This window comes from Geotrypetes seraphini, chromosome 12 (genome assembly GCF_902459505.1).
Source record: "Geotrypetes seraphini chromosome 12, aGeoSer1.1, whole genome shotgun sequence".
NCBI lineage: Eukaryota > Metazoa > Chordata > Amphibia > Gymnophiona > Dermophiidae > Geotrypetes > Geotrypetes seraphini.
The window spans coordinates 108,650,916-108,939,273 of record NC_047095.1 but is presented as its reverse complement, the minus strand read 5'-3'; the positions used below and the strand labels follow the sequence as shown (position 1 = coordinate 108,939,273).

General features: G+C 41.8%; 4 protein-coding genes across 4 annotated transcripts; all 4 read right to left on the bottom strand.

Moving 5' to 3' along the window:
• Window positions 1–25,380: 25,380 nt before the first annotated feature.
• LOC117346279 (vomeronasal type-2 receptor 26-like) lies at window positions 25,381–61,968 on the bottom strand. Its single transcript, XM_033915679.1, has 7 exons — window positions 61,826–61,968; window positions 58,086–58,365; window positions 44,606–45,391; window positions 38,780–39,004; window positions 35,078–35,204; window positions 26,791–27,660; window positions 25,381–25,487 (listed from the first exon to the last, which is right to left on the bottom strand). Exons 1-7 carry the CDS (start codon window positions 61,966–61,968, stop codon window positions 25,381–25,383), a joined length of 2,538 nt encoding a protein of 845 aa, XP_033771570.1.
• Window positions 61,969–98,846: 36,878 nt separating this feature from the next.
• LOC117346277 (vomeronasal type-2 receptor 26-like) lies at window positions 98,847–133,502 on the bottom strand. The gene is made up of 6 exons (XM_033915678.1): window positions 133,471–133,502; window positions 123,727–124,009; window positions 117,462–118,256; window positions 108,661–108,885; window positions 105,200–105,326; window positions 98,847–99,742 (listed from the first exon to the last, which is right to left on the bottom strand). Exons 1-6 carry the CDS (start codon window positions 133,500–133,502, stop codon window positions 98,847–98,849), a joined length of 2,358 nt encoding a protein of 785 aa, XP_033771569.1.
• A 15,636-nt stretch (window positions 133,503–149,138) lies between these two features.
• Window positions 149,139–190,390, bottom strand: LOC117346276 (vomeronasal type-2 receptor 26-like). Its single transcript, XM_033915677.1, has 5 exons — window positions 190,260–190,390; window positions 184,150–184,432; window positions 157,621–157,845; window positions 153,282–153,408; window positions 149,139–150,034 (listed from the first exon to the last, which is right to left on the bottom strand). Exons 1-5 carry the CDS (start codon window positions 190,388–190,390, stop codon window positions 149,139–149,141), a joined length of 1,662 nt encoding a protein of 553 aa, XP_033771568.1.
• Window positions 190,391–257,772: 67,382 nt separating this feature from the next.
• On the bottom strand, window positions 257,773–282,554 carry LOC117346275 (vomeronasal type-2 receptor 26-like). Its single transcript, XM_033915676.1, has 5 exons — window positions 282,279–282,554; window positions 274,395–275,192; window positions 264,354–264,578; window positions 263,367–263,493; window positions 257,773–258,668 (listed from the first exon to the last, which is right to left on the bottom strand). Exons 1-5 carry the CDS (start codon window positions 282,552–282,554, stop codon window positions 257,773–257,775), a joined length of 2,322 nt encoding a protein of 773 aa, XP_033771567.1.
• Between the last annotated feature and the right edge of the window lie 5,804 nt (window positions 282,555–288,358).

Below are 288,358 nucleotides of genomic sequence, written 5' to 3'. Positions count from 1 at the left end.
CCAGGGATCTCAAAGTCCTTCCTTGAGGGCCGCAATCCAGTTGGGTTTTCAGGATTTCCCCAATGAATATGCATTGAAAGCAGTGCATGCTAAACTAAGTCTAGACTAAGTGACAGACCTACTTTTTGTTGATACTAGTCATTTTAGACTAATCACTTAGGTGTTTGTAGTTTTGTGCTCACTATTTGGAACATTTAGCAACTGAGTTCTTGGGCAGTAATTATGAAGCAAATCTGCTTGCACTTATAGTCTTGTACTATACACACATTTGATTAAACCGGCAGAGGCTCCCTCGCACCTCGGAGCAGGGAACACAGCTCTGCTCCTCTCCTCTTGCAAGAGTGGAAGTAGGCAGAGATCACCCAGAGCCTCCTTTCTTCAACCCTTCCCCACCAAGAGGTGGCATATCGTGTGTGTGTGTGTGTGGGGGGGGGGGGGGGTGTTGAAGGAAGGAGAGGTTCTTTGCGATAACAATTCCATTTTGAGATGGAGAGGGAAGGTTGGAGCAGAAAAAGTCTTGGCTCATAGCAAACACATGTGATAGATGACAGAATACAAACGCCTGGGAGCAGTGGGAGATGGAATGAAAGGTGAAGTGGGATAGAAATGGAATAGACTGGGTTGAAGACAAAGCAGCGTTGGGGTCCCTTGAGGGGGAGAACAAAGAGACTGTGCTTAGATAGTAGTTCAACCAACCTTTTGCACAACTAGGGGTTTTTATTTTATGTTTTATTTTGATGTTATTTCTCCTAAGTTTGCTTAATTTTTATTCCTCATAGCTGGCTCTCTGTTTATTGCAACTCCTCTAATATAGTTAATTTTAGGTTTTTAGTTTTTTTTATCAGAAGAGTTGTCATCAGAGTTTTAAATATGGATATTTTATTTGGGGTTTTATGTCTATTTCTATATGCCACTATCAGTCCTGTCCATCTCCTGGTTTTATCACCCTATGGCCCCTTTGAGTCTAGCTTAAATATATTTCTTGCTTAGGCCAACAAATCCCTGTAGTTTTTGGTAATAGAAAGCCTTTCCGCAAAAAAAATAATTCCTTCGAGGAACTTTAATGCATTGAAACAAATCCCTCCTGCTAATACAGCCCTGGATGTACTTACTGAATCTCTCACTCCTGTTCTGGTTCTGTATTGCAATGCAAGGTCTGTTTGCAATAAACACAACTGATTATTAGAGACCTACTAGATGATTTAGACCCCGGTTTAATGTGTGTCACTGAAACCTGGATTTCTCAGGAAGACACATTTTCTCAGAGTAGCCTTATTTCCTTTAGAAGCAATAAAAGAGGAGGTGGATTAGCATTGATTTATAAATCTTTTTTCAATGTGCAATTAGTGGACAAGGCCAGCCTCCCAGAACTGGAATATCTCTTGGAATCTGTTAAGGATGAATTGTCTTGTTATCCTTTGGGTATCCTCCTTTTATATCGTCCTCCAGTTCTATGACATAAATCTAGCCCTCTTGTTACTGGAATTATTGCAAATTTTTCAGTAAAATTTCAGAAATTACTTGTAATAGGTAACATCAGTTTATATCTTGAGCATAGCAATGACAAGGATACTCTTGATTTCATCTCCATGCTTCACTCTCTGGAGCTATCCTTGCCCCAAATAACACCTTCTCATGAGAAAGTTCATTCTCTTGATATTATCACCTTTATGGATCTTACCACTCAGAGCTCTGTTATCGATAATGTACATTGCCTATTTTTTATGTCTCATATACCAGAAAGGGTTCAGCACAAGAGAGCTGTAACTCTTAGAAAGAAAATTAGTCCAGATTTATTCTGGACTCAAACTTTATTTATCAAATTTTTTTATACATTATCATTTATACAAATAATAAAGAAAAAAAGGAATTTTTCACAAAAGCAAAAAGATACATATATAACCTCCAAAGGTTCACTATACATTTTCCTCTAGTCCACATAATTGGGAGAGAACAAAACAGGCAAATAATACAGAAATATTTAAACATAATCATGATCAATAAAGATCAACATTCTGGTGTACTAATACATATAAAACTCCAAATATTAATTATGTGGTGAGAGAAGTAGAAGGTAAACTTGTTTCATGACGTTGTAAAAATTGTTCTAATTGTGTTGCGTCCCAATAAACATAGTCATTTTCCTGAAATTTAATCAAACATTTACAGGGAAACTTTAAATAGAATGTGGCTCCCAATGCTAATACCCTAGATTTCAAAACCAAAAAAGATTTCCTTCTTAATTGTGTTGCTTGGGCCACATCCGGAAATATTAATACATTGTCTCCACAAAATTTTGTTAATTTATTTTGAAAATAAGCTTTCATTATCAAGGATTTATCTATTTCTCTCGTGCATGTTATTAAGAGTGTAGATCTAGTTTGGATTATATCCTGCGAGTCCTCTAGAAAACCAGTCAAATCAAAATCTATCTGTTCCAACTGATCTATACCCTGTTCTATGGATACTTTCTTCTTCTGAGGAATGTAATATAAATTTGTTAGAGGCAAAGTTTCTATGTCCGCCATTCCCAAAACTTCCTTAAAATATTTCTTAACCAATATTTCAGGAGATATCAAATGGGTTTTGGGAAAATTTACTAGACGTAGATTTTTTGCCCTCTGCAAATTCTCCATTCTTTCAAATTTCAAATGAGTAATATGAAAATCCTTTACCGCTGTTGAAGAGACTGCTTGTAAAGTCAACATTTGGGACTCAGTTGACCTAATTGATTTTTCTATAATCTTTAAATTTGAATCAACATTCACAAACTTGTCAATCACTTCCTGTGAAAATTTTACATTCTGTGTCACCACAGATTTTAATAACCCCTCCATTCGAGTATTAATAGACCATAAATCTTTCAAAGTAACTTCCTGAGGTTCAGTCATAGAGTCTCTCAGAGCCAAAGCCTCATCTTGAAAAGATAAGGCTTTCGGCATCACCCCATAAGACAATAAGGGTGATGTCTGTTGCTCAGAAACTCTTTCTGACTGAAAAATGGAGCCCAAATTGGGTTCCAAAACACCAGGAATACTTGGTGGAGGTGGTGGAGTTCTACCTGGTGGACTAAGAGATGCTCCTGAGATTGAACTCGCTCCTAGGCTGTGGCTGGGAACACTGGATGGGACTAAATGTCTATCTATGGGACCCGTCAAAATAGGCGTAGAAACTTTTGCTTTACCTTTCCTTTTCCCCATATTATAGTTAAACATACATACGTTTCTCCCGTTTCTCCCAGTGTCTCCAAGGGGCTCCCAAGGGGCAAACCGTGCCCCTTAGGGCACGCCCCTTTGACCATGCCCTGCGGCCGCGCGCCGCAGTCGCGGCGTCCCTTTCAAGCACGAAGAAAGGACCCGCGTGACGTCGGGCGTCTGTCTCCACAGATGCCTGCAGGGGATCAGCTACCCGGTGTCCAGCTTAGATGGTAACAAAAGCGGTGCAGTCCAGAGCAGATATTAAGTCCAGCAGATAATTTCACCAATATGCCCGTGTCTCCCCGGTCTCCTGCAGTCGCGGCGTCCCTTTCAAGCACGAAGAAAGGACCCGCGTGACGTCGGGCGTCTGTCTCCACAGATGCCTGCAGGGGATCAGCTACCCGGTGTCCAGCTTAGATGGTAACAAAAGCGGTGCAGTCCAGAGCAGATATTAAGTCCAGCAGATAATTTCACCAATATGCCCGTGTCTCCCCGGTCTCCTGCAGTCGCGGCGTCCCTTTCAAGCACGAAGAAAGGACCCGCGTGACGTTGGGCGTCTGTCTCCACAGATGCCTGCAGGGGATCAGCTACCCGGTGTCCAGCTTAGATGGTAACAAAAGCGGTGCAGTCCAGAGCAGATATTAAGTCCAGCAGATAATTTCACCAATATGCCCGTGTCTCCCCCGTGGACTCAAACTTTAAAGTTGTTACCTTGCTCTCCTAGAGAATGCTCTGTAGATGGCAGTTGGGCTAACTGGAGTACAGTTTCCAAGAGTACATATTTAACTCTTGCTCCACTTGTTACTAAATCCATCTCTCATTCCAGGAATTCTCCTTGGTTCACACCATATCATAGAGAACTTAAGCAAACATGTAGGAAACTTGAACGAAAATGAAAGAAATCTACTTCAGACTTAGATTAATTTGAATTGGAGGCTTACTGTAAGAAAATATACCTTTGAGCTGAGGAAAGCAAGAAAAAACTATTATGGAGGTAAAATTGTTAATTCTAATAATCAAAATAGTACCTTATTTGGACTCTGGTGCAAACTGACCAATTATGATCATACATCTTCTCAGGCTTCACTACCCACAGCAGACTCTATTGCTTTTTTTTTCAAAGATAAAATTGTTACTATTATGAATTATTTTTCTGCAGTGAACCTTAGTCTTTTTTTAAGGGATTCTAAGGATAATTCTATGTTGATGCCAGCTGATCATTTCTGGTATTAATTTGACTCAGTATTTGAATCTCAAAACTTTGTGCAAAATTGATGAGATGTATTCTTGATCCTTTTCCCTCTTATCTTTTTGCCAATATTCCTCCTTAGGCGATCAATTGGCTGACTATATTATTAAATTATGCTTTGGAAACAGGATTTTTGTCACATGATATGGGTATAAGTCTTATTTCCCTTTTGAAAAAATCAGATCTCGATCCAACTGTTACCTCCCACTATAAACCGATTCTAACATACCTCTCTTAACTAGATTTATAGAATCAGTTATTGCCACCCAACTCTCAAGTTATCTGGAGAAATTTTCTATTCTTTTGCATTTTCAGCATGGGTTCCTCCCAAATTTCAGTACAGAAACTTTTCTGGTTTCACTTCTTTCTAAGATTCAACAGCTACAGCACACTATCTTATTTCAGTTTGATCTCACTATAGCTTTTGATGCAATTAATCACAATATTCTGTATTACCTGCTTTCAGAAATCAGCCTTGATCAAATTGTTATAGACTGGTTTGACAAATTCCTCTCTTCTCGCTCTTATTCAGTTAATATGAAAGGTTCCAATTCAAAATCATGGAGAGCCCTCTGTGGTGTCCCCCAGGGCTCTCCATTGTCTCCAATCTTATTTAACATCTACATGAGTTCATTGAAACATTACGATTTGAATACCCGAGAAACTTTACTAACATACGCTGATGATATCTTCATATTACTTGGTTGATACACATCTTGATAATTTGATACCCAATATTAATCATTGTATTTCCAAACTTCAGTCCAGATGAAATTAAATGCTGGCAAGACTAAACTTTTATGGCTTGGCCCAAAGTTATATTCTCTCCCTTCTACTGTGATCTTAGACTCAGGAGAATCTTTGAAAATTGAGTTTTCCTTGTCAATACTGGGTATTGTTATCGATTCTTCACTTACATTTAAGGACCAACTAAACTCGCTTATTAAAAAGTGTATTTTCAGCCTCCGTGCTCTGAGAAGAGCAAGAGCACTTTTCCACCAACAACACTTCTCTGTATTGGGTCAATCAATCATTTTATCAAGGTTGGATTACTGCAATTCAGTGTATTTGGATCTTTTAAAGATCAGTCTGCAGAGACTTCAATTAATACAGAACACTGCAGCTAAACTTATTTTTGGTAAGAGTAAATTCGACCACATAACTCCTCTGCTCAAGGAATTACATTGGCTTCTAGTGTATCTCAGAATTCAATTTAAGTGCATTTGTATTGCATTTAAGATCCTATTTGGCATTTTTGCCACTTTGATTCCTTTAGACTGGAATGTTCATAGATCTCATCTTGACAGAAGTTCTCAAAAATTAAAACTTACATTTCCCTCTCTGTGGTAAAAACAGAACCTTTAAGAGATTTACCCCCTCTTACTAAGGTGTGCTAACCGAATAGCGTGCGCTAAATGCTAACGTGTCCATAGACTACCATGCACACGTTAACGTTTAGCGTGCCCTAAATCGATTAGCGTGCGCTACTTGGTTAGTGCACCTTAGTAAAAGAGGGCCTTAGTCATTCTTTTGCTTTTAAATTAACTGAATTCTGGAATGCTTTACCGCCTACAGTAAGAAGTTTAGGTACTTTTGTTTTATTCCAGAAAGTTCTGAAAACTTTTTTGTTTGCTAAACATTTTGGAAATTAACTATTTCAGTCTACCTTCCTTGTCAAGTTTATGTATTATGTATTACATTATTGTTAACTGAGTTGAGCTCTTCTTGGTTGATGACTCAGTCTATAAAACTAAGTTTTAGTTTAGTTTAGTTTATGTATCTGAAGTATTAGAAGTACCTCTTGACTGGAGGAATTGGAGGTATCCTGAAAGGGGCTTGTGGATCTTTGAATTCTGTATCTTGGCAATTAACTGTAAAAGCCACATTTCCATATCATATGATCCCATATTACATATATAGGGTATTTACTACTATTTCAGTTATGTGTATCTTTTGCAAGTCTGATTGAAATAATATCTATTGGAACTAAGTTCTATTGGCTGGGAACACATGATAAATCTTGGCTGCATCTTGTAGAAGAGCTCCTATATTTACAATTATTTGCTTAAAGACAGTGAAATTTTGGTAACGCACTATCCAGGGAGCAGCAGGATATTAGTGTCAGCACAAGATAGTATATTTTTATTCTAAATGAGAACACAAAAGATAGATGAAACGCCAACATGGAGATTAAAAAATGCAAGTCATACTGTAGCCTATCAAAGTGCAATTAAATTCACAAGAGTTTTTAAGGAGTTTATATGATAATGATACTTACGTTTTTCCATCAGTACATGGATGCGTCTTGAAAGATAATGGAAAGAAGGTATAAAAGTATCTAACAAATATAATGCCCCCAATTGTGACATCATCTATACAGAGTATACTCCTCGAGTGCAACCTTTCCTGTTTACACCGGTGCTCATTGGTCTTTTCTATAATATCACTAATCAGCAGCAATATCAGAATCTTGGAGCTAACCATTTTTCATATCTGATCCAGATACGACACTAAGTTTTATTCCCACCACCAATCCTTGAGAATGGGAGAGGATACTCTATATGTCCTCATTGCCCCAATCAGTCTCAAATATGTTCTGAAAATATTCTCTATTTCCCAAGTATCGTAGAGCTGCGTACAGCGAACCACTGACAAATGAATACAGCAGATATAACAAACTCCCTGTTTCTAGCTAAGGTCCTTCTGTTGTGATCTTTATAGCACTTGAGATCTCACTTGACTTTTCTCATGGGCTATCTGTTTACCTAATATTAATTATAAGTTAGTTTTTTTTTTGCTAATGCCACTTTTCAAATGTTGAGCTGTTTTTCCTCTCCAAAAAGTACAAATAATAGAAAACCTGCAAAGGAGTATAATTAAATTTTAATCTGAGTATTTTGTTGATAGATTAGAGAAAATAAGCTACTGTAATTTTGACAGCAATATTTACTTCTCCTCTTTTACAAAGCCATGTTAGCAGATGCCACTGTGGCAACTGCCCCAAAACTCATAGCAAAGGTATCAAAAGAGCCAAGATTTTTGGTCAGTCTTTGACCTTCAAGTTCTCTCAACTTTGGAACAATCTTTCACTCTTTTTAAGAAGCTCCGTCTCCCTTCCCTTTTTTCATAAGTCTTTGACAACCATCCTGTTCACTAAGCATTTTGGTAACTAATTCTCTTCGATATCTCTTTCTCTATAACCCTTATTGTCCTAAACTAACTATTGTAAACCGAGCCAAGCTTTCCTGGATTGAAGTCTTCGTATACAAAGCCAAGCATTAGATTAGATTTTAAGGGCTTCAGGGTTTTGGCAATATGGCAGCTGCTAGTGCTGCTTTGTAATGGGGAGTTTAATTTTAAAGTGCATTGCCATCTCTTATATAAGAAACATTATTAAAACCATCTATTAATGAGATAAACTAACTACCTATATCTAATTCATGATTTTGATTGACAGTGTAAGAAAAAAAAGATGACAATCCTCTATGTAGAACAGAAGAGAAGAGACGGACCAGCCAAATTCCAGAACAATGGTTCTATTTTAATAATAATAATAACTTTATTTTTGTATACCGCAATACCACAAAACAGTTCAGAGCGGTTTACAGGAGAAGAGACTGTACATTTACAGCGAAGATGCAGAGTCTGATTAACCAGGGTAAGTAACCAGTAACAATAACAATTAAAATTAAAAAGTAAGATAGGTACTTAGAAATTCCCTTACAGAATTGTGTTTCAGCACAGACTTGCCTGCCTCAGAAGTCAACAATTTACTGTAAACAGGTATATACTATAGATGCGTGCAATATTCATGCAGATGAACTGCAGAAACTGGAACAAGCTGCATCCACAACAGTGAGGGCCTGATTCTATGAGGTACCTAAGGGAGGCGCCTATCGTCATTCCCTAAACCATCTTAATAGCTTCAGTTTTGAGCGTTAACAAGCTCATAATTGAAACAAAAAAAGTAATTGATTGATAGGCGCCTGCCCGATTCTATAAAATGAATGAATGAAATTCATTCCCGCTTGTCCCCGCTGTAATCAAATCCATCCCCGCCCCTCCCTATAAACTTCAGAAGTAGTTATTTAATTTAATTATGCTACTGAATTAAAGACAAATAAGCAAAGATACTTTATTAATTTAGAAATTTTAATTGGGAAGAATACATACTTTGTAAACGGGTTTCTACTAGAGCCTCTAATGTAAATAAAAAATATAAATACTCAGCTGATGAGGACCCCCAAGCTGTCAGCTGAGAACTTCATCTGCAGTTGGCCGGGGATCCCTTTTACCAAGCTTGGCAAGCAGCAATAGCATCCCTGAGTCACAGATGCTGCCAGTGACTGCTGCACTTGGTGGAGGTGAATTCTGACCGTCTCTAGAGGAGGTCCTCTGCTGGCAGTGCTTGGGGATCCCAATGAGCCGCAACAAGGGTCAGCAAGTATTTCAACACTGTAGAAATAAAACCAGAAATACATTTCCTTTTCTTTTGAACACAACACAAAGACATCTGCTATATACATTTCCAAAAACTAACATATTTTAGTCAATAAATTCCATTTTTTACCTTTGTTGTCTGGAGACTTATTTTTCCATCAAGTTGGTCCCCGTTTCTTTTTTCCACTTTCCCGTCTCCTGCAAAGAACAAGAAAAACCTAGCCTAAAGATATCTCTAAGATTTCAGAGACAACGAGAGCCAGAAGGCCTTGAGCATGCGCAGATGCTCAAGGCCCAGCCTAGGCAAGAGGCGGGAGCTTTCTTTAACTCGCACAAGCAGCAGATGGAGTAAGCAGCATGTTTGGGAGGGAGGGAGGGCAAGAGGATGCTGCTTCCAGCACAGGGGTACAATGTGGTTTTCTCGGGGGGGAAGGGGTTGCAATGCCAGTTAGAGCAGGGGGGAAACTTGGTTTGATATACGAGTAACTTGGTTTACGAGCATGCTTCTGGAACGAACTATGCTTGTAAACAAAGGTTCCACTGTAGTTGTTTTAAAGTCAGCATATATCTGTTTGCATTGAAACTGAATGGGAGCAGTTGTGACTGCCATCTATTTGTGATGCAGAAGAATTGCATCCAATTCACATAGCTTACATAGCAGAGGGGGTTGGATAACACGTTATGTAAATCATGCACTGACCCCCTCTTTTACAAAGGCGTGCTAAGCGTTTTAGCGTGTGCTGATTTAACTGGCGCTAAACCAGCTACCACACTTTAGTAAAAGGACCCATAAGGAATGAACACTCAGACATTTTTAAGGGACTATTTCATGAATGTGAATAAAGTTTGTGGGCCCAAATGAATGTGGGGATATAAACTGAGATGAGCTGTATCAGAATAGGGAAAGCGGAAATCTACTCCCCATGAAATCAAAAGAGACAGGAAATGGTTAGGGAGATAAAGGTAGAAGGGTCATGGCATAGGCAGCGGAACATATTTTTGTTTCAGGGGGACACAAACGCTCTGTCCCAGACCCTGTCCAAGCTCCACCCCAGAACCAACCCAGCCCTACCCCCATAATAATAGTACTAGTTGTAATGCCATTGTTTCCATTCAATTATATTATCTTATTAACAATGCATAATGGTTAACCCCAAAATTAAACTACACTCTATGCTTCTCAACATTCATTCCTACCAAAACACTGTCACTACAGCTAGGCTTGTTCCAGGTAGAAAGCCTAGAAAAATAGCCCTGAAGCTGAGGAGAGCTGCAGCTCTACTAATAACATGGACCAGGACTTAGATTCTTTTAGGTCAAGTATTTTTATTAATTTTATATGGTAATTATCAAAATATACAAGATATACAGATATTATCAAGGACAAAACAAAAGCAAAACAATCCAACTGTACAAATCATGGGTGATATATACAAAGGGTCAGTACACACATTATCAGTGAAGGGTATATATGTGAACTTGTAATAGAATTTTCAACGAGCATTACGTATTGACTTAATGTAAAAAAGAGGTGATCAATATATATATATTGTGCAATATATTCTGAATTACTATTTGTCAGTGGTCTAAATCATAGTAAGTTTGGACAGGGCCCAAGATTTTAAGGAATGAGCTGCTGGAATGATGTTTTTCTGCAATCAACCTTTCAAATTTAGTAGTGATACATCCAGGCTATATGCTGGAAATGAAGACGGAAAGCTGACAGGATTGATGGTCAGTCTAGAGGAGATGTGTAGGCAGATTGATAGGCTTAAGAGCGATAAATCCCCGGGACCGGATGGCATCCATCCAAGGGTCATCAATGAACTGAAAGGGACCATAGCTGAACTGCTTCAACTAATAGCCAATCTGTCAATCAAATCGGAAAAGATTCCGGAAGACTGGAAGGTGGCGAATGTTACACCGATCTTCAAGAAAGGTTCAAGGGGAGATCCGGGGAACTACAGACAGGTGAGTCTGACCTCGGTACCGGGAAAGATGGTAGAGTCACTGATAAAGGACAGCATCATTGATCACCTTGACAGACACGGGCTGATGAGGACCAGTCAGCACAGTTTTAGCAAAGGCAGATCGTGTTTGACGAACTTGCTGCACTTCTTTGAGGGAGTAAACAGACAGATAGACAAGGATGATCCGGTTGACATTGTACATCTGGATTTTCAGAAGGTTTTCAACAAGGTTCCGCATGAACGACTACTTCAGAAAATTGTGAGCCATGGAATCGAGGGTGAAATACTCACGTGGATTAAAAACTGGCTGGAGCATAGGAAACAGAGAGTGGGGGTAAATGGACAATACTCGGACTGGAAGAGCATCACCAGTGGGGTGCCGCAGGGCTCGGTGCTTGGACCCATGCTCTTTAACATCTTTATAAATGATCTGGACATAGGTACAATGAGCGAGGTGATTAAATTTGCGGACGATACGAAGTTATTCAGAGTAGTAAAGATGCAGGGAGATTGCAAAGATCTGCAACGAGACATAATCAAGCTCGAGGAATGGGCATTGACAAGGCAGATGAGGTTCAATAAGTGTAAAGTGATGCATGTCAGTAATAAAAATATCATGCATGAATACAGGATGTCCGGGGCGGTACATGGAGAGACCTCCCAGGAAAGGGACTTGGGAGTTCTGATCAACAAGTCGATGAAGCCGTCCACACAATGTGTGGCGCGGGAAAAAGGGTAAACAGAATGCTAGGAATGATAAAGAAGGGGATCACAAACAGATCAGAGAAGGTTATCATGCTGCTGTACTGGGCCATGGTACGCCCTCACCTGGAATACTGCATCCAGCACTGGTTGCCGTACATGAAGAAGGACACGGTACTACTCGATAGGGTCCAGAGAAGAGCGACTAAGATGGTTAAGGGGTTGGAGGAGCTGCCGTACAGTGAAAGATTAGAGAAACTGGACCTCTTGTCCCTCGAACAGAGGAGATTAAGAAGGGACATGATCAAAACATTCAAGGTACTGAAGGGGATAGACTTAGTAGATAAGGACAGGTTGTTCACCTTCTCCAAGGTAGGGAGAACAAGAGGGCACTCTCTAAAGTTGAAAGGGGATAGATTCCGTACAAACGTAAGGAAGTTCTTCTTCACCCAGAGAGTGGTAGAAAGCTGAAACGCTCTTCCAGAGGCTGTTATAGGGGAAAACACCCTCCAAGGATTCAAGACATCATCATTTTGATTGCTGCAAGTCAATCCCACCAGGACTTAGATTCTGAAATGGTTTCCCAAGAGCAGGTGCCCTGGGAGGACACTATGAGGGTAAAACCACCTTTAAACCTAAGCCAGACACTGGTAGGACACAGCATAGGAAACAGGCACTGTTCCTTTTAGGCACACACCTGCTTAGGTTAATTGTAGAGAAAGGAGAAAGCCCAGGGAAAGCTGAAGCCTGCCCATCCCCCATGTAGACTGGGGCGTGGCACTCACAAACTAAGGCAGCTTGAGCAGTGCAAGCCAGGGAGAGACAGAGCGGCGCCATCAGAGGTAGCAAAGCCATGGTTAGGTGCTCCAGAGGTCAGGCAAGGAAATGAAATAGAAATGTTGGATTTGGAGGAACCCTTACCTGCTAATCAGCTGCCATGCCTAGGACCAGAGGAGGCAATGGAGATTGCTCTACCACCAGACAGTGAATAAATGGATGTGAGGTGAAGTTTCTGTTTTGCTGGAGTGAAGAAGCTGACACTGTTTGGTGTTTGTTGGATAAAAGGACTATGTTATGCTGTCTGGTTTTTGTTCCCAGCAGCTTGAAGCTAATTTGAAAGCTTTTAAGGGCAATTGAAAGGGAGTTGCCCTGCCTGAAAAGGACTCTTTTGTTTTTGCCATGTTTGTTGAAGAAGACAGTATAAAGGCTATTATCACTGCTGCCTTAGAACACTGCTAAACTCTGAGAGCACTTGTCTGTGCTGTCTGCATGACTTTGCATTGTGGGAGTTTTTTTTTTTTCCTGTTTGAAAGTTACAAGCCACTGATTGCTACAGTAGGGATTGTGGGGCAGAATCCACATGAGATCTAAAGGGTTGGGATTGTGGGGCCTAAAAGGCTTTCTTTAAAGTGGATTCAGCAATTCCCCATCCCCTCAACTTACTAGAGTTAGTAGGGGAAGCCTGATTACATTTAGACAGGCACAGTGAGTTTTCTAAGGAAAAGTTATGTGATGCAATGAACTGTGAAATATGTACCTGTTTTGTATTTTGTTTTTCATTGGCAAAATGTCAGCTATGTGATTTCGTGGACTTACCCTGAAGCAAGGGTGTTGCCAGCCCTGTACTGACCTGAGAGGCTGCAGTGAAAACTGCAGGAAGAGGAGCACTCTTTGGTTTTTTTCTTTTCTTTTGGATACTTTTGTAGTCACCTGTAAGCAGAGACTGTGAGATCCTGATTTACAGGGAATTGAAGTATCCAGGCCACTGAACTAATGATAATTTTTGTTGTTATATGTTTTGAACATTGGCTAAGTACAAAAATAAAGACTACTTCATTTGAACAGTGGCTGGACTGTGGCCTTATTGTATTTTGGGGAGCGTTTTGCCATTCTGACTATTATTTTCCAAGCAGGGCTTTCACCTTTTGAAGGCACGCCAAGATCATAAATTGCACTGAGTGAGGGTACCTGCCTCAGGGCCCGGCACCCGCTGAACAACAACACCTGCCCCCTATTTTACTAAAGCGCACTAGCCGATTTAGTGTGCGCTAAATGCTAATGTGCCCATAGACTATAATGGGCCCGTTAGCATTTAGTGCATGCTAAATCAGTTAGCGCACTTTTGTAAAAGAGGGGGCTGGTCTTGGTCACACATGCAGAACACAGATAACCCCTATGCAAACACAGGACCAGAAACTTACCCCCCCCCCTTTACAAAATCATAGTGCGGTTTTTAGCACCGGCCATGGTGGCATGATGCATGGGAGCTGTTACCGCCATGGCTGACGCTAAAAACTGCACTATGGTTTTGCAAAGGGAAACCAAAGAACTAATATACACAAATGAAACTCTACATGCATTATAACACCAGCGAAATAGAAAGCAATTAATTTCTTTCTGAATAATGCAACATATAGACAGGAGATATAAATTCTCAAAACTGACACATTTCAAACACTAAATTGAAAATAAATCATATTTCCTACCTTTTTTATCTGGTGATTTTATTTTTCTATCATCTTTTCCCAGTCTCTGGCTGCACTTCCTTCTGTCTGTGCTCTGTGTTTCCAGGACCTTCATATCCTTCCTGGCATCTTTTTGGGGTTCTAGGGGGAGGGGGAGATGGTGGCTCAGGGGTGCTAGCGTGGAGGGAGCTTTTTTATTGGGACAGATGGTGCTTGTTTAACACATGTACAACATCTGTGCCATAAAAAATAACCCAGAAGCCCTAACAGCAGTGACAGGCAGCTGCTTTCCTTGTCACTGCTGTTAGGGCTCCACGCATGTGTCAGTCACTTACTGAGCAATTCAATCATTTGGACATCGACTAGCACGCCTACTTCAGAAGGCTTTAAACTAGGTAAGTTGGGGGAGGGTTCATACATACATACCAGAGCAGCAAGGATCCACCCTGGGGAAGCAAGTAAAACCCACACTTCTGAGCCTAAGGTGTACACCCATAGTATACACAAAAAAACAAGAGTCACACTAATGGGGATAGGCATCTCATCACAAATTTGGAGAGCAATGTATGTTAATGCACACAGCTTGGGCAACAAAATCCTGGAACTAGAAACAGAGATAAGGAATGCTGACCTTGACATAGTAGCTATATCCGAGACCTGGTTCACAGACTCGCATGGGTGGGATATGGTTATACCAGGATACAATCTACTTCGTCGGGACAGAGAGGGCAAATTAGGAGGGGGGGGGGGGGTAGCACTATACACTAAGGATAATATCAAAACTACCAGGATCACAGAGGTTAGATACACAGGGGAATCACTTTGGGTAAACCTGGCCAGAGAGAATGAAAAATGCCTTTACCTCGGTGTAGTATACAGGCCTCCAAGACAACAGGAAGACAAAGACAAAGAATTGATTGAGGACATAGAGAACATCACTTTGCGTGGTGACACAGTACTGTTAGGCGACTTCAACATGCCAGATGCAGACTGGAACGCCCTCTCAGCAACTACGAGTAGTAGCAGAAGAATATTAACCTCCAAAAGGGTGCACAACTCAAACAAATGATATTAGAGCCCACCAGGGAAAAAGCAATACTAGACCTGGTACTCACAAATGGAGACAGTGTCTCAGAAGTATCAGTGGGAGACACGCTGGCCTCCAGTGACCACAACATGGTATGGCTTAACCTCAGGAAAGGCTTCTCTAAATCAAACACAGCAACGATGGTCCTCAACTTTAGGGGCGCAGATTTCGACCACATGAGAGACTTTGTCCATCAGGAGCTGCAAAACCATGCAGAAACTGACACTCCAGAAACTATGTGGTCAAATCTAAAATCCATCCTGAACGAAGCATCTAGCCGCTACATAAATACGGTAAGCAAACGCCAGAGAAACAAAAAACCACAATGGTTCAACAAGGAAATTTCGGACTTCATTAAAAAGAAAAAAGAAGCATTTATCACCTACAAACACCTTGGGAAAAAGGAGGCAAAAGAAGACTATCTGGCCATATCTAAGGCTGTCAAAAAGGCAGTCAGGGAAGCCAAACTTCGAACAGAGGAAGATCTAGCACGGAACATTAAAAAAGGGGACAAATCCTTTTTCAGGTACATTAGCGACAGGAAGAGAAACAAAAATGGGATAGAACACCTTAGGCAATCAGATGGAAACTACGCAGATTCTGATACTACCAAGGCAGAACTGCTAAACGAATACTTCTGCTCAGTATTCACCTGTGAAGCACCGGGAGCTGGTCCACAACTACAGATAAGAGACAGCCAAAATGACCTGTTTCATGATTACGAGTTTACACCCAGTAGCGTCTACCACGAACTTTCAAGACTCAAAGTAGACAAAGCCATGGGACCAGACAATCTATACCCCAGGGTACTCAGAGAGCTGAGTGAAGTTCTGGCTGAACCACTATCAGTACTCTTCAATCTTTCCATGCGCACGGGAAAAGTACCCCTAGACTGGAAAACAGCTAACGTAATTCCACTCCACAAAAAGGGCTGCAGAACAGAGACAGAAAATTACAGACCGGTGAGTCTTACATCCATAGTGTGCAAACTCATGGAAACACTGATCAAACAGAAACTTGACAAAATTCTAGACGAAGAAAATTTACGTGATCCACACCAACACGGATTTACCAGGGGAAGGTCCTGCCAATCTAATCTGATTGACTTCTTTGACTGGGTGACCAGTCATCTGGATGCCAGGGAGTCCCTGGACGTGATATATTTTGACTTCAGCAAAGCTTTTGATAGCGTCCCACACCGCAGGCTGTTGAACAAACTAAAATCGATGGGATTAGGGGATACATTCACTAAATGGGTAAGGGATTGGCTAGATGGTAGGCTTCAAAGGGTGATGGTAAACGGTACCCCCTCCAAAACATCAGCAGTGACGAGTGGAGTACCTCAGGGCTCCGTCTTAGGGCCGATTCTATTCAATTTATTCTTAGGAGATTTGACCCAAGGGTTTAGAGGAAAAGTATCACTGTTTGCCGACGACGCCAAACTATGCAACATAGTAGACAAAAGCAGTGTGCCTGACTTTATGACGCAGGACCTATGGCAGCTGGAACAGTGGTCATCAACTTGGCAGTTAGGCTTCAATGCTAAAAAATGTAAAGTAATGCACCTAGGCAAAAAAAATCCACACAGAACTTACACACTAAATGGTGAAACCTTGTCCAGGACCACGGTGGAACGTGATTTAGGAGTGATCATTAGCAATGATATGAAGGCTGCCAATCATGTGGAGAAGGCTTCGTCCAAGGCAAAACAAATGATGGACTGCATCCGTAGGGGTTTTGTCAGCAGAAAACCTGAAGTCATAATGCCACTGTACAGATCCATGGTGAGACCTCATCTTGAGTATTGTGTTCAATTCTGGAGACCACACTACCGGAAAGATGTGTTGAGAGTTGAGTCGATTCAGCGAATGGCTACCAGGATGGTCTTGGGGCTCAGGGATCTCACGTATGAAGAAAGGTTAAAAAAACTGCGGATGTACTCACTGGAGGAGAGAAGAGAGAGGGGGGACATGATTGAGACCTTTAAATATATCGCGGGGCGTATAGAGGTGAAAGATGATATCTTCAGTCTTACAGGGCTCACGGTAACCAGAGGACACTCGCTGAAAATCAGAGGAGGGAAATTTCAAGGTGATGCTAGGAAGTACTTCTTCACCGAAAGGTTGGTCGATCATTGGAACGAGCTGCCTCAGCAGGTGATTGAGGCCAACAGCGTGTCAGATTTTAAGAGAAAATGGGATATTCATGTGGGATCTATAGGGGAGTAAGAATCAGAGAGTGGGTCATTGGTATGGGCAGACTCGATGGGCTATGGCCCTTTTCTGCTGTCAATTTCTATGTTTCTATGTTTCTATTTGTGTGCAAGCTTGATAGTGAATCAATCGCTGTTGGAGAATCAGCCAGAGAATTGGCCAACAGCAATTGAGTCACTATCTTTAGTGAATCTAGCTCTTTGTGTGTTTTTTCTTTTTCCTTTTTGAATGTGCTTACTGAACAGGACTATAACTAAAGCAACCTGCTTATGTGTTTTAGGTATGCTTATATTTTGCACAGTTTGGTTTGCCTATTTTACAGATGAATGTTTTGGACCAGAGTTGGGCGTAGTTCTAACCTGAGCCTAGGAAAACCTTCCTGAGAATATTCATTTTTTTTGGCTTAGAGCATGATTCTTCTTGTTTTCTTTGAATACTCTTTTTGCCATCTGACAAAGTTTGAAATTGGATTTTGGGGAAGCTAAAATAAACCAAGCTTATTTTCTTTGAACTGATAAAGTGTATTGTGTGAATTTTTACACCTGATTACTAATACCAACTGCAGAATCATAGGTCACCAAAACACTTATTCCTGGTGGCAGAGTTGCGGCCGAGTGTTCACCTGCTTAGCCAGGCGTCCCTGCCACAGGACATAGACATTTATTCCACTTCTGAAATAGGAGTAAATGTTTATTCTTAGGCCTGCCCTTGTCTCATCCAAACCACACTCACACAATGACCTATTAACATTTGCATGTTCCTCAATCTTAAACAGGTATATCCTGGCATTTCATAATGATTCAATTTTAGGTTTTGATTTAGTGTATAATTTTAGTTCATCCATTTAAAATTGGTGGGTTTTTTTTTTTAATTTTTAACCTTGCGTTGACAGTTGGTAGCCATGCTTTGCCTTGTTCAACAGCATTGATAGTTATTATTACACTTCCCAATGTACCAAAGGTTTTTTTAAAAAAAAAAACCAAAACCCAGCAGTGGCATAAAAAACCCAAAGCACCATGAGAAGTATAATGTAGCATCAGCAAAAGTTAGGAGATAGCGGCAAAGCAATACCACCATTGATATGAATTCCTTCCAATACCTAATGAGAGACGAAATAGAACCAATAGTACCGTAGTTTGAATATAAAACATCACAATGATATTAAAAGAGTGACAAGGCAGAAGAAGGTGAGATAAAAGTGGTAGCAAGATTGGTAACGAGATATTCAAGGTAGACTTTATTCTATGGCCCAGAAATATCAAAGAAGAGACAAGTTAATTTAATCATGTATTTTTAATGAGAATAACTCTTGGGCAGACTGGATAGACAGTACAGGTTTTTATCTGCCATCATTTACTATGTTACTTTGGGCTAGATTCACAAAGCAAACCGATCGTGTACCGATCGGTTTGCAACCCCTTTGCGACCAGATTTCCCTCAGGCACAATTCACTAACCTCTCTTGCGATACACTTCGATTCTGTGCATGCAAATGAGGAGAAATGCATGCAAAGTACACAGGGATGCGATTCATGAATCAAATTTTCCAATCTGACTGGGCTGGCTGATCATCTCAAAAAGCGACTGCTGGGGACCAGTCGAAAATGTCTTTCTGACTCTCTGAAGCCCTGCTCTCTAATCTCTCCTGCCTGCCACCCCGATGCTCTTCTCCTGCCTGCTCCTGCCTCCCGCTGCCCTGATCTGCCTGCCCCGAATGCCTCCCGCTGCCCCGATCTGCATGCCGCAGTGCAGCCCTGCTTTAAACCCGTGGGCTCGCACTACAGGGAAGGCGGCAGAGAGCAGGAGAATCTGGGCGGGAAGAGCAGGGCTTGGCTGGAGAGCAGGAGAGTCAGTGCACATCAAAAAAAAACAAACAAACATCAATTTAATTTCTCAGATGGCTTTAGGTTGCAGAGGGGGGTTAGACAAGGCTGTCCTTTATCTTTTCTGCTTTTTGATTTTGTATTGTATTGGAACCCCTGTTACTAGCTGTTCAGCAAGCAGATGAGATTCAGGGTATTCCTCGTAGAGATTGGGAATATAAGGTCTCAGCTTACGCAGATGATATATTGCTCTATATTTTCAGGTTACAAGATAAATTAGAGTAAAACAGAAATTCTTCCACTTAATGTCCATTGTACAAAAGGTTTGTTTGATTCATTTCCCTTTCTATGGAGGGAAGATGGAATAAAATATTTAGGCATTTGGATTAAAAATACAATGGAAGAAACAATAAAAATAAATGAAAAATCGTTATTACAGAAGGTCACAGAAATGTGTGAGCAATGGAATCCTTTTCATCTTTCATGGTGGGGGAGAGTCCAAACTATTAAGATGATGATCTTGCCTGTGGTTTGTTATCAGATGGGTATGTTGCCGGTTTATTTTCAAGGGTCTTTTTATAAAAAATTAAATAGTATTCTCATAAAATTTATTTGGCTGAGTAAAACTCCCAGAGTAGCCTTGGTATCTTTACAAAGGCCAATTTAGAGGGAGGGGTAAATTTTCCCAATTTTTATAGGTATCATCAAGCCTATATTTTGCGCCAGGGTATGTATTGGGTCCTCCCAGAGCTCATGGAAAAACTCCCAGATTGGTTGTGGCTTGAATGGCAACTCATGTCTCCTTTACGCCTTTGTCATGTGCTCAGTATCAAAATGCCTAGTTACAGTAAAGATAACAGAATATTAGCTGATACATGGAAAACATTGCATTATGTAAGTAATTTAACAACAATTCCAATTCACAAATCTACAAATCATTTTATATGGCTGAACTACAAGATTCAAATTGGCGGAGAAAGGCTCGCCTGGAAGCATTGGATGATAGCAGGAATACATTTATTAGATGATGTTATCTCTAATGGTAAAATGCTTGAATTTTCACAGTTGCAACAAAAATATGGCCTTAATAAATCAGAAAGTTTTAGATGGTTGCAACTGAAGCATGCCATTCAGGCAGGGTTCCCTGACTGGAAAAACCTTAATCAATATAGTATGGAGTTCTTATGCTTTCAGGCGGACTTCTTGGGTCACCAGGCCGTCCAGTGGTATAAATTGCTGACTGGATTTATTAAAAAGAAACCAAACACTAGTCTGAGACACATTTGGAGCATTGAGATCAAGCATCAAATTACTGCGTCTCAATGACCACGAATTTGGACTTTGAGGATAAGATGTACAGTGTCGACATCTATGAGACAAACTTGGTTTTTTCTGTTACATAGAGCATTATGGACACCTGTTCGGTTACAAAAATTGGATAGCTTTAAGTCTAATAAATGTTGGCACTGTCATCTCGAAGCAGGGACATTAGATCATTTATTATTCTATTGTCCATTTATTATGAATTTCTGGAAATCAATTTGGGACCAAATTAATTGTTTATTAGATAACCCAGTGGCATTATCATATGATACTGTGCTATTTGGTATGGCAATGAGAGCAAAAAGTCAGATTTCTACAAATAATAAATTATTACTTATAATGACTGGGGTTGCCATTCAACAAATTACGTATAATTGGAAAAATTGGAGTAGATTAAATTATAATTTCTGGTGGAATTCCTTATATCATGTTTATAAAATGGAAAGATTTATTGCAATACAGCGCATTTTTTTCAGGAAATTTCAGGATGTGTGGGAGCCATTTACAAAGTATTGTACCGATTAGATGACATTTTATTTTATTTTATTTTTCCCTTAAATTTTCAAGTTTGATTGTGAGGGGGGAGGGGAGGGTAAATTTATTGTTACATATTGTATAAGGTATTGATTATATAAGAAAGGGTGAGAAGGGTGGGAGATAAGAGCATATTATTTGTACAATTGATGATTATTAAGTGTTATATTTATTATTAATTTGTTTGGATATATTGTTACACTTATTGTAAATTTGAAAATGAATAAAGAATTAAAAAAAAAAAACCAACGGACATAAAACGCATGCGCAGACCATCTGCAGAGAAAGCAGATGGTTTGCGCATGTGCGGGAATCGCACAGTAGCGATTTGTATAGGCCAGATGAGGTCGTTCCTCCAAGTGCCCTCATTTGAATGTTTCATGCTGTGAATTTGTTGGGCCTGAGAGGATCTGCTACAGATCACCCATAAAAAATGGGTTAGTGAATCTAACCCTATGTAGGGTAGTCAAATGAATTTTTCCTGTTTTTTTTTTTTCTTTTACTTTTTTATCCTTTTGCTTTGGGGTGCCAAAATAACCAATACAATTTAAGAATAACTTTTATAACTATTAATCATTCTAGTTATTTGTACTAATTGACAGAACCCTAAAGCCATCGGCGCAATGTGTGGCGGCGGCGGCAAAGAAAGCTAACAGGATGTTGGGCATGATTAAGAAAGGGATCACGAGTAGATCGGAAGAAGTCATAATGCTACTTTATAGAGCAATGGTTAGACCACACTTAGAATACTGTGTCCAACACTGGTCTCCTTACCTCAAGAAGGACATAACTATGTTGGAGAGGGTGCAAAGACGAGCCACGAAACTAGTCAAAGGAATGGAGAATTTTAGCTACGAGGAACGCCTCAGGAAACTGGGACTGTTTACACTCGAGAGGAGAAGACTGAGAGGTGATTTGATAGAAACTTTTAAAATATTAAAAGGATTTGATAAGATAGACCACGAAGCAGCACTACTAACATTTTCTGATGTGACACGGACAAGAGGTCACAGCCTGAAACTGTGTGGCAGCAGGTTCAGGATAAATGTCAGGAAGTTTTGTTTCACACAATGAGTAGTGGATGCTTGGAATTCACTTCCGGAAGATGTTGTGGCAGAGACTACTCTTCTGGGTTTCAAGCGCAAGTTGGATATACACCTTCTTGCAAATCATATTGGGGGGTATGGTAATTTCAGGTCTCCACAATGGAGAACCTAGTTGGGCCACCGCGTGAGCGGATCGCCGGACTTGATGGACCTCGGTCTGATCTGGTGAAGGCATTTCTTATGTTCTTATGTTTGTTAGGTATAGCCTGCTGTTCCTTTCAGGTCTAATCAGAATAATATAACACTTAGGGATAAAGATACAGCCCAACAGTCCAGTGCTGGAGGCCTTCTCTACTGGATGACAGCAGTGATTTAGGATCACACACTTTATGGGAAGACTGGGAGAATGTTCAGAAGAGAAAAATAAGAGCAGAATTACATGGAAGTACCCTTATCCAATACCTAAAGAAAGCAATGATTCCCCGGGGTTTGAGGATATTAAAAGAACCATGATTATTCACCAACGATAAAAATTTTTTTGAAAAATGGATTGCCATTTTAAACCGATGTAGTCGTGATCTGATGGTGTTAATCGTAGAAACAACAACTAAATTAGAGGATGAGTTGAAACTCAAATTAGATAATATGGAACAAGAATTGAAATCAAAATTTCCTATAGAAGATTTTGAAAAAAATCTTAATGATTTTCAACAATCATTGATCACGTTTAAGGACTCTTTAAAACAATCAAAAATAAAAAAGTTTAGGAGGGATGAATTTGACTACCTTAATGAAAAAGTTTACACTTGGAATAGAAAGGATATCCGTCAAATAAAACAGAAGAAGGTAGCTTTTGGAAAAATCATCTGAAGAGTCTGAGTATTCAAGTGATGGTGGTAATGAAAGTGGTCAGACAAATACAGGCACAGAAGCCACAAAACCTTTTTTAGGGGTTACCAAAGGAAGATCCAGAGGGAGCAAAAGGGGACGGAACATAGGCTCGAGAGGACCAGCGGGCCAAGTGACATGGAACAGTCAACAGTGATAAATTTAACCAACTGTGTATTAACAAGATTCCAAGAGGAAGTTCTACAACTGGGTTTAAATTTTATACCTACCAGCATGTATGACCCCTTTGGGATAAGGGTAGCTTTATTTAAATTTTTACGGAAGTTACAACTCCGAATATATTTTTGTGACAACCCTCCCAGTATAGATATATCGATAAAGAAACCTCCTAATAAATGGATACCTCCGGGAAATACACATCCTTCCATAGTTACTTTTCAAGAACTGGTTCTAATGGACTTAAAAAAAACAAGAAAATTGTCCCGGGGAATATGAACAAGAATCAGAGACAAGCTTTAAAGGAACTGGTGGAGAACAAACAGTTAGTAATATTGAAGGCAGATAAGGGGGGGGGCCACAGTACTTCAGAGTAGAGAACAATACAATTCAGAGGCCTATAGACAACTGAGTAACACGAGTGCCTATCGTGAATTAGAGGCAGATCCGGTAAGAACTCTACAAGAAAAAATTAGTTCTATAGTGGAACCAGCTCTAAAACGAGGAATGATAACTAAAAAGGAGGCTAGTTTCCTGATGGAACAATGGCCCACTACCCCCAAGATGTACTTGGTTCCGAAAGTACATAAAAATGTTCACAATCCCCCTGGGAGGCCCATCGTTTCTACTAAAGGATCGGTCTTAGAACCGCTATCACAATTTGTGGATTATTTTCTACAACCTTTTGTGGCAGGGGTCACATCTTTTATAAAGGATTCGTCACATTTCATTACCATATTACAAGATTTGGAGATACCAATTGAAACTCCCATTCTAGCCTCGCTTGACATAACATCTTTGTACACCATGATTCCACAGCAAGCTGCGTTGGAAACTATAAAACAAGTTCTGGAAAAAAAGAACAGGCGAACCTAGAGTACATACAGCATTTTTACTGGAATTAGCAGAACTGGTTATATCAGCTAATTACTTTTGGTTCAATGGAAAATATTATTTGCAAACCCAGGGTGTGGCAATGAGAGCCACTTTAGCCCCCTCTGTGGCAACTTTATATTTGGCAAATATGGAGGAGAATATGATTTATCCATTGCAAAATTTTGGCAAGGTGGTGATATGGAGACGTTTTTTAGATGATGTCTTTATGATTTGGAAAGATTCTGAAGAAACATTAAGAGCTTTCATACGTGAATTGAACAGTTTGAACCAATATATACAATTCACGTTAGAGTATAACATTGGTAAAGTTGATTTCCTGGACCTTACAATAATTTTTGAACAGGGCAGATTCATAACCACGCTGTATCGAAAACCAGTATCTAGGAACATGCTATTGAAATTCCATAGCCATCACCCATATAAATTGAAATACAACTTATCGGTGGGACAATTTTTGAAGAACAGGACTTTATATATCAATCAAAACAACTTGAATATAGAATCCGAGCAAGGGGTTACCCGAACAGAGCTACCCGAAAAGCTTTTTTGAGAGCAAAGTTTACCAACCTTGAGTTGTTGTTGAATTCTTCATCTACCACCCGAGAAGAAGGAGAAGAAAAAGATCTAGATGAGAAGAATTTTAGAATGGTATGTGTGCTGCCTTTTCACACGGGATCGAATTATCTGGTTAACAGTATGAGGAAATACTGGCACGTTCTACAAACAGTTTCGAACATCTTTGAAGATTTCCCTATAATAACATACCATCGAGGCAATAATATAGGCGAATGCCTGGCACGTCATCGATATTATACTGAGTTGAATGAAGTACAAGGCGCTCCGGGTCATCAGAAATGCCAAAAGTGCCAATGGTGCAGTAGCACAATAGAAGGAGCAGAATGGCAGCCTCCAAATAGGGAGACAAATATTATAGCTAGAATGGCCACTACTTGGAAGGCATATAATGTAGTATATGTTATTTTATGCCCGTCTGATTTAATATATGTAGGTAGAACAAGCCGTCAGATGAACATCAGACTTAATGAACATAAATCCAGAATAGTGAATAAAATAATGGAGGCCCCTTTAGTCCAACATTGGGAAACCCATGGACATGAGATCACTGATATAAGGTGGCGGATTATAGCACACGTAAGAGAAGGGTATGAGGGTGGTGACTATAAACAAAAGTTAAATTGGTTGGAACAAAAATGGATTTACAGGTTGGATACAGTGGAACCAGGGGGTTTAAAGCAAGAAGTTGAATGGGGCACTTTACTATAGTGTGTGATTCTGATTCGCTATACAAATGGTTGACGTCAGAATGAAGAGGAGGTACTTATAGGAGTAAAAAAGACGCCGTGGCCATCTTATCTGATTAGAAAACACATTGATCGGGATGGTTTGCTTAAATGGAGAAAGGGTAAGCGTATGATATTATATTTATTGTATGGTTCCCTGAAGTATTGTTGAAAAACTATGGGGTTAGGAGTAACATTGCCTTCTCTTATTTGTATAGGGGACTTATTCTTGAAACAGCCTCACGGCGAAACATGTCGATGTGACAGGTCCCTTACCCGATTTGATCAAGAGACAAATGAATGAAACAACATCTTTTAAGATAAGTTTATATTCTTAAGTTTAAAAGTATTTATGAAAGCACTAAGCACTTTATAACAGCTTACTAATAAGCAATAATATAAGAAAAGTAATACAAAGACGTTAAAAACATACATAGAGGGGGCAAATGAAGAAGCCATAGCCATCAAGATATTTGTGTCACCGAACAAAAACGGGAGACCAAATGGCATGTCTGAAGCCCTAAAAAAATATATATAAAAAAGTTTGCTGCATTGATCTTTGAAATAAGGTATAATAAGTATTGGTCAATGTTTCATGATTGACTGGGACATTTACTTATGCAGTCTCGTAAGGAGATGTGCATCTTGTTTGCTTTTGAATCCTAGAACGATGGATTCCGCAACAACCTCCTCTGGGAGAGCATTCCAGGCATCCATCACCCCCCTCAGCTTCAGTCCATGTCCTCTTGTCCAAGTCACATTGGACATTGTAAATAATTTTTTTCCTGCTCTATTTTGTCGATTCCTTTCAGTACTTTGAAAGTCTTGATCATATCCCCTCGCAGTCTCCTTTTATCATGGGAGAACAATCCCAGTCTCTTAAGTCGTTCCTCATATTTCAAGTTCTCTATACATGTTGTTAGTTTTGTTGCTCATCTCTGCACCCTCTCCAGCAGTTTTATATCCTTTTTTAAGTTGGGAGACCAATGTTGGACACAGTATTCCAAGTGTGGTCTGACCATTGCTCTGTAAAGCGGCATTATAACTTTCTCCAATCTACTCGTGATTCCTTACTTTATCATGCCTAACATTTTATTTGCTTTCTTTGCCACTGCTGTGCATTGTGTCAAAGGTTTCAGGGTCCTATCTATCAGTACACCCAGGTCCCTTTCTTGTTCGCTCTTACCCAGAGTTGCACCTGACATTCTATACTTGAGTTCCTTGTGAACCAATAGTAGTTTGAATATCAAAACCTCAGAATGATATAAAAAAGTGACAAGAGAAGAGAAGGTAGGACAAAAGTGGTAACAAAATATCCAAGGTAGTCAAATAAATTTTTCCCATGTTTTATTTTCTTTTACTTATCTTTTTGATCTTTGCTGCCAAAATATACAATACAATCTTAAGCTTATCACAATATTAAATTAACAATAACATACAAATATTAATCATTATAGTTCTTTGTTAGGTACATCTTACTGTTCCTTTCAGGTCTAATCAGAATAATATAGCACTTAGGGAAAAAAATACAGCCCAACAGTCCAGCACTGGAGGCCAAAATGGCAAATATCTCTACTGCCACCATGTACTTGCCTTTGGTGCTCAGGTATGTTGGGATGAAAGACACCCAGACACTGCAGAACAACAGCATGCTGAAGGTGATGTGCTTGGCCTCGTTGAAACTATCAGGTAAATTTCTTGCTAGAAAAGCTACGATGAAACTAGTACCAGACAAAATTCCCAAATAACCCAGAACACAGTAAAAGGCAATTACTGACCCTTCCTTACATTCAATAAGAATTGTTCCAATTTCTGATTGCATGTTAAGGTATGCAGATGGAGGAGAAGTGAGCAACCAGAGAAGACAAAAAACAGCTTGAAAAAGGGAACAAGAAAGGACTATAGAGCTAGATAATCTAGAACCCATCCATTTTCGGAGTTTGCTTCCTGGTTTGGTGGCTTTGAAGGCCATTACCACAGTGACTGTTTTAGCCAGTATAGAAGACAGAGAAATAGAGAAAGTGATCCCAAAGGCAGTCTGTCTGAGAACACAAGTCATCTCATTAGGATGGCCAATAAATATAAAAGAACAGAGGCAGCAGAGCATGAGGGAGACAAGGATGATATAGCTGAGGTCTCTGTTGTTGGCTTTCACTATAGGAGTATCTCGGTGATAAATAAAGATTCCAAGAATGACAGCAATGATTATGAAGATAATAACGATGATAAGACTCAAAGCTATCCCCAAAGGTTCTTCATAGGACAAATAATTTCTAACTTTTGGGATACAGGAATTTCTTTCCTTATTAGGCCATTGATCCTCTGGGCACCTTGTACAGCTGTCCATATCTGTAAAAGAATGATATGTCTTTAGTGTGTTACCAAGATTATTTTAGAAAATTTGATACATTTCTGGAAGATTTTCTTAAGGCTAGAGAAGATGCTAATGTAACTGTGTAGGACTAAATCAAAACTGTATGGGATGGCTCTGGAGGTTTAGATTTGAGATATCTTATGCTGATTTTTTTTATTATCTTTTGATTATTGTGTATATCTTGGATATTATTTGATTTGTGATGATTTAACAAAATTTATTTAACTTTATTGAATATGCCCATTATCTGAAACATTACCTTCTTTCTGTAATATCCAAAATTTTTAGTGATACTTATGTTTGGAAAAAGTTAAAGAAAAGAAAACCTGGCACATTTATTCAGTATCTAAGGATATTATGTTTTAAGGATTAACCTAATGAATTAAATTATAGGCTACTTAAAAAAAATAATCAGCCACTTAATTATGACATTAGGTAATTAGATCCTTGGGGAGTGACAGCATTTCCTGCAGAGTTAATAAGCTTAGCAAAGTTTTACTGGGTAACTCTATTATCAACTCAAAAGTGGACAATTTGGGGCTGATATTGCAAATGGGGCTTGATTCACTAATGCCCTCTTACCTGTCCTATCCAGTTCCGATCCGTTTCCGAGTCTTGCTGGGCGATCCATTCACTAAAGGCTCCCCATGCAAATGACCTAATCGGAAACACGCCCACAAGTGATCCCATGGATTGCTGAAGAGCAGCAGAGTCGGGTTGTCACTTTTCCCCACAGACACAAAGGTTTAGTGGATGGAGAGGCAGGCTTGCTGCTTGAACACATCAGGCAGGGCAGCAGAGAGTAGGATTTTTTTCTGGGCTCCAGGTTGATATTTCAAGGTGGGAGAGAGCAGGAAAGGAGTGAGTGCCTGGTCCTCATCAATCGCTTGGTTTTGGATCGGCCAGACCAGTCGGTGTGCCTGAAAAATGTTAGAGAATCGCTACCTTGCTAGATTTGCATGCCATTTCCCTCATTTGCATGTGTGGATCGGATCGGGTGTGGACAGGATCAGCCAGAAGTTTAGTGAATCGGGTCGGGGTAGCAAAGGGGTCGCAAACCGATTGGTACACGATCGGTTTGCTTAGTGAATCAAGCCCATGGTATTGTAAGTTAGGCAGTGGTAGGTCCCTACCACCACCTCACTTAATTACTTTAATTGGCTCTAATTGTCATGGCTATTGACTGTTGACAACTAACAATTAAACATTTGTTAAAAAAGTAGACACTGGAATTGCATGTACAGCATGGAGTCTAGCGATGCCTATGGTCAAAGTAGGTTTGGTTATGGTGCTGTTAGATGGGACTCTCTGTAAAACGTAGGCACCTGAACTGTAAGTCTCTAAATACCTGGCCTACATTAATGGTGCCTATACTTTTTTCTTAAGCGCTAGTAGCCACTATTATGTTAAAAGTACCCAAGTGTGATTAACATGCAGCTAGCACCATTTTTGTAGACACCAACTGATTTAGACACCCTTTACAGAATTCAGTCCTTTGTGTACAAAATTTTGCAGATTGGGGAAAATTCAGTTATCAGCAACATAGAAACATGAAGACAGAAAAAGGCCAAATGGCCCATCCAGTCTGTCAATCCGCAGCATCTACTGTCTCCTCTCCCTAAGAGATCCCACATGCCTGTTCCATGCTTTCTTGAATTCAGACACAGCCTTTGTCTCCACCAGCCTACCAAGATACTTTGACGCTCATATACCACCCTTTCTATAAAAAAGTATTTCCTTTGATTACTTCTGAGACTATCACCTCTTAACTTCATCCCTTGCCTCCTCTCTCTCTCTGGAGTTTCCTTTCAATTTATAGGAAACTATAAATATACCTCATGTGTATTTATGCCATAGTAAGTATTTAAACATTTCTATCATATCTCCCCTCTCCGGCCTTTCCTCCAAAGTGGAGGATGAAGGACAATGCTGAAACTGTTTTTTAAAACAAGCTACGGTATCAAGAGAGACAAAATGGCTGGTGATGGTGAATTTGTAGGAGTGATAAAAATAGCTTAGAATCGAACAGGAGATGGCATGCAAATATTATTGACTATCTAAGGTGCTAACATTTCTTATTATCAAAATTAATAGCATATAACACTTCAGGTGGCTATTTCTTAAATATCAGTTCAATAGAAATAGGAACTTCTTCCTTATTTCAGCTAGCAACCTGTTCAGTCAATTATTAGGCCCTCAGCGTCACCACTCAGAACTCAAACATATCACCGTTCTGAGCTTTACGTGACAAATCGTCACTGGGTCTAGTTTTTCTAATTTTTCACTTTTACAAGAGCTTTATATGTTTAAATACTTATGACTTTCTTATAATTTTCAATGTAATTCAACTTCATTTTACTTAGCTTTAATGTAGTTGTCTCTAGTAGAGATGTTTTTTAATCAAGCAGGGTGACATAGCCGACATGTTTCGCGGGAAACCGCTTTATCAAGGCACCACCCCTAGAAGAGATTAAAAGAAGTATATAGTAACTCCTGCAGAAAAGACTGGAATATCTATCAATCAGAATATATACCAGATTTGCTTAGAATAACCTTCTCTCTCACCTTTAACACTATCGACCTCCTCGACTGTTTTACAGAGGAGCCGACAGCGTTCTCCCTTTTTAATACAGCGTACCGGCTCTGGAGCCACGCCCCCTAGATGACGTGAGTGCCTGACGACAGAAACCGGCTGTTTACAGTACAAACAAACTATTCAAAACCCTTTTTGGATCCCTCTCACTGGGAGAAGAACTAGATCAAGGAAGTCCACTCCAGCTCGAGATTTAACCCGTGTGGGATAACAGTATTTAACGCATAAATCCAGCGTTGTTCCTTATAGTCAAGCATTCATCTATGTTTAACCTTCCCTCCCTCCCAGCATTTAACTGATCTATAACTCTCCATTTAAGTTGACTCACTTCATGACCCAAGGTAACACAATGTTCCACCATAGGAGCTTGCATGGTTTTTGTTTTTATCCATGATTTATGTTCATTAAGACGAATATGAACAGGTCTTGAGGTACGACCCACATAGACTAAATTACATGGGCATATCACTATGTATATAACCCCTGCCGTCTGGCAATTAGTATTCGCTAAAGCTGTTATAGTGTGCTGCGTTTGGGGGTCTATCCAACTCTCTCCCTCAATGGTGTTAACACACCATTGGCAATGGCCACATTTTTCATGTTTGCCCTTGTTTCTAGGTTTCTTTAAGCCTGTCTTTTGGGCTATTAAAACCCGACTTATAGTTTTTGCTTTTTTAAAAGAGAACATCGGAACCTCTGTAAAAACCTCATGAAGTTGGAGAATATGCCAGAATTTTTTAATTTGAATAATCAGTTCCTTAGCTGCTTCAGAATATGGCAACACACATATTAATTTCTCCATTTTCTCCCTGTCTGTTTTTTCTTGCAATAAAAGATCTCTATTTGCATATTTTGCCCTTAAAAAGGCTCTATGGATTGACTTCTCTGGATAGCCTCTTGTCCTAAACCTATTTTTTAACTCATCAGCAGCTTCTTTAAATGTTTTCATTTCTGATGACACCCTTCTCACTCTCAGAAACTGACTCACTGGGAGATTAAACTTTAAATGGTAAGGATGATAACTTAAAAAGTGTAAAAAAGTATTCCTTGCCACAGGTTTCCTATATAATCTAGTATCAATTTTTAAATCTTTTTTGCTAATTATCATGTCCAAGAATTCAATCGTGGTTCTATTGTAAGTAAGAGTAAATTGAAGATGGGAATCCCTGGTGTTGATCCATCTAGTGAAATCTATAAGCTGTTGTTCTGTCCCCGACCACAAAAAGAAAACATCATCTAGAAACCTTTTCCACAAGATGATATATTGAAAGGAACTTGAAGGATAAATTTCTATTTCTTCAAAAGAGGCTGCATAGAGGGTAGCTACTGAAGGGGCCATAGTGGCTCCCATCGCCACCCCCTGAATCTGTTGATAATATACCCCCTCAAACTCAAAATAATTATTTTCAATGACCCACTTTGTTAACTGTAGTAAAAAGTCATTGCTAATCCTCAGATTTCCCGTTCTCTGTGCTAAAATGTTTTTTACTACTATTTGTGCTTTATCTTGAGGTATCTTCAATTTACTCTTACTTACATTAGAAGCACGATTGAATTCTTGGACATGATAATTAGCAAAAAAGATTTAAAAATTGATACTAGATTATATAGGAAACCTGTGGCAAGGAATACTTTTTTACACTTTTTAAGTTATCATCCTTACCATTTAAAGTTTAATCTCCCAGTGAGTCAGTTTCTGAGAGAGAGAAGGGTGTCATCAGAAATGAAAACATTTAAAGAAGCTGCTGATGAGTTAAAAAATAGGTTTAGGACAAGAGGCTATCCAGAGAAGTCAATCCATAGAGCCTTTTTAAGGGCAAAATATGCAAATAGAGATTTTTTATTGCAAGAAAAAACAGACAGGGAGAAAATGGAGAAATTAATATGTGTGTTGCCATATTCTGAAGCAGCTAAGGAACTGATTATCCAAATTAAAAAATTCTGGCATATTCTCCAACTTCATGAGGTTTTTACAGAGGTTCCGATGTTCTCTTTTAAAAAAGCAAAAACTATAAGTCAGGTTTTAATAGCCCAAAAGACAGGCTTAAGAAACCTAGAAACAAGGGCAAACATGAAAAATGTGGCCATTGCCAATGGTGTGTTAACACCATTGAGGGAGAGAGTTGGATAGACCCCCAAACGCAGCAAACTATAACAGCTTTAGCGAATACTAATTGCCAGACGGCAGGGGTTATATACATAGTGATATGCCCATGTAATTTAGTCTATGTGGGTCGTACCTCAAGACCTGTTCATATTCGTCTTAATGAACATAAATCATGGATAAAAACAAAAACCATGCAAGCTCTTATGGTGGAACATTGTGTTACCTTGGGTCATGAAGTGAGTCAACTTAAATGGAGAGTTATAGATCAGTTAAATGCTGGGAGGGAGGGAAGGTTAAACATAGATGAATGCTTGAACTATAAGGAACAACCCTGGATTTATACGTTAAATACTGTTATCCCACACGGGTTAAATCTCGAGCTGGAGTGGACTTCCTTGATCTAGTTCTTCTCCCAGTGAGAGGGATCCAAAAAGGGTTTTGAATAGTTTGTTTGTACTGTAAACAGCCGGTTTCTGTCGTCAGGCTCTCATGTCATCTAGTGGGCGTGGCTCCAGAGCCGGTATGCTGTATTAAAAAGGGAGAACGCTGTCGGCTCCTCTGTAAAACAGTCGAGGAGGTCGATAGTGTTAAAGGTGAGAGAGAAGGTTATTCTAAGCAAATCTGGTATATATTCTGATTGATAGATATTCCAGTCTTTTCTGCAGGAGTTACTATATACTTCTTTTAATCTCTTCTAGGGGTGGTGCCTTGATAAAGCGGTTTCCCGCGAAACATGTCGGCTATGTCACCCTGCTTGATTAAAAAACATCTCTACTAGAGACAACTACATTAAAGCTAAGTAAAATGAAGTTGAATTACATTGAAAATTATAAGAAAGTCATAAGTATTTAAACATATAAAGCTCTTGTAAAAGTGAAAAATTAGAAAAACTAGACCCAGTGACGATTTGTCACGTAAAGCTCAGAACGGTGATATGTTTGAGTTCTGAGTGGTGACGCTGAGGGCCTAATAATTGACTGAACAGGTTGCTAGCTGAAATAAGGAAGAAGTTCCTATTTCTATTGAACTAACATTTCTTATTATAGCACTCCTGAAAATTGTTTGATGCTTTCTACATTATCCCTGGATTGTGCGTGCAAATTAGGGCAAAAAACAATGTGTGCACACAATTTAATTGAGTAATGAAACAATTAGCACCTATACTTGGATGCTAACCATCAAGTATTGGTGCTAATTGGCCACAATTTCAATTGCTGGGTGCCATTCCCTTTATACTAACTGAGTTTGAGCGCAACCTATGCTATGTATTAGCCAGGGCTGCCGAGAGAAAATCTGGGCCCCAGTACAAAGATTTTTGAGATGACATGTTTAAGGCTGGTACCTTAAATGAAATATAGAACATAGAAATTTGCCGTATTGCTATCGAGAATTTTGTTAGTGGTTCTAAAGTTAGGACAATATTTCTATTGTCTTTCCGCTAACCGTCAAGCCGTTTATAGTCTTGAATCTCTCGATAACGTAGACAAAAAGGCACACGATGTCAGTGAGTCTTTTATGCTACAATGACAGCATTTACAGGGAACTATACCTGTGGAATTATTTCTTCCTTTGCTGTCCTGTAGTCTTCTTTGCAGTCCATGATGAATCAGCATGGCTCGTGAACCATTTTCTTCTTCCTCCCAGGATTCAATGGGAAAGCAAGGAGGAGTAATCTGAGCAATAAGTTTGAAACTAGCAATGAACATGTGAGAACACTCATTGATAGTCAATTTCATAGTTTTTGTTTGTTGAATCTTGAATGCACCATATTATTATGTCACTGAAAAGTATTTTATCATTGCTTCACACTCACTCAACGTATTGTGATCTTGTACATGAAAGCTCCCGTACCATTCTTTGTCTTAGTTTGTAAGGACATCTCTTTCTCGAGACAATGACACATTTTGGTTTTTGTGATGTTTCTTAGGCTTCATTGGCCCCCCTTGAGTTTCATAGGCCCAGGGGCGATATACTGACTGTACTCCTTTTCAGGCGTGGTATTAGCTGATGGTTCTTTAATCATTTTTTCAGTTGTCCAAGTTTCAGTGTCCCCTGAAGAAGGCATACTATATGCCAAAACTAGGATCCTTGTTGGGATATGATTTTACTTATATAATAAAAGTGATAAAGTGATATTATTTGATACCACACTTGTCTTTTTTTATTTTTGCTTTCGGTCCCTTTATTAAAGCAAGTTATCTCTCTTCTTTCTTCTTGGTTCTTAGTAATTGGAATATAATATATCTTGTGCAATGGAGGGAGACTCTATGATATTAAAACATCTTGTAGATGTTTATGAAACGCTTCTATAGGAGATATCATCATGAAGTGCAAATTTAATTATTTAGTATTATTTTCAAAGTTTTTTGCTCTTTCTGGTTTTACTGATATTTGGTGAGGAGAGTTTTTCTCTTTTTCCCTTCCATAGCTATGTCATCTTTCAGATATGAGCTAAAAGATTTATCCACATTTCTTTATTGACCAGTGCTTAGCAAGATACACCTATAAATACTAATTGGAACCAAAACATACGATATAAGTAGTGATGGTCAAAAGGAAGTTAACTGCAAATTGAGTCCTCAAATTTTACAGAACCCACAGTCAATCAAACATATTATAGCTCTAATTTCAAAAAGTCACAGTGAATAATTTGGAGCAACAGACAGTCTGCAACTTCTATGATATCACCTACCAGTTTGGTTGGAAAACTCTCCCTCTGGACAGAGGATACAGTCATAGCAGCAGACAGGTTTTCCTTCCCTGGTTAATTTCCTGAAGCCTGGAAGACAGCTCTTACTGCATTTAGATTGTGGAGGTGTCTAAATATTGTTAGAAAAAAGAACAAAACCTTTACTAATTAGTTACAGGTACACAAGATCTTTTATCCAAAATACTTGAGATCAGGCATATTTTGTTTTCTGGAATTTTTCAGATTTTGGAATAGTAATGTTAAATCAGAAAAAAATACAAACCACAAGACCATAAATTTGCCACGAAACATTTTTATTTCAAAATTAGACAATCATTTCTGCAGCCAGACTTCTGAATATTCACATTCACCATCAATGTTCATTTCTTTTGGTATTTTTGGGTTTGCTTCATTACCATTAAACCAGTCAATGGCATGCGTTCACACCTTCTTTCCCAAACCCACTCAATCAGTACATTATTTAAATTTTTATATTTTTTGCCCTCTAGAATGTTTTTCTGTTTTTCATTAATTTCTGGTCATTGTTCTTGATGTAAAACTTCAACAACTTTTTGTTTAATTAATTTATATATGATTGTTGTTCCCAAGCCATATTTTCCAGTCAGCCATTGTGCAGATACACCATGATCAATGCCTCAACTTTCCCTATCTATCCCAGGGGGGCTCAAAAATCTATCTAATGTACCTGGGGCAGTGGAGGATTATGGGATTTGCCCAGGGTCACAAGGAGCAGTTTGACCCCAGAACCTCAGGGTGCTGAGGCTTTAGCTCTTACAACTACACCACATTCTCCTCACCTGAAATCTAGACATGCAACAGCAATTACAGAAGAGGAATAAATTCCCATGTGTGAAAAGAAGGAGGTCCTTATGTAGACCTGTTTCAGGAATGTCCAGGTTCTGATTGATCAACTGTTCGCTGAGAAGATTAAAGGCAGAAGCCTCCTTAATTCTCCAATATTTGCTGTCCACCTCCATCTCCTCAAAAGCATAACTGGAGGGGGACACCAGGGTCCGTGACAGCTTCTAGTATTATGTGTTATGATGCTTGATTTTGTTGCAATGTATGTGATTTTAATTATGTTTGTATTTTATTGTGACCTGCTTTGGAAAAGGCTTGATATAAATCAATAAACTAGAAAAAAAAGAGAGAAGCTAAACCTAAAGTTGAAAGCAGGATTGAGAAATCACTTAGGGCTCCTTTTACTAAGGTGCACTTGCATTTTTAGCGCGCGCAAAGCAAGCGCTAAATGAAAAATTCTAATGCAAGCTCTATGTAGGCATTAGCGTTTAGCATGTGCGGCATTGTAGCACGTGCTAAGTAAGCGTTAAAATGACTAGTGCGCTTTAGTAAAAGGAGCCCTAAGTGATTTCTCAATCCTGCTTTCAACTTTAGGTTTAGCTTCTTTCTTTTTTTTTTTTAGTTTATTTATTTATTTATATCCCGCCTTTTCCAAAGCAATGGGGCAGCCTAGTGGTTCAAATCCCATTTCAACATTTGTTTTAAAAATTGTGAGCTATCCAGGAAACAGAAAATTCTTCCTGTACCTAAATATATGAGACACCTACAAGACGGAAAGCGTTTGACATGGTGTGCATTCAGGTACAGTGGGGATTTTCTGTTACTGGAGGGCACAATTACAAAAAAAAGGTTGAACTAGGATTTGAACTTGTCTTCCTTAGGGCTCCTTTTACTAAGGTGCGTTGGGGCTTTGACGTGCGGAATACCACGTGCTACATTGCTAGACCTTAACGACAGCATTGAGCTGGTTTTAGTTTTAGAAGCATAGCACACGGTAATTTCCTGCTGTAAAAGGAGCCCCTAGTTTACATTAACCTTGTTCTAATAATGTTGTTCTATAGATTTCCATATTCATCGTCTCTTCCGGTCAAAATTTGGATATTTTGGCCTGTAAAATGGATGTTCATGCTGCATGTTTCCAGCAAATGAACATCCATGTCCATGTCCTGGAGAAACATTAGCCACAACCTCAGCAGAACGAGATTTGGGAGTAATCATCAGTGCAGACATGAAGGCTGCCAAGCAGGTAGAGAAGGCCACATCCAAGGCAAGGCAAATGATGGGATGTATCAAAAGAAGTTTCGTCAGTCGGAAACCAGAAGTCATAATGCCGCTGTACAGGACCATGGTGAGACCTCATCTGGAGTACTGTGTGCAGTTCTGGAGGCCACATTACCGTAAAGACGTGATTAGAATCGAGTCGGTTCAGCGGATGGCCACTAGGATGATCTTGGGGTTCAAGGGTCTCTCGTACAAAGAGAGACTGAGCAGACTGCGGCTCTACACTCTAGAGGAACGCAGGGAGAGAGGGGACATGATTGAGACATTTAAATACATCACAGGACGGGTCGAGGTGGAAGATGTCATCCTCTTGCCCAGGGGACCCTCGACCACAAGAGGGCATCCGCTTAAACTCAGAGGAGTGAAGTTTAGTAGTGACACCAGGAAGTATTTTTTCATGGAAAGGGTGGTAGATCACTGGAATAAGCTTCCGGTGCAGGTGGTCGAGGCCACCGGCGTGCTTGACTTTAAAAGTAAATGGGACATGTACGTGGGATCCCTACATAGCACGAATCACTAGCATCTAGACTTATCGGGGTGGGTTAGTGGAGTGGGCAGACTTGATGGGCTATGGCCCTTTTCTGCCGTCATCTTTCTATGTTTCTTTCTATGTTTCTATGTCCAAAAATACATATGAGATAGATGTCCATATGGAACATTCTGACTTAGACAACATTTTGAAAATGCCCCTCCTCATATATTAGTCTCCTGGATTCAATTCCATTGGTGCACAGAAGCCAATGCACAAACTTCTGCCTGCGAAGGTAAAGGCATATATTTGTGCATGTATTCTCTTAATATACATGCTTATTTTTATAAACTATGTAAGTATATCACAACTCTGCATCTGTTCCACCCAAACTATGGCCCAACTATGGCGCTAGGCATTTTTGCGCGGATTTAATGTGCGCAAAATCAACGCATGCACCAACCGCTAACGCGTCTATAGGATAACATGCACGATTTAGCATTTAGCCCGCGTTTAGCGCATGTTAATATTTAGCATGTGCTAAAAAGCATAGCGCACCTCAGTAAAAGAGGGGGTATGTCTCCAGAAGTAATATAATGCAGATTAAGTGAATATTGCATATTTTTTCTCATATACAGCTTCATCGTTTTTTAGAATGATCCCTTAATTTTTTAATCCTTTGCTAAGCCACTTAGGAGCATTATTGAGCTTGAACCTAGTTGATCTAACATCTAGGACTCTCCTCTACTCCTTTATAAAAATACATTATCCTCTTTTGAATCCATTTTAGAAAACAAGTCCTTTTTAATTTTTTTAATATAAAATTGCAATTGTTCAAGGCTTGTGCCAATGAGGACAGAGCCGATGGGGGCAGGGCATGGATGGGGACATTGCCTCTGGGGATGGGGACAAACTTTGACTCTCTATTTGAAGCATTAACTTCATGAACAGTCCATACTATTTCATGCTAATGATATTGTGTGAAATATCAGAAAGCTAACAAAACACTTTTAGGCTCCATGCCCTTATTACAAGGTACGCTTCTCTATTAATGGTACTGATTAAGCAGATGGTTTGGCAGGTAATCACAAAGCACTCAATACCTTCCACTATACTCTAATGTTATTTCCGACCTGAGTGGATGAAGTAGCCCATAAAATGTCCTCATTTATGATGAAATCCTGCCCTGGGGGAGCATAAGGATTATAGCTTGCCAAAAATTGATCAAGCTCCGTCATATTGGGTCGACAGACTGTATTTATAACATCATATCCATTGGCAAGGCCAAGATTCTCATCAAAATAAACCTCTTCACCCAGCCTGTTCTTGAAATGGACCTTTTTCAGATATTGATGGAGCTAAAAAATGAAGCATGTGTTTTAGTGTCGGTTCAAATGAGGAGCTGCACATATCATTTCAAGCAAATCTAAAATCAATTCATTTTCCTCTTTATAATATAGAAAATGTAGAATAAGGATTATAGAAAGAAAATATCAGTCATTTATGGAGCTCAAATGCATATCCTAGTAGAGTCTAAGGGCTCCTTTTACTAAGCTGCGATCGCGTTTTTAGCGCACGCTAAACCCATGCTACGCGACTGGAGCTAACACCAGCTCAATTATGGCGTTTAGCATCTAGGGCGCGGGGCAATTCTGGGCGTGCTAAAAGCAAGGTAAAATCACTCTCTCAGCTTTGTAAAAGGAACCCTAAGGCAATAAAATAAGAGAGAAGGCCAAAAAGAAGCACAGTGACCCTGATTCTATAAAGGTCACCTAAAATGTCAGTCCTGACTAGTACAGTGGTAAGTGCAATTCTATAAAAGTTAAGAACACTGTATAGAATTATGCTTAACACCACCTAAGCAGTGCTAGGCATCGCTAAGCACCATCACGTTTAGGCTTACTTTATTTATGCCTTGGTTTTTGGGGCCTAAATGGTGTTTATCCAAAACAGACACCTTATTTGAAAACACACCCGCAATTCATCCTAACCATGCCTAATTTAGGAAGGCACTTTGGACACTTTTTGGGGACTATGCCCGGTTCATTGCAGGCTTTCATGTTGTACTTTTGTTTCCGTTGAGCCTCACATTTGTTGGACACTTTTAACTCGATGCACTTTTTACTACCTCTTGTACCTCCCTTCCTGTCATGTTAAGTCTTATACTGTGTCTGTAACTCCCCCTGTTTTCCACAGTTACAGAGTTGATATGTGGATATGATTTTTATTTCTGTTTTAAAATATTTTTTACTGATTGGAAACTATCTTGATAAATCTTGATAGATGGTATATCAAACTCAGCACAAGTTCTACACACAAACCTCTGTTTCATTTCATACAGCAGAGCAGTATTCTAAACACCTCAAACAGTGTCCATTTCAGACATTTTACAAATGTTTTCTTCATTAACACTGATCATAGCCCAGCCCCCACCTTCCTGCCCTTCCATTAGTTCAGCACGCTCAGAACCCTGGGCCCACTGTTCCCACAACATTTCCTCATTTTTTGAGCACACTTGAGGTTCTATTGAAGCTGAGTTTTTGTTTCTCTACAGCTGCCTTGTCCACTCTGCTTCCATGGGGTTTTGCTAATGGTTGTTTCTGCTGATCTTCCCTAGTGAGAAAAGAAACTCCCTTTTCTCTTCTTGGAGCTACCAGATTGCTATCAACCCCAGTGTGTTCCTCCCTCTGACAGATAGCTCTGCACAACTCTACCCGAGACTGGAACAGTTCTCTGCTTAGCTACAGGACTCTTTGCTTGTTATTTGGGAATTAACCCCTTCTGTGCTGTTTCTCTAGGGAGTTTAACCTTGGCAGTGACAGTCTTTTTTTGTGGACCTGGTCGGTGACGTGTCAAAACCATGGAGGACAAGGGTGCACCGACAATCCCGTGCTGACATTTGCCCCCTAAGGGTGTTCTAAGGAAGGGGTGTGGGGGGAATCTCCCATACACTTTACTTAGAAGTCATCGCGCTCCTGTTGGGGTGTATATGGAGGGGAACACCCCCCCATTATACTGAAAATAGGAAGGAGAATGGGAGTTTTCAGTGTACTGAGGGGGTTCCCCCTCAAACCCTAACAATGGTAGCAAGAATAGTTCTAACTGTAGTCAGGGGTCTCCCTCACATCCCCCATTACAGCTTAAAATAGAAGGCCTCAAAACTGCGGAAGCAGTGTCACACATTTCTCCTGTGCTCAACTGTCGGCATGGGATTTATCGGCGCGCAATTGTCCTCCTCACTTTTGACGGTGTACCATTTAGTCCTAGACTGTACACTGATTTCAGGTACTATTTCCCCCTTGAGCACGGCTTTAGGTATAATTTTTTGCTGTGTTTGAACATATGTGTTTGTTAAACCATCTGTTACTGTACTCCCTGTTACCTTCCCAGTGTCTTCTTTTCCACAAGGGGCATCAACACTTCCTTTCTTCTGCTAGTTATTCCTCTTTCTATACAGCCACCACCTTATCACATTGTTTAGAAGCCTTTTGATCCTCAGACACAATCACATCTAGCTCCCTCTCTCCATTTGTGCTTATCAGCCTCTCACCTAGCAGCACATATAGTTCCCTTGGATTTATACCCAACAAATGCATCACTCTGCACTTCTTCACATTGAATTTTAGTTGCCATAAGTTAGACCAGTGGTTTTCAAACCTCTCCTGGGGGCTCCTCAACTAGTCAGGTTTTCAGGATATCCATAATGAATATTCATGAGAGAGATTTGTCTACCCTGCTTCCACTGAATAGTTCTTATGGATATCCTAAAAACCTGACTGGCTAGGGAGCCTTCAGGACAGGTTTGGGAATCACTGTGTTAGACTATTTTTCTAACTTTTGTAAATCCTTCTTCATGTTTCCCACTCCCTCTGGAGCGTACACTGTTACAAATTTTGGCATCATCCACAAAAACACTAACCTTACCTTCTAGCCCTTCAGGAATGTCACTCACAAGCATTGAACAGAATCGGTCCCAGCACCGATCTCTGAGGCATTCCACTAGTCACCTTTCCCTCCTCTGAGCAAATTCTATTAACCATCACCCTCTGTCATCTGTCCATCAACCAGTTTCTGATCCAGTTCAGCACTTTGTGCCACAGCTTCAGCACATGGAGTTTATTCAAGAGCATCCTATGAGGAAACGTGTCAAAGGCTTTGCTGAAATCTAAGTAAATTACATCTGGCACATGTTCTTGATCCAATTCTCTGGTCACTCAGTCAAAGAATTCAATAAGATTCATTTGACATGATTTACCTTTAGTAAAACCATGTTTCCTCGGATCTTATAATCCATTATTTCTAAGAATTTAAAAAGAGCTATTGACCTTTATGAGAGGCAAATAAATAAAAATTTGAGAAAAGGGAAACTGATGTGGTTATCCAAACTAGTGGTGGAAAAAATAAAAGCAAAAGAGTTGGCATTCATAAAATATAAAAAAATGGCACGAAGAAGAGATATGGAGTACAGAAAGGAAATGTGGATGAAACTGAAAGAAGCCAAGAGAGAGATACATCTGTTGAAAGTGCAAGTGGAATTGCAAATGGCTAGAAATATAAAAGGAGACAAAATTTTTTTTCAGGTATATTAGTGAAAGGAGGAAGACAAAAAATGGAATTACAAGACTGAAAGAAGGTATGAAACATTATGTGGAGTGTGATGAGGATAGAGCAAATGTATTAAACAAATATTTCTGTTTGGTGTTCATGGAAGAAAAACCAGGAGAAGGACCACAATTGTTTAGCAAAGTTATACTTGAGAATGGAGTGGATACCTTGCCATTCACGGAAGAAAGTGTTTATGAACAACTTGAAAAATTGAAGGTGGACATAGCTTTGGGACTGGACGAGATCCTTACCAGGATACTGAGGGAGCTCCAAGAGGTTTGGGCGTGTCCTCTTAAAGAGTTGTTCAATAAATCTTTAGAGACAAGAGAGGTTCCGTGGGACTGGAGAAGTGCAGATGTAGTCCCACTTCACAACAGTGGTCGGCAGAGATGAAGTGGGAAACTACAGGCCAGCAAGCCTCACTTTGATTATTGGAGAAATAAGGGAAATGTTGCTGAAGGAATGGATATTGAGCCAAAAGAACATCATTTAAAGAATGGAAAGAGAATGCAAAAGAAGAAAATAATAAGTAATATAAGCATTATCAAATTAGATGCAAAAGATTGATAAAGAAGGCTAAAAAAAGAATATGATGAGAAACTTGCCAAAGAGGCAAAAAATCATAGTTGCAACTTTTTCAGGTGCATCAGAAGCAGAAAACCTGTGAGGGAATCCATGGATCATCAAGGAACAAAAGGTAACACTCAAGGAGGGTAAGGTCATAGTGAAAAGACAAAATTAATTTTTTGATTCTGTCTTTATGGAAGAAGATGTATAGATCTACCTGAACCAGAAATGGTTAAAGAGTGATGAATGCAGAAACAAAAAGAAATCGAGATATGAGCCAAATTGACAAGTTAAAGAGTGATAAGGCATCTGGAATGGATGTTAAACATCCCAGGGTTCTGAAAGAAATCAAACATGAAACAGCTAATTTGCTGATGCTAAAATCATTTATAATGCTTGAAGACTGGAGGGTAGCTAATGTTACATCAATTTTTTTTAAAGAATTTTGGTGTGATCCAGGAAATTACAGACTGGTAAGCCTGACTTAAGTGCTAGGATAAATTAGTTGATACCATTATAAAAACATAAAATTATGGAACACATATACAAACGTGGTTTAATGGGAAAGAGTCAGCTCAGGTTCAGTGAACGGAGGTCTTGCCTCACCAATTTCTTCCATATCTTTGAAGGTGTGAATAAAGGAGAGCCTTTGATGCAATGTATCTAGATGTTCAGAAACATTTCACAAAATTCCTCCTGAGAAAATTAAAGAGTCATGGGCTAGGAGACAATATTCTGTTCTGGATTAGGAATTGGTTATTGGACAGAAAACGGAGGGTAGAGTTAAATTGTCATTTTTATCAATGGAGGAGGGTAATTGGTGGAGCGCTTCAGGGATATGTAATAAGATTTGTGCTCTTTTACATATTTATAAATGATCTGGAATTTGGAATGAGAATTAAGGTGATTAAATTTGCAGATAACACAAATCTATTCAAAGTTGTCAGATTAGGACTATGGAAAATTGCAGGAAGTCCTTAGGAAATTGGAAGATTGGCCAAACAAATGGCAGATGAAATTGAATGTGGACAAATACAAAGCGACGCACATTAGGAAGAATCACCCAAATCAGTGCAGTGCCAGGCAGGAAGGGAGCTGGGTGCAGTGCCTGACAGGGGAGGAAGGGGGCTAGGTGCAGAGCCTGACAGAGCAGGGCACTTGAATATTAAGCCTCCTGACTTATATTCGAGTCAACCATTTTTCCTCCTTTTATGGGGGGGGGAGAAGGGGGTCTTGATTTATATTCAGATTGACTTATATTTGAGTATATACGGTAGTCAAAAATATAACTTCAGGGCTTTCAGGGTCACAAGAAGAAACACTGGGATTTGATCCCACAATGGTGAAGAGGCACCAGCTCTGCCACTAGGTCACTCCTCACCTTCTACCTTTTACCTTATAAATTATATCAAAATAATGCACATTTCCTCAGTGTGGTTATCTGGATAATGCACAGAACATCCCTACTATTTAATAAATTCTATGCTCTGCTTCTATGCTGCCTTAACATTATTTGGACAGAGCTGAGGTTGAATGCAGAGATTTTCAGAGGCATTATCTGGATAATACCATGGAAAATCCATGACTGGCCCAGTCAGTAGCCCTTATCTTGTTAGCAGATGGTCCCCAGACACAGCAATTGTTTTTTGAAAATTAGGCTGATTGGAAATGTAAATATTATCTCTACATTCCATCACTTTGTCCTTGTTTGATTCTTCTCTCCTGTTTACCATCTTTAATGCTTTGCCTTTACTTCTGAGCATAACATTTTCCAAAAAAAATTATACCTTCCATGGTAAATAATCCAAAAATCTTTCATTTGCACCACTCCATGTGATGTCATTTCCAGAGTCAGACATCATCATGTCATGCAAGGCATGAGCCACGGCATAAACACCATTGTATATGCTGGAGCTTTTCTCAAAATATCTGTTGTAGCGTGGTATGAAAAGCATTGTTTTATTAGTACCAATGGATATTTTGATATTCTTGCGATATCTGTTGTTACACACATGTTTCCACATAAATAAAGTGAGGTCAGCATGTAATAATGATAGAGGATACTCCTTACAGGCAATACTTGAAAAGCTTGGAATATTTTGCTTTACTGTTGTGAATGTCAAGAAATTGGCCTTAATAGTGTTTTGTGGATTGGGGTCAGAAATTACCCCTTCACTTGTGATGATCCAGACTTTCCAAGGAACCTGCAGAGCATTCATTTCAAGTAATAGAATTGACAATGTATCATCATTACAGTAGCAGATGATTACATTTACAGATGTCTGTAAAGTCTCATTAAATTTATATTTCTCTTTTATTTTGTATACAGAGTGAATATTTGTTTCTGTGAATGCAATGCAGCCTCCATTCTCCTTAATCCCTTCCTTCAGGATCTGGACTGCCTTCAGGCTTCTGTCATCATCAGAAGCCATGATACCAACCCAGGTCCAGTTGAAATGCTTTAGTAACCTGATGATGCCAGCACAGAGGTGGAGCTCACTGGGAACAATCTGGTAGAAATAAGGAAGCTTAAGAGTATCACTTATTAAAAGATTTTGGGAAGAATAGCTGATCTGTTGAGACAAATAAATCATTCATTATCATTTTGGTTAATATGGACTTTACATTTTCAATCACATTTTTGGAAGGTGGTGAACACTTGATTACTTGATTGAGAGACAAGTGGTGATTTTTTTTTAGAGTATTTTAGAAACATAGAAACATGAAGACAGATAAAGGCCAATCTTTGTGATGCTCTGCCTTCTATCTCACAGGGCTTCTCCCATATCCTCAGTTTGTCTCTCTACTTGTAAGATAGTAGGACCCTGTCTCTTCTGCTCGTGATTTATTCTTTATTATTTTGGGGAAAATTTTAGTCAGTTCAGTGCTACAGAAGCCCTCACTTTTGTTGGGGAATCTCTGGCTGACGGAGAACACAGACTCAGTAATGCATCAGAGTGAAATCCTCAACGGACAAGGCCAAGTAGCCTGTTAAGGGTGCTGCCGGCCCAACGCTGCTTCGTTTGAAGGTAGGGCTTGCTTGTGATCGGTGGGGAGGGAAGGATGGAAGGTCAGCAGGGGTTTGGCTGAATGGGGGGGCAATGGATTGAAGGGTTGCTGGTGAATCCTGGGACTAGGGCTTATTTTCAGGGTAGGGCTTATATTAAGACCTACCCCGAAAATCATACTAGGGCTTATTTATGGGATAGGGCTTATTTTCGGGGAAACACAGTAGCTGCCTTGTTTCCGACGGATGCTAAACACAACAACAAGATTCCAGATTTGCTGAATGTGTAACTAATGACATTAATTTGATGGATCATCTCTTTGTGCTGGTTGGTTCCTCATGCAAACCAGTATTGAAGCAGACCATTTCCAGATGGATACATACTGCGATATCATCCGCTTAAATAAGCAATGGCAAACATCCTCATTTGCCTGTGAAGGTGCATTCTACCAGAATCATGGCTTCCTCATGGGCTGAGGCTTTGGCCACAGCCCCTCAGAAAATCTGTAGGGCTGCTCCATGGTTTTCTCTGCATAGGTTCATGAAGCTTTACAGAGTGGATGTGGAGGCTAAGATAGACACAATGTTTGGTTCATTTGTCTTGGCTGCAGGCACATCTGTCACACCCTAGATTCTTGGGACTGCTTTTATATATCCCGACCATTCAGGAATGTCATGAAGATTGTGGGAAAACCCGGTTGTAGGAAAACCTGTCTCGGACCACAGCTAAGATTTTTATGTGCCCTTTATGTGGTCGGTGAAAGGATTCAGTTCAAACAAAATTTTACCGGGTTATAAACCCCCCCCTAGACAAACTGAGCAGTGAGGAGATCTTGTCAGATTTACCTATCCAGTCGGTAGAAGACTATTGTGTTTAAGACTGGTACCACAAAATTACTTGGGGGTCCTCATGCAGCCTCCAATTCTATTAGTGCATGTTGCCCTTGTTGGATGGTACATTTGTACCAATTTGTTGTTCGATTGTTATTTACTGTTATTTATTGTTGATGTTATATTATGAGCAGAACAGACATGTCTCTTAGGGAGTTTCCCCATACCCCTTCCTACTGTGATCTCTCCATAGGACCGACTATCTGCTTTGTTACAAACTGAGGATCTAGGGTCAGTCCAGTGAAATTGAAGTTGGAGTATCACAAGTTTGCTAGTGGGCTCTCTACACTTGTCTCGTGAACACAGATTCACTACCCAACCATTCATGAATGACATGGAAGTTCCAGAGAGCAAATTACTGAGGTAAGAACTTAATTTTCCCTAAGAGTTCATATGGGTGTTCCTGTACTAACCAGTTAGCATTTGATAATGTAGAAATGCTAACTGGTTAGCACATCCAAGCCCAATGTATGCCCATGAAATGTCCCCTCCAAAAAATTAGAGAAATTTTATAGCTTGTGATTAGTGTCTGTAAATTTCCAGGCAGTATACCATTTTTAGCAGCATTACCGTATATACTCGAATATAAACCTGACAGAGCCTGACAGGGGAGGAGAGGAAGGAAGGGTGCTGGGTGCAGAGCCTGACAGGGGAGGAATTTCACAAAAAGGGTGCCAGATAAATATCTCTCTAAAACTCCTTTATTGGTTATGGTGAGCCCCCCAGTTACCCCAAAACCTACTATACCCATCTGTCTACAACCCCAATAGACCTTATGGCTGCAGGTGACACCTATATAGCAATACAGTAGGGTTTTGGTGGGTGCACATATTCCACCCACATGTAGTAGTTAGAGTGGCTTATGGGCCTGGAACAGGAACGGAGGAAGAAAGGAGAAGCATCGACAAGGAGCACTAAGAGCACTAAGGGAGGCAGAAAGGAGCAGACAGAAAAAGCCAGATAAGAACAGCAGCTTGGGGCGGAGGCGAGAGTTTGCTCCGCCCACTCCCACCGCGTCAGAGCTGCGTCAGAGCCAGAGCCAAACTCCCCCTTAAAAGGGGAAGAGCCAACGGCGCCCAGCCGTTCGGCGCATGGTGAAGGTGCGTGACAAAGGCGCTCACCTTAGCAAGAGTGCCTTTGCGAAGGGCCTCAAGAAGGGCCAACTCACTGCACCCAAGAGCACCAGGGAAAGACTGAAAGGTAAGGAAGCGGTAAGCACAGGAGCACAGAAGATAAGGAACAAGCAGGTGCAGAAGGAACGAACACACACAAGCAATAGTAAGGTAAGGTAGAGCGAAGGCAGCACTTATAAGAAGAAGGCAGCAAGGCAATAAGCAGGCACAGAAGGAAGCAGGCACAGAAGGAACACGTAATCTTAACTGTTATCTTAAAGTAGGAACGACAATGAAAGCAGAGGGAAACCAGAAGATGAGCTTTCCAGTGTTCTGCACAGACTGTCATATGTATGACTACATAAGAACATAAGAAGTTGCCTCCGCTGGGGCAGACCAGAGGTCCATCCTGCCCAGCGGTCCGCTCCCTTCGGGGAGACAGTCATATGTATGCGGTCAGTGTCAGGAGCTGAAAAGCTTGAAGAAGGAAGTCAAGCGACTATAGGACAAGATACAGGAGCTAAAAGGACTTTACACCACAGAGGACCTAATCAGGACAGATGAGGACTTCATGAGTGAGAGACACATCGAGGAGGAAGTCAAGGAACTCGAGAAATTCATTGAAGAAGCATACAGGAGGAGGGTGGAAGAGAACGAACTTCAGATGAAAGATGAAGTTACACCAACACCAACATGGAAGGGAGAACAACAAGCAGATGACCTCAAAGAAGACACCCACAGAGGAATACCACACGAGAGGGAGAAATTGGCTAGTCGATACCCAGAAGAAGAAAAAGCGAGGCACACCGAGGACATTGACTTGAGACTGAAGCGAAATTTGAAGAAGGGAAAGTCAGCAATCCTAGTGGGAGACTCGATCCTGAGGCATGTGGACAGCCACATAGTAGGAGGGAGAGAGGATCGACTGGTGACCTGCCTCCCAGGAGTGAGAACCAAGGACATCGTGGATAAAATTGGAAAGATCCTGGAAGGAGCGGAGATGGAAGAGACCACAGTAATGATCCACATTGGGACGAATGATGTCAGCAGGAGAGACTACAGAAGAAGCACACTGATAGAACAATTCAAGATTCTGGGAAGAAAGCTGAAGATGAGAACCCAGAAGATAGCGTTCTCAGAGATCCTACTGGTACCGAGGGCAGATGTGAAAAGGCAAGAGGAACTACAATCAATAAATGTGTGGTTGAGGAAATGGTGTGAGGAAGAAGGATTCCACTTTGTGAGGAACTGGACAACGTTCTGGGGCAAGAGCAAGTTCTGTGGTACTAGACTTCTATCAATCAACGTCAAGAGAAGAATAGAACAGGCTTTAAACTGAGAGGAAGGGGAAAGCCGACAGTTGACCAAGTGTCGACGATTCGGAAGAAGGTATCCCATGAAGATACTAAGGGGAAACAAGGCTGGGAAGAAACAAGGGACAAATTACAGGAGTCGACTAACCTAGAAGAGGAGGTTAGAAAGATTGTAGCAAAAGAGAAGACACTAAAGACCACAGCACAGGGAAAGGTATTGAAGACAACAAAATACTAGGATCTAAATTGCATATATACTAATGCAAGGAGCCTATGAAATAAAATGGAGGTTAGAAGCCATGGCCAATGCAGAGGACATAGACATCATTGGAATCTCTGAAACATGGTGGAATGAGGAAAGCCGGGGTACAAGCTCTATCGCCAGGAAAGATCAGGACAGAAAGGAGGTGGAATAGCCCTATACATAAAAGAAAGCATACAATTGACAAGAATGGACACAGCAGAGACGACCATCAAGCTGGAATCGCTATGGGTTAAAATACCTGGAAGGAAAGGGCCTGAAATAAAAATGGGCCTATACTATCATCCACCCGGGCAAACCAAAGATATCGATGATGAAATGGAGGCCGAGATGAAGCGAGAATGCAAAAGCGGTAACACAGTTATTATGGGAGATTTCAACTACACCTGGATAGACTGGAGTCTTAGAAGCTCAAAATGCGTTAGGGAGACAGAATTCCTGGAGGCTACACAAGATTGCTTCATGGAACAACTTTTAGAGAACCGATGAGAGGAAACGCCACTCTGGATCTAATCCTAAATGGGCTAAGGGGACCTGCAAAGGAAGTAGAAGTAGTGGGACCATTGGGAAACAGCATTCATAATATGATCAAGTTAAAGGTTTAGGTAGGAATACCGAAAGGAAAGAGAACCATAGCGACAACTTTTAACTTCAGGAAAGGAAACTACGAAGCAATGAGGGAAATGGTAAGGAAGAAACTTGTGAACACTTCCAAAAAATGGCAAACGGTAGGATATGCCTGGCCTTTTTTCAAGGACACGGTGAGTGAGGCACAAAATCTGTGTATGCCCAGATTCAGAAAGGGGTGGAAAAAGAGTCGAACAAAAGACCCGGCATGGATAACTAAAATAGTGAAGGAAGCGATAGGCAATAAGAAAAATTCATTCAGAAAAAGGAAAAAGGACAAAACTGAGGGGAACTGGAAAGAGCACTGGAAGTATCAAAAAGAATGTCACCGAGTGGTTCGAAAAGCCAAAAGAGAGTAGTATGAAGAGAGGCTAGCTAGGGAAGCATGAAATTTCAAACCGTTCTTTAGATATGTTAAAGGGAAGCAGCCGGCTAGGGAGGAGGTGGGTCCGCTGGACGACGGAGACAGGAAGGGAGTGGTGAAGGAGGAGAAAGAAGTCGCGGAAAGACTAAAAATGTTCTTTTCATCTGTATTTACAAATGAAGACACAACCAACATACTGGAACCTGAGCAATTCTTCAATGGAGATCAAGCAGAAAAATTAACATCCATTGAAGTGAGCCTTGAAGATGTGCGCAGGCAGATAGAAAAACTAAAAACTGACAAATCCCCAGGTCTGGATGGAATCCATCCAAGGATTCTCAAGGAATTAAAGGAGGAGATAGCGGAACTACTGTGGCAAATTTGCAACCTATCCCTGAAAACAGGAGTGATCCCAGAGGATTGGAAGATAGCTAACATTACGCCCATCTTTAAAAGGGGATCAAGAGGTGACCCGGGAAACTACAGACTAGTGAATCTGACCTCGGTTCTGTGGAAAATGGCGGAAGCACTGATAAAAGAAAGCATTGATGAACATTTTGAAAGAAACGAACTTCTGATAACCAGTCAACATGGATTCTGCAAGAGGAGATCATGCCTAACTAACTTATTGCACTTTTTTGAAGGAATTAACAAACAGATGGACAGAGGAGACCCCATAGACATCATATACCTAGATTTCCAAAAAGCCTTTGACAAGGTGCCTCATGAACGTCTACTCCAGAAACTGAAGAACCATGGGGTGGAAGGAGACGTACATAGATGGATCAAAATCTGGTTGGTGGGTAGGAAACAGAGGGTAGAGGTAAAGGGCTACTACTCAGACTGGAGGAGGGTCATGAGTGGTGTTCCGCAGAGCTCGGTGTTCGGGCCGCTGCTATTTAATATATTCATAAATGATCTAGAACACAGATGAAGCATGAGATAATAAAATTTGTGGATGACACCAAACTATTTAGTGGAGCTCAGACTAAAGAGGACTGCGAAGATTTGCAAAGGGACTTGAATAAACTAGGGGAATGGGCGACGAGATGGCAGATGAACTTCAACATTGAGAAATGTAAAGTATTACATGTGGGAAGCAGAAACACGAGGTACAACTATACGATGAAAGGGATGTTATTGAATGAGAGTACCCAAGAAAGGGACTTGGGGGTAATGGTGGACATGACAATGAAGCCAACAGCACAGTGCGCAGCGGCAGCTAAGAGAGCGAATAGAATGCTAGATATAATCAAGAAAGCTATCACAACCAGAACGAAAGAAGTTATCCTACCGTTGTATCGGGCAATGGTGCATCCGCATCTGGAGTACTGCGTCCAATATTGGTCGCTGTACCTTAAGAAGGATATGGCGTTACTCGAGAGGGTTCGGAGGAGAGCAACACATCTGATAAAAGGGATGGAAAACCTTTTATACATCTGAGAGATTGGAGAAACTGGGTCTCTTTTCCCTGGAGAAGAGGAGACTTAGAGGGGATATGACACAGACTTACAAGATCATGAAGGGCGTAGAGAGTGACAGATTTTTCAAACTTTCAAAGAATAAAAGAACAAGAGGGCATTCAGAAAAGTTGAAAGGGGACAGATTCAAAACAAATGCTAGGAAGTTCTTCTTTACCCAATGTATGGTGGACACCTGGAATGCACTTCCAGAGGATGTAATAGGGCAGAGAATGGTACTGGGGTTTAAGAAAGGATTGGACAATTTCCTGCTAGAAAAGGGGATAGAGGGGTATAGATAGAGGATTACTGCACAGGTGCTGGACCTGTTGGGCCGCCACGTGAGAGGACTGCTGGGCACGATGGACCTCAGGTCTGACCCAGTGGAGGCATTGCTTATGTTCTTAAGTTCTTATGATCCTCACTATGGTTCACTAGCCCACCCCTAGGCTATTTAAGAGACCTGTGTGCAGCTCTACTAGGCTTTCCTATAATAGGTGCTGATGTTCTGGAGACAAGTTTGTTGTTTTTATTTTGATCTTTGTGGAGGTATGCGGGGGGTCGAATACTGGGGGAGTATGTGTGTGTCTTTACTTTTTCTCTGCAGTGGTTATCTGGTCAGTTTGATTACTTTTTGGGAACTTATACCTGTTTTTACATCATCTAACTCACAACGTTCTGTCCAGGAAGTCTAGTAAAACATTTGATTATGCCTGCAGCATAATTAAGTCTAGGCTGGTCCACAATCAGCCCACATCCCAACCCAACTATTCCTCCAAATATGCCCCTTTTAGTTCTGGGTGCATAGCGGCATTCAGAGATCTTAAAGGTCCCTGGATACATCCAAAAAATAGGTTTGATTATCGGCACTTGTACGATCTATCTTTTAGGTCAACCAAGTGCCAATTTGGGCAGGGTTTTAGATGTGTTTAAGTTTGGAATTATGAGCCCCATGGCGTATATATTACCTGGACTTACTATAGAAAAACTGACAGCAGGAATTTTCAATGTTCCACATATCAGACAACTTATAAATGACCCACATTTAATAGCATCAATGAATGAAATCAGATCATATGCCTGGTCTTCATTTGCTCTAATTGTGAAAAGCTTTCTTGGCAACAAGAAGGCAAAAGGCAAATAACTACACACAATTAATAGAGCATAAGTTCTTTCATTTCAATCGGCTTGGCTGTAACATGAGTGTTAGTTTATTATCTGCACAGTTAGATCGCTTTCCAGATAACCTTGGTGACTTAAGTGAAGAGCAAGGTGAAAGATTTCACCAAGACATAAAACAGTGGAAGCCAGATAGCAAGGAAGATGGGATGCACACATGATGACATACTATTGTTGGAATCTGAGGACTTTCTGATGAGATCAGACTCCACAGATGACCCTTGAGGGGAGGAATGCTGGCCTAGTGCTTAACCTTTAGTAAGCCTGGCTCTAAAAGAGGTTGTAGAAGATCAGCATTAAATATAGTTTTCACAGCAACCTGTGAACTTCTGTCTGCCTATGCCAACCCACCCTCCCCACAGCCCACCCAACCCTAGACTCAAATTGCTCTTATACTACTAAATTACCCTTCACATTTCTCCAGCTGATTTTAACATGGACAATCTGCATAAATCTGAAAACCTAACCCCCAAACCCTCTCTCCAGATCTGGGTGATGTGATCACCCAGGATGTTGATTCAGCATCAGTGTAGCCAGTGTAATAAGAACATAAGCAATGCCTCTGCTGGGTCAGATCTGAGGTCCATCTTGCCCAGCAGTCCGCTCACACGGCGGCCCAACAGGTCCAGGACCTGAGCAGTAATCCTCTATTTATACCCTTCTATTCCCTTTTCCAGCAGGAAAATGTCCAATCCTCTCTTAAATCCCAGTACTGTATTCTGCCCTATAATGTCCTCTGGAAGCGCATTCCAAGTGTCCACCACACGTTGGATAAAGAAGAACTTCCTGGCATTTGTATTGAATCTGTCCCCTTTCAACTTTTCCGAATGGCCTCTTGTTCTTTTATTTTTTGAAAGTTTGAAGAATCTGTCCCTCTCTACTCTCTCTATGCCCCTCATGATCTTATAAGTCTCTATCATATCCCCTCTAAGTCTCCTCTTCTCCAGGGAAAAGAGACCCAGTTTCTCCAATCTCTCAGCGTATGAAAGGTTTTCCATCCCTTTTATCAGACGTGTCGCTCTTCTCTGAACTCTCTCGAGTAATGCCATATCCTTCTTAAGGTATGGCGACCAAAACTGGACACAGTATTCCAGGTGTGGGCGCACCATCGCCCGATACAGCGGCAAGATAACTTCTTTTGTCCTGGTTGTAATGCCCTTCTTGATTATACCTAGCATTCTATTCGCTCTCTTAGCAGCCGCTGTGCACTGTGCCGTCGGCTTCATTGACCTGTCCACCATTACCCCCAAGTCCCTCTCTTGGGTACTCTCATTCAATAACATCCCTCCCATCGTATAGTTGTACCTCGGGTTTCTGCTTCCCACATGCAATACTTTACATTTCTCAACGTTGAATTTCATTTGCCATTTTGTCGCCCATTCCCCTAGTTTGTTCAAGTCCCTTTGCAATTCCTCACAGTCCTCTTTAGTCCGAGCTCCCCTAAATAGTTTGGTGTCATCTGCAAATTTTATTATCTCACACTTCGTCCCTGTTTCTAGATCATTTATGAATATATTAAATAACAGCGGCCTGAGCACCTGTCTGATATGCAGGAACTTGGGGTTGAGGGCAGCCTGTTAATCCAGCTTGGCCCATTGCCTCAGGTGTGAGTGGTCAAGGCTTCCTCCCCAGTTCATTTGGTGTCCTTGCAATTTTGATTGCAATATTATCCTAATAGAGTGGATGCAGATTTATTGTGGTGCGGTTTTGCTGATGGCTTCATTCTTCCATTTATGGGTCCTTTGCTTGTTCACCCTTTTAAAAATGCTTCTTCTGTTTTTACTCATCCTGATGTGGTCCGGGATAATCTGGTGAAAGAGATTTAGCTGTGTAGAATTGCCGATCCTTTCACAACTCCTCCGTTTGACAATTTAGTCCTCTCTCCATTGGGAGTAATGCCTAAGAAGGAGTTGGGTAAGTTCCAGTTGATACATAATTTGTATTATCCCCTGGGAGTGGGTGTGAATGCTTTTATTGACCCTCATTTCTGTTCTGTGCATTATGCGTTTTTGATCGACTGTGGATATGATGCGTGCCTTGGGCAAGGGTGCTCTTATGGCTAAGGCTGATATTGAGTTTGCCTTTCACCTGATGCCTGTGCATTCTCAGTCCTTCTCTTTGTTGGGTTTTACTTTTAAGGGTCAGAATTATTTTGATAAAAGCATGCCTATGGGATGCTCAGTGTCCGGTGTGTATTTTGAGGCTTTTTTTTACCTTTTTGCATTGGGTGATGGAGCAGTGTGCTGGTAGTCCTTCTATTGTACATTATTTATTTATTTATTGAATAATTTATTTAGCCCATCACTCAGTCTTCTCAATGTCAGCACTTGGTGGAGGTATTTGGTGAAGTGGTACGGACTCTGGGTGTTCCATTGGCTGCAGAAAAATCAGAGGGCCCTTGTACAGGCTTGGTATTTTTAGGGATAGATTTGGATTCTGTGCTTATGGAATCTTGCTTACCTCCTGATAAGGTGGAAGCCTTAAAGGCAGCAACTGATGTAGCTTTAAGTAAGAGCAAATTGACTTTGGGGGGCCATTCAATCTTTAATGGGTCATTTTAATTTCACTGCTCATATTATCCCTATGGGTCAAATTTTTTTCCCATTGTTTGGCACTGTTAACCAGTGGTCTCCAGAAAAAGCATTATCATATTTCTATTCCTAAGGGTGTTCAGGCTGATCTTCATTTATGGCAGACATTTTTGCAATATTTTAATGATGTTTGCATGTGGCCTCAGCTGCCTGTGTCGTCTTTTGATTTGCAATTATTTACTGATGCTGTAGGTGGTTTGGGTTGGTCAGATTGGTGGAAGGCCCGCGGGAAGTGTTCTAATATAGCTTTCCTTGAGCTGTTTCCTGTGTGGGTGCCTTGGAGCCATTGGGTGAGTGCTTGTGTAAAAGGAGATTGATTTTACTTTCTGATAATGCTACTGTGGTTCATGCTGTGAACAGACAGTTGGCACACTGACCATTTCCTGGTGTACATGTTGTGGCTGTTGGTATTATCTTGTTTGGGGCTGAACTTGACTTTGGGGGCCAGGTATGCAGCTGGATATGTTAATGAAATTGCTGATTCCCTTTCTTGTTTGTAGTGGGTGTGCTTCCGGGCACTGGCTCTGGGTGCAGAGGAGTTCCCAAGAACCATTATTGCAGCATTGTGGCAGAAATTTCTGGATTGTTTTCAGCTCTTTTGAATAATTCATTAGCTTCTAGCACATGGAGATATTATCATGCTGGTTGGCTTCAATTTGAGTGTTTCTTGCAGCAGTGGAAGGACACATTGCTTTCCTCAGTGGATGAGTGTTCTATTGTGCAATTTCTTATGTTTGCTAAAAGGGCTGGGTGGTCTCCTGGGGTAGTTACTCAGTCCCTGGCTGGGGCGGCTTTTGTGTCTAAGTTGCTTGGGTTTCTGATCCCATGGCTTCATTTTTTTATTTGTAAGTTGTTAGCCGGGTATGCACGTAATGTAGTTCTTGTCAGTCCTCGTAGAGCTCAGTTACCAATTGTACCTGAGACTTTGGAAGCTTTGTTAGCTGTTTTAGGGCGGCTTTGTTCATCCAGTTTTGAACATAAGAACATAAGAATTGCCACTGCTGGGTCAGACTGGTGGTCCATCCTGCCCAGCAGTCCGCTCACACGGCGGCCCATAGGTCAAAGGCTCTTAAATTAGTCCAGCCTCACCTGTGTATGTTCCAGTTTAGCACGAACTTGTCCAACTCTGTCTAGAATCCCTGGAGGGTGTTTTCCCCTATAACAACCTCTGGAAGAGCATTCCAGTTGTCTACCACTCTCTGGGTGAAGAAGAACTTCCTTACGATTGTACGGAATCTATCCCCTTTCAACTTTAGAGAGTGTCCTCTCGTTCTTCCTACCTTGGAGAGGGTGAACAATCTATTTTTATCTACTAAGTCTATTCTCACTGTACGGCAACTCCTACAGCCCCTTAACCAGTTTAGTCGCTCTTCTCTAGACCATTGCTGGACGCTCTTCTCTTGACCAGTGCTGGACATAGTACTCCAGGTGAGGGCGCACTATAGCCTGGTACAGCAGCATGATAACCTTCTCCGATCTGTTCGTGATCCCCTTCTTTATCATTCCTAGCATTCTGTGCGCCCTTTATACCGCCACCGTGCATTGCTTGGATGGCTTCATCGACTTGTCGATCAGAACTCCCAAGTCTCTTTTCTGGGAGGTCTCTCCAAGTACTGCCCCGGACATCCTGTATTCGGGCATGAGATTTTTGTTACCACCATGCATCACTTTACACTTATCTACGTTGAACCTCAATTGCCATGTCGATGCCCACTTCTCTAGCTTTGTTATGTCACATTGCAGATCTTCATAATCCCCTCATGTCCTCACTACTCTGAATAACTTCATGTCGTCTGCAAATTTAATCACCTCACTCGTCGTACCAATGTCCAGGTCATTTATAAAGATGTTGAAGAGCACGGGCCCAATCACCGAGCCCTGTAGCATCCCACTGGTGACGGTCTTCCAGTTCGAATATTGTCCATTTACATCCACTCTCTGTTTCCTCTGCTCCAGCCAGTTTTTAATCCACATGAGTATTTCACCCTCGATTACATAGCTTACAATTTTCCAAAGTAGTCGTTCATGTGGAACCTTGTCAAACGCCTTCTGAAAATCCAGATATACAATGTCGACTGGGTCGTCCTTGTCTATCTGCCTGTTTACTCCCTCAAAGAAGTGCAGCAAATTCGTCAAACATGATCTGCCTTTGCTGAAACTGTGCTGAATTGTCCTCATCAGCCCATGTCCATCAAGGTGATCAATGATGCTGTCCTTTATCAGCACCTCTACCATCTTTCCCGGTACCGAAGTCAGACTCACTGGTCTGTAGTTACCCGGATCCCCCCTGTAAGTTTTCCATACTTTGATTAAAAAAGCAACAGAGGAAGGGCTATACCTTTGTATTTTTCATCTAATTTCTTCCCCATTATTAGTTCTATTTCTCTTGTAGAGGAGTAACATACTTTAACAGTGGATAGTGCAGTTGAGTGTTCATAGAGTGAAAGACCAAAGCTCATACCTGTGGGAAGTGATACAAACTGAACACATGGGACATCTCTAATGATAATTCAGAAGGAAAGCCATCAATAACAGCGGTCAGTAGGCCAGTTGCTCCACATCTGTAATTAGGGAAGTCATTCTCATAAGACACAACAAGTTCATTTAAAGATATTAGAAATGGGTGGTAGCTATGAACATCAAGTTTGAAGCTCAGCGTGATGGGTAAAAGTTCAGTGTTGTTATTGATCTCGTCCACAGCATAAGTAAATGCCAGGTGATCAAAGAATGGCATAAAATTCCTGAAATGGCATTAATAATTAAAATCAAGTTACTATCAAAGTGGAAACACTCTGGAGACAAGGGGGAAAGTTTTGAGTGCAATATAGCCCTTTGGAAACTGACAGTATCTATCAAGGTAAATTAATCTTTTTAGCAGTTTAACATAAGCAACTAGTAAAGACTTAAACGCTAGAACCTAGCGTTTAAGTCTTTACTTTTATTTCTTTGTTGTATTATTGTAATATTACTCCTATAATATCTTTGTTTTCTTTTCCTCCTTCTAATTGAGGTCTAAGGAAGAGTTAAGTTTCATACATATTTATTTTAAAGACTGCAATGTTTAATGATGTTTTTCTTTTGGAACATGATTCTGTATTTCTAAATCAAGTAGTTATACTTGTAAAGTATGTTAAATTCAATAAAAAAAAAAAAATAACATAAGCAACTAAAACAAAGTGCTGACCAAGCTAAGCAGATGTTTTATCCAGTATAAAATAAATTAAAGCATTAGGCAGAGGCAAACAGTAGATCACCCTTTCTTCCATCTCCTTTCTGCTGTAAAATATATTTATTTATTCAATTTTCTATACTGTTCTCCCAAGGGAGCTCAGAATGGTTTACAGGAAGGTAAAGTATATTTCCACGTTTGTCCTGGTGGGATCACAATCTATCTAATGTACCTGTGAAAATGGAGGGATTAAGCAACTTGCACAGTGTCACAAGGAATAGTGTGGATTTGAACACACAACCTCTGGGTGCTGATGTTGTAGATTTAACCGCTGCACCACTCTCCCCTACTAAAGTGAAACTTATGGAAGGATACCACCTCTCCTTTACCTCCATGAATACCCAGTACATATGAAAACCTCTGCAATCAACCTGGAAGGTCAAAAGGTTATAGCTGTCTGACCAACACTATGAGACCAATTCTATATAGTCCCCCTAAAAAAACAAGCACTGACTAAGTGAGATAATATAAAAGTTAGGCACACTGTGTAGAATCATACTTATCACCACCTAAGTGGGCTTAGGTGTCGCTAGGTATCCTAACTATGATACACCCAATTTATGTCAAGTTATCTTCACCTAAATACCTGCACCTAAGTTAGGTGCTCAATGGCACCCAATTCACAGAGAGGTACCTAATTTGAAAACATGCCAATGACCTATCCCTAACCACACACACTATGGTGCTTAAATTTGCAGATGATATGAAGTTATTCAGAGTAGTGAAGATGCAGGAGGATTGCGAGGACCTGCAAAATGACAAAAACACATTCGAGAAATGGGCCGCGACATGGCAATTGAGGTTTAACATGGATAAGTGTAAGATGATGCATGTCGGTAACAAAAACCTTATTCATGAATACAGGATGTCAGGTGCAGTACTTGGAGCAACCCTCCCAGGAAAGAGACTTGGGAGTACTGGTCAACAAGTCAATGAAGCCATCCGTGCAATGCTTGGTGGCAGCAAAAAGGGTGAACAGAATGATTAAGAAGGGGATCACATACAGATCGGAGAAGGTTATCATGCTGCTGTACCTGGCCATGGTACGCCTTCACGTCGTACCAATTTCCAGATCTTTTATAAATATGTTGAAGAGCATGGGTCTAAGCAATGAACCCTGCGGCACTCCTCTCATGATGCTTTTCCAATCCAAGTATTGTCCATTTACCCCTCTCTCTGTTTCCTATTCACCAGCCAGTTTTTAATCCACGTGAGTATTTCACCCTTGATTCCATGGCTCGCAATTTTTCAAAGTGATAGTTCAAGCGGAAACTTGTCGAACACCTTCTGAAAATCTAAATATACGATGTCGACTGGGTCACCCTTTCAATCTGCCTGTTTACTCCCTCGAGGAAGTGCAGCAAGTTCATCAAGCAAGATCTTCCTTTGCTAAAGCCATGCTGGCTGGTCCTCATCAGATTGTGTCCGTCAAGGTGATCAATGATGTGGTCCTTTATCAGCACCTCTACCATCTTTCATGGTATCGAGGTCAGACTCACTGGTCTGTAGTTTCCCGGATCTCCCCGTGAACCTTTCTTGAAGATCAGCATAACATTCGCCACCTTCCAGTCTTCCAGAATCCTTCCCAATTTGATCGACAGATTGGCTATTAGTTGAAGCAGTTGAGCTTTAGGCCCTTTTAGTTCCTTGATTACCCTCAGATGGATGCCATCCGGTTTCGGGAATTTATTATTTTTAAGCCTATCAATCTGTCTTCATACCTCTTCTAGGCTGACTGTCAACCCTGTCAGTTTCCCATCTTCGTTTCCTTCGTATAGCCTGTCGGCTCCCGGTACATTGTGAATATCAGTTTGTTGGCGATGGCTTTGTCCTCCTTTAGCACTCCCTTTATTCCATGGTCATCCAACGGATTGTTTCCCCTTAATATATCGAAAGAACAGCTTGAAGTTTATTGCCTCCTTGGCTATTTTTAACTCGTAGTCTCTTTTGGCCCCTTTTACCACCTTATGGTACCTGCTTTTGTGTTGTTTGTACTTTTTTCAGTTTTCATCCGTTTTTTACCTTTTTTATTCCTTACACAAAGTCCTCTTGTCTCTGATTGCTTCCTTCACCACTACAGTGAGCCACGCCTTGTTCTTTTATCTCTTGGATCCCTTGTTGATACGCAGTATATATATATTTTGCACCTCGATGACTGTGTTCTTAAAATGGGACTATGCTTCCTCTAGCATTTTTACAGTGCTTATCTTCTTCTTAATCTTCTTCCTCAACATGAGTCTTCTCTTTCGTAATTCCCTTTTCAGAAGTTCAGTGCCATGGCCATCATTCTGGATTGATGTTTTGCCCCCGTGTCCAGGTTGAAGCAGATCATATTGTTATCACTGCTTACCAGCATCCCTTCTACTTCTACACCTTGCACCAGTCCTCATAGTCCATTTAGAATTAAGTCCAGAATTGTATTTCCTCTGTATTTTCCTTGACAAGTTGTTCCAGGAAGCAATTGCCAACAGCATCCAGGAACTTGTTCTCCCTACCACATCCGGAGGTACCTAGGCTACAGTCTATCCCCGGATAATTGAAGTCACCCATGATAACTGCTTTGCCTCCCTTGCAGTTGCATTTAATCTCATTCATTATTTCTCCATCGATTTCTTCGGACTGCCCTGGGGGTTGGTAGTAGATGCCGATCTTTATTTCCGTTCTATTTGTTCCCGGAATTTTGACTCATAGAGTCTCTAACTTATTTTTGTTTCCGGCATGTTTGCTCTGGTAGACTCAATTCATTCTTTGATATATAGGTCAATACCCCCACCTTTCTGACCCACTCTGTCTAAGCGGTATAGCTTATATCCCGGTAGCACAGTGTCCCAGACATTTTCCTCATTCCACCATGTTTCTGTGAGGCTGATGATGTCAAGGTTATCTTTTTGTGCCATAGCTTCCAATTCCCCCCTCTTATTCCTTAGGCTCCTTGCATTTGTGTACATACACTTCAGTTTGCAGCCTGTTACTTTCTTGCATTTCCTTCCCTTTTGTGTCCTTTTTGATCCATCAGGATTTCAGTCTTGTCTATGATCTGGTGAGTCTTCCTATGTCTGGTGAGTCTTTCTGTCTTGCCTATGATACGCTGAATGGCTTCCTTACTGGCTCCCATGAATTCTCATGAGAATTTGCAGGAGCCAGTAAGGAAGCCACTCAGCACTGAGAAGCAGCGCCAAATCGCGCTGCTGCTCATGCCACTGATTTGGACTAAGTGGATCCATACAACTAATTAGCAGCAGGGCAGGAGTTCAGAAAGCTTGATCCTTCCTGCTGCACCTCTACCAACAATTGGCCCTTTGCACCTCTACCAGATTGGCAGAGGTAGGAAGATAGGGCAGGGAGGAGGAGGGGGGCAGAGCCTGGCCGCGGTGGCTTTAAAAAATTCTGGGAGGGGGCATTGATCCAAATATAAACTGGGACCCCCATTTTTGGGCCAATTTATTGGCCCAAAAATCCCGGTTTATATTCGAGTATATACGGTAAGGGGCTCATAATAAAAAACATCTAAAAAATGGCCTAAATGGGTTTTTGGACGAACAAAAAGCCTGATCGTCCAGTACCCATAGTCAAAGCTGGTTTTAGATGTATCTAAAACCAGCTTAGGCCTTTCCCCTGCATCTAAATGCATAGAGCAAAAAGAGGCATTTTTAGAGGAGGGAAAAGGGTGGGCAGTGGGCGGGAGGTGGGCCAACCTACACCTAGGCGTACAGCAGGTATAACCAAAACTTTAGGCAGGTTGCCTAGTCGGCACTTATACGTTTTGACTTAGACCAAGACAAAACAGGTATAAGTGCCGAAAAGGGCCGCCGAGCTGATTGCTGCAGCTCAGCGGTCCCAGCAACCTGCCTACCTCCTACTGCAACATTCACTGTAGGAGAGATGGCTCATCTCTCCTACCAGCGATGATGATCACCCACCCCATTCCAAACTGCGGCACTTTGGGGTGAGCATCACGGCAGGGCATCTCCACCACCTCTCTCGGGAGCGTATTCCAGGCATCCACCACCCTCTCTGCAAAGCAGAATTTCTTAACATTGCCCCTGAATCTACCACCCCTCAACCTCAAATTATGTCCTCTGGTTTTACCATATTCCTTTCTCTGGAAAATATTATGTTCTACGTTAATACCCTTCAAGTATTTGAACGTCTGAATCATATCTCCCCTGTCTCTCCTTTCCTCTAGGGTATATATATTCAGGGCTTCCAGTCTATCCTCATATGTCTTCTGGCGCAAGCCTCTTATCATTTTCGTCGCCCTCCTCTGGTCCGCCTCAAGTCTTCTTACATCCTTCGCCAGATACGGTCTCCAAAACTGAATACAATACTCCAAGTGGGGCCTTACCAATGACCTGTACAGGGGCATCAACACCTTCTTCCTTCTACTGACTACGCCTCTCTTTATACAGCCCAGCATCCTTCTGGCAGCAGCCACTGCCTTGTCACACTGTTTTTTTGCCTTTAGATCTTCGGACACTATCACCCTAAGGTCCCTCTCCCTGTCCGTGCATATCAGCTTCTCTCCTCCCAGCATATACGGTTCCTTCCGATTATTAATCCCAAATGCATTACTCTGCATTTATTTGCATTCAATTTTAGTTGCCAGGCATTCCTCTAACTTTTGCAGATCCTTTTTCATATTTTCCACTCCCTCTTTGGTGTCTACTCTGTTACAAATCTTGGTATCATCTGCAAAAAGGCACACTTTTCCTTCTAACCCTTCAGCAATGTCACTAACAAACATATTGAACAGGATTGGCTCCAGCATCAAACCCTGAGGGACTCCACTACTCATCTTTCCTTCCTTCGAGCGACTTCCATTAACCACCACCCTCTGGCGTCTGTCCGACAGCCAGTTTCTGACCCAGTTCACCACTTTGGGTCCTAACTTCAGCCCTTCAAGTTTGTTCCTCCTATGAGGAACTGTATCAAAGGCTTTGCTGAAATCCAAGTAAATTACATCTAGCATATATCCTCGATCCAGCTCTCTGGTCACCCAATCAAAAAATTCAATCAGGTTCGTTTGGCACGATTTACCTTTTGTAAAGCCATGTTGCCTCGGATCCTGTAACCCATTAGATTCAAGGAAGTACACTATCCTTTCTTTCAGCAACACTTCCATTATTTTTCCAACAACTGAAGTGAGGCTCACCGGCCTGTAGTTTCCTGCTTCATCCCTTGATCACTTTTATGAATAGGGACCACATCCGCTCTCCTCCAATCCCCAGGAATCACTCCCGTCTCCAGAGATTTGTTGAACAAGTTTTTAATAGGACTCGCCAGAACCTCTCTGAGCTCCCTTAGTATCCTGGGATGGATCCCGTCTGGTCCCATCGCTTTGTCCACCTTCAGTTTTTCAAGTTGCTCATAAACACCCTCCTCCGTGAACGGCGAAGAATCTACTCCATTTTCTCTTGTAACTTTGCCAGACAATCTCGATCCTTCTCCAGAATTTTCTTCTGTGAACACAGAACAGAAGTATTTATTTAGCACATTTGCTTTCTCCTCATCACTCTCCATATATTGGTTCCCAGCATCTTTTAGCCCAGCAATTCCATTTTTATCTTCCTCCTTTCACTAATATATCTGAAAAAATTTTTGTCTCCCTTTTTTACATTTTTAGCCATTTGTTCTTCTGCCTGTGCTTTCGCCAGACGTATATCTCTCTCTTGGCTTCTTTCAGTTTCACCCTGTAGTCCTTTCTGCTCTCCTCTTCTTGGTTTTTTTTATATTTCACGAACGCCAACTCTTTCGCCTTTATTTTCTCAGCCGAAATATATCGGCTTCCTTTTTCTCTTGTTTTTATTGATTTTCTTCACATAAAGGTCCGTAGCCATTTTTATTGCTCATTTCAGTTTAAACCACTGTCTTTCCACTTCTCTTATGTCCTCTCATCCTAACAGCTCTTTCTTCAGGTACTCTCCCATTGCATTAAAGTCCGTATGTTTGAAATCTAGGACTTTAAGTATCTTGCGGCCACTCTCCACTTTAGCCGTTATATCAAACCAAACCATTTGATGATCGCTACTTCCCAGGTGAGCACCCACTCGAACATTAGAGATACTCTCTCCATTTGTGAGGACCAGATCCAATATCGCTTTTTCCCTTGTGGGTTCTGTCACCATTTGTCTGAGCAGAGCCTCTTGAAAGGTATCCACAATCTCACTACTTCTTTCCGATTTCGCAGACGGAACATTCCAGTCCGCATCTGGCAGGTTGAAATCTCCCAACAGCAGAACCTCCTCTTTCCTTCCAAACTTTTGGATATCCACAATCAGATCTTTATCAATTTGCTGCGATTGAGTCGGAGGTCTGTAGACTACACCCAAGTAGATAGAAGTTCCATCTTCTCTTTTCAGAGCAATCCATATCGCTTCTTCCTCTTCCCAAGTCCCTTGCATTTCGGTCGCTTGGATATTGATCTTTACATAGAGAACTACTCCTCCACCTTTTTGACCATCTCTGTCCTTCCTAAAAAGATTATATCCCGGTATGTTTGCATCCCATCCATGTGATTCACTGAACCATATCTCTGTGATAGCAACAATATCTAGATCTGCCTCTAACATCAGGGCTTGCAGATTATGAACTTTGTTGCTTAGACTGCGAGCATTTGTGGTCATCGCTTTCCAGCTATTTTTCAGCGATAATCTCCTTTTTCGTATGGATTTTTGTTTCGTTTCACTTTCCGTTGCAATACTAAGAAATGAGTTGCTGATATTGTTTATGTTGCAGTCTTTACTACTATCACATCTTTTCATTTGCTGGGGGTGGTCTCTATAATTTTCCTTCGTACATACACCACCCCCACCTTCTAGTTTAAATGCCTAGAAAAATATTGTCTAAATTTCTCTGCAAGGTTTCTTTTTCCTGCTGTAGTAATATGTAGCCCATCAGTGCAATATAGCTTCTTGTCCTTCCATGTATTTCCCCATCCTCCTATGTACCTGAAGCCTTCTTGATGACACCAGGCTTTGAGCCATCTATTAAAGTCCTCTATGTTTTTCACTCTTTTCTCTCCCTTTCCATATGCAGGCAGTATTTCAGAAAAAGCTAAAGTCTTTACAAAAGGTTTCACGCCCTCACCAAGCTCCCGAAAAGCTTTCTGTGTTGCAAGTGTGGAGTTGTTGGCCAGGTCATTTGTTCCCAGATGGATAACAACATCAATGTTAAAATCCTTAGTTTCTTCCTTAATTATAGTTTGTATTTGCCTGGAACTCCTGGTAGCTGAAGATCCTGGAAGACATTTCACTATTTTGGTCTCCTCGCCTTGTGTTCCAAGGTTAATGCCTCTGATGATGGAATCCCCCAACAGTAATAGTTTTCTGTTTTTGGCTTTTTTATTTGTGCTTAGGGTGCGCTTGTTCTCTTGAGTTACCTTCATTGGTTCCAGTCCCACCTCCCTTCTGTTTTCTTGAGTATCGCAGTGCACTAGTGGGGCGAAGGAATTCTGTAGAGGTAATATTTGTGAAGGTGGATGTTTATGTGTTACATGTCGCAGTCTTCCTGAGCCTACTGTGACCCATTTATTCCTGGGCTGTTTTATTCTTTGAGGTAGAGGTGGTAAGTTGATATGATTTTGTGGAGTGATGGAAGCTGCTTTAATTGTATTCAATTCCTGTTTAAGTTTGCAGAGCTCCAGGTGACTCTTCAAGAAAGGAGATTGGACAAATTACAGGAGGAGTTGAAGGATCAGGAAGAAAAGGTTCAAAATTTGGATCAGAAATTTCAAAGTTTACAAGCTTCTCAGTCTGTTATTTTGCAGGACAGATTACTGTTTACTAGGAAAATGGAAAACTTTGAAAATTATATGAAAATGTTGAATTTAAGAATCCTTAATTTTCCTAAGGTGTTAACAACACCTCCTAAGGAAATGTTTTATAAGTTCTTAAAAGAAATATTTAATTATCCTGATGCTGGACTACCTCCCTTACATAGGATATATTATTTGCCAGTACCAAAACAGAAAACTTCAGGTCCAGAAGTTTCTCCTGAACTTCCTAATCCTTTGAACTTAACAGAAGTCCTTGAAACTTCAGTGGATGAAGTAATCTGTCGTTCTACTCTTGTGGTGGCGTTTGTCTTTCAACAAGACAAAGAGGCACTTCTTAGACTGTTTTTCAGGCTGAAAGAAGTGACCTTTCTGGATAGTAAGATCACTATGTTTCCAGACGTCTCAAAAGCAACTCAGACTAGACGGAAGAGGTTCCTTGAACTGAAACAGTTTGTAATACAATTGGGGGCCAAATACCAATTGAGATATCCTTGCAAATGTAAGATCCTTTTGGATCAACATTCATATATATTCTTTGAGCCTTCACAATTACAATTTTTTCTCGAAGGAAAGGGAATAACAACTTCAAATATCTCTGAAGGGAATGTAGGATTACTCCCAAAGTAAAGTAAGAGGAAGATGTACTCTACAAATATGGTTTACTGATATTATTCTATTATAAATATCTCTCACAAATGTAAATTGTTTCTCCTCCAGAATGTGGACTAATTAAGAGTGAAATTTTGTTTAATTATGAAATGGATATTATCCAGATATACTTTTTCCTTTAAGATTTGTGGAAGTTCTCTCTTTATTTTCTTATACAAGTAATGTATATGTATCTATATATAAAATGATAAATAAAAAAAATAAAAAAAAGTTTGCAGAGCTACTCCTTAATACTAGTAAGTTGAAGACAGATGGGGGCAAGCCTTAAGCCTCCAAATAGTATGTCTTGGAATTAAAGCACCACAGTGATTGCATAGAATAAAGGTCATCTCGATTGGTTGTGAAGTGACTTGATTTGAGTAGTCTTGATTATTTAGGTCTCTATATATGAAAAGTGGTCCTTGGGGTTGGTGGGACTATAAGTCTTACCCTTATTCCTATGAAGGGAAAGGGAAAGAGAAAATAAGATTTAAAAAAAGGAAAGACAAGGGTTTATTTTTTTTGTTTTTTTTTTAAATAAGAAACAGTGAGGAGAAGAGAATTTAAGCAGATATAATGCTGAAAAACAGTGAAAAGAGCAGAATATGAAATGCTGAGTAATTTAGCTTTTAGAAGTTCACAGGGCAGCCTTGTTCACAGCACTGTCCAAAGATAATGCAGTTAACCTTAGAAGTAAATCAGAGCCCCTCCCTTCTCCACCTAATCAGCAGACACAATGGCTAAAAACTAGTAAGTCAGAAATGGAGGCTCTTTACCACTCTAAAACACAGTATTTTAAACAAAAATGCAGGCTCTATAACAAATCAGTGGCTACCCTAAAACACAGGATTTATAACAGGATTTTCCCTACTTTAGTCAACCTGTGCCACAAGCACCAGGATTTAATTAGAGTTAATAATGTCTTACCCTTATTCCTTTGAAGAGGAAGAGGAAATAAGATTTAAAAGAGGAAAGCGAAGGGTTTATTTTTTTGTGCTTTTTTTGTTTTTTTTTTAAGTAAGAAACAGGGAAGAGAAGTGAAATTAAGCAGATATAATGCTGAAAAACAGTGAAAAGAGCAGAATATGAAATGCTGAGTAATTTTGCTTTTAGAAGTTCACAGGGCCTGTTTTATTTCTGAAGTTGTCTGAAGATTTTGTTGCATTAATTCCGTGAGCTGCTATATTTTTTTGGCAAGGGAGTCATCAGTGCCATCATGTTGATCAGGTGGGAGAGGCATATGTAAGGCCTTCTCCAGTGTCAGCATATCTTTCTTTGAACCTTTCATCACAGAATGAATGGTAAAAGAGCTTTAATTTTTACTTAACTTTGTAGACATGATGTTGATGTGAGTATTCTCTGCTATTTCCATTCAAAAATCATTGAAATAAAGGCTGTTTTATAAAGACAAATTACCCCCAATGATAAGAGAGATTGAACTATGTGTTCTTGCTGGTTAGCATTAACTTTCCCTTGGAGCAATTATTGGATTGATCATCTCAAGCCAGACCTGCCAAACTTCAGATCTGCACCTCACTGAAATCTCTAGGCAGCACCAATGGATGGTCCAACATTTCGAGACTATTCAATCCCACAACAAAAGACTATACTTTGTATTCTAATACCCATCACTCTTACTCCAGATTGTTCTACTTTTTTGCTTCCAAAGATCTTATTCACATGTTTACTTCGGCTAAAATTCACAGGATATCTATTTCAGATCATGCTGCAATTCAATGCACATTGAACTTGGTCCACAGAGGAAAAAACATCTAACTCATGGAGACTCAATACTTCCTTGCTCCATGATGAACAATTTCTAACCTACATACTTCAACAGAGCAATAATTTTTTAGAATCCAATGAGAATCCCATCCTTTAAAATATATCTATCTGGGAAGCCTACAAAGCATATCTCAGAAGTGCAGTGATAAGTTTCTCTGCATATAAAAGAAAGACCCTTACATCTATATTATCTACAATCTAGAGTCAACACTTTATTCTAATTTTGACCCTAACATCCAATGAAAACTTCAGAAACTGAAATTTGATTATAACACCATCTGATATGTTGCTGGCATTCTCATTCCAGCAGAGTGCTCTTTACTACACTGAGGCTAACAAATCAGGAAAATGACTTTCTTCTTACTTGAAGAGTCACCGAATCAAACATCGTATTACATCTAAAAAAATTGAACTCTGGTCAGCTCTTCACTTCCACATCCTAGATTCTACAGTCTTTTTAGTTAGATTGTGAGCCTTCGGGACAGTAAGGGAATATCTAAGTACCTATTTTACTTATAATTTTAATGTACCCTATTGTCTACTTTTTCTCTAAACCGCTTAGAATCCTAACGGAGTTTAGCGGTTTATAAGAAATAAATTACATTACATTACATTTCAGACCTTCTACCAATCTCTCTATACATTAGAATATGATGTACCTACAGAAGTAATTCATCATTTTCCTTCAGATCTTCATATGCCACAAGTTGAATCTAATCTAATCTAATCTAAACCTTAGGTTTGTATACCGCATCATCTCTACATTCGTAAAGCTCAACACGGTTAACAAGAGTTAGGGTAGAAAGGAACTCCAGTGGAGGGAAGAGGCAAAATGAAGAGAAGATTTAGAGGACTAGAATAACCAGAGAGGGAGGAGGAGTTACATTTTTGAGAATAACCAGGTTTTCAGATGTTTACGGAAGAGTTGGAGGGAGCTCAGATTCCTAAGAGGGGAGGTAAGGTTGTTTCAGAGCTGAGTGATTCTGAAAGGGAGGGAAGAACCTAGTTTCCTACAAGTGAAACGCCTTTTAGAGAGGGAAAGGAAAGTTTCAGTTTTTGGGTGGATCTGGCAGAATTGGGGTTAGAGGAGTTCCAAGAAAGAGGAATGAAGGGAGGGAGAATACCGTGTAGGATCTTGAAAGTGAGGCAGGCACATTTGAAGTGGACTCTGGAGATAATCGGAAGCCAGTGGAGCTTGGATAAAAGCGGTGAGACGTGGTCGAATTTGCTTTTTGCGAAGATAAGCTTAGCAGCGGTATTCTGAATCCACTGGAGTCTTTGAAGGTTTTTCTTTGTTAGTCTAAGGTAGATAGAGTTACAGTAGTCCAGTCTGGAAAGGATGGTGGAATGGACAAGGACGGCAAAGTGTTTTTGATGGAAACAGGATCTCACTTTTCTCAGCATGTGAAGGCTGAAGAAACATTTTTTTACTAGGGAGTTGAGGTGGTCGTTGAAAGAAAGTGTAGAGTCAATGATGACTCCCAGAACTTTATTAGAATATTCAAGATGCAGAGTGGGGCCAGAGGACAGTGGGATGGAGGTGGGCAGTTGGTCCAATTTTAGGCCGAGCCATAGAAGTTTTGTTTTAGATTCATTCAGTTTCATCTGCACAGTGTGGGCTCAGGATTGAAGGTTCGATATACATAAGAATATGTTCGCTGAGAGATTGGTGAGGTTCCGGTCGGTCTAGAGGAGGACAAAGATGTCATCTGCGTAAGTGTAGAGTGTTTCAAGGGGGGGAGAGATGGAGGAGTTTAAGGGAGGACATATAAATGTTGAAGAGGATAGGAGAGAGGTGAGCCTTGCGGGACTCCACAGATCGGGTTCCAGGGAGAGAAAGAAGTGCCCTTCATGTTGACTATGTAGGAGCGGGAGCGTAAGAACTTTGAGAACCAGTCAAGGACTGTGGGGTTTATGCCTATCTCAGTGAGTTGGTAAATTAGAATATCATGATGGATGACATCAAAAGCTGCAGAGAGGTCGAATTGAAGAAGGACGGCGAACTTGTTGTGAGAATGGAGATATTAAACTTTTGAGATTAAGGAGGTCAGAAGGGATTCGGTGCTGAAATTGGGACGGAAGCTGTATTGGTAGGGTTGAAGAATGGTGAATTTCTCAAGGTAGGAAGATAGTTGAGTGGATATGATGGACTCTAGCATCTTGGTAAGAAGGGGGATGTTAGCTATTGGACGGTAGCTGGATGGTGTAGAGGGGTCAAGCTCAGGTTTTTTCAGTAGTGGGATTAAGGAAATATGGCCCATTTCTGGGGAGACGAGACCCGAATGGAGGGCGGAGTTTATGAGAATGATAAGAGATGAGATGGCCTGAGGGGGAGTGTTCTCGTAGAGGTAGGAGGGGAAAGGATTCAAGGTACAGTTGCAGGATTTCAATTTGAGGCAGAGATTATAGACCAGGGATTCGGAAACAAGTTCGAAGGAAGACCAGGATCTGTCTGCTGGGATAGGGTAGGAGTCTGTTGGGATAGGACTGGGGTCAATTGGAATCAGAGATTTGTAGGAGATTGCAGGTGGGAAGGAGCGCCTCAAGGTGGAGACCTTATCATTGAAGAACTTTGCTAGAGAATCGGCTGAGGGGGAGGAGGGAAGTATGGAGTCATTTTTGGAGGTTAAGGAATGCCAGATGTTAAATAATGTGCTACTCTGATTGTTGGATTTGGAGATTTTGTCTACCTTCAACTTAAGACTCCAATCCAGATCTCTGAAATCCTTTCATCCATTAAATCTCTACCTCCAGCAAAATCCCCCAGACCAGACGGAATGCCAGCTGAACTTTACAAATCTCTCTCGTCACTGTTAACCCATAAAGTTCAATGTTATTATCAAGCGATATTGTCCAACCCTGCCTCTTTGGGCAGATTTTCTGAGGTAATGGTTGTCATTAACCCTAAACCTGGAAGAGATAATCAACTGGTTCAAAATTATTGGCCTATATCTTTACTTAACTTAAATTATAAAATTTACACCAAACTTCTCAGTTTTAGACTTGAACAAGTTATACAATCTCTCATCCATAAGGATCAAGTTGGCTTCCTGAGTAGTAGATATGGAGTTGACAACAGTAGATTGTTTTGCAATGCAATCCACTCGGCCCAATCGAAGATATTTCCTGTCTTATCAGTATACTTGGATGCAGAGAAGGCCTTCGATCGGATCAAGTGGAAATATTTGTTTACAGTTTTAGAACACGTGTGGGTTTCCCCAGAATATATTCATATGTTGCATGTTTTATACACAGAACCATCTGTGAGAATTTTGGCTAATGGTGACCTTTTTGGACAATTTATTCTTCAGAGAGGTATCAGGCAGAACTGTCCCATATCTCCCCTGCTCTTAATTTGGCCCTCGAGCTGTTGGTGACTGCAATTAGACAAAATGGTAGCATTCATGGATTTATGTTTGGTGTTGAGGAATACAAACTATCTGCTTATGCAGATGACATACTCTTATATTTAACTGACCCTGAGAACTCCATGATTGCTCTGATTGATCTCATTAACCTCTTTTCTAAATTTTTAGGCTACAAGATCAATTGGGATAACATAAAGCTCATGTCACTGAATAATCATTGTATCCCTTTCTACATCTCCAACTTTTTACTAAAATGGATCTCCATGTCCCTTAAATATTTAGGCACCCACTTTAGCAAGGACCTATTTACTTCTTCCAAAATTAATATGGAAATCATCTTGAATAAGATTAAAGATACTATCCTCCCTTGATCTCCTCTACATTTATCATGAATCTATAAGAATGGTCATAGTTCCTAAAATACTCTATCTTCTAAGTATGTTTACCTTACTTTTAACCACCCTTTTAAAAATCTCCAGAACGGCTTCTTGCCAAATTCCTAAGGAACAGAAAATCTCCCAGAATATCTTTACAAAAACTAAAAAATGCTAAATTCTCAGGAGGGGTAGACTTCTCCTCTATTATAAGACTTTCATCTTGCACCAAGACTTGGAATGGCTCTTACCTTCATACTTATCCACTATTCCCAGATGGCTGTCATTTGAGATAAACTACTTGTCTCCATTTCTGTTATCCAAACTCCTTGGCATGACTCTCAATAAACATGGAAGAGCTAATCCCATCATAAAAAGTACTTATGATTCTCTCAAATTTCTAGATTCTACATTAGAAATTCCCATATACAATCCCTTTTATATATCCATATGGAACAACCCTGCCATAGTAATAGATTAAAAAATGATCTCCTAGACCTCCTGACAATTATACAATATTTGGGATATCTCCTTTTTTATTGATCCAGAAACAAAACAATGGAGACCCTTCTCAGAAGTCAAGCATTCCTATGAGCTGGCTGATTCCAAGTTCTTTCCTTGGTTACAACTTCTCTACGCATGAGTTCTCTCTCATTCTCATTAAAGAGAAGACCTCTATTTTTGATCACTTAATAAAATTACATATTAAAGGTCATATTGCCTCCAATATATATAAATACCTCAAAAGTGTAAGATCTCCTAATCTTTTAATTCTACGCAAAACTTGGGAAACTGATACTCAATCTGAAATTTCTGACCCCGATTGGGATCCCATATGGTATTGTCTCTACAAATCTTCCAAATGGCATCTATCATTCAATCCTTATTTTTTTCTCTTACATAGGGCACTATGTATCTCCCCTATGCTCACATCAAACTGATTTTAAATTTTCAAGATGTTGTGGTCTTGCAATTCCAACACAGGTGACCCTTATATTTGAATGTCCAGAACTATATGAATATTGGAAAGATTATGGTCCACCATAACTAAAATTCTTCTAATTCGTGATCCTATCACCCTTAAACTCATGTTACTAAAAGGATCCCACTTTAAATCCTGTCTACAAGAACCTTCCTACCTTTTATTAAATACATTACTAGCAACAGCTTTAAATGCTATGTGTGCCTCCTAGAAAGTCTTTCCGAAAGCTTCTCATTCAAGATGGTGGAATTTATTATGTCTTACTTACAAATATGAATGCTATTCTGTTAAAAAAAATCACTCATCTAATTCATGCGTGTCTATCTCAGAGAAATTGTCTGCTGTAAAAGAATATTTAATGTTGACATCTCATCTTTGTTAGATTTGCTCTGTTTCCTATGCATGGCATACTGTAAGGTATCGTTTATGGAATCTGTATATCCCTGGTTATGTCTTTTTTTTCTTTCTATTCATGTATTAAAACTCAATAAATAAACTTAGGGCTCCTTTTACAAAGCTGCGGTAGCATTTTTAGCGTGCGCTAACCTTCGCGCTATGTGGAAAAACTAACACCAGCTGAATGGAGGCATTAGAGTCTAGCGCATGCGGCATTGTAGTGCATGTTAAGCGCACACTAAAACCGCTAGCGCAGCTTAGTAAAAGGAACCCTAAGACTAAAAGAATAAATAAAAGTATTTCCTTAGATTTTTCATGAACCTATGACCTCAAATTAATCCTACACCTTTTTCATGCCAGAGCTTTCCTTCATTTGAGAAAGGCTCACCTCCAATGTCTTAATGCCGCAGAGATATTTAAATGTCTCTAACATATCCTCTCTCTTCTGCTTTTCTTCCAGAGTATACATATTGAGGTCTTTAAGCGCATTGAGACATGGAAGAAAGGAAGGCAGCATGAACTGGGTACAAAGGAAGGAAGGAGGGGGGCATGAATTTGGGATACAGAAGGGAGAAAGGGGGCACAGACTTGGGACAAAGGCTGGAAGGAAGGAGGGAGGGGGAAAGAGAATCTGAGGTGGGGGAGGGATTAGAAAGGGAGAATTGTTGAGCATGGGTGTGAGGGAAAGGAAGAAAGAGAAGAATTGTTGGGCATAGGGAGGGAGACAACTGTTGAATATGGTGGTGGGAGAGGAGTGAGGTAGAAAGAGATGAGAGGGAGAAATGTTGGATGTGGTGCTGGAAAGGGAACAGTGGGACAAATGAAGGGATGCAAGAGGGAAGAATGTTGGACATATTGGTGGAGGGAATGGAGGAAGAGGTATAGCATGGAGCTGGAGAGGGGTAAAAGAAGGAGGAATGTTGGGCATGGGGCTATTGGGTAGGGGTGAAAGATGCTGCACACAATCTGGGAAATAAGAGAGGGAGAAATGTTGGATGTGGCAATAGAGGGGGTGGGAGAGTTGTACCCTTGAAAAGAGGAGACTGAGAGGGGACTTGATCGAAACGTTATACAAAAAGACTCCAAGAAAAAACTGCCAGAGGAACTTGCAGAAGATACAAATGTAGAGACAGCAAATAAGTCAATAGGTTCTGAGAGTGGTATTCTGGTGATAAGAACAATGTGTGAACACAGGGCAAACCCTAAACTCTTTTATATATATATATAAATTTTTTGTGTGAAAAAGGATATCCTCAGTGTGAGAGGTCAGTGAAGGGAAGAAAACCTCCAACGATTAGAACAGCAAGGCAAAGGCTAACAAACCCCTACACGCACACCATCATCGGATATCTCACGTGTGCCTGGCTTGGATTGTTTTCCTGTGTGGCCATTGACTACTTCAGCGATTCAACTCTGATGGGTTCCTGATGAAGGGACGCTCTGTCACCGAAACTGGGCTTGGTTGAACTCTGCCATAAGAGGATCTTTGATTGTGGTGATTCCCTGGACTTTCCTGTTCAATCGAGGAAAATTGTTTTCATCTAATCCAAGTTAAGTCTGAGTTTATTTTGGGGAGTTGGATGGGGGGTTCTTAGAGCGGTATTCTGGCTTTAATTCACTTGTGTGATTATTATAATGACTATTACACTGTTTTTCACTACGTTTGTTTAGACACATGTGAGATATCCAATGATGGTGTGCAGGTATGGGTTTGTTAGCCTTTGCCTTGCCGTTCTAAGCACTGGAGGTTTTCCTCCCTTCACTGACCTCTCACACAAAATTTTTTTATATATATATATATATAAAAGAGTTTAGGGTTTGCCCTGTGTTCACGCATTGTTCTTATCAAGTTTCAAGTTTATTAGGTTTTTATATACCGCCTATCAAGGTTATCTAAGCGGTTTTTACAATCAGGTACCCAAGCATTTTCCCTATCTGTCCCGGTGGGCTCACAATCTATCTAACGTACCTGGGGCTATGGAGGATTAAGTGACTTGCCCAGGGTCACAGGGAGCAGCGCGGGGTTTGAACCTACAACCCCAGGGTGCTGAGGATGTAGCTCCAACCACTGCGCCACACACTCCCACTACTTATCACCAGAATACCACTCTCATAACCTATTGTCTTATTTACTGTCTCTATGTTTGTATCTTCTGCCCATACACTTCATGACAAAGACCACTAACCAATTTTGTAGCAGTCCTCTGTACCAACTCCATCCTTCTTAAAGATGTGGTCTCCAGAGCTGCACTTACTATTCCAAATGGGGTCTCACCAGAGACTTATACAATAGCACTACCCACTCCCTTTTCCTACTCTCCCTATGCATCTGAGCATCCTCCTGACTTTGACCACCACCTTTTCTACTTGTTTTGCCACCTTAAGATCATCAGATACGATCATTACCTAAATCCACTCTTCTTTTGTACAAAGAAATACTTTGCATCCTATTTTATAGTATACTATTCTTTTGGTTTTTAATAGCCCCACTGTATGAACCTGCATTTTTTAACATGAAGGGGTCCTTTTACTAAGGTGTGCTAACCAAATTAGCACGCTAACTGATTTAGCACGCGCTAAATGCTAACACGTCCATTATACTCTATGGATGCGTCAGCATTTAGCGTGCGCTAATTGTTAGCGCATGCTAAATCATTTAGCGTGCCTTAGTAAAAGGACCCTAAATCTTAGATGCCATACTGGAATAGTCCGAAGCTACTTCAAACCCAGTATCCTGCTTCCAGGAGTCGCCAACCCAGGTTACAACTACCTGGCAAGATCCCAAACAGTAAAACTGATTTTATGCTGCTTTTGCTAGAAATAAGCAGTAGATTTTCCCAAGTCCATCTTAACAATGGCTTAAGGACTTTTAGGAAATTATCCAAATCTTTTTTAAAACACTTCTAAGCTAACTGCTTTCACCAAATTCTTTGGCAAAAAAATTCCACCATTGAATTACATGTTAAATAATCTATCTAATTGGGCAAATATACTGTATGTCTGCTATTCAGTGGCACCCTGTCTTGTGATTAACTGGTATGTTTTACTGGATATTCAGTTACTTAACTTTGTGTCACTGAGTATCTAGTTAACCATACAGGGTGGCACTGAAAAGAATCCATTTATCTTTATCCATTTGTATGTATGTATATAGGAAAAATGCTGTCTAACTATCCACACACACATAGATGAACATCTAATTAATGTTTGCTCCCTATTTGAAACATTCAGGAAGAGAATTATTGATCAGTATTTATGAAAAAAATCTGCTTGTACCTAAAGTCTCGTACTGTACGCCCATTTGATTAAACTGCCAACACACATCTGAAGTATTAAAACTACTAGAGGTATCCGGAAAGGGGCTTGTGGGTCTTTGAGTTCTGAGTCTTGGCAATCATTTCCATATCATGTGATTCCATATTACATACATGAGGTATTATCTATTTAAGTTATGCAAATCATTTGCAAGTCTGGTTGAGAGAATATCTATTGGAACTAAGGGCTAGCCACCACAGCCTGCTCTTGAGCAAGCGGTAGTTTTTTTGGCTAGCCTGCGCTATAGTGCTCGCTAATCCGTTATGTGCGCTAAAAAAAACTAGCGCATCTTCGTAAAAGGAGGCCTAAATTATATAGGCTAGGAACAAAGGATCAAACTTGAATGAATCTTATAGAAGAGCTCCTAGATTTTACCATTATTTGCTTATAGACAGTGGAATTTTGGTAACGCACTATTCAGGGAATATTAGTGTATATTAGTGTAGGATAGCATATATTTATTCTGCAATGAGAACACAAAAGGTAGAAGAAACCCAAACATAGAGGTTAAAATGTGCAAACCATACTGTAGCTAATAAAATTGCAATTAAATTCACAAGCATTTCTTAGGAGTTATTTGTTAATGACACTTACATCACCGTTCCTTTGGTACATGGATGAGTCTTGAAAGATACGAATGTGGAACTATAAAAGTGTCTCATAAATATAATGCCTCCCATTGTGACATCATCAGGGCAGGGAGATTTATCATGGTTCCCCCTTTCCTGTTTACACTGACGCTCAATGGTCTTTCCTAAAACATCACTGATCAGCAGCAATATCGGAATCTTGGAGCAAACCATTTTTATATCTGATGATCACGTATCCAGACAAGGCACTAATTTTTATTCCTACCACCAGTCTTTCAGCATGGTAGAGGATACTCTGTCTTTCCTTGTTGCCCCAATTGGTCTCAAATATTCTCTATTGTCCAAGTATTGTAGAACTTGACACATGAATACAGCAGATTTAATAAACTCCCTGTTCCTAGCTAAGATCCTTCCGTTGTGATCTTTATAGCACTTGACATCTCACTTGAGTTTCTCATGGGCTATCTGTTTACCTAATATTAATTATTAGTTTTTTGTTAATGGCACTTTTCAAAAGTTTAGCTTTTTTTTTCCTCTCCAAAAAGAACAAATAATAATCAGAGCAGAAAACCTACTAAGGAATATAATTATGTTAAATTTTTAATCTGTATATTTTGTTGTGTCTGAGCTTTTACTGCACCAGCAGGTGATTAAAAACTCTAATGTGGCTTGATAAGAACATAAGAATAGCTTTATTGGGTCAGACCAATGGTCCATCAAGCCCAGTAACCCATTATCACGGTAGCCAATCCAGGTCACTAGTACCTGGCCAGAACCCAAGGTGTAGAAATAGTCCATGCTACCGATACAGGGCAAGCAGTGGCTTTCCCCATATCTCTCTCAATAACAAACTATGGACTTTTCCTCCAGGAACTTGTCCAAACCTTTCTTAAAACCAGCTACGCTATTTGCTCTTTCCACATCCTCTCGCAATGCGTTGCAGAACTTAACTATACTCTGAGTGAAAAAATATTTCCTCCTATTGGTTTTAAAAGCATTTCCCTGTAACTTCATCGAGTGTCCCTAGTCTTTGTAATTTTTGACGGATTGAAAAATCTATCCACTTGTACCCTTTTTACTCCACTCAGCATTTTGCAGACTCCTATCATATCTCCCCTCAGCCATCTCTTTTCCAAGCTGAAGAGCCCTAACCTTTTCTCATATGAGAGGAATTCCATCCCCTTTATCAACTTGGTTGCTCTTCTTTGAATCTTTTCTAGCGCCGCTATATATTTCTTGAGATAAGGAGACTAGAATTAAACACAGTACTCCAGATAGGTCGCACCATGGAGTGATACAGGGCATTATGAAATTCTTAGTCTTGTTAGCCATCCCTTTTTTAAATAATTCCCAGCATCCTGTTTGCTTTTTTGGCCGTCACCACTCATTGGGTGGTAGGTTTCGTCATATTGTCTACAGTGATACCCAGATCCTTTTCTTGGGCGCTAACCCCCAAGGTGAACCCTAGCATCCAGTAACTGTGATTTAGGTCATTCTTCCCAATGTGCATCACTTTGCATTTGTCCACATTAAATTTCATCTGCCATTTGGACGTCCAGTCTTTCAATTTCCTAAGGTTCACCTGCAATTTCTCACAATCGCATTCATTTTAACAACTTTGAACAGTTTAGTGTCATCTGCAAATTTAATCACCTCACTCATCGTTCCAATTTCTAGATCATTTATAAATAAGTTAACTAGCACTGGTCCCAGTACAGACACCTGTGGCACTCCACTGTTTACTCTCCTTCATTGAGAAAAATGACCATTTAACCCTATCCTCTGTTTTCTATCTGATAAAAAAATTCCTAATCCACAACTGAACTTTGCCACCTATCCCATGACTCTTTAATTTTATCAGGAGCCTCTCATGAGTAACTTTATCAAAAGCTTTCTGAAAATCTAGATATACTAAGAAAAAAAGAAGATGATAATCCTCTATGTAAAACAGAAAAACAGAAGAGTAAATGCGGACCAGCCAAATTCCAGCACAAAGGTTTTATTTTAAAAACAGTCAACAGAAGTAGTATAATGGGTACACCTCATGTCAAACTGATTGACAGGTGAGATAAGAGAAGGATCGACCAATCAGCATTCACTTTTGGGTTAAGCCCCACCCACTCTCTACCCAAACCAAGCACACTCTCTGACCACTCTCTGCCAACTTTCACCCAAACCCCACCCATGCCCAGCCCATACCACACCCACTTTTGACTAAGCCCCACTCAGGCCTCGCCCATACCATGGCCCCACTTGCCCAGACCCTGTGCACTCTCCACCCATGCCCCACCTCCTCCCATAGGAATGAATGGTTTTGGCCCCACCCATGCCTCACCCCATGCTACATCACCGGAAATGTACTTTCTGATGACATCACTGGAAATGGGATGTGTTTTACCCTGGAAATATGTTTTCTGATGATGTCAGAAGAAATGAGATTACCTGCCATACTGGAAGTGCACATTCTGATGATGTAGGTAGAAACAGGATAAATGAAGCACTGGAAATGTGTTTTTCTGACCACGTCAGCAGAAACAGGGTAAATGAAGCGCTGGAAATGCGCTTTTCTGATGAGATGGAAATGTAGTTTCTGATGATGCTAGTGGAAACAGATTTATTCGAACCCCATGAAATGATGTGGCCAGAAAAAATTTAAAAAAGTGTCTTTATTTTACCAGCCTTTTAGTTAAAAGACAGGTTTTTAGAGCTAAAGGACAAGCGCCCCACCGTATAGGTGCCTTTGAAGCAATATTTGATTTAGGGTGTACACCTGGAAAACTTCAAACAGACAAGGGTGAAGAATTTTTAAATAAGTTTCTGAAGAATTTATTTAAACAAAAAGGTGTTTGCCATTTTGTAACCCATAATGATGTTAAAGCAGCTTTAGTGGAAAATGTTAACAGGACTTTAGAATCAAAAATATGGTGCTATTTGACAGCTCGCAACACCTTTACTTATCAAGACATGCTGCAGGCTATGGTGCACAGCTATAATTATAGTTTTCACAGAACGATACAGGCAAGGCCTGTAGATGTGACACCTTCAAACTATTTGCAGATTTGGAAAACAGTTTACGGCAGTAACATCAAACGTGATCCCATCAAGGATCTCGTAAAGAAAAGAGACCATGTGAGGCTGTCATAAGTTAAAGGAAAATTTGAGAACGATTACGAACAAACACGGATGGATGAGATATTTATAAAAAAGATGTTTTAAACAGGGGTCAGAGAATAACATACAAGATACAGGATTACGATAGCGATGCTATACAAGGTTATTTTTATCCTGAAGAATTAGTAAAAGTCAAGCCGCTACAGGACAGAATATACCGTATTGAAAAGGTTCTTTAAAGGTAAAAGGAGGGAATAAGAACAAAATTTGTTTTGTGAAATGGAAGGGGGGGGGGGCCTGATAAAGCCAGGGATGTTTAAACATGAAAAAAACCCTGTCTGAACATGTCCCAGCCCCCTGGTGTTGTCATAGTGACGTATGCCTTAGCTCTTTAACAAACAGCTGTTAAGCAGAAATAAAAGTTCTCAAGCCGTCAAACAAAATGACTTCCACAAAGACTCATAGATTGAGATACTTTCTTAAAGACCGTGTTGTAGAAAAAGAGGGTAACCCTCTTTCTCTGCATCACAGTCTTTAAGAAAGTTACGAGGCCTCTTGTTAGGCCTTTTTTCAGTTACCTGTGTGTTAAAGGGTCCGTGTTTTCCTTGATTCGTACAGTTTTTCTGCCATTGGGTAACGGGGCAGGAGACTAGGAAGATCAACTCCTGCCCCGCTTCACTGCTAAACCACCAGGTAAGGTTCCAGGGTGGCTTGGACGGCTTAAAAATAGCCCAAAAATGAACATAGTTTTTTTGTAAAAAAAAAATAGCGAATAACCGAATCCGCAGATACTGAAACCACAGATTCGGAGGGAGAAGTATACAGTGGTGCCTCACACAACAAACTTAATTGGTTCCAGGAGCAAGTTTGTTATGCGAAAAGTTCGTTATGTGAAATGCGTTTTCCCATAACAATACATGTTAAAAAAAAAAAATTTGTTCTGTAGCATAAAATATGCTAAGATGACATAAAAAAAGATAAATTTTTTGTTATTATTTTTATTTAGATACATCTAAAAACATAATTGTTTTTTAAAACAACACACATTTTTTAAATTTAAAGACAGACTAAGTAGAGTCTAATTTTACAGTGAGAGAGGGCAGAGTCTCAGCGGCAAAAACTGGGACTTAACTGTTCATTTTTTTTTTTTTCCTAGCATCGGGGAAGCGGCGAGAGTAGCTCCGCCCCCCCAACGCATCAGCAGTAGGCGCCGGGCCCCTGCGAGCCGACGGTCCGCCACTGCACAGGGAGCCAGGCGGAGAGAGGGCAGTTAAGCGCAGTGCCTGCGCGGAAGGATGCAGCTCGGGCGACTTCGTTGTGTGAAACGAAGTTCGTTGTAGGAAGCAAGACCTGAAGTTCGTTGTGCGCAGCGTTCGCTGTGCGAGGCGTTCGTTATGCGAGGCACCACTGTATTTCCTTTCATTTTATTTTGTGATTCTAGTACACTGTATTTGATTGTTCACATTTTTACATAACTTTCTGTCACAATATCACTTGGGGCTCCTTTTACTAAGCTGCGTTAGGGCAGTAACGCATGGAATAGCACACACTACAATGCCACATGCTCTAGACGCTAATGCCAGCATTGAGCTGGCGTTAGTTCTAGCCACGTAGCGTGGGGTTAGCGTGCACTAATCTGATGCAGGCACTAAAAACGCAAGCACACCTTAATAAAAGGAGCCCTTGATGTTTATAAGATTTCTGTCTTTTGAAGTTTACGTTATGACATGTAATACCATTGCTTGAGCCTAATGTATACTGTTTCTTTTAAATAGATTTCATGATTATACTCTGTAAAATATTCCTATATATCATTTAAAAGGTTAGCCAGGCTTTTCCATCATATTTTCCACCATTGGTACGTAGATTTTCATTCTAATAGTATTTTTTTTTAATGAACTTGAATAATTACAATATCCAATAATACAAAGGAAAAAAGGATCATATAAAAAATACATAATCAATACATAATTCCTTTTTAAGCCCACATAAATGGGGAGACAATACAATTTCACAAACAAATTATAAGAAAATATAAAGGAAATAATTCTTAATTCACCCTCATGAATCTTAAACCATTCCTTCCTTCCTTTTATAGGGACAGTGGTGTACCTAGCATATGTGACACCCGGGGCCCATCATATTTTGACACCCCCCCATCTATATGAAAAACATGATTTTTAGTAACAAGCCACATGTCACACATGAGTACCTAGGAAAAGGCAGCATCTTACATACTGCAGTGAGCGGTACAACATCAATACACCCATTGTAAAACTAAACAAACCAGACTAGTACAGAACAATCCTACACCGTCAATCCTAACAGAAAACCATGTCTTTCGAACACACAGAACAGAGAAAACACCTTCGCCTAGTATGGAATATGTCGTCATAAACTAACCCCTCCCCATTTTACAAAACTGTAGTGCGGATTTTAGCCACGGTGGTAACAGCTCTGATGCTCATAGAATTCTGAGCATCAGAGCTGCTACCATCACGGCTGGTGCTAAAAAATGTTCCACAGTTTTGTAAAAGGGGGATAAAATAGAAATACATAGACAAAGGTTAAATTGAACTAGCAAGAAGCTGGACTGTGCATACAATGCAACACCACAGAAACAGTGACATATGTCTCCTAAAGCAATAAATAAATAGAAAATTTTTGTTCTACCTTTGTCTTCTCTGGTTTCTGCTTTCCTCATCTTCTTGTTACTCTTCCTTCCATCCACTGTGTCTCTTCTCTATGCATCTTCCATTTGCTCTGTTACTGTGCCTATCCCTTTCTCCCTCCTTCCAAATTGGTCTGGCACCCATCTTCTTCCCTCCGCTCCTCCCATAGTCTGGCATCTCTGTCTTCTTCCCTGCCAGCGTCTTCTCCCAACTCTCTCTTCCCCATTTCCCTTCAGCATCTTCTCCCTACTCTCTCTTCCCCATTTTCCTGCAGCATCTTCTCCCCACTCTCTGTTCCTCATTTCTCTTCAGCATCTTCTCCCCACTCTCTGTTCCCCATTTCTATTCAGCATCTTCTTCCCACTCTGTCTTCCCCAGGTGCTTTCAGCATCCTTCTCCCCCCTCTGTCTTCCCCATGTGCTTTCAGCATCCTTCTCCACCCTCTGTTTTACACTGTTTTCCTCTCCACCTCACCTTTTCTCCCTTCCTCCATGCCCCTTACCTTCATGGTGCTTTCTCCCTACCCCACCCCCCAGCCCGGACAACAGGCCCGGTCTGACAAACCTCCCTGCCCTGTGGCCGGTGATATCTAAACTTCCTTCTTACAGCAGTCGGAGCGTTGTAGTTGCATATGGCTGCCGTAAAGGTCATCTCTGATGCAACTTCCGGTTGCATCAGAGATGACCTTTACGGCAGAAACACGTAGCTTCAATGCTCTAGCTCAGGGGTGCCCACACTTTTTGGGCTTGTGAGCTACTTTTAAAATGACCAAGTCAAAATGATCTATCAACAATAAAATAAAAATAAAAACCACAAAACACACTGTACGCTGAGAAAATGTTAATTATCATTTATATTCAAGGGTTTTTCAAAGAGATCAAGGCAGATGACTCTATGCACTGTCACCTCAGTAACAACCATACAAAAATAGACAAATATCCCCCTCCCTTTTTACTAAAGCACAATAGCAGTTTTTAGCGCAGGGAGCTGCGCTGAATGCCCAGGGCTGCTCTCAACACTCATAGGCTCCCTGCGCTAAAAACCGCTATTGTGGTTTAGTAAAAGGTGGGCCATAGTGCAAAATATAGACAGCAGATATAAATTCAGACACATTTTGATCACTAAATTTAAAATAAAATCATTTTTTCTACCCTGTTGTCTGGTGATTTCATGAGTCTCTGGTTGTACTTTCTTCTGACTGTGCATCCAATCTTTCTTCAGCATGTATGCTTCCTCTCCTCCAGACCTCTTTCCCTCCCCAAACTTTTTCTTCCTCTCTCCCTGCCCTTTCTTTCTCCCTGTCTCCCTTTCTTTTTTTCTCTCTTCATGTCCCCTTTCTTTTTCTCTGTTTCCCTTCTTTCCTTCTGTCTCCCTGCCTGCCCCCTTTCTTTCTTTCTTTCTCCCTGCCCTCCCCCAAGCCATTGCCGCCGCCATCGGGGAACAGCCCCCCAAGTCACCGCCATTGGGTAACATGCCCCTAAGCCGCTGCCACCCCAAGCTCTCCTTCCCTGTGTCTTCCCTTCCTTGGGCTGACCAGCATTCCTCTCCCCGACGTCAATTGTGCCATCGGAGAGGAAGTTCTGTCCAGCTAGGCAGTGATTGGCTGGCCCGAACTTCCTCTGCGACAGCAGAATTGACATCAGGGAGAGGCAGGTTGATCGGCCCAGTAGAATTTTCAGGACATGGCTATCTGTGCACCCCCCTAAGGCTGCACCCGGGGCGGACCACCCCCCCCCACCCCCTTGGTACGCCACTGTATAGGGATTCTTATTTTTCCTTCCTCTTATTTCTCAGGAGTGAAACTTAAAGGAAAATTTAACTCATTTCTGTTCTCGAGCAATTAAAAATTGTTGTAATTGAATGGGATCCCAAAAACATATTCAATGTCTTGTAACTTAACTAAGCATTTGCATGGGAATTTTAGGTAAAAAGATGCCTTTAGAGCAAATACTCTAACTTTTAACCTCAAAAACTCTTTCCTCCTTAATTGAGTAGCTCTAGAGACATCTGAAAAAATTCTGACCAAATCCCCACAAAATTTTGTTAATCTATTTTTAAAATAAAGTTTCATTATTAACATCTTATCTATCTCATGTTATCACCAGGGTGGACCGACTCTGAATCACATCCTATCTTCCAAAAATTCAGTGAGATTAATTTCGGTTGTGACCAAATGGTCCACCTCCTGGGCAGATTCCTTTTTTTTTTTTGAGGAACATAATAGTAATTATTAATTGGAAAATTCTTCGCATTGGGCAGTCCCAGTATTTCTTTAAAGAATTTCCTTAACAGGATTTCAGGTGATAATAAATGAGTTACTGGGAAATTGACCAAGCAGAGATTTCTCGCTCTATATATGTTTTCCATTTATTCCATTATAGAATGTATCACTGTAGAATCTTTAACAGCAGATACTGAGACAGCTTGAAGTGTATTACATTGAGCTTCCATCACATTTAATCGTTTATCCAAACAACTCAAATTGGAATCTACATTTTCTAATTTATGAGAAACAGACTGTGAAAAGTCCACCATTTGTTTCATCGTTGACTTGAGAAACCCTTCAACTCTAGAAATACCTAACCACAAATCTTTAAGGGTAATATCTTGTGTTTCCTCTGTTAGTGGATGTTCCTCCACTACACCTGAAAAATCAAATGATTTAGGTATTTCAGTATAAACTAACTTATTTATCTGAGTGGAGGATACCACTTGTTCGGTAGAAATAGTAGAATTTATATTACTACTATCACTTGATACTGGATGAAGGGGAGGAGTCCATTTGAGGGGACTCATTGAAGCACCTGACATAGAGGAATTCATATTAAGTGGTACTATTGAAGGATTTTCAGTTAATAGTGTTAGATGCCTATCCAAGGGGCCAGATACGGCTGGTGTTGAGCTCTTAGGTTTAATTTTTCTTTTCCCCATTTTCAATCTATCAAATATTATAAAGTAAGTAATACAAACTTGAGTTCCAGCTCCCCGGCTCCTTGTGGCTCCCAAGGGGCCCGACGTGCCCCTTTGGTCATGCCCCTTCGGCTATGCCACGCAGTTGCGTGGCTACAGCCGCAATTGCAGCAGCGGCTTCAATTTAAGAAGTTGGAGACGGACCCAGTGACATCAGGGGTCCGTCTCATTCAGTGCCTGCCCATTGAGCAGAAAAAACAGGCACCGCTGCTGCAGGAAGCTCGGGAGCAGAAATGAAAGTCACTTCCGGTATCCCTCTAGGCAAGTATCAGGCTCCCCTCATTCTAATAGTATTGCATTTGTCATATTCCACATGATTTTTGCACATCACAATGAGGGTGCCTTTTGTTTATTATGTGTCTTTTGTCTCTATTGCTTGTACATGGTATGGCTATTCTTCATCCATTTGTGAATCCCATGTACTTTTCCTTTCCCATGTGTGCTGTTCTTTACTTCTCTTTTGTCTCATTATCTTTGACAACATTTATTTGCTGTTTATCTATTTGTTTATCTTTTATTGTGTACTACTGGTTTATGTATTTAGGACCCCTGAGAAAAGTGTTTCACCAAAACACGGCCCGTTTTGGGTCCGTGGAACACAAATTGTAGATAGTGTTTTTAAGTCTTTTCTGAAGAAATAAAAAGAGTTTTTTTTAACATTGTTAGTTTCTACATTTTTTGTTTGGTTTGGGTCGTCATTTTGTAAGTGTCATTCTCATAGTTACGGAGGTGCCTTAGGATGCTGAAGGCTAGCATGAGTGTGATTTGCACTGGAAGTGGCCTTCAGGGTCCTTAGACATCCTAAAGTACCTCTGTAGCCATAAGAATGGTGCCTTAAATGTAGGGCTTTAAAATGCTGGCTTACAGTTAAGACACTGATTTATAGAATCAGGTCCATATGTTCTAGTATTCTATATTTCCTTATACAATTGGAAACTAACTTGAGATGATTTGCAAGTGCCATTCTTTTGACTACAGAGTTGCCTTAGGATGCCGAAGGCCAGCGTGGACATGGTTTGCATTGAAAGTAGCCTTTGGAATCTTTAGGCATCCTAAGGCACCTTCGTAGCCATGAGGCCTTAAATGTAGGCCTTTAAAATGTGGCTTACATAAGATGTCAACTTCTTAATAAATCTTGGAGCCCAACTAATAAACTTTCCTATGATAATGCTTAACCTTTTCCTATCGTAATAAATTTTACGTAACGCAGGTTCCAATTGTAATTATTTTAGCAAAGTTTTGTATTATTCACCGTTATTTACGGCTATTTTAAACATAATGTAAATAAGTCATAAGTCTGTAAATTCAAATATTTTGTGTTCCTGTTGTGTACTGTATGTCCCATGCCATGGGACATACGATGGCAACGACATTATTGGAATGTCCCGTCAGCCGGGACACAATAGGAAAAGGTTAAGTGCTCAACCAACACAGGATATACTCATTCAGCACTTGATCTCATAGCCACCTTCCTCACATAAACAATTAAAAACAGTAAACAATATGAAAAATAGTAGGAGCGGTTGGGGACTGATAAGCAGCTATGATGGTCCCTTGCACAACCTCTGCTTAATATCACTATTAGAGCAATTAGGTTGTGGGTCTGAGCACTTATCACTATAATTTATGTATTTTTAATTGCTTATGTGAGGAAGGTGGATATGAGATCAAGTGCTGAATGAGTGTATCTTACATTTAAGATGACAATTTTATAAATGCAATACCAAATTTAAGGGACTAACTTCACTCAATAGGAAAAGTGCAAAGACTCTGCAAACTAATCCAGGAAAAGGCCTCAGAGATGGAGCCTACGCACAGTCATAGACTGAATGAATCAGCGTAGCTTCTCAGCTCCTTGCTCCAATCATTGGCCAAAACTTATTTATTGAAACTCAACAGCATCAAACTCGGCATTTTTTCAGGCTACTACCACCTTCAGATAAGTGGTGTTTTTTTTAAACTAAAGGCTGTTTTTCTAAAAATAATCTCAGAGTCACTTTTCGCAGTGTCATGGATTAGTGCGCTGAAATTGAAAAAAAGATAAAAAGATAGAACACATATAGGAGATATTTTTAATAGTGAGCCTTAAGAGGGGTTGCTGGTTTAAATGAAGCCATGAAAAACAAAATAATAAAAATGTAAAAAAATCTTTAAAAAATGTTTTTTAAAAAAGTTTGTTGCTGTTGAGTTTCAATAAATAAGTTTAACAGGTTTTTGGCCAATGATTGGAGCAAGGAGCTGAGAAGCTACGCTGATTCATTCAGTCTATGACTGTGCGTAGGCTCCATCTCTGAGGCCTTTTCCTGGATTAGTTTGCAGAGTCTTTGCACTTTTCCTATTGAGTGGAGTTAGTCACTTAAATTTGGTATTGCATTTAAAAACCACTCGGGATAATATATATAGGTTACATACAATTTTATAAATGGCCATGATTCTATAACGGATGCCATTACATGATTGACACACAATCGGTGACCGCTTCTCATGCAGCTGCTGATAATGTCACCATTTATAGAATCAAACCCATAAGTTCTAGTGTTCTATATGCCATATACAATTGGAGGGGGTAAGTTTATGAAAAAAGTTTATGAAAAAATAGAGCCTCCAAGTTACTATGTGATTTCAAAGTTCACATGGTCAGCTTCAGAGGTTGACAATGGAGTGTGTGGGTGTAATTCATGCATTGTTCCACCATGAAATCAGAGTGTCATCTTGGGCTACATTTAGTAAATGGCATTCAAAAATTGGCAAAAACCTCTACAAGAAATAGCCTTTATTGCCCTTTTGAAAAGCTCCTGGGAATAGAACAGTGTCGCCTGACGTGGACATATTATGCTGGTCATCTGTATCAGGGGCAAGCAATACCAGCTGGTGATAAATCCAGCTTCCACCAATATTTGTCCAAGAACATCTCAGCCTGGGGGTCAAGCTCGTTGGCCAGTTTTGGCAGAAACTGGATTTATCACCCAACTGGCGTTTTTTTTGCCCCTGATGCAGCTGACTGGTGAAATGCAGCCACTTCGGGTGACACTGTTCTATACCCAGGAGCTTTTCAAAAGGATGCTAAAGGCTATTTCTTGTAGAGATCTGCATTTTTTGTTTTTTTTCCCACCATGGATATCACATACCACGTGGTCTTGCTGTTTTCTTAACTCAGAAATTGGCACAAAAAAAATTGATAATGCCATTCTATAGCTATATATTTACACTATATCTAAATGTGTATTTTGTTTTCCCAGTCATTTTGTGTTTTAACCCTTATCGGTCCCTCCTTTCCTATCATAAATTGTATTTCTTCCCCCTCATTCCCAATGTTTTCCTGTCCAAATTTGTCCAGTTTTTTTTTTTTTAAATGATTTTTAGATTTTTATTATATTAATGTTAACATTTTATTATGTATTTTCTGTAAATGTAAATCGCTTAGTAATAATGATAGGCGATTAATCAAATGTTGAATAAAACTTGAAACTTGAAAACTTGAAACTTGGGTACACAAAGATAACCGCGTCTAAAGATAGGCATGGTTTGGGCATCCTGCTAAACACAATTCTACAAAAATTAAATGTCCTTTTTAGAATCACTTTTTAGGTGGGAGTTAGACATTCTCCCAATGTCCTTAACATTATAATGTTTTATTATTATGACATTATTAGAATTTTATGCTGTTTTTCATTAAAATTGTAAGCAGTGACATACTGGCACCACTATAGTTTATTTTTTAAAATCTTTTATTTCACTTATGTCACGGAGAGTGAGTTGGATTTGAACCAGCAAAGTCCGGGTAGAAGGCTTGTAGGTCTAACCAGTGGTCTACAGAGTAAGCTAGCAAGCTACATAGCAATTGTAAAACTAGGTCTTATAGTCATTGTAAAGTAGGTCTGCTTTTGAGCATGGTTTGGGCAGTCGCTAGCAGGCTTTGGACATCTCCAATGCATTCTGCTACATAGGTTTATGGGGCTTTTAGTTTTTGCTTTATTAAGCTCAAAATACATTTAATAATGCACCACATAAGCAGGGAAAATGAATACAGATATATTGCATGCAAAATTGTCTATTTTTTTGGCAAACAGTAATGCTATTTACTAATTAGAGGAAAAGATCCATTAATTGAAGCAGAGTATATGAAAAAGATAGCTTTGTATTTTTTGCTAAAAAGCTACCCTTTTTTTTCTGAGTAAAGAGTGCTGCAATGAGCTAATTCTTGAAAGAGCTGCATTAAGCAAGCAAAGCACATGAAAAAATATATATTGCATAGATAACTTCAGTTCCAAACGCTAAAAAACAGAAAAAAAGAGATACAGACCTCAGCATGAAAAAGAATAACTTTAAAAGGAAACAAACAAATCCCCTGCAGTGCAACTCCCATAGCCACCAAATTCTTGTGCAAAATGGGCAACCGTACCAAAGCTGTACGGGTGTGAGCAGACCCTTTTAACATACCCCACCCATAGCTTTTTAACCAAAAAGGAAGAAGTAGGATCCAACCACCCTTGTAACTTGCAAAGAAAAGCCACCCCAGCTAATGCTTGATTCAGGACACCCACTGACCAACCCAACAAATGTGCAAATAAAATGAAATCAATAATGCAGCACTCATCTATCACTGGAACCCCAGTACCCAAAAATTGCTGCAAAAATTGCTCATAGCGCTGCAAGCCTGCACTATAGACTCTCCATGTATTGGAAGCTAAGGAATCCATCAACAAAGTCGTGAAGATATCAGGAAATGCTGTCACAACTCTGCAGGCATCACAGTTGTCCCAGCATCTGCTCCTGGGACCAATGCATGAAAACGGACCCACTGAAATCGAGATAGAGAATCAGCAAGAACATTACAGTAGCCCAGCACATGCCACACCCGCAGAGTCACATTCAGCTGCAAACAATCCAGTACCACCAATCGCAATAGGCCCACCAAAAGGGGACAATGCACACTTTGCCTATTTACAGCCTCCACCACTGCCAAATTATCAGAATTCAAAAGGACTCTTCTATTCAGCAAACTGTATCCAAACAATTTCAATGCCACCCAGACCGTAAAGAGCTCCAAGAAAGCCACATTTTCACACCAACCCCTTGCTCTCCACCACTCCGGCTATGCCTCTACACACCATGCCCCATGAAAATAAATCCCCAAACCTGACCCCCAGCTGCATTTGTAAATAACTGCAAATCTGCAGCCGACACCACAGGCTGTGGCCATATCCAAACACCATTAAATGTCACCAAAAAGGTTTTCCAAAGCAATAAATCTTCATGTACTGCACAAGACAATCGAATACGATAATACTTCTTATGGACCCCTTTTGTCAAAAAGGCTAGTCGATGAGCAAAAACCGTCCCATCGGAATTACACGAGACTCAAAATTTAAATGCCCCCACCAAAGACTGCACCTCTGTGAGGGTCAACTTATGCTTCTGAAGAGCCCTATCAATTTCCATGTGCAATGCTTGCACTTTATCTGCTGGCAAGCGTGATTCCATATGCACAGAATCTAACTCTATGCCTAAAAAATCCAAAACAGAACAAAGCCCCTCAGATTTTTCTTCTGCTAAAGGAACCCCCAATAACTGCATCATGCAGTGAAAAGTATCCAACAAAACCCCACACTAATCAGATCCACTCTCCCTCCAAACAAAAAGTCATCCAGATAATATACTACAGAGGCCGACCCAGAACACTGCTCTGTTACCCAATGCAGAAATGTAGAGAAAGCCTCAAAATAGGCACATGACACCGAACAGCCCAAGGGCATACATTTGAAAACCTAATAAATAAAAAGAGGAAGGATGACCAGGCAGTAAATGAAAAGCCGATTCAATATCAGCTTTCGCCATTAAAGCACCTGGACCCAAACGCCGCAACATGTCCAATGCACAATCAAAGGAGACTCACCTCATGTGTATTTATGCCAAGTAGGTATTTAATTATTTCTATCATATTTCTCCTCTCCCGTCTCTCCTCCATAGTGGAGGATGAAGGATGATGCTGAGAATATTTTTTTTTTTTTTCTACTGTATCAAGAGTGACAAAATGGCTGGAGATGGTGAATTTGTAGGAGAGATAAGAATAGCCTGGAATCGATAAAGGTAGGAAGGCCCCTTTTGATACTCGCTGCAGGCCTGAAGCACTAACGCACTCCACCGCACAAATGCTAATACCTCACTCCACCAGCCAAAATTACTGCAACGTCCTCACCCGAAGGTACTTAAAGGACCGTACCCAGTCAAAATCACCTCCTGCCCCATCCCAATACCAACAGACCAACAAACAACTAGCAAAATACCTCCCCTACCCACTCCACTTCTAATTATTTTTGGTCTTCCTCAAACGCCTACCATCCTCACTCAGAAAAACACACACAATTCTCTCGCCCGATTTTTCCAATCACAACCCATATTCCTAGATCAGGGGGTAAGAAATTTTATTTGGGAACAGGGACGAATTGCCAAGCTCGTGCAGTGGTATATCGTATAGTGTGTCCTTGTGGTTTGTATTACATTGGACACACTCGGCGAATGGTGAAAGTCCGTATAGCTGAACATCTGAGCAACATTTGTTGCAAACGAGATTTGGCTCCCCTTGTCAGTCATTGGCTAGAAAGGAATCATATGGCTGAAGACGCTAAGTATACAGTGTTACTGCATGCCAACAAGGATACAGGAAATGTATCACAGTATTTATTGTATCAAAAACATAAGTTTATATTTCAGTGGCACACCCTGGCTCTGGCAAGGCTGAATAATGAAATTGATTGGTTCCAGATTTAGGGGGATGGAGCTCTCCGTGGGTGACGTCATTTGTGATGTCATGAATGTGGCAGTATTTTAAGAGGTGGTGGCCTTCTGTATGCCGGATGGCAGGCAAGAATTGAGAAATGTGTATTAGATATATGATAATAGTTGTCATAAAGGCATGAGTTTATGTGCTTGTAAACTTGGTATTGATTAGGATCACTTTTTTGTTTGTAGTACCCATCCTGAAGAAGCCAACCAGTGAAACCTAGGTTGGGGGGGTCGGTGAATATGCATTTATTCAGTTAAAGCAATTAAGGAGGTGCCCGGAGCAGCTGTAATGATTGCTTTCCACCATATACCAAGATAAGTCATTTCTTTCTCATTGAGAAGTGATTGGTATTGTTAGAACTATGTTCTATGGTATTGGTGGGTGAGACTGTGAACAGCTATGATGGTCTCTATACACAGCTACTCCGTGATTTTTCACTGGGTTAACGTTGTGGGTCTGAGCGTTCACTATTAAGCACTATTTGATTGTGAAGCTAATCTATAATAATAATATGCTAAGCGCGCATGCGCACCCTAATCCCGTGTTCCCTGAGTCCTGATCTGTCGGGATGTGGCCGGCAGAGTGCTCATGCACGCTAAAGCATGAGGGAGGAGGCCACGGCGGCTTGAGGCGCCTGCAGGCCGTGGCGGGCCTTCCCGGTCTCCTGAGCCGCGTACTCATGCCCCGATTGCCGGCGGTGTCACCTGTGGGGACTGACTGCTGGAACAGGGGCCTCCTGCCATTGCTAAAGGCTGGGCAGTATACTCCTTTTTAAAATTAACAACCTTAAAATGGCAGATTAAGGTTTCTCTCTTTTCACTCCCCCTCCCCTGGGTAATAATAGAGGTACACTACAGGAGATCCTGACAATGAACCCAACCAGTTGTATGCACCCTGCCTTCCCCTTATCATACAGAAACTGTTCTGGCATGCATGGAGGATGGATTTAGACATCCAGATTTTACTTCCATTGATAGCAATGGAAGTAAACCCAGATGTCTCAATTTGTCATTTTTCTGGAGCCATATGGTAACCCCAAGTCTTATTGGATGAACATCTATAATAATAATATGCTAAGCATGCATGCGCACTCTAATACCGTGTTCCCTGAGTCCTGATCTGTCGGGATGTGGCCGGCAGAGTGCGCATGCGTGCTGAGGCGCATGAGGGAGGAGGCCACCACGGCTTGAGTCAAAAGACAGTGCGGAGCGGCGGCTGCCAGGAGGAGGCCATGGCGGCTCGAGGCGGCTTGCAGGCCGCGGCGGGCCTTCCCGGTCTCCTGAGCTGCGTACCCATGCCCCGATTGCCGGCGGTGTCACCTGTGGGGACTGACTGCTGGAACAGGGGCCTCCTGCTGCTGCTAAATGCTCTACCGGGTTGCAGAGACCCCGCCCCCGCGCAACGCCAAGGAAAAACGAAAAAAAGAAAGACAGAAATACAGAAAGCGGCTAAGGAGAGAGAAAAAGAAATAAAGACAGACACACACACATATATTCTAGCACCCGTTAATGTAACGGGCTAAAAGACTAGTATCTATATATTTACATGGTTTGATACTATAAGGTGAGGACACAGAAGATAGCATTCTCAGAGATTCTGCCAGTACCGAGGGCAGACGTGAAGAGGCAGACTGAGCTACAAGCAATAAACGCATGGTTGAGGAGATGGTGCGAAGAAGGAGGATTTCTTTTTGTGAGGAACTGGACAACTTTTTGGGGGAAGAACAAGCTCTACAGGAGGGACGGACTACACCTGAGACGGCAGGAACGAGGCTGCTAGCAAACAATGTCAAGAGAGGAATCGAGCAGGCTTTAAACTGAGAAGAAGGGGAAAGCCGACAGTCGACCTGAAGTCGACGGTTCAGACAAGAGTATCCAAAGAAGATACTGAGTGGGAAAAATGCTGGGAACAAGCAAGTGACGAACAACAGAAACTGTTGACCAACAAGAAGGGCAAACGGACAAAACTAGAGGAACAGAAGAAATCCGAAAATCAGGTTGCGGATGATAAGGATGCACCAAAAAATGAGGAAGAAAGGAGCAGAAATCAAGGACTGGCGGCCCAAATAGGAGATGGCAAGAGGATCAAAACACATGCAAAACCAGCAGAGAAAAGAAAACACCGGGACTTAAATTGTTTGTATGCAAATGCAAGGAGCCTAAAGTACAAAATGTGTGAGTTACAAGTCAAAGCCAAAAAAGAGGACCTAGACATCATTGGAATCACGGAAACATGGTGGAACGAGGATAACCAATGGGACGTAGTACTGCCAGGGTACAAACTCTATAGAAGAGACAGGACTCACAAGAAGGGTGGAGGAATAGCACTATACATAAAAGACACCATTTCCTCGTCCGCAGTGGATATAGAACCAAAGGCGGAAGGATTGGAGTCATTATGGGTTAAATTACCGGGAAAAAATGGCCCTGACATAAGATTGGGTCTATACTATCATCCACCTGGACAAACGGAAGCAAACGACAAAGATCTGGCAGCAGAATTGAGGCGGGAAGGCAACAACAGGAACGTGACAGTAATGGGAGATTTTAACTACCCCAGGATAAACTGGAGTATTGGAAACTCCAACTGTGCAAGGGAAACAGAATTCTTAGAGGCTGTGAGGGACTGCTTTATGGATCAGCTTGTCAAGGAACCAACAAGAGGGAATGCCACTCTTGACCTAATCCTCAACGGACTAGGGGGACCAGCAAAGGAAGTGGAAATGGTAGGACCACTAGGAAACAGCGATCACAACATGATCCAGTACAACTTAGAAGTAGGTACAGCAAAAGGGAAAAGAACCACAGCAACAACGTTCAACTTCAAGAAAGGGAACTATGATGCTATGAGAGCAATGGTAAGGAAAAAGCTCAAGAAAAACAGAAACCGTAGAGCAAGCCTGGTCTCTATTCAAGTGCACAGTGCAAGAAGCGCAACATATGTACATCCCCAGATTTAGAAAAGGGTGCAAAAAAAAACGAGCAAAAGATCCCGCATGGATAAATGATGAGGTGAAGAAAGCGGTAGGAGACAAGAAAAAATCATTCCGGAAATGGAAAAAGGACCAAACTGGGGAGAACTGGAAAGAACACAGGAAAAGTCAAAAAGAGTGTCATCAAGTGGTTAGGAGAGCGAAAAGAGAATACGAAGAGAGGCTGGCCAGGGAGGCAAAAAACTTCAAATCATTCTTCAGATATGTTAAAGGGAAGCAACCGGCGATGGAGGAAGTAGGACCTTTGGATGATGGAGACAGAAAGGGAGTGATAAAGGAGGAAAAAGAGGTAGCCGACAGGTTAAACAAATTTTTCTCGTCAGTCTTCACAAGCGAGGACACATGACGTGATCTTCCATGGAGACCAAGAAGAAAAACTGTCAACAATAGAGGTGAGCTATGAGGATGTCCTCCAACAGATAGATAGATTGAAAAGCGACAAATCACCAGGCCCGGACAGTATCCACCATAGGGTACTAAAAGAACTAAGAAATGAGATAGCGGGAATACTCCAACAAGTTTGCAACCTATCTTTAAAAACTGGAGAGATCCCGGAGGACTGGAAGATAGCAAATGTTACACCTATCTTTAAAAAGGGGTCAAGAGGAGACCCGGGAAACTATAGGCCGGTCAGTTTGACATCGGTTGCGGGCAAGATGGTAGAAGCACTGATAAAGGACAGCATCTGTGAGCACATCGAAAAAAATGGGCTTCTGCAAGGGAAGATCGTGCCAAACAAACTTACTGCACTTCTTTGAGGGGGTAAACAGTCAGTTGGATAATGGGGAACCCGTAGACATCATTTACCTCGACTTCAAAAAGGCCTTTGACAAGGTACCCCATGAGCGGCTACTTAGGAAGCTGTGGAACCACGGGGTGGAAGGGGACGTGCACAGATGGATCAAACACTGGTTGGCAGGCAGAAGGCAGAGGGTTGGAGTGAAGGGTCATTACTCGAGCTGGAGGAAGGTCACAAGCAGGGTTCCGCAGGGGTCTGTACTCGGGCTGCTGCGTTCAATGTATTTATCAATGACCTGGAAACGGGGACGAAGTGTGAAGTTATCAAATTTGCGGATGACACTAAACTCTGTAGAAGGGTTAGAAATGCGGAAGAGTGTGAGGACCTACAAAGGGACCTAAGAAAACTGGAGGAATGGGCGAATAAATGGCAGATGGACTTCAATGTAGGGAAATGCAAGGTCATGCATTTAGGGAGAAAAAACCCGATGTTCAGCTACCAAATGGGGGGATTAGTGTTAGAGAGAAGTAGCCTTGAAAGAGATTTGGGTGTACTGGTGGACACAACAATGAAGTCAACAGCACAATGCGCAGCAGCCGCGAAGAAGGCAAACAGAATGTTGGGTATTATTAAGAAGGGTATTACGACCAGAACGAGAGAAGTCATCCTGCCGTTGTATCGGGCAATGGTGCGCCCGCATCTGGAGTACTGTGTTCAGTATTGGTCACCGTACCTTAAGAAGGCAATACTTGAGAGGGTCCAGAGGAGAGCGACATGAATGATTAAAGGCATGGAAAACCTTTCATACGCTGAAAGATTGGAGAGACTGGGGCTCTTCTCCCTGGAAAAGAGGAGACTCAGAGGAGACATGATAGAGACCTACAAGATCATGAAGGGCATAGAGAGAGTAGAGAGGGACAGATTCATCAAACTTTTAAAACATAAAAGAACAAGAGGGCATTCGGAAAAGTTGGAAGGAGACAGATTCAGAACGAAAGCTAGGAAGTTTTTCTTTACCCAGCGTGTGGTGGACACCTGGAATGCGCTTCCAGAAGACGTAATAGGACAGAGTACGGTACTGGAGTTCAAGAAAGGATTGGACAATTTCCTGCTGGAAAAAAGGATAGAGGGGTATAGATAGAGGGCTACTGCACAGGTCCTGGACCTGTTGGGCCGCTGCGTGAGCGGACTGCTGGGCACGATGGACCTCGGGTCTGACCCAGTAGAGGCACTGCTTATGTTCTTATGTTCTTATCATTGAAAATAAAAACACCACGATGATATGAAAAGAGTGACAAGGCAGAAGGTCAGACAAAAGTGGCAGCAAGAGTGATAACAAGATATCCAAGGTAGTGAAATGAATTTTTCCCATGTTTTTTTTGTTTCTTTTACTTTTTTATCCTTTTAATTTGGGGAGCCAAAATACCGAATTCAATAATAAGATTATCACAATATTAAATTAACAATAACTTATACAAATAATAATCATTCTAGTTCTTTGTTAGGTACATCCTGTTGTTCCTTTCAGGTCTAATCAGAATAATATAACACTTAGGGATAAAGATACAGCTCAACAGTCCAGTGGAGGAGGCCAGGATAGCAAATATCTCTACTGCCACCATGTACTTGCCTTTGGTGCTCAGGTATGTTGGGATGAAAGACACCCAGACACTGCAGAACACCAGCATGCTGAAGGTGATGTGCTTGGCCTCGTTGAAACTATCAGGTAAATTTCTTGCTAGAAAAGCTACGATGAAACTAGTACCAGACAAAATTCCCAAATAACCCAAAACACTGTAAAAAGCAATTACTGACCCTTCCTTACATTCAATAAGTATTGCTCCAATTTCTGATTGCATGTTAAGGTATGGAGATGGAGGAGAAGTGAGCAACCAAACAAGACAAAAAATAGCTTGAAAAAGGGAACAAGAAAGGACTATAGAGCTAGATATTCTAGAACCCATCCATTTTCGGAACTTGCTTCCTGGTTTGGTGGCTTTGAAGGCCATTACCACAGTGACTGTTTTAGCCAGTATAGAAGACAGAGAAATAGAGAAAGTGATCCCAAAGGCAGTCTGTCTGAGAACACAAGTCATCTTATTAGGATGGCCAATAAATATAAAGGGACAGAGGCAGCTGAGCATGAGGGAGACAAGGATGATATAGCTGAGGTCTCTGTTGTTGGCTTTCACTATCGGAGTATCTCGGTGATAAATAAAGATTCCAAGAATGACAACAATGTTTGTGAAGATAATAACACTGATGAGACTCAAAGTTATTCCCAAAGATTCTTCATAGGACAAGTAATTTATAACTTTTGGGATACAGGAAATTCTTTCCTTATTAGGCCATTGATCCTCTGGGCACCTTGTACAGCTGTCCATATCTGTAAAAGAATGACATGTCTTTAGTATGTTACCAAGATTATTTTAGAAAACTTGGCACATTTCTGGAATATTTTCCTAAGGCTAGAGAAGATGTTAATGCAACTGTGTAGGACTAAATCAACACCATGTGGGATGGCTCTGGAGGTTTAGATTTGAAACAACTTTTACCGATTTTTTGATTACCTTTTGTTTATTGTGTATATCTTGGGTACTATTTGATTTGATGATGATTTAGCAAATTTTATTTATGATTATTGAATATGCTTATTATCTGAAATATTACATTTTTTTCTGTAATATCCAAACATTTTGGTGATATGTATGTTTGGAGAATGTAAAAAGTTTTTTTAAAAAAAGAAAATATGGCATATTTCTACAGTATCTAATGATATAATTTTTTAAGAATTAACCTTAGGAATCGAATTATACGCTACTTAAAAAAATAATCAGCCACTTAATTATGGCATTAGGTAACTAGTTCCTTGGGGAGTGACAGTGTTTCCTGCAGAGTTAATAAGCCTAGGAAAGTTTTACTGGGTAACTCTATTATCAAATCAACAGTGGGCAATTTGGGGCTGATTCGGCAAATGGTGCTGTAAGTTAGGCAGTGGTAGGTCCCTACCACTACCTCACTTAATTACTTTAATTGGCTTTAATTGATATGGTAATTGAGTGTTGATGATTGACAATTAAAAATTGTTTAAAAAGTAGTCACTAGAATCATATCTACAGCAATGATTTCTAGCGATGCCTATAGACAAAGTAGATGTGGTTTTAGCGCTGTTAGATGGGATTTTCTATAAAAATTAGGTACATGAAATGTAGGTCTCTAAAAAGCAGGCCTACATTAATGGTGCCTATGTTTTTTTTCTTAAGCGCTAGTAGCCACGATTCTGTTAACAGCACCTAAGTGTGATTAACATGCAGCTAGCACTATTCTGTAGACTCCGGCAGATTTAGGCACCCTTTACAGAATCCAGCCCTTTGTGTACAAAATTTTGCAGATTGGGGAAACATGAAACGGATAAAGGCCAAATGACCCATCCAGTCTGCCCATGCGCAGCATCCACTATCTCCTCTCCCTAAGAGATCTCACGTGCCTGTTCCATGCTTTCTTGAATTCAGAAAGTCTTTGTCTCTACCAGTCCACTATGCCACTCATCTACCACCTTGTCTATAATAAAGCATTTCCTTAGATTACTTCTGAGCCCATCACCTCTTGACTTCATCCCATGCCCTCTTTCTCTGAGTTTCCTTTCAATTGAAAGAGACTCGCCTCATGTTTATTTATGCCATGGTTATATTTAAACACCTCTAACATATCTCCCCTCTCCCGCAATACCTCCAGTGGAGGATGAAGGATGATGCCGAGAAATTCTTTTTTACAGGCTATTGTATCAAAAGAGACAAAATGGCTGATGATGGTGAATTTGCAGGAGAGGCAAGAATAGCCTGGAATTAAGCAGGAAAGGGCATGCAAATACCATTGAATTCCCAAGGTGCTAAAATTTCTCATTATTGCACTGCTGGAAAATCATTTGATGCTTTGTATCTCTGGGTTCTATAAATGACACTGAAAATTGTGCATGTAAATGAGGGCAAAAGCCCAATGTGTGCACACAATTTAAGTAATGAGACACTTAGGACCAATAATTGGGTGCTAACCATCAAGCATTGGTGCCAATTGGAAACCATTTCAATTTACATGTACATCCTTCTGGGTGCCTGTCCTTTTTTACTAATTGAGTTTGAGTGGTGCCTATGCTATGTATTAGCTGATGGTTCTTCCATCACTTTTTCACTTGTCCAAGTTTCAGTGTCCCCTGAGGAAGGTATACTATATGCCAAAACTGGGATCCTTGGGATATGATTTTACTCATATAATAAAAGTGATAAAGTGATATTATTGGATATTATTGGATACCACACTTGCCTTTTTTTTTGTTTTTTTTGCTTTTGGTCTCTTTATTAAAGCAAGTTATCTCTCTTCTTTCTTCTTGGTTCTTAGTAATTGGAACATAATATATCTTGTGCAATGGAGGAAGATTCTGTATGTTACTAAAACATCTTTTAGATATTTATGAAACACTTCTCTAGGTGATATCATTATCATCAAGTGCAAATTTAATTGCTTAATGTCATTTTCAAAGTTTTTTGCACTTTCTGGAACATTGTTAATCTTAAAATTCAAGGAAAGATTATAAACTGGAAAGATTGACAATTAAAAGGTGTCTGGACAATACAACAACTTAAGTCCTCTTTTACTAAGGTGCACTAACCGATTAGCGAGCGCTAAATGCTAATGTGTGTATATTAGTTTATATATAAAAAGACAGAACCATTCAAACAACAACTTAAATTGTGGCAAATCTTTCTCTTCACTTTCTTAAAACAAGTGATACTGACTGGAACAAGCCTCAGAAAGTGTAGCAATTTAACTCATACTGGAATTTCTTCCAAGAGAAGAAACATTTTTTCCTCCTGATAACATCATAGGCTTGAACCCGTCCTTCCTACCATTATTTAAAGTATCAATTCTATTTCTTCATTACTTTATTAATAAATTAATTATTTTCTTATTACTATCTTCTTAATTAATGTAACCTAACTCATCAAATTTTAGTAAATTAATATTTTAATGTTTTAATATTTCATTAAATTTCTTTCACTTTCATTCAATTTTAATATATTTTTAATAAATTGAATGAAAGTGAAAGAAATTTAATGAAATATTAAAACATTAAAATATTAATATACTAAAATTTGATAATTTGTTTAAGAGTTAGGTTACATTAAATAAGAAGATAGTAATAAGAAAGTAATTAATTTATTAATAAAATAATGAAGAAATAGAATTGATACTTTAAATGATGATCAGGAGATGCGGTTCGGCATCCCGTTTAAAGTTTGATCGGATTTTTTTACCCCCTGAGGCAGCAGACTCATGAAACGCTGGCCACCGTTGGTGTATCGATCAACAGAAGATAAATTGAAAGTTTCTTTCTTCTATCACTCTGCACAGACAGCCCTGCTTAAGGTTTTACATTTTGGGAGTGCAATGGAGGTTTTTTGCCAGTGAGGTTATCACCCAACCACCTTGGACCACCATTGTGGTGGTGGGAGAGCTTCAGTCTGAGGCTTTTCCTCCATTTTTTGGGGACACATCCCATTTAAACCAAAGCGGTACTGTTTATGTTTTATATGACATCTTTTGTATCTTTCTTGTGAAAGTGTATTTTGGAACTGTAAGATAATTCAGCCATTTTAGTGTTCTATATGGTAAACTATAGGTTCAATACTTGGTATACAGGAACAGCTTTACTTTCAATTTATATTATTTGGACATAATGGCATTTAGATTGACAACATTCATAATAAATGACTGAATATTGCATTCCATAGTGCTATAAAACTAATATTACATCATTGGAAAGATACATCTGTACTTGATTATAATATGTGATAGAATTCCCTCTGTGTAGTAGGTTTCATGGTTTCCTTTCGTCCCGAACCTATCAGGTTCGCTTCAACAATGACCTCTCCAACACCTGGAGCAACCCATCCGGCGTTCCGCAAGGGTCCCCACTATCCCCTCTGCTTTTCAATATCTACATGACCTCACTGAGCGTTCAATTAACCCAGCTGGGGATAAAATTATTCAGTTACGCTGATGACTTCACAATTATTATCCCATTTGCCAACTCTATCTCGGAAAAAATTCCAAAAACATCAGAAGCCATAAACTTGATGGAACATTGGACAACAAACTTCAAACTCAAGCTCAATACTGAGAAAACAAAATTCTTTGTCGCTTCACCGCACCCTCTTGACACCAAAACCCCACTAGACATCAACAAACATAACTACCCCATACAGCCCACCATTAAAATACTGGGTGTAACTCTGGACCAATGCCTCACCATGAAAGATCAGGTGGACTCCATAATCAAAAAGAGTTTTTTAACCCTCTGGAAACTTAAATCCATTAAAGCATACTTTGATAACTCTGTCTTCAGAATCTTGGTCCAATCCCTCGTATTAAGTCAACTCAACTACTATAACATCGTCTACTTATCAATCCCTCAAAAGAATATGCGACGATTGCAACTAGTGCAAAACACTGCGGTCAGACTAATCTTCGGTCTAAAGAAGTTCGATCACGTGATGCCATACTTCAAACAGCTACACTGGTTGCCGATGGAAGCTCGTGTAAAGTTTAAGTTCACCTGCCTCTGTTTTAAAGTTTTCTACGGTCTAACCCCTAAATACATCACTGACCTATTCTCCTTCTCAGCCAACAAACACAAGAGAAGATCCCACTTTCACTTCGTTTCTCCCCTGGTTAGAGGATGCAAACTAAAAAAAACACCATGAGCATCTTCTCTCACATCAGGCTGCTCTATGGGGTAAAGACCTAGAACAACTCCTATTGCCCACCACTTATGAGATATTCAGGAAACGCCTCAAAACCCACCTATTCCCGAAAGACCTAGACAGCTGACCCACTTCCCTCTTTCCCCTCTCTTGCCCTTTCTCCCAATTGTTCCCCACATCCCTTAAGTTAATTCAACTTGTACGTCAACTCAACTTGTACCCCAATAATCTTTTGTAAACCGCATAGAACTTAACGGTATTGCGGTATATAAACTGTTATTATTATTATTATTATTAATAAATATGATTGAGTAGCAGCTTTAAAGAAGAAAACTTAACATATATTTGAAAATTGGAAACCATTGATTGATATTACTGTATTACCCTATTAATATGTTAATATAATTGTCTTTAATTGCTTTTTTTTTTTAGTAACACGTCCATACTTTATATTTTAGGTTATTTATTGAACATTGTATGTTCTTTGATATGTTCATTGTTTAGTCTTATTGTTGTAATTTAATTATAAATAACAATAAAATTATTGAAATGAAACACATCATGTAAATATTTATGAAACACTTCTCTAGGTGATATTGTCATCAACAAGTGCAAATACCCCCCCCCCCCATTTTACAAAACTGCAAATGGGGGGTTTTAGTGTAAGTCAGCACAATGAATGTTCTGCACTGCTCCTATGCTCATAGAGTTTTGTAAAAGGTTTTTTAAAAGGGAGGTTCATTTCTTAATATAATTTTCAAAGTTTTCTGCTCTTTCTGGTTTTCGTGATATTTGGTGAGGAAGATTTTGCTCTTTTTCACTCCCATAGTCTTCTTTCAGATGTGTGCTAAAATACTTATGCACATATTTTTATAAACTAGTACTTAGCAAGATCCACAAGTAAATCCTAATTGGAACCAATATATATATAAGTAATAATGGTCAAATGGAAGTTAACTTCAAATTAAGATCTTAAATTTTGCAGTACACACAGTCAATCAAACATATAGCTCTAATTTCAAAAAGCCACAGTGAATAATCTGGAGCCACAGACACTCTGAAACTTCTATATCATCACATACCAGTTTGGTTAGAAACCTCTCCCTCCGGACAGAGGATACAGTCATAGCAGCAGAGAGGTTCTCCTTCCCTGGTTAATTTCCTGAAGCCTGGAGGGCAGCTCTTACTGCATTTAGATTGTGGGGGTGTCTAAATATTTTAAGAGGAGAAAAACCCATAAAATTGCTACCAAACTTTTTTATTTCAAAATTCAACAACCATTTCTGCAGCCAGCCTTCTGAATATTCACATTCACCATCAATGTTCAGTTCTTGATGGTATTTTTGAGCTTGCTTCATTACCATCAAAGCAGCAGTGAATGGCATATGTTCACAACTTCTTTGCCAAACCCACTCAATCAGCACATGATCTAAATCTTCATTTTTTGGCCCTATACAATGTTTTCCTGTTTTTCATTAATTTCTGGTCATTTCTCTCACTGTAAAACGTCAACTTAACTTGTTTCTTTAATTCATGATTGTTGTTCCCAAATCATATTTTCCAGTCAGCCATTGTACAGATACACCATGATCAATACCTCAGCTTTCTGTGCTAGTGACAGAGATAAATGTTTCCTTTCTGCTTCTCACTGCATAGAGAACAGGGAAAACCTATGTTTCTGTGTTGGCTTCAGTGTGTGTCTCTTTGGGGAAATTGACTACTTCTGGTTTGTGTCAAATGACGGCTTTCAGAGCTATTACATTTTTCAGAATTTTGGATAAGGAATCTTGTACATGTACAACGGTGTGCTCTAATTTTGAAATGCAGTATTTCCTTTTCTCTCTGACTATGGAACAACTTAATACATGTAGGGTTTGATTTTATAAGTCCCATATAAGAAACATCAAAAAAGGTTTCTGCAAAATGGGAATCTATGTGACTTTCGAACTCATTTTCAAAGCATATGGACATCTTAAAATGAACATCCATATGTTTGGAAAGTCCAAATCCTGAATTTGCAAAGGAAGAATAGGAAAATTCAACACTGTGGTAAGTCAAAATAGTAACAAAGCATGTTCTGGATGTGTTTTGGGTGGGACCATGTTACTTCTTTGCTGGTGCTTAGTTACTGGTTGCCAGTTTATCACCGTATTAGATATAAACTTATGGTAAATATATTCAAAGCTTTAGAGCCAGGTTTACCGATTACTTTGTCTAAACTTATAAAACCATATTAGCTCTCCCAAAATTTATGTTCTAGACAGGCCATTCCCCATGAAGTTCCAGATATTAGGAATGGAAGATTGGAATGCACACGAAAAGGTGTTTTTTTATTATGCTGTACCTGTTATATGGAATTCTCTTCCACAAGATTTAGAAAGTGTCTGCAGGCCTGCCAAATTCAGAAGGCTTATTGGATTGAATTAGATGAAAGCTGAAAAATATTGAAGAATTGCATATTCAGGGAGCTTGGACAGTGATTATGGCACTCTTTGACTAAGATGCGCCAATCGATTTAGCACGCGCTAAACACTAAAGCGTGGGGTGGGGGTGTTAGTGGAGGGGGTGCCAACAAGAGGGATTGGGCATCCTTCCTACCAGGGATGTTCAGAGGGGCACCGGCAGGAGGGAGTGAGCATCTATCCTGCCGGCTGAATTTAGGTCACATAAGGGGGGTTCCATGCCGCAACTACTCTCAGCTGATTATAGCAGGGGAATTTCCCCCTCCAAATTCAGCTGAGCTGCAGGGACTCCATAAAGCCATAATTTTTTTACTGGCGCCCAAGAATCGTAGCTTTGTGGAATCCATGCTGCTCTGCTGATGGGGGAATTCTCCTGTCGCAATCGGCTCTTGAGGTCTAGGCAAAGATAGGTGGCTAAAATGTAGGCTAGGGTTACCCTGGCCTACATTTCAGCTGCCTATCTTGGTGTGATTCACAATTGGGTAGCCACTTTAAATCACCTAATGCTACTTTGGGCATTGGCCATGCCTACTTTGGCGTTAAGTGATCTAAAGTGTCTACCTAGCCGTGATTTCAGAGGCCATTTTAGCCGCCTTTTATTTAGGCATTGGTAGGTGCTTCAACCCTGCCATTTCTGACCATTGGCATGGTGCCTACCAATGGCTAAATTTAGGCGCTGGTTATAGAATCAGGGCCTTAGTAGTAAATGCAGTGGGGCAGCCTAGAGGTTAGTGTAAACCAAGAAAGCCAGATTTAAATCCTATTTCAACATTTGTTTTAAAAATTGCGAGTTCTTCAGGGACAGAAAAATACTTGATGTATTTATATATATAAGACACCAACAAGACTGAAGGCTTCTGAAGTGGTGTACATTCAGGTACAATAGGGATTTTCTGTTACTGGAGGGCACACAATTACAAAAAAAAAAGTTGAACTAGGATTTGAACTTGTCTCTCTTAGTTTACACCAACCACTAGGCTACCCATATACTCTGCACAGACATCTGTGAGACTATTTTCTAATAATGTTGTTCTATAGATGTCCTTGTTCATTTTCTCTTCCGGTCAAAATTTAGATATTTTGGGCTGTAAAATGGATGTTCATGTTGCATGTTTCCAGCAAATGAGTATCTATGTCGCTTATTTTCAAACATGCTGTATCCTGTTCAAAAATATATATGAGATGGATGTCCATATGGAACATTCTGACTTAGACAACATTTTGAAGATGACCCTCAACATAGATTAGTCTCCCAAATTCAATCCCATTGGTGCATACAAGCCAATGCACAAACTTCTGCCTGCAAAGATAAAGGCATACATTTGTGCATGTATTCTCTTAATATACAGTACATGCTTATTTTTATAAACAATGTAAGTATATCGCAACTCTGCATCTGTTCCACCCAAACTATGTCTCCAGAATTAATATAATGTAAATCAAGTGAACAAACATGTACACTTTTCATATGTCTATTTTTCACATATGCAGCTTCATAATTTTTTAGAAGGGCATTCTTGCTTGTAAAATAGGCGTTCAAGACAGGAAAAACATTCTAAAATTACCCCTTAATTTTTAAATCCTTTGCCAAGCTACTTAGGAGAATTATTGAGCTTGAACCTCCAACCTCAGGGTCCTGAGGCAACTGCTCTAACCACTAGGCCATGCCTCCACTCCTTTATAAAAATACTTTATCCTTATTTGATTCCATTTTAGAAATCAAGTCCTTTTTCATTTTTTAAATATAAAATTGTAATTGTTCAAGGCTTGCGCATATGAGGACAGAGCCCATGGGGGCAGGGCATGGATGGGGACATTGCCTCTGGGGGTGGGGACAAATTTTGACACCCCCCCCCCCCCCATGCCATTCTCTATTTGAAACATTCACTTCATGAACAGTCCATAGTATTTCATGCTAATGATACTGCATGGAATATCAGAAAGCAAATAAAACACTTTTAGGCTCCATACCCTTATTACAAGATGTGTTTCTCTGTTAATGGTACTGATTACGCAGATTGTTTGGCAGATAATCACAAAGCACTGAATACCTTCCACTATGCTCTAATGTCAATTCTGACCTGAATAAATGAAGTAGCCCACACAATCTCCTCATTGATGGTAAAATCCTGCCCTGGGGGAGCATAAGGGTTATAGCTTGCTACAAATTCAATTCTCTGCATACTATTGGGTAGACAGACTGTATTTATAACATCATATCCACTGGTAAGGTCACCATTCTCATCAAAAGAAACCTCTTCACCCAGCCTGTTCTTAAAGTGGACCTTCTTCAGATAATGATGGAGCTAAAAAATGAAGCACATGTTTTAATGTCAGTTCAAATGAGGAGCTGCACAAATAGGTTCCTTTTATGAAGGTGCACTAGCGTTTTTAGCACACGCACCGAATTAGCACGCGCTATGGTGCGTGCTAGCCCCAAAACTACCACCTGCTCAAGAGGAGGCAGTAGCGGCTAGCCCGTGTGGCATTTTAGTGCGTGCTATTCTACGCATTAAGGCCCTAATGCACCTTCGTAAAAGGAGCCCATAATTTCAAGCAAATATAAAATCAATTCAATTGTCCCCTTTATAAAATAGAAAGCTTAGAATAAGGATTATAGAAAGAAAATATCAATCATTTATGGAGCTCAAATGCATAGCCTAGTAGGGTCTAAGAAAACAAAGGCAATAAAATAAGAGAGAAGGCCAAAAAGAAGCACAGTGACCCTTATTCTATAAAGGTCACCTAAAAGGTTAGTCCTGCCTAGTAAAGTGCTAAGTGCAATTCTATAAAATTTAAGAGCATTGTACAGAATCATGCTTATCATCACCTAAGTGGTGTTAGGAAACATAGAAACATGATTGCCAAATGGCCCATTTAGTCTGCCCATCTGCAGAAATATTATCTCTTTCTGAGAGATCCCACATGCCTATCCCAGGCCCTCTTAAATTCAGACAATCTCTGTCTCCACCACTTCTTCCAGGAAACTGTTCCATGCATTTATCACCCTTTCTTTAATAAAGTATTTCCTTAGATTACTCCTGATCCTATCACCTCTTAACTTCATTCTATGCCTTCTCATTCCAGAGCTTCCTTTCAAATGAAAGAGACTTGACTCATGCACATTTACATTATGTAGGTATTTAAATGTCTCTATCATATCTCCCATTTCCCATCTTTCCTCCAAAGTATACAGGTTGAGATCTTTAAGTCTGTCCCCATACTCATGACAAAAACCACACACCATTTTGTTACCTTCCTTTGGACAGACTCCATCCTTTTATATCTTTTTGAAGGTGTGGCTTCCAAAATTGTACACAATATTCTAAATGAGATCTCACCAAAGTCTTATACAGGGGCATCAATACCTCCTTTTCCTACTGGCCATACCTCTCCAACCTAGCATCCTTTTAGCTTCCGCCATCACCTTTTCAACCTGTTTGGCCACCTTATATATACATATACATTCAAACCCAAGTCTCGCTCTTCTGTGATGCACATAAGTTTTTCACCCCTAAATGGTACCCTTCCCTCGAGTTTTTGCAGCCCAAATACATGACCTTGCATTTCTTAGCATTAAATTTTAGCTGCCAAATTTCAGACCATTCTTCTTTCTTTGCTAGGTATTTCTTCATGTTATTTATACCATCCGGGGTATCTACTGTATTGAGGATTTTGGTATCATCCACAAAGAGTCGAATCTTACCCGACAACCCGTCAGCAATATCGTTTATAAAAATGTTAAAAAGAGCAGGCCTAAGAACAGAACCTTGAGGCACACCACTGGAAATATCCCTTTTCTCAGAGTGATCTCCATTGATCACTACCCTCTGTTGCCTTCCACTCAACCAGTTTTTGACCCAGCCCATCACTTTGGGACCCATCTCTAGGGCACTCAGTTTATTTATTAGACATCTAGGTGGAACACTGTCAAAGGCTTTGCTAAAATCTAAATACACCACATCTAATAATAATAATAATAATAATAATTTTATTTTGTATACCGTCATACCCAGGGAGTTCTAGGCGGTTCACAGCAGTTAATCAAAAAATACAAAACAGCAGTAAATATAAAACAGCAATTAAATCAAAAATACAAACACTGAAATCATTGAGGTTAACAGGTTTGAAGTGTACAATATAAGAAGAGGAGTAGGAAGTGGTTACAGGCCATAAGTGGATGGGTATAACAGTCATTAAGGATAGTAGTAAAGAGGAATGGTAGTAAAAGATAGTAGTAGTAAGAAGCCTTAAGAGTTCAATCTGTGGAATAATTGTGTTTTGAGCTGCTTTCTGAAGTCAACATAGGAGGGGGCATTAAGCACAATTTGGGCAAGCCATGGATTCAGTTGAGAACACCTTTATCCAATTCTCTGGTCACCCAATTAAAGAAATTGATCAGATTTGTCTGAAAAGACCTACCTCAAGTGAATCGCTAAGCATATAATATGTAGGCTCACTTTATTAAGTCATGGTTTTTTGGCCTAAATGGTGTTTGTCCAAAACAGACATCTTATTCAAAATCATACTCGCAATTCATCCCTAACCATGCCTAATTTAGGAAGGCACTTTGGACTAGGTACCTACTTTTTATAGAATTACACTATTCTTTAAGCCACTGTCTGTCTTTCTTTCTGTCTGTCTCTCTCTCCTTGGCTGCTGTATTTCTTTTGTTCTGCACTCAGGCCCAACAATTGTCCCTTTCTATTCCCTCCCTCTTTCCTATGTCCTAATTGCTTCCAGTGCCTCTTCCTTTGTCCTTAGTGCCCCTTTCCATGTCCTTAGTGCCCCCAGTGACTCCTTCCCATATCCTTAGTGCCCCAGTGCCTCCTTCCCATGTCCTTAGTGCCCCAGTGCCTCCTTCCTATGTCCTTAGTGCCCCAATACCTCCTTCCCATGTCCTTAGTGCCCCAGTGCCTCCTTTCTATGTCCTTAGTGCCCACAGTGCTCCTTCCTATGTCGCCACTCACTGCCTTCCAGCCTTTGTCCCACCAGCGCCAAAAGCTGATGCCTTCCCCCCCATACCAGCCCCTGCAATTGCTACCTACCTACTGTCTGTGCCAGTGGCCAGCTGCCGCTACCGGCCACCACAACTAAGACCACCACACGCTAGCGATAGGGGAAGCGTCGGAAACCACTCAGCTGAAGGAAACCACCGCGCTTCTCCTACGCTGCTGTGGAAACATGCTGCATGCATCGGAAACAGCCACTCCTACTGCGCTTGCAGTGCCACGGACGCACAAATTTCCCACTGCGCATATCCACTAAAGCTTTTATTATATCTGATTTTTCAAGTTTGGCACCTAAATTTCAATTAAGTCCAATTAACAGCAATTATGAGATATTAAGTGCCAATTATTGGATTAAGGGGTCCATAGACTTTTCTTGAAGCAGCCGGAGGGCGAAACATGTCGAAATGACAAGTCCCTTCCCGATGATATTAAGAGAAAAGACTAAACTAAGATGAGTTGAATAAATTAAGATAAGTTTTAAACTTGCATAAGGATTAAGTTATTAAGTTCAGCACTGAGCACTTTAAAAAAATTGGGTAATAAAACAAAAACATGAAAAAAATAAGAGTATAATGGGGCTAGTGAGGAAGCCATGGCCACAATTACATTTGGTAACCATAGAAAATGTCTGGGTAACCAATGGTATATCTGAAGCCCTAAAAGAGTTAAACAAGAAATAAAAGTGGAAAAAGGACATTGAAGGTTGAAGTGGGCATCTAACTTTAGGCATTCTTTACAGAATTTGGGGAGTGTGCCTACATAAATTGTGATTTACCAGAGAGAGATGAAGTAACTAAAAATCTTCCCGTTATTTCATTATAAATAATATATGGGTTCCGATAGTGTATGTGTTTCTGGCTGTATTTTAAGGAGGCATTCCAGGTGAAATCTATTTTGAGCCTTTTTGTTTTTAACCCTTCCTATCGTTTACTCCCTATTTGTCTTTCTTACTATCAAAAAAATTGTATTTCCTTTCCCCTCTTTTCCTTTTGGAAGTGTATGTCCTGTGCGGCATGTCTAAGTTAAACATGCTGTTCCCAGAAAGCTGCAATTTTAGTTTTGTATATCGCTTTGAATTTTAAGTAAGCGATAAATCAAATTTTAAATAAACTTGAAGCTTGAAATATATAGCTAACAAAAGCACCATGGCATGTGAATACAGAATTTTATAATGCCCATGCAATACATCTTCTCGTCACTGGGCCAGCACTGGGTAGTTTTAAAGCACAAGCCAGTATGAAAAAGCTGATAGAGCTTCAAATAGGGATCAATTTCATTTATATTTTTAATTGAAATAACTTTATTGAGGTCAATTTTGTAACCAGTTGCTGAAGAAATGATGGCAGTATAAAGCGGAATGAGGAATAGCACAACAGTTTAATTACAAACATAAAATATTACATCCCCTATAATGAAACCCTAAGCGCGCATGTATACTTAGGGTTTGTGATCCCTGCCACCTTGGTGTCTGCCTCCGTGCCAAATTTGATTTACAAACACGAAGGCAAGGAGAGCACAGAGGCAAGGAGAACATGCCGGCGACTCCCCCTGCCCACCCTCACTCACCAGCCACTGCTGCTTCTCCTCTTCAGAGCAGCCTGCTGAGGATCACTGGCTGGCTGTAGTGAACCTCGCAGGCCACTCTCCACCTCGGTAGCACGTTCCCTCTGACGCGATCCCGTGCATCAGAGGGAACGTGCTACCGAGGTGGAGAGCGGCCCGCGAGGTTCGCTACAGCTGGCCGGCGATTATCAGCAGGCTGCTTTGAAGAGAAGCAGCAGCAGTGGCAGAGGTTCATGCCGGTGGGCCAGAAGACACCAGGAAGCTGGGATGGAGAGAGGGTAAGAACGGGAGCGATACAGGAAGGCAGAGGGCCAGGGTGAGAGGGAAAGGGGGCTGATTTGGGGGGAGGGGTGTGCTTGAGGCAGACAGTAATCATGCTTTGCTCTGGGAGGGGGGAACAGAAGGGACCACAGAGCAGGCAGGCATGGCACAACAGGGGACCAGGGCGAGAGGGAAAGGGGGCTGCTTTGGGGGGAGGGATGTGCTGGGGGGCTGACAGCAATCATGCTTTGCTCTGGGGGGAACAGAAGGAGGCCACGGAGCAGGCGGGCATGGCACAACAGGGGGGGTCAAAAACAACATGAAATGGTATGGAAGATGCTGGCATTTCCCATATCATGGACAAGTCCCTGGTAACCTTGAGGAGAGGAGGACATTTCTCTATGTAAGTGAATATTATTTTGCTCTGTGTTTTGATAATTTGGGGATAAAAAATAAATTGTAGGTTTCCTTATAAAGACAATTTAAATCGTAAAAGGACAAACTTTACTTCTTAGTTTCCATAACATAAAAGCGTTTCCTCATAGTATTTAAACTTGAATTTTCTGATATATATAGAAACTTAACTTTCACAGCCTAGTGCAGTGTTCTTTAGTGCAAGATTTGGGAGCCAATGGTGGCCCCTGAAATCCTCTGGGGAAGCTCTTCTCATCATTCAGGGTGTTTTTATGCTGCAATGAAGCTCAGGACAGAAAGAGAAAAGTGGATAGGAGGAAAAGCCTCCATGCTTGAAGTAGAAAGCATTTCTCAGTACCCTGTTTCCCTGAAAATAAAACCTACCCCAAAAAATAAGCCCTAGCATGATTTTTGGGGTAAGTATTAATATAAGCTCTAGTCCCCAAAAATAAGCCCTAGTTGCCAGCAGCAGCACTTCTCTTGCCCTTACCCCCCCCCCCCACCGTGAATCCGAATCCCTGTTGACCCTCCATCATTCCGTCACATCTGAACAGCCAACCGTGAGGCATACATAAGTCCCTGCAGAGCAGCATCTGGCCTGCATCAATCTAAACAGGCTTCACGGCCTTCTCTCATCGGAGCCATCTATATGCTGCGTTACTGATGAGGGAATTACCCGACGGAGGAGGCCGCAAAGCATGTTTAGAGTGATGCCGGCAGGATGCTGCTCTGGAGAGAGGTATGGATCGCGGTTGGTGGGGTTCGGAAGGGAGGGAAGGATAGTGGATCAGTGGGGTTCAGCTGCTCAAGGGTTCTGCTGTACAAGGGAATGGGAGGGAGGGAGGGAGGGAGGGAACAATAAAATTTGGGCAAGGGTTTTGCTGCATGAGGGAAGGAGGGATAGAAAGATGCTGCAGAGGGAAGGCACAAGGGCATGGGTGAGGAAAGAAGCTGTACATGTGGGGAAGAGAAAGGAAAGAGGAAGGGAGAGATGATCTTGTACATGAAAAAAATAAGCCCTACCCCGAAAATAAGACCTAGTGCATTTTTTGGGCCCTTGATTAATATAAGACACTATCTTATTTTCGGGGAAACATGGTAGATGAAGAAAATTAATTTGGAAATGCCTATCTTCTTCAGAATAAGCATAACAAAAAGTTTGAAGAAAGACTGGTGGGGTAGATGTCATTGACACACACTGGTTGGTGTGTCTCTTTCAGTTCATGTGGATCCAAAGTGGCTTCAACTTAAAAATTAATGGAGACCACTGGCATAGAGCATTAACAGAAAGCCTCTAGCAGACATAGCAAGGCCTAGCTAATTCTTCTTTTCTGCCCACCCTCTCTAATTTCTGCCCACCTCTAGCACATTTCTTCACTTTTAGTCATAATTTCTAATCTTTATTCTAATTAGGATAAAAGGAGGAGTGTTTATTACATTTCATTACTTGCTAAGAATCAAACACTAAATAAAGCACACATTATAATCCTAAGGCTCTTTATAGTGATATACTTAGTTCCTTAACAAGATTTAAATAACTGCTGAATAATACTAAGATGTAAGCAATAGTCCAGAAGTAAGAGGGGTGCTATCCAGTCTCCAGGATGGTGAGAAGTTATATATATGTGCTAGATGCAAAGAGCTTCTTCTCTCAGAGAATAAGTCTGTTCTCTTGAGGCTAGAATAGCAGATTTAGAGAAGTTGAGGGAGACAAAGAGGAACATAAAGGAGACCTAGAGGGACATTGAAGAGAAGTCCCACTTCCAGTCTGGAAGCCCCTATGCTGCATTGGAGGAAGGAGGTCTCCTAAAAGGAGGGCATCACCCTGGTATGGTAGTAAATATTCCTGAAGCCATAAACTTTCCTCCAGAGGATGAACTATGCCCTCGTACCTATTGGATGGGGCTATTTTTATACCCTGGGGCTTTTTTTTTAAATTCATTGATGCCATCTCACCAACACATGGATGTCTAATTTCAAGCAATAATATATACAGTATCCAGTCATTATATCATTACTAGTCCAAATATTTATTTTTATAAACTTTTCATGATCCTCAGAGGGCTAAAGTTATACAGAACCCAATCGTCATAGGATCAACAGTTTATATGTTTTTTAAATTTATTATATTTTAAAATTTTTATAACTTTTTTTACTAGTTCATTAGTGTATAAACTTTGGTATAATATTATACTTAGCTTAATATTAGTAGCCAGTATTTAGGGAGCACATGCTTGCAATCTACAGTGATCAAAATTATTTAACAGATACATATAGATCAGTGGTCTCAAACTCGCGGCCCGGGGCCCATATGCGGCCCGCCAGGTACTATTTTGAGGCCCTCGGTATGTTTATCATAATCACAAAAGTAAAATAAAACAGTTTCTTGATCATATGTCTCTTTAGCTATAAATGACAATATTATTATTAAGACTTGGCCAAAAGGAAAGATTTATAAACTCATGCAAAATTGTCATTTCTTTAATAAGACATTAACTATTTTTTCTGCGGCCCTCCAAGTACCTACAAATCCAAAATGTGGCCCTGCCAAGGCTTTGAGTTTGAGATCACTGATATAGATCCTCAGTGAATGCTGCACAGTCATTACACATACAATTTTTACATGGGTTCGGATTACTGGATTGTCACATTAGATGTGCCTTTGCATTGACTTTGGATTTGCTTTTATCATTCTAAATTGACTGAGCCTGGATCTGGATCACCTCATCAGGTTTAAAGACTCACTATATATAAAGACAAACTGCAGACATCACAGAATACCTTGAAGAAAGTCACATCATCTCAAATGTAACTTTGCTGTAATAATAACTTCACTGTAAATGTAGCATCGCTGAAAATGTAACTTCGCTGTAAATGTACAGTCTCTTCATCTGTTAACCGCATAGAACTTCCATGGTATTGCGGTATACAAGAATAAAGTTATTATTATTATTATTATCATGATGGTCGAAACATTGGTTCTGTCTACTCAGATACAGTGAGACCCAGACAACTGCAACAATCATTTAGAACTTTAGATCATTCATGAATGTTATTAAAAAAATAATATCATGGAAGCCCAGATCATATGTATTCCATGTATTAACAAAGGTAGAAAGAAGAGATAATAAGAGCCAGTATGGTAAAAAGGTAAAAGTGAAAGAGACTATTAGAGTCATCAGACCATGCATGGACCACTAGACCATGCTTCACGTTCCACCCTCTACCTTTTACCTTATATATTATATCAAAAGAATGTGCATTTCTTCTGAGAGGTTATCTGGATAATGCACAGAACATCCCTACTATTTAATAAATTCCATGCTCTGTGCTACCCTAATATTATTTTAATAGAGCTGAGGTTAAATGCAGAGATTTTCAGTGACATTAACTGGATAATAGCATGGAAAATCCATGACTGGCCCAGTCAGTAGCCCTAATCCTGTTAGCAGATAGTCCCAGACATAGCAATTGTTTTTTGATATTAGCCTGATTGGAAATGTAAAATATTATCTCTAGACTCCATCACTTTGTCCTTGTTGGATTTGTGTAAGCTTCTTCTCTCCTGTTTACCATCTTTAATGTTTTGCCTTTTCTTCTGAGCATAACACTTTCCTAGAAAATTATAATACCTTCCATGGTAAATAATCCAAAAATCTCTGATTTGTTCCACTCCATGTGATGTTATTTCCAGAACCAGACATCACCATGTCATGTAGTGCATGAGCCAGGGCATAAACACCATTGTATACGCTGGAGCTTTTCTCCAAATATCCATTCAAACGTGGATTGGAAGGCATTGTCTCATTAGTACCACTAGATATTTTGATACCCTTGAGATACCAGTTGTCACACAGAGATTTCCACGATAGTGCAGTTAATCGATCATGTGATAATGATAGAGGATACACCTCACAGACAATATTTGAAAAGCTTGGAATATTTTGCTTTACTGTTGTGAAGGTTAAGAAATTGGACTCGGTATTAGTGTTTTGAAAATTGTTTTGGGAACTGAACAGTTCATTTGTGATGATCCAGACTTTCCCTGTAAGCTCCAGAATATTTATTAAACTGAATAGATATGCCATTGTTTGATCATTACAGTAGCAGATGATTACATTTACAGATAATGTGTGAAAACTCTCATTAAATTTATGTCTCTTCTCTTCTGTAATAACTACAGAGGGAATATCAGTTTCTGTGAATGCAATGCAGCCTCCATTCTGCTCAATACCTTCCTTCAAGATCTGGACTGCCTTCAGGCTTCCGTCATCTTTAGATGCCATGATACCAACCCAGGTCCAGTTGAAATGCTTTAGTAACCTGACAATGCCAGCACAGAGGTGGAGCTCGCTAGGAATAATCCGGTAGAAATAAGGAAGCTTAAGAGTATCACTCATTAAAAGATTTTGGGAGGAACAGCTGACCTGTTGAGACAAATCAATCAATCATTCATTCATTACCATCTTTGTTAATACAGCCTTTACATTTTGTCAATCACATTTTTGGAAGATTATATGATTATATGAACAGTGTTTTAGTGATTGAGAGATGAGTGGTGATTCTTTTTAGATTATATTACGGTGAGAAGGGTTGTAAAGGGTTTTAGTATGGGGAACTTTTAATTGTGCATCTTAATGTAATCCACACTAACCCCCCTCTTTTACTAAGGTGCGCAAATTGATTTAGCACACGTTAACAATTAGCGCGTGCTAACTGCTAACACGTCCATAGAATATAATCTTTTGCATGCATGAAATATGTTAGCGTGCCTTAGTAAAAGGACCCCTAAAGAAGGTAAAATACCAAACATCTTGAAAAATATTATAAATAATAAATAAGGTGCCCTAAGCTATGGTAAAAAGTGGTCTTAGGAAGAAATTAAAAAATAAACATAAAAGTGTCGCTACTATCCTATAAGAAATGTTATCATTTTTACCATTCCAAAATAAAATCAGCTAGGAAAGACTCCGCCCCTCCCCCCTCCCGACGGGACTGCACAGGGCCGACATCGCTGGACCCAGGAGCAGGCAGGGAGGCTTGCCGGCGTGGGAGCGCACTCCACCCCTCCCCCCACCTGACAGGACTACACTGAGCCAGTTGGAAGGCTCAGGGAGTCTCCCAAGCAGTGTTCCCTCTAAGCTGAGCAGGTGTCCTCCAGCTGCATTGCTACCACTAGGGGGTGGAATATTTTCAGTCGCTAAGGACAGGTATGTTCCCTGGAGTCCTGCAGAACTTGCCTGTCCCTCACAATTGAAAAATGTGACAGTAAAACAGCACCCTCTATTGGTGAGACTGTGGGTGGAGGACGCCTGCTCAGCTTAGAGGGAACAGTGCCCAGCACCCGTTTTTAGTTTCTCTTTTTCTTTTTGCTTTATTTGAATCTCACTTTGGCAGACATCACTGGACCCAGGAGCAGGCAGGGAGGCTTGCCGGCGTGGGAGCGCACTCCGCCCCTCCTCCCCACCTGATGGGACTATGCTGAATCAATAAAAGATTCAGCGCCTAACAGCACGCTGTCTAAGACGCTCATAGCACCTTTGTAAAGCGACCAAGAAGCGATCCACCCCCACAACACTACCAAACGTAAAACCAACTGAAAAACAGCAGCCAAACCACCAAAGACCCTTCTACCACCTTTCACCAACCACCTACCACCAAACAAAAAAAAAAAAAATGAAAATAACCTCACGAGTCCAGCACTTCATACTGTTAATCCTTCTTTTAACCAGCGGGAAGACAGCAGCAAATAACCTCCTCCCTACACCCGCTACAGATATAAATAAATCTCTCTTCCAAAATAGGAGAACATCAAGTGACAGAAACTCAAACCTACAATCTAACACTCTACACTCCATTACCACAGCATGGGGAAGAAGACCAACACACACTAAGACTAAACCACACCGGCACACCAAATCACTTATATATCCAAACACAACCCACAACTATCACACAGAGATATCCACACTTAAATGCGCCTACTTAAATATCAGAGCACTAGGTGCAAAAACAGAGCTTATAAAAACCTGGATAACACAAGAAAACATGGACTGTCTTTTCCTCACAGAAACCTGGCTAACCTCCAACTCAGACCTCAGAATAACTGAAGTCTGCCCACAAGAATACAAAATTACAGTGGTCTGCAGAGAAAAAAAAAGAGGTGGAGGCCTAGCAATCTTAATCAAACAAGATCTAACCCTTAATATAATTGAGAAAACATCTAATCCGTACATGGACCTTTTAGCTTGCCAACTCTCAAGCACCACACTAAAAGACACACTAAACTGCATGCTCTGCTACATAGCGCCAGGAAACTGGTCTTTAGCAAGAACGAAGTGGAAGACTTCATATACCAAAACTCACTAATAGCAACCTACAACCTACTCCTAGGAGACCTAAATCTACACCTAGATGATCAATCATCCAAACAAGTAGACAACTTTCTCTCATTTCTCAAAGCCTTATCCTTCCAAATGCTAAATCCACAAACAACTCATGAAAAAGGCCACTAACTTGATATTGCAGCCTTCATGACCCACCAACCATCCTTAACAGAAATTCATACATCTAACGGAACATGGTCCAGATCCATCTGGTCAGACCACTACACCTACACTTTCAACATCAACAGGACCAAAAACAACAAAAAACTATACCAAAACTCAATAAAGTAACATACACCTCAGGCAAACATATCGAACCCTCCATATTCTGGTCTAAAATAGATGAAACTATTCTAGAAAACAACCCCGAGGACTTCAACTTACAATGGGAAAGACTTTGCTCCAACACCCTTGATGATTTAGCCCCACTGCAAACCAAATCCAGACCCAGCAGGAGATCAGATAAATGGTTCGACTCTGAACTGCTACAACTCAAAAGACAATGTAGACGACTAGAGAGAAAATGGAGAAAATCAAACTCGGATCATACAAAATCCGCCTGGAAAAAATCAACAAACAATACAAATCACAATTAAAGGACAAGAGAAAAGCACACTACACCAACCTAATAGGCACTGAAACCCAAGACACCAAAAAACTATTCCAAATTCTAAAAACCCTAACTGACACCAAACTAGAGTGGCGCGGGGACAGAAATCCCACCCATCCCCACCCTTCCCCGCCAAAGTCCCACCCGTCCCCACCCGTCCCCGTGAGGAATCCCACCCGTCCCCGCCCGTGAGGAATCTCCTCCGTCCCCGCCCATCCCTATAAACTTCAGAAGTAGTTATTTCATTTAATTATGCTACTGAATTAAAGGCTCTGGTAGAAACCCATTTACAAATAAGCAAAAAGACTTTTTTTAATTTGGACATATTAATTGGGAAGAATACATACTTTGTAAATGGGTTTCTACCAGAGCCTCTAATGTTTATAAATTTTTATCAACACAACTAATATACTACTTTATCCTGAAGCAAAAAAAAAAAAAAATAGAATTATTTTCCTACCTTTGTTGCCTTGTTTCTGCTTTCCTCATGTTCTCATTCAATTCCTTCCATCCACTGTCTCTCTTCCTTCTGCGTCTTCCATTTGCACTGTTACTGTGCCTCTCCCTTTCTCCCCCCTTCCAAATTGGTCTGGCATCCATCTTCTTCTCTCCGTTCCCCCCATAGTCTGGCATCTCTGTCTTCTTCCCTGCCAGTGTCTTCACCCCACTCTCTCTTCCCCATTTCTTTTCAGCGTCCTTCTCCCCCCCATCTTCCCCATGTCCTGTCAGTGTCCTTCTCCCCCCTCTGTCTTCCACATGTGCTTTCAGCGTCCTTCTCCCCCCTCTGTCTTCCCATGTCCTTTCAGCGTCCTTCTCCCTCTCTGTCTTCCCCATGTCCTTTCAGCATCCTTCTCCACCCCTTTGTCTTCCCCATGTGCTTTCAGCGTCCTTCTCCCCCCCGTCTTCCCCATATCCTGTCAGCGTCCTTCTCCCCCTCTGTCCTCCACAAGTGCTTTCAGTGTCCTTCCCCCCGTCTTCCCCATGGCCTTTCAGCATCCTTCTCCACCCCTTTGTCTTCCCCAGTGCTTTCAGCGTCCTTCTCCTCCCTCCTTCTTTCCCGCCCCGGGTGCAGCACAGCTGGCCAGGTCCCCTTACTTTTGTGGCGCTTCCCCGACTGACCGGCAACAGCACCGGTCCGACAAACAGCAGCTGTAAGAAGGTAATTTAGATTCGCGGTTAAGGGCAGGGAGGTTTGTCGGACCGGGGCTGTTGTCGGTTGGTCAGTCGGTCGGGGAAGCACCATAAAAGTAAGGGGACCTGACTGGCTGTGCTGCACCCGGGGCGGACCGCTCCCCTCCCTTGGTAGCCACTCGAGCGCTGACGTTGGGAAGACTTCCGTTCGGCTCTGTGCTGCAAGCAGAGCAGGTAGGGAGAAGAAGAGCCGCGTGACTGAGTAAATCCAGCCCTGCAGGATCCCCGTGACCCTAGGGGGCGTCCCCACGGGATTCCCGTGACCTGAAGGGGGAACCCGCGGGATGTCCGCGGGTCCCATGGGATTCCCGTCATCCCCGTTCCCGTGCAGCTCTCTACACCAAGCTCTACCTGACCACTAACAATAATACCCCCCCTCAGCCACTCTATTAGCAGAACACTTCTTTATTTTCTTTGCCTCTGATTCCATTCCTTATGACTAAAATAGCAGATGTTTCTGTGGTCCTACCTTTGAAATCATTTAAATATATATAGCAAGATTAACCAGTGTGCTACTGGTGCTAATGATGCATAAAATAGAATTTGCAGTACAATACCATGCATTCAGTAGACCACATTAGTAACTGTATCTGCCAATATTTCAGAATGTCTTGATAGCCTTAAATGTGAACATAATATGAGCTGATATTTAAGGAAAAAGACCTTGGTGGTAGTTGAGTTTCTCAGAAAACTGAGATAGAATCTAGCCCTAGCAAGATAAGTTCACTGTTTATTTGCAGATGCTTTTATTACTTAAATATTTAAAATTTTGTTTATAAATTTTTGTTCTTCAAGCTCAAAATTTTAACCTTCTATATATATTTTGCTCCTTCCCTATGTGTTTACCTTTTTTGTTTCTTCCATCTTATATTGAGAAAATTGTAACTATGCCCCATCTCTCCTTAATGTACCCGGTTAGTGATGTAACTCCTTAAGTTCTAACATTGTATGTTATAAATTTTTGCTCTTCAAAAATTTGTTAAGAAGTCTGTCTTTAATACTGTTTGTTATCTTATATCATGTTTTAAATTGTACATCGCTTAGAAAGTATTATAGGCGATTCATCAAATAAAATTGAACTTGAACTTGAACTATAACAAGTGCAATATTGGGATTTATTAGAAATACATGTTTAAATTATGTGCATAGAAAATATGGAGATTTGTTTGATCAATGATAAAATGTAATGCACCTTACAAGAGTCAATCTGTTTCTGAGAGACTGAACTATCACTGATGCCTTTTACCTCCTTGTTACTTCAAAGTTTTATAGACTGTGTTTTATATATCAGCATTTATTTTTTATATCATATAATTTTATTGTTTCTTTTTTTCTTGGTATCTTATGAGAGCAAAGCATCAACAAGCATTGAAACAGTTACAGAACAAGTACTGAAATAACCATTTCTAATGAGTATTGTAACCATCTAGTGTTGGTATGATAGTCTCTGATAATAAAGTCATGAAATCTGTGAACGTTTTGACCCTGGTTTCAAGCCCTTTAAGATTTTCATACTTTGATTTAGAAAAAGCAACAAAGAAAGGGCTACCCCTTTGTAAATTTGGAACAGCTTATACTTGTTCTTCATCCAATTTCTTCCCTATTTTAATTTTGGAATGTGTTATTAGTTCTATTTCTCTTGTAGAGGAGTATCAAACTTTAAAAGTAGATAATGCAGTTGAGTGTAGAGTGAAAGACTGAAGCTCGTACCTGGGGAAAGTGATATAAACTGAACACATGGGACATCTGTAATGATAACTCAGAATGAAGACCATCAATAATAGCGGTCAGTAGGCCAGTTGCCCCACATCTGTAATTAGTGAAGTCGTTCCCATAAGACACATCAATTTCATCTAAAGATATTAGATATGGGCGGAGGCCAGATACATCAAGGTTGAAGTTCAGTGTGATGTTGGGTAAAAGTTCAGTGCTGTTATTGATCTCCTCCACAGCATAAACAAATGCTAGGCATTCATAGTATGATACTAACTTCCTGAAATGGCATTCAAAATTAAAATCAAGTTACTATCAAAGCGGAAACACTCTGGAGATAAGGGGGGAAAGTTTGCAGTGCAATATGGCCAGCCAAGTAATGTGAAAACCAACTAAATCAAACCCTTTGAAAACTGACAGTATCTTACTAGCTAAATTAGTCTTTTTTAGCAGTTTAACATAAGCAACTAAACAGAGTGCTGGCCAAACTGACCAAAATTAGCAAAGCAGATATTTTATCCAATCAAGAAGAAATTAAAGCATTAGGCAGAAGAACATAGTAGATTATCCTTTCTGCTATATAATTTATTCATTCATTCATTCAATAATCTAAACTAAGCCTTAGGTTTATATACCGCATCTTCTCCACTGAAGTGGAGCTCGACACGGTTTACAGAGTTTAAAAAATATGGGAAGAGAGAAGAGAAAGAGTTTACAAAGCATAAAAAGAGGGGATGTAATCAGGAGAAGAGATTATTATATGCTAGAGAAAAGCCAGGTTTTCAGTTGTTTTTGGAATAGTTGGAGGGAGTCCAGGTTCCGCAGCGGGACAGTGAGGTCGTTCCAGAGGCCGGTGATTTTGGACAGGAGGGATCTACCCAGTTTACCTGCGTGGAGAATGCCGTGTAGAGAGGGGAAGGATAGTTTATGTCTATACCATTCTCCCAAGAGAGCTCAGAATGGTTTAAATGAATTTATTCAGGTACTCGAACATTTGTCTCTGTATTTCCTAGTGGGCCCACAATCTATCTAATGGGGGATTAGGCTCCTTGTCCTAGGTCACAATGAACAGTGTGGGTTTGAACTCACAACCTCTGGGTGCTGAAGCTATAGCTTTAACCACCGCACCACTCTCCCATATTAAAGTGAAACGTATGGAAGGATGCCACCTCTCCTTTACCTCCATAAATACCCAGTACATGTGAAAACCTCTGCAATCAACCTGGAAGGTCAAAAGTTGCCTGACCAGAACTAAGATCCCAATTCTAGGTAGTCTCCCTAAAAAAATTGGCACTATGCGTGATTCTTTAAAAATTAGTCATACTGTATGGAATCATGCTGATCGTCACCTATACGGGCTTAGGTGTCGCCAGGCATCCTAAGTATAGGTGCACTCAATTCACAAAGAGGCACTTAACTCAAAAACATGCCCATAATCTACCTCTAACCACACCTACTATTGGGTAGACGCTTTGGACTAGGTGTTTCAACCTAGGTGCCTAACTTTCAATGAAGTCCAATTAAATCCAATTATAATATGCTAAGTGCCAATTATCAGCATCAATTAAGCCTTTTAAGTTAGTTACCTAAGTTAGATGCCTAACTTTATTTGCTTATTTGTTTATTTATTTATATCCCGCCTTTCCCAAGGCGGGTCACAACAAAGTACAAACCACTTGCAATACAATAATATCAGCATATACAAAACAAAAAACACACTGTTGATTTGTTTAGCAGGAGTTCACATTCATCCAGTAAAGAAACTAAATAGACAGAAAATCATAAATACAAAAGAGGAGAAAAACAGACTTCATACATGGACAGCAAGGACTGCACGGTGCCCTAAGCCGTCCGTATCATCACTGGTCTGGAAAAAAAACTCCACACACAAATGCCGCTGTACAGATCCATGGTAAGACCCCATCTGGAGTATTGTGTTCAATTCTGGAGACCACACTACTGGAAGGATGTGCTGCGAATTGAGTCGGTTCAGTGCAGTGGCGTACCTAGGGTATGTGGCACCCGGGGCCCATCATTTTTTGACACCCCCCCCCCCCCCATGTAAAAAAAATTTTTTTTTTTTTTTTGCAATAACCATGAAATGGAATAAATGGTCAGAATAGAAACAGGCAGTGAAAATTTTCTTTTATTGAACCTCATATATGTAACCATTATTCCAAACATAACATAACATAAATTATGTCTGAATTGTCATGACATCAGAAGTACATATGGAGTAGTTGCAGGTGATGCTTGGGACAGTTCTGATTGTGTTAGTTCGGTTTTATGTGTTTTTTGAATAGAAGGGTTTTTATTTCTTTTTGAAGGTTTTGCAGTCTGTGGTTGATATCAATTGGTTGTAGAGTTGGGGGTCGAGTGTTGCAGCTCGAATGGCTAGGAGGTTGTCGAACAGTTTTTTTTCTTTTGACGTTTTTGGTTGGAGGGTGTGTGAATGGTGCACAAGTTCTCCTATGTCTGTTTGAAGTGGATTGAATTATTTAGCTGAAGAAATTAGTTACCCCCCATTCCACACACATTAATTCTCTTCCATTTTTGTTCCCATTATAAAAAACACTGATAAGTTCCCAGAAAAAAAATACATTAAAATAAGAAGTGAAAACAAAGGCCCCTACAGATGAGAACATAACATAAGAATAGCCTAACTGGGTCAGACCAATGGTCCATCATGCCCAGTAGCCCATTCTCATGGTAGCCAATCCAGGACACTAATACCTGGTCAAAACCCAAAGAGTAGCAACATTCCATGCTACCGATCCAGGGCAAGCAGACACTTCCCCCATGTCTTAATAACAGATTATGGACTTTTCCTCCAGGAATTTGTCCAAATCTTTCTTAAAACCAGCTACACTATCTGCTTTTACCATAACTTCTGGCCACTTCATTTTTAAGTTTAGATCTTTCCTTTCAAACAGAGACCTTGCTAGATGTCAAATACAGCACAAGGTAACTTCACATGGACTTAGCTGTGCAGGAAATGTGAATCTCCTCATACACCCACCATATAGTGCAAAAATATGCAAAGGTCTGTTTTTTTCTTTCGATCACTACATAGCCTAATGCCACACAAGCAGCGCTGTTACAAACATATTCTGTAGGTCAATGCTAAGGATAACAAGTTTCCTTCCTTGGACCAGAAGGAGATAAACCACTGGAAGAGATCCCAAAAACAACACCCAAAGACCCACTCAGTGTGTGAATCAGTTGAGTGGAGTGGACTAACTGGGGGGTGGAAATGGGCCCGGAGTTTGCTCAGCAGAATTTCCCAGACCACCTCTTCCTCTCAACACATTGACACGCTGCCACCACCACCACTAGGAACACCTCACTGGGTAGGCCAGCTATGCTATAAACTTTATAAAACACATTATTATATTTTCTTATAAAGCACATATTTTAACTGACCTCTCTGACATCCTCAGCCTTTCCATTCACAAAAATAGAAGGAAGAAAAGTTCCCATTTCCTGCTGTCTCATGTCCCCGGCCTATACAATATTTTTTTTCTGCAGACCCTTCAAAAGTCTGACCAAATCCTCGTTTCACTTGCATTATAAAGTACTGAGGATGCCATCTCTCCCCAATCCCAGGTCCTAAAGTCTAAGACAGTAGCGCAAACTAATGCTGCCAGATACAGGAAAAAAAATTTTGATTCGATTCAGCCCTATTGAATTGGTTTTTCAATTCGATTTTCCTGCCCAGTTGGGTGATTTTTTTCAAAACTCCTGGTGGGTTTTATAGCTTTTTCACCCCCTTTGGCTTCTCCTAACCACACTGGCGCTGTGGTGTAAATAAAATAAAGAAACAAAAAGGACTTTTCCTCTTTCTGTTAAATCCTAGCTCACGTTTGCAGTCCAACACCAGCTCTGGCAGGATACACATTTCAAATCTGACATGTTATAATCACAAAACAGAAAATAAAATTAATTTTTCTACCTTTTGTTGTCTGGTTATATTTCAAATCTTGTTGGTCCAAGGCTCTGGTTTTCTTCTGATAACTTGCTTGCCAGGGTCTCCTTCTTTCTGCATGCTAACCATCCATCTGCCAACTCTGTCCTCCCTTTCCATTTCCCTTCCCTTCCCAGGAAGTCTGGTATCTTTCCTTTTTTTCATCTCCCTCCACAGATCCACCTTTTCTTAAATACCCTTTCATCCGGCATCTCTCCCTCCTTCCCCACCATCCCAGAGTCCACCATCTCTCCGTTTCTTTTCCTAATTACCCTCCTATCCAGTATCTCTATCCCTCCTCCACACCATCCCTTGTGTCCAATTTCTCTCCCTTTCTGTTCCTTCCCTCCCTAAATCCCATGGTCCATCATCTCTCTCCCTCTCCTCTATTTTCAGACCCATTATTTCTTCCCCCCCCCAAAGTTTGGCATATGCATGTCTCTTTGAACACCCCCTTCCCTCCGTGTACTTCTAAATCATGGTCCCCCCCCAAAGGCCTGTCCCCCCTTAAAGGTCTGCCTGTCCCACCTTGAAGGCCTGCACCCCCCTTGAAGGCCTGTCCCTTCCCCTTGTAGGCCTGTCCCCCCCTTGAAGGCCTGCCTGCCTGTCCCCCCCTTGAAGGTCTGCACCCCCCGAAGGCCTGCACCCCCCCGAAGGCCTGTCCCCCCACTTGAAGGCCTGTCCCACCCCCCTTGTAGCTTCTCCCCCCCCTTGTAGGCCTGTCCCCCCTTGAAGGCCTGCCCTGCCTGCCTTTCCCCCCCTTGAAGGCCTGTCCCCCCTTGAAGGCCTGCACCCCCCTTGAAGGCCTGCACTCCCTTGAAGGTCTGCACCCCCCCCGAGGCCTGTCCCCCACTTGAAGGCTTGTACCCCCCCCCTTGTAGCTTCTCCCCCCCTTGTAGGCCTGTCCCCCCCCCTTGAAGGCCTGCCTGCCTGCCTTTCCCCCCCTTGAAGGCCTGTTCCCCCCTTGAAGGCCTGCACCCCCTTGTCAGGCCTGCACCACCCCCCTCGAAGGCCTGCACTCCCTTGAAGGTCTGCACCCCCCCCCGAAGGGCCTGTCCCCACTTGAAGGCTTGTACCACCCCCCTTGTAGCTTCTCCCCCCTTGAAGGCCTTGCACCCCCCTTGTAGGCCTGTCCCCCCCCTTGTAGGCCTGTCCCCCCCCTTGTAGGCCTGTCCCCCCCCCCTTGTTAGGCCTGTCCCCCCCTTGAAGGCCTGCCTGCCTTTCCCCCCCTTGAAGGCCTGTTCCCCCCCTTGAGGGCCTGCACCCCCTTGAAGGTCTGCACCCCCCAAAGGCCTACACCCCCCCGAAGGCCTGCACCCCCCTGAGGCCTGCCTGCCCCCCTTGAAGGCCTGCACCCCTTGAAGGTCTGCACCCCCCCCCCGAAGGCCTGTCCCCTCTTGAAGGCCTGCCTGCCTGCCTGTCACCCCCTCCCCCTTGAAAGCCTGCTTGCCTGCCTGCCCGCCCCACCCTGAAGGCCTGATGCCCCGACCCACCCCGAAGGGACCGCTCGCCCCCCTGGCCTCCCCGCCACCACCTATGAACAGCCGCAGCAGGATCGCGAAGTCAGCGTCAGCGATCCCTGCGCTGCTTCCTGCGCCACGGTCCCGCCCCTCCTCTGACGTCAGAGGAGGGGCGGGATCGCGGCGCAGGAAGCAGCGCAGGGATGCTGACGCTGACTTCGCGATCCTGCTGCGGGCTGCTTCACAGGTGATGCAGGAAGGTCAGTGGGGCGAGCGGTCCTTCGGGGGTGGCGGGGGACTGAACGGCAAGGCCGGGAACACCCCCTTAGGGCTGGTACCCGGGGCGGCCCGCCCCCCCCCCCCCCCCCCTAGGTACGCCACTGGTTCAGTGAATAGCCACCAGGATGGTCTTGGGGCTCAAGGATCTCACGTATGAAGAAAGGCTAAATAAATTGCAGCTGTACTCACTGTAGGAACGAAGAGAGAGGGGAGACATGATTGAGACGTTTAAATATATCACGGGCCGTATAGAGGTGGAAGATTATATCTTTTGTCTTATAGGGCCCTCAACCACCAGAGGTCACTCGCTGAAAGTCAGGGGAGGAAACTTTCATGGTGATTCCAGGAAGTACTTCTTCACCGAAAGGGTGGTCGATCATTGGAACGAACTACCTCAGCAGGTGATTGAGGCTAACAGCGTGTCAGATTTTAAGAGAAAATGGGATATTCTTGTGGGATCTCTAAGAGAGTAAAGTCAGGGGGTGGGTCATTGGTATGGGCAGACTTGATGGGCTATGGCCTTTTTCTGCCGTCATTTTCTATGTTTCTAAATATTTAATCAGTCCCATCTGACAGTTGGACTTATTATTTCAGAACTTTTTCTCTTTAAAGACTGCGGCCATCTTGGGGTTTTTGCTAACACCTCTTGCTGTAGTTGCATGATAGTGTTAACAATTTGATGTCTATAGGATAAGTTTTTGGTACATTTTTCCCCTGATGTAGCTTTGCTGAAGAGGAGGAACAGAAGTACCGATTGTCTGGATAAGGTCGTCGGGATAATCTATGAAGAAGCAAGAAACGGATTGCCTCAGACAGACCTTTTGAAGATAAGTCTTTTTTCATGCTCTATTTTTATGAATTCTATAATTTAGAATATACTAGAAAACAAATCACTCCATTAGGTCAGTAGACACCAATGCCAGAAAAAGTATTTTAAGGCAAAAGAAAAGCCTCAGACAAGGAGAGGTGTTCCCACTCTCTTCCACTCAAACATCACTAGCAAAAACTTTTGCATAGAACTTATTACTGGCAGGTGGGAGCCTGAAAATAGAACTAACTAGAAAAATCAGGCTAGTTAGAAAAGAGCCAAGCTGACGATCGTTTCGTGGATTTTAAGCCATTGCATCAGGGTCGTGACACCAAGGCTCCAGACTATCAATTTGCAGAGCAAAACTCCTGCTGGTTGAAAGAATATCTATTGGAACTAAGTTCTATAGGCTAGGAACAAAGGATAAATCTTGGCTGCATCTTTTAGAAGAGCTTCTATTTTTACCATTATTTGCTTATAGAAAGTGAATTTTTTTAGTTTAATATTCTTTATTATATTTTTACAACTTACAAAATCCATTGACCTGATCCAGCAATACGTGACAAGTATGACTATGTAAGGTCAATAGACAATAAGATAACAAAAACAGTAGTAACCTGTAACATACATCCTATACAATTGTGAGTTATTACAAAACATTGTTACAACGAAAGCCTAGAATGTATAAATCCCATTTATGATGCGGCATTTCTCACTTTTTATATATCTCTTAGTACATCATAAATAGGACTTATACATTCTAGAAAGTGGAATTTTAACAATTCACTATCCAGGGAACAGCAGAATATTACCCCCTCTTTTACAAAGGCATGCTAATCGATTTAGCACACGGTAAACGCTAACACGTGTTAAATCGATTAGCATACGCTAAATAAGTTAGCGCATGCTAAATCGGCTACCACACCTTAGTAAAATGATCCGTTAGTGTCAGTATAAGCTAGTATATTTTTATTCTGAATGAGAACACAAAAGGTAGATGAAACCCCAACATGGAAGTTAAAATGTACAAGCCATAGAGTAGCCACGGGTAACCCGCCAAAACGGTGACCAAAATAAAAGGTCACCGCGAGATCGGGGACAAGGCCATTCACTGCTCCGTGGAGCGGTGAATGGTTAGCACGCGCAGTGAACGAGTGTTCGATCTGGCAGCTCCCTCTCTCCCGCCGGCCATGCATCTCCCTCCCTCCCTCCTTTTCCCTTACCTTTTCTTGTTGAAACTGGCGATTTCTATAAGGCTATGAGCTGTATTACAGCCAGAGCCTTGAAATTGCGTCGTGTTGCCTGCTGGAAAAATCTCCTCTGATGCAACTTCCTGTTTCCGGTTGCATCGGAGGAGAATTTTCTAGCAGGCAACCCGACGCGACTTCAAGGCTTCGGCTGTAATACAGCGCATAGCCTTATACAAATTGCCAGTTTTGCCACAAGGGAAGGTAAGAGGGAGGGAGAGAAATGCATGGCTGGCCGGCGGGAGGGAGCTGCTGGACCTTGTGAAGGGTGTTGGGGGTGGAGGGATGGAGAGGAGAAGATGCTGAAGATGGGGACGGGGCAGTGAAAGGGACAGCGGGGACGGTGACGGGGTGGTGAAGGGGACAGCAGAGACGGGGGCGGGGTGGTGATGGGGACGGCAGGGATGGGGCGGTGAAGAGGATGGTGGTCCGGGGACTGGGCAGTGACAGGGACAGAATTTTTCCCCATGTCATTCTCTACCATACAGTAGCCTATTAAAGTGCAATTAAATTCACAAGTGTTTTTTAGGAGTTATATGATATTGATACTTACATTGCTATTCCTGCGTTACATGGAAGAGTCTTGAAAGATAAAAGTTCCAAGAAATTAAAGTTTCTAATAAATATAATGCCCCCTATTGTGAAGTCATCTGAACAGTATCTCCACCTATGCACTTGACACCGGTGCTTAATTGTCTTTCCTATAGCATTACTGATCAGCAGCAATATCAAAATCAAGCTAACCATATTTTTAAAATATATATATATCTGATGGCTCTGCATCCAGACAAGGCACTAAGTTTTATTCCCACCACCTATCCTTGTGCATGGTAGGGGATACTCTGTCTGTCTTCATTGCCCCAATCAGTCTCAAATTTGTTCTGAAAATATTCTCTAGTTTCCAAGTATCGTACAGCTGCGTACAGCAAAACACTGACAAATGAATACAGCAGATATAACAAACTCCCTGTTTCTAGCTAAGGTCCTTCTGTTGTGATCTTTATAGCACTTGACATCTCACTTGGCTTTTCTCATGGGCTATCTGTTTACCTAATATTAATTATAAGTTAGTTTTTTGCTAATGCAACTTTTCAAAAGTTGAGCTTTTTTTCCTCTCCAAAAAGTACAAATAATAATTAGAGCAGAAAACCTGCTAAGGAGTATAATTAATTTTTAATCTCTATATTTTGTTGATAGATTGGAGAGAATAAGCTAATTTTGACTGCGACATTTACCCTTCCCCCTTTTACAATGCTATGCTAGCAGCTGCCGCTGTGGTAACTGTCCCAAAGTTCATAGAGATTGAAAAGGCTTCAGGGCTTTTCTCACATGGTAGCTGAGAGCATGGATTTGTAATGGGGAGGGGGGGGCCTAATTTTATAATGCTCTGCCATCTCTTATATAAGGAGTATTATTAAAATCCTCTATTAATCTTCTATTAACTATCAACATCTAATTCGTGATTTGACATTACAGAGTAAGAAAATAAAAGATGACAAGCCTTTATTTAAAACAGAAAAAACAAAGTAGAGGTGGACCAACCAAATTCCAGCACAATAGTTTTATTTTAAAAGCAACCAACACAGATTTGTGTTTCGTCACAGAAGCGCCTGCCTCAGAAGTCATCAATTTACTTTAAACAGGTATAGATGTGTATAATATTCATATAGATGAACTGCAGAAACTAGAACAAGCTGCTTCCAAAACAGTGAGGGCTAAATTGTATATGGTACCTAAGGGAGGTACCTATCTTAAATATAAGCCGAAGAGCCCATCTCGATGGATGTATGTAACTCAGGGAGGGGAGGCCCGCATGCGCATTTGGTGGTAGGCTTGTGCGGATGACAGAGGCTGCATTGGGGCACAATTGGCCGGTGGGAATTTTCTTGCTGAAGCAGAGCGTGCTGATTGGGTGGCCACATCTGTCAGAGGTGATTAGAGGAAGGTTTCAAAAGCTGGGACCTCGGAGGATTCAGGGCTTACCTGATCCTCTGAAGTGACTCTTTCTTCAGCATGGCTCTTCCATGTCCGGTGGCATGGTGAGGACAGCAGACCAAGCCAAGCTGTCCCTGCTCACTGGCGACTCCTTTGACAAGGAGGAGGAGCAGATGAGCTTGGAGATGTTGGGGGAGTGATTACTGCTGATGAGGCATGGTCAGCGATCACTCTGGAAGTTGTGGGCCTGGTGGAGTCAGGTGGTGGGAAGGGAAAGGGGGCTCAGAGAGGCCAGGGTAAATTGGCTGGCTCCAAAACTCATGGAGACTCTGGTAAAGCCTCTGGGGGAGAGGTAACTTTGGTTGGGGAAGTGGTAGGATCCCTTGATGGGCCTGAGGATGAGGAGGAGCAGGTGGGTAGCCAGTGAGAGTTGTGGCTATGCCCCTGGTTGGGGGATGTGGGGTAGAGGAGCCAGCCCTGGTCAGAGTGGGGTTACAGTGTTCCCTCTAAGCTGAGCAGGTGTCCTCCAGCTGCATTGCTACCACTAGGGGGTGGAATATTTTCAGTCGCTAAGGACAGGTATGTTCCCTGGAGTCCTGCAGAACTTGCATGTCCCTCACAATTGAAAAATGTGACAGTAAAACAGCACCCTCTATTGGTGAGACTGTGGGTGGAGGACTCCTGCTCAGCTTAGAGGGAACAGTGTTTGGGGACAATAGCAGCATGGGAGGTCCAGGGGTGTGGTTGGTCAGCATGATGCATGGACAGGTCATGGGGCCACAAGGGTGTTGTCTGGCTTAGCTGGCTTGGCCAGAAGGGCAGTGGGGGGTCTGCCTTGGGGTTGGCTCTGTAGCCAGTAGCCATGCCACCCTTCCCTTGTGCCAGACTGCTTACAGCCTGGTGAGTGGCTGGAAGTGAGAGTCAGTCCATAGTAGGGGCATCAAGTAGAGAGGGTTGGGGTGGCAAGGGGTGGCCCCAAGGTGTAACTTCTGTTGGTACTGCCCATGTTGTTGCTCGTTGTCTGGATCTTTCTCTGTAGGTACCAGGAGTAGCTGGTGTGGGATCTGGTGGACAGGAAGTGGCTACATCAGCTGGAGTGGCATGCAGCATCCCGGAGTCCATGGCGTCAAGGCGAGCAGGAGCAGGAAGGTCGAGCATGGTTGATGCTGGAGATGGAACCACTGGAGGAGCTGATGGAGAAGCTGGAGCAACCAGAGGTACACCGCAGATGGGTAACATGGAGCAATGTGCTGCTGGAGCCATCAAGTGGCTGGGAGGGAAAAGTGCAAACATAGAGATTGGGACCTTTCATCTTCCTCTTCTTCTGAATCTTTTTCATCCATCACCTCCTCTTCTTCATCATCACAGTCAGGTGGGAGGATGATGGAAGAGTTAGTGGGACAGGTGGTGCAGGATAGAGCAGCGTCTGCACTAAAAACACTCACCGAGCTATGGTAAAATGTTCCCAGAGCCCTGAGGCACAATATTCAGAAGCGGGCTTGCATTGACATCTTCCAGCTGTTAGACGGCAAAACCTATCAAAAGAGTAAGAAAATAGAGATTAGAAGGTAGGTGTGTAGTGTTTCTTAATAATCAACTGGATGCGAACCTTCATGTGCTTGGTGAGTGTCTAGGGCCACGAGTGTCCGCAAGATTATGGTTTGCTTCTGGTGTATGCTGATTCAGTCCTTGATGCTTATTATTGCTTTGGAGGTTGGGCTTAGCTCAACTATGATGAGGCATTCTGGAACATTATGGAGGAGAACAGGCACATGTCATGGAATACACAGGACATCAACCTGGGGCTTACACACATGACTTTGAAGTCTGGAGGCAGGGGCAGGAGGAAGTTGGTATGGGTGGGGTCCTCATACACAGGTCCCCCTTTCAGTCTGTGGTCAGTGAGAGTGACAGGTTTCCAGGGGGAGTTTGTACTTATGTTGGAAGTTCAACAATGTGATCTGTCCCTTCCTGGACTGCAAATTCAAACACACCTGTTCACAGTGTAGACAATCACTCCATGTTCATGTGTCTCAAGAAGGGGTAGGCAGGCCCTCTGGTGGGTCAAAATGAGCTGCTGGAGGTTGGGGTGCCCACTTCTATAAGTGGGATGGCCCTGCAGTTGTGGCTTCATGCGAATGCAATGTCAGGGCAGTGGGGATTTTGGAGCAAAGCTTTGAGGGGGGGTTTCCATATCCGTTCCAGGAAGCGATTACTTATATGTAGGCTCCTAATGCCTTGTTGGTGATTTGCTTGCATGACATGATTTGGGTTAAGTTGTGGGAGGAGATTGCCAAGAGGCGGATAGTGGGCCCCTTCCAAACCCATCCACTCCCAGAGATGAGGATATCACCTTTAGCAATAATTCCTAAAAAGGAGCCAGGAAAAATCTGGTTTATCCACAGTTTATCCTGGTTGGAAGGTAGATCAGTGAATGATGGGATTTTATGCTTCCTTTGATTCAACTATCCAACTCATTCTTAGTGCAGGACGAGGGGCTCTCCTGACCAAAGTTGATATTGAGTTGGCTTTTTGGCTTCTTCAAATTCATCCTACATCATACCCACTGCTGGGATTCCACTTCAAGGGGGGATATTATTATGACCGGTGCCTGCCAATGGGTTGCTTAATTTTGCGTGCATATTTCAAACTCTTCAGCACCTTCTTGCATTGGGCGGTAGGCATAGATACCGTGATCTTCTACCTGGATATTTCCTGTTCATAGGGGCGGCGGGGTTGGTAGTGTATAAGTTGCTGCAGATGGCGTTCAAATGATTGGCTGTGTAATTTGGGGTTCCTTTGGTGGCTGAAAAATCAGAGGGTCCCACTATGACTCTCACTTTCCTGGGAATTGATCTGGATACTGCAGCAATGGTGACCAGATGTTAGGGTCCAGAAGAATCCACCCTCAAAGATATCCAATCTCTGATGAGGGTCACTGAATTTTGCCTTTCAGATACTTCCCATGGGTCAAGCATTGTCGAAGCAGTTGGCAGCAGCCACATCGGGTGGTGCAAAATAGGAGGCATTTCATGAGAATATTGGCAGGGGTGTGGGAGAATTGGTAGATGTGGGTGCGATTTCTGGTAGACTTCAATGGGACACTTCCTATGCAGCAGCTAGAGGTGTTGAACTTCGACCTCGAATTACAATTTGATGTGGCTTGTGGTCAAGAACATAAGAATTGCCACTGCTGGGTCAGACCAATGGTCCATCATGCCCAGCAGTCCACTCATGTGGCGGTTCTTAGGTCAAAGGCCTGTGTATGTTCTGTTTCAGCAGGAACTTGTCTAACTTTGTCTTGAATTCCTGAAGGATGTTTTTCCCTGTAATAGCCTCTGGAAGAGCATTCCAGTTTTCTACCACTCTCTGGGGGAAGAAGAAGTTCCTTACGTTTATACGGAATCTATCCCCTTTTAGCTTCAGAGAGTACCCTCTCGTTCTCTCTACCTTGGAGATGGTGAACAACCTATCTTTATTACCTTGAAAGTTTTGATCATGTCCCCTCTCAGTCTCCTCTTTTTAAGGGAGAAGAGGCCCAGTTTCTCTAATCTTTCCCTGTATGGCAACTCCTCCAGCCCCTTAACCATTTTAGTCGCTCTTCTCTGGACCTTTTTGAGGAGTACTATGTCCTTCTTCATGTACGGCGACCAGTGCTGGACACAGTATTCCAGGTGAGGGCGTACCATGACCCGGTACAGCGGCATGATAACCTTCTCCAACAGTGGCGTACCTAGCATATGTAGAACAACACTTTCAATTGGAGACTAATGTGGTCATAAGACGTTATGGTAATAAAGATTTGCAGAAGCTATGTGAAGCAGGTGACAGCTCTAAATTCACTCAAAAAGAAGGAAAAAGCCTCAGAAAAGGCCCTCCCACCGCCACAAAAGTGGATATAAAGGTGGTTAGACGGCAAAACCTTCGTTTAGAAATGAGCATTTGAGCAGAAAAACTATGCTTCACATATGCAAAAACTAGATAGAGGAAAAACCACTTATCGCTGATCGGCACACCGACGGAGGCCAGCGTTTCACCGACAGGCTACATCAGGGTGTGACCCGACCGATCAGTCTACAAAACAAAGAAGAAAACAAAAGGAACTTTAGCAGTTTCACATTGAGTTTCAACTTCTTATTATTACAATACTGACATGTACCTTAAGAGAGCAAAAACAAACGCTTCAAAAGAGTCCAGAAGATGGCTTCCATGGGGCGGCTCCAGAGTTCTGAAATTTAAATACTCCCGGTGGAAAACGTCACAACCGGAAGTGTGTCAAAAAATGACGTAAAGGCCGAGATGGAGAATCTGACAGAATCAGCCGGCAAAAACTAAACGTAAATGTGGATTACTAATAAGATGAGTGCAAAAGGAAATGTAAAAAGTGTAAAAACCAGAGTGAAAAACCAAAGTGAAAAAACCAAAAATTTGAAAGAAAAAGTACATGCATTTTTTATTTAATTTTAACAAAATCTTTGATTTTGAAATTTTTATTGTTACTTTTTCTTATTCTCTTTGTTTCCTTTTGCTCTTTAACAGTTGAGGTGTAATTTTTTATTTTTTATATCATTATCCACTATTGCAAAGGTGTGATGAAAAGAAACTACCTAGTAAAAGGCACTCCATTCGAGTCTCTGATTTAACCCGACAGGCTCTTCGCTGTTGAATAAGTGGATTCAGAATTGTTCAGCACGTAGTAGTTGAGTAGTAGGTGAGGGCTACCCTACATGGGGCTACTCTTCTCGAGTACTGTAAAAAGGAGTTTATCCCCAGAGGCCTTAGAATCATTAAACCACCTACACTCTTTACGGATGACCCTGTTTTCCTCTCTCAATGGGCCGGCATTCTTAACAAATGCTCTCTTGATCTAATGGTCCTTATAATAGAAAAAACTAGGGTCACCACGGAGTCCATACAATTCGATCTAGATACCAAACTAGGAGAATTAAAGAGTAGTTTGGTCCCTGAAACTTTTGAAAAGGACCTAGCTGAGACACAACATATGATCGAATCTTTCAAAACCAACTTGCAAAAAAACAAATTAAAAAAGTTCAAACGAGATGAGGATGATTATACCAAAAAGAAAGTATACCCTTGGCTCACTAATCTACCTAAACAGAAATCAAAAGAATTTGAGTCTTCAGATCCGTCAGAGGGAGGATCTCTCTCCAACTCTGAGGAGGATTTTTTAGAGCAGGGTCAACCTGGGGGGTCCGGCCAACAAGGGACACGGGGAAAAGCAAGAGGGCGAAGCACAAAACGCCCCGGGACCAGGGCACAGAACAGGGGAGGGACCAGCAGGAACAAGTAGTGTTTAATCTTTCTACGTATCCCCTGAATCAGAGAGAATTAACAGTCCTGTCACGCGGTTTAACTTTTGTGCCAGTTCAGCCCCTTCAAACTTTTCAACTGAGAATCGACTTAGAGAGATTTTTCAGAAAGCTTCACCTAAAAGAATATTTCACCCAGTTTCCTCTCCAGGATTCCGACGACTCCATTGCCCGTAACAAATCGACATGGGTTCCTCCTACTCCGCCCAGTGCTCATTTAACCCTGTATAAGGAGTTAGTCACGAGAGATGTTAGGAGGCACTTTGACAAAAAAACTTCCAGATACCAACCTTATAATCTTTCTAAGGATGAGTTTATAGCCTTAAAAAATTTGCAATCTAACAAAAACATCAGGATCTGCAAAGCTGACAAAGGTGGAGCGGTAGTAGTGCTTGACATGGATCATTACAAAACATTGGCACTAAGAGTTTTACAAGAACAAACAGATTACTTAGAATTACAGGAAGATCCCACTTTCCATCTGGCTACTGAAATCAGGGATTTCACTTTGGAAGCTCTTGACATGGGGATTCTAAACAAAAAAGAATTTGATTATTTGAATACCTCTGAACCCAGAGTTCCAGTTTTCTATGTCTTGCCGAAGATTCATAAAGATCTTAGAAATCCTCCTGGACGCCCCATTGTGTCCAGCCGCGGTTCTTTACTAGAACCTCTGTCCACCTTTGTTGACATTTTTCTACATTCCCTCGTGTCAAAAGGATTCTCCTATTTACGAGACTCCTCTCATTTTCTCTCAAAGTTGTCTGAAGTTAAGAATATCAAAGAAACAACGTTTTTTGTGACTTTTGATGTGAAGTCCTTATACACAATTATTCCCCAGGCAGAAGCTGTTGATCTTATCAGAGATTTTTTGAACAGCACTACAATACCCCGGATCCCTGTTGAATTTGTGATCAAATTGATGTCCTTTGCAATGGAAAAGAATTATTTCAAATTCCAAGACAAGTTTTTCCAACAAGTCTCCGGAGTAGCCATGGGAGTGACCATGGCTCCCTCTGTAGCCAATTTGTTTATGCAGAACTTTGAAAATCTGTGGATAGTTCACAATCCATTTTCCGATAAGATGACGATGTGGCTACGATTCATAGACGACATTTTCGTCATATGGACGGGGACCAGAGAAGAGCTCGATCTTTTCCATCTATGGCTTAACTCTAGACATCCTAAAATCGAATTCAGCATGACATGCCATTCATGCCAGATTTCTTTTTTGGATGTCATGGTCATTAAAAACAAGGATACAATTTACACCACTGTATTTAGAAAAGCCACCGATAGGAACACTTTTCTAGATTTTTTGAGCAACCATCCTCTGCCACTCAAACGAAGCCTTCCCACATCCCTGTTTTTCAGGTACCGCCGCCTATGCTCAGAGTTGTCTGATTACAAATTGCAGAGCAAACATCTATATACCAAGTTAAAAACTAGGGGATATCCGGGGTATGTTCTTAAGAAAGCTTACAGACGAGCCAAGTACTTGAATAGGGATTTATTGTTCCTTCCTAGAGATAAAACAACAGACGATGACATAGCTACATGCATTTTACAATATTCCCCCAGTATGAATGGCATCACCAAGATCCTGAGGAAACACTGGGAACTCATGGCAGCACATCCGATGCACACTGAGACTCATCTCAGGATTGCATTCACCAGACAAAAAAATTTGAAGGAATTATTAAGCCCTGCTGACATCAGCCTAACCTCATCTCAAACAAGGGGTCCGAGCATCGAATCAACAGGACATTCTAAGTGTGGCAAGTGTCTGACCTGTGCCATTACTGTAGAGTTCGCTGATAATTTTGTACACCCAGGCACAAGGAAACTTTATAAGCTCAAACATTTGACCTCATGTTCCACTACGTTCGTGGTATATGTCATTTTTTGCCCGTGTTTGAAAATCTATGTAGGGCAGACCACACGGACTTTCAGAAGGCGTATCACTGAACACAAGAGTTGTCTACACAACAACAAGTTGCAAGCTCCCCTTTGTTGTACATTGTCTTGAGTATAACCACACATTTGAGGATTTGCGTTGCTTTGTCATTGATCATATCAGAGAAGGAACAAATAATCGCCAGATTCAACTACTACGTGCTGAACAATTCTGGATCCACTTACTCAACAGCGAAGAGCCTGTCGGGTTAAATCAGAGACTCGAATGGAGTGCCTTTTACTAGGTAGTTTCTTTTCATCACACCTTTGCAATAGTGGATAATGATATAAAAAATAAAAAATTACACCTCAACTGTTAAAGAGCAAAAGGAAACAAAGAGAATAAGAAAAAGTAACAATAAAAATTTCAAAATCAAAGTTTTTGTTAAAATTAAATAAAAAATGCATGTACTTTTTCTTTCAAATTTTTGGTTTTTTCACTTTGGTTTTTCACTCTGGTTTTTACACTTTTTACATTTCCTTTTGCACTCATCTTATTAGTAATCCACATTTACGTTTAGTTTTTGCCGGCTGATTCTGTCAGATTCTCCATCTCAGCCTTTACGTCATTTTTTTACGTAAGGTTTTGACATTGGTTGTGATGTTTTCCACCGGGAGTATTTAAATTTCAGAACTCTGGAGCCGCCCCATGGAAGCCATCTTCTGGACTCTTTTGAAGCGTTTGTTTTCGCTCTCTTAAGGTACATGTCAGTATTGTAATAATAAGAAGTTGAAACTCAATGTGAAACTGTTAAAGTTCCTTTTGTTTTCTTCTTTGTTTTGTAGACTGATCGGTCGGGTCACACCCTGATGTAGCCTGTCGGTGAAACGCTGGCCTCCGTCGGTGTGCCGATCAGCTTAAGATAAGTGGTTTTTCCTCTATCTAGTTGTTGCATATGTGAAGCATAGTTTTTCTGCTCAAATGCTCATTTCTAAACGAAGGTTTTGCCTGTGAGGTTACCGTCTAACCACCTTTATATCCACTTTTGTGGCGGTGGGAGGGCCTTTTCTGAGGCTTTTTCCTTCTTTTTGAGTGAATTTAGAGCTGTCACCTGCTTCACATAGCTTCTGCAAATCTTTATTACCATAACGTCTTATGACCACATTAGTCTCCAATTGAAAGTGTTGTTCTACATACATTGGTTTTCAATATATCTGAGTTTTTGTACCTAGCATATGTGACACCAGGGGCCCATCATTTTTTGACCTCCCCAATCTATATGAAAAATATGATTTTTAGTAACAATCTACATATCGCACAAGAGTGTACCTAGGAAATGGCAGCATCTGCAGTGAGCACTACATTGTAAAACTAAACAAACCAGATCCTGCACAGTCAATTGATCCTGTACAGTCGATGCTATCAGAAAGCCATGTCCCTTTCATACACACATACAGATACACCCTCGCCCAATATGGAATAATCACAAACTAAAAATAGAAATATGTAGACAAAAGTTAAATTGAACTTCCAAGAAACCAGACTCTGCATACAATGCAACACCACAACACCACAAAAACAGTAATACATGTCCTCTAATACTGTGTAAAATATAAAGACAGTAGATGTAAATTTGAAAAACTGATACATAACAATCACCACTTTACAAATTAACAAATAAAAATAAAACAAATAATGAGAAATAAGAAAATACCAATTTAATGGACTAATCCCCGTAAGCTCGGTCCTCATCCACACAAACCACCTGATTCCATCCACACAAGCCTTGAATTGTTTTATATTGAACTTATTATATTAAAGTATAAAAAGAAACAATATTCTGTACAATTGTCAATTTATAAATCAGCTTCTTCTCCCCACTCTCTCTTCCCATTTCTCTTCAGCGTCCTCAGCCCACTCTCTCTCCATTTTCCTTCAGCGTACGTACGTACAAACAAGTGGTTAGGAGAGCAAAAAGAGAATATGAAGAGAGGCTGGCCAGGGAGGCAAAAAACTTCAAATCGATCTTCAGATATGTTAAAGGGAAGCAACCGGCGAGGGAGTAAGTAGGACCTTTGGATGATGGAGACAGAAAGGGAGTGATAAAGGAGGAAAAAGAGGTAGCCGACAGGCTAAACAAATTTTTCTTGTCAGTCTTCACAAGCGAGGACACATCCGTTGTACCAGAACCCAACGTAATCTTCCATGGAGACCAAGAAGAAAAACTGTCGACAATAGAGGTGAGCCATGAGGATGTCCTCCAACAGATAGATAGATTGAAAAGCGACAAATCATCAGGCCAGGATGGTATCCACCCTAGGTAACTAAAAGAACTAAGAAATGAGATAGCGGGAATACTCCAACAAGTCTGCAACCTATTCTTGAAAACTGGAGAGATCCCGGAGGACTGGAAGATAGCAAATGTTACACCTATCTTTAAAAAGGGGTCAAGAGGAGACCCCGGAAACTATAGGCCGGTAAGTTTGACATCGGTTCCGGGCAAGATGGTAGAAGCACTGATAAAGGACAGCATCTGTGAGCACATCGAAAAAAATGGGCCGATGAAAGCGAGCCAACATGGCTTCTGCAAGGGAAGATCGTGCCAAACAAACTTACTGCACTTCTTTGAGGGGGTAAACAGTCAGTTGGACAAAGGGGAACCCGTAAACATCATTTATCTCGACTTCAAAAAGGCCTTTGACAAGGTACCCCATGAGCGGCTACTTAGGAAGCTGTGGAACCACGGGGTGGAAGGGGACGTGCACAGATGGGTCAAACACTGGTTGGCAGGCAGAAGACAGAGGGTTGGAGTTAAGGGTCACTACTCGGGCTGGAGGAAGGTCACGAGTGGAATTCCGCAGGGGTCTGTACTCGGACCGCTGCTGTTCAATGTATTTATAAATGACCTGGAAACGGGGACGAAGTGTGAAGTTATCAAATTTGCGGATGACACTAAACTCTGTAGAAGGGTTATAAATGTGGAAGAGTGTGAGGACCTACAAAGGGACCTAAACAAACTGGAGGAGTGGGCGAATAAATGGCAGATGGACTTCAATGTAGGGAAATGCAAGGTCATGCATATAGGGAGAAAGAACCCGATGTTCAGCTACCAAATGGTGGGATTAGTATTAGAGGGAAGTAACCTTGAAAGAGATTTGGGTGTACTGGTGGACACAACAATGAAGTCAACAGCACAATGTGCAGCAGCCGCAAAGAAGGCAAACAGAATGTTGGGTATTATTAAGAAGGGTATTACGACCAGAACGAGAGAAGTCATCCTGCCGTTGTATTGGGTAATGGTGCGCCCGCACCTGGAGTACTGTGTTCAGTATTGGTCACCGTACCTTAGGAAGGATATGGCAATATTTGAGAGAGTCCAGAGGAGAGCGACACGAATAATTAAAGGCATGGAAAACCTTTCATACACTGAAAGATTGGGGAGATTGGGGCTCTTCTCCCGGGAAAAGCGGAGACTCAGAGGAGACTTGATAGAGACCTACAAGATCATGAAGAGCATAGAGAGGGTAGAGAGGGACAGATTTTTCAAACTATCAAAACATAAAAGAACAAGAGGACATTCGGAAAAGTTGGAAGGAGACAGATTCAAAACGAATTCCAGGAAGTTTTTCTTTACCCAGCGTGTGGTGGACACCTGGAATGCGCTTCAAAAGGACGTAATAGGACAGAGTACGGACTGGAGTTCAAGAAAGGATTGGACAATTTCCTGCTGGAAAAAGGGATAGAGGGGTATAGATAGATGGTTACTGCACAGGTCCTGGACCTGTTGGGCCGCCGCGTGAGCGGACTGCTGGGCAAGATGGACCTCGGGTCTGACCCAGTGGAGGCATTGCTTATGTTCTTATGTTCTAAGTAATTTTATATCATTTTCATTCTATTCATTCATAGAAATTAAAGTCTAAATAATGCAAGTCACATAACAAAACATGATTTTACAATAATAATTGCCTGCACAGTCAAGCCTGCAAGGATTACTAGATGTCTTTCAGCAGCTCCCTCCCTCCCCCTTACCTTCGTGGCCAAGTCAAAATGATCTACCAATAATAAAATTTTAAAAACAGAAAGCACACTGTACACAGAGAAAATGTTAATTATCATTTATATTCCGCGGGTTTTCAAAGAGATCAAGGCAGATGATTTTATGCAATGTCACCTTAGTAACAACTATACAAAAATAGACAAATATACCCCTCCCTTTTTACTAAACCGCAATAGCGTTTTTTAGTGCAGGGAGCTGCGCTGAATGCTCCACGCTGCTCTCGAGACTCATAGGCTCCCTGCGCTAAAAACTGCTATTGCGGTTTAGTAAAAGGGTCCATAGTGCAAAATATAGACAGCATATATGAATTCTCAAAACGGACACATTTTGATCACTAAATTGAAAATAAAATCATTTTTCCTACCTTTGTTTGGTAATTTCATCAGTCTCTGGTTGCACTTTATTCTTCTGACTGTGCATCCAATATTTCTTCCCTTCTTTAAGCCTCCTATATGCTTCCTCTCCTCCACACCTCTTCCCTCCCCCAGCTTTTTCTTTGTTTCATCCTGTCCCCTTCTTTCTTTCTCTCTCCATGCCCCCTTTCTTTCTGTATGTCTGTCTTTCTCTCTATTTCTCGGTGCCCCATTTCTTTCTTTCTTTCATCCTGCCCCTTCTTTCTTTCTCTCTCCCCATGCCCCCTTTCTTTCGCTGTTTGTCTTTCTCTCTATCTCCATGCCCCATTTCTTTCTTTCATTCACCCTGCCCCTTCTTTCTTTCTCTCTCCATGCCCCCTTTCATTCTCTATGTCTGTCTCTGTCTCTCCGTGCCTCATTACTTTCTTTCTTTCACCCTGCCCCTTTCTTTCTCTCTCCATGCCCCCTTTCTTTCTCTGTCTGTCTTTCTCTCTCTCTCTGCCCCATTTCTTTCTTTCTTTCACCATACCCCCTTCTTTCTTTCTCTCTCCCCATGCCCCCTTTCTTTCTCTATGTCTGTCTTTCTCTCTCTCTCCCCATGCCCCATTCTTTTCTTTCTGAATCCCTATCCCCCCTTTTTTATTTCTGGCTCCCTGTCTCCCCCCCCCTTTATTTCTTTTTCCCTGCCCTCCCCAATGCCACTGCCATAGGAAACATGCTGCTGCCACCGCCACCGGGGAAAGGCTGCCACTGGCCATCGGAAACAGGCCGGCGCCAAGTTCGCCCTGCTTCTCTTCCCCGCAGGCTGACCAACTTTTGCTGCCCGACATCAATTCTAACTTCGGAGAGGATGTTCCGGCCAGCCAGGCAGTGATTTGCAGGCCCAGAACGTCCTCTACGACATCAAAATTGACGTCGGACGGCTAGAGTTGGTCGGCTCGCGGGGAAGAGAAGCAGGGAGAGAGAACTTGGCGCCGGCTTGTTCCTGATGACAGCAATGGCAACCTATTCCCTGGTGAGTGGCCATCTGTGCATCCCCTTGAGCCATGCACCCGGGGCAGACCTCCCCCCCTTGGTACACCACTGTTCTCCAATCTATTTGTGATCCCTTTCTTAATCATTCCTAGCATTCTGTTTGCCCTTTTCGCCACCGACACGCATTGCATGGATGGCTTCATCGACTTGTCGACCAGTACTCTCAAGTCTCTTTCCTGGGGGATCTCTCCAAGTACCGCACAGGACATCCTGTACTCATGTATAAGATTTTTGTTACCAACATGCATCACCTTACACTTATCTACATTAAACCTCATTTGCCATGTCGCGGCCCATTTCTTGAGCATGTTTATATCACACTTCACAATCCTCCTGCATCTTCACTACTCTGAATAACTTTGTTGTCAGCAAATTTAATCACCTCACTTGTTGTACCAATTTCCAGATCGTTTATAAATATGTTGAAGAGCACAGGTCCAAGCGCCGAACCCTGCGGCACTCCACTCATGATGCTTTTCCAGTCCGAGTATCGTCCATTTACCCCATTCTATGTTTCCTATCCGCCAGCCAGTTTTTAATCCACTTGAGTATTTCACCCTCGATTCCATGGCTTGCAATTTTTTGAAGTAGTTGTTCATGCGGAACCTTGTCGAATGCCTTTTGAAAATCCAGATATACAATGTCAACCGAGTCACCCTTGTCTATCTGCCTGTTTACTCCCTCGAAGAAGTGCAGAAAGTTTGTCAAGCAAGATATTCCTATGCTGAAACCATGCTGGCTGGTCCTCATCAGATTGTGTCCGTCAAAGTGATCAAGGATGCAGTCCTTTATCAGCACCTCTACCATATTTCCCGGTACTGAGGTCAGACTCACCAGTGTGTTGTTTCCCGGATCTCCCCTCGAACCTTTCTTGCAGATCAGCATAACATTCGCCACCTTCTAGTCTTCCAGAATCCTTCCCAATTTGATCGACAGATTGGATATTAGTTGAAGCAGTTCAGCTATAGCCCCTTTCAGTTCCTTGATTACCCTCGGATGTATGCCATCCGGTCCTGGGGATTTATCATTTTTAATCCTATCAATCTGCTTGCATACCTCTTTTAGACTGACCGTCAACCCTGTCAGATTTTGGGCTTTATTGCCAGAGGGATTGGTGTGCTGCTACTTGGCTGGAATTCTGGAGGCGGCTAGGGGTCACACAGAATTTGACATTGTTGGAACTATTCCTCTTGCTTGTGGCATGTGAATTGTGGCCAGGTAGGATGTGCAATAAACTCATATTCTTCTTGTGTGACAAGATGTGGGTCATAGAAGTGTTTAATAGGCAGGTAGCACATTGCTTGCAGGTCAATACATTGTTGAGAGAGTTAGTATTGCGCTGTCTGCAGCTTAACCTCTACATTCAGGCATGGCACGTGCCGGGAGTGCAGAACTGTATTGCTAATGCAGTGTCTTAATTTCATTTTTCCCTGTTTTGGTGATTGGCTCCACAAGCGCAGGCATAGGGAATGCGAATGCTAGAGCATTTATGGGACCTGGGCACGCACACCTCTGGGAAATGTTGAAGCTATCGGTGGCATCATCCACCTGGACTCATTATAGCACAGGCTATCAATGGGTGTTTGTCTCTCTTAGGCAGGCGGGATGGACCCCCGAATCAGTGAAAGAGGATCGGCTGGCTACCTTTGTTTTGGAATCCCATAGGACGGGCTTATCCCAGGGCATAGTATCGGGGCACTTGGTGGAATTCTCCATTTTCTGCAAGGCACTGAGGTTGTCCTGCCTGACCTCAGGGTTCCTAGTGCGCAGGATGCTGATGGCCATGGGTTGGGTGGCCCCAGAACATCTGGATTTGTGGTTCCAGATTACACACAACTTGTTGGTATGGCTACTCAAGGTGTTGCCAAGAATGGTCGTGTCACATTTTTTCCCTGGCATTCTTCGGGGCCCTTCGATTTTGGGAACTTTTGGTGCACCCAGCCAATATTCAGGGTACTAGATGCTTGTTATGGCAAGTGTGGATTGGGGAGCACAGTGTTCAGCTGTATATAGTGAGGTCAAAGGTGGACCAGCTATGGAAAGGGCAGACTGTGGTACTGTACTGATTTGAGGGTGGCATCTCCTGTCCAGTGTTGAGTGAATTCATGGCGGTCTACCCAGTGCCAGGTTTGGCCCTCTTGGTTCATGCCGACGGAACTCCCCTGATACAATATCAGTTATTGGTGGTTCTGAGATGGCCCTACGGCAGTGCAGGTAGGACCACACAGATACAAGACTCACTCCTTTCACATAGCGTGTTTGTGGCTGGAGTGTCAATAGAAGGCATACAGCGAAAAGGGAGATAGTTGTCTGTAGCATTCCAAGATTAAATCAGGCAGCAGGAAGCCCCGGGAGGCCGCAGAATAGAGGAGCAGCCTGGTGCCTTGTAAGCTGAGATGCCAAAATGGCGGAAGGTTTGTTCATTACAGTATGGTGTATGTGAGCCTGTCTGAGGTGAAAGGGAGTGCGGGGTTGCATGAGTATGCAGTCACCTTGAGCAGGACAAGGTTGGATAAGTTCCTACTGGAACAGAACATATTCAGGTAAGGCTGGACTCAAATAGAGCACTGGTATTTGACCTAAGGACCGCCGTGTGAGCGGACTGCTGGGTGCGATGAACCACTGGTCTGACCCAGCAGCGGCAAATCTTATGTTCTTATCTACTAGCCTCCCTTTTATATATCGGTCTTGGTCTGAATTCTCAGCTTTATCTTTTATTTATTTATTCATTCAATTTTCTATACCATTCTCCCAAGGCAAATCAGAATGTTTTACATGAATTTATTCAGATACTTAAGCATTTTTCCCTGTCTGTCCTGGTGGGCTCACAATGATATGAAAAGAGTGACATGGCAGAAGAAGATCAGACAAAAGTGGCAGCGTGAGTGGTAAAAAGATATCCAAGATAGTCAAACAAATTTTTCGCATGTTTTATTTTCTTTTACATTTATTATCCTTTTGATTTTTGGTGCCAAAATACCCAATATAATCTTAAGATTATTACAATGTTAAATTAACAATAACTTATACAAATATTAATCATTCTAGTTCTTTGTTAGGTACATCCTGCTGTTCCTTTCAGGTCTAATCAAAATAATGTAGCACTTAGGGAAAAAGATACAGCCCAGCAGTCCAGTGCTTGAGGCCAGGATAGCAAATATCTCTACTGCCACCATGTACTTGCCTTTGGTGCTCAGGTATGTTGGGATGAAAGACACCCAGACACTACAGAACACCAGCATGCTGAAGGTGATGTGCTTGGCCTCGTTGAAACTATCAGGTAAATTTCTTGCTAGAAAAGCTACGATGAAACTAGTACCAGACAAAATTCCCAAATAACCCAGAACACAGTAAAAGGCAATTACTGACCCTTCCTTACATTCAATAAGAATTGTTCCAATTTCTGATTGTATGTTAAGGTGTGGAAATGGAGGAGAAGTGAGCAACCAGATAAGACAAAAAACAGCTTGAACAATGGAACAAGAAAAGACTATAGAGCTAGATATTCTAGAACCCATCCATTTTCGGAGCTTGCTTCCTGGTTTGGTGGCTTTGAAGGCTATAACCACAGTGAATGTTTTAGCCAGTATAGAAGACAAAGAAATAGAGAAAGTGATCCCAAAGGCAGTCTGTCGGAGAACACAAATCATCTCATTAGGATGGCCAATAAATATAAAGGGACAGAGGCAGGAGAGCATGAGGGAGACAAGGATGATATAGCTGAGGTCTCTGTTGTTGGCTTTCACTATGGGAGTATCTCGGTGATAAATAAAGATTCCAAGAATGACAACAATAATTATGAAGATAATAACACTGATGAGGCTCAAAGCTATCCCCAAAGGTTCTTCATAGGACAAGTAATTTCTAACTTTTGGGATACAGGAATATCTTTCCTTATTAGGCCATTGATCCTCTGGGCACCTTGTACAGCTGTCCATATCTGTAAAAGAATGATATGTCCTTAGAATGTTACCAAGATTATTTTTGAAAACTTGGCACATTTCTGAAAGATTTTCCTAAGGCTAGAGAAGAAGCTTATGTAACTGTGTAGGACTCTAAGGGGTCCTTTTACTAAGGCACGCTAGTGCATCTTGGCTTGCTCTAAAAATTAGTGTGCGCTAAATGCTAACGTGTGTTAACATGTCCATAGGATATAATGGACGTGTTAACACATGTTAGCATTTAGCGTGCCTTAGTAAAAGGAATGGCTCTAGAGGTTTAGATTTGAAACATCTTTTACTGATTTTTTTTATTACTATTTGATTTGTGGATGATTTAGCAAATTTATTTATGATTATTGAATAGGCTTATTATCTGAAATATTATCTTTTTTTTTCTTTTATAGCCAAACATTTTGGTGATATGTATGTTTGGAAAAAGTAAAAAACTATGTTAAAAAAAAACCTGACATATCTAAGGACATAATGTTTTGAGAATTAACCTAATGAATCTAATTTTAGGCTACTTAAAAAAAATAGCCACTTAATTATGGCATTAGGCAACTAGATCCTTGGGGAGTGACAGTGTTTCCCCCAAAGTTTTACTGGGTAACTCTATTATCAACTCCACAGTGGGCAATTTGGAGCTGATTCGGCAAATAGTGCTGTAAGTTAGGCAGTGGTAGGTCCCTACCACCACCTCACTTAATTACTTTAATTGGCTTTAATTGACATGACTATTGACTGTTGATGATTTACAATTAAAAATTTGTTGAAAAAGGAAACACTGGAATCACATCTACAGCAATGATGTCTAGCGATGCCTATAGTCAAAGTAGGTGTGGTTATGGTGGTATTAGAAGGGATTCTCTGTAAAACCAGGCCTACATTACTGGTGCCTATGTTTTTTTCTCAAGCGCTGGTAACCACAATTCTGTTAACAGCACCTAAGTGTTCTTAACATGCAACTAGCACTATTTTTGTAGGCACTGGCTGATTTAGGCACCCTTTACAGAATCCAGCCTTTTGTGTCCAAAATTTTGCAGATTGGGAAAACATGAAGGCAGATAAAGGCCAAATGGCCCATCCAGTCTGCCCATCCGCAGCATCTACTGTCTCCTCCTCTCCCTAAGAGATCCCACATGCCTGTTCCATGTTTTCTTGAATTCAGACACAGCCTTTGTCTCCACCAGTCTACCAAGAGACTATGTAATGTAATGTAATGTAATGTAATGTAATTTATTTCTTATATACCGCTACATCCGTTAGGTTCTAAGCGGTTTACAGAAAATATACATTAAGATTAGAAATAGGAAAGGTACTTGAAAAATTCCCTTACTGTCCCGAAGGCTCACAATCTAACTAAAGTACCTGGAGGGTAATAGAGAAGTGAAAAGTAGAGTTAGAGGAAAAATAAAAATAAAATAAACATTTTAACAAGATTTTAGTTTCCAGAAAAAGGGCTTCTTCAGGGAAGAGACTTGGCCGACAGTCCCAGGATGTCTATGTCTCCTCCCCTGCGATGTTCTCCCGCTATGCCGCTCATGTACCACCCTTTCTATTAAAAAGTATTTCCTTCAATTACTTCTGAGCCTCTTCACTTCATCCTTTGCCTTCTCTCTCTCTCTCTTGAGTTTCCTTTCAATTGTATTCCTCATGTGTATTTATGCCAAGTAGGTATTTAATTATTTCTATCATATCTCTCTCTCCCGTCTTTCCTCCATAGTGGAGGTTGAAGGATGATGTTGAGAATAATTTTTTAAAGCTACTGTATCAAGAGAAACAAAATGGCTGGTGATGGTGAATTTGTAGGAGAGCTAAAAATAGCTTGGCATCGAGCAGGACAAGGCATGCAAATATCATTGCCTACCTTAGGTGCTAAAACTCCTCATTATAGCTCTGCTAGAAAATCATTTGATGCTTTGTACATTATCTCTGGATTCTATAAATGACACTCAAAATAGTGCATGTAAATTAAGGCAACAGTCCAATGTGTGCACACAATTTAAGGAATGATACACTTGGAACCAATAATTGGGTGGTAACCATCAAGTATTGGTGCTAATTGGAAACTATTTCAATTTACACTTACATCTTGCTGGGTGCTTTTCCCTTTTTACTGAGATTGAGTGATACCTATACTGTCCCCCTTTTTTACTAAGGTGCGCTAATTGATTAGCGAGCGCTAATCAAATTTACACGCTAAACACTAACAATTAGATGTTAGTCTATGGACGCGTTTGTGTTTAGGTGTGTAAATTTGATTAGCGCTCTCTAATCGATTAGCGCACCTTAGTAAAAGAGGGCCTATGTATTAGCTGTTGATTCTTCCATCTTGATTTTTCACTTGTCCAAGTTTCAGTGTCCCCTGAGTAGAGAATGTCATGGAGACAAAATTCATCACCGTTCCTGTCCCCGTGGATAACCGCGGGAAATAATCCCATGTAATTTTCTAGTGTCCATTTCAACCTCAATCCTTCTACACCAGCATTCTTCAAAGCAAAGCTTGCGGGTCAGTGGTTGTTGTGACCATTCATATTCTGATTCTTCCCTCTCTCCTTAAAGAATGACATGAAGATGGTTTCCCATGGTTAAATGCGGGGATGGGGACGGTGATGAATTTTGTCACCGTGTCATTCTCTACCCCTGAGGAAGGCGTGCTATATGCCAAAACTGGGATCTTTGTTGGGACATGATTTTACTTATAATAAAAGTGTGGTTTGGATACCACACTTGCTTTTTTTTTTTTTTTTTTGCTTTTGGTACATTTATTAGTTCTTAGTTCTTGAACCATAATTTACTGTATTTTGTGCAATGGTGGGAGACTGTACGTTATTAAAACATATCTTTTAGATATTTATAAAACACTTCTCTAGGTGATATTGTCAGCAGCAAATTTAATTGTTTAGTATCATTTTCAAAGTTTTCTGCTATTTCTGGTTTTAGTGATATTTGGTGAGGAGGATTTTTCTCTTTTTTTCTTCCACAGCCATGTCTTCTTTCAGATGCGAGCTAAAAGATTTATCCACATTTCCTTATAGACAGTGCTTAGCAAGATATTTCTGTAAATCCTAATTGGAACCAAAACATACGATATAAGAAGTGATGGTCAAATGGAAGTTAACTGCAAATTGAGTCCTCAAATTTTACAGTACCCACAGTCAATCAAACATATAGCTCTAATTTCAAAAAGCCACAGTTAATAATCTGGAGCAACAGACAGTCTGCAACTTCTATGATATCACCTACCAGTTTGGTTGGAAAACTCTCCCTCTGGACAGAGGATACAATCATAGCAGCAGACAGGTTTTCCTTCCCTGGTTAATTTCCTGAAGCCTGGAAGACAGCTCTTACTGCATTTAGATTGTGGAGGTGTCTAAATATTGTTAGAGAAAAGAATGAAACCTTCACTAATTAGTTACAGGTACACAAGATCCTTTATCTAAAATACTTGAGACAAGGCATATTTTGTTTTCTGGAATTTTTTCGATTTTGGAATAGTAATGTTAAATCAGAAAAAAAGACAAGCCACAAGACAAGCCAAAAATTGTCACTAAATGTTTTTATTTCAAAATTAGACAATCATTTCTGCAGCCAGCCTTCTGAATATTCACATTCACCACCAATGTTCAGTTCTTGATGGTATTTTTGGGCTTGCTTCATTATCATCAAACCAGTCAATGGCACGCGTTCACACCTTCTTTTCCAAACCTACTCAATCAGCACATGATCTAAATCTTCATTTTTTTTGCCCTATACAATGTTTTCATGTTTTTCATTAATTTCTGGTCATTGCTCTTGATGTAAAACTTCAACAGGGTAGCTGGCATGTCTCCTGCCTCACAGCCTGTAACCAGCATAATATTTGAGAAAATGAGATTATATGAGAGCTGGAGAGGATAAAAAAGGTACAACAATGACTTCTTTCAGTCAGGGGAGAAGTTTCCTACCCTGACAGCTTAAGATATGCTTAACTGCAGCTGTTTCAGCATGCTTTGGGCACTCTGCTACTGAGACGCAAGCACACCATAACTACAGCCATAACGATGCCTATACGTAACAGTATAATCAAACCTGAATTGCTATTCTTGTGTGGCTCATTGTGTAGCACAGCAATTAGAATGAAGGTTGGCGTGTGGGTTTGACTCCCTCATGTACTTCAGCTGACACAATACTCATTTTAATAAAAATTACAAGCTACGGACCAATCAAATCTAATTTTCATCTCAAACAGCACATTAACAATACTAGAAGCAATCAATTCCAAAATGGAGTTTACAATTGATAAAAACAGCAGTATTTGGCTCCATATTATATTTATTCAACCATATTTAAGATTCTGGCTTTTGGGACAATGAAAGTAGTGCTTTAAACGATTGAGCTACCAGTCTTTTGTCTCAGCTAACTGTGATATGATAGCTAAGCAGATGATACCTTAGCAGATCACTAAGCTATGATTATGACAGGGGAGTCAGAGAAATTGGAATGGAAGTTGGTGTAGCTCAATGAGTAAAAGCTCTGTGCTGATCTTGCAGAGGTTGTAAGTTCAACTTCCAGCCTATCTTTTACTTGTGGCATTGTACCTTGCAGGTGCACCTTGATGATCTCACAATGAGATCAGCATTGTGCAGCTGCACACATCCCTTTGCAATGAACTAGAATCCACATTTAGGTCTGTTATGGGTTTTATTCTATTTTTAAGCTTTGTCAAATGAAGTTAGGGGCTTTCTTTGCTTTGAAGAATGAGCTGATTGGAGCAAAGTTTAGTGCGAAAGGAGGTGTTATTTGGAGCTTGAAACCCATAGCTGTGATTTTCATGTGCTGTAATTAGCTAATAACATGGCTTCTTTTATATTCAATATGCTTGTTTGGATGTGTCCTGTTTATGTGGTAGCTGAATCACAGAATAAAATCCCTGAACTGTATTTATAAGATCATTTTGGAAATGTCCAAAATCTAACAAAACCCCATTCAAAGAAACATCTATCTGACACTCAAACAAAGCTCAATGGGAGACCAGAAGAGCTGCCTAAATAGCATCTATCCTTCTAACGTATTTCTGAAGCCTAAACCACGTCTAGCTAAAGCCCAAACAATGCTCAAAAAGCTATTTTTTACACTGCTTCAAGTATCTCAGTTTACAACTACTATACAGCTTTCTATGTAGCACAGTGGTTAATGTTACACCCTTCTGCAATGCTGTTTCCAGTTCAACTCCAAGTCAGTTAGTACCTTTCATTTTAAATGAAATATTATACATGTCCTTTAAAAGATGGCATACTATGTTACTTATTTTTTTGTTTTTTTAATTATGTTAAAGCTTACAATTCTGACATAATGAAGAAAAAGAATATGACAGGGCAGTAAGATCAAGCCTGGCATCTACCCTAGCAGAATTAACTGCCTATATGGAACAGTATAATAAAACCAGAATTGCTATACTTGTATGGCTTGTTGTCTAGCACAGTGAATTAGAATGAAGGTTAGCATGGTAACATGTCACATTTTTTCAAGATTCACTCTGATGTTCCCAGTTCAAGTCCCAATGAAAACAATATATTATAAATATCCTTTTAAAGATGGTATACTGTTTATATTATGTTAAAGCTTATAATCCTGAAATAATGGAACAGAATCGGTAACTAAATACATTGTAGGGACGTCCACCTGGCGTCTACAAGTGAAAAAAAATATATTATTGGAGACGCGTATCTGACGCCTATCTCATGTTTAAGTAATGCGGAGCGCGAGTTGCGATCCACAGATGTCTAAACCACACCTAAATTTAGGCGCAGTTTGCAGAATTGGGGCTAACATCTATCTAATGTACCTGGGGTAGTGGAGGATCATGGGACTTGCCCAGGGTCACAAGGAGCAGTTTGAACCTAAAACCCCAGGGTGCATAGGCTATAGCTCTTATGACTACATCACATTCTCCTCACCTGAAATCTAGAAATTCAATATCAATTACAGAAGAGGAATAAATTTCCATGTCTGAAAAGAAGGAGGTCCTTATTTAGACCTGTTTCAGGAAAGTCCAGGTTATAGAAAGGTGATCTGATTGAGCAGCTGTCCACTGAGGAGATTAAAGGCAGAAACCTCTTAATTCTCTAATATTTGCTGTCCACCTCCATCTCATCAAAAGCATAAATGGAGGGGAAAATCAGGTTCTATGACAGCTTCTAGTATTATGGGCATTCTTAACAAAGCAGAAAGAAGGTTTGAGGAGTTACTTAGTGGTAGGTGCAGTGGGGCAGCCTAGTGGTTAGTGTAAATTAAGGAAACCAAGTTAAAATCATATTTCAACATTTGTTTTAAAAATTGAGACCTCTCCAGGAAACAGTAAAATACTTACTTTACCTAAATATACAGTTTAAGACACCTACAAGACAGAAGGCATTTGAAGTGGTGTGCATTCAGGTACAGTAGAGATTTTCTATTACTGAAGGGCACAACAATTACAAAAAAAAGGTTGAACTAGGATTTGAACTTGTCTACCTTAGTTTACATCAACCACTAGGCTGCCCATATATTCTGCATAGACATCTGTGAGACCATTTTTTAATAATGTTGTTCTATGCATGTCTATGTTCATTGTCTCTCCTAGTCAAAATTTAGATAGTTTGGGCTGTAAAATGGATGTTAACGCTGCATGTTTCCAGCAAATGAACATCCATGTCACTACATGCTATATCCTGTTCAAAAATACATACGAGATGGATGTCCAAAAGGAACATTCTGACTTAGACAAAATTTTGAAAATGCCCCTCCACATATATTAGTCTCCCAAATTCAATCCCATTGGTGCATACAAGCCAATGCACAAACTTCTGCCTGCGAAGGTAAAGGCATACATTTGTGCATGTATTCTCTTAATATACAGTACATGCTTATTTATATAAAAAAATGTAAGTATATCACAACCCTGCATCTGTTCCACCTAAACTATCGTCTCCAGAAGTAAAGTGAGCAAACATCTACACTTTTCATGTGCATATTTTCACATATGCAGATTGATAATTTTTTAGAAGAGCATTCTTGCTTATAAAATAGGCGTTCAACACAGGCAAAACATTCTAAAATTACCCTTTAATTTTTTAATCCTTTGCCAAGCTACTTAGGAGAATTATTGAGCTTGAACCTGCAACCTCAGGGTCCTGAGGCAGCTGATCTAACCACTAGGCCTCTCCTCTACTTCTTTATAAAAATACTTTTTCCTCTTTTGATTCCATTTTAGAAAACAAGTCCTTTTTTAATATTTTAAATATAAAATTGTAATTGATCAAGGCTTGTGCACATGAGGACAGAGCCCATGGGGGCAGGGCATGGATGGGGACATTGCCTCTGAGGATGGGAACAAACCTTGACACACCCCCCCCATGCCATTCTCTATTTGAAACATTCATTTCATGAACAGTCCATAGTATTTCATGCTAATGATATTGCATGGAATATCGGAAAACAAACAAAACACTTTTAGGCGTCATGCCCTTATTACAAGATGTGTTTCTCTGTTAATGGTACTGGTTACACAGATCGTTTGGCAGATAATCACAAAGCATTCAATACCTCTAATGTCAATTCTGACCTGGATAAATGATGTAGCCCACACAATCTCCTCATTGATGGTAAAATCCTGCCCTGGGGGAGCATAAGGGTTATAGCTTGCCACAAATTCAATTCTCTGCATCCTATTGGGTAGACAGACTGTATTTATAACATCATATCCATTAGCAAGGCCACCACTCTCATCAAAAGAAACCTCTTCACCCAGCCTGTTCTTAAAGTGGACCTTCTTCAGATAATGATGGAGCTAAAAAATAAAGCACTTGTTTTAATGTCAGTTCAAATGAGGAGCTGCACATATCATTTCAAGCAAATATAAAATCAATTCAATTATCCTCTTTATAAAATAGAAAGTTTAGAATACGGATTATAGAAAGAAAATATCAGTCATTTATGGAGCTCAAATGCATATCCTAGTAGAGTCTAAGAAAACAAAGGCAATAAAATAAGAGAGAAGGCCAAAAAGAAGCACAGTGACCCTGATTCTATAAAAGTCACCTAAAATGTCAGTTCTGACTAGTACAGTGCTAAGTGCAATTCTATAAAAGTTAAGAGCACTGTATAGAATCATGCGTAGCATAACCTAAGTGGTGTTAGGAATTATAAAAAACATGATGGCAGATAAAGACCAAATGGCTCATCCAATCTGCACATCCGCAGTAACCATTATCTCTACCTCTCCCTAAGAGATCCCACTTGTCTATCCCATACTTTCTTGAATTAAGATGCAGTCTCTGTCTCCACCACCTCTTCCAGGAGACTGCTTCATGCATTTACTATCCTTTCTGTAAAAAATAATTTCCTTAGATTTCTCTGGAGGCAATCACCTCTTAATTTCATTCTATGTCCTCTCATTCCAGTGCTTCCTTTCAAATGAAAGAGACTGGACTCATGCATATTTACATTATATAAGAATTTAAACATCTCTATCATATCTCCCCTCTCCCACCTTTCCTGAAAAGTATATAGATTGAGATCTTTAAGCAGTGGCGTACCTAGGGTATGTGGCACCCGGGGCCCATCATTTTTTGACCCCCCCCCCCCCATGTAAAAAAAATTTTTTTTTTTTTTTTGCAATAACCATGAAATGGAATAAATGGTCAGAATAGAAACAGGCAGTGAAAATTTTCTTTTATTGAACCTCATATATGTAACCATTATTCCAAACATAACATAACATAAATTATGTCTAAATTGTCATGACATTAGAAGTACATATGGAGTAGTTGCAGGTGATGCTTGGGACAGTTCTGATTGTGTTAGTTCGGTTTTATGTGTTTTTTGAATAGAAGGGTTTTTATTTCTTTTTGAAGGTTTTGCAGTCTGTGGTTGATATCAATTGGTTGTAGAGTTGGGGGTCGAGTGTTGCAGCTCGAATGGCTAGGAGGTTGTCGAACAGTTTTTTTCTTTTGACGTTTTTGGTTGGAGGGTGTGTGAATGGTGCACAAGTTCTCCTATGTCTGTTTGAAGTGGATTGAATTATTTAGCTGAAGAAATTAGTTACCCCCCCATTCCACACACATTAATTCTCTTCCATTTTTGTTCCCATTATAAAAAAACACTGATAAGTTCCCAGGAAAAAAATACATTAAAATAAGAAGTGAAAACAAAGGCCCCTACAGATGAGAACATAACATAAGAATAGCCTAACTGGGTCACACCAATGGTCCATCATGCCCAGTAGCCCATTCTCATGGTAGCCAATAGTGCTGTCCGATTCAGAGAAAAATATTTCATTCGATTCGATTCACCCTGTTGAATCGATTTTTCGATTCGATTCACTGTTAATGACACCGCTTTTTAAGTTTAAACAAAGTACAACAATAAATTTCACAACAACAATAAATTTCACAAAGTACTTAAAAAAAAAAAATCACATTTTTCCATTAAAGCAGTTCTGGAGACATTTGCTTGAACAGTCTTTTTTCCCAGTCCATAAGCAAGCAATATGAAAAAGATTTCCTTAATTATCTACTCAAACATTTTTGCTATTTACTTTCATTGTACCTAGACTATTATTCAGTAGAAAAAATTTAGTTTGTTCAATCAAGCAGAACATTCACTCATAGAAGTCCAATGTCCACACAGGATTTGATTGAACAAACCAAATTTTTTCTACTGAATAATAGTTTAGGTATACTGAATAGCAAAAATGTTAAAGCCACACAGAAAAGCAGTAAAAGTCAATAGGTTCTCCAAGTGGGAACAACCTGATGTCTCAGCACTTGAGGAAAAGACCATGTAATAATGTTTATAAGATAAATCATATAAATGATTATACTGAAGCAGGGTGTCCTCAGCGTGAGAGGTAAGCGAGAGGAGAGAATTCTCCAGCGCTTTACACAATAAGGCACAGGTTAATCACCCTCTGCCTGCAGTGCACACCATCATAGGACACCTCAGGTGTGCTCAAATTAATCAATGTGATAAATTAAACAGTAATAAACAATTGGTCAATCACAAGAGTGCAAGATCAAACAGGTTGTTCCCACTCAGAGAACCTATTGACTTTACTGCTTTTCTATGTGAGTAGATAATTAAGCAAATTTCTGATAGCCTACAGAACTGATTCTCACCTTCCATCCCCAGCCCCCAAGACTTACCAGACCCCCCCCCTGCCGATGTATTTACTTACTGCCTGAACTGGATATTAAATCGTGGGGAAGAGAGGAGAAATGCGGGGAAAGAGCCAGCCAAAACTAGTATTTGTTGCTGCTGAGTGCACCAATCCAGGGCAAGCAGACGCTTCCCCCATGTCTTAATAACAGACAATGGACTTTTCCTCCAGGAATTTGTCCAAACCTTTCTTAAAACCAGCTACGCTATCTACTTTTAACATAACTTCTGGCCACTTCATTTTTAAGCTTATATCTTTCCTTCCAAACAGAGACCTTGCTAGATGTCAAATACAGCACAAGGTAACTTCACACGGACTTAACTGTGCAGGAAATGAATATCCTCATACACCCACCATATAGTGCAAAAATGTGCAAAGGTCTGTTTTTTTCTTTCGATCACTACATAGCCTAATGCCACATAAGCAGCGCTTTTACAAACATATTCTGAAGGTCAATGCTAAGGTTGACAAAGTTTCCTTCCTTGGACCAGAAGGAGATACTGACAAACCACTGGAAGAGATTCTAAAACAACTACCCAGAAATAACACCCAAAGACCCACTCAGTGTGTGAACCAGTTGAGTGGAGTGGACTAACTGGGGGTGGAAATGGGCCCAGAGTTTGCTCAGCAGAATTTCCCAGACTACCTCTTCCTCTCAACACACTGACATGCTACCACCACCACCAACACTAGGAACACCTCACCGAGTATGCCAGCAATGCTTATAAACTTTATAAAACACATTATTATATTTTCTTATAAAGCATATATTTTAACTGAACTCAGCCTTGCCATTCACAAAAATAGAAAAGTTCCCATTTCAAGCTGTCTCATGTACACTTTTCAAATCTAACATATTGTAATCACAAAACAGAAAATAAAATTATTTTTTCTACCTTTTGTTCTCTGGTCAATATTCAAATCTTGTTGGTCCCAGGCTCTTGTTGTCTTGCTTGCCAGGGTCTCCTTTCTCCGTGCTAACCATCCGTCTGCCATCTCTGTCCTCCCCTTCCGTTTCCCTTCCCTCTCCCGGAGATCTGGCATCTTTCCTTTTTTTGTCTCGATCCACAGATTCACCTTTTCTCAACTCCCCACCACCCCAGGATCCACCATCTCTCCCTTTCTGTTCCCAACTATCCTCCTATCCAGTATCTCTATCCCCCCTCCACACCATCCCCTGTTTCCAAGTTCTCTCCCTTTCTGTTCCTTCCCTCCCTAAATCCCATTATGCACCATCTCTCTCCCACTCCTCTGTTTTTAGACCCATTATTTCTAACCCCCAAAGTCTGGCATATGCACGTATCTTTGAACCCCCCTTCCCTCTCTCCCTCTGTGTACTTTTACACCAGGACCCCCCTCCCCCGAAGGTCTGTCCCCCCTCCGAAGGGCTACACCCCACCCCTGAAGGCCTGCACCCCCCCCGAAGGACTTTACCTCCCACCCAAAGGTCTGTCCCCCTCTGAAGGCCTAAACCCCACACCTGAAGGCCTGCACCCTCCCCGAAGGATTGTACCCCCCACCCGAAGGTCTTTCCCCCCCCTGAAGGCCTGCACCCATCCCGAAGGCCTGCACCCACCCCAAAGGCCTGCACCCACCCCAAAGGCCTGCACCCCCCCCGAAGGTCTGTACCTCCTGAAGGCCTGCACCCCCCTGAAGGCCTGCACCCCCCCCCCCTCGAAGGCCTGCACTCCCTTGAAGGTCTGCACCCCCCCCGAAGGCCTGTCCCCCCCCTTGAAGGCCTGCCTGCCTGCCTTTCCCCCCCTTGAAGGCCTGCACCCCCTTGAAGGACTGCACCCCCCCCGAAGGCCTGCACTCCCTTGAAGGCCTGCACCCCCCTGAAGGCCTGCCTGCCCCCCTTGAAGGCCTGCACCCCTTGAAGGTCTGCACCCCCCCCCCCGAAGGCCTGTCCCCCCTTGAAGGCCTGCCTGCCTGCCTGTCACCCCCTCCCCCTTGAAAGCCTGCTTGCCTGCCTGCCCGCCCCACCCTGAAGGCCTGATGCCCAGACCCACCCAGAAGGACCGCTCGCCCCCCTGGCCTCCCCGCACCACCTATGAAGCAGCCGCAGCAGGATCGCGAAGTCAGCGTCAGCGATCACTGCGCTGCTTCCTGCGCCACAGTCCCGCCCCTCCTCTGATGTCAGAGGAGGGGCGGGATCGCGGCGCAGGAAGCAGCGCAGGGATGCTGACGCTGACTTCGCGATCCTGCTGTGGGCTGCTTCATAGGTGGTGCAGGAAGGTCAGTGGGGCGAGCGGTCCTTCGGGGGTGGCGGGGGACTGAACGGCAAGGCCGGGAACACCCCCTTAGGGCTGGCACCCGGGGCGGCCCGCCCCCCCCCCGCTCCCCCCTAGGTACGCCACTGTCTTTAAGTCTGTCCCCATACTCCTTATGACGAAGACCCCAAACCATTTTAGTAACCTTCCTCTGGACAGACTCCATCCTTTTTATATCTTTATGAAGGTGTGGCCTTCAGAATTGCACACAATATTCTAAATGAGATCTCACCAGTGGTGTACCTAGGGTATGTGGCACCCGGGGCCCATCATTTTTTGACACCCCCCCAATCTATATGAAAAATATGATTTTTAGTAACAATCCACATATCGCACAACAAGAGTGTACCTAGGAAAAGGCAGCATCTTAAACACTGCAGTGAGCACTAGAACACCAACACATACATTGTAAAACTAAACAAGCCAGATCCTGCACAGTCAATTGATCCTGTAGTCAAAGCCAACTGAAAACTATGTTCTTTTCATACACACAGAACACAGAGATACACCCTCGCCCAATATGGAATAATCACAAACTAAAAATAGAAATATGTAGACAAAAGTTAAACTGAACCGCCAAGAAACCAGACCCTGGATACAATGCAACACCACAAAAACAGTAACACATGTCCTCTAATACAGTGCAAAATATAAAGACAGTAGATGTAAATTTGAAAAAACTGATACATAACAATCACCACTTTACAAATTAACAAATAAAAATAAAACAAATAATGAGAAATAAAAAAATACAATTTTATTGGACTAATCCCTGTAAGCTCGGTCCCCATCCCTGCAAACCACCTGATTCCATCCACACAAGCCTTGAATTGTTTATATTAAAGTATAAAAAGAACCAATATTCTGTACAATTGTCAATTTATAAATCAGCGTCTTCTCCCCACTCTCTCTTCCCCATTTCCCTTCAGCGTCCTCAGCCCACCCTCTCTCCACTTTCCTTCAGCGCACGCACATAAAAACAAGCAAGTAATTTATATCATTTTCATTCTATTCATTCATAGAAATTAAAGTCTAAATAATGCCAGTCACATAACAAAACATGATTTTACAAAAATAATTCCCTGCATAGTCAAGCCTGCAAGGATTAATAGATGTCTTTCAGCAGCTCCCGTCCCTCCCTCCCCCTTACCTTTGTGGCCAAGTCAAAATGATCTACCAACAATAAAATTTTATAAGCACAAAGCACTCTGTATGCAGAGAAAATGTTAATTATCATTTATATTCTGCGGGTTTTCAAAGAGGTCAAGGCAGATGACTTTATGCAATGTCACCTCAGTAACAACTATACAAAAATAGACAAATATTCTCCCTCCCTTTATACTAAAATGCGATAGCGTTTTTTAGCACAGGGAGCAGCGCTGAATCCCCCACGCTGCTCTCAACGCTCATAGGCTCCCTGCGCTAAAAAACGCTATTGCGGTTTAGTAAAAGGGGGCCATAGTGCAAAATATAGACAGCATATATAAATTCTCAAAGCAGACACATTTTGATCACTAAATTGAAAATAAAATCATTTTTCCTACCTTTGCTAATTTCATGAGCCTCTGGTTGCAGTTTATTCTTCTGACTGTGCATCCAATATTTCTTCCCTTCTTTCAGCCTCCTGTATGCTTCCTCTCCTCCAGACCTCATTCCCTCCCCAAACTTTTTCTTTGTTTCACCCTGTCCCTTCTTTCTTTTTCTCTCTCTCCATACCCCCTTTCTTTCTGTATGTCTGCTTTTCTCTCTCTCTCCGTGTCCCATTTCTTTCTTTGTTTCACCCTGCCCCTTCTTTCTTTCTCTCTCCATACCCTCTTTCGTTCTGTATGTCTGTCTTTCTCTCTCTCTCCGTGCCCCATTTTTTTTCACTCTGCCCCCTTTCTTTCTTTCTGGCTCCCTGTCCCCCTCTTTCTTTCTTTCTCCCTGCCCTCCCCTATGCCACCATCATTGGGAAAATGCTGCCACCGCCACTTGGGAAAAGGCTGCCACTGCCACCATCGGGAACAGGCCGGCGCCGAGTTTGCCCTGCTTCTTTTCCCCGCGGGGCCGACCAACACTCGCCACCCGACGTCAATGCTAACGTCGGAGAGGATGTTCTAGGCCAACCAGGCAGCGATTGGCTGGCCCAGAACGTCCTCTCCAATGTCAGAATTGACACGGGTGGCGAGAGTTGGTCAGCCCCACAGGGAAAAGCAGGGAGAACTCAGCGCCGGCCTGTTCCCGATGGTGGCGGTGGCACTCAAGTGGCTAAAGAGCCGCAGTTTGCCTGCCTAGGGAGAACACTGGAGGGTGGCCTGCTGTGCATCCCCTTGGGACGTAAACTTGGGACGTAAACCTGGGGCGGACCGCCCCCCACACCTTGGTATGCCACTATCTGTAGCTCACTCCCTCTCTATGACCAAAAATTCTCCTTTCTTCTATTCCCCATGTACACAACCATCTCTTTCCCTCCCTTCCTCTCTCCCAAGTCCATGCCTTCTGTGTCAAAAACACATTCCCTCCCCCACCTCAGCATCTCTTTCCCTCCCTTCCTCTCCCAAGTCCATGCCTTCTATGTCCAAAAACCCACTCCCTCCCCCACCTCAGCATCTCTTTCCCTCTCTTCCTCTCTCCCAAGTCCATGCCTTCTGTGTCCAAAAACCCATTCCCTCCCCACCTCAGCATCTCTTTCCCTCCCTTCCTCTCCCAAGTCCATGCCTTCTATGTCCAAAAACCCACTCCCTCCCCCACCTCAGCATCTCTTTCCCTCTTTTCCTCTCTCCCAAGTCCATGCCTTCTGTGTCCAAAACCCATTCCCTCCCCCACCTCAGCATCTCTTTCCCTCCCTTCTTCTCTCTCAAGTCCATGCCTTGTGTCCAAAACGCACTTCCTCCCCCCTTTTGTGTTCCGCGTTTGCCTCCAAGCCCATCTTTGCAACTTTGTCAGCAAAAAGGAGCTCGAGCCGTGAGGCTTGTCTTCAGTTTCCTGCCTGCTCTGCCGCGCACAAATAGCTGACCGGAAGTATTCTCCGACGTCAGCGCTGACGTCAGAGGGCAGGCTTTGCTTAAGCCCTCCCTCCAACGTCAGCGCTGACATCGGGGAAGACTTCCCATCGGCTATATGTGAGCGGCAAGGCAGGAAGGAACAGAAGATGAGCCTCGCGGCTCTAGATGTATTTAACTCCGCGGGTCCCCCGTCCAGCTCTCCCCTGTGCACCCCCTTGGGGCGTGCACCTGGGGTGGACCTCCCCCCGCCCCCCCCCAGGTACGCCATTGGATCTCACCAAAGTCTTATACAGAAGCATCAATACCTCCTTTTTCCTACTGGCCATACCTTTCCCTATTCAACCTAACATCCTTCTAGCTTTCACCGTCACCTTTTCAACCTGCTTGACCACCTTAAGATCATCACATACAATCACACCCAAGTCCTGCTCTTCTGTTGTGCACATAGGTTCTTCACCCTTAAACTCTACCCTTCCCTCACGTTTTGCAGCCCAAATACATGACCTTGCAATTCTTAGCATTAAATTTTAGCTGCCAAATTTCACACCATTCTTCAAGTTTAGCCAAGTCTTTCTTCATGTTATTCACACCATCTGGCATGTTTACTCTATTGCAGATTTTGGTATCATCCACAAAGAGGCAAATCTTATTCAACAACCCTTCAGCAATATCATTTATAAAAATGTTAAAAAGAACAGACCAAAGAACAGAACCTTGAGGCACAGCACTGGAAGCATCCCTTTCCTCAGAGCAATCTCCAATGATCACTAACCTCTATCGCCTTTCACTCAACCAGTTCTTCACCCAGCCTGTTACTTTGGGTCCCATCCAGAGTGCACTCAGTTTATTTATTAGATATCTGTTTGGAACACTTGTCAAAGGCTTTGCTAAAATCTAAATACACCACATCTAGCGAACACCCTCTATTCAACTCTCTAGTTACCCAGTCAATTAAATTGATCAGATTTGTCTAACTAGATCTACCTCTAGTGAATCGCTAAGGACTATAACTTGTAGTCTCACTTTATTTAAGCCATGGGTTTTTGGTACTTTGGACTAGGTATCTACTTTTTATAGACTTCCATTTTTCAAGTTTGGCACCTAACTTTCAATTAAGTCCAATTAACAGTAATTATGAGGTATTAAGTGCCAATTATTGGTGTTGATTAAGTCTATTAATCAATTAAGTTAGGTGCCTACATTGACTAGGCGTACTGATGTATGCATCTAACTTTAGGCATTCTTTACAGAATTTGGGATTTACCAAAGTGAGATGAATTAACTACAAATCTTCCCATGATTTCATTATAAATAATATATGGGCTCCAATAGTGCATGTGTTGCTGGCTGAATTCTAAGGAGGTATTCCAAATGAAATATTTAGCTAAGGAAAGCACCATAGTAGGTGAAATTGGTATTTGACAATGTCCATGCAATACATCTTCTCATCACTGTGCCAGCACAAAATTGCAGATGAAAACCATATGGGCAGTTTAAAGCACAAGCCACTATTAAGAAGCTGGTAGTGCTCCAAATAGGGATCAATTTCACTTATTTTTTTAAATTGAAATAACTTTATTGAGGTTAATTTTATAACCAGTTGGAAGAATTGGGATCACCTTAATTTTCCTTTTTGGTGGGCGAGCTTATGTTTAACATATAAATATGAGAAAATGAATGCTGACATGCTGAGGCATAATAAGATATTCAAATTAGTTTGGGGTCCATTGACGCCTTTTATAGATTTGCTATAGTTGTCTTTTATATTTATCTTTATTTTCCGTTGCTTTTCACCCACACATCTGGGAGGCAAAGGGGGGGTGGAAGTGGGAGGGGGTATATCTTTTGTTTTGGTATTATTCCTAATGGTAATGATGGATGGGGGAGGGAGTTTTTATCTTTTGTATAGATACTGATTGATTATAAGTGCTTGGTTGATTATCATTATTTGTATATAAATTGTAATGCACTTTTTGTTGGCATTAAAAACTAAATAAAGTTAAACCAAAATTTTTTTTTATAACCAGTTGCTAAACTAATGATGCCAATATCAAGCAGAAGTGAGGAATAGCACAATATCTTTAATTATTTATTTATTTATTTAATAGATTTCTCAACCACCTATTCCTAGGCAGCTTACAAATAGTAACACTCAAAAAATAACTAAAAGACATAGAGATAATTTAAACATTTTAGATCATTCAATAAGAGCAGTTTCTCCACAGCGCTCTATTATATAGCAGTGCAGAAAAAAAGGGGTCCTTTTACAAAGGCGCACTAAGCATTTTAGCGTGCAGTAAATCTACATGCATGCTAAACGCTAATGCATGCATGTTAGTCTATGGCCGCGTTAGCATTTAGCGTGCATGTAGATTTAGCACATGCTAAAATGGTTAGTGCACCTTTGTAAAAGGATGCCAAAGTAAACAAAAATAATTAAAGTTCATTACAAACATAAAATATTATATACAATATAAATAAAAAAGGGAAGGGCAACAGATGGATAGGGGAAGACAGGAGTGAAAGAGCAAAGGACAGAGAAATGAAAGAGAGAAAGAGGTCTTAGTTAGAAGTAAAAAAAAAGAAGAAGGGATGAAAAGTAAAGGAAGGGGAAATGAAATAGGAAGAAAAAAAACAGGCAGATAGGAAGGGAAGTATGTAGAAATGAGGAAAGGAGAAGTGAAAAATAGGTGGAATGAAAGATGAGGTTGGGAAAGGAGAGACAAAAGAAGAAAGAAGAAAAGAAAAAAAAAAGGCTAAGCAGAAGAAATGGAAAAAGCTGAAAGTTTATTTTTGAGCAATAGGATGGTCTAATGCAGAAGAAAACTCTTGATAAAAGAGAAAAAATAATAATATTGAGCTCCTGGGAGGATGGGATAGCAATTGAATTGTATAAATAAATATTTCCCTTGTCATTTTGAGTCAAAAACAACATGTAATGATATGTAAGTTGTTGTTGGCATTTCCCATGTCATGGAAAAGTCCCAGATAACCTTCTTGAGTAGAAGAGGACATTTCTCTGGGTATATGAACATTATTTTGCTCTGTGCTTTTGATAATTTTGGCATAAAAGATAAATCGTAGGCTTCCTTATAAAGACAATTGAAATCTTAAAAGGAAAAACTTTACTTATTAGTTTCCATAACATAAAAGCTTTTCCTCATAGGATTTAAACTTGAATTTTCTAATAGAAACTTAACTTTCACAGCCTAGAGCAGTGTTCTTCAGTGCAAGGTTTGGGAGCCAATGGTGGTCCCTGAAGTCCTCTGGGGAAGCCCTTCATTCAGAGTAGTTTTCTGTTACTATTTGCCTCTTTATCCAAGCTTATAACAGAAAAAGATAAGTGCTTGAAGTAGAAAGCATTTCTCAGTAGATGAAGAACATTCATTTGGAAATGCCTACCTTCAGGATATGCACAATAAAAAATTTGAAGCAGGCTGGTGGGGTAGACGTCATTGACACACACTGGTCAGCTGTGTCACAGCCTCTAATGGGTCTTCTTCAGTTCATGTGGATCCAAAGTGGTCTAGCTTAAAAATTAATGAAGACCACTGGCCTAGATCATTAACAGAAAGCCTCTAGCAGGGCCTAGCTCAGTCTTCTTTTCTGACCACCCTTCATAACTTCTTCCCACCTCTACCACATTTCTTCACTTTTAGTCCTAATTTCTAAACATTTATTCTAATTAGGATAAAAAGTGGAGTGTTTATTACATTTTATTACTTGCTAAGAATCAAACACTAAATAAAGCACACAATATAATCCTAAGGCTCTTTATACTAGTCTGATATACCTAGTTCCTTAACAAGATTTAAATAACTGCTGAATAATACTAAGATGCAGGCAATAGTCCAGAAGTAAGAGGGGTGCTATCCAGTCTCTAGGATGGTGAAAAGTTATATGTGTGCGCTAAATGCACAGAGCTCCTTTTCTCAGAGAATAAGTCTGTTCTCTTGAGGCTAGAATAGCAGATTTGGAGGAGTTGAAGGAGACAAAGAGGAGACCTAGAGGGACATTGTAGAGAACTCCCACCTCCAGTCTAGAAGCACCTATGCTGCACTGGAGGAAGGAGGTCTTCTAAAAGGAAGGCATCACCCTGGTATGGTAGTAAATATTCCTGAAGCCATGAACTTCCCTCCAAGGGATGAAATATACCCTCGTACCTAATGGATGGGGCTATTTTTATACCCTGGGGCTTTTTTTGTACATTGATGCCATCTCTCCAATCCGTGGATGTCTAATTGCAAGCAGTGGCACATGCCTTCAATCTACAATGATAAAAATTATTTACCAAATGCATATAGATCCTCAGTGAATGTTGCACAGTCATTACACATACAATTTTTACACATACAATTTTTCAGATTACTGGATTGTCACATTAGATGTACCTTTACATTGATTATGGATTTGCATTTTTCATTCTAAATTGACTGACCCTGGATCTGGGTCATCTTATCAGGTTTAAGGACCCACTATATATATATAAATACAAACTGCAGACATCACAGAATATCTTGAAGAAAGTCACAGCATGATGTCTGAAACATTGGTTCTACCTACTCAGATACAGCATGACCTAGACAACTGCAACAATCAGTTAGGACTTTAGATCAGTCATGAATGTTATTTTAAAAAATAATATCATGGAAGCACAGACCATATGTATTTCATGTATTATCAAATGTAGAAAGAAGCGATAATAAGAGCCAGTATGGTAAAAAGGTAAAAGTGAAAGAGATTTTTAGAGACAACAGCTCTGCCGCTATACCACACTTCACCTTTTATCTTATACATTATATCAAAATAATGTACATTTCTTCTGGGAGGTTATCTGCATAATGCATAGAACATCCCTATTATTTAGTAAATTCCTTGCTTTGCCTCTGTGCTGCCCTAATAGTATTTGAATAGAGCTGAAGTTAAATGCAGAGATTTTCAATGACATTATCTGGTTAATACCGTGGAAAATTCATGACTGGCCAGTCAGTGGCCCTTATCCTGTTAGCAGATCGTCCCCAGACACAGCAATTGTTTTTTGAAAATTAGACTGATTGAAAACATCAAATATTATCTCTAGACTCCATCACTTTGTCCTTGTTGGATTTGTGTAAGCTTCTTCTCTCCTGTTTACCATCTCTAATGCTTTGCCTTTTCTTCTGAGCATAACATTTTCCTAGAAAATTATAATACCTTCCATGGTAAATAATCCAAAAATCTCTGATTTGTTCCACTCCATGTGATGTTATTTCCAGAGTCAGATATCACCATATCATGTAGTGCATGAGCCAGGGCATAAACAGCATTGTATACGCTGGAGCTTTTCTCAAAATATCCTTTGAAATGTGGCATGGAAGGCATCGTTTCACTAGTACCACTGGATATTTTGATACTTTCGAGATACCTTTTGTCACACAGAGATTTCCAGAATAATGCAGTTAATTGATCATGTGATAATAATGAGAGAGGATACACCTCACAGACAATATTTGAAAAGCTTGGAATATTTTGCTTTATAGTTGTGAAGGTTAAGAAATTGGACTCAGTGTTTTGTAAATTAGTTTGGGAAATGAATAGTTCATTTGTGATGATCCAGACTTTCTCAGGAACCTGCAGATTATTTATTAAATTGAATAGATATGTCATTGTATCATCATTACAGTAGCAGATGATTACATTTAGAGATAATGTATGAAAACTCTCATTAAATTTATGTCTCTTCTCTTTTATAATAAGTGCAGAGGGAATATCAGTTTCTGTGAATGCAATGCAGCCTCCATTCTGCTCAATCCCTTCCTTCAGGATCTTGACTGCCTTCAGGCTTCTGTCATCATCAGATGCCACAATACCAACCCAAGTCCAGTTGAAATGCTTTAGTAACCTGACGATGCCGGCACACAGGTGGAGCTCACTGGGAACAGTCCGGTAGAAATAGGGAAACTTAAGAGCATCACTCATTAAAAGATTTTGGGAGGAATAGCTGATCTGTTGAGACAAATCATTCATTCATTCATTACCATTTTTGTTAATATGGACTTTACATTTTCAATCACATTTTTGGAAGATGATGAACACTTGATTATTTGAACAGTTTTTTAAAGGATATGATTGAGAGATGAGTAGTGATTTTTTGGAGTATATTGCTATGATAATGTTTGTATGGGGTTTTAGTAATGGGAACTATTGAAGATATATTGATATCATGGGTGTGCCCAGCTGCTATTAATAATTAAATCTGGAAAATAAAAGAATGCAAAGTGATACAAGGAGATTAACTTTGAAATTATTTGGGGTAAATGAGACAGGTGAATTGTGGAACTGTCTGTAAAAGGTTATTTTAAATTGGCTTTGACAGAATCAAACTAATTGAAAATATTAAAGTTTAAGCTGAAATTCTCAGAAAAAAAAACATGCTGACAAAGGAAAAGCTTATGTTAAGAACTGACAGTGATTAATTTGTGTTTGGTATATGGAGTGATTGTAATAATAAGATCCCATTGTAAGGTAGACAGATGTACGGAAATGGAAAGAGCTGGGTATTGGTTTTCTCAGAAGAACAGGAAACTTGGGCTTTACAGAGAGGCCTTACAGAGACCTTAAAAAAGAAATCTGTTCCTTATAGATTAAAACACACAAAGATAATTGGGAAAGTTCATACAGAAGTTAGGTTGTCTGTTTTCGTAGAAGAGGGGGCTAGTGTTTCTAGTGTACACTCTGTTCCTTTCAGAGTCACTCAGGGCTCTGTTTTGGTCCCCATGCATTTTAATATCTTTTCAAGCCCTCTAAATACTCTCAATCAGGATTCTGAGATAAAGGCATTTTAATATGCAGAAGATATTTTGCTTCTTCATCACATCGATCCTCTCACTCATGATCCATCCATACTAAATTATTCTTTGGCCTTGATTGCATCCTGACTCAAGACCAGAGTAGAGAGGAGAAATATTGGGGAGTGCAGGGAGAGACCGGAGCAGAGAGGAGGAGTACAGGGGAGTGCTGAGAGAGACCGGAGAGGAGAGGAGGAGTACCGGGGAGTGCAGAGAAAGATTGGAGGAGTGCAGAGACTGCTAGGACAAGGAGAAGAGAGGGGCTAAGGTGAAACGGGCAGAGCAGAGCCCGGGGAAGAGGTAAGAGATAGCTCCGCCTCCCCCCAACGTTATCAGCCAATCCCTCCCATAAAAGGGGAGGAGCCAACAGCGGGGATCTCACTGGAGCCGACACTCGGGCTTGCACCAGGTAGCTGGGAGGGCTGAGCCGAGCACGTAGGATCCAGAAAGAGACCAGAGCAGAAAGGAGAAATATCGGAGAGTGCAGGGAGAGACCGGAGCAGAGAGGAGGAGTACAGGGGAGTGCTGAGAGAGACCGGAGAGGAGAGGAGGAGTACCGGGGAGTGCAGAGAGAGATTGGAGGAATGCAGAGAAAGATCGGAGGAGTGCAGAGACTGCTAGGACAAGGGGAAGAGAGGGGCTAAGGCGAAACGGGCAGAGCAGAGCCCAGGGGAAGAGGCAAGAGATAGCTCCGCCTACCCCCGACGTCATCAGCCGATCCCTCCCATAAAAGGGGAGGAACCAATGGGGCGAAGCCGTTTGGCGCGCGGCGAAGGCGAGCAGCAAAGGCGCTCACCTTAGTGAGAGCGCCTTTGCGAAGGAGCCTTGAGAAGGAGCCCAGGCAGCCCAGCAGCAAAAATCTAACTAAGGTACTTTTCTTCTCTTCTCATTCTTCCCTCTCTCTATTCTTTCAGCTAGCTGCACGCCAGGCACCACCCATAAACACCTTGAGACATAGGAACAGGATAGAAGAAATGGAGGCAGTAGGAGCCCAGCAGAGCTACCCAGTATACTGCATCGAATGTCATATGTATGACTACCTCCCCTCCGGGAGGCAGGCGCACATATGCAGTCGATGCCAGGAACTGGATAGCCTGAAGAAGGAGGTCGGGAGACTGCAGGTTCGAGTACAGGAACTGGAGGGACTCTGCACCATAGAGGAGCAGTGCTGGGCAACAGAAGACACCGCCAGAGAGGACCACATCACGGAGCAAGTTAGGGAACTCGAGAAGTTCATCGAGGAGGCCTGCAGGATGGTGGAGGCACAGGACCACAAGCACATCAGGAGGGAGCTAACAGACGGACGACAAAATCCACCAGACGCCATGGGAGTAGGACTTTGCGGAGAATCTGGACAGGCAGATGAGGAGGAGACCCGACAAATCCCGGAGGAGGGACTAGAGGACTGTACCACCGATACAGACCTAAGACCAGAGAGACATTTGAAGAAGGGGAGATCTGCTATCATGGTGGGAGACTAAATCCTGAGAGGAGTGGACAGTCACATAGCTGGAGGGAGAGAGGACCGTCTAGTGACATGTCTCCCGGGAGCAAGAACGAAGGACGTCACCGACAGAATCGAGAGGATCCTGGAAGGGGCCGAGATGGAGGAGACAGCTGTAGTAATCCATGTTGGAACCAACGACGTCAGCAGGAGGGACTACAACAGGATTGCACTAACCGAGCAGTTCAGGATCCTGGGGAGGAAACTGAAACTGAGGGCAAGGAAGATAGCCTTCTCAGAGATCCTGCCAGTACCTAGAGCAGACGCAAGGAGGCAGAGCGAACTACAAGCAATAAACGGTTGGCTCAGGAGATGGTGCGAGGAGGAGGGTTTCCTTTTTGCACGGAACTGGACAACCTTCTTGGGAAAGAATAAGCTCTACAGGAGAGACGGACTGCACCTGAGCACGACTGGGACAAGGATGCTGGCACGCAACATCCAGAGCGTCATTGATCTGGCTTTAAACTGAGGAAGAGGGGAAAGCCGACAGTCGATCTGACACATCAGACAAAAGTATCAAGTAAGGATACTGAGCAGGGACATTGTAAAAGAGGGCTGGGGACTGAGTGGGAACTTTTGGGAAAAGGACCTAAGGATACAACACAGGGGCCCAGGGCCATGGACATAGAGCAAGGACATTGTAAAAAAGGGATCGGGACTGAGAGGGAACTTTTGGAAAAAGAACCTAAGGACGCAATGCAGGGGACCCGGGCCAAAGATATTGAGCAAGGACACTGTAAAAGAGGGCTCAGGTCTGAGTGGGAACTTTTTGAAAAAGGACCTAAGGGAGAATTGCAGGGGTCTAGTGCACAAACAAAACTGGCAAGCAGCACTAATAGAGAACAACGGAATCCAGAGGAACAACCAAAAACAGGGGAACAGGCTGAGGACGAAACAGACACACCACAGGAGGAGGATGACCGAGACGAGGCTTGGGGGTCTGGCAACTCACGAGGGGGCCAGGAGCGCCAAACCACGAGGACATACAGCAAAAAAGGCAAACAAACGGGACTTACTTTGCCTATACACTAATGCTAGGAGCCTAAGGGCTAAAATGGGAGAGCTGGAAATCCTAGCCAGCAAAAAGGGCCTAGACATAATTGGAGTCAAAGAAACGTGGTGGACTGATGACAATGAATGGGATGTGGCTTTACCAGGATTCAAACTCTACAGGAGAGATAGGTCACACAAAAAGGGTGGAGGAATAGCGCTATATATAAAAGATTCCATACCTTCAACCAGGATGGAAACAACAGTAAGGGTGGACGACTTGGAATCACTATGGGTTAAGCTACCAGGAGGAACTGGAGCAGACATAAAATTGGGTCTGAACTATTGCCCACCTGGACAAATGGAAGAAATCGACCAGGATCTGGAGGCTGAACTGAGGCAGGTATGCAAAAACGGAAGTGTGGTGGTGATGGGAGACTTCAACTATCTGGGAATAAACTGGAGTATTGGGCACTCAAACTGCATGAGGGAGGCCAAATTCCTGGAGGTCACGAGGGACTGTTTCATGGAACAGCTGGTCACGAACCAACACGGGGTGATGCCACCTTTGACCTGATCCTCAACGGACTAGGGGGAACCGCTTAGGAGGTGGCGGTACTATCCCCGCTAGGAAACAGCGATCACAACACGATCCAGTACAGGCTAGAAATTGGATCATCAAAAGTGAAAAGAACTACAACAACTGCACTTAACTTCAAAAAAGGGAATTATGATGCCATGAGGAAAATGGTGGGAAAGAAACTCAACGACAGCGCAAGGAAGATGGAGTCCATAGAAAATGCCTGGACCATACTCAAGGGCACAGTGCACGAAGCACAGAACTTGTGCATCCCCAATTACAGGAAAGGGTGCAAAAAAAATAGAACAAAAAACCCAGTCTGGATAACAAATACAGTGAAAAAGGCGATAAGTGACAAGAAAGCATCATTCAAAAAATGGAAAAAGGACAAAACAGAGGAGAACCAAAAGGAACACAAAAAACACCAAAAGGAGTGTCATCGAGTGGTTAGGAAAGCAAAGAAAGAATATGAAGAGAGACTGGCAGGGGAAGCAACCAGCAAGGGAGGAAGTGGGACCCTTGGATGATGGGGACAGAAAGGGAGTGGTAAAAGAGGAAAAGGAGATAGCTGACAGGCTAAATAAGTTCTTCACGTCAGTTTTCACGAGGGAGGACACAACCAACATTCCGGAGCCCGACGAGATCATAAAAGGAGAGCAGGATGAAAATCTAGTCCAGGTAGAGGTGAGCAAGGTGGATGTCCTCAGGCAGATAGACAGGCTAAAGAGCGACAAATCACCAGGTCCGGATGGCATTCACCCAAGGGTACTCAAGGAACTAAGGAACGAAATAGCTGAGCCACTTCGACAAATATGCAACCTATCCCTAAAGACTGGAGAGATTCCGGAAGACTGGAAAATAGCAAATGTCACACCCATCTTCAAGAAAGGCTCAAGGGGAGACCCAGGAAACTACAGGCTGGTGAGCTTGACCTTGGTCCCGGGAAAGATGATGGAAGCACTGATTAAAGACAGCATCTGGGAACACATTGACAACTATGGGCAGCTAAAGTCGAGCCAGCATGGCTTCTGCAAGGGTAGGTCATGCCTCACAAACTTATTGTACTTCTTTGAGGGGGTAACCAGCCAGGTGGATAAAGGGGAATCCATAGATATCATTTACCTTGACTTCCAAAAAGCCTTCGACAAGGTGCCACATGAAAGACTACTAAGGAAGCTATGGAACCATGGGGTGCAAGGGGAGGTCCACTGATGGATCAAAAACTGGCTGGCGGACAGGAAAAAGAGGGTTGGAGTAAAGGGACATTACTCAGACTGGCAATGCATCACGAGCGGAGTTCCACAGGGGTCGGTGCTGGGACCGCTCCTATTCAATATATTCATTAACGACCTGGAGGCAGGAACAAAGTGTGAGGTTATTAAATTTGCGGATGATACCAAACTATATCGCAAGGTCAATAACAAGGAGGACTGCGAAGATCTCCAAAAAGATCTGACAACACTGGAAAAATGGGCCAAAATGTGGCAAATGAGTTTCAACAAGGTCATGCATATAGGGAAAAAAACCCCGATGTTCACGTACAAAATGGGGGGATCAGCGCTAGGGGTGAGCGACCTTGAAAGAGACCTGGGAGTGATGGTAGACACAACATTGAAGGCGTTGGCGCAGTGTGCCACGGCCTCAAGGAAAGCAAACAGAATGTTGGGTATCATTAAGAAGGTTATTACGACCAGGACAAAGGAAGTCATCCTGCCACTGTATCGTGCTATGGTGCGCCCACACCTGGAGTACTGTGTTCAGTTCTGGTCGCCGTACCTCAAGAAGGACATGGAGGTACTTGAGAGGGTCCAGAGAAGAGCAACTAAGCTAATAAAGGGCATGGAGGACCTCTCATATACTGACAGACTGAAAAAGCTAGGAAAAACGGAGACTAAGAGGAGACATGATAGAAACCTTCAAGATCATGAAGGGCATAGAAAAAATAGACAGAGACAGATTTTTCAAATTAAGGGGATCAACAAGTACAAGGGGGCATTCAGAGAAACTGAAAGGGGAGAGGTTTAGAACAAACGCCAGGAAGTTATTTTTCACACAAAGGGTGGTAGATACATGGAATGCGCTACCAGAGGATGTGATAAACAGGAGCACGCTACAGGGGTTCAAAGAAGCTTTGGATAGGTACTTCGAAGACAAAGGGATTGAGGGGTACAGATAAGAGTAGAGGTAGATTATAGGGATGGGATTAGAAGTAAGTTACAAAATTAATCAGGGATCACTGTTCAGGCATTAGGCCTGATGGGCCAACGCGGGAGCGGACCGCTGAGCAGGATGGACCTCTGGTCTGACTCAGCGGGGGCAACTTCTTATGTTTTTATGTTCTTAAGAAAAATCAACTCATTTTAAATCCCTCAAAAACTGTTAACTGTGGGATTTCAGATGACTGCACTCTTCCATCTTTTAGTCTATTATATACTCATTTAATCACTCTGTTGACATATTTCAGATACCTTGATATTAGTCTTGATCCACAATTATCATTTAATCAACACATTGCTTTCCTAGTTAAAGCGTGCTTTTTCTCTTTTCAGCAGTTCAGAATTGTTCACCCATTTCTTGATCTTCCATCTCAGAAAACTATTCTCCATGTCTTTCTAATGTCACAATTAGATTATTTTTACATAATCTATTCTGGTCTTAGAAGAAAGGAGTGGTGCTTGCAGTTACTTGTCCCTGTGGGCTGGTTTATATTTTCAAGACAATAAGAAGATTTAACATCTATATTTTGGAACATAAGAGTACTTTGATATGTAAGGTTAAGGATAAACTGCTTGTTGGACATAGTATAGAAACCGGTTATGTTTTTGAAGTCTTTAGATTCTGTGCTATCGCCATACTAAAGAGATCCTGGAGAGGAAAGTCTATAGATGTGCTTTTATTGAAGATATAACAGAGATTTATTTTTCAATTTAGAACTTTGTCTCTAGATGGACTCAACAATGAGATTGATTTATCCGTGTTTTTATGACTGTATATATGTTTTAAAAGATTCTATGGAGGTTACCTTTTTGTATACTGTATATACTCGAATATAAGCTAATCCAAATATGTTGAGACCCCCTTTCCCCCCAAAAGAAGAAAAATGGTTGACTTGAATATAAGTCGGGCAGCTTAATATTCAAGTGCCCTACCCTGTCAGGCTCTGCACCCAGCCCTATCCCTGCCAAGCTCTGTACCCAGCCCCCTTTCCTCCCTCCCCTGTCAGGCACTGCTCCCAGCACACTTCCTTCCTTCCCTCCCTCCCCTGTCAGGCTCTGTACCTAGCACCCTTGATTCCCTCCCCTGTCAGGCTCTGTACCCAACATCCTTCTGTCTCTCCTTCCTGCCCTCCCCTGTTAGGCTCTATACCCAACACCCTTCCTTTCTTTCCTTCCTCCCTCCCTCCCTTGTCAGGCTCTGCACCTAGTACCCTAACTTTCTTCCCCATCAGACTTTGCACCTTCCCAGGCTCTGCACCCTGCCCTATCCTCATACCTCATCTGCCGATCTTCTGTGGAGGTGCAGTGGGCAGGAGCAAACTTTCCAAGTTCCTGCCGCACTGTTAACCATCTGCTGCGAATACAGTTTCTTTGGCCGCTGAGCAGCACAAGCAGCAGCACGATTTGGTGCTACTGCTCAGTGCTGGGCGGCTTCCTTACTGGCTCCCGCTTCAATAAGAAAATATTCCATGATTCATTTTGCTTCCTTTAGAAATGTTATCTTATTTGACTCTAAGTCACCTTTCACAAATAGCACCACTCCAACATCAAGTTGATCTACCTCTCAATGTAAAATAATATCAGGTCTGATATTGAAGTATCCCATTGGTTATCCTCCTTGCTGAGATCTACCTACTCATTTAGGGATCCTCTTACTAAAGCCATGACACAAGTGTCTTAAAATCTGGTCTTTCCCATAGGCTAAGGTTACATGTGCCAAGGTTTGAAAATGGTACATTTTCCCATTTTCTGAATTAATGACCATGCACTAATTTTGCCAATATCAAGCACCTATTAAAAAAATATTACTATGTGAGCTCTTACTGCCACCTATTTTGTCTATAGATGTCTATAGTTAAGCCTAGATTGGCATACCTAGCTGATCTAGGCATGTAACTTATTTTTTAAATTGGCTTAATCAACACTGATAATGAAAGCGCCATTAAAAAAACCCATTTATAAAACATTAATTTGCTGGTAAGTGTCTTACTCTAGTGTTGCCTCTATTTCGTTTTTCTTTTTCTACTGTTTTTCAGATCCACTTTCTCTCGCTTCTGATTTTCCAGTTCGTCTTTTAGGCTAAACTACTTCTAAGCTTTTCTTTATTTTCTTTGCCTCTGATTCCATTCCTTATGACTAAAATAGCAGATGTTTCTGTGATCATTCCTTTGAAATCATCAAATATATATATCAAGACTAGCTGATGACCCGGCGTTGCACGGGTATTTAATTATAGCAATAACACAGTAAATGGATTGAAATAAAGATACTTTATAGTGTTGAATGAAATTATTTTTTTACAGCTTTATAAAAAGTACAATAATCAAATTATAATGTGAAATATTTGACAAAATGAATACAATACAACTAACACAAAACTTGATTATAAACAACAATTTTAGTTTCACCTCCAGGAGCAAGAACATATAAATTCTTGGGTGAACCCACCCTTGATCAAGCAACATAGAGTTGTCCATGGGAAAAACAGGGGGATCTTAAATCCACTCCACAGTATGTAATAGTCTGTCCCTGTGATTTGTTGATTGTGATAGAGAATGCAAGTCTCACTGGATTTGCAATCTCTTAAACAGAAAAGGAAGATCTGTTGGAATAAGGGGCATCCAAAAGTTTCAGTATTGATTTAAACAACTAAATATGTGGAAACTCAGGTTGAAAAGAAACTCCATGTAGTTTGTTCCCAGTTCAGAATGGAACCTGTGTTCCTAGTTCAGGATATGTGAGTACTCATGTAATGTAATAACATTATGAACTGGGGTGCACGAAGGAAACAGTTTCAAACACAGTTAGAACATACAAACTCTATATGTATGGTGTCCGTGGTAGAATAGAAACGATGTCCCTAGTGGTTATAGTGTCATAGAAAGTGTTTTATAGTTGGAATTACAGTGTGAATGGCAGCTTTTTACATTTTTTAAATTGACATGAATGGGTGAAATCTGATTTTCTGTTTGTAGCTCCGCCCACATGTGCAGGTGGGCAGTGAGACCCCCAGAACATATCACCCCAGGTAATGAGGGATCTGCATACCAAGTTTCGTTCAAATCGGTCAAGCCGTTTTTGAATTACTGTGAGAATGGCAGCATTTTACATTTTTTCCATTGACATGAATGGGTGAAATGTGAATTTCTGTTTGTAGCTCGGCCCACATGTGCAGGTGGGCCGCGAGACCCCCGGAACATATCACCTCAGGTAGTGAGGGATCTGCATACCAAGTTTCGTTCAAATCGGTCAAGCCGTTTTTGAATTACTGTGAGAATGGCAGCTTTTTACATTTTTTCCATTGACATGAATGGGTGAAATCTGATTTTCTGTTTGTAGCTCCGCCCACGTGTGCAGGTGGGCCACGAGACCACCAGAACATATCATCCCAGGTAGTGAGTGATCTGCATACCAAGTTACGTTCAAATCGGGCAAGTCGTTTTTGAATTACTGTGAGAATGGCAGCTTTTTACATTTTTTCCATTGACATGAAAGGGTGAAATCCGATATTATGTTTGTAGCTCCGCCCACGTGTGCAGGTGGGCCGCGAGACCCCCAGAACATATCACCCCAGGTAGTGAGGGATCTGCATACCAAGTTTCGTTCAAAACGGTCAAGCCGTTTTTGAATTACTGTGAGAATGGCAGCTTTTTACATTTTTTCCATTGACACGAATGGGTGAAATGTGAATTTCTGTTTGTAGCTCCGCCCACGTGTGCAGGTGGGCTGCGAGACCCCCAGAATATATCACCCCAGGTAGTGAGGGATCTGCATACCAAGTTTCGTTCAAATCGGTCAAGCCGTTTTTGAATTACTGTGAGAATGGCAGCTTTTTACATTTTTTCCATTGACATGAATGGGTGAAATGTGAATTTCTGTTTGTAGCTCCGCCCACGTGTGCAGGTGGGCCACGAGACCCCCAGAACATATCACCCCAGGTAGTGAGGAATCTGCATACCAAGTTACGTTCAAATCGGGCAAGTCGTTTTTGAATTACTGTGAGAATGGCAGCTTTTTACATTTTTTCCATTGACATGAATGGGTGAAATCTGATTTTCTGTTTGTAGCTCCGCCCATGTGTGCAGGTGGGCAGCGAGACCCCCAGAACATATCACCCCAGGTAGTGAGGGATCTACATACCAAGTTTTGTTCAAATCGGTCAAGCCGGTTTTGAATTACAGTGAGAATGGCAGGTTTTTACATTTTTTCCATTGACATGAATGGGTGAAATAAGATTTTCTGTTTGTAGCTCCACCCACGTGTGCAAGTGGGCTGCGAGACCCCTAGAACATATCACCCCAGGTAGTGAGGGATCTGCATACCAAGTTACGTTCAAATCGGGCAAGTCGTTTTTGAATTACTGTGAGAATGGCAGCCTTTTACATTTTTTCCATTGACATGAATGGGTGAAATCCGATATTATGTTTGTAGCTCCGCCCACGTGTGCAGGTGGGCCGTGAGACCCTGAGAACATATCACCCCAGGTAGTGAGGGATCTGCATACCAAGTTTCGTTCAAATCGGTCAAGCCGTTTTTGAATTACTGTGAGAATGGCAGCTTTTACATTTTTTCCATTGACATGATTGGGTGAAATCTGATTTTCTGTTTGTAGCTCCGCCCACGTGTGCAGGTGGGCAGTGAGACCCCCAGAACATATCACCCCAGGTAGTGAGGGATCTGCTTACCAAGTTTTGTTCAAATCGGTCAAGCCGGTTTTGAATTACAGTGAGAATGGCAGCTTTTTACATTTTTTCCATTGACATGAATGGGTGAAATCCGATATTATGTTTGTAGCTCCGCCCACGTGTGCAGGTTGGCCGTGAGACCCCCAGAACATATCACCCCAGGTAGTGAGGGATCTGCATACCAAGTTTCGTTCAAATCGGTCAAGCCGTTTTTGAATTACTGTGAGAATGGCAGCTTTTTACATTTTTTCCATTGACATGAATGGGTGAAATGTGAATTTCTGTTTGTAGCTCCGCCCACGTGTGCAGGTGGGCCGCGAGACCCCCAGAACATACCACCCCAGGTAGTGAGGGATCTGCATACCAAGTTTCGTTCAAATCGGTCAAGCCGTTTTTGAATTACTGTGAGATTGGCAGCTTTTTACATTTTTTCCATTGACATGAATGGGTGAAATCAGATTTTCTGTTTGTTGCTCCGCCCACATGTGCAGGTGGGCCGCGAGACCCCCAGAACATATCACCCAGGTAGTGAGGGATCTGCATACCAAGTTTCGTTCAAATCGGTCAAGCCGTTTTTGAATTACTGTGAGAATGACAGCTTTTTACTTTTTTTCCATTGACATGAATGGGTGAAATCTGATGTTCTGTTTGTAGCTCCGCCCACGTGTGCAGGTGGGTCGCGAGACCCCCAGAACATATCACCCCAGGTAGTTGGAATTACTGTGAGAAAGGCAGCTTTTTACATTTTTTTCATTGACATGAATGGGTAAAATCTGATGTTCTGTTTGTAGCTCCGCCCACGTGTGCAGGTGGGCCGCGAGACCCCCAGAACATATTATCCCAGGTAGTGAGGGATCAGCATACCAAGTTTCGTTCAAATCGGTCAAGCCGTTTTTGCGTGATCGCGGCACATACACACACACATACATACATACACACATACATACCTCCGATTTTATATATATAGATAGAAGATAGATTAACCAGTGTGCTACTGCATTAGTACATGGTAATGATGCATAAAATATAATCTGCAGTACAATACCATGCATTCAGTAGACCACATTAGTGACTGTATCTGCCAATATTTCAGAATGTCTTGATAGCCTTTAATGTGAACATAATATGAGCTGATATCTAAGGAAAATGACATTGGTGATAGTTGAGTCTGTCAGAAAACTGAGATAGAATCTAGACCTAGCAAGATAAGTTAATTGTTTACTTGCAATTAATAAGTGTAAAATAAGTGCAATATTGGGATTTATTAGAAATACATGTTTAAAATATATGCATAGAAAATATGGAAATTTGTTTGATCAATGATAAAATCTAATGTACCTTACAAGAGTCAATCTGTTTCTGAGAGACTGAACTATCACTGATGCCTGTTACTTCCTTGTTACTTCAAAGTTTTATAGACTGTGTTTCAGATATCAACATTTATTTTTTATATCAAATACTTTTATTTCTTTTTTTTTTTTGTATCTTATGAGAGCAAAGCATCAATAAGCAATGAAACAGTTACAGAACAAGTACTGAAACAACCATTTCTAATGAGTATTGTAACCATCTAGTGTTGATATGATAGTCTCTGTTAATATAATATTGGCACATTTTCCAATGAATATAAGTAATGCAATCTGTCAATGTTTTTTCCCTGGTTTCAAGCCCTGTAAGATTTTAATACTTTGATTTAAAAAAAGCAACAAAGGGCTACCCTCTTGTAAATTTATAACAGCTTATATTTGTTCTTCATCCAATTTCTTCCCTGTTTTAATTTTGGAATGTGTTATTAGTTCTATGTCTCTTATAGAGGAGTAACAAGCTTTAAAAGTGGATAATGTAGTTGAGTGTAGGGTGAAAGACTAAAGCTCCTACCTGTGGGAAGTGATACAAACTGAACAGATGGGACATCTGTAATGATAACTCAGAAGGAAGACCATCAATAACAGCAGTCAGTAGGCCAGTTATTCCACATCTGTAATTAGGGAAGCCATTCTCATAAGACACATCGATTTCATCTAAAGATATTAGAAATGGACGGAGGCCAGATTCATCAAGGTTGAATCTCAGTGTGATATTGGGTAAAAGTTCTGTGTGGTTGTTGATTTCCTCCACAGCATAAGTAAACGCCAGGTGATCATAGTATGGTACTAACTTCCTGAAATGGCATTCAAAATTAAAATCAAGTTACTATCAAAGTGGAAACACTCTGGAGACAAGGGGGAAAGTTTGCAGTACAACATGGCCAGCCAAGTAATGTGAAAACCAACTAAATCAAACCCTTTGAAAACTGACAGTATCTATCTAGCAAAAAATAGTCTTTAGCAGTTTAACATAAGTAACGAAACAGAATGCTGACCAAACTAACCAAAATTAAGAAAGCTGATATTTTATCCTGTCTAGAAAAAATTAAAGCATTAGGCAGAGGAACAGAATAGATTATCCTTTCTTGCATCTCCTTTCTGCTAATGCACAGATGGGGAGAGAGACCTTGGGATGATAGTGTCCAAAGATCTAAAGGTGAAAAAACACTGCAACAAGGCAGTGGCTGCTGCCAGAAGGATGCTGGGCTGTATAAAGAGAGGTGTAACCAGTAGAAGAACGAAGGTGTTGATGCCCCTGTACAGGTCATTGGTAAGGCCCCACTCAGAGTATTGTGGTCAGTTTTGGAGATCGTATTTGGCGAACGACACAAAAAGGTTTGAAGCGGTCCAGAGGAGGGGACGAAAATGATAAGAGGTTTGTAACAAAAGACATACGAGGAGAGACTAGAAGCCCTGAATATGTACTGTATACCTTAGAGCAGGGGTCTCAAAGTCCCTCCTTGAAGGCCGCAATCCAGTTGGGTTTTCAGGATTTCCCCAATGAATATGCATGAGATCTATGCACGTGCACTGCTTTCAATGCATATTTATTGCGGAAATCCTGAAAACCCGACTGGATTGCGGTCCTCAAGGAGGGACTTTGAGATCCCTGCCTTAGAGGAAAGCAGGGGAGATTTGATTCAGACGTTCAAATACTTGAAAGGTATTAACATAGAACAAAATCTTTTCCAGAGAAATGGTAAAACCAGAGGCCAGAGGTGGGAGACTCACGAGCAATGTAAGGAAATTCTTCTTTACAGAGAGGGTGGTGGATGCCTGGAATGCCCTCCCGAGAGAGATGGTGGACAAGAAAACAGTGTTGGAGTTCAAAAAAGCGTAGGATGAGCACAGAGGATATAGAATCAGAAAATAATAGTAAATATTGAAGAACTAAGGCAGTACTGGGCAGACTTGCACGATCTGTGTCTGTTTATGGCCGTTTGGGGAAGGATGGGTTGGGGAGGGTTTCAATGGCTGGGAGGATGTAGATGGACTGGAGTGAGCTTTGACAGAAACTTCAGTAGTGACAACCTAAGAACAGTACTGGGCAGAGCTTTAGATCCTTGCCCAGAAATGGCTAAGGAGAAGAAGAAGAAGAAGAAAAAAACAAACAAACAAACAAAAAAAGCAACAACAAATTTTTAGATTGAAACAGGTTGAGCAGACTAGATGGACCATTTGGGTCTTTATCTGCCATCATATACTATGTTATATATTACTATAATTTATTTATTCATTCATTCAATTGTCTACACCATTCTTCCAAGAGAGCTCAGAATGGTTTACATTAATTTTTTTTCAGGTTCTCAAGCATTTTCTCTGTCCTAGTGGGCCCACAATCTATCTAATTTATCTGGAGCAATGAGAGGATTAAGCTACTTGCACAAAGTCACAAGGAGCAGTGTGGGTTTGAAACTACAACCTCAAGGTGCTGAAGCTGTAGTTGTAACCACTACACCACACTCTTCCCTGCCAAAGTGAAAAATATGGAAAGATGCCAAGTACCTCCATGAATACCCAGTACATATGAACACCTCTGTAATCAACCCAGAAGGTCAAAAGGTTATGGTGTCTGACCAGCACTAAGGGCCTGATTCAATGTCTCCCTAAAAAATTGGCACTGACTAAGCATGATTCTATAAAAGGTAGGCACACTGTATAGAATCATGCTGATCGTCACCTATGCAGGCTTAGGGGTCGCCAGGCATCCTAAATATAGGTGCACCCAATTTATGTCAGGTTTTATTCACCCAAATACCTACACTTAAGTTAGGTACCTAACGGCACCCAATTCACAAAGAGGCACCTAACTCAAAAACATGGCCATGATCTACCTCTAACCACGACCACTATTGTGTAGATGCTTTGGACTAGGTGTCTACTTTTTATAGAATCATGTGTTTCAACTTAGGTGCTTAACTTTCAATGAAGTCCAATGAAAGCCAATTATAATATGCTAAGTGCCAATTAAGCTTATTAAGGTAGGTGCCTACATCAGCTTGGCATGCCAATGTAGGTGCCTAACTTTATTTGCGTATTTGTTTATTTATTTATATCTTGCCTTTCCCAAGGTGGGTCACAATAAAGTGCAAACCTAATCCAAATCACATACAATACAATAATATCAAACATCATAAAACATTCCAATAATGTAGAACTTCATAAAAATCGCAAAGAGGCTACCAGCGCCTCCCCTAAACACATATCAGTTTAGGTCCCATATTTCATCCTACAGAAAAGGTAGTTTTTCAACATTCCCTTAAAACTACTCAAATTTGATTGCTGTTGTATACGTGTATACCCTGGGAACTTTTTCCACTCCTGAGGGCCCACACATTAAAACATACTAGTTCTAGACACAGTCAATTGCAATTGTTTCACTGTTGGAATGCGGTTCATATGGCAGAATGCTGTCCATCAAGTGCCTCTGTGTCCATGAATATAAAGATATACATAAGAACATAAGAAATGCTTTCACCGGATCAGACCTTAGGTCCATGTAGTCCGGCGACCCGCACATGCGGAGGCTTATTTAGGTGTTTACGCATATCCCTCAATGTGATTTGCAAGAAGGTGTGCATCCAACTTGCCCTTAAATCCTAGAATGGTGATCTCTGTCACAACCTCTTCCGGGAGAGTATTCCAAGCGTCCACCACTAATTTCAACCAGTACAATGATATATAGCATTCTGTCATATGATCACACTTAGGTGAAACAAAGTTTGGAACAATCGAGTTCTGAGCTACCTGCAGCGCACACAGTACCGATGCTGATAAGCCCTGAAACAACAAATTACAGTAGTCAAGACATGATAATACAACACTCTAAGATGGTCCTAAACATAGTACCTGACAAATAGGTGGACAATTTAAAATTTGCTAGTAAATGCCAAATCTGTAGGATTGCAAACCAACATCTTTTATGGATTGGTTCTCTTTTTTAAAAAATTTCTGTATTTATAGATTTCAAAATACAATACAAGAATCCTCTTATTGCACAAAATCAGAGACAAAATATAAGAAGACGTGGAGGGGCATAATCAAAAAAACCGTCTAAGTCCCTTTTTGGCCTAAGGCCTTAAACGTTGAAAGCAGAAGCAGGGAAAGTGTCCATAACCAAAACAAACGTCCTTGTTTTGATAATGGCCTGCCTCTACATTCAGCTGTTTTAACACCCAGACCACCACTACGTCTACACTTGTACCCAAACGATGTCTACACTTATACCCCATAATGAACCAAAAAAAACCCGCCTAAGCCCAAAACGTCCAACACAAGGGCTTTTAGGCGAAGGAGGAGCCAGTCCTTCACCTAAAAGCTGGAGTCTGTAACCGGTTTCTGTCAAAAACAACACCGGTTACAGAATCCACCCCAACCCCCCCACGACATCGAGGCAGGAGGGAACCCAAGCCCTCCTGCCCCAGGCACCCGCGGCACCCTGCGACAACATCGGGGCAAGAGGGAGCCCAAGCCCTCCTAACCTCTTCCCCCCACCCCCCTACACGATCGGGCAGGAGGGAGCCCAACCCTTCCTGCCCAGGCGGACCCCCCTATCCCCCACCCACCACTACAATATGGGCAGGAGGGATCCCAGGCCCTACTGCCCTCGACACAGCCCCCTCCCCCCCAATCAGCCCCCCCATCGACCCCCCTTCCCCTTACCTGAAATCGTTAGCCGGTCAGACCAGTGCCAAGCCCGCCTGTCCGACAGGCCAGCTGACTCTGGAATGGGGCTGGATTGGCCCAGGCAGCTGAAACCCTGCCCACAGGTAGGGCCTAAGGCGCCTGAGCCAATCAGAATAGGCCCGGGAGCCTCAGGCTCCTCCTGTGGGCGAAGCCTCAAAGCACATGGGCTGTGCTCATCATGCTCTCGGCTCTCTCACATTGTGCACTGCCCTGCACTGGATTCGACAGTGATCGGGCTGTTGGGGGGATAGAGATATTTCCAGGCCTAAGGCTCCAGTGGCTCCTTCCATCAGGGCAACAGCAGGCACTTCTCCCCCAGATTTGATGACCAGTGAGCTTGTTAAAAACCGCTCCATGGAGGGGTCTCGCAGGACAATGCTCTTGCGTTTTGTGTGAGGCATGGTTAAAGAAAAAACACACCAAAAAGTAATTTTCTGTAGAAGAAAGCAAGAAGAGACAGAGCTCTAACAGCTCTCATGCTGCCGCCATCTTGTTCCCCATGGATTGGTTCTCATGGGTGCAGATATAAGTGAAATGGCCCATCTATTCTACCTATCTATAATTTCCACTTTCTCTTCCTCTCCCTAAGAGATCTCAAATGTCTGTCTCACACTTTCTTGAATTCAGACACAGTTTTTGTCTCCACCTCCTCTATCAGGAGACTATTATATGCATCTACCACCCTATCTGTAAAAAAGCATTTCCTTAGATTATTCCTGAGCCTATGGCCTCTAAACTTAATCCTATGCCCTTACATACCAGAGTTTTCCTTCATTTGAAAAGGGATCACCTCCTAAATATTGATGTCACAGAGATATATAAATGTATTGATTGCATCCTCTCCCTTCTGTCTTTCTTCCAGAGTATACATAATGAGGTCTCTAAGCCTGTCCCCATAAACTTTATGACAAAGATCACTAACCAATTTTGTAGCAGTCCTTTGGACTGACTCCATCCTATTTTTATGTTTTTAAAGGTGTGGTATCCAGAATTGCACACAGTATTCCAAATGAGGTCTTACCAGAGACTTATACAACAGCACTAACAGCTCCCTTTTCCTACTAGTCATTCCTCTCCCTATGCAGCTGAGCATCCTCCTGACTTTGACTATCACCTTTTCTTTGTGTTTTGCCACCTTAAGTTCCTTAAACACAATCACCCTCAAGTCCTGCTCTTCTTTCATATTGTCACCGGCAGCCTCAGGGCAATGGGTCCTAGGGCACCAGTGGCAAGAGAAAACTCTTGTGAGCCACTACGGGCAGCACAAGGAAAGAAAAAAAGGTTAACAGAAGTGAACACCGTCACACCAGGTAGGTATTGTATAAAGCAATAACTGGGTTTATTCTTCAAAACAAAATATTCAAACCAGCTTGCTTGTTTCAAGTTCAATCAGTTTCATATCAAAAAAGAAAAACAATCTTGTCAGGATGTTCCAAATATAAAATATAGTCCCAAAACAAATACACTGCTAAATAGTCTCTGGGTTAATGTCAGTCAATAAAGTTCAAAAACATATAATTCAATCTTTTCCAAAGCTGCTGCTGGCTCTCCAGCCGATTAATAGTACAAACTTTCAAACATTTAAAAAAAAAGTCTTTTGGGCTGATATCCTCAGCCTGTGCTAGTGCTATGGCACTAGGCCCCAGCAGTTGACTTGCTGGCCAGGGAGTGTGCTCTGCGTGGTCTCAATTTGCCAATCAAAGGCCCTCAATCCCATCACAGAAAATGCAGAGCATTCACTACTGCCTGGGACTGCTAACAGCCCTTCCCCCACCCAGGAGAAAAAGAAAAAAACTACAAAATCTCAAAACACGTCTTTTACAGTTCTTAGAGGTGCCTCCAAGCACCACACCTTCTTCAGGGTTACCAAAGAAAAACATTCCCTCAGCTTAGTTAAGCAAGGTTTCAGTTAAACATTTAGGCAGGTCAAACTACTTGCCTCCAGTCCAGCAAACCTCCATTGGCAGGAATCCATTCAGTGGCTCAGCATATGGCTCCAGCTCCATGTCTTGGGAATCTTCAGGCATGAAGTGAGGTGGCTTCAAACCAGCCTCAATCAGCTCCATACTTTCCAGCTGCTCACTGCCATTCAGAGCTCTCAACCCTGAGTCTCTCTGCCTTTCCTCTTGCTGCTGCTTCTCCTTCTGTCTCTCTAACTGTTCAGCTCTCTGGTGTAATAGCCTGCAGCCATGCCCCAAACCCTCAGGTGAAAAGGTTTTCCTGATGTTTCTACTTCCAGCCTGCAGGTGACTGCTGGGAACTAACCTAGAGCTGTGTGGGGGTTGGGAAACCTGCAACTCTGCTCTCCCACTCCCTCTATGGGTCAAAGAAGGAAAGTCATCAAAATGCTTAGTTTGGGGTTTAAATTGAGATGTTTGTGGAGTGTCTGCTCTTGAACTGTGCACTGCTCTGGGGACACTCCTAGCAGGCATAGGCTGAATACCACAATATACAGAAGAACTTTGCTTACTATACTGTTTTCTTTGATTTTTACAACCCAAGTGCATGACCCTATACTTTTTAACATTAAATCTTATTTGCCATACTGGCACAGAATGAAGGTACATCAAGCCCATGATCCTGTTTCCAAGAGTGACCAAGCCAGGTCACTATTACCTGGTAAGATCCCAAACATTAATACAGATTTTATGCTTCTTATGCTAGATTATGGTAGCAGTAGATTTTTCTAAGTCCATCTTAACAAAGACTAATGGACGTTTCTTTTAGGAAATTATTCAAATCATTTTTAAACCCCGCTAAACTAAGTGCTTTTACCACATTATCTGGCAACAAATTCCAGAGTTTAATTACATGTTAAATAATTTAAATAGGTAAAAATATGGCTGCTATTCAGTGCCACTGAATATCAGACATTTATCTTTATCCATTTATATGTATGTATATAGGAAAAATGCTATCTACACACACATAGATGAACATTTATTAAGATAGTTTGCTCACTATTTGGATCATTTGGCAAGAGAGATCTTTGGCAGTGTTTATGAAGCAAATCTGCTCGTACTTATATTCTTGTACTGTACACTGTAGCCACCACTAGAGCCACAAAGCAGGACTCATCAGTGCCCCTAGTGGCTACAGCCAAAATTATGCTGGTGTGTGACCCAGTAAGGAGTCACCCCGCAGGGACTGCAAATATATCCAAAGAAAAAAAAACAATCCACAAAGTTCCAGGGTTTAGTTCCAAAAGAAAATTTAATGGCAGAATGTTTCAAGTAAAGAAAAACAAAATGGCCAAGCAAAAACACAAGGTAATTTGCAAAACAAAACTTCAGAGGAAAACCCTGTGTAGAGATCAGGATTTCTCCACACAAACCACTGTGGTTTTACCCTCCAAACAGCTTCTTTTTCAATAAAGCTTTTCCCCAAGCTTGTACACAGCAGGTCTCAGGTAAGTTCAGTTTCACTGCTGCAATAATCCAATATTCAAATAGTCTCAAATAAGAAAGCTTCCAGCAATCATATAGTGTTGCTGGGCTTAAGAGAAGTGCCTAAAATTTGCCTTCCGAAAATCAGAAAGCACAGCTTTCAAAATCCTAATTAGATCCATATGTGTTATACATACATAGATCCTAATTAGATCCATTTGTGTTATACATATATAAATGAATATATATGAATATACCACATTGCTTTTAAAAATATGTTAGTACTTAAATATGTAGAAATTCTTTTCTGACTTCTTCTGATTTTCTGTAGATTAAAACACATCTACCTCAATCTGAATTTTCTATAGGAAAAGTTAGAATTCTTTTAAAGTTGATCAGACATTCCCCTTCTCGCTGTTAGAACAAAGAAATACAGGATGTCAGATAGCTTCACGCTGTTACATGTGAGAGATGCAAGTTGGATTGTAAGATCACAGAAGATAGATAATTTAAGACTGTGTGCAAGAATATTTTTTCTTTGTAAATATATTGTAATATTAGAACTGCTTCTTCTGTTTTTCTTTTTATTATTGATTTAATTTAGTAATAGAATGTAACTTCAGAAATTCCCCTGTGAGGGAAAGGTCACTCTCCCAATATGTATGTAGGTACAAGAAGTGCCTTCTTATATGGTAGAAAATATTTTGACCAATTAAATGAAGGTAGAAAAAATATCATCATATTAGGTATATAGGTAAAGAAGGCAGACGTATGAGATTGTTTTTCAGAAAGATGCATTTATACTCTGATTAGACAGTCTGCATTGAACAAATGCCTTTTGAAACAAGATTACTCTGTTATTTTTAATAAACATATTTGATGGGAATTTTTGTACAATCATCATTATTTCCAAGCTTCTTGGGCAGAGTTGAAAGGTAACTTTGCTCAATTTGTGCCGAAACCCGGGGAAATTAAGGCCCATGATAAGACAGATGAATCATGGGAGCAATATATGCACAGTTCTTGACTGTGTCTAGAACTAGTATGTTTTAATGTGTGGGCCCTCAGGAGTGGAAAAAGCAGCAAAATGGGCTGTGTGGGGTTCTAAGGCTTTTTCCTCCTCCATTTGCCATTCTGAAGGAGCTATAATGAAATGTTTGTAACTCAAAGTTCTAAATAGTGCTTATATAATGCTTGATTGTTGTTTGAAGTTTCAATAAACAGTAGTTTGTTTTTTGTGATATTTCCAGTTTTCTGTTATCTTGAGTGATATATATTAAAATCATGTATAAAAGTCACATTGCCACATCATAGTCTGAATTTGGCAGCTAAAAAGAAATACAAGGTCATGCATTTGGGCTGCAAAAACCCAAAGGAACAATACAGTTTAGGGGTGAAGAACTTATGTGCATGACAGAAGAGCAGGATTTCGGTGTGATTGTATGTGATGATCTTAAGGTTGCCAAACAGGTTGAAAAGGTGACAGCAAAAGCTAGAAAGATGCTAGGGTACATAGGAAGAGGTATGGCTAGTAAGAAAAATGAGGTATTGATGCCCCTAAATAAGACTCTGGTGAGACTCATTTAGAATATTGTGTACAATTCTGTAGACCACATCTTCATAAAGATATAAAAAGGATGGAATCAGTCCAGAGGAAGGCTACTAAAATGGTGCATAGTCTTCGTTATAAGGCACATGGGAACAGACTTAAAATCTAAATATGTATATTTTAGAGGAAAGGCAGGAGAGGGGAGATATGATAGAGTTGTTTAAATCCAATCTCAAAAAATATATCAATGTTATTAGCCTAGTAATGAAGATACCCACTGAAGCACATTTACTAATAGTGGAGAAAAAGCTTCAACTGCATTAAAATACTTATGTGGCATAAATCTGCATGAGTTGAGTCTCAATTGAAAGGAAGCACTGGAATGAGAGAGCATAGTATGAAGTTAAGAGGTCATAGGCTCTGGAGTAATCTAAGGAAATACTTTTTTACAGAAAGGGTGATAGATGCATGGAACAGTATCCTGAAAGAGGTAGTGGAGACAAAGACTGTGTCTGAATTCATATGGGATCTCTTAGATTGAGATGTGCCATTTGACCTTTATTTGCCATCATATTTCTATGTAGTCCCATATTATATACAGTACATGGAGGATTTGCTACTATTTAAGTTATGCAAATCTTTTGCAAGTCTGGTTGAAAGAATATCTATTGGAACTAAATTCTATAGGTGAGGAACAAAGAATAAATCTTGGCTGCATCTTTTAGAAAAGCTTCTATGTTTACCATTATTTGCATATAGACAGTGGGAATAGCAGGATATTAGTGTCAGTACAAGCTGGTATATTTTTTAATCTGCAATAAAAACACAAAAGGTAGATGAAAATCTAACATAGATGTTAAAATGTGCAAAGCCATATTGTAGTCTATCAAAGTACTATGATACTTACGTCACTTTTCCTCTGGTACATGGACGAGTCCTGAAAGATAAGAATGCAAAACTATGAAAATGTCTAATAAATATAATGCCCCCAATTGTGACATCATCTGTGCAGAATATACTGTTCCAGTGCCACCTTTCCTGTTTACACTGATGTTCAATGGTTTTTCCTATAACATCACTGATCAACAGCAATATCAGAATCTTGGAGCTAACCATTTTTCATATCGGATGATCTTGCATCCAGGCAAGGCACTAATTTTTATTCATACAACTAATCATTGAGCATGGTAGGGGATACTCTATCTGTCCTCATTGCCCCTATCAGTCTCAAATATATTCTGAAAATGTTCTCTAGTTCCAAATATCATAGAGCTGCACACAGCAGATATAATAAACTCCCTGATCCTAGCTAAGATTCTTATGTTGTGAACTTTATAGCATTTGACATCTCACTTGGTTTTTCTCATGGGCTATCTGTTTACTTGATATTAATTATAAGTTAGTTTTTTTTGTTAATGCCACATTTCAAAAGTTGAGCTTTTTTCCCTCTCCAAAAAGTACAAATATTAATTAGAGCAAAATAACTGTTAGAGTATAATTATATTAATTATATTAGTTTGTTGATAGATTAGAGAAAAAGCTAATTTTGGCAGCAACATTTAGAGGTCCTTTTACTAGGGTGTGCTAGTGCATCTTAGCATACGCTAAAAATTAGTGCACCCTAAATGCTAACACATGCTAATGCGTCCATTACATCCTATGGATGCATTAGCACGCGTTAGCATTTAGCGCATGATAAGATGCACCAGCGTGCCTCACTAAAAGGACCCCTTAATTTTATAATGCTCTTCCATCTCTTATATAACATTGTTAAAATCCTCTATAGTCTAACTATCTCTTGATCACAAAATAAAACTTTACAATATTCTACTTGATATTGTTACTCATCTATTTATTTGTAACTTGAAGACAATACCAACTTCAATGAATGGTGGAGTTATATATGTAAAAAAAGGGGAATGGAGGGAATAAACAACAAGGTCACTTGATTAGTAATAACACCTGTGCTACTAAGCACTGCTTAACTAGTGAAAGAAAAAGCCTCAGTGTGTTGGAGAGGTGAACCCGCACTCTAGCACCCTCACTGTTCAGCAACTTCCTCCTTTGCTTTTGTGATGGTTCGCAGAGGAAGAACTTGTTGAACAGTGAGATAGCCTGTTCCTTCTAGAGGCCCTGAAGCAGTGGCACTGATGCCACAAAATGATCATCAGCCTTGCATTAAACTATCAGTGCTATCCACTGGTCGCCGTACATGAAGAAGGACATGGTACTACTCGAAAGGGTCCAGAGAAGAGCAACTAAAATGGTTAAAGGGCTGGAGCAGTTGCCGTACAGTGAGAGATTGGAGAAACTGGGCCTCTTCTCCCTAGAAAAGAGGAGATTGAGAGGGGACATGATCGAAACATTCAAAATACTGAAGGGAATAGGCTTAGTAGATAAAGTCAGGTTGTTCACCCTCTCCAAGGTAGGGAGAACAAGAGGGCACTCTGTAAAGTTAAAAGGGGATAGATTCCGTACAAATGTAAGGAAGTTCTTATTCACCCAGAGAGTGCTTGAAAACTGGAACGCTCTTCCGGAGGCTGTTATAGGGGAAAACACCCTCCAGGGATTCAAGACAAAGTTGGACAAGTTCCTACTAAACCGGAACGTATGCAGGTGAGACTGGACTCATTTAGAGCACTGGTCTTTGACCATAGGGCCGACGCGTGAGCAGACTGCTGGGCATGATGGACCACTGGTCTGACCCAACAGCGGCAATTCTTATGTTCTTATGTTCATAACATGCACTAAATGGTTAGTGCACTTTAGTAAAAGAGGGGGGTTAGTGTCTTTCAAAAAATGCCTACAGAGTAGTTTCATCTTCAAGTTTTCCAATCTCCTCGCAAGTTGTAGCTTTTCTGTTTGTTTCATGTCTGCAAACAGACCTTGATTTTAAAATCTGAATCAGTGGCATTTCAGTGCCGCTTTCTGCATAATTTTTTAACCCTCAATTTTCCTCTTCCACAGTTTTGTTACCCCCGAACAAAAACCTCATCCATCTACTTTTTGGGGGAATGGACATGTTTATGTTTATTAAAATTTGATATCCCGCAGAATCTTACAATGTTTTTCTGTGGTTATCAATCCTACAAAAGAAAAGAGAAAAAAAGGGGGCGTGCCTTCTAAAAATGAAAGAGAGAAACACTCCAAAAATACAATATCTTCTTCTATTGCCTATCAATATCAGTTAGGGTGTGGGATGTAAGGATTTCTGGTGAGCCGGTCAAAGTTATCAAGGTTTATCTGAGTGCAGTTGACTGTTCCTGCTTGTATCGACTCACTGATATTGCCAATGTTTTATTGCTACTGTCCAGGCCTGTCTTTAGGACTTTTCTTAATCACGTGCAGTATTCTTTGCTTATTTTTTTATTAGGTTGTACAAAATATCTGATTTTCTCAGGATGTCTAAAGATTTATAAACTTTCACAGGCACTAACCCCCTCTTTTACTAAGGCGCACTAGCCGATTTAGTGCACGCAAACTGATTTAGCAGGTGCTAAATGCTAACACGTCCATTATAATCTATGGGCACATTAGCATTTAGGGCTCCTTTTACTAAGCTGCGCTAGGGCCTTAATGCGCGGAATAGGGCGCGTTAAATTGCCGTATGCGCTAGCCACTACCGCCTCCTTTTAAGCAGGCAATAATAATTTTGCTAGTGCGTGCTATACTGCGCGGTAATTTTGCATGTGAGCTAATAAAAGGAGGCCTTAGTGCACTAATTGCGCTTGCTAAATTAGTTTGCGTGCGCTAAATCGGTAAGCACACCTTAGTAAAAGGACCATTAAATCTTTGATGACTGTTTCATTTCACAAGTTGAATGCAGTCTTATGATTTACCCCCTGTTTTACTAAGGGGCGCCATGCATTTTAGCGCATGTGTAGCGCACGCTAACCACTAACTCGTCCATAGACTAACATGCACACATTAGCATTTAGCGCACCTTTGTAAAAGGAGCCTTAGTGATTTATTTTTTCCTTTTCTTGATTTCAAGAAACATTCATTTATCAAGTCCAAATTGCATAGCAGAATTTTAGAAAGGGTGTTCGTGGCAGAGGTGCCCGACATCACTACCTTGTGTGCCCCTGATATGCTCTTTCTTACTGCCCCAACATCACTGCACCTCTGTACCTTATCACATCTTTGCCAGTAGCATGCAAGCTGGAATACCCACTGCTCCTGCTGGCTGAACCTTCCTTCTAATGTCACTTCCTGGTTCCGTGAAAAAGAAGTGATGTCAGTGAGTTACAAGGCCAGAATGAGCAGTGGGTAGGATGGCCTGCATGCTCCCTGTGAGAATCGGAAGAGATAGTGGAGGGGTGCCATCCCATCCCATTGCATCACCGAAGGAGGAGGAGGAAGAAGAAGAGAGGTACCAACTTCTTGGGGGGGGGGGGTCTACCCCATTGCTATGCCATTGGTTCAGACTAGAATTTAGATCTCCAGATCAGAAGATCTCAAGTTGAACTAGTATTTTAGAACAAGGTCTGCCGATATAGCACTAGTTCTAAATTACTTGGAGAAATAGACATTTATGCACTTGGAGAAATAGACATGCACATTCATTTCAGAAAAATAAACACTTAAAGGGGAGGGAAGTTTCATGGCGACTCCAGGAAGTACTTCTTCACCGAAAGAGTAGTGGATCATTGGAACAGACTCCCACTCCAGGTGATAAAGGCCAGCAGCGTGACGGATTTTAAGAGAAAATGGGATACTCACGTGGGATCTTTAAGGGAGTAAATTCAAGGGAGGGGATACTTGGATTGGACAGACTTGGTGGGCTATAGCCCTTTCTGCTGCTTTTTTCTATGTTTCTATGTTTCTATGTTTAAAATTTCTATGGGTAAGCCATTTATGTTGTAGAAAAGCTATATAAAATTATATGTCTAATCATAAATGATCAAAAGCCATTATAGAAATAGAAGGGTAAATATGCAGCCAGCGGTGGCAAGCATTCTTTTAGCTAGATGACTGGCATTAAATATCTGAATATGAACTCTAGCAGCATCTTCAATCTATTCGCCCATTCTATGAAGCCCTTGGTGCTTTTTTTTCTTATTTTTCTTTTGGTGTGCACGTGGAATCCCTCTCTTTGTTGCCTTGCCACTCTGCAGTTATGGGCCATTGAATATTAGTAGATTACCCCACACAGGCAATTTATTTGGACAAGTGCCTCTCCTGCACAGTTAAATTGCCATATTGGCTTTCAGGAAGGAAGGGGGGGGGAATTAATGACTTAGATATTAAGGGGACCCCCTCCAGTACTTAATAGGAATACTTTTCTGAAAAGTAAGATAGAGACATAAAAAATATAGTAATAGTGAAGGCAGATAAAGACCATATGGCCTATCTAGTCTGCAAATTCATGCCATTTACTATTCCCTTCTCTCGCTTACAGATCCAATGTACTTGTCCAAGCTTTCTTGAATTCAGATACACTTTTTGGGGCAGATTCTGTATAGGACGCCGGTCTTGGCAGCCACCTTAAAAGCATATGAGAATCACACATTGACTTCCCAAATAGAATCATATCTGCCATAATGAACAGACACCTAACTCTCCCGATTCTCTAACTAGTGCCCATGTCACATGTTACTGGACCTCATCTTTCTGATTGAGGGAGCCCTTGCCATCAGCTGAAATTGCAAGGGAATCCCTGATCAGCTAAGTTGGCAGGCCTCCGCGAAGCCACAATGTCAGGACGTTCTTCTAGCTCAGCTGATTAGGGAAAAATACCCTTGCCATGATCAACTGAGTGGCTGTGGTAGGGGACCCCCCTGAACCCCCGTCACTCACTCAGAAAGTATCCCAGAAGGAGGGATGCCACTCCTTCATGATATCACCCTCTTGGAAGCCCCAATACCTGCCCAAATTTGCACAGAAGGAGATGCCCACCAGCCTCTGAACCTTCCTAGAACCCCAGATACCTCTTAACCAATGACACCTCCAAAGCTCAACCCCCCAACATAGCCCAAATATCCGGACCCTCCCAGATACCACTTAGAGTTGAGTCGGTTCAGCAAATGGCCACCAGGATGGTCTCAGGACTCAGGGATCTCCCGTATGAGGAACGGCTGGATAAATTACAGCTATATTCACTCAAGGAATGCAGAGAGAGGGGAGACATGATAGAGACGTTCAAATATGTCACGGGCCGTATTGAGGTGGAAGAAGATATCGTCTTTCTCAAAGGTCCCACGGCAACAAGAGGGCATCCGTTGAAACTCAGGAGTGGGAAATTTCATGGTGACACCAGAAAATATTTCTTCACCGAAAAGGTGATTGATTGTTGGAATAATCTTCCACTACAGGTAATTGAGGCCAGCAGCGTACCAGATTTTAAGACAAAATGGGATTGGCATGTGGGATCTCTTCATGGAGGAAGGTAGGGGTGGGTCATTAATGTGGGCAGACTAGATGGGCCGTGTTTCTAAGCATCCAGATACCCACCCTGTACCCCTAAGATCACTCCAATATCCCTTCACCCCCCACCCCAGTACCTTTGACAAAGGAAGGCAAGCTAGAGGCTAGCCTACTCCCTCTGTCTAGCAGGCCTGCCTCTTCAAAATGGCAGTCCTTCCCCTTTCTGGTGCATTCTGGGAATGCACTGGGAGGGGCCTAATGCATTGATTGTCTTAAGTGCCTAAGGCCCCTCCTATAGGAGAGGCCTTAGGCACCTGGGCCAATCAGGGCTTTAGGACTTCTTCCAGGTGCATCCTGGGTCAATCAGGGCCTTAAGTCTCCTTCCCAGTACATCCTGGGATAGAAAGGTCATAGCCTAATACTCCATTTGGGTCAATTGGAGTCTTAGGCCACATCCCTTCCATCCCAGGATGTACCATGAAGGATGCCTAATGCCCTGATTGGCCGAAGATGCACCTGGAAGGGAAGGCACACCATTTTGAAGAGGTAGGCATGCTAACCAGAAAGAGCGGGCATCTCTCCAGCCAGCCTTCCTTCATCAAATGTATGGAGAATAGGGGGTGAGGGGATGTTGGGATGGTCTTAGGGGTACAGAGTGAGTGTTTGAATGCTTGGGGAGTGTTGGGGTAAGTCTGGATGTATGGGGGTTCATGGGGTTTGAACTTTGGGAATGTCACCCGTTGGGGGATGTCAGGGGTTCTGGAGATTTGGGGTCTCTTGGGGGTGGCAGCAGGATAGAGTGGGCATCCCTTCTGCTGGGTAACTTCAGGTAGGGGCTTGGGGGCTCTGGGGGTATGGTGGCAGGAGAGGGATACATTCCAGGCAGGTTTAGGGGGTTTGGGGGCCCCTGAACTGCCGCTCAGCTGATCATGGCAGGTGTATTTTCCCATGATCAATTGAATCAGCAGAATTCACTGATGTCATGGATTCAGGGATGCTGATTGGCTTCACAGATCAAGGATTTCCTTGCCACAATCTGCTGAGGTAGCCCCGTCTACTTTTAGGTTTTAGAAATGTAGGCCAGCATTTTGCTACCCTATATTTCAGGCATCTGTTGCAGCCCAAGGGAGATGCCTAGGGCCACCTAAGCTGGCCAAAGGCCACTTTCAGGGTAAATCACACCAAGCATTGGGTAAGCTTAAGTGACTCCAGGCATCTCTCTGCTCCTGCATCAAATGTCTAAAGTGTAGGTGGCTTGCCTCATTTTTTAAAAAACATGCTTCCTGATTGGCTACCAGACGATGGTAGAATGCCTTCCATAGTCTCACCCAAACTACATTCAGACCATAACCCATTGCCATTTGCATGTTCTTAAATCTTAAGCATGTACATATATCCTGGCATTTAATAATGATTCAATTTTAGGTTTTGATTTTGTATATAACATTAGTTCATCCATTTAAATTTCTTGGGAGATACTATATTTACTTTGCATTGATATTTGGTAGCCAGGCCTTCTTCAACAGCATTGTCAATGGTCCAAATCAAAGTATTGCCATAAGTAGTGCCATAAGAACCCCAAAGCACCATGAGAAGGACAATGCAGCATCAACAAAAAGTACAGAGAGAAGGGCAACAAAATACCACCATTGATATGAAGCCTCCCAGTGCCTAACAAGGGGCAATAGTGGTTTGAAGATCAAAACATCACAATGATATGAAAAAAGTGACAAAGCAGGAGAAGGTCACACAAAAGTGGCAGCAAGAGTGGTAATGAAATATTCAAGGTAGACTTTAGTCTATGGCCCAGAAATATCAAATAAGAAACAAGTTGATTTAATGTATTTTTAATGAGAATAACTCATGGGCAGACTGGACGGACCATTCAGGTCTATATCTGCCATCAATTAGTATGTTGCCATGTAAGGCAGTCAAATGAATTTTTCTGTGTTTTCTTTTATTTATTTGTCCTTTTGATTTTTGATGTTAAAATACCAATATAATCATAAGATTATCACAATATTAAATTAACAACAACGTTTTACAAATATTAATCATTCTAGTTCTTTGTTAGGTACTTTCTGTTGTTTCTTTCAGGTCTAATCAGAATGATATAGCACTTAGGGATAAAGATACAGCTCAACAGTCCGGCGCTGGAGGCCAGGATGGCAAATATCTCTACTGCCACCATGTATTTGCCTCTGGTGCTCAGGTATGTTGGGATGAAAGCCACCCAGACACTACAGAACATCAGCATGCTGAAGGTGATGTGCTTGGCCTCATTGAAACTGTCAGGTAAATTTCTTGCTAGAAAAGCTACGATGAAACTAGTACCAGACAAAATTCCCAAATAACCCAGAACACAGTAAAAGGCAATTACTGATCCTTCTTTGCATTCAATAAGTATTGTTCCAATTTCTGATTGCATGTTAAAGTACGGGGATGGAGGAGAAGCGAGCAACCAGACAAGACATAAAACAGCTTGAAAAAGGGAACAAGAAAGGACTATATAGCTAGATATCTTAGAACCCATCAATTTTCAGAACTTGCTTCCTGGTTTAGTAGATTTGAAGGCTATAACCACAGTGAATGTTTTAGCCAGTATAGAAGACAGAGAAATAGAGAAAATAATCCCAAAGGCAGTCTGTCGGAGAACACAAGTCATCTTATTAGGATGGCCAATAAATATAAAGGGACAGAGGCAGGAGAGCATAAGGGAGACAAGGATGATGTAGCTGAGGTCTCTGTTGTTAGCTTTTACTATGGGAGTATCTCGGTGATAAATAAAGATTCCAAGAATGACAAAAATGTTTGTGAAGATAATAACACTGATGAGGCTCAAAGCTATCCCCAAAGGTTCTTCATAGGACAAGTAATTTATAACTTTTGGGATGCAGGAAATTCTTTCCTTATTAGGCCATTGATCCTCTGGGCACCTTATACAGCTGTCCATATCTGTAAAAGAATGATATGTCTTTAGTGTGTTACCAAGATTATTTTAGAAAACTTGGCACATTTCTGGAAGATTTTCTTAATGCTATAAAAGATGTTAAAGAAATATATGTAGAACTAAATTGACACTATAAGAAATGGCAATTGAGGTTTAGATTTCAGGTATCTTTTACTGATTTTTTTTATTACCCTTTCATTATTATATATTTCTTGGATATTACTCAATTTTATGTGTGATTTTAGCAAATTTTATTTATCCTTATTTAATTTGTTTATCTGAAATCGTGGAGGGGCATAATCGAAAGGGATGTCTAAGTCCGTTTATGTCCTTCTCGCAAGTCGTCCAAAGTCAAAATGTGCCTGTCACATTTTCGAAAGAGACGTCCAACTTCTTTTGACTTTCGAAAATCGTCCAATTATACGTCCTGCAGATCTGATCATCCAAGCTGCTAAATTGTCTATCTTTATACCACATTTTCGTCCAACTTTCCGTCCAAGTCCAAAATGCCTAGAACAAGCCTTGTTGGACGTGGGAGGGGTCTGCAAAGTGATTGACAGAACACCCAAACAAGGCACCTAAATAGTGGGGTACCTTATAGGGCACTGCTGTGAACGTCACAAAAAGGGTGTCATGGCTTCTCCTCACTACAGCTCCCTTATAGGTGACGGTGAGCCCCTCAAACCACCTCCAGAATCCCATAGACCTACTTATCTACCACCCCAATAGCCCTTATGGCTGCAGGAGCCATTTATATGCCAGTAAAAAAGGGTTTTAGGGGTGTATAGGGCAGTGCACGTGTTTCAGTATTAATGCAGTGATTACAGGGGCTTGTGGGCATGGGTCCTCCTCTCTATGGGTCCCAATCCCACCCCCAAGATGACTTAAGCTGTCTCTGGGCTGGACGACTAGGTTTTCCTATGCCAGGCGGCTAGGTAATGATGGTCTGGAGGCTGAAATTTAAAGTTGTGAATAAAATTTTTATGGGGGTGGGAGGGAGTTGGTAATCACTGGGGTAGTATGTGGGGGGTCTGTATTATGTGTTTTCAGTGCTTATCTGGTGAGTTTAGTTGGGTTTTTGTGACTTAAACCATATTTCAGATGGTCTAAGTCAAAACGTCCAAGTTCTGTCTATGCTCTGTTGTTCAACTTTCGGTCCTGCCCAACTCCAGCCCTCGACCCGCCTCCCAAAATGCCCCATTTAGCTTTGGATGTTGAGCGGCACTATGAAGGCCTAGGCTGTTTTTAAATACGTCCATAACCCATTTTGATTATCGGCACTTGGACATTTTTGAGAAATGTTCGTCCAAGTGCCGACTTAGGCCGGTTTTTGGACATTTTTCTCTTTCGATTATGAACCCCTTAGCTTTTTTCCTCTAATATTCTAAATTTTTGGTGATCTGTGTGTTTGAAAAAAGTAAAAGAAAAGAAAAGAAAACCTGGCACTTTTCTACAGTATCTAAGTATGTAATGTTTTTAAGAATTAACCTAATGAATTAAATTATAGGATACTTTAAAAGAATCAACCAACTAATTATGGCATTAGGTAGCTAGATCCTCGGAGGGTGACAGTATTTCCTGTAGATTAATAAGCCTAGTAAAGTTTGATTGGTTAACTCTACTATCAACTTAAGAGTGGGTAATTTGGAGCTGATTCTGCAAGCAGTGCTGTAAGTTAGGTAGGTGCCCTACTGCTAACTACTTTAATTAGTACGTAATTGCTGACAATTAAAAACTCACTATAAAAGTAGATGCCAGCCCAGAATCACAACAACTGCATAGTATCTATATCTGGTGCTGCGTACATCTTGTAGCATTATAGAAATAATGAATAGTAGTAATAGTGTCTGACGACACCTATGGTCAAAGTAGGCGTGGTTATGGGCGGAGCTGATCCAAGGTGCCATTAGATGGGATTCTCTGTTAAATATAGGCACTTAAAATGTAGTCCAGTAAAACTCTGGCCTACATTACTAGCGTGCACTTTTTTTCTTAAGCGCTGGTAGCTGTGATTCTGACAATGGTACCTAAGCATGGTTGACATGCACCCAGCGCAATTTTTATCAGCACTGACTGACATAGTCATCATGTACAGAATCCTGCCATTTGTGTATAAAATTTAGTAGATCGGGGAAAACTCAGTTGTTAGAAACATGTAAAGTCAGATAATGGATGCTGCGGATGGGCAGACTGGATGGGCCATTTGGCCTTTATCTCCACCTCTCCCTAAGAGATCACATGTGCCTGTCTCATGCTTTCTTAAATTCAGACACAATATGTGACTCCACCACCTCAAATGTGAGACTATTGCACACATTTACCACCCTTCTATAAAAAAATGCATTTCCTTAGGTTGCTCCTGAGCCTATTATCACCTCTGAACTTCATCCTATGCCCTCAAATGAAAGAGACTTGCCTCACGTGTATTTATGCCACATAAGTATTTAAATGTCTCTATCATATCTTTCCTCTCCAGCCTTTTCTCCAATGTATACATATTGAGGTCTTTATAGGTCTATCCCCATATGCTTTATAACAAAGACCAATTTTGTAGCAGCCCTCTTGGCCGACTACAACCTATTTATATCTTTTGGAAGGTGCAATCTCCAGAAATGCACACAGTATTCAAAATGGGGCCTCACAAGAGACATATTCAATGGCACCATCACCTCCTTTTTCTTACTGGCCATTCCTCTCCTTATGTACCCAAGCATCCTCCTGCCCAATTGTGTTGCAAGATAATTATCTTCATAGTTGTCAAGACGGTCAACCTCTGGCATTCATAGATGTTCTAATATTGAAATCCACCCAGCAAATGCTTCCAAAGGATATTCAGGCAAAATTACATTCCTTAAGCCAGACCCAACAGCGTCCTTGTTTTGCAAAGAGTTATATCAAGGGTTCTGGCCATCTTGCTGCACAATTGGATTTATAACCGTAGAATTGAAAAGATTTAAATAATATGTTTTGTTGGAGTTTTTTCAAAGACCATTGACTGTGCTATCTCCATTAGAGGACTTAAGTGCACTGAAAATAAGGAGCAAAATTTTCTGAGGTTTATTTTTCTCCACTTGTTTTTGGATTATGTAGGACTTTATGTGCAGGGTTCTTTCTGATAATGTTTCTTAGCCATTATGTAACTAGAAGAACTTTTTGAATCTGTGGATAGAAAGAACAAGACCTACCAAAGTGTCAACCTTGGGGTTTATTTTTTCTTCACCATTAATAAGAAGTAGGTAGATACTCTCATATGAGATAGAAGAACCTATTCATATTCCCTCGGTGTATTTCAGTGTACTTCCTCAACTATTATTGGGGTATACTTCAATTTAGCATATCCTTTCAGGCTGTAAATATGTATTTTATGTACAAGGGTCATTTTATAAATAACACACACTATTTTTTAAAATTTATATGTTTGTTTTTTTTTCAAGTATTTCGTTACAATCCTTCAATATAGTCTCCCTGCTTTGCAATGACCAAGTCCCAACATCTAGGAAGCTTCATTATTCCATCTAACACACCGCTTTTGTTCAGTTGCCGAATGGCTCGGATACCAGTGTAAAAAAGCTCTTCCAGAGATGCAAAACAATGTCCACGCATAGGTTGTTTCAACTTTGGAAAAATGTTGAAGTCTGGTGGACTCATGTCTGGACTGTAGGGAGCATGAGGTAACACCTCCCAGCTGTATTTGAGTAGTTTTTCAATAATGAAATTCCCTATGTGTGGGTGAGCATTGTCGTGAAGAATGAGTGGTCCGGCCAAGAGAAACTGAGGTTGGGTTTTTGCATTTTTCTGCACATTTTTTGCAAAAAAATCATAATACACTGCTGTGACATTTCTTCCACATGGAACTTTGTCTGAAATGATGATGCCTTCATGATCATAAGCAAAAATCATCATTTGTTTGACTTTTGATTGAGGTCATCAAAAGTTTTTTGGCCTTGGGGAAGGTGGAGTTCTCCACTCGTCATTGAAAAACTACACAAATATGTCTGGGAGGTGTTACCTCATGCTCCCTACAGTCCAGACATGAGTCCACCAGAAGACCTTTTTCCAAAGTTGAAACAACCTATGAGTAGACATCTTTTTGCATCTCTGGAAGAGCTTTCTTCTGTCGTTACCCTAGCCATTCGTCAACTGAACAAAAACACTGTCTTGGATGGAATAATGAAGCTTCCCAGACGTTGGGACTTGGTCATTGCAAAGCAGGGAGACTATATTGAAGGATTGTAAAGAAATACTTGAAAAAAAACAACATGTAAATTAAAAAAAATAGTGTACATTATTTATGAAATGATCCTCGTATCTGATGTGTAGAGTAGCATTTGCTTAGTAGTGTCAAATGAAGGGATTAAACTACTAATTTTAGACCCTGGAATATAATTGATCTCTATTAAGAAGTAAATAATAAAGGGCAAATTCTATAAGAAGCACCCAAAAGTTAGGCGCCGATAGAGGCACCGTTCAGTGTGATTTAAGCACAGTTGGGCACTGTTTAGTGAATCACGCTAAGTGGCATCTATTTTGGAGGTGCCCATTAAATAGGCCAGCTCTAGGCACAACTAAAATTTATGCGCCAATGCAAGCGCTTAAGCACGCTTAAGAGCAGTGATTCTGTAAGAAGGTGCCTAACACATTATCAATTTAAGGTGCAGGGAGGGGGGGATTTTATTATTACATGTTTTATATGATAATGGAATATATGGGAAGGAGGGGTGGGATAGGGGAGGGGATAAGAATTTATGAAATGTATCAATGATTGTTTGTAAGTGATGTATTTATTGTTAATGTGAATGAATATATTATAACACTTAATGTAATCTTGAAAATGAATAAAGAATATTAAAAAAGGTGCCTAACACATAGCCACACTCATACCTAAGATGCATAACGCCTATTTTTTTAAGGCCACCTAAATTTTAGAGGCGCCTTGTTACAGAATCGCGCTTTCTTGATATTCACCTATGTTTCAATCAGTGCTGATTAAAAAGCTTAATTGAACTCGTTGTTCAATTTAGATAGGCGCCTATCTATTTGGGGGCTCTGAAATAGGTGCCTAACTTTAGGCACTGGTTACAGAATTTGGGCCTTCAAGTGCAAATTACAGTTTGCTAAAAGAGTTGTGTTGTACATATCTATATAGACTGGCACTTAGCAAGATATGCATGCAAATAGTAACTGGAAGCAAAATGTAGAAAAGTTATTATAGTCCAAAAGAAAGTTAACAGCAAATTGAGTCCTCAAATTTTACTGCATATACAGTACTGTACAGTCAAAACAAACATTATAGCTGTGGCCAGAGTGAATAATCTGCAGCCACAGACATTCTGCAATTTCTATGGTATCACCTACCAGTTTGGTTAGAAACTTCTCCCTCTGGACAGAAGATACAGTCATAGCAGCAGACAGGTTCTCCTTTCCTGGTTAATTTCCTGAAGCCTGGAGGACAACTCTTACTGCATTTAGATTGTGGAGGTGTCTAAATATTGTAACAGAAAAAAAACCCAAACTATAATAAATAGGTACAGGTATAAGATTTTTTTATCCACAATCCTTGGGTCTAGGCATATTTCAGGTTTTGGAATTTTTTGGATTTGTTAAGTCAGAAAAAGACAGACCACAAGACCATAAAATTGGCACCAAACTTTTTTATTTCAAAATAAGACAAGCATTTTTTGCAGCCAGCCTTCTGAATATTTACACCCACTGTCAATGTCTAGCTCTTGACGGTATTGTTTGGCTTGCTTCATTATCATCAAACCAGTCGATGGCATCTGTTCACGCCTTCTTTGCAAACCAAATCAATCAGCACATGATGCCTTTGTAACTTAAACTGCCCTTTTAAGGGCAACTTAGATTCAGGAAAGATTTTTTACCTTCAGTTTCCCTTCCCTTTGTTCTTTTCCTTGAATGTTCCTTTTCTTTCTATCAATTGTAGTTCTAACCCTTCTTCCCTTTCGTTCCCGTTCGTCAATGTCTATAAAAATTTGTCATTTCCCCCGATTTGTCTTTGTTTATATTGTAAATTAATTTGGCGCAGGGTTTTGGCATTTTTGTTCACCGCCTAGAAGGCTTGATTAGGCGGTATAAAAATTTTAAATAAACTTGAGACTTTATCTAAACCCTCATTTTCTTGCCCTTGCAGTGTTTTCTTGGATTTCATTAATTTCTGATCATTATTCTCACTGTAAAACTTCAACAACCTATCTTTCTGTTTCTTTAGTTCATATAAAATTGTTGTTCCCACATCATATTTTCCAATCAGCCATTGTACAGATATACCATGATCAATAGCTCTACTTTCTGTGCTATTGATAGAGATAAACATTTCTGGAAATCTGGAACGCTCTTCCAGAGGCTGTTATAAGGGAAAACACCCTCCAGGGATTCAAGATAAAGTTAGACAAGTTCCTGCTGAACCAGAACGTAGGCAGGTAAAGCTAGTCTTAGTTAGGGCACTGTTCTTTGACCTAAGGGCCCCCGCATGAGCGGACTGCTGGGCACGATGGACCACTGGTCTGACCCAGCAAAGGCAATTCTTATGTTCTTATATAATTGACTTCATTGTGGAACAATATATGAAAGCGTCATCTTGCGCTAGATTTAGTACATGACACTCAAAATTGACAAAAACTCAAAGGGTAGACCTCTACAAGAAATAATAATAATAATAATTTATTCTTATATACTGCCATACCCAAAAAGTTCTAGGTGGTTCACATTCATTAATTAAGGTCCGCGGTGACACACGGATTTACAAAATTTTAACAAAATTACAGGCAATGAAGAGGGGGGCGTGGGGAACTCTATAACTGAGATTTAGCAGAGGTAACGGTAAGACAGAAGGTAGGGTTGGAAGGTAAGCGATAACGAGAGTGAGACCAAGAGAGGAGAGGGGGGGAGGAGTGGGAGCAGAAGGAACGGGGAGAGAGTGGGAAAGGGGAGAAGCAGGGGGCAAGGGGGATTAAAAGCCCTGTTTGCGGAAGAGGTGCGTTTTGAGAAGTTTTCTAAAACTAAGGTAAGAGGGGGCCTCGAGTATCATTTGGGCAAGCCAAGGGTTCAGCTTAGCCGCCTGGTAAGCAAAGGTTTTTTCGAGAAATCTATTGAAGTGACATAATTTTAGGGATGGGAAGACGAACAGCTGGATTCTGCGGGATTTCTTGTTGGTGAGATTCAGAGTGAAATGGTGATTGAGGTAACTGGGTAATAGGCCAAAAACTGTTTTGTAGCAGAAGCAGGCGAATTTGAATAGGACTCTGGATTCGAAAGGGAGCCATCTTGAAAGGCTCCTGGGTATAGAATAATGTTGCTCAAATTGGCCGCTTTTTGCTGGTCAGCTGTGTCAGGGGAAGCCATACAAGTTGGTGATAAAATCGGCATCCACCAATACTTGTCAAACAACATCTCAGCCTGGTTTCAGTTTGACCAGTTTTGGTGGAAGTTGGATTTATCACCAACTGGTATGGCTTGCCCATGGTGCAGCTGACTGGTGAAATGCATCTATGTCAGGCAATACTGTTCTATACCCAGGAGCTTTTAAAGAGAACAATAAAGATTATTCCTTGTAGAGATCTGCTTTTTGAATTTTTTTTTCCACCGTGGATATCACAGACCACTTGCCTTGCTATTTTCTTAGCTGAAAAATTGGCACAAAAACATTGATTCTCAATGCCATTCTATAATGGGTACACAAAGATGAGCATCCGTTATAGCATTTAGCATTCAGGGCCAATTTAAGTAACCAAATTAAAGTGCTAGGGCTTACACCTGTTGAAACCAGATGTAATTCCCAGTGCCCAATTTGGTTGCACATCCCTAGTATTCAGTAATACTTCATGCAGATTTTAGGAACACCCATAGTCCATATATTGCCACACCCCCTTTTGGGTTTCATTCATTGGGATTTGATGCACTTTGTTATAGAAGAACGCACAGCAAGATATTCATGCAAATCAAAATTTTTGCCAGTTAGAACCAATTAGCACCCAATTATTGGCATTAATTGGCTCATTGGCCAATTTAGTTGGGTGGACATTTTGGATTGATGCCCAATTTTGGGCGCAATATACAGAAGCCAGAACTTCTGTCTAATGATTTCTCGATTAGTCTTGAATTGATGTTGTCTGTTAGAGGAAGTTGTGTGTCCCAATATACTCTTTATTTATTGTAGTACTTATATACCACTTATTATTATTATTATTATTATTATTATTATTATTATTATGTTCTTATATCCCGCCATACCCAAAGAGTTCTAGGCGGTTTACATCCATTACATTAGGATCCGGTCTGAACCCGGATTTACAAAAATTTTGTCGGAATTGCAGGTAGCGTGGAAGGAAGCAAAGTAGTTTTAGCACAGGTTTATCATAGTTGGGTTAGAAGATAAAATGGAGGGTGTGGGAAACCAGAGGAGGGGGGGGGAGAGGGAGGTGGGGGTGGGGGGGTTGGAGTGTATGCGGGGAGTGAGGATTAAGGGTCTTGTTCGCTGAAGAGGTGTGTTTTGAGAAGTTTTCTGAAGTCTAGGTAGGTCGGGGCCTCTAGCATCATTTGGGCTAGCCAAGGGTTCAGCTTGGCCGCCTGGAAGGCGAAGGTTTTGTCGATGAATCTTTTGAGCTGGCATGATTTTATGGAGGGGAAGGTAAACAACTGGATTCTGCGGGATTTCTTGTTGGTGCAATACATGTTGAAATGTGGGGAGAGGTATTTTGGTGAGAGACCAAATACTGTCTTGTAACAGATGCAGGCGAACTTGAAGAGGACTCGGGATTCGAAGGGTAGCCAGTGCAGTTGGTGGTAGAAGGGGGTGATGTGTTCCCATTTGTTCAGGCCGAAAATTAGGCGGACAGCTGTGTTTTGAATCAGTTTTAGTTATAGCCTAACAAATTTACATTTAGGGGCTCAAGTATTTCTCCCTATTTGTACTGGTGGCTCCCAATTTGAGTAATGTAGCTGGGATAATGGAGTGTTAAGTGACTTACCCAGGGTCACAAGGAGCAACATTAGGCTTGAACCTGCAACCTCAGGCAGTGGCATACCAAGGGGGCTCCGGGTGCATGCTCCAAGGATTTGTGCAGATAAAGACAGAGCCCATGGGAACAGGGCATGGATGGGAACAGAGCCTCTGTGGATGGGGACAGACTTTGGTCCCATGTCATTCTCTATTTGAAACACACGCTTCATGAACAGTACATACTATTTCACGTTAATAATATTGCTTGGAATATCAGAGAGCAAACAAAACAAACATATTTAGGCTGCATGCCCTTATTACAAGGTGTGTTTCTCGGTTAACATTAGTGATGAAGCAGTTCATTTGGCAGCTCATCACAAAACACTCGATGCCTAACGTCATGTAATTCTGACCTGGGTGAATGAAGTATCCCACGCAATCTCCTCATTTATGATGAAATCCTGCCCTGGGGGAGCATAAGGGTTATAGCTTGCCAAAAATTCAATACTCTGTGTTCTATTAGGTAGACAGACTCTATTTATAACATCATATCCATTGACAAGGTCACCATTCTCATCAAAATAAATCTCGTCCCCCAGCCTGTTCGTAAAGCGGACCTTCTTCAGATAATGATGGAGCTAAAAAATGAAGCACACATTTCAGTGGTGGTTCAAATGAGGAGCTGCACACATATCTCCTCTTTTACAAAGGGAGGGTGCAAGTGTGGCCTGGGTATCAGGGAAGGATTGGAGGGCATGGAAGGAGTGTGGGGTTGAGAGAAGGGCACGAGGGAGTATCTCTTACCCTCACTATGCCACAACCTGGACAGGCCTCTTGCAAGCAGGAAACTGGGCTAGATGGACCATTGGTCAGACCCAGTATGGCTGTTCTTATGTTCACCAGGTTTTGTTCTATTAGCAGATCCCATAAAACATGAACCATTTCAATATTATTAGATCATTTCAACCAAACAAAAGCCTCAGAAAAGAAAAGAAAAATCTCAAAAGCTACAGATCACAGTATATTGTGATTGCTAAAGTATGAAAACCCAATATGTAAAACTTCCAGCAGTGAACTAATCAAAAATGTAACTTCAGAGCTCTCATGGTCATAAGGAGCAACAATGGGATTTGATCTCACAATGGTGCAGAGTAGAGAATGACAAGGTGGTTGTTACCCATGGCTAGCCGCAGGTAACCCATCAAAATGGTGACAAAAAAGGTCACCATGAGTATGGGGACAAGGCCATTCACTGCCCCGTGGAGTGGTAAATGATGAGCAAGCACAGTGAACGAGCATGTGGTCTGGCAGCCCCCTCTCTCCGGCTGGCTGGCCGCCCATGCATCTCCCTCCCTCCCTCCCTACTTTTCCCTTACCTTCTCTTTGTAGCGAAACTGGCTATTTCTATAAGGCTATGTGCTGTATTGCAGCCGGAGCCTTGAAGTCGCGTCACACGTGGCTGCTGGAAAAGTCTCCTCTGACGCAACTTCCTGTTTCTGGTTGAATCGGAGGAGACTTTTCCAGCAGCCAATGCAACACAACTTCAAGGCTCCAGCTGCAATACAGCGTCTTATAGAAATCACCGGTTTCACCACAAAGAGAAGGTAAGGGAAAGGGAGGGAGAGAGAAGATAATAAGTAGAAACACAAGTCTAGTACATTTGATTGCAAGGAATAGTATGAGATTCATATGCGTAATAAGTAAAAGAAATAACATGAGTCCAGTAATGGTAAATAGAGTCCCAAAGTTGTGTGCGATATCTAGTCAGAAGCAGTATATGGAAAGCGATGTAGATCTATTAATTAACATAAGAAAAGCAAGCATGTAATTCACATATAACGGGTAAAGTACATGAATAGAAGAGAAATTCAAAGGTCAGTTTTACAATAGTTAAGTAGCAAGGTCAAAATTTTGTTATAATTAGGTAGCGAGTTATGACGTTCTGCAATATGGCATTCAAATTGTATATGCCAGCAGACAGAGTTCACATGTAACTTCAAGGAGTCTTTCCAGTTTTGAAGGATAAGCTTGAGAGCAATAAACAACAACAATATAAGTAGATGATCATGATACATAGGTAATGGAGAGGATAAGGCTAGTGAACCAGGAAGTAGAATATCATATGTGAAAGGATCACAAATATGAAAAACTCTTTGGATAATGGACCAAACAACAGGCCAAAAGGATGACACATGGGGGCATGTAAAAAGCATGTGATGAAGGGAGCCATCTTGTGAATGGCAGGTCCAGCAGCAGCTCTCAGGAGATCTAGTAAGTTTAGCAGTTTTGCTAGGGGTCCATAGTGCTCGGTGGTATAGGAAAATGGCCGCTTGTAAGTGTGAAGCCGAACGTAGGGATTTTAAGAGCTTTGGCCAAAGAGAGAGCCAAGTGTATGTAGTAAAGGAATTATGCAATGTCACGTTCCATTTGGCAATAGAGTCAAGTGGTAATTGGGAACATTTGGATTGGATGAATTTATACCAATTGGAGGGAATTTATACCATTTGAAAGGGAATAAGATAGAGTCAGGGTAGGTATATCTGGTGATTTATGTAGAGCTGAGGGGGAGGGGAAAGCTGATTTGAGGCAGTGACTTATCCTACCAATCTCTATTAATGGGCTTCCTTTACAAGTTGTACAAAAAACCAAAATACTCGGAGTAATTCTGGATCACAAACTCTCCTTTCATGACCACATTAGTAGCGTCATTAAGTCCTCATTCTTTAGACTTAGACAAATACGCTCTATCTCACAATTATTCAGTACCGACTCTCTGAAAATTCTCATTCATTCTCTCGTTATTTCGAAATTAGATTACTGTAACGCTTTGTTTAAGGGAATAGCACAAAAAGAAATCAAACGTCTACAGATTATACAAAACACAGCCATTAGGCTTATTTCAAAAGCTAACAAATTCGATCATATAACTCCTCTTCTTAAGGAAGCCCATTGGCTTCCAGTGGCCCACAGAATAATATACAAACTTTGCTTACTCACATTTAAATCTCTTCTATTCAAAACTCCGGCTTTTATTCATAAATTATTAATTCCTTACTCCTCTAATAGAACTTTAAGATCAGATGAACAGCATTTATTAATGATCCCCTCGCTAAAAATAATAAATACGCGCCGGCAGTATATCTTTTCAGTCACAGCTCCCCAAACCTGGAATTCTCTCCCCAGTTATCTACGTGAAGAAATCAATTTAGAAAAATTCAAAAGTAAACTGAAAACTTTCCTTTTTAACGATGCCTTTGCAATTTAAAACTATTGGTTTCTTTTAATAATATTTTACAAGTCTTGGAACTAACCTTTTCTTCTCTCCACAATCTTTATTCAATTATCTCTATTTTCATCCCATCCATATGTGTTTTCCATTTTTGTCTCCCACTCTGCTTTAATATATTGTAATTTCTTCCCCTACCTATCCCTTCGTTTCCAGTTCGTGTCGTAATTGTCTGTGTCTCGTTAGTCTTTATCTATTTTAAAATTTCTTTTATATTGTAATTTTAATTATGTGTAAATCGCTTTGAATACTGACAAAGCGATTAATCAAATATATATTAAACTTGAAACTTGATGTAGTTGGATCCATTGAAAATATTGTGAAGGAGGAATCTGAAATTTGACCATAATATCAGAGGAGATCCATTTGTTGTCATAGAGTAAGTGGTCGAGAGTCCATATATCGTGTTGTTGCAAATGACTTTCTTTGTTAATTTTGATTTTTGGGTTATTCCAAATCGAAGCTGAGACAGAGGAGGACCATTTTTTATCTGAAATGGAGTCTATATGGCACATAGCCATCCAGATGCTCAGTATAATAGGATTTGATTCCACGGATTGTGGGAGGGTGATGCATGGGGCAAATTGAAGAAAAAGTGAGTTAACAATAGTGTATTCCAGATGTAGCCAAGTAGGAGGTATTGGAGGGGGTTAAGATCTAGCCAAAGAGATCCTTGTGACATCAAAAAGGCAAAGTGATAATCTCTAAAGCTGGGAAAATTGATGTCATCTTGATCACAGGGGCATTTAAGTTTTTTAAGTGCGATTCTGGGTTGTTTCCCTTGCCATAAGAAATCCACAAGGAGTTTTTCTATGCGAGTATAGACCGAATGAGGGAAAAGTATGGGCAGCATATTAAAAACATATGTGATTTTAGGTGTAATCATCATGCGGATAGTGGAGAATCTACCCAGCCAGGAAAGGTTAAGAGGGGACCATCGACGTATGCAAGATTGAATGGTAGAGAAAAGAAAGTCGGTATTAAGTTGTAGGGTTGATTCGATGGAGGGGCCAAAAAGTATACCAAGATATTTGATTTTGTCTGGAGACCAAATGAAACCCTGAGAGATAATATCGGGTTGGGTATCAATACAATTTAACGGTAATAGATTATTACTCAATATTGATAAAACAAATATTATGCTCTTCCCTTGGAAAGATAATCATAAACTCACCTTTCCAATTTCCATCAAAGGTGTCACTCTTAAGCAGATAAATAAAATTAGAATTTTAGGGGTTATTTTTGATGAAAAATTAACTTATCGTGACCATGTTAGCCATGTTGTTAAAGCTAAATTTTTTAGACTTCGCCAAATTCGCTCAATATCCAAATTTTTATGTCCAAAATCATTGAATATACTAATTCATTCAATGATTATCTCAAAAATTGACTATTGCAATGCTTTATTTAAGGGAATGGCGCAAAAGGAAATTAGGTGGCAGCAGATCATCCAAAATGCATCCATTAAACTTATTATGAAAGCAAAAAAAGTTTGATCATGTAACCCCTTTACTTCAAAAAGCTCATTGGCTTCCAGTGTCTCATCGTATTTTATATAAGTTATGTTTGCTTACATTCAAATTTCTTACATTTAAAATCCCAGTTTTTATTTATAAAGCATTGATACCGTATAATTCTTCTAGATTATTGAGATCAAATGACCAACATTTATTGGTCATTCCCTCTCTTAAAATTATCAACACTCGACGGCAATCTATCTTTACTATCACGGCGCCTCAGACATGGAATTCACTCCCAATTTACTTAAGAGAGGAAAAGAATTTGGAAAAATTTAAGAGCAAACTCAAGAGTTTTCTTTTAAAAGATGCATTCAATACTTAATTGAATTGCTTACTGCTCTTTTGTTTATTTTTAAACCTTTTAATCAGTTTTGTCTTTCCCTTCCTGCTGTTCTCAACCCGTAATTGTTTGCTCCTATATTAATTAGATTGTATTTCTTTCCTTGTCTTGCCTATTGTCTCATTGTACTTGAAAATGTGTTTTCTATTATGTCTTGTAGACTTAGTCCCTTTGTTGGTTATATATGTTTATTTTAACTATGTATTTTGCTGACTTGTACATCACTTAGAATTTGGAATAGGCGATTAATCAAATTATAAAATAAACTTGAAACTTGAAATAAACTTGTAAGATTTCAGATTTGGAGATATTCAACTTGTAGCCCAAGATAGCCGAGTACAAATGAATTTGATCTAGGATGTAAATTAAAGATTCTGGGGTAACATATAAAAGAATGTCATCCGCGTATGCAGAGAGTTTGACTGAGAAGGAATCGAAATGGAAACGTTGAAATCTAGAGTCAAGTCAAAAAGTGGTTAGAAGGGGTTCGAGAGCGAGACTGAAAAGAAGGGGAGATAAAGGGCAGCCCTGTCTCGTGCCCCTAGTAGGGTGAAAAGGTTGAGAGAGAGTTCCGTTATTCAAAATTCTTATGGAAGGATGAGAGTAAAGAGTTCTGACTATCTGAATAAAGGAATGAGAGAAGCTGAACCATTGCAACGTACGAAATAAGAAGTGCCACTCAATGCAATCGAAGGCCTTTTCGGCATCAAGGGCCATGATTAAGAGTCTATCAGAGTGAGAAGTAGCATGGTGAATGATATGCGAGAAGAGGCGAGTGTTATTGGAGGAGTATCTATTATGTAAGAAGACAGATTGGTCAGGATTTATCAAAGTAGGGAGAACCGATTGTAAACGGGTAGCTAAAACCTTCGCAAAGATCTTCACATCAACATTAATCAAGGAAACTGGGCGATAATTCTTCACATCTAGAGGATCTTTGCCAGGTTTAGGAACGATAATAAGAGTGGCTTCAGTAAAGGAGCCATGTGCTTGGCCTCTATCACGTAAGTAATGAAAAAAGGATAATAGATGGGGGAGGATGGAGGGTAAAAAGGCTTTGTAGAACTCCATGGTGAGTCCATCTGGACCCAGAGATTTTTTAGGGCCAGGGAATTAATAGCGTCCGTGAGTTCCTGAGAGGTGAATGCCTTGTCTAAGAGAAGATGATCAGATGGGGAGAGTATGGGGTGAGACATTGTCAGGAAGTAATCAGTAAAAGTGGTCGAAAGGGAGGATTCTGAGGTGTAGAGATCTTGATAGAAGGAAAGAAAAGTCAAGGAAACATCAGAAGTGCCCGTGGAGAGGTGATTTTTGGAATCTCTAATGGAAGTTATGTAGGATTTATCAGAGGATTTCTTTAGATAATTTGCCAGCAGATGTCCGGTCTTATTATTTTCAGCGTAATATGTAGATGCTTGTACAAAAACAGATTTAGCTGCTGAAGAGCTTAGAATCGAGTTGTATTCCAGACGTAATTTATGAAGGTTTAGAAATGTAGGAATATCAGTGAGGTTCAATGTATGAAGCAATTCTGCATCATGAATGCGTTTTTCTAAATCACAGAGAATTTTCTTCTGTTTAGAATGAAGAAGCGAAGAGAATTGAATTATCATGCCCCGTATATAGGCCTTAAAGGCATCCCACTAATGGTCCAATTCGTTTGTGAGGGGGCATTACATTCAAAATATTCATCAATAGCTTTCATGATAAATGGTTTAAAATCATCCTCATTGAGAAGGGAAGAGTTGAATCTCCAGTGTTTAGCTGGAATTTCAAGGGAAAAACGATTGCAGGTTAGTCCAATAACTGCATGGTCAGAAACCACAATATTTCTGACTTCAGTGGAGGATATATGGTCCAGTAAGGAGGAGCTAGCAAGAAAAAAGTCAATCCTAGAGTATGTAGAGTGAGGGGCAGAGAAAAATGTGAATTGGTCTGCGTCTGGGTGATGTAATCTCCAAGGGTCAATGAGATGTAGGGCATACAAGGATTTCGATTTTTTGTAGTTGGCATGAGATTTTCTGTCTTTGGAAGGGTCTAGAATGAGATTGAAGTCACCCCCAAAGATGACAGGTGTGGACGGGTCTTGTATAATATGGTTAGCTAGATTATAGAAGAAGTCAGGCTGGTCAATATTAGGAGCATAGATATTAATTACACGGAGGGTCTGGTGAGAAATCGTGAGTTTAATGCTTACCCGGCCTCTGTAAGTATCGTGGGAACTACCCTCAATGGATATAGAAGGATTTTGTTTGATCAAAACGAGAACCCCATTTTCCCCATTAAGTGCAGGGGAGAAAAGGGGAGGATAATATCCTTTCTTAAGGAATTTCACAGATTCAGAGTCATTAAGGTGTGTTTCCTGGAGAAAAATAATATCAGGATTAGTACCATCTAAGTAGGATAGAATTTTACGTTTTTTGATAGAATAATTCAGACCTTTGACATTAAGAGAAATCACTGATAGGGCCGTAGGAAATCCAATAAAGAGACAGAAAAATAATCTGAAAGAGTGCACAAATATGTATACATAGTGACAGTAGTAAGTATCCAGAGTAGAGCATATGATAGAAGCATGGAAATATATATTAAGACTATCAGCAATGTAAACATGAAAGGGCAGTAAAGAAGCAATTCAATGTACTGTAGAATAAGTGAAAATAACAGTGCACTGCAACCACAGCAGCTAAAAACCATGGGTGTCTGGGGAGTGGGGACCAGAAGGTCAATTGAAAAGCAGTAAACACAGCAACCCAGAAAAGGAGTCCTGGATGTATCTACTACATAAACAAAGCATGTAATAAGAGAGAACAGGTCATGTAGGTTAACTAGGTGTGAAAGTGGGAAAGTATAAACAATGGAGCAAGCAAAAGAAAAAAGATAAGCCAGTAATTAAGGGAAGTCATCCATAGCAAGAGACATTGCCTAAGGCTAACTGTGATAGAATAGAGAGAAAATTAAACACAGGAAATGAAACAATTAATTAGTTAGCTGAACAAGAAGTAAGCTACAATAGGAGTTGCATAAGGGAAGGGGTAAAACATGGACCTCATGGACCTTACGGACCTCGTGGATCTAAAACCGCACGTCCTTAAAAATCCGAGGTCCGCGCCACTGGAGTCTTCATAGACTCCAGCTTATCCAAAATACTGCAGCCAAGCTGATCTTTGCAAAACGCAAATACGACCATGTCTCCCCACTCCTGGCCAATCTCCATTGGCTCCCAGTGCTTCCCAGAATTCACTTCAAATGCTCCTGCCTGGCTTTCAAGATCATCCACGGCATCCTCCCTCCCCTAATCACAATCTCCTTTAACGCCTTTAAGCCTGTTGCCACCAGATCCGCCCACAGACATATTCTATCCTTCCCCTCTCTACACGGCATTCTCCATGCTGGCAAACTGGGAAAATCCCTTCTCTTCAAAATCACATGTCTTTGGAACAACCTCACTATCCCGCTGCGGAACCTGGGCTCCCTTCAATTATTCTGCAAACAACTGAAAACCTGGCTTTTCTCTAATATAAGAACATAAGAACATAAGAAGTTGCCTCCGCTGAGGCAGACCCTAGGTCCATCCTGCTCAGCGGTCCGCTCCCGCGGCGGCCCATCAGGCCCATTTCCTGAGCAATGGTCTATACCTATCTATACCCCTCAATCCCTTTTTCTTCTAGGAATCTATCCAAACCTTCTTTGAAACCATTTAATGTTTTCTTGTCTACAACAGCCTCTGGAAGCGCGTTCCACGTATCCACCACCCTCTGAGTGAAAAAGAACTTCCTAGCGTTTGTTCTAAACCTGTCCCCTTTCAATTTCTCCGAGTGCCCCCTTGTACTTGTGGCGCCCCTTAATTTGAAAAATCTGTCCCTGTCTACTTTTTCTATGCCCTTCAGGATCTTGAAGGTTTCTATCATGTCTCCTCTAAGTCTTCGCTTCTCCAGGGAGAAAAGTCCCAACTGCTTCAATCTTTCGGTATATGGAAGTTTTTCCATTCCCTTTATCAGTCTAGTTGCTCTTCTTTGTACTCCCTCAAGTACCGCCATGTCTTTCTTGAGGTACGGCGACCAGTACTGGACGCAGTACTCCAGGTGCGGCCGCACCATTGCACGATATAGCGGCATGATGACTTCTTTCGTCCTGGTTGTAATACCCTTCTTAATGATACCCAACATTCTGTTTGCTTTCCTTGAGGCCGTGGCGCATTGTGCTGATGCCTTCAGTGTTTCATCTACCATCACTCCCAGGTCTCTCTCCAGGTTGCTGACCCCTAGTGATGTTCCCCCCATTTTGTATGTGAACATCGGGTTCTTTTTCCCCACGTGCATGACCTTGCATTTCCCCACGTTGAAGCTCATCTGCCATTTTTCGGCCCACTTTTCCAGCTGTGTTAGATCCTTTTGAAGATCTTCGCAGTCTTCCCTGGTTTGAGCCCTGCTGCATAGTTTGGTGTCATCTGCAAATTTAATGACCTCACACTTGATTCCCGCCTCTAGGTCGTTTATGTAGATATTGAACAGGAGCGGTCCCAGCACTGACCCCTGCGGAACTCCGCTCGTGACCCCTTTCCAGTCTGAGTAGTGGCCCTTTACGCCAACCCTCTGCTTCCTGTTTGCCAGCCAGACCTTGATCCATCGGTGGACCTCCCCTTGTACCCCGTGGTTCCATATCTTTTTAAGCAGTCTCTCGTGTGGCACCTTGTCGAAGGCTTTTTGGAAGTCAAGGTAAATGATACTTTTTCCCCCCTTCTCTTCCCTCTATTTATATACGCTCATGTAAATCCTTCCCCTCCCTCTTATTATATTTCTTAGCTTGTAAACCGTGCCGCTCATGTAAATCCTTCCCCCCTCCCTCTTATTATATTTCTTAGCTTGTAAACCGTTCCGAGCTCCACCTCCGTGGAGATGATGCGGTATATAAACTTAAGGCTTAGATTAGATTAGATTAGATTTTGAGGTCCTTGCCACTTTTAGTCTCTGGCTCTGACAGAGCTCTATGACAATTTAACTCTGACGGATTATAGGAGCCCAAGACCTCGTGTCGACGGGCGGAAGTAACGTGGGGCTGGTAGAGCCCTCGCGTTGCCCGTCGGCTGGGGGATTAGGTGGGTTAGTGTAGTTAGGGGGAAGGGCAGAAATAGACAGGCATCGATTGGTTGTAGATTCTGTCAGGGTAGATAGTTTAAATTAATTGGTGGAGCGGCGCGGGGGCGAAGGCTTATAGCCGGCACCCTGGAGGACTCGACTCCTCCTCAGGTCCTCCAGGGCGGTTTTTTCTTCCGGCGCGTTTGTGCAGAGTCGGGCTCCTGCTGTTTCAAAAAAAACCCCCAAAAAACAAAAACAAAAACATTATGGCTGCTCGTCGGGAGTCTGAGTCGGCGTCGGAGGAGGAAGTGGAGGTCTCCCTGTTGGTGGGTTCCTCGTTGGTGGAGGACCCATCCGAGCAGGTGGGTGGCAGTGGGGTAGGTAGGCCGGAGCGGCGGTCGAAAGCGGAGGCGTTGTCGGCCATCGCGATCGCCGGCTCCAGTTTGGGTTTGCATGGGAGGGCTTCCCTTGGGGTTGCGGGGCCATGTGCAGGGTCACAGTCTAAGAAGAGGAAATTGAAGTCGGGCGGGAGGAGTTCTGCCGGGCCGGCTGGCTGCAGCTCAGGCACTTCTAGTGCACTGTTGGAGGAGACTGGGCTAACTGTGGAGGGTGGCTCTGGAGGGGTGTCTGCTGTTCAGGCTGACGTTGGGGGGTTAGTATTCGCTGGTGGGTCTGCATGGGGTGGTGAATCCTTACCGGTTTGTGGGAGGGGTGAGCGGGGCGGTGCGTTGGGCACGGTAGTTGAAGGGGCGCGGCCTCAGACCCCTTTGGGTGGAGGTCTGGGCCCCTGTCCTTCTGGTTTGCAGGATACCTGGGGTGCTCCGTGGGGTTTTCCTCAATGGTGGGCGAGTCCGGTCGGTTGGGGGCCGGGATCCTCTTGTTCCCCTTGGGGGGGAAGTGGCTACCCTGGTGGTTTTTGGGCTTCTGGTTTTGGGGGGCCGGGTTGGCAAATGCCTGTTGGTGGTTTCCTGGGCTCGGCTTCTGGCTCTGCTTTATTTTCACAGGGTTCGTCGGTGCCTGAGCGCCCATACAGCTCTGAAGCAGCCTGGAGCCATCCGCCCTGCTCGGCTGGAGGCGCGTCGGAGATGCAGCGGGATGCCAGAGCGGTGGCGACAGTGTCCTGCGATCCAGAGACGGCGAGGGCAGAGGCTGGTGGTGGCACTGCTGGTTCTTCTGCTCCGGTGGGGGCTGCTTCGGAGACCGGTCCTGCTGCGAGTGGCGTGTCGGCTGTGGAGATCGTCGCGGGACCATCTACATTGGGTAATGTGGCGCCTGCGGTGGTTGCTGGGGGGAAGAAGGCCAGGAAGCGTGGGAGGGGTAGACGGAGGCGGAGGAGAGGGTCATCTTCTTCTGGGTCTTCCTCTTCTTCTTCATCGTCTTCTGCGTCTTCTTCTTCTTCTGGGCATATTACTGGCGGCGCGAGCGGTTCAGTGGCTGGCGGTGGCGAGGCGCCGGCTCTGCCGAGTCAGGGTGCTCCGGCATTAGTGGCGTTGACGGAACTCTGGGAGAAAGTACCGCGAGCACTGCGGCGCAAGATTCGGCGTCGTTCCTGAATTGATATATTTCAGCTTATGGAGGGCAGAGTTCATCGTCTCAGTCGGAAGAAATCGAAGCGTGGGTCTAAACAGTTACCGGTAGCTCGGTCCATCCTTAATTGGATGTGCTCCTTTTTGCGGCTGGCTAGTGTTTGGGGGCGTGCGCGTCCAGGGGACTATGGGCTGTTGTTGGCTTATGCGGACTCCGTACTTGATTCTTATCAGCGTTTTGGGGGCTGGTCGTGGCTTAACTACGACGAGGCTTTTAGAGACAAGATGGAGGAGAATGCCCACATGTCGTGGGGCACGCAAGATGTTAACTTGTGGCTCACACACATGTCAGCCAAGCCTTTGAGTGCGCCTGTGGTGGGTGGCTGTGTCCCGCCGGGGAGTGCGGGGGGTGGTCGGCCCTTTCGAGAAGGGGTGGGGGCGGGGGCGGGAGTTGGAGGGGGATCAGACTTTTGTTGGAGATTTAACAAATCCAGCTGTCCGTTCCCAGACTGCAGGTTCCGCCATGTCTGTTCTCAATGTGGACAGCCGCATTCCGCCCTCAAGTGCCCTAAACGTCCGGCAGGGGGTCCGGCCGCTGCGAGCAAATGAGGGTTTGACGGGGCAGTTGCCAACTCCTATTCGGGTTGGGGCCTTGCGACCGTGGTTGCGCCGTTATGGCAAGGTTCGTGCGGCGGAGATATTGGAACGTGGTTTTTCTTTTGGTTTTGAGATTCCTTTTCAGGGTGAGATTTCGGTTACATGGGTGCGCAATGCGGTTTCTGTTTCTCAATTGTCTGCGGTGGTTCGTGATAAGTTGAGGGAGGAACTTAGCTTCGGTCGGATTGCAGGGCCTTTCCGCGAGTGCCCTTTCCCGGAGATGATGGTTTCGCCAATGGCGGTGATCCCTAAAAAAGAGCCGGGCAAGTTTCGCTTGATTCACAACCTTTCGAGACCGGTTGGCGCCTCGGTGAATGATGGTATTCCCAGTGACCTGTGTTCTGTGCGTTATTCGTCTGTGGATTGTGCCTTGCAGTTCATTCTGAAAGTTGGTAGGGGTGCTTTGTTGGCGAAGGTCGATATTGCATCTGCTTTTCGTCTGTTACCCATTCATCCGCGGTCTTATCCACTTCTCGGTTTTAGTTTTGATGGCGCTTATTTCTATGACCGTTGTTTGCCTATGGGCTGTTCCGTTTCTTGCGCCTATTTTGAACTCTTCAGTTCCTTTTTGCATTGGGTGGTGGTGCAGCAGGTGGGTTTGGATTCGGTGGTGCATTATTTGGACGATTTTCTGTTCATTGGTGCTGGGGGTTCTAGTGATTGTGCTCGGTTGAAGATGGTTTTTGAGCAACTGGCAGAGGAGTTTGGTTTTTTGAATGGAGAGCTGTGATCCGTCCGTTTGGGAAGGGCGGATTAACTAAACTGGATTAGTGAGGGACAGCACAGGTATATATAGGGCTACCTGCACATGCTCAGATGAGGCTCCTAAAGCCTCACCTGAGCTCTGGGAGAGCAAATCCGAATTGGGAACGTAGATGACGTCACCAAAAGTGGGGCTGACTTATACTGCTTGTCCATGGAGAAACATAGAAACATAGAACATGATGGCAGAAAAGGGCCACGGCCCATCCAGTCTGCCCACACTAATGGCCCACCCCCTAACTACCTCCATGAAGAGATCCCACATGCCAATCCCATCTTTTCTTAAAATCTGGCATGCTGCTGGCCTCAATTACCTGTTGTGGAAGATTATTCCAGCAATCAACAACCAGTTTGGTGAAGAAATATTTTCTGGTGTCGCCATGAAATTTCCCACCCCTGATTTTCAACGGATGCCCTCTTGTTGCTGTGGGTCCTTTAAGGAAAAAGAGGTCCTCTTCCATCTCGATATGGCCTGTGACATATTTGAACGTCTCGATCATGTCTCCCCCTCTCTGCGTTCCTCGAGTGAGTACAGCTGCAACTTACCCAGTCGTTACTCATACGGGAGATCCTTGAGTCCTGAGACCATCCTGGTGGCCTTTCGCTGAACCGACTCAACTCTCCGCACATCTTTTTGATAATGCGGCCTCCAGAATTGTACACTGTATTCCAGATGGGGTCTCACTATGGATCTGTACAACGGCATTATGACCTCGGGTTTACGGCTGACGAAACTTCTACGGATACAGCCCATGATTTGTCTAGCCCTAGATAAAGCTTTCTCCACTTGATTGGCAGTCTTCATGTCTTCGCTAATGATCACCCCCAAGTCACGTTCTGCTACAGTCCTTGCTAGGATCTCACTATTTAGGGTGTAAGTCCTGCATGTATTTTTGCCGCCAAGGTGCAAGACCTTGCGTTTTTTAGCTTTGAAACTTAGTTGACAAGTCTTTGACCAATGCTCCAGCAGGAGTAGGTCCTGCGTCATACTGTCGGGCATTGAGCTTTTGTCGGGCATGTGCTTTCATCTGTTGTGCGGTTGCCATGTTGCATAGTTTGCCGTCATCGGCGAATAATGTAATTTTACCTCGAAGCCCCTCAGCCAAATCTCTTAAGAAGATGTTAAATAGGATCGGGTCCAAGATCGAGCCCTGCGGCACTCTGCTGATCACCTCCTTCGTATCAGAGAAGGTACCGTTTACCACTACCCTCTGAAGTCTACCTCTAAGCCAGTCCCTAACCCATACGGTTAATGTTTCACCCAGTCCCATCGAACCCATCTTGCTCAATAACCTGCGGTGTGGGACACTATCATACACTTTGCTGAAGTCCAAGCACATGAAGTCCAGGGACTCCCCTATATCCAGCTTTCTTGTTAATAGAGAATGACACGGTGGCGGGTTACCCGCGGCTAGCTGTGTTTAGCCGCGGGTAGCCCGCCGAAACGGGGAAGAAAATATAGTGGCCTCTGCGGGACGGGGACAAGGCCATTCACCGCCCCATGGAGCGGTGAATGGACTTGTCCTCGCAGTGAGGCAATCAAGGATCGCGCGGTCCCCGCCATCTCCCTCCCTCCTCCTTACCGCCGGTTGAATTTCTGCCGGTCCGCGCGGAAAAAAAAAAAAAAGCCTCCTTCCTTTTCCCCTGCTCTTACCGCCCTGCTCATGCTGCAGCTACTAAAGCCGACAGGAAGTCTTTCCGACATCAATTCTGAAGTCGGAGAGGACGTTCTGGGCCAGCCAATCGCTGCCTGGCTGGCCCAGAACGTCCTTTCCGACTTCAGAATTGAGTCGGAAAGACTTCCTGTTGGCTTTAGTAGCTGCAGCATGAGCATGGCGGTAAGAGCAGGGGAAAAAGAAGGAGGCTTTTTTTTTTTGAGCGACAGGGAGGCAGCAGGCTGGCTTTGGCTAGGGAGGGAGAAAGGTAGGCAGGCAGGATTCGGGGGTGGGACAAAGTGTAGAAGGCAGTGAGAGGGACATAGGAAGGAGGCACTAGGGGCACTAAAGACATGAGAAGGAGGCACTGGGGGCACTAAAGACAGGAAGGGGCACTAAGGACATGGGAAGGAGGCACTGGGGGCACTAAAGACAGGAAGGGGCACTAAGGACATGGGAAGGAGGCACTGGGGCACTAAAGACATGGGGAGGAGGCACTGGGGGCACTAAAGACAGGAAGGGGCACTAAGGACATGGGAAGGAGGCACTGGGGGGCACTAAAGACATGGGAAGGAGGCACCGGGGGCACTAAGGACATAGGAAGGAAAGAGGGAGGGAATAGAAAGGGACAATTCTTGGGCCTGAGTGCAGAAAGAAAGAAATGAAAGAAAGGATACACAGACAGAAGGAAACGCAACCAGAGACTCATGAAATCAATCACCAGACAGCAAAGGTAGGAAAAATGATTTTATTTTCAATTTAGTGATCAAAATGTGTCAATTTTGAGAAGTTATATCTGCTGTCTATATTTTGCACTATATTTGTCTATTTTTCTATAGTTACTGAGGTGACTGAGCTTGCGGAGATGGGGCAGAAACAGGGGTTTAAAATTTTAGTCCTAGTAGTTTGCCGGTCCACAAAATAATTCTTTTATTTCTGCCGGTTCACAGGTGTAAAAAGGTTGAAAAACACTGATATAGAGTATGCCGGCTTTCTTTTTCGCCCAGCCGCACACGTTCAAAAAGCCGCGCTTGCACGGCTGCTCGAGTTGATCAATCTTCTCCTCTCTTACAACTTCCTGTTTCCAGTTGCATCAGAGGAGAATATTGAACAAATGAGCTGGGCGAAAAAGAAAGCCGGCATACTCTACATCTAAGGTGAGATGGAGGGAGGGAGATGGCGGAACACTGCAGTCGGTCGGGTGTCTGCTGTTTTTGTATCACTGCCTGCCTGCGCTCACGTTCCAGATCCTCCTGCATTTTTAGTGTGCACAATTGACCTGATTTTTGCTATAGGTGAACTTGGGGGACACGTCATTGCAAGGGAGGACAAGTCAATTGATTTATTTTATGTTCTGTTTTTACTACAGGGCAGAGGCACTAAAACAGATTCTCAGTGCAGTAGTAGTAGTGGATGCTGCGGGGACGGTGACGGGGCGGTGAATGGGATGGCAGTGGCGGTGACGGGGCGGTGAAAGGGATGGCGGTGACGGTGACGGGGCGGTGAAGGGAACAGCAGTGACGGGGCGGTGCAAAGGATGGTGGGCCGGGGACGGTGCAGTGACGGGGACAGATTTTTTCCCCGTGTCATTCTCTACTTGTTACCCAGTCAAAGAAGCTGATCAGATTTGATTGGCAGGACCTTCCCTTCGTAAAATCATGTTGATGGGGATCTCGTAGATTCTCCTAGTTCAGGATCGTATCCAATTGGCATTTGATTAGTGTTTCCATAAGTTTACTCACTATCGATGTGAGACTCACTGGTCTATAATTCTCAGCCTCCGTCCTGCATCCCTTTTTGTGGAGTGGAATGACGTTAGCCATTTTCCAATCCAACGGGACTCTTCCTGTACTTAGGGAAAGATTGAAGAGCGCGGATAACGGTTCCGCCAGGACGTCACTTAACTCCCTGAGCACCCTGGTGTGTAGTTTGTCCGGTCCCATAGCTTTGTTCACCTTGAGTCTTGACAGCTCCTCGTAGACACTGCTGGGCGTAAACTCAAAATTTCGAAATGGGTTTCCTTCGTCAACTGAGGGCCGGATCCCAGTGCCTCGCAAGTGAAGACCGAGCAAAAGTATTCATTTATAAGTTTGGCTTTGTCGGAGTCTGATTCTACATAGTTCCCGTCGGGTTTCCTAAGGCGTACTATCCCATCTGTGTTTCTTTTTCTGTCACTAATATACCGGAAGAAGGATTTATCGCCCTTCTTAATGTTCTTCGCAAGATTCTCCTCCATTCAGAGTTTGGCCTCCCTGACTGCCGTTTTGACCACTTTTGACTTGGCCAGATAGTCTTCTTTGGATTCTCGCTTCCCTGATTGTTTGTAGAGGATGAACGCTCTTTTCTTCTTTTTTTATGAGGTCTGAGATCTCCACAGAGAACCACTGTGGTCTATTGTTTCTTCGCAGTTTACTTACTGATTTGACTTAGCGGTTGGTTGCTTCGTGTAAGGTTGATTTCAGAGTTGACCACATTACCTCTACATTATCTGTTTTGGCATGGTTTTGCAGTGCCCGATGGACAAAATTTCCCATGCTTTTGAAGTTTGTGCCCTTAAAGTTGAGGACCTTGGTTGATGTGCTTGACTTAGTGAAACCTTTCCTGAGGTTGAACCATATCATGTTGTGGTCACTGGAGGCCAACGTATTGCCTACCGAGACCTCTGTGACACTTTCTCCATTGGTGAGTATTAGGTCTAGTATCGCCCGATCCCTAGTGGGCTCTAATGCCATTTGTCTGAGTCTCGCTCCCTTTATAGAGGTTAATAGCTTCCTGCTGCCGCTGGTCATAGCGGAAAGATTGTTCCAATCCACATCAGGCATATTGAAGTTTCCTAACAATACTGTGTCTCCACACAAAGTGATATTCTCAATGTCTTCGACTAATTCTATATCCATGTCCTCCTGTTGTCTTGGAGGTCTGTATACTACACCAAGATACAGGCATTTGTCCTTCCCCCTAGCCAAATTCACCCAGATGGATTCCCCGGTGTACTTGACATCTGCGATTTTGGTAACTTTGATGTCCTCTTTAGTGTATAGTGCTACCCCTCCTCCCATTTTGCTCTCTCTGTCCCGTCGAAGTAAGTTGTATCCCGGTATAGCCATATCCCACCCATGGGAGTCTGTGAACCAAGTCTCGGATATCGCCACCACATCTAGGTCGGAGTTCCTCATTTTCATCTCTAATTCCAGAATGTTACTGCCCAAACTGTGGGCATTAATGTACATAGCCCTCCATACCTTATGTTTGCTATGTCTCTGTGTAGATATTCCTGCTTGAGCTAATTGGACTCCTATAATACTGTTTGCAATGTGTGTACTTACCTCTGACTTGGAAATGGATTGGCAACTTACCTCGCCAAGTTGGTTACTTGCGCCAGCACGTAAGTGGGTACCCTCCCCCTACTTACCTAGTTTAAAGCCATATGAAGTAGGTGGGCTAGTATTTCTCAAAAGACGTTCTTTCCCCTTCTGGTCAGGTGAAATCCGTCAGGTCCTTGTAGTCCTTGCTGCACCTCTCCATAGTTCAGAAATCCGAAGTTCATCTCCCTGCACCATCCGTGCAGCCAGTCGTATGTCCTCTGGATACGATCCTCCCTGGCTCTCCCCTTGCCACTCACTGGGAGGATCGAGGAGAAGACCACCTGCGCTTCCATCCTCCTCAGCTTCTCACCCAGGGCTCCAAAGTCTACAGATATGTTCTCCGTGGTGTTCCTGGCAGTGTCGTTCGTTGCAACGTGGATGAGAAGCATGGGGAAGTTGTCATGGGGCTTGATAAGTCTTTCCAGAAAGAGAATCTTGTTGCCCTCATGAGTGAGCGGTGAGAGGGATCGTGCTTTTTGCATTATATCCAGGACTTGGGTGTAGCGGAGGTGCTTGAACACGATGGGCCTCGGGTGGTGATCACATGGCTGGCAGGAAGATGGAGTCCAGTGAGCATGCTCGATCTTGAAATCCTTGGTGAAATGAAGATCCAGTAAGGTGGGTATGAAAGATTCAAGAAAGGTAGTCATGTTGTTTCCTTCTTTTCCCTCCAGAACCCCGAGCAGATGCACATTATTTCGATGAGAGCGGTTACTCGTATCTTCGAGTTCCTGCTCAGTTGCCAGGGTGCATTTAACATGGGTCTGGAGGGCTTCGGTGGTTGCAGCTTTAATCTCCAAATCAGCGATTTTAGTCTTGAAAGTCGATAGATCAGAGTGGATAGTAATTAGCTCGTCCTTGATCTCTGTCGTAGCTTCCTTAGTGTCGGTTATAATATCCTGAAGGGATTTGATTGCCTCCCAGAGATCTAACATGGAGGGAGTCTCCGATTTCTCTGATTTGTCAGTGGACAATTTTGCAGGAGACGGAGGCTCCGGCTTGTGTCTTTTGTTCACTTTCGTGGAGGCCATAGTCAGAGGATTATGTTATTCAGGAATCGATGAGAAAAATATTCAAATAAAATAGTAGAATAAAGTAAAAATGAGACGGGTTGCTGGAGCTGATCAATCAAGTGACCATCTTAGTCGGGCTCCACAGCGCCCCCAATTAATTGTGTTTTTAAAAATATATAAACAAAGACTTGCCAGCTGAACATCTATTTCTCTAGTTCAGCAGCCATAACTTTGATTTATAAAGAAGGAATAAGCTAAATATTGCAATACTGAGGCTTGTATGGATGCTGTGGGGACGGGGCAGTGAAAGGGACAACGGGGACGGGAACAGGGATGTGGTGGTGAAGGGGATGGTGGAGACGGGGATGGGGTGATGAAGGGGACGGCGGGGATGGGGCGGTGAAGGGGATGGTGGTCGGGGGATGGGGCAGTGATGGGGACAGAATTTTTCCCCGTGTCATTCTCTAGTGCAGAGGCACCAGCTCTGCCACTAGGCCACTCGTCACCTTTTACCTTCTACCTTTTACCTCATATATTATATCAAAAGAATGCACATTTTATTTCTGGGTGGTTATCTGGATTGTGCACAGAATGTCCCTACTATTTAGTAAATTTCCTACTCTGCCTCTGTGCTATCCTAATGTTATTTGAACAGAGCTGAGGTTAAATGCAGAGATTTTCAGTGGCATTATCTGGTTAATACCATGGAAAATCCATGACTGACCCAGTCAGTAGCTTATATCCTATTAGCAGGTGGGCCCCAGATATTGCAATTGGTTTTGAAAATTAGGCAGATTGTAAACTTCAAATATTATCTCTAGACTCCATCACTTTGCCCTTGTTTGAGCTTTGTCTCTCCTGATTACCATCTCTAATGCTTTGCCTTGTCTTCTGAGGATAACATTTTCCTAGAAAATTATAATACCTTCCAAGGAAAATAATCCAAAAATTTCTGATTTGTGCCACTCCATGTGATGGTATTTTCAGAGTCAGCCATAACCATGTCATGTAGTGCATGAGCCAGGATGTAAACAGCATTGTATACGTTATAGAATTTCTCAAAATATCTGGTGAAACACTGTGGTAGGGCAGAAAATGTTTCATTAATACCACAGGATGTTTTTATACTCTTGGGACACCTTTTGTCACACAGAGGTTTCCAAGCTGATGCAGTGAGTGGAAAATATGGAAACAAAAGAGGATTCACTTCACAGACAATATTTGAAAAGCTTGGAATATTCTGCTTTACAGTTGTGAATGTCAAGAAATTGGACCTAATATTTGTGGTTCTTGGTTGGGTTCGCGAAATTAACATTTCATTTGTAAGGATCCAGACTTTCGCAGAAACCTGTACAACAGTTATTAAACCTACTAGAAATGTCAATGTGTCATCATTGCAGTAACAGATAATCACATTTATAGTGTGAAGACTCATTAAATTTATGTCTCTTCTCTTCCTTAGCAAATATAGTGATGAAATCAGTTTCTGTGAATGCAATGCAGCCTCCATTCTGCTCAATCCCTTCCTTCAGGATCTGGACTGCCTTCAGGCTTCTGTCATCATCAGATGCCACGATACCAACCCAGGTCCAGTTGAAATGCTTTAGTAACCTGACGATGCCAGCACAGAGGTGGAGCTCACTGGGAACAGTCCGGTAGAAATAGGGAAACTTAAGAGCATCACTCATTAAAAGATTTTGGGAGGAATAGCTGATCTGTTGAGACAAATAAATAATTCATTCATTATCATATTTGTTAATAAGGACTTTACAGTTTCAATCACTGTTTGCCACTTACTCCCCGCCTTTACTAATGCGTAACACGGGTTTTAGCGCCGGCAGTGTATGAGCGTTGGAGCAGTTACTGCTAAAACCCACGCTATGCATTAATAAAGGAAAGGAATACTTATATGAACAAGTTTTTAAGGATATGATGGAGAAATGAGTGGGTTTTTTTTGGGTAAATTGCGGTGAGAAGGGTTGTAAGGGGTTTTAGTATGGGTAATGTTTTTTTGTGCAACTTAATGTAATTCACTTTAAAGAAAGCAAAATACCAAACATCTTTAAAAATATTACAAATAATAAATAAGGGTCCCTAAGCTGTGGTAAAAGGTGGTCTTAGGAGAAAAACAAGACCACAAAAGAGTCACTCCTATCCTATAAGAAATTTGATAATTTTTTACCTTTCCAAAATAAAATCTGCTAAGAAAGACTTTTATTCATCTTATGAAAGCTGTGAATAAACCCCAAAATAAACATTTATTTTTTTGTTTTTTTTAAGAAACTCATGTTAGCAGGTCCTTCTACTTGGGAACATGTTCTCTTTCTGCTCATAATTTTGAGGACTTGGTTATTACCAAAATTATTCAGCTCCAGCTCTCTGTTCCCTCTTTATCTGATTGCTCTAGAGCTGAACGCTATTGACAGTTTCTTTACCACTGATTTATCTTTCTTCTGATACCAGAACTTTTAGTTCCCTGTTGTTACCAATTCATCAGTGTGAAAATATCTCTTAACAGCTGGATCTGGAATGGCCCCTCGGTCTCCCCCCCAATCCGCACAACCCCTCCGACCCCCACCACACACACATATATCCCTCAAATAAATCACACAACAACAGTTTGGAAAAAACAAGTCACAGCTCTGTTTATTAGAATAACAAATAACCAATTATACAACCATCAAGCTACAACACAGTAACCATAAACAGTTTTTTGGCCCCATGACCCCGCCCCTGTCAGCAAGGGTCAAGGGGGTGGCAGGTGCCACCTTGCCTCTTTGGTCGGGTCACCAGCCCACCTGGGACCCGCTTCCAAACCAGCTGCTCCTCTGCCGCTCATCTCCAGATGAGCCCCGGCTTTTTGTAGCTCAGACCCCGCCATGAGCCCAAAATCACATTAAGGGCTCCACCAAAGAAACAGAGCTGTGACTAAAATACCCCTCTACCCAAACAATCCTCACAACATGACAACAAATCATCCAAAAACAAATCTAAACCCACTTCCGAAAGATGTACCCAATCATGAGTGAACAGCTCCTGACAAGACATATCAACCCACTCATGATGAATGTTGTGACCAGACAAGGTCCGACCTGGCTCTGGTCATGTTGATTTCCCGGCTGTCCACCAGGGGGAGGCAAAGTCATCCAAGAAATCACTTGGTGGACAGTATTCAGGTCATCACCAGGGGAGCCCAAGAGTCTCCCAACTCCATGCTGACTCAGCCAGATTAGGGTGTGTCCCCGTAGTACAAAAGCCAGCAGTTTGGAACAGGCAGGCAGGCAAGATAGGGAGAAGGTTAAAGCCTTTCTTCACTGATGACCTCCCTGGGCCAAGCAGAGGGGATGGATATACCCTCATGGAGATAGAGAAAGCTGGTGAGACCCTGAATCTTCCATTGCCGGACGAGGAGAAAACCTCGATGGAAATACAAGGACAACTGCCAGAACAGTTTGTGGATGTGCCGGAACAGATGGAAGTAGGCTTGCTAACCAGATGCAAGGAATAAAGCTGCAACAGTGAGTTTTTGTTTTTGAATGGTTTTTGGACTGCTTTTGTTTGAAGTTAAGAAACTGAAAGTGCTTTATCTGAGGGAGAGGTTTGCAATCACCCTGGGAGGTAATTTGAAGGCTGTTTATGAAGCTTTTTGCAAGGCAAACCTGGGGGGCACTCTCCATTTCCCAGGCTGGAGGCTTTGTTTTGGAACTATGAACTGTTGATGCCAGAGCAGAGAACTTTATTTTTTTCATTATAACCTGCCTGAGAATAGAAGGTGAAAACTATGAGGAAAAGGAAGCTCTAAAGAGAGCAATTCCTCAGGTGAATTATTGCATTTGTCAGAGAGAAAGAAAAAGCCTGAACTGTTTTCTGAGCTGTTGTTTTTTTTTTCTCTTGAGTTTTGTTTTGCTTGAATTTTTGCAATTGACATTATTTGCTTTATTGGTAGCATCCTGACCTTTATGTTTTTGGAAGTAAATTTGCACTAATAACGTTTATGCAACTGTGGTTATGTTTTGATTTTTGTTCCTTTTCTGTCCAATCCTGCAGGGTGACTCCAGGCAGGGTCACACGCTAATGTACTTTTTGTGTTCAGCCACTTGGTGTGCTGTTGAGCCCTGATCTAGGGCTGCAGTGTGGCCACACAGTTTTGGTGTCAGAAGTGGGATCTAGCACTTCCTGCAGGCGACACAGGGAAACTACAATTTAAAAAAAAGAAAGTTTCTCTTTTGCCTTTATTTTGGTGAACTTGTTGAGAGAACCATATCAGTGAATTTTTGATGGTTGGAGTATTGGACTCATTACCTTTTTGGTTTTCCTGGACTATTTACTTACCGCTTTCTGGAATTCCTGTGGCCTATCCGGGAGGAGGAGTCTAAAGACCAGAACTGGAAGGAGGAGGTCCAGATAAGGAGCATCATACTATCCTTTGGAGGAGAACAGCGAGGAGCTCAGTTCCTGTCGGAGTGCGGATCGAGCAGGAGCAGAGTTCCAGTCTAGAGGTGGATCCAAGCCGGAAGCCAGTTCCAGACCGGTGACAGCACGGGCGGTGCACCTAATCAGCACGCAGGCGCAGACTCATCAATGCCTCTGGTAAGAGTACCCCGGAGTAGCTGGTGAGGATAAAGTGGTGCTGGTTGGGGAGGACTGGAGACTGGGGGAGGTTATTAAGGGAAGAACACTCCTGTTATACGGCCACACTTGGTTGCTTTCTTTTTGTTTACCTTTTAGGACAGCGCCATGGACCAAGCACAGATGCTAGCAACGTTGGCCGGCGAGCGTCAAAGGCAGTGTGAAGACCTGAAAGCCATCCTGAAGTCCAATGAGGAGCGTTGGCAAGCCAATCAGGAAACTATGATGCGACAGCATGGAGAGCTTGTGGAAACTATGCAGCAACAGAATAAATTCTTCACTCAGTTTTTGCAACAGACTGCTACACAGCCTGGGGGACAGTCACTAACGTCCGTGCCGGTTCCAGCTCCGGTAGGACTTATTCCACTTACTCATCTAAACCTATGCAAGATAACACCTGGCGATTCACCAGATGACTTTCTCAGTTCTTTTGAACATATTGCTGTGGCTGCCGGGTGGCCTCCTGAGCAATGGGTCTACAGACTATTACCCTGCTTGGCCGGGGAGACTTTAGGTCCTGAGCAAGCCTATAGTTACCCGACAGTGAAGGCACACATTCTTGATTATTTAGGCTTTACTGCGGAACACTATAGGGAAAAGTTTAGGTCCACGCTAATGTTACACTCCAAAAGACCTAAGGCTTTATTACAGCGGATCACTAAGCTTGCCGAAAAATGGATACAGCCATTCTTGAATGATGCCAGGGCCTTATTCACTGAGATAGTGAAGGAGCAGTTGCTGGAAGCTATCCCAAAGAACATCAGATCATGGGTCAAGAGACAGAATTGTAAAATACTAGGACAGGTCCTAGAAGTGGCAGAAGCCTATCTTGACGCCCAGGAACCTTCAGGAGAAGGCCCAAGTCCAGGGCAGGTGCAAGGACACACACTTAGGCAGAACCCAGGTGATACGAACAAGGGGTGGACTAAGAAGCCCCCGTCCAAGGATTCATGTACTCCTTTACCTAGATCCAACACCCAGGGAGGTGAGAGAAAATGTTATAGGTGTGGGAAGGCAAGCAATACACAGAGGTTCTGCAGAGAAAGGAGGGACTTGGTGATTACACGGGGATCTAACAGACAGGACATGGGAGAATATCAAGTCCCGGTGTGGCTAGCAAGGAGGAAGGTGTGGTCCTTAATAGATACTGAAGCAGAGCAGTCCGTGATGTCCCACCAATTATGGAGGCAAGTTTGTGAGTTACCCTTAAGGAAGGGGAAGACTAATAAGGTTTCTGTAATGTGTGTGCATGGAGATATAAAATTTTACCCATTAGCTAGAGTGGTTGTGGAACACTGTGGGAAAAGATATGATATGCAAGTAGCCATCCTGGACTCTTCCCATTTTCCCCTGATCTTAGGTAGGGACTGGCCAGGTTTGAGCAATACAGTAATGCAGACTGCCCGGGGTCAGATTAAGACGCAGGGGGAATCTAAACAACCCAATAAGCAGGTATTGGGTGCCCAAGTTAGGGGGAATAGAAATCGTGATAGGAAAGCTTGGAGAGGAAGGCAATCTCAGTCTAGAGCTCCCGGGAAGGGGAGGTCTCTCACGCTAAGATGGGTCCCTTTATTGAAGAATGCTTGAGCGCCTACCCAAGCTTATGCCAAAGCCGCTGGTTTATGATTTATATGCGGCTCATGAGCAAGTGGTTCCAGCTAAAGGAAGGGCCTTGGTGCGTACTGATTTACAAGTTTCACCTCCACCGGGATCTTATATAAGGATAGGGCCTAGGTCAGGACTGGCAGCTGAACCTTTGCTTGATGTTGCAGCCGGGGTAATTGACCCTGATTATAGGGGAAATATCTCTGTGCTGTTAGTAAACCAAGGAGATTCGGATTATCAGGTGCAACCTGGAAATAAAATTGCACAGATGATTTGTGAACGTATCTGGCATACTAAGCTAGAACGGTGGGTACACCTTAAGGAAACTAGTAGAGGGACGAAAGGGTTCGGGTCTACAGGGATAGACAGCCCAAACAATACTCAAAGATCTGAACTGAGCTCATTCCAGGGCAGTGAAAGGGATAACGCTGAGGAGAGGCAATCTCATAGCCCTAGGGATAACAGTAACACTCAGGCAGAGACGAGTATTGCGCAACTTCAACAGGAGGTAGCGTCCCTCAGGAGTGAACCACAAGATATGACCACGATGCAGGTGGCCCAGTGGAAAAAGGAACTGGAAGCAGTCCATCAGGAATATCTAGATGTGTGCCCTAAAACAGACATCAAAAGACTCTTTCTAATAGTCTCTTGCCTGAGTTAAAAGAGGCATTGAAACAACTTTTTAGTGGAGCTTGGACTAAAGAGGACTGTGAAGAATTGCAAAGGGACTTGAACAAGCTAGGGGAATGGGCGACAAGATGGCAGATGAAGTTCAACGTTGAGAAATGTAAAGTGTTACATGTGGGAAGCAGAAACCCTAGGTACAATTATACGATGGGAGGGATGTTAGTGAATGAGAGTACCCAAGAAAGGGACTTGGGGATAATGGTGGACATGACAATGAAGCCGAAGGCAGTGTGCAGCAGCTGCTAAGAGAGCGAATAGAATGCTAGGTATAATCAAGAAGGGTATCGCTACCAGAATGAAAGAAGTTATCCTGCCGTTGTATCGGGCGATGGTGCGTCCGCATTTGGAGTACTGCGTCCATTATTGGTCGCTGTACCTTAGGAAGGATATGGCTTACTCGAGAAGGTTCAGAGGAGAGCGACACGTCTGATAAAAGGTATGGAAAACCTTTCATATGGTGAGAGATTGGAGAAACTGGAACTCTTTTCCCTGGAGAAGAGGAGACAGAGGGGATATGATAGAGACTTACAAGATCATGAAGGGCATGGAGAGAGTAGAGAGAGACAGATTCTTCAAACTTTCAAAAAATAAAAGAACAAGGTATCACTCTCAAGGTATCACCATCCAACTGCACATGATGCAACCGCAGGCCTTCCTCCCTCTGACCACTCGAAGGGTGCGCCAACAGCTCCCCAACACGCAACGCCCCAAAAAAGGCCAAGGAAAAGGAAACCTGGGAAAGCCTCTCCTCGTAGGAGGAGAAAACAAACGTCCCAAGAATTTGAAGCAACTGAACCAACAAGTCATGAGTGATAGGGACTCTGCCATCCGGAATCACAGGATGGATCCTGCCCATAGCTGCCAACATCCTCTGCACCAAGAATCCAGCAGACAGATTGCCCCAACCTCGCGCCTTGCAGAAGAAGGCAAAACCAGATAACCTGCCAGCCACCGAACTTCGTGATATACCCTGGCGGAAGCAATGCACCACAAACTCCGCCAGCACTTCATCCTCAATAGGTCCTGATGACCAACCCTTACCCTGCAGAAAAGAAGAAACTGCTGCCCAACCAGTTCTATAATACGACCAAGTAGAAGGAGCCACTGACCGCCTTAGCATGTCCCAGACGGAAGTCCCACCAGCTGCCACAGATGCTCTGGCATGGACCGCCCCACGCGTTGTGCGCCTGGAGCCAGTCGATGGAACTGCAAAAAGTTGAAATGAGACAACACATCAGCTATGCCATTATCAACCCCAGGAACATGATGCGCCCTAATGAACAAATTAAGAGACAAACATCTGAGAACCAGTTCCCTAATCAATGAATTCACCTGCAAACACCGAGCAGTCAACTTATTAACCACAGTAACAACAGCAGCATTATCACACCAAAAAATAATCTTCCGGTCCCTAAATCTCTCCGGCTAAAGTTCGCAAGCCACCACCAAAGGAAACAACTCGAGCAACGTAATGTTCTTCATAACACCCATACAATGCCAAGCCACGGGCCAACGATCAGCGCACCAATCCCCATGAAAATACAAACTGAAGCCAATGCAGCCAGCAGCATCCGAAAAAAGCTCTAGCTCGAAATTGGACACCTCACCAGCTTGAATAGGAAGAGTACCATTGAAAGATCGCAAAAAGGAAGACCAAACCTGCAAGTCCGCCCTAATCCCAGCTGAAATCTGCTCCATGATACAGAGGAACCAAGCCTCTGAGAACCCCAGAGCCCGAAGCCGAAGACTGAGAGGGATAAACCGGAAGCTGAAATCCCCCACTGACTCCCGACGAAGACATGCCAACCCCAGAAGCACTACCAGCAAGAGGGGAGACCGACAGATCTCAGGAGACCAACTCCTGAGAAGGAATATTCCCCAGAAGCCCAGGAGGACAAGAAAAGTCAGCCAGACCAGAACCCTCCCTCGAAGAACCACCCCCCGACCACCTGAAAACAAAGAGGTCACAGATCCCTGTGCAACCCCTGCAGAAGAAGGCCCCCCTTCCTTAAAACCACTGATACAGGGTCCCAAAGATTTTCCCCTACCACCCTTGGAGAACCCGCCCTTCTTACCCTGACAGCCCAAATCGAGGGAGGCAACCGCTATCACAGACAAGCCCACCATCTTGGACGACCTCGTGGTCCAAGGCTGATCTCCAACCTCAGGAGCAGGGTCACTTACCGTGTCTGAAGCAGGATCTTCATCAAATGAATCGCCTGCCACTAGAGACACCTTGACCGGATCTTCCTCCGAACAAAACGCCCCAGCCTCAGCCATCTCGAACCGCCGAAAAACCTGACACCACAAACCCCAAAACCCTGACCTCCGCAGCTGCTTCTGCATTAAAATGACTAATCCCACCCCTCATCCTATTCCCCACCAATCCCTGACTCACAAACCCGAAGGGACAGCCTAGCCCAATCCTAACAGCTAAGGCTAGCCTGTCCCTCCTACTTGCCCTCCCAGAGCCAATCATGAAGGATCGACACGAGAGCCATCCAGCCCCGTGTTACCCACGCCCATCGAGACTCGTTCTCGGGCTAATTTTTGCCATCTTTAACAAGTCCTCATTAAAGTTGTGAGCCTTGCAACGAATACCATTTGACTCTATTATATCTCCATAGCTATCCAATACTTATCACTGTCTACTCCATTTTCTTCTACAAATCATTGAACATGGTCTTTCTCAGGTTCTGGTTCCAATCCAACTTTATTTACCATTCTAGAGCCTTGCAGTCAGTCAATGATTTTTCTCTCTGTATCCCTACGATAACCAATCTTCACTACAAGACCTATTGGACTCATTCCCCACGATATATGAGGTTCTCTAAAAGACTACTAGAACCTATAGGACTCACTTCCAAAAAAGATAGACATCCAAAAGACCACATAAACCAGTACTTGTATTTCATTAGTTAAATCGTCCAAGTGGGCATACTAAAAACAGACTTTCTAGATGTTTTTCTGGTCACTTTCTAGTGTGTCTAAATCTTAAGGGGGTGTGTTAGAGGTCTGATTTTGGTGGGCTTGGGACTTGAACATTCGGCAGAGATAATCAAAATTTTTACAAGTCCAGGGCCATTTAGACCAGTGGTGTCCAACCTTTTGGCTTCCCTGGGCCGCATGGGCCGAAAAAAATGTTTCTGGGGCCACGCAAACGCTGCAGCAAGATAGAGGAGGGAGCCGGCAAGACGGCAAACACCCAGGGGAAGCAGAGGAAAACAATGCATCGCCCTTGACCGGGGCTGCACAAAATACTTCATGGGGCCACATGCAGCCCTCGGGCTGCAGGTTGGACACCCTTGATTTAGACATTTGGAGATAGACCTGTTTTAAAAACAAATACGGGTCAAGGAGTACCTATTAAAGATTGAGGAGAAATGTTGAATCTTTGGAAAATAGTGCTTGTAATAATAATTTTCAAATTTTGAATTTCCCTCAGATGTTCTTGGTAACACCTGGGAAATTTTTAATATATATTTTTGGGGACATTTTATCTGTCCCTGAAGAGATCATGCCACCTTTCTCACGTATATTATCTTCCTATGAAAGTTAAGTTATGTAGAATCAACAAGTATCGCAAAAGGTGGAGTCTCAAGATCTTTCAATGCTTCTAGAATCTACTGATAAGGATTTGGCTAAAACCCCACATTACTAGCTAGACCACCAGATTATATTTGGATTTTGAAGATGTTTTCAAAAATAGACATAAAGTGGCTGACGGTCTCTGCAGCCGTCCAAGAAGCGACTGAGAATTGCACATTGGAGTACTATACAGAATTGTGTCTGTCTGTTAAAACAGATGTCTTACCCCCCTGATTCTCTAACTGGTGCCCATCTCACCAGTGCTGGTTACAGAACCACACCTGCCTGATTGAGGAATCTGTGGCCATCAGCTGACTGCAGTAAAGAAATCCCCAATTTCCACTCCCTCCTCACAATTTCTCAAACCCCTGACACCCCCATGTAAAGTAGTCTGACAGAAGGAATGCCCACTCCCTCCTGTCACCATCCCCTGGAACCCCTAACACCCCTCCAACCAGTAATACCCCAAAACCTCCATACACCCACTGAGATACTCAAACCTCTATACCCTGTACTCCTAAGAGGGATGCTTACTCCCTCTGGCCAGCAGGCCTGACTCTGCAAAATGGTAGGCCTTACCCTACCTTGTGCATCATGGGATGTGCCGGGGAGGGGTCTAAGGCCCTGTTTGGCTCAGATATCTAAGGCTCCTCCCATAGGAGAGGCCTTAAGTACCTACGCCAATCAGGGCCTTAGGCCTCCTTCCCAGTGCATCTTGGAATGGAATTGGCATTGTCCAAGTCATCACTTGGCCTATCTCAGGATGTATTAGGAAAGAGGTCTAAGGACCTGATTGGCCCAGGTGCTTAAGGCCTCTCGTATTAGAGGGTCCTTAGGCATATAAGCCAAACAGGTCCTTAGGCCTGGGAAGAGGAAGGGCCACCATTTTGCAGAGGTGGGCCTGGCAGCTGGAGGGAGTAAACATCTCTCCATCCTGCCTTTCTTTATTAAAGATATGGCATGGGGAAGGAGTGTCAGATTGGTCCTAGTGGTGGGGGTCTAGAGGTTTGGTGTGGTGTTGGGGGTCTGGATGTCCAGGGGTGTTGATGTTTGGGGGGTATTGGTGGTTCATGGGGTGGTGGCAGGAGGGAGTGGGCATCTCTCCTACTGGGCTACTTTCCATGGGGTATTGTGGCTCAGGTGGTGCTAGCAGGAGGAAGTGGACATCCATCTTGCCTGGCAACTTTCTGGGGGGTTATCCAGGGTTTACGGGATGGAAGTAGGAGAGAGTAGGCATCCTGCCTGCTGATGTTGCATCACAGAGGGATGTCGGGGATCACTGTCCTGTGGCAGGAGGGAGTGAGTACTCTTGCCAATTTTGGGGGTTCTTTCAGGGGATCCCCTGCCACAGCTGATGAGCTGATCATGGCAGGGGTATTTCCACCCTGATCAGCTGAGCCAACAGGAAACCCTGAAGCTACAGCTTCAGGAAGGCATGCCAGCTCAGCTGATTGGTGATTCCTTTGCCATAATCAGCTGAGCTGGCTCTATCTACCTTTAGGTTTTGAAATGTAGGCCAGCATTTTGATGGCCTATATTTCCGGCATATGTTGTGGTCCTAGGGAGACACCTAGTGTTGCTTAAGCTTTCCCAAGACCACTTCTGAGTTAAACCTTGCCCACACTCAGCCTTTGGTGAGCTAGAGTGTCCCTAGGCATCTCTCTGCACCCATGACAAATGCCTACAGTGTAGGCGGCCTGTCTCATTTTTTTAAAACATGCATCCTGATTGTCTGACAGATGTCGATAGGATTCCTACCAACACCTACAATTGGGATGCCCATTTATAGAGTCTGCCCCAAATTTGGGGGAGGTTTAAAGATTCAGATTTTTCCAGATGATTCTTGAGACACACAAAAGAGAAGATGTCATTTTTTATTATTAAAACCTGGCTTTAACCAGATGAAAGAACTTAGTATTTGATATATTCATGCAAAATGTATATTCGGATATCAAACTTTGAAATATGTTTTCTTTGAAGCATCTCATCTCACAGCATTTCTGGTGACAAAGCGTGTTGAGGGAAGCCAAATGAACATTCCTGTTTAGCAGTTCCAAGCTCTCATAATTTAGTATCTCTGCCTCTTGATGTTAGGTGATATCTTTTCCTAGATTTTTCTTTTCTTTTTCCACTTATAAGATGGAATCTTGCTCCTTTATTTAATGGACTTGAGAAATGTATACTTTAAATTACTTTATCATTCTATTTCCTTGATCTGTTTTAGCATATATTTCTTTTCTATACAAATTGAATAGCATGGTAAAAATAATTGAAATTCTAATAAAAAATAAAAATGAATATGGATCAAAAAGGTGCCACTGGTGGAATTAAGGCATGACCTCCCATACTCCCCTAGTTCTTACCAACACTCTCCAGCTACTCCTCTTACTGACCTACAAATGCACTCACTCAGCTGCCCCTCACTATCTCTTCACTTATCTCCCCCTATGATCCCCCCCCCCATGAGCTTCACTTAGCTGGGAAATCTCTCCTTTCTAAACCCTTCTCTTAGCTACCAACTCCAAACTCCGTCCCTTCTGCCTTCCTGTGCCTTATGCTTGGAACAAGCTGCCCAAATCCCTATGGCAGGCTCCGCCTCTGGCAGTGTTCAAGGCCCAGTTAAAAGTCCACCTCTTTGAGAGTGCTTTCGACTCCTAACTCCTCTCACCTTGGGCTCTGCATCCCCAACCCTATATGTCATGTCTGTCTGTCCAAGTTAGCTTGTAAGCTTTTCTGAGCAGGGCCTTCTATAAATGTCAAAATGCAGTGCATATGCCTTTCAGTGCTATATAAGTGATAAGTAGTTGTAGTAATAGTTAGTACTCAAAGAAGTGAATAAAAATAGAACTTTCTAGCTTGTATTACAGATTCATATGGCTCACATACATCTGGGGAATTACACACAATACCAGCAAATACCGTGCTTCCCCAAAACTAAGACACTGTCTTATATTATTTTTGGGCCTCAAAAATGCACTAGATCTTATTTTGCGGTGAACTGCCCAATCACAAACTCACAGCATCTTTCTATCCCCCCTGCCACGCAGCCGAGTCCCCACTGACCCTTCCATCTCTCCCTCCCCACGCCGACCGCAAGACAAGTTTCAAGTTTAAGTTTCAAGTTTTATTACCGTTTGATGAATCGCTTATACAAATTTTCTAAGCGATGAACAATTTAAAAAGCCACTAGTTAGTGGTCTCACATATAATTGGATATAAAAGACAACATACAAATTAAATAAACCGACTAACATTTTTGCAGTCAGATTAAAGACAGACATGATAGAAGGGGGAAAGGGGGGAAAAGTTACAAATTCATTTTATATTGGAAATTACAAAAAAGGAAAAAAACGAGAGGGAGGGAAGGGGGTTAATATCTATAACAAAATATGAGGGGTCCAAAATAAGACACATTAAATATCAAAAGCGTCTTGAAACAAAAAAGTTTTCAATAATTTTTTAAAAGAGGTAAGATCTTTTTCATTTCTGATATAATGACTGACATATCATTACCTACTTCCCAAAGGCAGCAACCTGAACAGGCTGCTTCGGGGTTCTCACGTGTCATCAGCAATGCTGCAGTACAACGTCCTGACATGAGAAGGCCTGAAGCAGCCCTTTTAGATTGCTGCCACGACACTGCCTAGTGGAAGAAGGTAACGATATGTCAGTCTCGCGGTCAGCGTGGGGAGGGAGAGATGGAAGATCCCGGTACCAGCAGTGGACTTTTATTTTGCTTTCCCCTACCCCAAAAATAAGCACTTCAATTAGGGATTATTTTGGGGGTAGGGCTTATATTAAGACGCATCCCGAAAATCATGCTAGGGCTTATTTTTGGGGTAGGTCTTATTTTCGGGGAAACATGATATATGAGACAGGTAGAGACAAAAGCCTCAGTTAAAGCCAAAGAATGACTGGGGAGTGATACTATTGTCATACACATGAAGCAGACAATCCCATAATGGTCACAGGCCATAAAAAAAAACTTCACCCGCTATAATCAAGGTTATTATTTTATATTGTGTAAAATTCCTCCTCGCCAACCCCAGGGAATGCAGAGCCTAAATCAAGCCAAAATAGGTCAGAAAACAGCACAAAAAGAATTCACACAACAAAACTTCCACTTATCTTGTGCTGCTTCAATCCGGCTGTAAGTAGCGACGACCAGGTTTCAAATCTCTACGGGAGAACCCCATTTTGCCCAATGCATCTTCAGGGGGAAAAGATTTCTATTGCTCAAATCTCAATTGCTCCACATATGGCAAAAAAATGATAAGTAGCCACACCTCTTTTGCCGTGTGTGGAGCAACTGAGAAATTTTTTTCCCCTGAGGATGCTTTTGGCGACATGGGGAGAACAACGCCTAGGAGGAATTCTCACTTGGCTGACTTGCCATTCCTGGGGTAACAATTATCAGAACATTTTTGGATTCCTTTTGAATGGCTTGAAGTTTGAATGGTTAGAAGTGGGATTTGCAACATTAGCTTCACTTTAGATGTGGAGGGGCATAATTTTTTTAAAAAAGTCTAAGTACCCTTTTGGCCTAAGTCCCTAAATGCAGAAAGTAGCAGCAGGGAAATGACCATTCTCAAGAAAATGTCCAAAATGAGTTTTTTTTAGAATGGCCTACCTCTACGTTCAGCTGTTTAATCGCCCAGACCACCACTACGACTAACTTATAACACATTCCCAAACAACAATTTGCCCAAGTCCCAAATGCCCAAAACAAGACCTTTTAGGTGAAGGATGGGCCAGTCTGGCCAGTTTGGCCTAAAAACTGAATTCTAAAACCGGCGTTTGTCAAAAACAAAACCAGCTACAGAATCCCCTCCCCCCAATAATCACGGCAGGAGAGATACCTAATCTCTTCTGCCACGATCGCAATCCCCACTGAATGGCCGTGAACTGGCAGGAGGGATCCCAAGCCCCGACAATGCTGGCAGGAAGGAGTCCAGGTCCTCCTGCCAAGATGCAGCCCCCCTGCGAACCCCCCACCCCTGACAATACCAGCAGGAGGGAGCCCAGGCCCTCCTGCCAAGGACACAGCCCCCTGTGAACCCCCTGAACCCCCTACCCCCTGTCAATACCGGCAGGAGGGAGCCCAGGCCCTCCTGCCAAAGATGCAGTCCCCCCGCGAACCCTGTGAACCCCCCCCCCGACAATTCCAGCAGGAGGAATCCCAATCTCTCCTGCACAAGAAGGCCCCCTACCCCCACGAACCCCCATGAAGCCCTGAATGCCCCCCGAACATCGCAATTATTACCTTGACCCCCACCACCACTATGGATCCCATCCCCCACCCACTAATCTTAACGTTGGCCGGACAGACGTGTCCCTTGTCTGGCCCACCATTCTCGGAATGGCAGGAAACAATAATGTGCAATTCTGGTTCCCAAATTATCGTGGTTGTAAACTGCATTAGCAATGACCTGGTGGAGGTAACTGAGCACTTTACACTTATTTAAAGAATAAGTTAGTTAGAATGCACAGAGCATAAAATAAAAGCAAAATAAAAATCAGTCAAGTGGCATTGTTATCTGTTTGAGATCTACATTTGAATGCCAAGTATAAGAACAGTGGTTCCCAAAGTTTTGAGATGCTGATTAAAACAACAAAGAGCAACAGAGAAAAGGCTATCCCTTTGTAAATTTGTAACAGCTTATATTTGTTGTTCATCCAATTTTTCCCAAATTACATTAATTTCTGCCCTATTTTAATTTTTGTTTGTTATTAGTTCTATTTCTCTTATAGAAGAGTAACAAACTTTTAAAGTGGATAGTGCAGTTGAGAATTGAATGAAAGACGGATGCTCCTACCTGTGGGAAGTGATACAAACTGAACACATGGGACATCTGTAATGATAACTCAGAAGGAAGACCATCTATAACGGCGGTCAGTAGGCCGGTTGCTCCACATCTATAATTGGTGAAGTCATTCCCATCAGACACATCAATTTCATCTAAAGAGGTTAGAAATGGGATGTTGCCAGATATATCAAGGTTGAATCTCAGTGTGATATTAGGTAAAAGTTCAGGGTTGTTGTTGACCTCCTCCATAGAATAAAGAAATGCCACATAATTATAGTATTCGGTTTCTACCATCCTGAAATGGCTTTCAAAATTAAAATCAAGTTACTATCAAAGTAGAAAAACTCGTAACAAGGGAGAAAGTTTGGAGTGGAATATAGCCAGCTAATTAAGGTAAAAAAACAGCCTAAATCCTCTGGAAACTGACAGTATCTATCAAGCACAAAAAATTGCACCCTCCAAAATACAGGACAAAAAAGTCACCTTTCCTTACAAAAAGGGAGAAAAGACCTCAGTGTCTAATAGGGGCTCTTTAAGCTTCCCATATAGACAGGCTAGTTTTAAACAGAATTTAATCCTAGCAGACACATCCTTGGTCAGAAAAACTCCCAATTAGTGCGTGAACCTCTTTTCTAATTTTCTTATAGTTTTATGTATTTTCTTATAGTTTTAGATATTTTTTTACTTTTCTTCAAACAACAATTGTCAAAAATAGAAGTCACTTATCTGAGTACTTTGATATTCAGGTGTAGTCCTGGAAAAACTGCTCTATGGAAAAAAGCTATCAGTCAAAACATTCTTCCAAAATATCCAACAGGGGCCCCTGTTTCGCAACAAAATGCTTCGTCAGGGATTTGAGCGATCACACACCCGCTTCCACTCCTTCCACTTCTATTTTTGATAATTGTTGTTTGAAGAAAAGTTTAAAAAAATATATAAAACTATTAGAAAATTAGAATAGAGGTTCACTTACTAATTGGGAGTTTTTCTGACCAAAGATGTGTCTGCTAGGATTAAGTTCTGTTTAAAACTAGCCTGTCTACATGGGAAGCTTAAAGAGCCCCTATTAGACACTGAGGTCTTTTCTCCCTTTTTGTAAAGAAAGGTGACTTTTTTGTCCTGTATTTTGGAGGGTGCAATTTTTTGTGATTTATTTTGGGCATCCTTTTCTTGATTTTTTGGATATTTTTGTAGTATCTATCAAGCTACATTAATCTTTTTAGCAGTTTAACATAAACTAAAACTAAGTGCTGACCAAAATTAGCTAAGCAGATGTTTTATCTAGTCTAGAAGAAACTTAAAGCATTAGGCAGAGGAAAATAGTTGATCATCTTTTCTTACATCTCCTTTCTGCTATAAAAAATGAGAAAATTCTTTCAAAGTGAAAAATATAAAAGTTTGTCACCTGTTCTTTACCTCAGTGAATACCCCGTACATATGAAAACCTCTGCAATCAACCTGGAAGGTCAAAAGGTTACAGTTGTCTGACCAACACTAAGGGCTTGATTCTATATAGTCCCCTTAAAAAAAACAGACACCGACCAAGCAAAATTCTACAAAATAGTAGCAAATATGACATGTATGTAACATATGACTGCTTTTCAGTGGCACCCTTTCTTGTGATTAACTGTTACTGTATGTTTTACTAGATATTCAGTCACTTAACTTTGTGACACTGAATATCTAGTTAATTTTGTGTCACTGGATATCTAGCTAATTATAACCACACAATGAATATCATCCATTTATCTTTATCCATTTGTATGTATATAGGAAAAATGTTATCCTACTATCTACTTAATATCTTTGCTCCCTATTTGTACAATTCTGCAAGAGATTTTTGGACAGTATTTATGAAGCACGTCTGCTTGTACTTATTGTCTCATTTGATTAAACTGCCAACATGCATTTGAAGTATCAGAACTTCCTCTTGAGTGGAGGAATTGGAGGTATCCTGAAAGGGGCTTGTGGGTCTTTGACTTCTGTGTCTTGGCTATCATCATCCGTGGAAGCCAAATTTCCATATCATATGATCCTGTATTACATATGTCATATTTGCTACTATTTTAAGTTATGCAAATCTTTTGCAAGTCTGGTTGAAAGAATATCTATTGGACCTAAGTTCTATTGGCTGGGAACACATGACAAATCTTGGCTGCATGTTGTAGAAGAGCTCCTATATTTACCATTATTTGCTTATAGACAGTGGAACAACAGAATATTAGTGTCAGTACAAGATTGTATGTTTTTATTCTGCAATGAGAACACAAAATGTAGATTAAACCCCAACAAATAAGTTAAAATATGCAAGCCATACAGTAGCCTATCAAAGTGCAATTAAATTAGCAATCATTTCTTAGGAGTTATATGATAATGATACTTACATTCCTTTTCCAGTGTTGCATGGACGAGTCTTGAAAGATAAGGGATTCAAGAAATTAAAGTGTCTAATAAATATAATGCCCCCTATTGTGAAATCATCTGAGCATAATCCGCTGGTTGAGTGCCACCTTTCCTCTTTACACTGGTTCTCAGTGGTCTTTCCTATAACATCACTGATCAGTAGCAATATCAGAATCTTGGAGATAACCATTTCTATATCTGATGATCCTGCATCCAGACAAGGCACTAATATTTATTCCCACCACCAATCCTTGAGCATGATAGGGGATACTCTGTCTGTTCTCATTGCCCCAATCAGTCTCAAATACATTCTGAACATATTCTCTATTTTCCAAGCATCGTAGAGCTGCGTACAGCAAGACACTGACACATTCATGCAGCAGATATAACAGACTCCCTGTTTCTAGCTAAGATCCTTCTGTTGTGATCTATGTAGCACTTGAAATCTCATTTGTTTTTTCTCATGGGCTATCGGTTCACCTAATATTAATTATAAGTTAGTTTTTGGTAATGCCACTTTCAAAAGTTGAACTTTTACTCCTCTTCCAGAAAGTACAAATAATAATTAGGGCAGAAAACCAGCTAAGGACTATAATTATATTCATTTTTAATCTGTGCATTTTATTTTATTTTTTTTAATTCTTTATTCATTTTCAAATTTACAATAAGTGTAACAATATAGCCAAATAAAATAACAATAAATATAACACTTAATAATCATCAATGGTACAAATAATATGCTCTTATCTCCCACCCTTTCTTATCATATAATCAATATCTTATACAATACTAGCTGATGCCCCGGCGTTGCACGGGTATTTAATTATAGCAATCACACTGTAAATGGATTTAAATAAAGATGCTTTATAGTGGTGAATGAAATTATTTTTTTACAGCTTTATAAAAAGTACAATATTCAAATTATAATGTGAAATATTTGACAAAATGAATACAATACAACTAACACAAAACTTGATTATAAACAACATTTTTAGTTTCACCTCCAGGAGCAAGAACATATAAATTCTTGGGTGAACCCACCCTTGATCAAGCAACATAGAGTTGTCCATGGGAAAAACAGGGGGATCTTAAATCCACTCCACAGTATGTAATAGTCAGTCCCTGTGATTTGTTGATTGTGATAGAGAATGCAAGTCTCACTGGAATTTACAATCTCTTAAACTGAAAAGGAAGATCTGTTGGAATAAGTGGCATCCAAAAGTTTCAGTATTGATTTAAACAACTCAATATGTGGAAACTCAGGTTGAAAAGAAACTCCATGCAGTTTTTTCCCGGTTCAGAATGGAACCTGTGTTCCTAGTTCAGGATATGTGAGTACTCATGTAATGTAATAACATTATGAACTGGGGTGCATGAAGGAAACAGTTACAAACACAGTTAGAACATACAAACTCTATATGTATGGTGTCCGTGGTAGAATAGAAACGATGTCCCTAGTGGTTATAGTGTCATAGAAAGTGTTTTATAGTTGGAATTACTGTGAGAATGGCAGCTTTTTACATTTTTTCCATTGACATGAATGGGTGAAATCTGATTTTCTGTTTGTAGCTCCGCCCATGTGAGCAGGTGGGCCACGAGACCCCAAGAACATATCACCCCAGGTAGTGAGGGATCTGCATACCAAGTTTCGTTCAAATCGGTCAAGCCGTTTTTGCGTGATCGCGGCACATACACACATACATACACACATACATACCTCCGATTTTATATATATACATGTAACAATAAATCTGTGCATTTTATTGATATATTAGAGAAAATAAGCTCATTTTGGCGGCAACATTTAGGGCTCCTTTTACTAAGCTGCGGTAGTGTTTTTAGCGTGCCTGCAGATTAGCACGCGTTAACCCCCCCCGCGCTACGTGGAGAAACTAACGCCAGCTCAATGGAGGCATTAGCGTCTAGCGCACGCGGAAATTTAATGCGTGCTATAACCGCTAGCGCACCTTAGTATAAGGAGCCCTTAATTTTATAATGCTCTGCCATCTTTTATATAAGAGCCATTATTAAAATTCTCCATTAATGAGATAATCACACTACCTTCATCTAATTTATGATCTGATGTTACAGTGTAAGGAAATGATAATCCTGTATGTAAAAAAAGAAAAATGGAAGAGAACAGGCGGACCAGTGAAATTCCAACACAAAGGTTTTATTTTTAAAACAACCAACACAAATTTGTGTTTAGATGAAGAAGCGCCTGTCTCAGAAGTCAATCATTTACCAAAAGCAGGTATAGACCCATACAATATTCATACAGATGAACTGCAGAAATCGGAACACGCTGCATCCAAAACAGTGAGGGCCACTTTCTATGAGGTGCCTAAGGGAGGTGCCTAGCTTTATTACCTAAGCCATCTTAATAGCTTCACCTCACCTGGAGTACTGTGTCCACTTTTGGAGGCCACATTATCAAAAAAGGTGTGAAGAGAATGGAGTCGATACAGAGAATGGCCACTAAGATGGTCTCGGGACTTAAAGACATCTCATATGAAGAACGCCTGATCAAACTGCGCTTATATTCTCTTGAAGAATGCAGAGAAAGGGGGGACATGATAGAAACATTTAAATACATCATGGGCCACATCAAAGTGGAGGAGGAAATCGTTTTTCTAAAGGGCCCCACGGCGACAAGAGGACATCCACTAAAACTTAAGGGAGGAAGATTTCATGGTGACACCAGGAAATACTATTTCACCAAACGGGTGATTGATTGATGGAATGATCTTCCCCACCAGGTGGTCGAGGCCAGTAGCGTGCTCGACTTCAAGAGTCGATGGGACAAACAGGTGGGAGTACTACGGAGTTATGCTCAATCGATAGATACTCCAGGAAAGAAGGGTCCTTGAGCAGGCAGACTAGTTGGAGGGAGGGCTCTTGAGTGGGCAGACTTGTTGGGCCATCGGCCCTTTTCTGCCGTCACATTCTATGTTTCTATGTTTCTACTGATTCCATAAAAAGGGAGGCACCTATCGCATGGTGGCTAGCATCACCTAATGCCTATGAGTGTGGTTAGGGGTGGAGTGTTATTTAGGAGCCCCTGGATGTGATTCACTAAGGAATTTAAGCACCTGCAATGCAGGCCATTAAAACCTAGGCCTACATTACCCGAACTTAAGTTTATCCTTAGGCAACAGTAGCCATGAGTCTATTAACGGAGCCTTACCCCCTCTTCTACGAAACTGTGCTAGCGGTTTTTAGCACAGAGAGCCACGCTGAATGGCCCGCGCTGCTCCCGAAGCTCAATGAGTTCCTATGAGCATTGGGTGCAGCGCAGGCCATTCAGCACGGCTCTCTGTGCTAGAAACCGCTAGCTTGGTTTCATAGAAGAGGGGGGTAAGTGTGATTGACGTACGGACGGCACCATTTTTGGCACCCCCCCCCCCCGCTGATTTAGGCACCATTTACAGAATCCAGTCCTGAATCTATTTAGTACGCAGAGTGATTGTCAACAACACAGTGAATTACACATACAGTGAAGAGCAACAGGTCAGCAGGGAAAAAGTATAGGTGCTACAGCATCAAAGACATATAAAAAGCGCACGCCATATATAGGATCACACTTAGTGGTCATACACTAACATTTAGGTACACATATTTAAGCCAAGGAAAACCAAGCCAAATTACCTGCATCTAAGTTGAGCACAGAACAGGAATATTCTATATCATTGCACTTAACTTTTAGGTATGCCAAGAATCCTTCCAAGCACCTTCCATGACCACGCCTCCCTTTTCAGAACTGAATGTGCCTATCAAGTTGTGCATTTAACTTGTAATTAGCAGCAATTAGCATTGGTTATGAGGTGTTAATTGCCAATGACCACTGCCAGTTAGTCATGTTAAACAAGGGCTAGATTCACTAAAGATAGCGCCTCAATCGCTGTTGGCCGATTCTCTGGCCGATTTTCAAACAGCGATTGATTCACTATCAAGTTTGCATGCAAATCATTTGCATGCAAACCCACCGACTCAGTCACTCAGTGAGCGATTGAGACATGCGCAGAGCCCTGACAGTAGTGACAGGAGAAGCAGCCTCCTGTCACTGCTCTCAGGTCTTCTGCTTTCTTTTTAATGGGACAGATGTTCTGCGTGACTTAAATGCACACCATCTGTCCATTAAAAAAGCTGAAAATCACGCACTCTCCTGAACATCATTACCCCGCCCCCCCCCAAAACGCCATTCTCCCACCTGCCCGCTCCCCTGAAAAATACGGCAGGAGGGATGCCCATTTCTTTCTGCCATGAAGAATCCCACCGACCCATTCACTCCCTGAAAGAAATGGCAGGAGGGATGCCCACTCCCTCCTGCCATAAAGAATCCCACCCGCCCACTCGCTCCCCCCCAAAACCTGGTAGTAGGGATGCCCACTCCCTCCTGCCACCACAGTGCCACCTCCTCCTCCCCACCCCGGTGTCCTTACATTCTTTTGGGAGCAGGAAGTACCGCAATCATTTCCTCCTCCTGCTCCTCCACCCAGCCTGCTATGCCACTGGGACTTAGGCCCCTCCCCATTTGTTTTGGCCAATCAAAGACTTTCTTAAGCTCATTCCTAAGGAAGTCCCTGATTGGCTCAGATGCCTCAGGCCCCTCCCAAGGGAGGAGTAGAAGGCATCAGAGCCAATCAGGGCCTTAGGCCCCTCCCTGTGCATCACATGATATACTAGGGAGGGGCCTAACACCAAGTGGCATAGCAGGCTGGGCAGAGGAGCAGCAGGTGTTTGCGGTACCTCCTGCTCCCAACAGAAGGCAAGTACACCAGGGTGGAGAGGAGGATGGGGAAGGGGCTTTGCTATTTTACATGGGGTTTTACTAATTTGTTTAGCTGGATCAGAAAATGAGCGATCGAGAGAAAAAACATGTGGTGGGCCATTTTGTGAATCAGGTGACGATCGCTGACTTTAGTGAATCGGGGCCTAAGTTGTGTACACAAATCGGCTGTGCACACTGATTTGCACATAAAACTTATGGTTCAGCGAATGGCCACCAGGTTGGTCTCGGGGCTCAAGGATCTCTCGTACGAAGAAAGGCTGAACAAATTGCGGCTATAATCTCTTGAAGAACGTAGAGAGAGCGGAGACGTGATTGAGATATTTAAGTATATCACTGGTCGCATCGAGGTAGAAGTGATATTTTCTTTCTTAGAGGACCCTCGGCCACAAGGGGGCATCCGCTGAAAATAAAGGGCAGGAAGTTTCATGGTGACACCAGGAAGTACTTCTTCACTGAAAGAGTGGTTGACAATTGGAATGAGCATCCGGTACAGGTGATCAAGGCCAGCAGCGTGCCAGATTTTAAGAACAGATGGGATGCTCATGTCAGATCTCTAAGAGGGGATGGGTCATCAGAGTGCGATCTCTCAAAGGGTAGCTAGGGGGGTAGGTCAATAGAGTGGGCAGACTTGATGGGCCTTGGCCCTTTTCTGCCATCACTTTCTATGTTTCTATGTTTCTATATACAGTCACAATTCACAATACTCACGTATACATTCTTTGAGTTAAACTTAATATCATAGCTTTATTCTCTAGCACCAAAACATGCATAATGCAGGTTCTTCAGCCTCCACCATTTCCTCATCATTACCACTCCCAAGGGAGCTTTTCTACTCTGCCTTCTCTGGTGTGAATATTCCCTGCTTTTGTGTGCATGAGCCCCTCCCAAACCTACCTGTAGCTGGTCTAGGGCTTCGTTCTCTTGTGCTCCCACTCTGGTCATTCTGCAGATTACTGAACTTTCTAAATACAGTGCATTGCTTTTGCTTTCTGGACAAAGTTCTGTATGATGCTGCTTTCTGTCAGGGAATATTTTCATCCTCATTAAAACTCATCTCATCCTGCCAGGGTGCATGCTCTGGGACACATCTCTTAGGATAGGCAGCCAAATCTGTGAGGGGATGTGAGCTGGGTTTCTGGTGAGCTTTCCTCAACCTAGAACTAGTTTTCCTTTGGTTTTTAAAAGGGATCAGGGCAGGTGCGAAGCCTGGTTGGTCACAAAATATAGAATACTAGAATTTATGGGCCTGATTCTATAAATGGCACTGTTATCACCTGCTGCCTAAGAAGCGGTCACCAATTGCAGTCAATCATATAACGGTGCTGAGTATAGAATTGCAGCTGTTTATAAAATGTGCATCTAAAATGTACGCCAGCGTTTAAAAGGTCTGCATTTAAGGTACCATTCTCATGCCTAAGGATGCCAAAGGCCACTTCAAGCACAAACCATGCTCACTAAGGCCTTTAGCATCCTAAGGCCATAGTCATGAGAACAGCACTTTTAAAATGGCCATATGGTGTTTCGTATTGGAATAAGATATGGTCAACAGTGTCATATTTATTAGCCATAACTTATCAGATAAGGTCTTAAATCTACATATAAAAAAACAGTTATTTAAGAACATAATAGTGACTGCAACCAAATAAATTTTAATTAATTGGAAAGACTCCTCTAAACTGGAATATAACATATGATGGAACATGGTCGGTTTATATAGCAAATATGAGAACATATATGCAATTAACCCCCTCTTTTCCAAAGGTGCACTATGCTTTTTAGTGCGTGGTAAATATTAGCACGCTAATCATGCACTAAACGCTAACGTGTACATGTTATCCTATGGACGCGTTAGCGGTTAGCGCATGCGTTGATTTAACGCATGTTAAAAGTGCGCTAAAATGCTTAGCGCACCTTTGTAAAAGAAGGCTTTAGGCCCCACCTGTGGGCGGGGTTTCAAACGGCTGGGCCAATCCGACCCCATTCTGGAGCCGGCTGGCCTGCCAGACGGGCGGGTTTGGCACCCGTCCGTCCAGCCACCGTTAAAGGTACGGGGAAGGGGGTGGGGATGGGGGGTCGTGGGGTCAGCAGGGGGAATGTGAGTCAGCGGGGGTGATCTGGAGTTCGGGGGGGGGGGGCGGTCAATGGGGGGAGGGGGTTGTGTCAGGGCAGGAAAGCCTGGGATCCCTCCTGCCTGTATTGTAGTGGGGGGTGAGGGTAGGGGGGTCGCCGGGGCCAGGAGGGCTTGGGCTCCCTCCTAGCCCAAACCAGTCAAGGGGGTCGCCGGGGCCAGGAGTGCTTGGGCTCTCTCCTGGTCCAATCCAGTCGATGGGGGGGGTCACTGGGGCCATGAGAGTTTGGGCTCTCTCCTGGCCCGATCCAGTTGGTGGGGGGGGGGGTCGCCGGGGCCAGGAGAGCTTGGGCTCTCTCCTGGCCCGATGTTAATCGGCGGGGCAGGAGGGCTTGGCTCCCTCCTGCCCCAATGTCGTCGGGGGTGCCGTGGGGCAAGAGGGCTTGGGCTCCCTCTTGCTCCGATGTCGTCGGGAGGGTAATGGATTGCAGCAGGAGATATGCCTCATCTCCCCTACTGCGATGCCATCACTCCTCTACCCGAACTGCCACAACCCGCGGCAGTTCGGGTAGAGGAGTGATGGCATCGTGATAGGGGAGATGAGGCATCTCTCCTGCCGTGATCATTGCAGTAGGGGTAGGCAGGTTGCTTGTGCTGCTGAGCTGATCACAGCAGCCACTATCAGCTCAGCGGCCCCTTTTTCGGCACTTAGACCTGTTTTGACTTGGTCTAAGTCAAAAACGTATGTGTCGACTAGGCAAACTGCCTAATGTTTTGGTTATACCTGTTGTACGCCTAGGTGTAAATAGGCCACCTCCCGCCCACCGCCCGCCCTTTCCCCTCCTCTAAACATACCTATTTTCTCTCTGTGCATTTAGAGTTAGGGGAAAAGCCTAAGTTGGTTTTAGATACGTCTAAAAACCAGCTTTGGTTATGGGTACTTGGACGATCAGGCTTTTTGATTGTCCAAGTAGCCATTTAGGACACTTTTTAGATGTTTTTTTCTTTTGATTATGCCCCTCCACGCATGTTAGGCATGCGTGTAGCTACATGTTTGGCACCTTATTGCAGAATCGCTGCTCTTAAGTGTGCTTAAGCGCTCAGCTAGGTGCCAAACTTTTAGTTGTGCCTAGAGCTGACCTATTTATTAGGCGCCTCCAAAATAGGTTCCACTCAGCGTGATTCATTAAACAGCACCCAATTTTACTTGAATCGCGCCTAACTTTTGGGTGCTTCTTATAGAATTTGCCCTTAAGTGGCTGCTCAGTGGTATTCAATAAATTTAATGCACAACTACCTTAGCGTGTATATGCAAAAAGGCATTCCTAGGGGAGAGAAACATAAGTGGGTCATGGGTGTGTCTTGTGCTTAAGACTCAGCAAAAACCAGGGACACTTTCTACAAAGTCTTAAATTGTCATGATATTAAATTAACCGTAACTTGCACAAATAATAATCATTCTATTTTTTTGTTATGTGCTTTCTGCTGTTCCTTTCAGGTCTGAACAGAATAATATAGCACTTAGGAATAAAAATACAGCCCAACAATCCAGCGCTGGAGGCCAGGATAGCGAATATCTCCACTGCCACCATGTACTTGCCTCTAGTGCTTAGGTATGTTGGGATAAAAGATACCCAGACACTGAAGAACACCAGCATGCTGAAGGTGATATGCTTGGCCTCGTTAAAACTGTCAGGTAGATTTCTTGCTAGAAAAGCTACAATGAAACTAATACCAGACAAAAATCCCAGGTAACCCAGGACACAGTAAAAGGCAATTACTGACCCTTCCTTACATTCAATAAGAATTGTTCCAATTTCTGATTGCATGTTAAGGTGCGGGGATGGAGGAAAAGTGAGCAACCAGACAAGGCAAAAAACAGCTTGAAGAAGGGAACAAAAAAGGACTATAGAGTTAGATATCCTGTAACCCATCCATTTCCGGAGTTTGCTTCCTGGTTTGTTGCCTTCGAAGGCCATAACCACGGTCACCGTTTTTGCTAGTATGGATGAAAGAGAAATGGAGAAAGTGATCCCGAAAGCAGTTTGTCGGAGAAGGCAAGCCATCTTATTTGGATGACCAATAAATATCAAGGAACAGAGGCAGGAGAACATGAGGGAGACTAGGATGATATAGCTGAGGTCTCTGTTGTTGGCTTTCACTATAGGAGTATCTCGGTGATAAATAAAGATTCCAAAAATGACAACAATGATTATGAAGATAATAACGATGATGAGACTCAAAGCTATCCCCAAAGGTTCTTCATAAGACAAGTAATTTCTAACTTTTGGGATACAGGAATTTCTTTCTTTATTAGGCCATTCATCCTCTGGGCACCTTGTACAGCTGTCCATATCTGTAAAAGAATGATATGTCTTTATTACAGTATGTTATTTTATTTCCTGTTCTTATAGCCCATAGATACTTTTACAGTTCAAAGTTCCTGATTCTATAAAGGATGCCTAAAGTTAGGCACTTAGATCGATGTAGTTAGCTGAAGTAGGTGCCTAACTTAATAATTTCATTAGCATAATCAGTGCTGATAATTGAAAAATACCATTAAAAAGTAATTTAAAATGATTAATGCAAAATTATCTAGTAGGTGTCTATCACTCCTGCTGCCATCCCCCAAAATCCCTCTTGAAGTCCCCCGGCAGAAGGGATACCCACTCCCTCCTGCCGTAACCCCTAAAACAACCCCACCTGTGATAGGCAGGAGGGATGCCCACTGCCTCCTGCAGCAGGCCCTTCCGAACCCATGATTCCACCCCCAGACCAGAACCCCCCACCTGGTACACCAAAGACCTAATCCCCCACCCCAGTACCCCAAAACCCACCCCAATACCCCCCCAGTATCTTTTTAAGTTTCATCAACCGGAAGAATGCCTACTTCCTTTGGCCAGCAGGCCTGCCTCTTCACAATTTCAGGCCTTTCCCTTGCCAATGTATCCTGGAATGTACCGGGGAGGGGCCTAAGGCCCTGATTGGCCCAGGTACCTAAGGCCCCTCCCGTAGGAAGTCCAAGTCTTATGCCTCCATCCCAGTGCATTCTGGGAAGTACTGGGAGTGGCCTTATATATCTGGCCAAAATCTTAGTCAACTCCCAGTGCATTGGGAAGGAGGCCTAAGACTCCAGTTGGCCCAAGGGAAGGCCTTGGATGCCAGGACCAGTCAGGGCCTTAGGCCCCTTCCCATTGCATCCCAGGATGGTGGTTAGAGGGATTGGGCATCCCTCCTTCTATGGACAGTGTTGGAGGGGGTTTAGGGGTGGCAGCGAGATGGAGTGGGCATCCCTCTTGCCAGCCAACTTACAGTGGGGTTTGTGGGTTCCCTGCTTTGGCCACTCAGCTGATTGTGGCAAGGAGATTTCCTTGCTGTGATCAGCTTAGCGGCCACACCTATTTGAAATGTAGACCAGCCTTTCAATTGTCTACATTTAATGCCCCTATAACAGCCCTAAGAAGATACCTAGGGCCCCTTAAGCTTTCCCAAGGACACTTCCAGGTGAAACCACACCCACATCCAGCCTTGGGTGAGTTTAAACATCCCTACATTCTTCCCTGCACCTGCGACAGATGTCTACAGTTTAGGCAGCTTACCTCGTGTTTGGGGTTTTTTTTGTTTTCTTTTTTTAAGAAAGTGTACATCTTGATTGGCTGATTAGACAATCATAGGACGCCTACCACTGCCTACAATCGGGACACCGTTTATAGAATTTGCCCCAAAAGATATTTAGGCACATTTAATGGAAAGCCTTGAAAGCAAAACACAATACCTTAAAGTTAATTCTAATTACTTCAATTAATGATTAGCTGTTTAGTTTATGCAAAGATCTGGTATCCACAAACAAACTGTGTACCCAACTTTGGGTGACCTGTACAGAATCGGATGGAAAATGCATATAAGGGCAGATGGATAATTTGAACTCTCCAGAGAGTTTGGATTTTATTAATGCTGGGTTTTACTAAATGGTGCTAGATATTTTTAGTGCAGCCCAGTGAGGTAAATGCTCTGACACTCATAGGAATTATATGAGTGTTGGAGCATTTACCTCACTGGCCTGTGCTAAAAATCTCTAGCCCCTTTTAAAGGAGCCCTACATTTTTAGAAACCTTGCAGACTTGATTATTAAAAGGTCTACTTTGCTAGCATCTTTGTCTTCAGTAGAAAAAAAAGTTGATATTGATTATATTTTTTTAGACGAAAAAGTACCTTTTTGTGCTCACTCAATAGTGATATTCCCTGATATTCTCTTTCACTTTTGGAAGCTGGACTCACTTAGTGCGTCAGCTCAGAAGGAGATTTATTCGCATCAGTTTCAAAAATTTTGATGACCATATTATTACATTGTTTTCCACATCACTCTCTACACGCGATCGATTGGACATCTTGGACCCCTGAGGAAGGAGTGTTTCTCCAAAACACGGACCGTGTAGAATCCGCACTACTTGTATATGAGAGTCATTTTCAAAGGATTACAAATTTATATGTTTTTTTAATAAAGATTCCCACCTTGTACATTTCCATCTGCAATTTCTTTCTTGTTTTTGGGGTTTGTTTTTTTACTGCAGATTCGTTGGATTTTTCTTTGTTTTGCACAGTGCATACTCAAATATGTCATAATCTAAGGGCTCCTTTATCAAGGCGCGCTACGGGAGTTAGCGCATCGGACATTTCATCGCGCGCTAACCCCCATGGCAGTCTAAAATCCTATCGTCAATGGAGGCGTTAGGTACTAGCGCGGTAGGCGGTTTAACATGCGATATTCTATGCGTTAAACCACTACCGCGCCTTTGTAAAAGGACCCCCAAGGTTACACAGCATATGGGCTTGCATGTCTCTGTGAAGATAAAAGCTATGTCATAGGTAGTTTCACTACCAGCAGGCCTCCCAAGACAGACATATTTCAGCTGCGATGTCAGACTAATGATGTACCACCCATCGGGGTAGCAACAAATGTGCAGTGTTGAAGGCAGAAGTTTACATTTGATGTGACAATGGTGACAACATCAGATTTGCACTGCACAGAAGAAATTTACTTCTGCATTTTGCCACAAAAACTTGATATCATCTTCAAGTCGCTAAAACCCAAACACAAGTAGATGGCACTTAATATAATATACCTAAGGTTTTAGCAAGTGGAGGCACTTTCTTTTTAAAAATTTCCTTGTAAGTGTCTGGTAATTTGGGGTAATAATTCATATATATACTGTATATACTCGTATATATGAGAGAAAGAGAATTTTCTGGAAAATAAAACTGAGTTTGATAATGTGAATACAGATTTAAATATTTTATTCATTCATTTTGTTTCTTTTCTATCCCGTTCTCCCCAAAGAGCTTAAGTTCTAGTAAACCGTGGAAGAGCTTCTTGCCACTTTCCACTCCTTAACCATTTCCCGCAAAAAAAAAAAAATGAAAGTGCTGAAACTTTTTGAAGAACCTTTGTATTATGGAATACTTTTTGGTTATAACTTACCCCTGTAGAAGATTCTGGTGAGAACTCATTTAGAAAACAAGGTCATGCATTTGGGCTGCAATAACTTGAGGGAATGGTACAGATTAGGGAGCGAAGAGCTTATGTGCATGACAGAAGAGGGGGACTTGGGTGTGATTGTATGTGATGATCTTAAGGTGGCCAAACAGGTAGAAAAGGTGACAGCAAAAGCTAGAAGGATGCTAGGTTGCATAGGGAGAGGTATGGCTAGTAGGAAAAAGGAGGTATTGATGCCCCTGTATAAGACTTTGGTGAGACCTCATTTAGAATATTGTGTACAATTTTGGAGGTCGCACCTTCAAAAAGATATAAAAAGGATGGAGTCGGTCCAGAGGAAGGCTACTAAAATGGTATGTGGTCTTCATCATAAGGCGTATGGGGACAGACTTAAAGATCTCAATATGTATACTTTGGAGAATAGGCGGGAGAGGAGAGATATGGTAGAGATGTTTAAATACCTATGTAATGTAAATGCGCATGAGTCGAGTCTTTTTAATTTGTAAGGAAACTCTGCAATGAGAGGTCATAGGATGAAGTTAAGAGGTGATAGGCTCCGGAGTAATCTAAGGAAATACTTTTTTACAGAAAGGGTGATAAATGCATGGAACAGTCTCCCAGAAGAGGTGGTGGAGATAGAGACTGTCTGAATTCAAAAGGGCCTTGGATAGGCACGTGGGATCTCTCGGAGAGAAAAAGAGATAATGGTTACTGCAGACTAGATGGGCCATTTGGCCTTTATCTGCCATCATGTTTCTAATGCTGTGTATTATTCTAAAGACCACACCTTCAAAAAGATTCATAATAAACAGGATGGAGTTGGTCCAGCAGAAGGCTACTTAAATGGTTGGTGGTCAATGTCATAAGGCTCAAAAATCCCAATATGTATACTTTGAAGGAAAGGTGGAAGAGGGGAGATATATTAGAAACACTTAAATACCTATATAGCATAAATACACATGAGTCTCTTTCAATTGAAAGGAAACTGCAGAGTGAGATGACATGGGATAATGTTTAAAGGTGAAAGGCTCAGGAGTAATCTAAGGAAATACTTTTTTACAGAAAGGGTGATAGATGCATGGAATAGTCTCCTGGTAGAGGTGGTGGAGACAAAGACTGTGTCTAAATTAAAGAAAGCATGGGACAGGCATTTAGGATCTCTTAGGGAGAGGAGACGATAGTTGATACTGTAGATGGGTAGACTGGATGGGCCATTTGGCCTTTATCTGACATCATTTTTCTTTATTTATATGTAACTTTAAACACTGATGTTTCCACCTTGATGTAGGCTAGTAAGACATGAGGTGATATATTTATTTATTTAGAATTTTTTTCTGCTTTTTTTCCTATGTTACTTGTATTTGTAACAAATTAAGATCTCAGTTCAAAAAATGCATATAAGTAATGATGGTCAAATGGAAGTTAACTGATTGCAAATTGCATCCTCAAATTTTGCAGCATAACTGTCAAACATATTATAGCTCTAAGTTTCACAGAGCTGTGGCCAAAGTGAATAATCTGCAGCCACATATACTCTGTAATGTCTATGACCTCACTTACCAGTTTCTTTGGAAACTTCTCCCTCTGGACAGAGGATACAGTCATAGCAGCAGACAGGTTCTCCTTTCCTGGTTAATTTCCTGAAGCCTGGAGGACAGCTGTTACTGCATTTAGATTGTGGAGGTATCTAGATATTGTAAGAGAAAAAAAAACTGGGCTAAATAGTGTGCTCTAATTTTGAAATAATCAAATAAAAGGCAAGATGGACATCTGTTCAACCAGTGGGAGAATCTTTATTACTAGTTATAGTCCCAACTAGGATCCAAGTTTCGGCATGAGACAGACAACTTTTAGTTTTGCATCATGGAACTTTGCCTACTTCAGCAAGGCAATGGCTTCTTACAATTATCAGTGGATTTCAGACAAGTGTCCCCTTCCACATGTACTGAATGTAGAGGTTGTGATGGTTGCATTACAACGGGATATTTTAAGAAATTTCAGGATGTGTGGAAACCATTAACAAAATATTGTAAGGATTAAGTAAAATTGTTTCCCTTATATTTATCAGTTAAAGGTGTAGGGAGGGGGTATTTTATTATTTAAAAAAAACTAAAATAAAAAATTTATACATTACATTACATTACAGATTTCTATTCCACCATTAGGTTCAATGCGGATTACAAAAAGAGTTATATAAGGAGGGTTACAAAGTTAGATCAAATATCGTTTCCAAGAGTGGGTCAGGTAGGATCAGGGGTTAGGGAGAGGATGGTAAGAAGGAAGGTATCCGTGATTTTAAGCCTTATTGAGGGATTTCTTGAAGAGAATAGTTTTTATTTCCTTTCTATGTTATATATCATAGTAAAGTAAAAACTATTGCGGCACCTGCAGGGTAAGGAAGAGGCACTTGAGGTTAGACTTGAAAGAGGGAATGGATAATGTATTTACATTGGTGTTAGCTTGTGGCAGATCATTTGACAGATAATCATAAAACAGTTCTCATCATATTGTAACATTTACTATGCTTTAATTTCACTTAATTCTGACCTGAGTGAATAAACTGCTCCACACAATCTCCTCATTTATGATGAAATCCTGCCCAGGGTGAGCATAAGGGTTATAGTTTGCCACATATTCAACACTCAGTGTCCTATTGGGTAGAGATACTGTATTTATAACATCATATCCACTGGTAAGGTCACCATTCTCATCAAAAGAAAGCTCTTCACCCAGCCTATTCTTAAAGCGGACCTTCTTCAGATAATGATGGAGCTAAAAAATGAAGCACGCATTTCAGTGGTGGCTCCAAAGGGGGAGCTGCACACATAATTTCAAGCAAATATAAAAATAATCCAATTGCCCCTTTTATAATATAGGAAGTTGAATAGAATGATTATGAAAAGATAGTATCGTTTATAGAGTTCTAATGTACATGCTAGTGGAGTTTAAGAAAACATGGACAATGAAATCGAGAGAGAAGGCCCAAGCAAAGCACGATGTAGAAAAATGTCAAAAGCCATTCACCCACATAAATTGTGATTTACAAGAGTGAGATAAATTAACTAAAAATCTTCCCATTAATTTATGGGTTTCCATAGTGCATAAGCTTATGGCTGAAGGTATTCCCAGTAAAATATTTAGCCAGAAAAGAATATGGCGGGGCATTTTCAGTATGAAATCTAACCCCCCCTTGTTTACAAAGGTGCGCCAAGCTTTTTAGGGCACAATAAATATTAGTGCACACTAAACACTAACGTGTGCACGTTATCCTAATAGCATACGCGTTGATTTAGCGAGCACTAAATCTGTGCTAAAATACTTAGGCCCTGTTTTACTAAAGTGCACTAACCGATTAGCATGTTAGTCTATGGACATATTAGCATTTAGAAACATAGAAACATAGAAAGATGACGGCAGAAAAGGGCCATAGCCCATCAAGTCTGCCCACTCTATTGACCCACCCCATTAAGTCTGAATGCTAATGACCTGGTTCCTTAACTCGACCCTCGTAGGGATCCCACGTGGATGTCCCATTTATTCTTAAAGTCGAGCACGCTGGTGGCCTTGATCACCTGCACCGGAAGTCTGTTCCAGTGATCTACCACCCTTTCTGTGAAGAAATACTTCCTGGTGTCGCCACTAAATTTCCCTCCTCTGAGTTTGAGCGGGTGCCCCCTTGTGACCGAGGGTCCTTTGGGAAAGAATATATCGTTTTCCACCTCGACACGACCCGTGACGTACTTAAATGTCTCAATCATGTCACCCCTTTCCCTGCGCTCCTCTAGGGTATAGAGCTGCAGTTTGCCCAGTCTTTCTTCGTATGAGAAACCCTTGAGCCCCAAAACCATCCTAGTGGCCATCCTCTGGACCGACTCAGCTCGAAGCACATCTTTCCGGTAATGTGGCCTCCAGAATTGCACACAGTATTCCAGATGGGGTCTCACCATGGTTCTATAGAGTGGCATAATGACTTCAGGTTTACGGCTGACGAAGCTTCTATTGATACATCCCATCATTTGCCTTGCCTTTGATGAGGCCTTCTCTACTTGTTTGGCAGCCTTCATGTCTGCACTGATGATTACCCCCAAGTGCCGTTCCTCTGAGGTCCTAGCTAGCGTTTCTCCATTCAAGGAGTATGTTCTGCATGGATTTCCTCTGCCGAGATGCATGACCTTACATTTTTTAGCGTTGAAGCCTAGCTGCCATGTCGAGGTTAGCGTACCTTAGTTAAATAGGGGGTTAGCGCGCCTTTGTAAAAGAGGGCCTAAGTCTGATTTTTAGACATTCTGCTAAAGAATATCTAAAAATCGAATGATTTGTGAATCAGAAAAATATCTAGCTTTTGGGTATAACAATTGCTATTTTCTAGACATTTTTGAGTTCAGTGCGTATTTCATTTTGTAAAATTTTTTTAAAAAAGTCTTACCCTCTCTTTTACTAAGGTGCGCTAACTGATTAGCACGCGCTGATCAAATTAGCATGTGCTAAAAGCTAACGTGTCCATAGACTAACATGCACATGTTAGCGTTTAACATGTGCTAAATTGATTAGCGCACCTTAGTAAAAGAGGGCCTTAGAGAACAACCCACCAAAACAAGCCATTGGGATATTGTGGGATCTGCATTGTCAGTAGATTGACCACACAGGTGTCCCAGAAGAGCAGTGGGGCAGCCTAGAGAGTACTGTAGTGGACTCCAAATAATAGTTCCCAGGTACAAATTCCATCTTAACACCCTTATTTGTATTGTAAGCCCTCCAGGAACATCAAAAAAACCTGTAGTACCTAACTGTACACCAGTAGCCCTCATGCTTTCAGGTGTCTCCTATATATAGGTATACAGTGTTCCCCCAGTTATTCGCAGTCAGTGCCCTAACTTAAGGCCCTGTTTTACTAAGGTGCACTAACCAATTAGCGCATGCTAACTGAATTAGCACGCGCTAAACGCTAACGCAAGCATGCTAGTCTATGGACATGTTAGCGTTTAGCTCACGCTAATTTGATTAGCGTGTTCTAATTGGTTAGCGCACCTTAGTAAAACAGGGGGTAAATGTTTTAATTGATTTAATCAGTGCACTAATTGATGGTGCGGATTAAAAACCAATTAAAATTTAATTTAAAAACGTAGGGACCAGAACTGTATGTACAGAAGTGCCAAAGGTCAAAATAACATAATTAATGGCAGATAATGACCTGCGTGGTCCATCCAGTCTGCCCAGAAGTCTCACAGTCATCATGTAGCAATTACTCATTTTACTTGCTAAGTTCCTCTATAAGATGTGTTCCCCTCCCCTTTCCTCCTCCCCCTTCACCCTCACACACGATAAGTAAGGTTTGGTTTGGGCTAGAAAGGATCTTAGGCACCATTAGGCATGATTCTCCATCAAAGGTAGGCACTGGTAATATAGGCCTTTAAAATCCCAGCCTACATTACCAATGCCTACCTTTAACGGGAACATCAATTCTGCAAATGGCGTCGTAGCATGATTGACATGCAATTAGCGCTGTTTTTGTAGGCGGCCACCGATTATGGCATTGTTTGTCTAATTTGGCTCAAAATGTCTCAAATATGAGTTTTGAAAATTAGATAGTTCTAAATCTAATAGATGCTGGCACTGTCATCTTGATGTAGGGACACTGGATCATCTGCTGTTCTATTGTCCTTTGATACTTAACTTTTGGAAGTCAATATGGGGACAAATTAATACCATACTGGAGGCATCAATTCCATTGACGTATGAGGTAGTTATATGTTGAACGTTATTGCATATTAAGCCCTCCATGGACCACTATAAATGCTGGCTTTTCCTTATTATGACCGGGATAGCCATGCAAATGATTACTCGCAATTGGAAGAATTGGGATCACCTTAGTTTTCCTTTTTATTGGGCGAGCTTATGTTTAACTTATAAATATGAGAAAATGAATGCTGACATGCTGGGGCATAATAAGATATTCAAATTAGTTTGGGGTCCATTGACTTCTTTTGTAGATTTGCTATTGTTGTCCATTATCTTTATCATTATTTTCCATTGTTTTTCACCCACACATCTGGGGGGGCAGCGGGAGGAGGGGGGTATATCTTTTTTTGTTTTGGTATTATTACTGATGGTAATGATGGATGGGGAGGGATTTTTTATCTTTTGAATAGATACTGATTGATTATAAGTGCTTGGTTGATTATCATTATTTGTATATAAATTGTATTGCACTTTTTGTTGGCATTAAAAACTAAATAAAATTTAAAAAAAAGAAAATCACAACTCGGTCCTTTTGGAGAATGGGCTTTTTCCATAAGTCCAAATTGCACTTTTGATTATGCCCCTCCACACTTAGAAAGTTGTGCCACAAAGGGGGGGGGATTTATGGATGGGTGTTAAGTACATTAGCATGTACAATTGCATTAGCTTGCATTAACTGCTAAAGATGCCTATTATACTCCTGTGGGCGTGTTTAGCAGTTATTGCATGTGCTAATGAACTTGACACTCTTTTATGAATTCCCCCTTATTGCCAATAATTATTACTGACCAGTCATTGGTGCTGATTGGTTCAATAAACAATTAAGTTGGAAGCATAGTTTGGCCATGTGAGACCAAATTTACACACACAACTTTAGTCACAATATACAGAATCTGGGGGTATCTGGATAATTCTCCACTCTGTATTGCAACAGTGCTCTCTGTGTGGTCCCGAGATTGTATGCAGTGATTTTCAGTGGTGTTATCCCCTAGATTATATATAGGTCATCCAAGGTTGAGTACATAATTACTTTAGTACATAAGAATTGCCATATTGGGATAGACTGAAGGTCCATCAAGCCCAGTGCTCTGCTTCCAACAGTGGCCAACCAAGAGTAAAACAGATTTTATACTGCTTATCCTTGGAATAAGCAGTGGATTTCCTCAAATCCATCTTAATAAGGGCTTATGGACGTTTGTTTTAGGAAATTATCCAAATCTTTTTTTAAACCCCGCAAAGCTAACCACTTTCACCATATTCTCTGGCAACGGATTTCAGAGTTTAATTACAGGTTGAGTGAGGAAATATTTTCTCTAGTTTGTTTGAAATCTTCTATTTATTCATTTAAAAATGTATGTCCTGCTTATCCCTACTACTTAGTAGCTTCATTACATGCCCCCTTGTCCTAGTATTTTTGGAAAGACTGAACAAGTGATTCACATCTACCCATTCCACTACACTCAGTATTTTATAGACCTCTATCATATCTCACCCTGAGCCCTCTCTTGGATCCTGAGCCCTCTGGGCTTGGATCGCAGAGCTGCACCTAAACAAATTAACCCAATATTGCTAACAAACAATAATTGACATTGACAAATAATAATAATAATAATAATAACAGTTTATATACCGCAGGACCGTGAAGTTCTATGCGGTTTAAAATTATTAAAAGATGCTACAAATTGAGTGGAATTAACAAAGTTAAAAGCTAGTGATTAACAGCTCTAGGGATCAGTTATTGTGGAATAAGATTGTATAGGTCAGTTGCCTAAACACTTCAGGAACATATATGTTTTTAGGCGTTTCCTAAATTCGCCATAAGTAACAAGCATAAGCAATTGTTCCAGGTCTTTATCCTATAATGCTGCCTGATGTGAGAAAAGATGTTGATGATGTCTTTTAAATTTACTTCCTCTAACCGGAGGGGAAACAATATTCAAGTGTAAGCTTCTCTTATGTCTTTTGGCTAAGAAAGAGAAAAGGTCAGTTATATATTTAGGGGTTAAACAGAATAGTACCTTAAAGAAAAAACAACCAAACTTAAACTTCATACGTGCCTCTATCGGCAGCCAATGCAGAAGTTAGTAGGAAGGTGCAGTGGCGTACCTAGAGTATGTGGCACCCGGGGCCCATCATTTTTTTGACCCCCTCCCCATCTATATGAAAAATATGACTTTTAGTAACAATCCACATTTCGCACAAGAGTGTACCTAGGAAAAGGCAGCATCTTAAACACTGCAGTGAGTACTAGAACACCAACACATACATTGTAAAACTAAACAAGCCAGATCCCGCACAGTCAATTGATCCTGTAGTCAATGCCAACAGAAAACTATGTTCTTTTCATACACACAGAACAGAGATACACCCTCGTCCAATATGGAATAATCACAAACTAAAAATAGAAATATGTAGACAAAAGTTAAACTGAACCGCCAAGAAACCAGACCCTAGATACAATGCAACACCACAAAAACAGTAACACATGTCCTCTAATACAGTGCAAAATATAAAGACAGAAGATGTAAATTTGAAAAAACTGATACATAACAATCACCACTTTACAAATTAACAAATAAAAATAAAACAAATAATGAGAAATAAAAAAATACAATTTTATTGGACTAATCCCTGTAAGCTCGGTCCCCATCCCCGCAAACCACCTGATTCCATCCACACAAGCTTTGATTTGTTTATATTAAAGTATAAAAAGAAACAATATTCTGTACAATTGTCAATTTATAAATCAGGGTCTTCTCCCCACTCTCTCTTCCCCATTTCCCTTCAGCATCCTCAGCCCACTCTCTCTCCACTTTCCTTCAGCGCACGCACATAAAAACAAGCAATTTCATTCTATTCATTCATAGAAATTAAAGTCTAAATAATGCCAGTCACATAACAAAACATAATTTTACAAAAATAATTCCCTGCACAGTCAAGCCTGCAAGGATTACTAGATGTCTTTCAGCAGCTCCCCTCCCTCCCTCCCCCTTACCTTTGTGGCCAAGTCAAAATGATCTACTAACAATAACATTTTAAAAACACAAAGCACGCTGTACACAGAGAAAATGTTAATTATCATTTATATTCCGCAGGTTTTCAAAGAGGTCAAGGCTTTATGCACAAGCGGAATAGAAATCACTAATGTAATGTAATGTAATTGTCACCTCAGTAACAACTATACAAAAATAGACAAATATTCCCCCTCCCTTTTTACTAAACTGCGATAGCGGTTTTTAGTGCAGGGAGCTGCGCTGAATGCCCCATGCTGCTCTCAACGCTCATAGGCTCCCTGCGCTAAAAAACGCTATTGCAGTTTAGTAAAAGGGGGCCATAGTGCAAAATATAGACAGCATATATAAATTCTCAAAACGGACACATTTTGATCACTAAATTGAAAATAAAATCATTTTTCCTACCTTTGGTAATTTCATGAGTCTCTGGTTGCACTTTCTTCTGACTGTGCATCCAATCTTTCTTCCCTTCTTTCAGCCTATATGCTTCCTCTCCTCCTGACCTCATTCCCCTCCTCCCAACTCTTCCTGCCCTTTCTTTCTTTCTCTCTTCCTGCCCTCTTACTTTCTTTCTCCTTGCCCTCCCCCATGCCACTGCCATCGGGAAACAGGCCCCAAAGCCACCGGCCACCGCCCCACCCAAGCTCTCCCTACTTCGGGCCGACCAGCATTCCTCTCCCCGATGTCAATTCTGCCATCGGAGAAGAAGGCTGATTGGCCCAAGATCACAATCGATTGGGAGATATGCTGCCGGGTCCTGCCTTCGCGGAAACTGAAAGTAGGCAGGACCCGGCAGCAAGAAGAGTAAATGGAAAGCTTCACTGACCTGTCTCCTGCCTTAGCCCATAGCGAATTTATGCTTTGGTGATCTAACATGTGCGTGCCGGCTTCCCTTCTCTTCCCTCACCCCCCGGACATAACTTCCAGTTTCGGAGGGAAGAGAAGGGAAGCCGGCACACACACGTTAAAGCCCCGGAGCATAAGTTGCTACGGGCTAAGGTGAAATCTTTAAGCTGGCTTTTTTTTTTTTTATGTTGAGCAGCAGTGGAGGCAGCAGAATTTAGCTGGGTGGTCATCTAAATTACCAGGGCGGATCGCCCAACTGAAAGGCCCTAGGGCAGGGGTGCCCACACTTTTTTGACTCGCGAGCTACTTTTAAAATGACCAAGTCAAAATGATCTACCAACAATAAAATTTTAAAAAAACACAATGCGCACTGTACGCATAGAATTGTTAATTATCATTCCTATTCCGGGGGTTTTTCAAAGAGGTCAAAGCAGATGACTTTATGCACTGTCACCTCAGTAACAACCATACAAAAATAGACAAATACCCACCCCCCTCCCTTTTTACTAAACCACAATAGCAGTTTTTAGCGCAGGGAGCTGCTCTGAATGCCCAGCTCTGCTCTCGACGCTCATAGGCTCCCTGTGCTAAAAAACACTATTGTGGTTTAGTAAAAAAGGACCCTTTTTTAAAATATAGACAGCAGATATAAATTCAGACACATTTTGATCACTAAAATTAAAATAAAATCATTTTTCCTACCTTGTCTGGTGATTTCATGAGTCTCTGGTTGCACTTTTTTCTTCTGACTGTGCATCCAATCTTTCTTTCAGCCTGTATGCTTCCTCTCCTCCACAACTTATTCCTCCCCCAACTTTTTCTTCCTCTCTCCCTGACCTTTCTTTCTTTCTCTCTTCATGCCCCCTTTCATTTTTTCTGTTTCTCTATTTTCCTTCTGTCTCCCTGCCTGCCCCCTTTCTTTCTTTTTCCCTGCCCTTCCCCAAGCCACTGCCACTGCCGCTGCCATCAGGGAACAGGATCCAAACCTCTACCAATGGATAACAGGCCCCAAAGCCGACGCCAACACTGGCGCCGCCCCATGCTCTCCCTGCTTCGGGCCAACCAGCATTCCTCTCCCCGACGTCAATTCTGCCGTCGGAGAGGAAGTTCCGCCCAGCCAGGCAGCGATTGGCTGGCCCGAACTTCCTCTCCGACGGCAGAATTGACGTTGGGGAGAGGAAGACTGATCAGCCCGATAGATCACCAAAACAAAGTGAGTCCTGGGTGATCGACTCACTTTGCCTTGGCGAGCTACCTGTCGATCGCGATCAACCTATTGGGCACCCCTGCCCTAGGGAGAACACTCAGCTCTCTTCTGTGCACCCCCTTGGGGTGTGCACCCGGGGCGGACTGCCCCCCCCGCCCCTCCCTAGCTACGCTACTGGGAAGGTGTTACATGATTGAACTTCTTCAACCCGAAAATTAATTTGACTGCTGCATTTTGCACCAGATGTAATCACCACATATTCTTCTGGGAAATTGCCAAATAAGCGATATTACAGTAATCAAGTTGACTCAGTACGAGGGATTGTAACAGAATTCTAAATGATGATACATCAAAATATGCTCTAATGGACCAAAGCTTCCAAAGAGTGAAAAAAATCCTTTCTGATTAAGGAATCCACATGGTCTTTCATGGTTAGGCTCTGGTCCAGTGTTACACCCAATAGGATAACTAAGTTTGTTGATGCACAGTGATGTTTTGGTATCAAGCAGGTGTGGCGAAGCTATATAAAATTTTGTTTTTTCTGAATTAAGTTTCAGTCTGAATTCAGTCATCCATTGCTCCATCAAATTTAGTACATCTGTTGCCTTGGGAGTAACTTCCGAGAGAGGGTTAGTGAATGGGATAATGATTGTAAAGTCGTCAATAGATTTACACACAGATAAGAGCATAAGAATAGCCTTACTGGATCAGACCAGTGGTTCATCAAGCCCAGTAGCCCATTCTCACGGTGGCCAATCCAGGTCACTAGTACCTAGCCAAAACCCAAGGTGTAGCAATATTCCATGCTACTGATCCAGGGCAAGCAGTAGCTTCCCCCATGTCTTTCTCAATAACAGACTATGGACTTTTCCTCCAGGAACTAGTCCAAACCTTTCTTAAAACCAGCTACACTATCCGCTCTTACCACAACCTCTGGCAATACGTTCCAGAGCTTAACTGTTCTCTGAGTGAAAATAATGTCCTCCTATTGGTTTTAAAAGTATTTTCCTGTAACTTCATCGAGTGTCCCCTAGTCTTTGTAATTTTTGACGGAGTGAAAAATCGATCCACTTATACCCATGCTACTCCACCCAGGATGTTGTAGACTTCAATCATAGCTCCCCTCAGCTGTCTCTTTTCCAAGCTGAAGAGCCCTAACCATTTTTTTCTTTCCTCATACGAGAGGAGCTCTATCCCCTTTACCATCTTGGTCACTCTTCTTTGAACCTTTTCTAGTGCCTTATACTCTATTCTATAACATGTACAGATTTTTCATAGCATGCAACTTCAAAGAGTGCATTGCAATGGGAAGGGCATGGGCAAATCAGGGGCATTGTCAGAATTAAGGGTGGGATTATAGAACGCCTGCACTTTTGGTAGACATAAGTGCTTGTGCCTATAGTTAGCTACAAAATCTGCGCTAAGCTGACATTCTATAAAGGTCATTTTGCATAAGATTCCTTTGTAGAATTCAAGCTTAGCCAGACTCTAAATGCTATTTATAGAATCCCCCTTTCTGGATAATTGCATGGAAAATGGATGACTGGCCTAGTCAATGGCATATATCTGGGTTGCAGATGCTACCTAGATAAAATTGCTTTTGAATATTGGGCCAATATTCAATATTGTTTTGAAATTGGGTTTCGTTTAATATCTCTAGACTCTCTCACTGTTTTTGCCTTTCAATGATTTGAGTTCTGTTCTCTTCTTTGTCATCTCTAACACATTGGGGTTTTTTTTTTTTTCTTCTGAATATAACATTTCTCTAAGAAATGATGTTACCTTTGATGGCAAGTAATGAAAATGCGTCTCACTTGCTGTACTTAATGTGATTTTGTTTCCAGAGTCAGACATAACCATATCATGCACTGCGTATGCCAGGGCATAAACAGCATTGTATACGCTATAGCTTTTCCCAAAATATCGAGTGAAACAATGTGACTTGGAGGGCAGTGTTTCATTAGTATTGCAGGATCTTTTGATATTCTTGGGACATCTGCTGTCACACAGAGATTTCCACCATAGTTCAGTGAGTGAATCAGCTGGAAGCGACAGAGGATTCGCCTCACGTACAAATTTTAAAAAGCTTGGAATATTCTTCTTTACTGTTGTGAATGCAAAAAAATTGGACATAATATTGGACATTTGTGGATATGTTGGGAAAATGAACCGTTCATTTGTAGTGATCCAAACTTTCCCAGGTAACTGCTGAATTTTTATTTCACTCAACAGGTATATTGCTGTATCTTCATTACAGTAGAAGATGATCACTCTTGCAGAAGATGTATGAAAACTCTTATTAATTTTATGCTTCTTCTCTGCTGTCGTAAATTTTGTGTGACCGAAGGTTTCTATAAATTCAATGCAGCCGCCATCCTGCTCAATCGCTTCCTGCAGGATGTGGACAGCCCTCAGGCTGCTGTCATCGTCAGGTGCAACGACACCGACCCAGTTCCAGTCAAAATGTTTCAATAACTTGACAATCCCAGCACAGAGGTTCAGCTCATTGGGGACAGTCCGGTAGAAATATGGAAATTTAACGGTATCGCTCATTAATAGATTTTGTGAGGAATAGCTGACCTGAAGAGACAAATAATGAACTCATTACCCTCTTTGTTAAGATGGACTTTACATTTTAAATCAAATGGTAGGGAGATGGCGAAGACTTGAATTTTTAACAGTGTTCAAAGTGTTCCCTCTAAGCTGAGCAGGAGTCCTCCACCCACAGTCTCACCAATAGAGGGTGCTGTTTTACTGTCACATTTTTCAATTGTGAGGGACAGGCAAGTTCTGCAGGACTCCAGGGAACATACCTGTCCTTAGCGACTGAAAATATTCCACCCCCTAGTGGTAGCAATGCAGCTGGAGGACACCTGCTCAGCTTAGAGGGAACAGCCTTCGCCGGATCAGACCTAGGTCCATCTAGTCCGGCGATCCGCACATGCGGAGGCCCAGTGCTCCTTATTGAAGACCCGGATTTCCCGTATCCCCCGATGTGATTTGCAAGAAGGTGTGAATCCAACTTGCGCTTGAAACCAGAACAGTATATAGAAACATAGAAACATAGAAGATGACGGCAGAAAAGGGCTATAGCCCATCAAGTCTGCCCACCGTACTGTCCCTTCCTCTTAAGTCTATACCCAGTGACTATTTAGTCAGATTGACTCTCTTATGGATCCCCTCTTTCCTCCTCTGACCCTCGTAGGGATCCCCTCTTTCCTCTTCTGACCCTCGTAGGGATCCCACATATGTATCCCATTTATTCTTGAAGTCCAACACGCTATTGGCCTCGATCACCTGCGCTGGAAGCTCATTCCAACGGTCAACCACTCTTTCTGTGAAGAAGTACTTCCTTATGTCGCCACGAAATTTCCCGCCCCTGAGTTTGAGCGGATGCCCTCTGGTGGCAGAAGGTCACTGCTTTGAGTTGCAAATAGTATACATACGAAATTTTTTTACTAGCTTTTTTTCCAATTTGTTTTTATAGGCGCAGTCCTGTTCTGCATTTCTGTTTCGTGAAACTTATTTTATTTGAATATTTTCTTAAAATAATTATTAGCTTTCATGTTTTTGTTTTTTTAAGTCAACGATATGAAAAGGTGCACTCCATAAGAACCCAAATTTAGGGCCCCTTTTACAGATTCTCACCAACAAATGTGACAGAATTCATTCAGCTTTTTGAAAGGGGCCATTAACAGGTCCTTTTACTAGGGTGTGTTAGTCATTTTAGCGTGCTCTAAACGCTAATGCGCCCATTATAAGTCTATGGATGCGTTATCATTTAGCGCACACTAAAACAGCTAATGCACCTTAGTAAAATATGGGGTAGGTTTTGAGTGTTCTATTCCTTAGTTAGGGGTATACTGTTTAATATTTGTTTATCTACCCTCTACCTCTACCATCTTAGCATCAGTGGATCATTTTTACATGTTGCATATTTTATGGCTTGGTGCGCTGTTTTTTTGTTGATAGATGACTAAAAACTCCCATCATAACATTTGACATTCGCACAACTGCACTCTACAACAATCAACCAAATATAATGATAATAAATAAATAATCCAACTCCATTATTGGCAAATAATTTGGCCGCAGCTTTTATTTAAATTCAACAAGTTTTAATAACCATGTTTACAACTTATCACTTTCTTCCTAGGCGACCACTCCCCCCCAACTTTCCTTTCCCTCCCTTCAGCTAGTCAGTCACGACCTAGCTGCTCAACCCCCAATTCCCGTCATCATATTCACTTTACAAATCCCATTTGCGAGACCTGTGGTGTCGCCAGGTCTCACCATTCTCTGTGGCGGTGCCGCACACAGAATAATAAACTTAGATACTTTTACACCCCTCACCCAACTAGTGGCCGCCTGGCATAACCCCATTTACCGCCAAGCTGCGAATGCCCCCCCCAAAGAACAAAAAACCCACCCCACCAACCCCAACACCCCGGGTGGGATGGGAGGGCCACTGAAAAGCCCAAAACTCCCTCCAAATAGCCTGCTACCTAATTCTCCCTCTGTCTCCTACCCTCCCGATATCCCACAACTTTCTCACACAATCTTTCCCAGCAATTGCGCCTAAATCAACCAATCAGCTCCATTCCTCTTCATCCAATCCCTGACTGCTATATCCTCACAACCTTGCAACACCATTCCCCAATCACCCTACTTCTGTCCTTCTTTAGCCAATCACCACTAGTTAATAACCCCTTCACACTCCCCCCCTTCCCCTAACAACAATGTTGGCGTACAGTGGCTCAGTCAATGTTATCAGCCCACTGCTTCAATCAATGGGCTTCCTTTATTGTGCTACCAAATTTGCTAGCATCTATTAAATTTGTATTCACCTTTCTTTATCTGTCTGTTCACTCTGGTCTGTAGGTTGGTAGTGTACCCTCTTTATACTATTTCCCAGCACACATATAACTTCAGTCTACAAAGTATCTGCAGTACATTTTATTTCCAGCAGTAATTTTTTCTTGTTTACATAACATAACATAACTTTATTTTTCTATAGGGCCTTAATCAATAGAATTCTAGGTGGTTTCCACAAAAGAGAAAAACTGGACAATCAGTGAAATAAAAAATAATAAGAAAAGGAATACAGCCTGTTTTATTTAAAAAAAAAACATTAAAAATTAATGGAGTAAAATTATGTTAAAGATAAAAGCACAAATTAAGAGATAAATTTGTCAAATAATACTGTCTTAATTTCTTTTCTAAAAGCGCCATAGGACAGCAAGGCTCCGCTGATATAATTACCCAACCAGGACTGTTGTTTGCTTGCTTGAAAAGCAAGCCATCCTGTCTAAATAAGACCTAAGTTTGCAGCCTAAAATCTTCGGGTAAGCAAATAGGTTACAATTCCTGGTTATCCTCAAGGGGTTATATAGCACAAAATGAGATAGCAGGTATGTAGGTGTCAATCCCCAAACTGACTTAAAACAGAGGCATGAAAATTTAAACATTACTCGTGCCTCCACTGGTAACCAGTGCAATGATCGGTAGTAAGGACTGATATGATTGCTTTTCTTCAGTCCAAATATCAGGCGAACAGCTGTATTCTGCACTATTCTAATTAAGCTAACTAACTATTCTAACTAAGCTAACTTTTCCATCTTATTTTTAAATACCTCTACCATTTGTAGACAAGCATTTCAAAATAACTTTTCGTTTATATTTGTAAAAAGCATAATCATTTGGAATCTTTCAACACTGCTTTTTATTAGATATTAGATATCAAAATATTGTCTCTGTTGCATCATACTTTGCATCAAACCGTACCATATTGGTTCCAGTGTCTCTAGGAGATGTTCAGACCTGGTAAAGCCCTGTGATCAGTAGGTGGTATGAAACTAGTATGTCAATCAGTTGTGAATATAAGATATATGTCTACAAAAATGAAAATGTTTTTGGTTACTGGGATGTCTTTATGGAATAACTTATCTGGTCAATTAAGATTATGTGTGAAACATTCCATTTAAAAAAACTGCTTAAGACTAAGCTGTTCGTCGATGCTTATTTATGATATGGTATGATAATTATTCCTCTGAAACTGTCTTGCTTTCCCTTAACTACAGCTGATGAGTACTTGTTGAAAGTATTGTTAAGGACATTTTTTAATGTCATTAGCGATGATTCTGGATTGTTATTTTTTCAGTGTATATGTATTTTTATGCTTTTATGTATGTTATTTTGGAAACTGCTGAGATTTTTTGGTGGTATAGAAATTTTGTAAATAAATTAGTTACTTTTGTCTTTATTGCAAGCTATATTGTCTTTATTGCAAGCTATATTGTCTTTATTGCACCCCCCCTTAAACCCCACCTCTCTCTTCTCTCCCCTATTTAACTTCTCCTAAATTTCAGTATAGTCCTCTCTTAGTCTGTACTCTGATAAATTGTCTGTACTCTGAAAAATTGTTTGTACCCTGATAAATACTGCACAATCTTGTATGTCCAAGCATCTAAACCTATTGTACATCTTATTTGCCTAATTACTTCTACTGTGTATGTTTACTTGTAGACCGTTCTGAGCTACTGGGAGAACGGGATATAAATCTAAATAAATAAATAAATAAATATCAAGATACTTTAACTTCTCTCTTTTGCTACTATCTTTTTAAGATAGTTCAATTTGAATCATGTAACTGTCAGTTTTTCTGACTGTTCTAGTTTACAAACTGCTTTCTTCCTTCCCCCAAATGTTGCCAAGTTCCTAACAAGTGGAGTGGAGGGGTGGCCTAGTGGTTAGAGCTGTTGCCTCAGCACCCTTTGTGAGTTCAATCACAACCCGCTCCCAGTGACTCTGGGTGAGTAGCTTAGGACTTTGTTTGTTGTCCCAGATACCACAGTTAGACTGTGAGCCTGCCAGGACAGATAGGGAAAAATCCTCAAGAGTACCTGATTACAATTCAATGTAAGGTTTGAGAGTGTTTTGCAAGACGAGCAAAACATTCTCGCAAAACCTGTCTCGCAAACCGATTTACGAGCACCCCCGATAACCGGCATCACTCCCCCCCGCTCGCAAAGGCCCCCTCTCTCAAACCGGCACCCCCCGCCCGAACAACTTAAACTTACCCCCCCGTCTGGCACCGGCACGCAGCCCACAGGTCGTGCCAGTGCCGCTAGAAGATCTTCCTTCTGCCGGCCTTGAGCATGTATCTGCGCATGCTCAAGGACTTCTAATTCTCCCTCTCGCTGAGATTCTCGGAGATCTCCGAGAATCTCGGCGAGAGGGAGAATTAGAAGTCCTTGAGCATGCGCAGATGCATGCTCAAGGCCGGCAGAAGCAGGAAGATCATCTAGCGGCACCGGCACGACCTGTGGACTGCGTGCCGGTGCCAGATGGGGGGTGAGTTCAAGTTGGTCGGGTGATGGGGTGCTGGTTTGAGTGCGGGGGGTGCCAGTTCGAGCGAGGGGGCCTATGCGAGCGTGGGGAGCGATGCCGGTTTTCGTGCCGGTGCCAGATGGGGGGTGAGTTCAAGTTGGTTGGGCGGGGGGTGCCGGTTCGCAAGGGGGGAGCAGCACCGCTGGCCTCAGGGGAGGGGGGTTGGGAACGTATCAAAGCGAGTTTCCATTATTTCCTATGGGGAAACTCGCTTTGATATACGAGTATTTTGGTTTACGAGCATGCTTCTGGAACGAATTATGCTCGTAAACCAAGGTTCCACTGTATTGTAAACCACTTTGGGTAAATTTTCATGAAAAGGCAGTATACACATTTCAAGCTCTGTTCTCTGTACCATTTTCTCATGCATGTGTTGAAACTCTGGAGCACCTTGCTTGTAGCTCTTTTCCTCACCGATTCTTTCAATCTTTTTCCATTTCCTTTAGTTATTTGACTATTTCCCTTAATTTGTAAACTTTCTTGCCTTCCGCCATTATCTTCTTTCCCGTGTGACTTTTATCCCTCTGAGTCTTCCCCATAATTCTTTCCACCTTTTCTTGCACATTTTCAGATTATCTATCTTCTTTATTTCCAGTTTTGCCCTGGGCTTTAGCTATCTCTAAGCCCTCATTATTCCTTATGCTACTGATTCCATTCCTTGTGTCTAAAATAGTAAATGTTTATATGCTTAAACATTTGAAAACATTCAAACAAATGTAGCTAAAGTGACCAAGATATTCAACATTAGCTTAGCCATCTTGCTCCCCTCCAATCCATCCAGAATTTAGCTGCACAACCTATATTCCAGGAGAGCCACTTCATTGGCTTCTCATCCATTTCAAAATACAATTCAAACAGGGGAGATATGATAGAGACGTTTAAATACCTACATGGCATAAATGCGCATGAGTCGAGTCTCTTTCATTTGAAAGGAAGCTCTGGAATGAGAGGGCTATAGGATGAAGTTAAGAGGTGATAGGCTCAGGAGTAATCTGAGGAAATACTTTTTTACAGAAAGGGTAGTAGACGTGTGGAACAGTCTCCCAGAAAAGGTGGTGGAAACAGAGACTGTGTCTGAATTCAAGAGGGCTGGGATAGGCACGTGGCATCTCTCAGAGAGAGAAAGAGATAATGGTTACTGCGGATGGGCAGCTCTATGACCTCACAATGCAGGTGTAAAGAGCCTTAGCCTATAGGAAGAAGAGATGCAAATGTTAAGAACCTTAACCAATAGGGAGAGAGGAGATATGATAGAGAAATTTAAATACCTACGTAATGTAAATGCGCATGAGTCGAGTGTCTTTCATTTGAAAGGAAGCTCTGGAATGAGAGGGCATAGGATGAAGTCAAGAGGTGATAGGCTCAGGAGTAAACTAAGAAAATACTTTTTATAAGAAGGGTGGTAGATGCATGGGACAGTCTCCCGGCAGAAGTGCTGGAGACAGAGACTGTGTCTGAATCCATAAAGGTATGTGACAGGCACGTGGGATTTCTTGGAGAGAGAAGGAGATAATGGTTACTGCAGGAAGGAAGACTGGTTGGGGCATTTGGCCTTTATCTGCTGTCCTGTTTCTATATTTCTATCTGCCTCTAGCCATGCCCACTTTTAGGTAGCATCACATTTTGGACTTAGGTGCTTAACTTCCAATAAAGTCTAACCGTAATTATGAGGTGTTAATTTCCAATTATCAGTGCTGATTAAGCCTATTAACCAATTAACCCCACTTTTACTAAGCCATGGTAAAGGTTTCTACTGCAGCCTGGAGTGTTACATGCTCCAACGCTGCTCCAAGAATTCCTATGAGCGTCGGAGTAGCGTTCCAACATGGAGTGCCTCTGGCTGCAGTAGAAACCTCTACCATGCTTTGTAAAAGAGGACCTAGGTTAGATACCTACATCAGCTAGGCAAACCAAAGTAAGTACTTAACTTTAGGTAGACTATATAACATTAGTAACCTTAACTGACAGAATTTGAAAATGTCATTATAATACAATGTTGAGTCATTTCTTTTAGATGAATACAGACAATAAAGCCTTTGGATATATTTTGAGTCCTTAAGATGTTTATACCTTGGAAATAAAAACAGAGAAAGGACTATCCCTTTGTCAATTTGTAGCACTTAATCTAATTATTCCATAATTATGTCCATCTGCCCTGTTATTTTAAATTTTGTATGTTTTATTAGATAATTAGCTATATTTCCCAGGTAGAGGAGAAACATACTTTAAAAGTGAATAGTGCAGTTGAGTGTAAAGGGAAATTTTGGAAGTTTGTACCTGTGGGAAGTGATATAAACTGAACACATTGGACATGTGTAATGATAACTCAGATGGAAGACCTTCAATAACAGCTGTGAGTAGGCCAGTGGTTCCACATTTGTAATTAGGGAAGCCATCCCCATAAGACACATCGATTGCATCTAAAGATATTAGAAATGGGTGGTTGCCAGACTCATCAAGGTTGAATCCCAGGGTGATGTTGGGTAAGAGTTCAGGGTTGTTGTTGACTTCCTCCACAGCATAAATGAATGCCAAGTAATTATAGTAATTCATCGATAAGGGTCTGTAATGACATTCAACATTAAAATCAAGTTAGTAACACTGCTTGCTTATAGATAATGGGATTTTGGTGACATACTATCCAAAGTATTCACGTTTATTATTGGGTTTTTTTATATACTGCCTATCAAGGTTATCGAAGCGGTTTTACAATCAAGTAGTCAAGCATTTTCCCTATCTGTCCCGATGGGCTCACAATCTATCTAATGTACCTGGGGCTATGGAGGACTGAGTGACTTACCCAGGGTCACAAAGAGCAGCTCAGGGTTTGAACCTACAACCCCAGAGTGCTGAGGCTGTAGCTCCAACCACTTTGCCAAACACTCCTCCTTCCAGAGACAGCAGTATACTAATATCAGTTCTGGATAATATATTTTTTCTGTAATGATAACACAGAAAGCTGATAAAATCTCAAGCATGGGAATCAAAATGTGCAAGCCATACCATAACCTACTGTAACTAGAATGAATATATTTTAAAAAAATGAAATACCTGGGGGTTAGGGGCAGTGGCGTACCTAGGGTATGTGGCACCCGGGGCCCATCATTTTTTGACACCCCCCTATGTAAAAAAATATTTTTTGTAATGACCATGAAACAGAATAAATGGTCAGAATAGAAACAGGCAGAGAAAATTTTCTTATATTCCAAACATAAAATAACATAAATTATGTCTGAATTGTCATGACATCACAAGTACATATGGAGTAGTTGCAGGTGATGCTTGGGACAGTTCTGATTGTGTTAGTTCGGTTTTATGTGTTTTTTGAATAGAAGGGTTTTTATTTCTTTTTGAAGGTTTTGCAGTCTGTGGTCGATGCCAATTGGTTGTAGAGTTGGGGGTCGAGTGTTGCAGCTCGAATGGCTAGGAGTTGTCGAATAGTTTTTTTCTTTTGACGTTTTTGGTTGGAGGGTGTGTGAATGGTGCGTGAGTTCTCCTATGTCTGTTTGAAGTAGATTTAATTATTTAGCTGAAGAAATTAGTTACCCCCTCATCCCACACACATTAATTCTCTTCCATTTTTGTTCCCATTATAAAAAACACTGATAAGTTCCCAGAAAAAAAATACATTAAAATAAGAAGTGAAAACAAAGGCCCCTACAGATGAGAACATAACATAAGAATAGCCTAACTGGGTCAGACCAATGGTCCATCATGCCCAGTAGCCCATTCTCATGGTAGCCAATCTAGGACACTAATACCTGGTCAAAACCCAAAGAGTAGCAACATTCCATGCTACTGATCCAGGGCAAGCAGACACTTCCCCCATGTCTTAATAACAGATTATGGACTTTTCCTCCAGGAATTTGTCCAAATCTTTCTTAAAACCAGCTACACTATCTGCTTTTACCATAACTTCTGGCCACTTCATTTTTAAGTTTAGATCTTTCCTTTCAAACAGAGACCTTGCTAGATGTCAAATACAGCACAAGGTAACTTCACATGGACTTAGCTGTGCAGGAAATGTGAATCTCCTCATACACCCACCATATAGTGCAAAAATGTGCAAAGGTCTGTTTTTTTCTTTCGATCACTACATAGCCTAATGCCACACAAGCAGCGCTGTTACAAACATATTCTGTAGGTCAATGCTAAGGATAACAAAGTTTCCTTCCTTGGACCAGAAGGAGATAAACCACTGGAAGAGATCCCAAAACAACACCCAAAGACCCACTCAGTGTGTGAACCAGTTGAGTGGAGTGGACTAACTGGGGGGTGGAAATGGGCCCGGAGTTTGCTCAGCAGAATTTCCCAGACCACCTCTTCCTCTCAACACATTGACACGCTGCCACCATCACCACTAGGAACACCTCACTGGGTAGGCCAGCTATGCTATAAACTTTATAAAACACATTATTATATTTTCTTATAAAGCACATATTTTAACTGAACTCTCTGACATCCTCAGCCTTTCCATTCACAAAAATAGAAGGAAGAAAAGTTCCCATTTCCTGCTGTCTCATGTCCCCGGCCTATACAATATTTTTTTTCTGCAGACCCTTCAAAAGTCTGACCAAATCCTCGTTTCACTTGCATTATAAAGTACTGAGGATGCCATCTCTCCCCAATCCCAGGTCCTAAAGTCTAAGACAGTAGCGCAAACTAATGCTGCCAGATTCAGGAAAAAAAATTTTGATTCGATTCAGCCCTATTGAATTGGTTTTTCAATTCGATTTTCCTGCCCAGTTGGGTGATTTTTTTCAAAACTCCTGTTGGGTTTTATAGCTTTTTCACCCCCTTTGGCTTCTCCTAACCACACTGGCGCTGTGGTGTAAATAAAATAAAGAAACAAAAAGGACTTTTCCTCTCTCTGTTAAATCCTAGCTCACGTTTGCAGTCCAACACCAACTCTGGCAGGATACACATTTCAAATCTGACATATTATAATCACAAAACAGAAAATAAAATTAATTTTTCTACCTTTTGTTGTCTGGTTATATTTCAAATCTTGTTGGTCCAAAGCTCTGGTTTTCTTCTGATAACTTGCTTGCCAGGGTCTCCTTCTTTCTGCATGCTAACTATCCATCTGCCAACTCTGTCCTCCATTTCCATTTCCCTTCCCTTCCCAGGAAGTCTGGTATCTTTCCTTTTTGTCATCTCCCTCCACAGATCCACCTTTTCTTAAATACCCTTTCATCCGGCATCTCTCCCTCCTTCCCCACCACCCCAGAGTCCACCATCTCTCCTTTCTTTTCCTAATTACCCTCCTATCCAGTATCTCTATCCCTCCTCCACACCATCCCTTGTGTCCAATTTCTCTCCCTTTCTGTTCCTTCCCTCCCTAAATCCCATGGTCCATCATCTCTCTCCCTCTCCTCTATTTTCAGACCCATTATTTCTTCCCCCCCCCAAAGTTTGGCATATGCACGTCTCTTTGAACACCCCCTTCCCTCCGTGTACTTCTAAATCATTGTCCCCCCCAAAGGCCTGTCCCCCCTTAAAGGTCTGCCTGTCCCCCATTGAAGGCCTGCACACCCCTTGAAGGCCTGTCCCATCCCCTTGTAGGCCTGTCCCCCCCTTGAAGGCCTGCCTGCCTGTCCCCCCCCTTGAAGGTCTGCACCCCCCGAAGGTCTGTCCCCCACTTGAAGGCCTGTCCCGCCCCCTTGTAGCTTCTCCCCCCTTGTAGGCCTGTCCCCCCTTGAAGGCCTGCCTGCCTGCCTTTCCCCCACTTGAAGGCCTGTCCCCCCTTGAAGGCCTGCACCCCCTTGAAGGCCTGCACCCCCCCGAAGGCCTGCACTCCCTTGAAGGTCTGCACCCCCCCGAAGGCTTGTCCCCCCCCTTGAAGGCCTGTCCCACCCCCTTGTAGGCCTGTCCCCCCCTTGTAGGCCTATCCCCCCTTGAAGGCCTGCCTGCCTGCCTTTCCTCTCCTTGAAGGCCTGTCCCCCCTTGAAGGCCTGCACCCCTTTGAAGGCCTGCACCCCCCCGAAGGCCTGCACTCCCTTGAAGGTCTGCACCCCCCCGAAGGCCTGTCCCCCCCTTGAAGGCCTGTCCCACCCCCTTGTAGGCCTGCACCCCCCTTGAAGGCCTGCCTGCCTGCCTGCCTTTCCCCCCCTTGAAGGCCTGTCTCCCCCTTGAAGGCCTGCACCCCCCCTTGAAGGCCTGCACCCCCCTTGAAGGCCTGCACTCCCTTGAAGGTCTGCACCCCCCTGAAGGCCTGTCCCCCCCTTGAAGGCCTGTCCCACCCCCTTGTAGGCCTGTCCCCCCCTTGAAGGCCTGCCTGCCTTTCCCCCTTGAAGGCCTGCACCCCCTTGAAGGTCTGTACCCCCCAAAGGCCTACACCCCCCCCGAAGGCCTGCACCCCCCCTGAAGGCCTGCCTGCCCCCCCTTGAATGCCTGCACCCCTTGAAGGTCTGCACCCCCCCCCCCGAAGGCCTGTCCCCCCTTGAAGGCCTGCCTGCCTGCCTGTCATCCCCTCCCCCTTGAAAGCCTGCCTGTCCGCCCGCCCCACCCTGAAGGCCTGATGCCCCGACCCACCCCGAAGGACCGCTCGCCCCCCTGGCCTCCCCGCACCACCTATGAAGCAGCCGCAGCAGGATCGTGAAGTCAGCATCAGCGATCCCTGCGCTGCTTCCTGCGCCACGGTCCCGCCCCTCCTCTGACGTCAGAGGACGGGTGGGATCGCGGCGCAGGAAGCAGCGCCTAAGCAGTGCAGGGATCGCTGACGCTGACTTCGCGATCCTGCTGCAGGCTGCTTCACAGGTGGTGCAGGAAGGTCAGTGGGGCGAGCGGTCCTTCGGGGTGGGGGGGGACTGAACGGCAAGGCCGGGAGCACCCCCTTAGGGCTGGCACCCAGGGCGCACCGCCCCCCCGCCCCCCCCCTTGGTACGCCACTGGTTAGGGGTATTGCCCCAGAGCTAAGGAGGGAAGTCTTGACACAATTGTGGGTCCTGCATAAGATCCAGCAACCATGCTGGATCCACAGGAGATACAGCCAATTCTGGGCTGTTGGAGGGCTTAAAAGGGCCAGTAAGAGCTGCAGGCAAGGCCAGGCTACTAAGGCACAGTGTGCACAGTGAAGTGTGTGAATAGTGACACCATCAATGATGTCACATGCACATGCATGATAAGTAGCTGGAGCCATTTTAGCCATTATACCACCAACAATTTATTTCTTAAAGGTGTTATGGGTCAGGGGAAGGCCCTGGACAGGTGGCAGTGACGGCCTCATGATGGTGATACAATTCATGATTATATCACGATCGCACATGTATGAAACCTGTCCATAAGGTTAATTTCATGGCCCAGGGAATGCTGGGATACTGTAGAGGTCCAGCACAGGCTCATTAATGGCATTTTCAGCATGAAAATTTGTGAATGCCCAGTGTTATTAGAGGAGACTAGCAAGGATGCAACTTCTTTTTAAATGTATAAATATATTTTCGGATAGGTTTAAAATATTTTAAGGGGTCAGCAAAGATCTTAGGGGTCTCTTTAGCAATAATATGAGGTTGCTGCCTTGCAAAACAGTTTCTGTAGTTCAGAGATTGTGAAAGTTGCTCAGAGTGGAAAATAAAATCCCTATTAGTTAAAAGGGACCAATACTTGTGAAATGTTCTAATTTTTCTGCTATCACCATTTCACATCTCTGCGGGGAGACGGAGAGGGAAATAGAATATAAGTAGAAACAGAAAAGAGACAAAGTAAGACAACGGTTAAGGAGAGAAGAGTTGGACCTTTCTCTTTCTCCTCTCTCCTTTCTCCTTTCCTTTCTCCTCTGTTATTGCCTCCTCCTCAGGTTTTCTATTGGTCCTTCTAGACCCTTCAGTCTTTCCCTTTGTTCCTATATGAGATGATTTGTATGTTATTCTCTTGGAATTCTGATTGGTTCAGTTGCAGTTCATTTGTTAATTATTGCCTTTTTCTCATTTGTTTCCTATTTGGATTTTTTTTGTTGTATTATTGTAAACTCAATAAAAATATTTGAAATCATCATTTCACATCTCTGATGAAAAAGGATTGAGCACCACCAAACAGAGATATTAAGACGATGCAAAGTTTTCCAATTGGAAAGAATTAGCTTTTGAATAATTGTAATAATAATATCAAATAACTTCATATTCTTTTTAGAAATGCTAACTTCTGGAGAATGAAATTTGAATATAATAATTGAAAGAGAAATTTGAACTGAATTGCCAAATATCTTTTGTATTATTATCAAAACTTCTTTCCAAAAGGAATTAACAATAGAACATTCATAAATCATATGTATTAGAGAGCCTGGGAGTTGTTTACAATTCCAACATACATTAGATGACACTAAGCCCGCCAATGAAAGTTTATGCGGAGTCCATACTAGC

Excerpts from the sequence above, each read along its gene's own strand:
- LOC117346276 (XM_033915677.1), bottom strand. The coding sequence starts at position 190,390 with ATGGAGCTGATTGAGGCTGGTTTGAAGCCACCTCACTTCATGCCTGAA. Across the intron at positions 157,846-184,149 it reads GTTTGTATCACTTCCCACAG|CTCCATCATTATCTGAAGAA; the intron begins GTAGGAGCTTTA and ends TTTATTTTTTAG. Across the intron at positions 153,409-157,620 it reads GGGCTACATCATTTATCCAG|ACACCTCCACAATCTAAATG; the intron begins GTCAGAATTGAC and ends AACAATATTTAG.
- LOC117346277 (XM_033915678.1), bottom strand. The coding sequence starts at position 133,502 with ATGCTGAAGAAAGAGTCACTTCAGAGGATCAG. Across the intron at positions 118,257-123,726 it reads GTTTATATCACTTTCCCCAG|GTCAGCTGTTCCTCCCAAAA; the intron begins GTACGAGCTTCA and ends TTGTCTCAACAG. Across the intron at positions 99,743-105,199 it reads AGAGGTTTCTAACCAAACTG|ATATGGACAGCTGTACAAGG; the intron begins GTATGTGATGAT and ends ATTCTTTTACAG.
- LOC117346275 (XM_033915676.1), bottom strand. The coding sequence starts at position 282,554 with ATGAATTACTATAATTACTTGGCATTCATTTATGCTGTGGAGGAAGTC. Across the intron at positions 275,193-282,278 it reads GTTTATATCACTTCCCACAG|GTCAGCTATTCCTCACAAAA; the intron begins GTACAAACTTCC and ends TTGTCTCTTCAG. Across the intron at positions 263,494-264,353 it reads GGAGCAGTTTATTCACTCAG|ATACCTCCACAATCTAAATG; the intron begins GTCAGAATTAAG and ends TACAATATCTAG.
- LOC117346279 (XM_033915679.1), bottom strand. The coding sequence starts at position 61,968 with ATGGGAGCCAGTAAGGAAGCCATTCAGCGTATCATAGGCAAGACAGAA. Across the intron at positions 58,366-61,825 it reads AGGGAAGGAAATGCAAGAAA|GAATTTTATGCCATTCTTTG; the intron begins GTAACAGGCTGC and ends ATGCCATTTCAG. Across the intron at positions 27,661-35,077 it reads AGAGTTTTCCAACCAAACTG|ATATGGACAGCTGTACAAGG; the intron begins GTAGGTGATATC and ends ATTCTTTTACAG.